The 288358-nt window shown below is 39.4% G+C and overlaps 4 protein-coding genes and 1 long non-coding RNA gene across 22 annotated transcripts; 4 read left to right on the top strand and 1 right to left on the bottom strand.

Annotated features, from left to right (window-relative positions):
• Positions 1-52550: 52550 nt before the first annotated feature.
• TNPO1 (transportin 1) lies at positions 52551-115026 on the top strand. Of its 3 annotated transcripts, XR_012627230.1 has the most exons (26): positions 52551-52706; positions 52923-53036; positions 56502-56577; positions 64550-64699; positions 70691-70797; positions 71878-72011; positions 81607-81688; positions 82407-82529; positions 86105-86223; positions 88582-88642; positions 89299-89467; positions 91987-92139; positions 93289-93514; positions 96239-96410; positions 97626-97712; positions 98504-98611; positions 98814-98972; positions 99066-99153; positions 100205-100303; positions 100512-100607; positions 103443-103518; positions 104299-104398; positions 105860-105934; positions 107901-108043; positions 108267-108289; positions 109553-115026. XR_012627230.1 is itself a non-coding variant. In XM_074857111.1 (25 exons), the coding sequence occupies exons 2-24, from the start codon at positions 52932-52934 to the stop codon at positions 108006-108008; spliced, it is 2673 nt and encodes an 890-aa protein (XP_074713212.1). In that variant the 5' UTR covers positions 52551-52706; positions 52923-52931; the 3' UTR covers positions 108009-108043; positions 109553-115026. The 3 variants fall into 3 exon arrangements, 1 of the variants encoding a protein (XP_074713212.1); XM_074857111.1 differs by lacking the exon at positions 108267-108289; XR_012627231.1 differs by lacking the exons at positions 103443-103518; positions 108267-108289; positions 109553-115026 and having other exon boundaries at positions 107901-108010.
• A 7049-nt stretch (positions 115027-122075) lies between these two features.
• Positions 122076-221097, top strand: FCHO2 (FCH and mu domain containing endocytic adaptor 2). 14 transcript variants are annotated; one of them, XM_074857101.1, is made up of 27 exons: positions 122076-122188; positions 135316-135407; positions 141306-141380; positions 142739-142880; positions 142971-143123; positions 147257-147361; positions 155332-155430; positions 156533-156629; positions 175918-175962; positions 177752-177824; positions 182060-182084; positions 189660-189717; positions 192147-192322; positions 192869-192880; positions 193287-193311; positions 194020-194062; positions 194735-194829; positions 198494-199003; positions 200634-200737; positions 202713-202842; positions 207415-207526; positions 208141-208296; positions 210776-210908; positions 213612-213811; positions 215964-216028; positions 218414-218578; positions 218815-221097. In XM_074857101.1, exons 1-27 carry the CDS (start codon positions 122162-122164, stop codon positions 218835-218837), a joined length of 2940 nt encoding a protein of 979 aa, XP_074713202.1. In that variant the 5' UTR covers positions 122076-122161; the 3' UTR covers positions 218838-221097. The 14 variants fall into 14 exon arrangements, 12 of the variants coding, with proteins under 12 accessions (XP_074713202.1, XP_074713200.1, XP_074713204.1 ...); XM_074857099.1 differs by having other exon boundaries at positions 192866-192880; XM_074857103.1 differs by lacking the exon at positions 142971-143123 and having other exon boundaries at positions 192866-192880.
• Positions 221098-233621: 12524 nt separating this feature from the next.
• Positions 233622-235345, bottom strand: LOC141938360 (uncharacterized). The gene is made up of 2 exons (XR_012627232.1): positions 234946-235345; positions 233622-234155 (listed from the first exon to the last, which is right to left on the bottom strand). It is a non-coding gene; the product is annotated as an uncharacterized LOC141938360 (long non-coding RNA).
• Positions 235346-235452: 107 nt separating this feature from the next.
• On the top strand, positions 235453-249150 carry TMEM171 (transmembrane protein 171). 2 transcript variants are annotated; one of them, XM_074857112.1, is made up of 5 exons: positions 235453-235669; positions 241190-241311; positions 241785-242505; positions 244232-244373; positions 248842-249150. In XM_074857112.1, the coding sequence occupies exons 3-5, from the start codon at positions 241875-241877 to the stop codon at positions 249056-249058; spliced, it is 990 nt and encodes a 329-aa protein (XP_074713213.1). In that variant the 5' UTR covers positions 235453-235669; positions 241190-241311; positions 241785-241874; the 3' UTR covers positions 249059-249150. The 2 variants fall into 2 exon arrangements, with proteins under 2 accessions (XP_074713213.1, XP_074713214.1); XM_074857113.1 differs by lacking the exon at positions 235453-235669 and adding an exon at positions 236064-237362.
• A 6587-nt stretch (positions 249151-255737) lies between these two features.
• TMEM174 (transmembrane protein 174) lies at positions 255738-258908 on the top strand. 2 transcript variants are annotated; one of them, XM_074855586.1, is made up of 3 exons: positions 255748-256053; positions 256330-256555; positions 257523-258908. In XM_074855586.1, exons 1-3 carry the CDS (start codon positions 255924-255926, stop codon positions 257623-257625), a joined length of 459 nt encoding a protein of 152 aa, XP_074711687.1. In that variant the 5' UTR covers positions 255748-255923; the 3' UTR covers positions 257626-258908. The 2 variants fall into 2 exon arrangements, with proteins under 2 accessions (XP_074711685.1, XP_074711687.1); XM_074855584.1 differs by having other exon boundaries at positions 255738-256555.
• Positions 258909-288358: the final 29450 nt, after the last annotated feature.

The following is a 288358-nucleotide window of genomic DNA, read 5'->3' as shown; positions in this document are numbered from 1 at the left end:
TACAGTTATCAAAGCAATCTTCTGGACAGTAGAAGCAGGAATGTTGTTAAACGTTCTGTCCTTAAAAGCTTTTCGAAACCAATTTTGTCCATTATCATTGTCCTGGAATTTGATAGTGCTTTGCAACAACAGCAGCAAAACTCAACTCGTGTTTCTCAGCCCTAGGAAGAAAGGCTTTGTAGACTGTTGCTATAGCTCCTGATAGCGACAGCTTAGTAGAAAATACCAGCTTTCGCTCTAGATATGTAGTGTTTATTTATTTAAAAGCTAGTGATTTTTAAGTGTCATTAAGATTGACATCCTGGTTTTTGTTTGAGCTTTTAATGTCATTTCTAGTTATAGCCCGTTCCAGAAAAAAATACTTTTGATATAGCTATTTTTTAATGAAATTTAAACAAAATAAAACATAACACAATATGTATGACTAGAAAGGAATCCTTTTGCAGTAAAATGGATTTTTTTCTTATGAATTAGAATTTTTTTTTTCATTAAAATTACATGTGAAAGTTTGCTAATATTTTCTAATGAAAAAATTTTGATGTAAATTTCTCAGATTGCCAAGCTGGTTAAAATTTCCTGCGAGTGTTTTCTAAATCTGCAAAGACAATGACAGCATAAGAGACAGAAACTTTCCTTTTCCTCACAAGATGTAACAATGGTATCTAAATCCATTTCAGCTGGAGATATACCTGAACATAAATACTTGTATCTGGATCGCTGTTCCCAGTACAAATGTCTTTCTACAGTAAGCAAACAACTTCTATATGAAACGTTTTCAATTGTATTAAAAAGACGATCAACACTATGTCTATCTTCTGCTGCAGACTGTAACAGCCCCCTGTAAAATGGCTGCTGATCTTTGCAGAGCAGACCTCTCAGAAACAGAAAGCAGCAGCATAATAAAGTAGAAGCAATCATAGTGGCATAAGTCACACTTGCTAAATCCAAATAACAGGAGTTTCAATACAATTGTATTTCAGTTCAAATTTCCAGCCCTCAAGGGGTAAATCCAAAGTTTAGGAGCATGTGTTTATGTGGGCATGATATTTAAACTCAGCTTTCACACCTGAAGTTTCAGTGCTCGTGTCCAGTGTAATCATTTATGGCCATTTGCTACTGCTTGAAAAAGCCTTGCAGTTCCTTTTTTCTTTTTTTTTTTGTGTCAGCTTCAGAATACGGTGAGGTGTCAAACCTAATTTTTCTCACAGCTCCTGCATGCCAGTAGTTTGCCATTAGAAGAGCTATCAAACTGAATCATTATGTTATTTCCATCATCAGAATGAAAAAAAATGCTGTAGGGGTTCCTCTTCTTCGAACAGATGGCAAATGTTTCTGAGAAATGCAAAACAGAGTGGTTCAGTAGCACAGGGTACTACAGAGTTTCATGGTCATTGTTATGTTTTGTGCTGGCAGTTGTACTTTATGGTAGTTGCTTACAAAATCTATCAAAGGTTAAAGTCCTGTTGGAATGAAATAGGAGCTTGATTTGCACACAACCTCAATTTGCCAATTATATGTAAAATTCTGTTAGTAATTTTGGCAAGTGTTGGCTACTTTATTGTTAGTGCTTTCACCTGAACACTGGTACTTCTAAGTGTCAGTTGGTGGAGAGCCACAGCAACAGTAAGAATTCATGAAAAAAATGCTCTGTGTGTGTACATGAGTATGTGCACACATGAGTGTGCACATGCACGTGCAAGCAATCGGAGGTCCCTATAGCATGAGTCTGCTGAGAGGTTGTTTGGTGTCTGCTTCCACAGGTGTTGTCAGAGACCTGGGCCAGCTCTGTCACAGCCTGGTGAATGATGTCATCATCAATGGTAGCTAAAGCTGGCACACCTGGTGGTGATCCGTGCAAACCCGCATCCCCGCTGCTGGCACTGTGGATGGCAAGCCTCCGGCACAGGGACAGGGTTAGACAGCTGGGGGAAGAAACACCTGAGATTTTTCTGGAGCTTATTGTGATAGACCACACCTGCCAGAATCCTGCTTGCAGATATCCCTTTGGAAAACGAAAAAAGTTGTCAAGGTTTTACAGAGAAGAGTAACACCTCTAAAAACACTGGTCATTCGTCTCACCTCAGGGACATGCTACTAGGAAAAACATTGTTAAAGACAGTCCTCGGTGATATAGGGGTTATATATTCATTGGAAGTTAAGTAAATACTTAAGAAAACATGCTATTGAATGGTAAAATGCACATCCTCCATCGCTAAGAGAGTTTGTGCACTTTCAGCTCATTAGTATTTAAGTGGGCCCTTCAAAACTGGTACATACAAATTCACCTTTGCTCAAGATCAGGGGAAGGGTGAGGGGCAGGGAGAGAAGTTGAGATGAGAGAGCAGCTGCAAGGCGATCAAGAACATTATTACCCATTTGTAGACACATTTTAGGTTCCTGGTTAGTGACCTCAGAAAAAAACAAGATCCCAAAACCACAATCCCAGAAGTGAGAGAGAGCTTCCAACTCCTTCCCAGATGACCCTCCTGTATATACTAAGCATGATGTTACATGGTATGGAATATTTCCTTGTCTGATTTGGGTCAGGTGCTCTGGTTGTGCTCCCTTCCAGCATCTTGTACACCTGCACACAGGCAGGACATGGTCAGTTGGAAGGTTCTGGATCTCTTAGCAACAACTGAAAACATCAGTGTATTACCAACATTCTTCTCATACCAAATCCCATACTGAATCCAAAGCACAGCACTATTCTAGCTACTACGAAGAAAAATTAACTCTATCCCAACTGAAACCAGGACACCAGTATGAACAATGAACAGTGTTTAATTTGGCTCCAACACTATAAATTCATCTGCATTTTTAAAAAAATAAATAAATAAAAGGTGTAAAATAGTTTCCCTGTCATCATATACCAAACAGATCTCCAGTGATGAACAGCCAAAATCAAGGATTTCATAAGTTCTTTCATCAGCACGGATACGAAGGAAAAAGTTTCTATCCTGATTGTCCCAATTATAGTTTTTAAAACACTAGGCATTGTTTCTCTCATGTAAATAATTCCATATATAAAATGTCAATATTTTTCATAACTACACTGATTATATATTGCATTTTATGTATTACAGAAATTATGTATGATATCTCATGATCAGATTGTTAAGGTATGTGTTGTCCAAACATGCAAATAGATACCTAATTTAGTACCCATTTTCAAAGGTACTAACACAGTAGTTTACATATTCACTTGCCTATGTATCTTGGCAAGGGCAGTGATACAACCTCTGTGTGTGTAAATAATTGCAATATAGTGGTCTGAGAATCTGTAAAATTGTTGAAAAAAAATATAGATAGATATAAGACAAAGGTCATGCAGCTGTGGGGTGGTACCAAGCTTGCTCTTGAAGTGCTATGGTTTCAAGTGTTTTTTACTTCAGTATTTTGCAGACAACAGAAAGACAAGCGAAATTACTGCAGCAGAAAATAAGAAATAGGAAGGTTAAAAATGTGCCACAACTTATCCTGAAAGGAGATAGTCAATCTATTTCTGTTTCATGGGAAAGTCAAAGCTCATGGGCAAAGAATCTCATTTACCAAAGAGTAATGTGCGTCTGCATACCTACACATACATACATACAGAGACACACACGCATATAATTTACACATAGGAGCTGTTTCATGTGACAAGACATTAACTTAATCTGCTTATCTTGATGAGATAATGTGATATGGTAGATGAGCTCATAGAAAAGAATTTGGAAGATCTGGCTTCTCATTCCCGGCCCTGCTACAAGGCATTTTGAAAGTCATTGTGGTTTCCTTTTACTCTTTGTTTTCTATTTCGATAATAATGTAAATCCTAAGCTCTTGACAGAGCTTTCTGCATATCTTCAGAATGTTTTACTCTGTGGGATCCCAAACTAGTTGAAATCTCTTGGCTTTGACATAATAATAACAGATATATACATCATATAATTTTCATAAATGCAAGTACGTTTTCAAGAACTCAGCGTCACACTTTCCTGGATGCTTTGCAGATGAGCTGTGGTATATCACCCGAATTTAACCTTACGTCAAATTACGGATCCTTGCAAGACTGCTCCAATGTGCATGACTGCTCTGGAACCACAAAAGGTTGGACCAGAACTTTTGAGATCCCTTCTGACCAATGCTGTTCTATGATTCCATGATTTATCAAAGGAAATTTGAACCACTGTATGGCAAGTGACTGCAAAGATTGAACCAGCTGGGCAAGTTCGTCCCTCAGGTGATGGATTTCAGTGGAACTGTAGAACACGTTATTTGGTCCAATGTATTTGGGTCTAACTTTTGCTATGTTATTTTGCAAAATGTTCAGTAGAACCAACAAGTGGATTTTACAGAGTAATGTATCACTTAAAGCAACAATGTGAAGCAGAATGGGGACCATCATACAAGATGAAATATTTGACAAAACACAACTTCTCTATCAATGGTATTTTTCCCATTGAGCTTAATAAGTGTAGTGATAAAGGTAAAATTGAAATCCTGAAAAAATTTGTGTGACTTTGGCATTTCATTCTCTGAATTAATAATGAAGAGGAATTGTCTTTTGCTTTTTGTCTTTTGCTTTTTGTCTTTTTGCTTGTTGCCCCTTAACAAGCGGCTTGGAGAGCTAAACAAGGCAATGTGATTAAATTGAAGACTCAGTAAAAAGGAACCAAATAAAGTTGGAACTGATGGAATGAGGGAAAAATGAGAAACATTCTTCTGCACCTGAATCTTACATGCTCTGAGCCTAAATTGAGATAAGGGTGGTAAATCCTTAATAGCTCTCATACAGCATCCTCAAAATCTTGAGTAGCTGGTGAAAAGCACTGTAGAGGAGACATTCAATACTTTCAAACCCAGATTGTTTGAAAATAAAATCCAGATGTGCAATTTAGTAACTCAACAAATTAATTGTCATGTTTTTCAGATGCACTGAAAAATTACCATAACGTTTCACAAGAGTTAGCAGCCCTGATAGTTTCAAAAATATTCTTATGTTTAAGTGAAGTCATTATATTAATCAGGTTTAACATGTTAACTGCAAATCAGATAGGATTTAAACAGTTCGTGTTTCCATCGTCTCTTTGTATGGGTTTTCTCTGTGAGAAAAAAACATACATTACAAAATGTTTAAGACAGCTTCAATTTATGGTTTTGTGATTTGGGTGAGTGCTTGGAAAGCCAAGAATGACAGACTTCCTCAGACAGAAATGCATTTTCACAGGCAACACAAATGACTACATTTTCAGAAGAAAGAGAAAGGAGTATCAGAGGAAATTGTCCCACATGCTGTCTCTAATGTAAGACCTCTCTCATGTCACCTCTCTTTTGTCGTTAGGCAAAACCAAAGGTTATCATCATTGCACCTGACAGCTTGACCACTATTTCTTCTTCATCTTTTCCACTAATACCACACCTGGCTGCAGACATCAGGAGAGAAAGATCTTCCTTGCCACACATGATCCATTGCACATATGGCCTCTATGTTACTTAGTAAAGCTACACTTCTTTCATTCACAATTTGAAATAATGCAGGACACGAGTCTGTCTGCTGGTGAAGACCAGGGCAGGGTTGAGAGCAGCTTCTGTCTGCAGAACCCCTGATACCTAGCCAGGACTTTGGCCTCCAACCAGGACACTGAGCATGTGCTACTGCCTGAATGGGAGGGATTTGATGCTGCTCCAGTTGGTTTGATTCTGCAACGGTTATCCTCCAGAAGCACTGTGCTGCAAGGTGTGCCTTACCTGGTGGCTTTGAGCACACAGAGCTCAAGCACAAGAAAGGTACTCTTTATGCACATCTGGTTTAGAGCATGCTTTCTTTGAAAGGCTTACCTACATTATCCATTGAATTGCATGAGATGGAAGTGCCCTAAGCAGATGTCGTCTGCTGCTCCATAAAGCTCAGGCCAAGAGTTAGTCTAATTGATACATAAATCTCCAGGTCTCAGCCATGTAGTGAATTTTCTGTTGACCTCAGAAGTTCAGAGATCCTGAGTAAGTGTACAGCTAGGCATTTGGAAACACCAAGCACAGGGATTTAAATTTAGGCTAGGTGAGCAAGGAATTAAGGTAAATTTAGACAGGGCAAGAATGGCCAAAGTTTCCTGTACTTTCAAAAATTGAACATGGCTGTTGTCTGTACCAGTGATGGAATTAAACTGAGACGATTTGTATGTTTCAGTAATTTGATGCTAGTTGTAATGATGCTAGCAACACTGCCACTGCAGTACTAGATAATTGACTTGTCATTTAGGCTATGAGCAACTGGCTTTTTGAGTTGTTCATTCAAGTGGGCAGAAAGCCAGCTGCTTTGATAAGCATGTTGTAGTCTCTGACTCCTAGATCAGCATGCCACTCTATGAGCCTATAGCTGGAACATGACAAGCACAATCTGCTTTAAATTAGCCCTGATTACAGATTACTTTCTGTTAAATTTTAACATGTAACTTGGAGAAGGTTGCCGCTCTACGGCACTTTGTTTGGTACAGGAGTCTTTCAGTAGGCACAAACTACATACTGAGGCAAAGATTAAAACGAAGAATTAGGCACAGCTGTACATTTTGCCTGTGATGAAATGTGGGACCTTTCCAGCCTCAAAGTTCTACTGGGTTGTGTGTTCACTTCATTTGCTACTGTTGGCAAGGCTTGGTGTTTGCAACAGCACAGGCCACTGTAAATGCCAAGGCTGCAAGCCAATTATGGTGTTGGAGCTGTTGAATGGTTTCCAACAAAGCTATGTCTACAACTATTGCACTATTGCACACCTGTTTGGGATTGACTAGACAAACTGTTCATTCTTTTACTCATGTGTTACTCAGACTAAGTAACAGTTTATTCTTCAAGTGCTCCTAATGTTTTCATGGGACTACTCAAGGAGTAACTACTACTCAGGATGATTAACAGCAGTACAGTTTGGTCTTCTGTGCTCAGTGGTATTTTGCAGCTTTAGAAATTTCTTCTATTAAAATTATGCAGACACTGCCTAGCCAGCTTTAGCACAACTTGACTGTGTATTAAAGAATTCAAAATTAATGTGACAATATTGAAAATTCTGCACTAACACTCTGACTATCTAAGAACTCTGTTCATCCCAAATTTAGAATTTTTTAGAAGAATATTCCCCAAGGATGTTTGAAAAATTCATCTTTAGAGAGTCTTACCACGTATGTTTTGTGACTTACTTTATGTAGCTGTACTAGTTTTGACAGACATATGATGAAAATTGTATTTCTGCCCAGAATGCAAAATAAGTCCCAGTTCTCAGACTGGCTTCCTCTCACTCCTTTAAGTTTTTTCTCTTCATGATTACTGTTATAGTACTATGCCATAACTTTCATGTGTATCTACCATATATCGTAAGGAAGGTTTCAAACAAATTGTAATTACATTATTGGTCTGCTTTAACAGAAATTGAACATGTGTTCTACTATTAGAGGGTGTTTCATATATTCCTTTGATCTCAAAAATTGTCTCATTGATTCCTGATATTATGTTACTGGACCCTTCTCTATAGCTCCACATAAAATGCTATTGCTGTAAATTTCATTATATTTAATTTAAGAGCTGCCACAAAAGGAAAATATGTGAGCTGTGACAGAGAGGGCAGTTGTTTTGTTGTTGAACTATAAGTAGAGCCACAGAACTTTCTTAGCCCTTCCAAATACCCCTTTAGCAGATGATTTCTTTCACAGAACTTAATTTCTGCATGTAAAATAAACACATTACACATTTTTAGATAATTATTTTCACTCAAAAGATGCTATACTCTGACTTGCTGTTAACATAACTGCAGGAAATCAGATTTTAAAAGCAACATTAACAAAACAGTTAACAAGCAAATAGAAGTTGGAAAACTGCAGCATTTACTCACGTTGACAAATTCAAATTACTTTCTGTTTTAGCAGGGAGACTTGAGGTACAAAAATGCAAAACTGATGACAATTGGTATGAAGTCATACTCTTCCATTCTTTTTGCTGAAGACTTATTGCTGCATAACTTTTCTTTTTGCTAAAGACATGAACACTAGTAAAAAATTCTGGCCCATTCAAAATACCAAGGCCAGATATTGGTTCTTCTTGTATACATTCTCACCAAGTAATAGGTTATATATAGAGGCTTTTATATTTCTATTTTGGTCTTTGCAGATAATGCCCTGAAATAATTCATACCAAAGTGAATTCAACTGGGGAAATTCTGCAAAACAAAGGGACTGAGGCATATAGTCCAGTGCACAATGCACAGAGAAACCCAATTTCTATGTCAAAACTATCACTGACTTGTTGGGTATGAGCAGAGACTATTCGGTTGAGCCAGTAAGCATTGCAGCAATACAAATAGACAAGATTAGCAGCTGGCTCTATCTGTTCTCGCTATGTGTTTCAGGAACATGATATTCAGTAAGCTTTTCTGTGCTAGCCAGATACCTTATTGTGTCTAGATTCAGGATGAAAATCCTGTTTATCAGTAACTCAGAGAAAATAATCAAATCATAGCAACAGAGGGTCAGTTTAACTTTTCTGCTAGATGAAGTGAGAAACAAGGAGGAACTTTCCCTGGAGTGTTCTCAATCTCTTCTGCCTCATTCTGACACTTTAGTTTCAAAAACCATAAATCATAGTCAGATCTTCAAGGGTATTCTCCTTTTGAAGAGTCTCACTTAAATCCTTGTAAAATTTTGAATGAATCTTCAGTCTAGGCAGTGAGCCAAGAAATGATTACCAGGCAATGCTGCAGTCCAGTTCAAGACCCCAAACACAATTCCAGTGGATCACTAGACTATGCTGGTACAGACGCGATAGGATGGCTGGGTGTGCAGACACAGCACAGACCAGGGCACTGAGCAGATGGCTGGGAGCCAGGGGAGGAAGGGACAGAGTACCTTCTTGAACATATACACAAATTCACAGTACATGACTAGACAACAACCCAGGAGGCAGGATTCCCAGGGACATTAATAACTTCTGGTGTTTTCTGCACAGGCATACTTCCCATTATATTCATATGGGAAAATTGTTCTAGGTAACCGAATTATTTCTCTTTTGTTTATGTCACTTATGTCACATATATTATACCATCTCAGAGATAAACCTTAGCTTTGAATTAACTTTCTAATGCATTGGGGTTTTTTACAAACTAAATTTGACCATTCCATTTAAATGTATTCAGCCCTATCTCAGATCACATTTGATATTCCCCACACTCAACATGGAGCTGTCAAAGGCACTGGTGTGGCTGGCTGAGTCTTTTATTTCCTTCTGCAGTTTTCTGTCTCACTGTCTCTGTCCATGCTGCCTTCTTCCCTTTCTTCTATTTAGATCTTTTCCAGAGACCCAGTTTATCTGTGATCTCACAGACACATTAATCAGCTGTATTCACCACCCACATGTTTAAGATGAAGAAAGTGAAAAGAAAAATGGTGACATTTTCCATGGGAGTGTCAGAACATCCTACCTTGTCTGCATTTATTTCCTGAATAGTTCAGACAGAGACACCTGGGTTTGGGTTTCTTGTATACAGCAGTAACTTAACAAACATGAGTAACAATAATTGAATTACTACCTAGTTCAGAACAGCCTAAAAATGTGTCAGTTGTATGCAGCATGCATGTTGCATTCATATATGTTGTATAAAATACATATGCTTTTATATCCTGTGAATATATAATGGAATGCTTGTCATGAAACTCCCTGCCTCTGAGAGCTTACAGTGTGAGGCTTGTGGACACTTGTTTCCTGTTATTTCTTTATTGATAAATATAAAAATCCATGGCTTTAACACCAGCCTAACAAGGTTTTTCTGGGAAATAGGATATGCTGAGGCAGTGGAGACTTCCTCACCAAAGCGCTTGAAGAGTCTGAGAACCTCTGGGCATTCAAAGCCTGCAAATCATTGTAATTCTCTTCAGTAAAAGAGGGCATCACTTGCCTCTTGGAGAGAACATTATCACAGTTTCTAAGGACCTGCTGGGAAGATTACTATCAGCAAGTAAACCTGGCGCTGGTACTGAGCATATGTTTGTGGGACATTCTGCACCTCCCTGCGGCTTTATTTCATTGCTTCGTCAGGCTCAAGCAGCACCCTGTTTTCCTACCTGCTGGGGATGGCACGAGCCCTAGGTGTTTCTGCTGACAGCAAGGAGGACCATTCATTTGTAACACCTCCTGCTGCAGCAACCCCCATCATGACTGCAAAGACAAGGCACCCAAAGCAGCTGCACATCAAAACCTTAAAGCACAAAGTTGATAGTACTGTAACTTACTTGGAAAGTTCTTTCTCCTATGGCAAGAACACAATGTTCTATTCTGGGAGATGGCTGTTTTCCCAAAGTGTTCTTGTTTGCCTAATGCATTTGCTGAAAGGACATTATCTGCCTACGCATAAAATGCAGGAGCGGTGTTATTTCTCCAATCTGCATTATTCATCCAGAACGAGAAAGCTTTTCTTGTCAAGAGGAAGCTTGTTGAGCTGGCTTGCTCTGCCTATTATTAATAAATAACTGAAACATCATTTTAGTCATCTAAACATAGAACAATTCATTTTATTTGTTTAAAAGCCAGAGCCAGGCGAAAAACCAAAAGTTAATTTTGATAAAAAAGAACACAGTAAATTCTAGAGAGGAAGGCTCCTTCATTTTCTGCAAGGAAAAAAGAAAGAAGAAATGAAGGAGGAAAACAGAGCTCAGACAGTTTAGGGTACTGAATCACTACTTCTGGAAAATGCCCTTTGTGAAAACAGCAGTCCATGAAAGGCAGACAAGAGAAGGCCAGGATCAAGCCAGGACAGCAACAGAGCCAGGCAATGGATCGCAGAACGAGCTCTCAAGTGTTTGTTGTTACATCCTCTCATGTTGGACTCTAGCAGCAGCTGGATCCCCAGCAGTTCAATACATCTTATAGGGCTGTGACATCTGGCACTGATGGGCTTAACATGCAAAGTATTATTTCTACATTGTACAGAAACATGAATTTGATATCCCTCAGCCTGCCACAGAAACTAACTGCATAGAATTTAAATGTTTCTCTTTTTGGTGTACTATATTTTAACATCATTCTACTACTGTGCTTTACCTAATTAATTCAGAGTCAGAGCTTGAAGGTGTGGGAAGAAACATTCAAAAACACAAAATGCAACCCTTCTCCAACATTATTTAACTGTGGCTTTGCTGGCAGTCAAGAGAGACCAGCAGGGCTTTTGTCCCCCAACTTGTACCCATTCATGCAGTGGTGCAACCTCCCCAGCACTGCTGCAGCAATCACATCCATAGCACAAACTTCTCGAAGTACAGGAAGAACAGAACTATTTCTATCTGTGGTGACAATGATTGGTGCCACTTTGGACAGTTCAACCTAAATCTATCTGTCTGTCAGTTTCCCTTCACTAATGTTGAAAAAAATCTTTGTAAAAGTGTTTGATATTTAAAGAGGTAAGAGAAATATATGAAGTATTTATAATTATTATTTGATACTTACACGTGCAAGTTTAGGATAAACTATGTTGGCTAAGAATTTTGTTCCTAATATGTTTGCCTTCTGTATTTCCTACAATCTGGGTACATATATGCTTTTGTAGTTACAGTTGTAGTGATGTATTGCAGTGACATTATGCCTGTTAACAAGTTGTTGTGCCAGTTTTGCATGACACCCATGACAGCAAATGATTGGATAGATGCACAGTCTGCCTAAGCCTACTTGCACCAGCTTTCCAGTGGGAAGTCCCTTCTGTTTGGTATTAATGTCACAGTGATGTACTGTGGCTTTGACTGTAGCTATGAATATTCATGTGCTACTATGTATTTGTACTTTGGAAGGTGCTGAACTCATGGACTACAAGGATTACAGATGACAACACTTTATTTCTTTGGAAAATCTGGGAAACCTATTAAGAGAAACAGCAAAATATGTGACGCATTCATAGAAATACTGCAGAGTATGGCAAATTTAAGCAATGGTAAAAAACCAAAACTCAGCTCAAGTGCATAAATCCAGGAGTTACACATTCACCTTAAAAACTAAATATACATGTTTCTCACAACTTGGCACTTGATATTTAATACTTTTTTATGAGATGCTAAAAATGGTATTTTTATATTATTCCTACAGCACACACATTTTTTAATGCCTTGAGTGGAAATAAGTACATTTTTATTTTAAGAAAATGACGGAAAAGGGTACAGTGCAAACATGTTATGGTCTATTTGTTCAAACACACATAGTGGCTGATGACTGTAGTGGCAAGTCTAACTTTAAAGTGCACATAGGTCATCATTTCTTAGTGGAAAATGGGTAATATAAGCAGGGGTATGTCAGAAGTCATTCTCACAACAAAGTACAGGTAAGATTTTCTGTTTCAGCATAGGAAACACCTGTGTGTGGTCAGTTACCATGGCATCCTTCTGGAGTGGCCTACCTTCCAGCTGGTAATATCAGGGGACCAGAGCACAGTTACTCCAGGGAAGCCTCACTGCTCACCAGACGCAAGTCACCACAGACTCCTTCTAATCTGTTGGGGGTTTTTTTCATACGCAGGAAAGATTTCTTCAGTGTCCTCACCCCAAAAATTCATCCATACTGCCCATATTTTAGACAGAGATTCACTTTTTTGTATGAATCTTGAGTGAGTATATTTCCTCGTTGCCACCATCCTTACAGTTACACTTTCCATGTCTTTAGAAAAATGCCAGATTTCATTAAAAAAAAAAAAATGTTTGTCAGATTCTAACTACCATTTCAAAGTTGTGTCAGTATGTACATTCCTGCACATGGATTTTTTTTGTTAACTGCATATTAATTCATCTGTCTGGGCAACTGGAAGCCTAACTACAACTGCTTTCTATGGTGAATAAGACCTAAAAACCCAGACATGGCTGAAGAGAAACAAAATGCTGGCCATGAACCGGATGCTGTTCTCCCCCACCACTGTGTGTCTTTAGGGTATTGCTGATCTTCTGCTTCTTTTTACTATTTGATCAGCCTTGGTGTCTCCTTCTGCTTGCCTGACTTCATTGCTGTCTTTCCCTTCATTCTGGAGTCTCTTTTGCATGTGAGCTTTGTAGCTACTTGACCTTCATCCTTGCCTCTGACCACAGCTCCTGAACAAGTTCTTGGAAAGGTGCAAGTTTCTCCACTTCCTTACCAGGAATCACCCTGATCTATCTAGTGGCTTCTGGAGATCTGTTTTTTCCTAGCATGTCCCTTATCATTGTCTGCATCTGTGCATGTCTAAATAAATCTTGTCCTGCAATAGGAAGAAAGTAATGGTGCTACATCTGCCATGCTGAAAGTGCTGTAGTGAGTGTTTTCATTTGTTCCTTTTTCTTACATAAACTTCCAGCTCAATGTAGCTAAAGGAGTCAGCTGTTGGAGCACCAGATTCAATATGGAGTGAAATGTGACTGTTGACAGGCCAGGGAATTGTCTGAACAGCTTAACACACATCTCCTTACTCTTCAAGGCAGAGTGGGAGTTGAGATGCCTTTCATCACTGTGAAAGTCCTAAAAAGGTAGTAGAAACAGACCCTTTCTCACTGCAGCAGCTTTATTACCCTTCACTGGCTCTTCTACCCTTTCAGACATTTTTGCTGGGAAAGAGATTAACAGAGAGAGAAAAGATATGAACAGAGGATGGTCTTTCTGGCACCAATTGAGCAAGCAGGCTTTCACTTTGCTATGAACCTCTAGCAGGGTCTCTAGAACAGAATTAGCTTCTGAGAAGTTTCTGAAGGCAACCTTGCATCTCAAAGGATTGATCCTCTCATTTACTTCCTTCCTGCTCCCCCTCACTCAGTTGCACAGATCTTTGTACATCAAGCAGCAGCTTCTTAAAGCAGGGGGCTGTCTGGCATGATGAAGTACAGCTAAGATACCAATTGCAACATTTCATTACAGTGAGTGAGTGTAACAGAGCAGAGCCCTATGAATTTAGCTTTCACTGAGTACCCAAATCTCTCTTCAAAAGAGCACAGCAAGTCCATGCCAGAATAATTTCTGTGGTCAGAATCACATTTCCCACAACGGACTGGATTTGCTTGGCTAATGAGATAAACAGCTAGAGCAAGGGTTAGGCTGAACTTTTCTTTCTTCTTTGTAATAGATAAAGAGTTAGGCATCTTGTAAACACTCAAGGCACTCTGTCAGACAGAAGGCTCATAAACCCAAAGAGGTCCTATGCCTTATTAACAGTGTCTAACCAAGGCAATTTAGTGATGAGTATGGAGTGAAGGCTGCAAATGTAGAAGTCTTCCTTTCCTGCTCATCTTGTGTAATGTGAGCATATGTATATGAAGGAAGAAAAAATTCACACTGTCTGGCAATTTGATACATCATTGATGTGTCATTGTTTGTTGATATCCCCAGAGAAAGAATTTTGCTAGCCTGGGTGTGTCAGCAGTAAGGAAATAAAATTTGGATTTGCTATTCTGCTTATTACAAAGAGAGATTTTACTATCAGAAGCCAACTTCCCAAATACCCATCATTTGAACTGGTACTTTCTTTTCTTTCACAAATCAGACCTTTTTCTGCTATTCAGCACTCTTGTTTGTGATTTCTTTGGACATCATAGGAGGCAGATATTTTGGGAACTCTTTTGGAAGATAGTTTCCCCAGTGTTTTGCTGCATACTGCTGACTCAGAATTGGCGTCTTGAAGTTCCAAAAGACAGGGAGAAGATAGGACATACACGGAGAAGGTAGAAAGAGGGTAGATGAGTATGGGACAAAGGAAAAGAATCTGAAATAATTTTTTAGGTAATTAACTAGACCTGTAGCCTTAGTCAGCCCCTGGCGGCTCATTCTCCCAGTAAAGCAAATATGTATATTTTTATTCTGTTGAGTCTAGGTAATTATGTACACCCACATCACAGTCTGTCTGATTTGTTCCCAACCATACCTTTTCAGATGGAACTTTCCACAGTTGAATGGTTTATAACTGTAGAATTTTCACTCTGGTTCCATTCAAAACCTCATCAGCTCATCTTTGATTGCCCCAAAGGTTCAATTAATCCTTTAGCATAGGGCCAATGCAAACTTTTTAAGTAAAGTGACTTGAAAAAAAATAAAAGCAATTTGTCTAAAACTGCTTTTTCATTCTCATGCTCCAGAGAAGCTTCTGCAGATGATGCTACATCATCATTTTAATAATTAACCAGTCATTTTAGTAGACAGACTTGCTTTGGTTGCCACATTAATTACCATATAGCTATAAATTAAAAAAAAAATGCTCTTATCAGCATTTAGAATTTCAGCAAGAACTTCATGATGTTATCAACACTGCAATTTTCTACCCCAAAATTAATAACTGGAATTATACATTATTGTATGTCACAGAATTATCCCAGAATTTGGGTAAACTGTATCCTGCTTTTTTATTATATCTTCCAATAATACCACTTTTCAAAATATATCTAGACATTTGCAGATCTAAACATTGTTTTAAGTGTCTCAGGTACCTGTTGGAAGAATGTTTTTGAAAAAATAGTTGAACTGTTCTTGTTGAACCAAGAAACAATCCACAGAATCAATCTGTCAGAGCTGATAATTTGGATATTATCACAACTAGCAGGAAAACAGCAGACCACTTGAAAAGATAAATTGGTTATTTGATTGTAATCTCTTTATCAATAAAATAATGCAAATCTCTTGTATTAACATAATGGTGTTTTTTCTCTTACTTTACATTTTTGAATGTGTTAATGTTTCTAAATACTGCCTATAAAGTTAGTTTTAAAAAGTAAATGTCAGCCATTTTAATCTTAGGAGCTAAAAGGTATCCAAGAAATTAGGTTAATGTGTTTGTATGTGTTGGTCTAAAATGGGTTAGTCTTTAAAAAATGAAGTTGTTTCTTATCCTATTGCCAACATTCTCTTCACCTACTCACAAAGTAAAAGAACTAGTAAGTAGGAAAAAAATATGCTGTATAAGTATGGCATTCTTTGACTGATGAAATGGGACAAGGGGTCCCATTATAAATAAAAGACATCAATACAGTTATGTTGCCGTAATCTGGCCTTCCTGATGGGCTACTTTCAGCCTTTATTTCATTAATACATTATCAGTATAAGTCTATTTTTTTTTACAATTGGGATGGGGAGCCGTACCTTTTTATTTATAGTAAAGACTTTTCTTAAACTAGTTTAAAATAGTTTAATCAATGGACAGGAATACAGAATACAACACAGTGCAGTCTGGGTTAGGGTCATCAACAGATTAACTTCAGATTATCTGGATTATGTGATTACTCCTGTGAAATGTAGGTGTGTTACAAATTTAAAAGTAATCAGATTTCACAAAAACTATTATTAAGTCAAGATAACAACTGTTGGCCTACATGTATTTAAATCATGATACATTTTAGTGTGGATTTCATCATAAATAGAGCAAAGCGTGAAAAGACTAGTAAAACTCAAATTCTTAAACTAGTTTAAAAAGATCTTGTGCTGACTGTACCAAGTACTCTTGGTGTATGGGTTTTGCTGTTGTTACCCTGTCCACTCCCAAATGAATTTCAAATATGTCTTTATCTTGACCATTTTCCCCTCCTCCAACATTCCTCCAACAACTTTAACAAAGCCAACTTCATTTTTACTTGGCAAGTTGGAGCCTTGATGCCTCCTGGAATATACTGCAGGAAAAGGCCCATGCATTTTGCCAGCTATACGAAATTTAGTGTAATGGCTCAAAACTGTAGAAAAGGGAAAGAACTTGTCTGAATTTCCTCTTGCAAACCAAAATATCCCTTCCACAAGATCTCATGGTCCAACCAGAGGAAACAAGTCCATTCCAAGTGATTCTCCAAGGAAGTCTGGCACATAAAATAGTCCTACTCACCAGCAGCCAACTGCAAAACCCACAGATCCCTCTTCATTTCTTGGGAAGAAATATCTTTATGAAATCATAGTGAAGACACAGTCCCGCACTGTGAACATATCTTAAAATCTGTATACACAGGCATTGAAATCCTTCCTGCATGTACCATATAACAGAAGTTACCCTTTGACTGGGGGCCTGGAAAATAAATCAAAACACACATTCAAAATTAAGTGTGAAATTTGCTTGCACTCTTCACCAGATACACAGTCCATGTCATGATGGCGTTGTTAATATCACTTTGAAAAGGATATGTACAGGAAAATGTAAGCACAGGAATGGCTAGTGCTGCTCCGAATGCATGCTGTAGGACCCTAGCACAGTAGAGGAACTAAATTAAAATGCTGACTTAGAAATGAAGGGTAAAATTTAGTTCAGTCAAATTCACATTAAAACAAGTGTGAAATCAATACAATCACTCAGAAAAGAAAGTTGAATGAGATGCAAAATATATGAAAATAGTATCTTTCTGTTCTTAATCATTAAATACTTCATGTGAATGGAACTGTATTTCTCCTGTCCAAATAATGGCTGCCCATAATCTGGTTAGCAAGGTTAATACAGAAACACACTAATGGATCATGATGGAGCAATCTGAAAGCTCTTCCATGCATGCCTAATAACTACTTGCTATTTGTAATATCTATTTGTGATATAATATTTCATTATTTGTAATGCAATCTAATTACCATTTACATATCTGCCATTGAATATTCTTTCTATTATGTGTTTTAATTTCCATGCTACCTATTTTTTTGTCAACATAACTTTCACATCCTGAGATGTGATGATTAGGGAGTACTCTGTCAAAGATAACAGCCATCAGAGCAACCTCAGAAGTCCCAGGAGAGATCAAGAGGGTCATAGGTGGTTCAGGATGGATTTGCACCTGTAACAGCCTGTTAATTAGAATTATTTGTCCATTATTATGTCCAGTCTTGAAAACCATGTCCTCAGTGTTTTTTGACTCGTGGCCTTGGAAAAAGCAGGCTGCAACTTCCTAGTTATTTAAGCTTGGAAGTCTGTAGATTTTAATGATTTAGGAGCCTTCAATCTGCAGTGTCATAAGCTGTCTTGAGATGTTCAAGCATATACAACCAGCTGTTATACACTTCTATGGAATTTAAGAATGCCAGCACATTACTGGATATATGCAGAATCTTTCATGCCTGCCTCTTTGTGCATAAAAAGCCTAAGGGCCTGAACTTTATTGGCATATTTTTTATGTTTCAGCTTTTACAGGCAATCATATATTTCACCATTATAAAATATTAATAACTAGAAATAGAACATCACTGTTATATAAAAATTTCTATCATCTCTTACTGTCGCTTTCATTATTAGTTTTTTTATTAAAAGGAAAAATACTGGTAGACTTCTTCTGTGATACTTTAATTGCAGCTGTGGATAGGATTACTGATACCATTTCACGGCACCAGCATATATGTCTACAGGATTTATTACTCAGTTCATGTCTGCTCTTTTATGGATTTCATCCAAGAGATGCTTGAACACCGAGCTCTTGAAATGTCTCCCTTGTGGTGGTTCAACTGCACTAAGCTGCATCAGCAAATAGCACTGACACTCATGAAGGCAGCAACTGTTACATTCCAGCAGAGTTTGATTTACTGCAGAATTTTTATAGATATATTCTGCTGTAACCCTTTTCTATCCATTACTTGATGCAAGGCAGGTCTAAAAATCAGTTTAATGGACTCTGGTATTCCTTTGAATTTTTATCTTGCAAATATGATAAATACCAGCACAGGTATGCTCCATCATGTGAAGAAAAATCCAAACACATAGTTGTTGGGGTTTTTTTAAGTCATGCTTAACCACTTAGAAATTAATCCTATTTATCAAAATATTTTTAAAAAATACTTTGAAGTATGTAAAATCAAAGATCACTTCTAGAAGGTGAAGCATAGGATCTCTACACAGCTAGCACCTATGTCCACCTACTCAGTTTTAGTGCTGGACTATGGAAATCAAATAATGCTCAGTAAACCTGCTGCTTGCATAAAGGTACTTGTGAGTGAAAATTTGAGTGTGGGATCATGGAAATACCATTAAATATTTGTCTCTAAGCTTTGCACTGCTCTGCCAATTTGCAGTGAATATAAAGCAGGTTAAATGAAGAGGTCAGTATACTCCTAGTTCACTAATCAGCCACTGGCCTCTTACCAGAAACAGCACTCAAATCTCATTAAACTGCTCTTTATCTAAGTGGGGGAAGAATGTACATCAGCTGCCTCACTGAAGGACAAATGTCATACAAGTGTTAAGGCTCTTACTGCTCTCAGTGATGAAGGGGAAGAACAAAAATGTAAACACAAGTAGTATCTGCCAGGTGTTATACTGTGATTGTTAAATACTGTACAACCCTAGAAGAAGAAAGGACAATGGCTGAAACTTGGTGACAAATAAGAATGAGGAGTCCACAGTTTTGTGATTATAAAGCACAGGTCTCAGAGATGATAGGTTAAAGTGAGGTTGGTAGCTGTCCCAAAGACCTCCTGGGTGATGCTGCCAAGTCACCTAGGCACTCATTTTCAAAATTCTTCATTTAGACAAGCTTGAAACAAACCAAAGATAGAAATTAACAGCAACTCAGAATATCTTGCCCTAATTCTCTCAAATAAGGCCCCCAATACAGGTAGACTCTAATGCACTAAAGGTTAATGAACATCAGGTAGAATCTCTATTGCTTGAGGTTCCCCACCTGTAAAATGGAAGCAACTTCAAGTTAACAAACATGAGTCAACAAACATTACTGGGACTGTCTTCACTGTCTATTGCCATGACATCATTCTACTTGATCTGTATAATTTCGACTTATACTGCCTGACTTCCTTAGAAATATTTATTGAAACCCCAAACAGACACATTTTGGTGGCATCCTTCCCTTGTAAACTCTCCTCCCTGCTGACAACATCACTGCAGAGAGTGATGGATGAAATGAACAGAGAACTGATGCTCCTCTTGGTTCATTATGATTGTGTAACCTCCTCACTTTCTGTGCCAGCTTGTCCTAATTGGTAGAATTGCAACTAAAAGAACAACTTGCATTTGTAAAACTCACCCAGAGGAGTGAGAATATGCAAGACTGTGCCCTTAGAAGTCCACTACCTGTATGAACACCTAAGAGCATGCTACTCCATCTCTGTTTTCTTCAGCACCCTCCCATGGCACAGATTTCCAAAGCATTATATAAACATCAAGGCAACATTACAATGTGCTTGTTAGTAATAATTCATTCATAGACTCTGTTCTGGGAAATTACTAGTTGTGTTGAACTACAAAACTGATGCACTAGAGGTGGGGTATTGTTTGGAAATTATCTCAGATTATGTACTTTGGATTAAATAATGAAGTAGATCTTGTTATGGTTGATTTTAGAAAAATCACTGCCATCACATTGTTATTGAGAAAAGCACAGCAATAGCAAAAGGAATATCTTAAACATTGAAAAAAAGTTATTTTTCTACAAACAAGTCCCTAATAAAAACCATGCAAGAAAACAACTTGTTATGTGGAGCCCTTGCTGCAAAGGCTCATGTATCCTGGGCTGCATTTGAGGAGTATTGCCAGCAGGTCAAGGGAGGTGATCCTTCTCCTCTACTCAGCACTGGTGAGACCACACTTCGAGTACTGTGTCCAGCTGTGGGCTGTCCATTGCAAGAGGGACATGAACATACTGGAGAGAGCCCCATGAAGGGCCAAAAAGATGACGAAGGGACTGGAGGATCTCTCCCATGAGCAAAGGCTGAGAGAGGTAGGACTCTTCAGTCTGGAGAAGAGAAGACTCAGAGAGGATCTTATATATAGATATAAATACCTGAAGGGAGGGTACTCAGAAGACAGAGCCAATCTCTTTCCAGTGGTGCCCAGTGATAGGACCAGAGACAGGAACACAGAAAGTTCCTCCTGAATGTAAGAAAACACTTTTTTTTTTACTGTGACAGTGCACTGGCAGAATTTGCCCAGAGAGGTGGTGGAGTCTCCATCCTTGCAGATCAAAAGCCATCTGGACCTGGTCCTGGGCAAGCAGTTCTATGTGGTCCTGCTTGAGCAGGGAGGTTGGACCAGATGACCTCCAGAGGTCCCTTCCAACCTCAACCTTTCTGTGTATGGACAGATTATGATTTGAAAAATATATGCAAAAGAAAATAAAGGAATTTATGAAGTTTATATGGAATCATATTCTGTTGACTATTCAGAAATTAGATTTTTCTCACCTAGAGCTGCCATATGCTTCTGTCCTTGACAGCAAATGTTTTGTCCATCAGTTCTAAAATTTGGCATACCAAAGGAATGAACAAAACTATTAAATTGGCTTATTGTACCTAAACACATTTTCTGTTTCATAATTTTTTTTTTTTCTGATTTTTATGTTTGGGGTTTTTTTATTTTTCAGAAGGGATATAGCACAAACACAGTAAATCAGTCTTGAAGAATTATATCTATAAAGAAATTATTAGCATAGCTTTTACAGAAACTAAAAGAAACACTTCTCCGACCAGGCAATAAGATAAATATTTTGTGGGAGTAAACTTCAGTAATTATTTCTTTTTTAATTGCTAGGGAAGTTAAGATGTTTGATGAATATAAATGTTATTTAAAGATGACAGACAGAAAGGATGCTCACCTCCCTGTGCAGAATTGGGAAACAAATAGGTTCACTAATATGCAATATTTTTTATGGAATAGTCATGTTGATTGTTGAGCTCTGCTACTAGCTGCTGTCTAGGGAAATGATTTCCAAACTGAAACCACTAATGATCCATGTGATTTCAATAATTGGTCATAGGCTTATAGGGAGCAAGATAAACCAGCAAAACCCAAAATGTGGCAATTAAAAATTTGATGTTAAACTGTGAAAAAAAGGCTGCAAGAAAATTTGAAGGTTGGCAGAAGTCTGTTCAAGGCTGTGGGAAAGAGTTTTCAGTAATGGCAGGAAATTGATACAGAGTCTAAGGTCTACAAAATTATTACAAGCTCCAAAGTAATCTGATGTCCCTTTATGACAAAAGGAGCTACATATAAACTAAATACACAATCTGAATATGACAGAGCATGGGGCATTTAAAGAATTTCTCCATGTAGAACCTCCTGGGACTAGTGACCATCTGTTAAGAACTTGGAGAAGTGAAATAGGGTTTCACAGCTGTGAAAGAATTCAAACTAGAAATTTTGGTGTCTAAGTTTTTCATGCTTGTATTAATCTTTTAATAGAAAAAAATCCAGAATTATAAAATTTTGCCAACTGTGGCTGTTTGTTTTTCCTTTCACCAACACTAGAAAATAGCACTGGATGAAGATCATGGAAGCCTTTTATTGTAGGCCAATGAAAAAGAGCCACAGACTCTGTATAAAAATAGATTAAGCGTAATAACACAGTGCTGCTAAGACTGAAAGATATAAACAGCTGACTTTCATCCCTTATGGGGCACATTCCTTTCCTCAGCTCCCACATCTCCAAGGGGAGCATGCCTGGTGCAGTACAAAGTACCTCTCTGAAAGCCTCCGTGTGCCTTCCTGGAAATACCCTTTCCAATGCCCAGGCTTGGAGAGGTAGAAGGGAGAGGACCACAGCTATCATGACCTCGCCGTTCCTCCATGTTTGAGATGGAAGTGAGAACTAACAATATTCCATGCCCAAAGATACACAAAAGGAATAAAATGACATCAGGTAGTCTTCACCCCTCCTTTTATATCTGCAATAAGATAAGACACAATTTGGTCACAAGCAGTGAAATTATTACTGCTTTCAAACTGCAACAGTGAGCATAAGAAACGTTGTGCAATAAATGCCTTCGGTAATCTCCAGGATGACTCTGGCCAGCAGTCAGAATGCCTCCAGGGATCATGAAGAAATATGCCAAAGCAAGAGCTCTGCTGCCATTCAAACAAACTTAATGCCTCAAAGACTGTTAATTAACTTAGCTCAGTTAATGACTGTTTAGAACAGTGATGTTTTTTGAGGCTCATATCTGATATTTTATAGCGGGATATTTTGTCCAGGAAAGGTCAGTTAATATCTTTTGAAACATGTTTCCTTAGCAAGAATGTTTACAGCTTGTACTGGAACACTTTCCAGGGATCTTTGTCCTTTGATAAATTTCCAATATCTAAGTGAACACAAGTCCAATTACTCATTCTTTCTTTCAGGGAGTTAAGGAGAGAGAGTAGTTTTTTCTCTCATGCCTAACATGTTCATCATTCTCTTTTTTTTTTAAATTAGCTTTGACTTTATTGTTTCAACATCCATTTTTACTGGGGAGAAAAAAAGAGTAATGCTTTTTAAAATGTAATGATGATGACTTGCTCAAGAGATGCTCTTAGATTTTTCAATGGTGGCTGTCACAGAAGTCCTGTAATCACCCAGAGTTCCTCTGGAATAATTTCTTTAAGTTAAACATAAACATTTTACTAAATATTTGACCTCATGATTATATAAGTGGATATTCCCATATTTTAAAAGTTGGTGCCCTTGAGAAATCCGGCTCTTTGACCTTTTGGTCTCCATTGGGCAGTGAGTGAAATCCCAGCACCACATAAAATGTAGGAATGATGCCAATGCTTTTGATGAAGTCAGAGTTAGTTAGAGACAATGTCATAATTTTATATTTACTATACAACTTTCCTGGTTATCTAGACCTGGATATGACTTGGATGTTGTAATATATTTTAAGCTGTAATCATGAAACACATACAATTTCTTCTTTATATCTGTAAGCATAACCAAAAAAATTAAAACAGAAAAGGAACCTAACCTTGTTTGTAATACTGAGATGTTTCATAATATAGTTCTTATACTTCGTGCAATTTACATTTGTCATGTCATCATTTTGGCTTTTAGTATTAAGTTATTTACAAATATGACTTGCTGGAAGGTAAGCAATCAATTTCTCTATTTTTATGTCATCATGGCTGAGCACTTTGGGATCGTGTATCCTAATGCATCAGTATTGTATTTCTTCTTAAGCATACAGTATAAGAAGGCACACAGAATTCACAGCTGTGTCAAAGCTAGCACAAATCTAGCCAACCTGATTACAGATGGAATTTGGTGTTTTCTCATTCACTAGATGAGGATTCATTGCCATCGCTTTAAGCAGAGTTTTAAGATAGAAATAAAATTATTATATTATTTGGGCAAAATACTGCAATATGTATTTTTATCAGAACATTTTGGGACACATAGAGGTGTGTCTTTGGGTCTCCTTTGTATCCAGACCCTTGAAACTTCTCCTGATCCCTTTTTAAAGGATTTGGTAATCACTCTAGATGCCATAGACAGTGCACTCTTTGTGCATGGGACTCGCAGCTATCACCAAAAATAACCTCTGCAATATCTAGGCTGGCCTTTCCCAAAGTCTTTTCAGCCAAAGACACTCTGAAAAATTAGCAGTAATTCACAAAGTGCTTATTCAGTCTCCCATGCCTGTCACCACCTCTCCTTTGCCCTGCCAGCTGTACTGCTGGTGCTGGCAGGACTCTCACCCAACCAGGCTCACCAGCCAGGCCGGACCCTGCATCAGCACTGCAGCCAGCTCTGCCGTGGCTCCCCAGCACACCTGTCCCAGGAGCAACAACACCCAGGCTGCTTCTTCAGGGCCAAGACAGCTTCACCAGGTACACTCCACACCTCACCAAGTGGTGCTTCAGCATATAGCAATTCATAAAAACTTAAATCAAGGAGCAACAAAGTTATACAACATTTTATTCTAAGAAAGAACTAGGTAAATTAAAAGGAGAAGAAAGCTGGCAACGCTCCTTCTCTTCCCTTTCTCTGAGTCCTTTTTATTTCCAGCTCCACTGCTCACATACCTTGGATATCTACCTGATATCCTCACTATATTTTCTCTCTTTTATAACTCTTCTCTTTCTTCCAGTGCTCTGTCTTTCTCTAGTTCTTCTCCACAAAGTTTTTTTCATCTTTCTCAGCTTAGCTAATCTCTAACCTCTCGTAGCATTTCTTTTCTTTCGATCTCCTCCATCACCACTGTCTGGGAGATAAACCACATACAGACCTTCAGAGCTGGTTAATGTAGTCACCAGCACTGCTTCTGAAAAGAAGAGGGTCTTTCACCACTTCTTTGCTGCTGTTGCCTTCACTCACTGTAAAGACAGAAGTAAGTTCTCTATGCCTGTGTCTCTGCAACACTCTTTGTAAATTTTTTCATCCCCAAACAATAAATCTTTGCCTGGTAGGCACTTAAATGTTTTCTGCTGTTTCTACTACTGCCACTTCTCCACTCATAAAAAAGGAATTGAAAACTTCTGTAAAACACAGTGCTAATGGCAGTAGATAACATTCCCAGTGCAGCTCATTCAACTCCTTCAGATGATCTTCAATGATTTCTTTTGTCTATGAATTCCTGCTGTTTCCAACTGGACAACCAATAGCTTTATGAAACAGGAATCAAACAGGATCCAGCGTTCTATCAAAAAAACTTGGTTGGCCAATCAAGAACAACATGAAGATGACAGAAAATGTTCATGAAGAATTTTCTGTTAAAAAGGGTACCTGGACAGATAATGAATTTGTTTATTATGTCTGCAACTGACACCAGCCTTGGTTTACATGTTGATGGCCTGCTTCAAACATGTTCCCTGTTCATTTATTTAACATACCAGCTTTTAACCTTTCTGACCTTCAGCCTTCCCAGTGAAATTAGATCCTTAAAGTATATCTTTCACTTGTTTTAGTTTAAACACACTATAATCAATACACTTTTACCTTTACTACAGTGCATTTATATTTTAAATTCCACTAAAATGTGTTTGGCATTCTATGACTAATCTCAGAGAAATGGCTGGTTTAGATTGCTTCAGGCAATAACAGCTTTAGTTGCTACTGCTAAATTTATCTTCAATTGTGAATCAAAACCTTTAGGAAGGCAGCTTATTCCTTTGTTGTGATATGAAATAGAACTTACTTGAAATAGATCTCAACAGCTAACACTAAACACCGTCTTGACTGTACGTAGTTGAAAAAATATTTTCAGCTTAGAAAAACGTGGATCAAATTCTCACAAGCAGTAACCAAATATAAAAAGTTCATATGTCATTTCTTTTAACAGTGAGTTCTTTCAGTACCCATCTTAAGAGAGATTGTTCATAACTTCACTAAAAAGAAATACTCTTTGGATAGGTAAAATGGCAGTGGTATTTTTATATTCTTGTAGACCGGGAACTAGTTAAGTTAGTAATTTTGCACATACTGCAGGTCAATGGAAAATTTTGTCTATGAAATTAATTAATCTTCTCTATGAAATTAATTAATCTGTGATATTTCTGTCTGAGCAGCACACCCAGTTAATCATGTGTTTCTCACAGTTACTGACCAGGTCTTTGTCAAGTTATTCATCTTACTTTGTTCTCACATCTAATGCTTCCAAAAGATGTAAACTGCATATTGTTGAAGAAATCCTGCTATATTTTACTACAGTAATTAACTGTACACCGATATACATTTCATTAACTACTTATATCTTCCTTCCTTCCTTCTGTCTACCCATCCATCCATCCATCCATCCATCCATCCATCCATCCATCCATCTTATTCTTCTTACTGACTTAAAAATAGTGTATTAATGCAAATATGTTTGCAATTTGTTCTCCCTTTTTAGAACAGCAGCTTTCTGTCAGAGGCTCATTTTTTCCTAGGTTTCTTCATCTCAGTCATTTCTTGTCTAGGGACCACAGTAACTGCTGGTGCTCTGACAAATCCACCAACATTAAGCAAGAATAAACATCCCAGGTACTAGATGATGGAGAATCACAGTTTTAGGTTTCCCCTGACTTTGATAGTAATATTAACATTTAAATATGGTCCATGACCACCTAAGTTGACATCTCACTGCTATAAATTGGACAGTAACAGCTCTTCCACCTAATGTTTTGAAATTTCAAACTCAGGCAAATATCACAACAGCTTTACATTAATTTTAAGGTTTTATTCAATCGTAACTTTACACTTACTTACAAATAGAAGACAAAAAAACTGGACCAATCACAGGACACATTGCCACCATCCATAGAACACCTCTGGTTGTTTCCTATTTCTCTATTCAACAAACCAAAAACTCACTTAAGTGATTGTTTGCAAGCTAGAGAACAAATCTTCATGGGAACTGCACAGCTTTCCATATGACTAAGAAAACTGCTCTTGCACCCAGATGACTTATTTCCACTGCTTGATCCTGCCAAGGAAAATCAGATGCTTAAAAGGCAATTGATTAGGATAACAAAGGATAGTGAAAACAACTAAATCTGCTCCTAAAAAAAAGAAAGCTCTGCAGTCACACAGACAAAATCATAGCCTCTAATCAAAAGAAAAATGTATGTTTGTACCATCTAATGCAACATGAAGATGATTAAGCTAGTTCCAAATAAACTTAGGAATTGTCTAGCACAAGACTTTGACTTTCTCAGGCAAACTTATTCTGCTGAGAGAACAGGTAAATTAGCTCATGGTTTGCTATGTGCTGTCATGGTTAGGCTGTGTTTAGTACGCAGGTAACCCATCATCACAATAGACTGCAGTGCCTGTATATGAACATGGAAACAAAGTTCATTTTCCAATATCCCATTTCCTTCATGCATTCTTGATAGAATATCAGCATCACCTGAAATGGTCCACCAGGGAAGAACATTCCTCTGTATGGAAGATATCTGATGGACCCTTTCTGTTGATGTTGAGTGTGCATAGAAAGTAGAAACTATTTCAACATATTGTGCTGCTGTCTATCATTAAGAGAAAAAAAGGAAATATAACATACAGTTTTATTGGCCTTGTTTAGGTACAGCAGCCTGGTGTATCAAGCCTGAAAGTGTATTTCAATGGAGCCTAGCTAACTGAAAATGCATTGTTTGCTTATAATATTTACTTTTATTAAAACAGAGAAATCTTAAGAAAGTTGTCAGGAAGTTAGTACTCTGTATTTGCCTTAAATCTGATTAAAGTCAGGCAAAGGTAACTCATCTTTCATTCTTCCATTCCTTGGTTTCTAGCCAGAGAAAGGGCACACTGGGCCTGGATAGTTTTAATTGTGACAGCCACCAGAAATGCTGTTCTGCAATTGGAAATTGTGAAGTACAAGGACAATGTGGCCACACTGGCTTCCCTGTCACTTTTAGCAGGAATACTTGAGTAGTAAGTAGATTATACCACTCTCATAGCTTTCTTGTACTATGAACTGGTTTAAAATACCTATAGTAGGAACGAAAACGTGCACCATAATTTGGGTATTTTTAGTTCCCCCCCCATACCCACTAAACCCTATGTGTTACCACGATCTCCTTCCCACATCTTTGGACCAACAGCAGGACCAGAAACTGTATTATAAGTCTCATATTAAATTACATATGTGGGATGGACTAGCCAATAAGTTGGTACTGATAAACTGGCAGGATATCAAACATACTATCATAGGATACTATCCCTTCCTTCTACCCCTTCCAACGTTTCCTTGTTAGTACAGTTCATCTCCTCTACCTGGCTCCCTGCTGTTTGTTGCAAGACTTGAACTTCATTGTCTTTTGGAGACCTCCACCTGTCAGTCAGATCTGACAGCAGCTGCAGGTTGAAAACTGTTAGAAGAATAGCAGAGGACTGGGCATTCAGGCAAACATCAGTATCACACAGCATTGTGTCAGGAGGAAAGCAGGCCAGCATTCAACTGATGCCATAGGAAATTCAGATAGGTCTCTTTTGTGAATGAACTACAGAAGCATGAAAGCTATGGTTCCCTGGATTCAAAGTAGCTGTTGTATTTGCAGTGTCTATTTAGATCTTTTATCTTGGTTTTTGTGCATTAAATGTGAAAAGTGAAAAAGTTAAATGGACCCGTTTTGCTTACATAACTCTACTCCTTGTAAAAGTTTGCCACCTATCACCATATAAAGCACACAGTTTATAATGTGCAAATATACTGTAAATGCATTTTTATTGCCATACTGTTTAACCTCTTTTTGATTGGAATATTTGTTCTGTTTCTTTTAATATAATATTATTAAACAATTTTAAAAATTTCTACCAGCAGCTTTTACTCTGACCTGTCAAGTTTCATGTTTTCAATACGAGACTCAAGAATTTGGCTCATGTCCTTTTTCCTGGCCACAACAACTGCAACAAACACATCTGTACTGTAACACTACGGCGTCTTGCCTGCTGTAGCTATGGTTGGTATGCAGAGCCCCAAAGCTGGAGGTAAGTTATAGGACTTACGTCTCTGTACTAGGGAAGGCTGAACTGGAAGACATAGCTCCACGTACCTACTTTCATGTTAGCTGAGAGGCTGTGTTTTATTGTAAGGTTATGGATATACAATGATTGTTGCAAGGTATAAATATTAAGCTATAAATCAGTGTAGCATAACTAAATGCAGTCTAGAACTACAATGCAATCTGCTCTGAATGTTATGCAGTAAAATAACACTTGGGAAAAATAACAGGTATTTAATTGGATTGTGTGGGTAGGGCTTTTTATAGGGGGAAACAGCCTTTTGAATGGGCATATATAGATCTTTAAGCACAAGAAGATTTAGACATAGTACTGAAGCGTTACTACTTGCAAGATCACCAGACAGGCCCCATGAAAATCAAATTGACATAACTGTTGGAATAATAGATGACAGATTTGTTATGGGTATAAACTTCATTCAGCCCAGTTGTGTTTTCAAGTCTTCCTCTGCAACAATGAGGATTAGAAAATAACCTTTAAAACATATTAAAATGATGTTTTAAAAAAGTGGTAGTAGCCTGGCACAATGCTAGAGCTGATGTAACACAGCAACATCATGGTCCTGACTTAGACAAGTGGCTGGGAAAGCAGCTCTCTTTATGGAAGACAATGTCAAGGAATTTTGGTTATCATGAAATCATGGTAGTATGCAGGGGGATGGGAGGGGTATGTGCATGCCTAAGAGGCAGACAGAGAGCATTGGCTGGATGAAGAAAGTGCCTAACAGAAGACCATGTGTCTCCAGGAACAGGAGAAGCACAAGGGGACTATAAGCACAGTTACCAACTCTGAGTTTGTCTCAAGACTGTGCTTTTCTAAATGCTCTGTAAACTTTAGAAATTGGGTGAAAATGTTTAGCTTTCATTGTTTAATAGAGTACCTAATGCTTGCTGTCAAAGAGATAGGATTGCAGTGCAAGCAGAATCGTTGCTGTAACTTGTTAGGGTACCTGCAGCCATGAATGAATGTGCAATGGTCTTCTTGCCAGGACAACAGGCCACATAAGTCATAGACTCATAGAACCACAGAATGGTTTGGGTTGGAAGGGATCTTTAAGGATCAACTAGTCTACCCCCCCTGCCATGGGCAAGAATATGTTCCACTAGACCTGGTTGCTCTGTCCAAGCTGAACTTAAACACTTGTAGTGATGGGGCATCCACAACTTCTCTGGGCAACTTGTTCCACCCTCACCATACAAAATTTCTTCCTTATATCTAACCTAATCCTGCTTCCTTTCAGTTTAAAACCATAGTCCTTTGTTCTGTCACTGTCAGCTCTGGTAAAAAGTCTGTCTCCATCTTTCCTATAAGCCACTTTAACTATTGAAAGGCCACAATAAGGTCTCCCCAGAGTCTTCTCCTGGCTGAACAACCCCAACTCTCTCAGCCTGTCTCCACAGGAGAGGTGTTCCATCCCTCTGATAACTTTTGTGGCCATCCTCTGGATCTGCTTAAACAGGTCCATGACTTTCCTGTGCTGGGGACCCCAAAGCTGGGCTCGGGGTACTCCAGGTGGGGTGTCATGAGAGCCGCGGAGAGGGGGAGAGTCAACCTGATGGCCACGGTTTTTTTGGTGCAGCCCAGGATATGGTTGCCTTTCTGGGATTCAAGCACACATTGTCAGCTCATGTAGACTTTTTTATCCACCAGTACCCCCAAGCCCTTCTCTGCAGGGCTGCTCTCAATCCATTCACTCCTAGAGAATTCTGGAAAGACCCTGGCTATGCATGTGTGTTGCCTACTCAAGATGCAATCCAGGGTGCTGTACCTTTGTTGCCTAGTCCTTAGGCTCATTTTTCATTTTTACGGTTTTTGACATGTGTGTCAGCCACCTCCTGTAATGCCACTGCAGCTCCCATTGGAGTCTGTGGGGAGAGGAGCCTGGCTTGGGGAGTCTGGCGGGTCCCAGAGGGAAGGGGGCCTGTGAGAGGTGGGTTTGTGCTGTGCGGCAGAGGGACAGGTACTGCTGGGGAGGGAAAAGAGCTCCCTATGGGGAGGGTGGGTGCTGTCCGAGGGGCTGGTGGCCCTTTGTGTTTGTGCCTCTCTGAGGGAGGTGGTGGCAGGTCGGGAGAAAAGGTGCATCCGAGGAGGGCAAATGTCCCCCCAAGTCCTCAGGGGGATCACTGCGGGAGGCAGTGCCTGGGCAGTGGAGAGCCGCGCGAGAGCAGGGATCCGGCAGGGACAAGCGCCCTTCCGTGTGCGAGCCCGGGACAGGCCGAGGGCGGGGGCCAGGACCGCGGCTGAGCGGCGGGGTGGGGCCGGGCAGCCATCTCGCTGCCGGCTCCATCACACCCGCGGCCGCGGGCCGCAGAGGAGGCCACCGTTACCAGGGTGACCGGCCAGTGGCGCCCCCGCCCTCCTCCGCGCGCCGAGCCCCGCCCCCCAGCCAATCGGAGGGGCGGTGGCGGCCGAGTGAGGGTCCCTTTGTTCAGCCATTTCAGGGGCCGGCGCGGGCTCGGGCGCGGAACCGCGGAGGGAGAGGACGGGCAGCTCCCTCGCCACTCCCCTGCCGCCGGGCTCTGGGATGGTGTGGGTAGGTGTCCGGGCTGCGAGGGGCGGGCTGGGATGTTCCATCCCCGGCAGCCGCGGCCTGCTCGAGGCGGCAGCCGGGGCCGGCCGGTGTCAGGGCCCTCCGCGCCGCCGCAGGGAGGTGAGCTGTGGGGGCCCGGCCGCGGGCTGCACCTTCCCCTTCAGCCGTCGCCGTGGGCTCTGCCGCCTCGTGCCGGTGGGTGGGTGGGTGGGTGGATGAAGGGCGGGCGAGACGGGTGGCGGGGTTGGCCTGAGGGGCGGCCGGGGCCTGAGGGTCCGCGGGCTGAGGGCCAGGCCCACACACTCCCTCCATCCCCCCGGTGCTACGGCTGGTGCCGTCTCCGCAGGCGGCCCGCAAACTGGCACTGCAGCGAGCCGGAAAGTGAAAGTCACCTCGGGATATAGGAACGTGGCCATATCATATTTACTGCGTTCTTTTCTGGAGTGCGTGGGGTCCCTGCTGTACAGGTTTGGCAAGATGAGATATAAAAAAAATTTTCCCTTACGAAATATTAGAGGAGACAAATGTCTGTCTTGTACTTTTGTTTGCTTGCTTAGGGAGGTTGTTAATTTAGGTACTCAGTGGTAACAGCCAGTGGAACTTGGAAAGCTTTTGTGGAGTGACATTACAAAGGGCAGGAACGCTTTTTGGGTTGGTATAAACGGCTTGATTAGTCTGTGAGATAGTTATCTTCTTGCTCTGAAGGTAATAATTGCTCTCACTTGAATTTCTGCTCAGGACCTGAGAGATCCTCCTACTGTGAGGATTGTTCTGCAATGTATTCTGGCCACCACTGCTTCATAACTTGTTTGCCTTCTTGCATGTTTAAGTAGTCCTTAATGTGATATTTGAATGCTTCACAGATGTTGTTCAATCCTTACAACACCCATTGAACAATAAGTTGATTTGCATCCCTTCTATACATGACTAATTGAACAGAAAAAATAGTCACATACCCAGGATCATATAAGGAGCCTTTGGTAGAACTGGAAACAGCCTATATTACTAATCCAGAGTCTCAGCTATGTTTAAAAATGACAGTACATGGTCTATTTCTAAAAGTCCTCATTCTGCATCTGCTGTGCGAAGTGTAGTTATTTTTGAGTTTTATGTGGGAGGATGAAGGAAAGGTGCCTACAATTGGGAAGAATAGTTTCTATATGATCAGAATTATTTTAGAATGTGTTTCTTCAAAATCTAGCTACTTTATACTCAAAACAGCATAATACAAAAGGATAATTATGATCCTGCAAAAACAGAGTTAAAAAAGCAGTTTATTGTCTGTCTTAAAGGAGGAAAGCTCTCATTAGAATTAGTATTGACTAAGGACCATGTTCACTGTTGGATACAGGCAGTGACACACATTGACCTCAGAAATTGATACAGATGTAAGCATAGCTGCTAAATTGAGGTAAGCGTGTCTTGTGACAGGAAGGTGAAAACAACACTAATGATGGGTTTATGAATGTAGGCTTTTATTGGATTATCTGACATACCTTTCTGTTATATTTATTTAGAATCCAGTTTAGCAGTCCTTGTATGTGGATGTTGAGGAGAACACAGATATGTGTGCTTAATTTTAGGTTCAAAGTGGCACCCCAGAGATGGAGCTACCTTATCATCAGGTGATAGGTATGCACAGAGCTGTCCAGCAGCCTGGCAGAGCTGGAGTAGTGTAAAATTCAATCAAGTTTCCTTCCTGTTCCTGCTTCAGCCACACTTAGATGCTGTGGCTGCAAAGGAGGGTGGCAGAAGGCCAAGTATAATCCTCCTTCATTGAAGCTGGTGTTCAGAATCTGAACAGTTTGAAGATCAGGGCTGAAATCAAGACTGAGATTTTTATCTTTGAAATGTCTCATTGGTAGAGATCTGCTTTTGTAGACCCAGTGTTGTTGTCACTGTCATAAAAAACTTTGTACCACAAATTCATGAAATTGGTACACACTGATCCATGCATTATTGTCGATGAAGTTGTGCCAGTGACATGCAACAGGGGGAAGATTTTTTTCTTTGCTTTGTTTTTGAAAGGTAGGACTGGTTTTCCATTATTTTCATGCCTTAATTATGTGGCAACTTTGATTAGTTTTGACCACAGAAGTTAATTTTACCAGTTAATTCAGTTCCAGGTCCTATGAACATTTGAATACATGTAACAGTAGTATGTTTTGACTACCAGTTCAACTTCTTTCCACCATTTTATAGTATTAAGTTGGATAGTTTGGGTACATAAAATGCTATTTATATGTGTATATTGTGTATTTTTATACATTATATATAAAAAGATACTCATATAGGTATAATGTGTATAGGTATAATTTTATTTTTTATAATCTCTTATTAATAGATATATACTTGTGTAGGCCCAGTGTTGTCGGGTTTATGTATGTGATCTATCATACACATGATAAAACAGTGTACATAATAATCTGTTTATGCGTGTACACATGGGTGCCATGGCATATGGCATCCTTTATGATAGATTGTGAAATAAACTTCCAAATGCCACTTTTAGCCTCTAGAAGGTTTTTGTTTCCAAACCAGACTCCAGAGTGAAATTTAAACAATTATCAAAATTCCTTATTGATTTCCTGTGTACTGAACGCTTTTGAAATTTTGAGTTTGTACGTATGTGTGTATATGTGAGTCAAATATGAAATAAGGCGTAAAATCAAATAAAGTTTGTGTTTAAAGAAAACTTAATGGTTTTTAAACCTTGAGAATAGAATAGAAAGTTACTCTTAAATTGTTCTGCTAAGTAATTTAATTTCGTAGAGCATTTTCTACAAGCCATTGTGAGATACCCTTAAACATTCAAAATGTGCTGCTTATGACAAGCTTGCCATTAAGTGCATTAATTTAAATACTAGATCAATGCTAAAGATAAAAGCAGAGGGAAAGGTAAGAGAAAATGGTTTTGACAGAGAATAGAAAATATATATATAGTAGGTACAAAGATGCAAGAAAACTGTTACTATATTAGAACCCAAATAGGACACACTTACAGAAATGATGGTGAGGTAGCACAGACTAGAGGTATCCAAACCTAATTAGTGGGTATGATCATCATCTGTGACTTCTGACATCAAGGGTCACATGCTTTCTTTAACAGTGCAAAACCAGAGCCTCATCTGTGGCTCTTCTCCCAGCTTTCCTGTTGCATGTTTCTGTCTTCCAAGATAGGATTGCAGTCTGATGCTCACAGTTAACCTTCCCTATCCTTTCATGCACCCGCAGAAGTTTACTCTAATTTTAGATTTCAGCCACATCCAAAAGGAGAAATCCTGCCCACGCTCAAATCATGAACCTTCACTTCCAGCAGAGACAAAGCAGAACCTTGGCTTCCCGTGTTATCTCCCTAATCCTTTTCTTCTTACTTCACCATGTCTTTGTTGTATCCTGAACCAGAAGTGCAGGTCTGCCTGGGGGCAGCAAAGCTATTCATTATTGTTGAATGCAAGTGGTGGCTGCAGTAGTTCCTAACTGTGCTTACATAGGTTTTACAGTACCTAGGAGGCAGTTACTGTACTGCCTGTATAAGAGCAGTGAGACCTGGAAGCTGTGGCTCAGTTCAGTATTGTACATAGCATGGTCGCAGACATGAGTGGCATGTGCACTACAGTTTGGCCACCTCTTACAGAGAAACAAGGAAGGTCAGTAGCAGACAGGTGTGGGGAGGTGAGTCTTAAGTCTCATCAGAGACTGAAAAGCACAGGTCTGCTTTTTATACCAAACAAGCTAAATGAATGCAGAAGTCCAAATAGATATCTCTATTTCCGTTTGGTTTATGTCTGTTGAGCTTGAGTCAATTCCTTGAAGGAGGGGGGAAGAAAACAAAAACTTAAGTCAACTTTCAATTAAAATAAATTGTTTTACACAGGATTTTCCAAATTGATGTACAGGCAAGTTTAAGCTAAATTGGTCTAACTTTCTTGTGTGGTCAAGCCCTGAGCTACGTGGCTGGAAATCAGGAGTGACTTCATTGCACTCCATTAGGTGTAATGTAAGCAAATGGAGTTTGCATAAGAGGTGAAAGCTTCAGTTGTTGAATGTGCCCTATAAGAAGTAGTTAAAAACAAACAAGATGAGGTTTGAATGGAGCTTTTCAACAAATGGGAACCAGCTGCATTAACAAGAACACAAGAGTCATGTAATTACATTCTTCACTTGCTTGTGGGAAACTAGTCAGCAACTAGGTTGAAAACACTGGAGTCTGAGGCAGAGATGCTTTTGGAGCCTCTTGGAAAAGGAGTTAAAGTAGGCCAACTGATAAGAAGAAATGGTTGGTTTAAAAAAATTTTAAAATGTATCGTCATTTCATGATTCTAACACAGAAGTGTATACACTAGTGCAAGTATGTGTGTGTCTGTGTATCACATCTTCGTATATCTGCTTATCTTAAAATGCTTTAACCTTTTATATTTAAAAATCCAGTTGGTCATTGGGTCACATTACCAAATTACTTAAGACACCTTCCCTTCCAAAATCATCATCCTGTTTGTAGAAGACTTTCTACAGTCTTCCTCTGTTTCTCCACTAAAACCTGGGTAACGCACTATAATTTCACACTATTCTGAGAGAATACCCTATTCTCCCAGAAGAAAACCCTGTTGATTCTCTGAGTCAATGAGTACTTGTGATATATTTTACAATTTATGATGAAAACATGTCTCTCAGTTTAGCAAGGAAGACTATTTTAGTTAGGCACTGTCCATTCTAGTGATTCTCTTAATTTCTCCGTGATTGCACAGAATCAAAATAGCAAACAAAAATTAAATAAAGCACAATTGGCAGTATTCGCAGCTTGCCTGATTTGCAGTGTACATTTCAAGTTATGCTTTGTTCTGTTTGCTACAACCATTTGTAATCTCTTAAACTGTGTGTTGGAAAAGATACTGATAAAGGAATTCTACAAGAAAGAGGTTAAACTTTCATGTAACCACCACAGAGTTCAGTCTGGTATTTTTATTAATTGTTGTACAATGTGTTTGAAAGATGAGATAGGTTTCTTTTAGATAAGAAGAAAATGAATAGAGTATATGAAGCTGAATGCTTTAATATTTTCCCTTTCTAGAATATGGATTTTTATATCAGCGCATGAGATTGAAAATCAGCACACATTGACATTACTGCCCTTCTTTTGTTTCTTTTATGCTAGGTAACAGGGCTAATGGATCATATACCTCAGCTCTGCTGTCGTGTGTCGTCGCCCCCCCCCCCTTTTTTTTTTTTTACATAAATAAATAACATTAGTAGAGGCTGCTATTGAGGATCTCCTTGTAGGTCTTGCTTTGAATAAATGTATTTCAGGATGTTTCTAAATTCAGAAGTAATGCAGATTTAATTGGACATAATGGTAATTTAAAACTTCTTTACCACCCTTATTTCTTAAAGCTTTGAAGAAAGAGTATATCCTTGAAAACAAATAACTATCCTAAATTATCTGAGATCATATAAATTGGTCTTATACTTTGATAGAAATTTTAAAAGTTGACCTGTGAGTTATTAGTAATCTGAGTTGCTGTTTTCGCAAATAAAACATGATACTTAGAAATATTTGGTTCAAATGTAAAATTCTACAGGTAGGGAGAAAAACAATATAAAATAACATTTACATTTTTCATCCAGTTTTCTTGATGCTCTTGTTTTACATAGGTAATAGCAGAAATCATAAGGAAGTGTTAGAATTGAGAGATCTAGTGATAAATAAGGTATTAATTTCAAAAGTTACCCAGTAGAGGAGAATTTGATATCTGTGATAAAACATTACATCTGTCAGTAGGAATTCTAGAAAAAGTGCTATAGTATGTGCTTTTGAGCTCTGCAACGTCCTTTACAGCATCTTCTGTAGAGTTTAGAAGAGGTACCTCAAGTTCAAAGGAAATTCAACAAAGTGGTCACATGGAGTGTCATGTTTTCATTGCAATTTAATCCTTAGGTCCTCCAGAAGATGATGTCGATTTAAAATAACAAAATTCTTGACACTGTTGTGACAGTATTGTATGGATTAATTACTTTAGCCTTGCATCTAGGAAGACCTGAATGGAGGCAAGCAAACTTATCTTTTTACTTGAGTGAAGTTTAGCTGTCCTGTCAACACTTTCTATAAGTGTATGTGAGAGAAGACTGTTTATTATACAGATGTCCTTTAAGATTATGCTAATTTAGTCATAATTGTGTTTGGGACTGAACTCTGCATTCCTCAGTCTTTTAAGTTCAATTTTGATATCCTTAAAAGATACTTAAATTTGATGTTGGTCTTACCCATGCTGAGCAACTTTAACACTATTGTCATTGGTATGCTGTGATGGTAGGACCAAGTTTTACAGATGTATTTTTTAATTTTATGTGAAACACCATTTTAAAGTTGATACATTGTCAAATACTTGGTTTTGTTATTGAAGATAATTTGAAAGAAAGGTATTTTAAAAAAAGAAACAAAAACTAAAAGAAAAAAATGGCTGCCATGTAATGCAGAAAATAGCCCAAATCTTTTTGCGATTGAATATAATATTTTGTAGTTAGTATTTGAGTTACCCGGGAGCTCCACATATGAATTAAGGCTCTAACATGTTAAACAAGTGTAACAAAACGATGGTCTTTTCTGCATATGGCTTACAACTGCATTATGAAAGATAAATGTTCTACAATAGGCAGATAGAGGGAGAGTGAGAACTATGAGAGAGGCTTAAGACATCTGTGAACACTGCACCAAAGGAGAATTTCCATATAAAATGTGAGAAAGGGCAGAATGTATCTTGTAACACCTTTTGCATTTAATTTTTTTAAGGGCATGCAGAAGTCATGAGAAAGCATGCAGCAGGTCAGTAAGTTGAGCCTCAAGATGAAGACCATAAAATCACTAGCAGGAAAAAAGGCCCAGATTCTGCATCATGATAATAGATAAGAACTGATATATAGGACTGAGACATTAACTTATTCTCGTGTCTGTAGACAGTTTAACCTCTGACTGTGGCTTCAACTCTTCATAACTTTACATTTCATGTAGTGATTACATTATTATTTTAAGACACAGGTGGTATGTAGAATGCCAGCAAATTTATGTAGTGGAGTTGGTGAAGCTATTTGCAACAGGTTTTTATTAAAAATGTATTAAGATGGCCTTAAAGTTATTAAATGACCTGTGCATGTAAGGTAAATTGAATTATTCTAGATCACAGTTTCTCCACTAAAAAAATTTCCTTTACCTTTGGACAAGGGAAAAAGAAAAACAAACCTTTAAAAACCTTGAAATACTTGTTTTGTATTGGTTGTATTATTAACAGCATTTTAAGAGAATTACTTTATATATGTAGCTATTTAGACTAACAACTAATCACAGCAGTCAATCTCTGATTCAAACACCATTCTGATACCCTTCACAAACCAACATTAAATTATTTAAATGCCTAAAATATTGAAAACTTAAAACTCAAGTAAGAATGACAATGAAACTCTTCATCAAATTACATTTTTACATGTTCAGATTCCTTTAGTCTATTTGGCTTTTCTAATCTGAATGTGTAATTTACTTTTAATTTAATTTTTCATTTCTAATGTTTCTTCTTTTGACATGAAATGCTGTGTTTGAACTAGAAAGAGGTAAAATAATTACTAAAGGAACTGGTAGCACTTTTAATATCTATCATTTTTGGCTAAGGCTGCATTAACTCCCCAAGGAATTTTACCTGATCATTCATCTACACAACAACAATCTCCATCTGTGTAGAAACAGTAATGTAGCCACTTCAGTGCACAAGCTTTAGCTTAGGTGCATTGCTTGCATTCAGACTTGCTTGCAATTTCTTTTACACTGGTTCAATAATGCTTCAAAGCCGGTCTTACAGATACAGTTGTGAGAATGCTTTGTCAAAAAACAGGGGTAGAAACGAGACCATACAGTAAGAATTAGACCATTATACATTACTTTTTTAATTACTTCCTGTATTTCTGCCTTCTTTTAACCACACAGTGTAAGTCCACCTGTCTACCTGGAATTATTCAGCGATCTCTTAATACTCGTTGCTGGAAAGGGCCGTGAAGGTCTGCGTAGGACAACTATATAGGCTTTCTTCTGTGATGTCAGAAGATTTTCAGAAAATTAAATTTCAGAAAATTTATCTGACATTAGGGTTTAGAGAAGGCCAAACAACTGTACTCAGGCTCACAGGATAAAAGATTGAGTTCCAGTTTCTGTCTGAAGCTTTTTAAGTCTTCCATTCATATACCAATTCATATATGACTTCCATTAGTCCCTATGCAGGGCAGATACCAGCTTGCTGGAGTGACGCAGGGACTAATATAAACCCAAATACTGTCAGTTCCTTGAGGCAACATCTTAAGGACCTTAGATAAGCCACTTACTGCAGTAAGGAAATTCATAAGCCATCTAGGGAACAATAGACTAACCTCCTGTTATGATGACCAGTGGTAATGGTTTAGCCTACAGTATTGCAAGTATCACAAAAGCACCAGTGTTGCCACCACAGACAGATCTGATGGTGGTAGTCACTGACAGTTGCATGTCTTAATGCATATTCTGTGTGTGAATGTTTTAATACACATTCACAGAATCATCTACAATAGAAAAGACCTTGAAGATCATCCAGTCCAACCATCAACCCAACATTAACAGTTCCCAACTACACCATATCCCTCAGCGCTATGTCGACCCGACTCTTAAACACCTCCAGGGATGGGGACTCCACCACCTCCCTGGCAGCACATTCCAATGCCTAACAACCCCTTCTGTAAAGAAATACTTCCTAATATCTAGTCTAAACCTTCCCTGGTGCAACTTGAGGCCATTCCCTCTTGTCCTATCGCTTGTTACTTGGTTAAAGAGACTCATCCCCAGCTCTCTGCAACCTCCTTTCAGGGAGTTGTAGAGGGTGATGAGGTCTCCCCTCAGCCTCCTCTTCTCCAGACTAAACAACCCCAGTTCCCTCAGCCACTTCTCGTACGACCTGTGCTCCAGACCCTTCGCCAGCTTCGTTGTCCTTCTCTGGACACGCTCGAGTAATTCAATGTCCTTTTTGTAGTGAGGGGCCCAAAACTGAACACAGGAATCGAGGCGCGGCCTCACCAGTGCTGAGTACAGGGGTAAGATCCCTTCCCTGTCCCTGCTGGCCACGCTATTTCTGACACAAGCCAGGATGCCATTGGCCTTCTTGGCCACCTGGGCACACTGCTGGCTCCTGTTCAGCCGGCTGTCAATCAACGCCCCCAGGTCCCTCTCTGACTGGCAGCTCTCCAGCCACTCCTCCCCAAGCCTGTAGCACTGCTGGGGGTTGTTGTGGTCGAAGTGCAGCACCCGGCATTTGGCCTTACTGAAGCTCATCCAGTTGGCCTTAGCCCATCGCTCCAGCCTGTCCAGATCTCTCTGCAGAGCCTCCCTACCCTCGAGCAGATCCATACTCCCACCCAACTTGGTGTCGTCTGCAAACTTACTGAGGGTGCACTCGATCCCCTCGTCTAGATCATCAATGAAGATGTTAAACAGGAGTGGCCCCAAAACCGAGCCCTGAGGGACACCACTCGTGTCCGGCTGCCAACTGGATTTATCTCCGTTCACCACAACTCTCTGGCCCCGGCCATCCAGACAGTTTTTTACCCAGCGAAGCGTGTGCCCATCCAAGCCACGAGTGACCAGTTCCGCCAGGAGAATGCTGTGGGAAACGGTGTCAAAGGCCTTACTAAAGTCAAGGTAGACAACATCCACAGCCTTTCCCTCATCCAATAAGCGGGTCACCCTGTCGTAGAAGGAGATCAGGTTTGTCAAGCAGGACGTGCCTTTCATAAACCCATGCTGACTGGGCCTGATCATCTGGTTGTTCCGCACGTGTTGTATGATGGCACTCAGGATGAGCTGCTCCATCGGCTTCCCGGGCACCGAAGTCAAGCTGACAGGCCTGTAATTTCCCAGATCATCCTTCTGAGCCTTCTTATATATGGATGTCACACTGGCCAATTTCCAATCTGTCAGGACCTCCCCGGTCAGCCAGGACTGCTGGTAAATGATGGAAAGCGGCTTGGCGAGCACCCCAGCCAGCTCCTTCAGCACCCACGGGTGTATCCCATCCGGTCCCCTAGACTGGTGTATGTACTATGTGATGCAGCAGGTCACTGACTATCTCCTCCTGGAATGTGGGGGGCTCATTCTCCCAGTCTCCATCTTCTGGCTGAGGAGGCTGGATTCCCTCAGTACAACTTGTCTTGTTATTAAAGACTGAGGCAAAGAAGGCATTAAACACCTCAGCCTTTTCCTCATCACTCGTTACCATGTTTCCTCCTGCATCTAGCAGGGGATGTATAATCTCCCTGGTTTTTCTTTTGCTGTTGAAATACTTATAGAAACATTTCTTGTTGTCCATGATTGCTGAAGCCAGATTAATTTCTAGCTGGGCTTTAGACCTCCTGATTTCCACCCTGCACAGTCTTACAGCATCTTTGTAATCATTGTGAGTGGCTAGCCCCTTCTTCCAAAGGCTGTAAACTCTCTTTTTCTCCCTGAGTTGCAGCCAAAGCTCCCTGTTCAGCCAGGGTGGTCTTCTTTGTCGCCAGCTTCTCTTACAGCACCTGGGGACCGCCTGCTCCTGAGCCATTAAGACTTCCTTCTTAAAGAGCGCCCAGCCTTCCTGGACCCCTATACCCTTCAGGATCATCTCCCAAGGGATCCTGTTAAGCAGGTGCCTAAACAATTCTATTATTTCATGATCGCTGTGCCCTAGTCGGCCTCCAACTGCCACATCTTCTACCAGTCCTTCTCTGTTCACAAAGAGGAGATCCAGCAGGGCACCTTCTCTGGTCGGTTCACTCACCAGCTGCATCAGGAAGTTATCTGCCACACATTCCAGGAATCTCTGGGACTGGTCCTGCTCTGCTGTGTTGTATTTCCAGCAGATGTCTGGGAGGTTAAAGTGTCCCACAAGAACAAGGGCAAGTGATCGTGAGATTTCTCCTAAATGCCTATAGAATATTTCATCCACCTCTCTGTCCTGGGTGGGTGGTCTATAGTAGACACCTACTACAACATCTGCCCTGTTGGCCTTCCCCCTGATTCTCATGCAAAGACACGCCACCCTGTTTTCACTACACTTGTGCTCAAAGCAATCATAACAGTCCCTAACATACAGCGCCACCCCACCACCTCTCCTTCCTTGTCTATCCCTCCTAAAGAGCTTGTAGCCATCAACTGGCGCACTCCAGTCATGGGAGACATCCCACCATGTTTCTGTAATAGCCACAACATCATAATTTTCCTGTTGCATCATGGCTTCAAGCTCCTCCTGTTTGTTACCCATGCTGTGTGCATTGGTATACATGCACTTCAGATGGGCTGATGTTTTTCCCCCTTCAAATCTAGTTTAAAGCTCTCTCAATGAGCCCAGCTAACTCCTGCCCCAAGATCCTCTTCCCCCTCTGGGACAGGTGCTTCCCATCTAATGCCAAAAGGCGTCCTATATACCAACCCATGATTGAAAAATCTGAAGCCCTGCTGGTAACACCAGTCTTGAAGCCACAAGTTCATCTGTTGAGTTCTCCTGTGTTCTTCATCCATCCCCCCAACTGAAGGGATGGAGGAGAAGACAATTTGTGCCCCCGACCCCTTAATCAGTTTCCCTAAGGACCTGAAATCTCTCTTCATTGCTTTAGGCCTTCTCCTGGTAATGTCGCTACCTACCTGAAAAAACAAGAGAGGGTAGTAGTCCTTGAGTCTCACTAGAGAGGGGAGTTTTGCCGTGAGGTCCTTCACCTGGGCCCCAGGGAGGCAGCAGACTTCCCTATGAAGCGGGTCCGGTCTGCATATTGGGCCTTCGACACCCCTCAGAATAGAGTCACCCACTACAATGACTCTTCTGGGGTTCTTTTTAGAACTGGTTTTAATACCTGGTCCAGAACGACCTGGCCTTGGTGGACCTTGGTCTTCCTCCTTGTTTGTCTCATTTTTTTCCTCCTTCTCATCTTCATTCAAAAGTTCCAGGGCAGTATTCAGAATTCAGAAAAAAACAGGGAGGAAAGTAGATGAGTGTGTGATTCTGAATTCTGTGCATCCTGGGTGCAAGATACTTTGCCAAGAAGTAAAAATAAAACCTAGTCCTGATTAATCAGTTCTTAGTGCTCCCAGTATCATTTTTGTCTGGACCCCTATACTGAATTCCTAATAATGCCTGGTGAGTTTTGACCAGAGGAGACTCCTCAGTTTTTTTGTACTCATTTCTTTACAGCTGGTGCTGGCGCATACTGTGGAAAGACAGTGGTCTGATTTAAACAGTGTAAAGTAACTAATTTAAATAATTTAACTCAGAAGGCCAAAAAGTTTAATTTTGTGTATTTGGTTTTAATTTTGCTTTACATTTGTAGCTTTTTTTTTCCTCAATAGATCATTCACATTTATGCATCAAAACATACTTGCAAATAAGTATACCGTTTGCCCTGTATTTGTTACTTCTTTCTACTAGCAAAAGGGCCTTAGTACCTTTACATTTCTTATTTAATGAGATTCCTAATTTTTACATTTTAATGTAAAATATACAAAAGATGTTTCTATTGCATAATTATTTATGATTTTTAAGATGGTGTTGTTCACAAAAGCATTTAAACTGGTGTACTGTTTTGTGGGGTATAAATAAGTGATTTATACCTATTTTGCACTAAAATTGGTTTATTAAATATGTATTGACTAAGTTAGAGAAATGATGATGTATTTTTGTTCATCATGGTGCAGATTTTTCAAAATTAGTTTAAAAACAGATCGCTACTTATTTAGATTAAGTTTTTTTAATAATCATGAATAACTTAATTTTAAAGAAGCAGTGCACTCTTTTCAGGGCCAAGAACTTCTCCAAATTTGGCACTACCCCATGATGAGGTGCTTCCCTTTGCATTTGCTGTGGTGTACTTCTTGTTGTCAGAGCAGGAGATGGCTTCCTCTCTGAACATTTTTGAAAAAGAGAGAGATGGAACGGGCACCATGGAGTCTCTCATTCTACGACTTTCCTTCCAAGGTTTGCAGGGGCTAGAACCACTTTCTCAAACATGCAGTAAGTGGAGATAGGAATCTCACTTCTGTTTGTTTCTTTGTTTTTACTAATCTCTTTTAGTTGTTAAGGATGAGCGCATAACTGAACAAAAGTAAATCCTATAATTTCAGGGACTGCATCTCTTTTCTTGCAGTCTGATATCATTCTCATCCATAGAAGTGGCTTTTTTCACCCATAACTTCATTTTTAAATTATATCTGCAACTGTTCTCAGGTATTTTCAAAAGTCTCAGTTCAGATCTGTTAATGAAGAACAGGTTCAAAAGCTGTGCATCATTTTGGTTTTATCTCTGTCTTGGAGCAGCCTTGAATCATCAGTTACAGAAACTTAAGTTCAACCAAAATCCTGCAGCAGATGCATCTGCTTTGCATCCTACAGCTAAGAGAAAGAAACCTTACTATGTACTTAAATAGGAAGTTGAATAGGATTCATATGCATCTGATGCTAATCTTGCTTTAAAGATTTTTAATCTTGCAAAAGACACATGCTGAATTACAGACATGAAATTTGACAGTAGAGTTTTAAATAAGACTCTGGACCCTCAAGAATGACTCCTGCCTTTGCATACCCACTTATCCCCTCAGAACAGATTTAGCCTGTTGCATTAATGAGTGGGGCTTTTTACCCAGGGCAGAGCATTCCACTTTCACCTTGCAATCCATAGTTAATCTTTATTTTTCATGCCTTCAAAAATCACTCTCCTTAGGCAATTACAGAGTTTTGTATGTTTCATGTAGGAGAGCTAAGTAAAGTGCTCTAGAATTTGGAGAAAGAAGCTTGTATCCTGGAGGGGGGAGGTTTTACTATTTTAGACTTCAGCTGATAGATCTGATATCTTCTGTCACAAATTCAGGAGGTGATGATTTTCTCAAACAGTCCTCCATTCAGTTTCCGTTTGTTTTATGACTTGCCAGCATTAAGAACATGTACTGCCATTTTAATATCCAGCATGTGTGATTACACTGGGGCAGATCATTAGCAATACAATATTTTACCAGTTGGTATCTCTAGCTGTGGAAATGAAATAACAGCACGTTTGAAGAGATGATGCTTCCAAATATATCCTTGTCCAGAAGATTAGTTGATCAAAGGCATTTTAAATCCAGAGATCTTTGTGGTTTTGCCCTATGTCTACCACTTTTTCAGTCGTCTGGACTTTAATGAATTATGAGAATGGTGTTTCATCCTGTCAAAGCAGAATTCAAAGCACTTCTGATTTCGAAATTGGTGAAAGCTTAATGGGTTTTTGTCTCTGCAGCTGACAATGTCAGGTACCTGATTGAACCCAACAACAGCAATAGACTTGGTTTTTAGTTCTGGCATGTATGTAAGCCTGCGGTATGTGTTGATGTTTGTAAACCTAATTTGCATTAGGTTTTAATTGTTCTGCAAAACATCAAATGTTAGTGCCTGCTCTGGCCTGTCATCCATTTTATCTGCAATGGTGTGGTGGTTTTGCACCTTTGTATATATGGAAACTATATTGCTGTACTCCTTTCCTCTGTGCTCATTGGATGCATGAGGAGCAGAGGTATTCATTACATAAAGAAGGAACATACTTCTGTCAGAAGAGTGGAATTACAGGCTGCCAGGTTATCACACGTACTATTTCAAATCTGCTCAATGGGATTCCACAGTGCAGGCTTTTACAGACATTATCTGCAAAAAGAAATACTGCTCTTCACCTTTGGGAAAAGAAACCATGAAACTGTGAAAAGTGATGCCACAACAATGATGAGCCAGAACGGCTCTCCCTTATTCACAGGCAAGTGTAGCTGACTTCCAGAGCAGGTACATTATTACAATTGTAGGAACTCTTGGAAAAAGTCCATCATCAAGCTTATATTCCATGGAGAGCAAATAGCACTACAGCTTTATTTGCCTCCAATATTGAAATGTCCAGTGTTCCAGGAAATTTGAGTTCAGCGTCATTACGAGGTGTCGTACTATGGGATCAACTGTACACATGCACAATTTCTAGTATGATATGCAACATAAGACAAAACCAATTATAGCTAGAATTGTTTCAAGAGAGTAGGAAGCTAGCATAATTTCTCTTAGTTTCTTCAGCTTCCTGTTCTGCTCCTAGACCTACCAGCCACAGGGAATGAATGACAGTAGGAAATGAAGGTAAGTTAACTGTACCCAAATCTGAAGTTATATTATCTGAAAGCCTATAAGTTTGCTGCTTTGAATGCTGCTATCAAATTGCTCCTTACATAGAAGAAATTCTATGCCTAGATAGAAGAAAAAAAGTTCAAGATAATCTTAACGCTACCAATGAAGCAAATTAGTTTGGTACATTCCACAAAACTTTTCACTTTAGTCCAAGGCTTACCACTGTACGTTGGATCATGTTGGATTTGTCTTACCTTCTGTTAGGTGGATTTCCTGTTGGTACTGTCTTAGTCAGCCCTTTGTCATCCTCTGACATTTATGAACTCTTAAAAAATGTTTTTTTGTATCCTTAGTTACCAGAAAGAGATTCTACTCCTGCATCTGGGAACTTAATACCATTTGTGCAGATCTTACCGTGAAGTCCTGTGTTCAACATAATTGCACTTGTAACAGTGAAATTAGTTACTATTGCATTAGCCAGAAAGTAGTGATTTTATAGCCTCCTCTGGCTAATGTTTTTCTGAGACTCTCCACAAATAGAGTAATGTTGAGATCCCGTCTTAAAACTACTTTTCTAAAGTTTCTTCAAACTTCTGTTTAAAACAATCCTTCTATCATAATAACCAATCAGCTCTGGAAAAGTAGAAAATTAATTTCATAGACATTTCCATCATGGACAGAAAATCCTTTCAGACTGTCTTTCCATCTGTCCCCTTAGTAACCTCTCTGGTGCTTCACAGGGTCAAACTACCTTCTTCTAAGGACTATTCAAATAAATCATTGTGTAATAAATATTAATCTTGTGTCATATGGCTGAACTCAGGAAGACTGCACTAAATGTTTTAGAAGGCATTTTCCTTTGATATGCTGGATGTGACGACTGCCAGTATTTTTTTAACTGAAAGCTTAGGGCATGTCTCCAGGCAGAAGGCATTGTAAAATAATGTAGGAGTAGCTATTCTGCATGAGTTCTTTTTCATAGACACATTTATTCTGTGTTATGAGAGCTTTTTTTCTGTTTAGCTTAATCCACATCGCTCTTAGCCTGAAATAAGAGGGTTTACACAGGAAGCTGTTATGGAATATTAGTTATTTCCTCTGTCCATACAAACCCTCTATATACAGAGAGACACTATAAGCAGTCTGCATGGAAGCTTGGAAGCCTGGGTTTTAGCAACGGATTGAATGATTGAGTCCCATTATTAAATACCAATTTTACAGGTAGCATTACCCGAATTTTGTGAGAAGAAGGTAGCTCATTAGAATTCTCTCTAAAACAAAACAAACCCAAAAAAAGAAATCCAATAATGCCAATGTAGTAAAACTAAAGACTGGGAAAAATTTTCTGAATGGTCAAGGGGCCGAAACAGGCTAACAATTCTGAATTTAGGACAGTTTTTATAATTAATTTTGATAAGAGAATAATTATTTGAAACTAGTTTCAAAACCACTAGCAATGAGAAGTTGTACTTCCCAAAAGTACAGCTTGGAGGCCAGGGCATTTGAGGGACATCTTCCTAGTAGTGCACATCTTTTTCTGGCTGATTGCCAGGAGGGATTTGCACCAGTCTCCTCTTTCTCTTTTCAGTGCACTGAGAATACTGGAGGGGTGGGGAGGGTATTCTGTTATGAATCTCCTATTTGTGCTGTCTACATTTGTCTCTTAAGTATTAACTGCCAATTAATATATGGGTTGCTGAATAGAAATCAGTTCCTAAGCCAAGTTACTGTTAATATCTGTTTATGGCATAATGGAAAGTAACAGGAGAGATTAAAAGACCTAGCATCAAGTACACTCTAATGTGATGGTAAGGACACTTTCCAGAAGAAAGATTTGAGTTTATCACCCTAGGAAGAAGCAAGAATTGAAGTCTGCCTCATGCATTCAGAGCTACTACTCTAGCTACTGGATTTTGAATGAGTTGGCACCGCTACATATTGTAGCCATTCCTTTTGTTTCCTTGTATGACAAATACCAGATATGTCTCATTTTAGCCTGACCTAATGGGGCATTCTGAGAGAAAAAGGGGAGAGAGTATTGGCAACAAAACCGAAGATAAATTTACTCTGGGCTTTTTGTGGATACTCGAGTAGAACATGGCAAGGTTTGTAGAGACAGAAATGAATTAAAGATATACATTAGTGTTTGTTGGTTTGTTGGTTGGTTTTTTCTTTAGTATTACACATTGTTGTGATACCAGTGTATTCTGACTAGTGTAGTTTCAGCATTTGTGCAAGGCTCCTATCTTCAGTGAACTTTTGTCTTCTTAATATATATAGGTGAAGTGTTTCAAATTTATTTCTGGTGCATTCTACTGATAGGAGTGGGATGAACCACGCCATGTTATGTTTTGAATGGTAGCTTTCATGCCTCTGCCTCATACTTTATTTAACATCGATTCTGAATTCCTTTCTACATGAGAAGATTCTTGCTTGAGGGAAACAAGTAGTAGAAAACAAAGAAGCAAATGATAGAGAAAGAAACAATTTTCTCTTTTTTTTTTTCTGTGATGCTCTTTGCTTTCAATATGAAGTTTTTTTCTTGACTCAGTTAAATTATTTTCTCCTCTCCTTCTTCCTTACAGAATTTAAAAGATTAGAGATAGGTAAGAATAACTTAGAGGGAATGATCTGAAAGAGAAAGTATCCATCAAGGTGAGGTATCTGCTTTGATTTCTGTGTATGCTGAGTAGTTCCCAGTGGCAAAGGATCCTGTATGGAACCTAAGGAGGAAGATGGAACCTATCTTGGAAGATGGTCATCTAAAGCATTGGAGACGCCCCCACTAATTGCAGAGGCTCCCATTTATACTCTGATTTGTAGGCCTTTTTCTCTCATTTTCACTGCAGGAAGATCTTACCAGGATTTAATTCTGGTCACATTCATGGAAAGGGAACCTATGTTTTTCACAGTTATGGATCCATGGCATTCTTCTTTTCCTGCTTTTTCCTGTTCTGTCTTGTAACCTTCCTTTCTGGTCTCTTCCCTCGTTTCCCACATTTAATGTTCTTTTTGTCTAGCGCACTTGGTTTCCTGATAAAATTAGACAAATGTAATCCTTGTGTAGTAACTTCTGAATAGTAGCTTCTGAAGCTTTAATTAATTTCAAATAAACTTGACACTGGGCCAGAAGTCTCAAAGATAATCAAGCTTCTATAACCTTGCTGGTAAGGCAGCAGTTAGGGGAATGAGGCCCACACTAGCACTTCCTTGATTTGTTGGACCTCAGCTTTCATCTGCTCCAGCTGTGCAAGCATCACTATAGAGAGCTTTCCTGCCCATACAGTGTGAGCCATGAACGTCAGTTCTAATGGCCTGGGTTCACATCCTTCATTTTGACATTTCTTGTACTAGAGGGAAACTAGTGGAGATTCACTGTGGTCACAAAAATCTTGTATAAACCTTGTGCCCATCCTTTCCTAGTAACTGGCGGCACGCCTTTATGCACCTACCGTACTGACTCCATCTTGTAGACATTTCAGTGTGATAAGCTCTCAAGAGATAAAGCGCTGCTCCAGTAGTGTGGCTCCCAAACAACCCTGTGATAACTACGGTAGTTGCTTAAATAGAAGAGCTTAAGAAACATGTCCCATTTCTTGCTTTTTTTATAAGCTGTTTTTGTTCCCATTGGTTTTGTCCTCTTGTGTGCTGTGCTTTGCTGCATACTTCTCTGCTGTTCAGCTGCTCCCTGCTTCTTATGCCGGTGTGCATGCTTTCCTGATTCAAGTACCCTCTTTCACTGTTCTCATCATCCAGAGAAATTATCTGGAACAAGAAGTTACAGAAACAGTATCAGAAAACACGTATCAAAATGAGTAAAGAAACAGAAAAGGTATCTGCAGGGAGACAGAAGAGAAGCCAAAAGGGAATGTTCAGATAAACAAATCTGTGTCCCCAACACAGCAACATTACAGTTGCATTATATGGACTAGGAAGAAGCTAATTATTTACACTATGACTTCATGAAAACTATTCCTTATGATGCAATGAAACTACTCAGGTCCTGCACTTGGGCCACAACAACCCCCTGCATCGCTACAGGCTTGGGGAGGTGTGGCTGGAGAGCTGTCTGGAGCAGAAGGATCTGGGGGTTCTCATTGACAAGCAGCTGAACATGAGCCAGCAGTGTGCCCAGGTGGCCAAGAAAGCCAACGGCATCCTGGCTTGTATTAGAAATAGTGTGAGCAGCAGAAGTAGGGAGGTGATAGTCCCCCTGTACTCTGCCCTGGTGAGGCCACACCTGGAGTATTGTGTCCAGTTTTGGGCACCTCAATACGAGAGAGATCTCGAGGTGCTGGAGTGAGTGCAGAGGAGGGCAACGAAGCTGGTGAAGGGCCTGGAGAACAGATCCTGTGAGGAGAGATTGATGGAGCTGGGACTGTTCAGTTTGAGGAGGAGAAGGCTAAGAGGAGACCTCATCACTCTCTACAGCTCCCTGAAAGGACATTGTAGAGAGGTTGGTGCTGGTCTCTTCTTACAGGTGATTAGTGACAGAACAAGGGGGAATGGCTTTAAACTGCATCAGGGAAGGTTTAGACTGGACTTTAGGAAAAAATTTTTCACAGAAAGAGTGGTCAGACAGTGGAATAGGCTGCCCAGGGAGGTGGTGGAGTCACCATTCCTGGATGTGTTTAAGGGTCGTTTAGATGAGATGCTGGGGGATATGGTGTAGGGGAGAACTTTGTAGAGTAGGGCTGATGGTTGGACTTGATGATCCCAAGGGTCTTTTCCAACCTGAATGAGTCTGATTCTATATTATGAGTATACTACCTCTTACTTGTTGCCTGTGATGGTTCCTTTTGGTGTTTTGCTGGAGACTGTGCAGTACTAACTTTGTCTCCTCCTTCAAGAATAGTGGTTCATAGTGATAGAAGCAAAGTTAGTACCTGAGACTGGACAGCTGACTGTCAAGTGTTGGGGAGGTGAGACAAGAGCCACACAGCAAATACCTGGGATGCACTGTTAGGAATTGCTGATGTTCCCTGTCCTTAATGCCTCTGAACAGTTGCTAGGGCTGTGATGTGTGGCACTCATACTGAGTTCTGTACTGCAGCAGAAGCAGCAGAAAGTGAAACTACTTTTCATGTAGTCAAGCAAGATGCTTACAAACACACTGACTAAAAGTAAGATCGTAAAAAGCCAAGGAATTACTGGTTTTCATTTTCATATTTTAGACCAGTTTTAAGCAGCATGTGTTCTTATTTTGCCTATTAGCATATGTAAATATAAAAAAAATAGCTATATAAAAATATGTATGTAATGTGTATGCATTTTACATATATATACATATGTATATATGTATCTAAATTGCTAATTTTAACCTGAGATCTCCCCTGACGTATTTTGAGGCTAAGGATAAGATACACTAGGTATTCCAAGCAGTTTCTTTTGAGTTCCTCTCCCCGTCCTTCTTGCGTAGTTGGTCCTGTTCCCTCTTTACACGTGGAATGGGAGACTTCTGAGATGTGCTCAGCACTCCGCCAAATCAGGTAGAAGTACAGCAGACAGCAACGCAGGTATACGTTCCTGACTCCTGGGTCTGCTTTCGCACCCACGCCTCTCCTCCGTGGGCAGCAGCCTCCCCGCTGCCTGCCGGGCGCTGGGCGTGCGCGGCCGCAGCAGTCCCAGGAGGCCGGGGCCGGGGCGCTGCTTTGCCCCGCGGCTGCCGCAGGCTTCTCTCTGTTCCCGGGTGGCTGGCGGCGGCGGCCGGCGTGCCGCCGGCCGGTACTGAGGGGCTCGCGTTTTGTCGTCCCCAGGCTCCTGACGGTGTGGGACGCACCGGGGGAAGGCTGACGGCGGCCGGGGGCGTGTCCGGCGCTCGGAGGACGAGGGGCGGGTCTTCGGGCCGCATTACGTTCGCCGTGACTCAGTCTGCTCGGCGCGGAGCACAGCGGGCGGTGGCGGCGGGAGCAGGTCGGTGTCGGTCGTGCGTCCGGCGGCGGGCCCGGGCGGTTGGTGGGGGGTGCCTGGCGGGGTGCGCGCCGCGGGGGTGAGAGCCGGAGCGGGCTGGGCGCCGCGGTCCCCCCCTCGCTCCCTTCGGCCTGCCTTCCTTTCCGCCCTCCGCCGGCCTGGGCCCTGCCGCGCCGCGTTGGACCTAACCGCGGCCGCCTGTTGTCTGGTGTTTTCCAGCGAGCCAAGATGGAGTACGAGTGGAAGCCCGACGAGCAGGGGCTCCAGCAGATCCTGCAGCTGCTCAAGGAGTCCCAGTCCCCGGACACCACCACGCAGAGAGCCGTGCAACAAGTATCCTTGGCCGAGGCCTGCGCCGCGCGGGTGGGGCGGGCAGAGCGGGACCGCGACGGGCCCGGGCGGGCGCTGGGGAGGCCGGGGGCGGCGGGCGCGGGGAGCGCGGCCTGCGCGGCAGCAGGCCGGCGCTGCGGCAGGCGGCGGCCGGGCCGGGCCGGGCCTGCTCTGCGCTGCCCGGGGAGCCGGCATAGAGCGGTGGGCCGAGCCTCCGCCGGAGCGGGTGGCTGTGGCGCGGCGTTTGAACAGCCGAGGCGGTCCGGGGGCCGCCTCCCCCCCGGCGGGGGCCCGGGCACCTGTCGCGAGCCCGGAGCCAGGGGCCGGGTTTGGGTTTTTTGGGTGGGGTTTTTTTCGGTTTTGTTTTTTGGGTGGTTTGGGGTTTTTTTTCCTTTTTAAAGCCCAGGCTCTGGCGCGGCTCCGCCGGTTCCTCTGCCACTTTCCCGGGTTCCCCCACGTTGGGCCGGCGCGCGGCCCTCGCCCCGGCGGATCCCGCCGAGGGGGCCGGGGTGCCCCGCGGCCCGCCGGGCAGAGCGGGCGGCGCCGCAAGGGGTGCCCGTCGCCCCTGCGGCAAAGCCGGGGCGAGCAGGGGCCTCCTGAGGTAATCCGGCACCGGGATTCGAGGCGAAAGCCGTATCTGGGGGGGGGAGTGCCCCTGGTGGAGCCGCTGCCTGCGCTCCCTCGTTGGCCTGCTGGCTCTGACACTACGCATTCTGCTGTGTTGTGAGGATATTTCTGCTTGCCTAGAAGCCCGAGCCTGAAATACTGCTTCTTGCACTCGTTAAAATTTACGGGAAGGGGGAAATCTACTGTGTGTGGCTTCTTGTGCTGCTCTGCAGTGCATTTGGTGTTTGTCTTGTGGATTGTTGGGTTTTTTACTCCCCTAAGTCTCTCTTGATTGTAGAAATGATGAAATAGCCAGGTTTTAAGGAACAAAGATCAAGAGAGTAAAATTGTAAATTAAGACTAGCAGAAGCATAGCTCTTGAAAAATAAAACTCTCCTCTACTGTCCCCTGCTCCTTGAGCTAGCCATATAAGTGCTTTAAAATATCTAGAAATTCTATGAAGAATATTTTATCATCTTGATCCCTTTTTATTAAAGGCATTTGCTTGAAGGTCTTCACAGAAGGCAACAATTTAAGTTGTTGAGAACATACATATGTGTATATATATTTACATTATTTTAAGAGTTTAGCTTGAAGCCAAATTTGCTCTATTTCTAGGCTTTCAGAACAGATGCGGTCAACCTTAGGAAGGCTTCTGCCCTTTGTCTGAAAGGTGAAGGTAGTTTTCATCTTGATCATCCTGTTCTTGGAGCTATGTTTCAGATTTTTAAGATGCTATTTCTTCCTTTGAAAAATCGAGCAGTGTCTGACCAAGTAAAGTGTTATGATAATGCCCCAGATGTAAACTGATGTTCTTTAGTATTTAACATACAAAAGTGTTTATAGCAACAGTATTTACAGTGTAGCTTTAATGTAAAATTACATTTTAAAGCTCTGCTTCAGATAACAGCATCTAGTTTGTTTATTGAAAAATAACAGTGTAGAAGTAGGATGAGCAATATCGGTGATGCTGTCTGTCTTGAAGATGAGTAGAAATAGACTGAACAAAAGTGCTGTTAACTGATGTTTGAAATTCTTTTTAAATGGTAGTGGTGACTCACTGCTGTGCTGAGATACCTGTGCTTTCAAGGAGGTCCTCATATGTTAGCCTGTGAAGTTTAGAGAAGTGGCACACTTTTACCATTGTATTATACATCAGTTTGGGAAAATGTTCTAATACAACTTGACAGGACATGTCCTATAATTAAAAAAAAAATTAAAATAGATGTATATGTATATATGTCCTTTGAGACTGTTTCCACAAAAAATTTCTGATGGCTATTGTATTGTAGAATGCGACTTAGTAGCATGTCCAAGCAGAGTGGTTGTTAGTGATTTCAAATTTAAAGTACTGTCAGTCCATAATTTTTTGTAAGATTATCAGTGTGTTGATTCTGTCATGCTCTTTCTTTATGATACCGTTTTGGCACATTTGGGTGCTTAGAACTCAGATGTAACAAAGTGGGGAGTGTAGGTTAGCCAAAACCCTTTGTTAACAGTTATGAATTGGTAAGGCTTCAGATATTTTTCAAATGGAGGTGTTAGATGTTTCTTGGAGTAAAAAAAAAAAAAAAAAAAAAAAGTGGGTGAAGAAGTTGTTAAGAAAATATGGCCTATAAGCTATTCTTTGATAAGTGTTTTCTCATTAAGTTTCTATTAAATACTGCTGTTCAGTTCTTTCTGCTCACTGCCTGCACCTACCTATTTGATCCATTGAAATTCAGAGATCTTAGTAACGTTCAGCTGACTATTTTGGTGATTATGGTGTTGAACCTTGGAGAAGAAAAAAATTTTGAAACATGCTACCCTCTTCTTGGCTGTTCCTGAAAGAGCTGTTTGGCTTGGCACCTTTGACAACAGTCTTTGGGTGTGTGGTTTTTCATTTCTAGAGGCTATGTAGAGGCCGTTATTTTCGCTTGCCCTGACCATCCTCCTGTTTACGTTCCACCTTCTGTGTGTTTCACAGCAAAGGAGCTTGTGGCTGTGATAAGTATGCTTTACTGTTTTGCTAAGTGGAAAAAGGGCAGGCTTTTCTGTAGAAGTTACTACTTGAGATAAACAACCTATATACCTAAACATGGAGTTTAAGTTGGTCACTGGAAGGAAATGGATCCTTTATAACTTTACTGGGCCATCAAGTCCTAACGTACATGTGTTTGCCTGATGTTTAGCTACTTCAAATGGTTAGAGATTTAGCTAAATGTCAAGTAAAGTAAATGCCTGAGGAGTAAATAATCTTACTTCTTCTAAAAATCATTCTTTGTTAAATGTCTTGTTTGGCATACTGATGGTATCTAGTAGGTGTAGTAACTTAGAGGTGACACTACACTGACTTAAAAGAGGTTTTCATTGATGAAAGCTCAGGCTGTGCCTAGTTAACATCATAAAGAAGTATATGTCTAATATTAAAATAAGTAGCTTATCAAAATCATAGCTCTTGCATTATAATGCTGAAATGCTCTTAGGTATTTTGGAGGGGGAAAAAAAGATGTATTATGGGATTGTGTCTCAGTGTATTCCTTGGGTTTGGTGGGCTTCTCAGTGTAGATGTTGAAATCTGAAATGGTACAGAGGAAGCTTTTTTTTAATGGCTTTACAAATATTTTTAAGGATCTGTTAATTTCTGTGTCTGTCCCTGGATTATTTTCTTGTCAGATGTCCCCATAATTAAAAGTTATTGCTTCAGTAAGGAAATCATAGAAACTGTTTTTAGATTGTTCATACTCTGTATATTATGAGCTTATAGTAACAGCTGGTTGAAATGATGCAGCAGTACATAACTCATTTAATAATCTTTGTATCCAGAAAGCTATAAATGCTGTGTGTGAAGATTCAACTTTCCTTAACAGTTTCTTTCTTCAGAAACTAGAACAACTCAATCAGTATCCAGATTTCAACAACTACCTGATTTTTGTTCTTACGAAGCTGAAGTCTGAAGGTAAGTTCTTGAGATATTGACTGTTTTATTCTCCCTTTTTTTAAAAAAAATTATTTAGCTTGAAGAAATAGGAAGCTTATGCCTGTAGTCAGTTTGCTGGTTGGTTGAGCTCCATAGTCATGTAGAACTCATTTATCCTCTTGGGAGTCTTTGTGGAAGAAAAATCTGATAAATTATTGGTGTGTAGTTTCAGTCTTGGAATAGATTCCATTCTAAATGTCCTATGAAATATTCCCAGAAACGTTGGAGCATCATATCTTTATCAGACTGCAGTGAAATTGTGGAATAACTTTGATGAATCATGACTATACAGATTATAAAACATGCTGCTAAATTCAGTTATGATAATGATCTCCCTAGTAATGAGACTGTTAAATATTTTGAAGATCACATACTAGAGTTGTCCGAAGATTATGTCTGTCAGAATCTTAGTTTTGAAGTCTTATTTATAGTAAAATGCAGAAATCAGCTGACTACTTTCAGTTTTATTCTCATGGACTTCACTACAAACTGCATATGACATACTGTGTAACCTATACTAGTTGGTAAATTCAGACAATTCCTTAGTAATGATGAGGGTGTGTGAAAGATTGTCTTTCCAGTGTACTACAGTGGGTGGTGAGCAATTGTGTTGTGCATCGCTTGTTTTGTATATTCTTATTACTATTTTCCCTTTTCTGTCCTGTTAAGTGGTCTTTATCTCAACCCACGAGTTTCAGGTTTTTTTACTGATTATCTCCCACTGTGGAGGGAAGAGTGAGCAAGCAGCTGTGTGGTGTTTAATCGCCAGCTGAGGTTAAACCACTACAATGAAGTCTCTTGTGAGACTGCTGAGAAGCAGCTGTTACTTCAGGGGTGCTGTTGTCATGCATTAGTGACATTTTCAGTCATCATCTTTTGTCCAAAACAACTATTTTTTAAGTTAGTATTCCTTGGTTTGGAAACTTGCAGAATGTTGAGGGTGCCGTAACTGAGTCTCGTGTTGGTGCTTTTCGTACTATTTGCCAGATTCTAACTATCCTGTTACCTTGAAGCTAATCCAACCAATAGTCTTCTGTCATCCCTCATTAGTCCTGCTCAAGCAAGGTAAAGAGTCTGTCAGAACTGCTGTTCAGTAGCTACAGGACTTTTGCATCCTCTTTTGGACCAGTGATGGATGGGTACAACTGGGAAAGACTTCTTTCCTTTCCCCTCCTGAAGAGGGTTCTGTTGGCGATCTGTCCTACAGCCTTGCCAAGTTTGTTGACTAGGGGAAACAACTAGAGTGCTTTACACCATGGATCAAAGCATACCGTTGGAAGTTCATGCTTTTGTTATGGCCATACCATCTTGGCAGAAGGAGCCATGGAAATAAAGTTTCAAACATCACTGACAACTTATTCAGTAAAAATTGAGGTGTTTTGATAGTGCATGAGAAGAAGAGCTTGGTTTGATAGTAGATGGGACTAATCTTTGGTCCAGTTTTTGCTGCTGTTGAAACCACTGCTGAAAAAAACGTGCTTAAGGATACGTTTAGGTGACAGCTCCTGAATGTGGGAATTCTGTACTGGTTGATTGATATGTGTGTTAAATAGCCTCATTTTACTGCAGTAGAGGTTGTACCAAATTGTCTTTGGCCTCACTCTTACGCCTCTGCATGAATGGACAATTCATACTGTAAGTGGAAGTTCTGATTTTGTTTAGGATCTTGTTGACCATAATGACAAAATTCCCAAAATTGTCTGTATCAAAGCCTTACTTTGTTTATACCTTCTGTAAATGAATATACCTATCTAAAATATCAAAAGATTATGTCCATTGTCACTCACCAAGACTATTCTAATCTTCATAAATTCAGTTTGACAGTTGGGGAGTATTGTGTGTGGTGACTCTGTCCTACTCCTGCCATAGTATTTTGTTGATGCAAGTTTGTATCTGGGTACTATGAGATGATCTAGCCTGCTTGCATCAGCAGAGACTACTGTGTTGCCTTCTGGTAACATTTCTCTATTCAACTCTAAGGAGAAACTACGTTGAGACTTTGTAATCTCTCTAGACTATTCCTACTATGTTTCTGCATGTATCCATTCTTTGACTATGATATTCAGGCCTCAGCTAAAAAAGGGAAGCTGTCTTTAAATGGGGTCAGAATTATTGTGGTGTTCTACTTGGCTTAATATGGCCTTCATGATGGTGGATATTTTATATAAAAATTGCAAGAACAACAGTGGTGTCAGAGGTTACCACCTCTTAGGTAAGATTTGACATACCTAATGCCACTCTATGTGGTGAAAAAACAACAGAACTACTGATGTGATATCTATTCTAGTTAAGATTCAGACTGTCCATCCTTATTGCCAAAACACACGTCCTTTCTCAGATCTACCTTTTATCCTTCTTAGACAAGAGACAAAGGGCATGATTAATTTGTGTGCAGTTTTGTAACGTTTTGCTTTTGGACCTAGGCTAATCGGAAGGTATTGAGACAAATGCATGATGGTCCTAGCAGCTTTCTGTTGGCCTGTATAGCTGTAAATATATATTTTGTTATAGCTATACAAAGCCTTTATGATTCTGATCTTGGATTGTGTTTTAGTGGCTGACTCTTCACTCCGTCCTAATGTGGGAACTCTATAGTCTGTGGTCTCAACAGTGTTGTCTCAGTGGATTGATCATGGCCTGATGTAAGGCTATCACAGTCAAGGATCAGAATTCTTGAGATGAACTTTTAGTCTGAAGGTGAATGAGCTGGGATTGACAACACTGCTTTAGTACACTGCCTTTGTCATAGGCTTTAAGGAGGTCTTTTAAGCTAAAAGCTTTGGAATTCTATAAACCAGTTGAAGATAGAGCAGTGTCTGCAGCTCTTGATCTTGTTCGTGTCATGACTCAGCCGTTCATAGTACCTTACTTTGACATGGAACAGTACCATGGAGGAAGGTCCTGTCCCCACCTCCCCCAGGTTCTTGTTTCAACAGAAATCTGCAGAGATGGTTATTTGTTTTCTGGTAATAATGAGACTAATAACTCATATAGCTCTGTGAGCAGAATTTGAAATGGCTTTTTATAAACTGTTACTGGGATGCGAAGTGGTCTTGTGGGTTTGATGTGAATGTTTTCTGATGAGTGTTGGAATTTAAACTTGATCTGGACAGCAGTTTTCATGAGTCCATTCCATTGTGAACTTTCTTGGCATGTTGGTATTGAAAGATCTTTGAAGCTGAGCAAGAAAAAGACCATTGTGTGAGGTCAGGTTCTAATTCGCCGGCTACCAGTTTCACGAAGGTATCTCTGATGAGCAGGATTAATCCATAAAGGTGTTTCAGCAGCTTTAACTGTTTAATTAAAACAGATGCCCCAGATTAAAACAGAGCAGCATGGTCACACATCAGAGTTCCTTAGATGGTACTCTAACTAGCAGAGAATCAGTTCCTAGTAAGAACTGTTGTATAGCCAAATAGTAGAAAACACTTAAGTTTCTAAAATAATAAAAGATGGTGCTGTGTAAAGGCAACCTATACATGCATGCCACCACATAACCTTCTGTTAAGCTGTACCTATACGATATAGACAGATGGAGAAATAGTCAAAACTTCCAAAGCACGGTACCCTATACAACACCAGTGTTGGTGAGTATCTTGTATTTTATGCTTCCCAGTACTCATTCAGTAATCTAAACAGTATGCTGAATTATTTAATTTGATAACAGTCTTACTTTACTCATCTGATTAATTCTTGTGTTTGAACGGCTTGTGACATTGTCATGTTCTAATAAATAACATTCACCTTTGATGTATTCGGAGAGTGACAAAACGTCTATTCATCTGACCAAGTCATTTCTTCAGATAGATTAATGACTCTAAATCCTAATTCATTCACTGCCAAATGCTGTCTAAGGAACTTCTGTTGGGAACCTCATCATTTATTTTCCCTATGCACTTAGTGCAAAGGTACTTGTCATCTACCCCCCACAACAAAGAAATGCCAAAGAGAGATGACACTACTTTTTAGATGTTCTCAAACCGCAACAGTATCGTGCGATTGTTACGTAGTTTGGGATCTTGTAGTGAATCATACTCTCATCACACTGAATTTCCATTTCTTAAGGATTCTTTTGCTCTCTATAATAAGAGTTCTAGCACTGATTTAACTACAGGATCAGGAGGTGATCCATAAAATGGCATTAGAGAGGAAAGGTGCTGAGACAACCAGTTTGGGGTGGTATGATAGAGAAGCTGAAAGTAGCAGTGAAACCAGAGGATTAGTTCTTAAAACTTTTAATGTTTTTGCAAGCCTGTAGAGATGTACAGATTTTGCATTCTAATTGACGTGTGGTCATTATTAGTTAGAATACTGAAACTTCCATAACTAACCAACAAGCTAATTGTTGGTCAGCAGTTCAACACCTTCCTGTATTGTACATGTCTTAGTTAACTATTTACAACACCATCTTCAGAAATATAGCGGTTTCTACTTATTGTTCAATGACTATGTAACACTCAGCATCAGGGGAACATTTCCAGCTTTGTTTTGGTGTCTTACAGACATTCCTAAACTTAGGCAGTTGTGTCAAATTATTTTCCATGACTCACATGAGTCAATTGAGCACTGATTAATTTCAGACTAACCACTACATTTCAAGGTCATTTATGTATTCAGATTCACTGAGTATTTTGAAACATTGTTAATCCTGCTTCTGACATGATAGTAAAACATACCAGTTTAAGCCAAAAGTGTTATACTTAAGGTTACTTAAAAGTTCAGCATCCAAAAAAAAAAGTAGGATCTTTTTCTGCTAGGAAGCTCATTAAGAGGTCTCTGTACTGTATTCTTATGCATTAGGACAGAAGAAATTACTCCTCCTCTACTTCCGTATGACACTGCTCTGGTGGGATCATTATTTTTGGTTTAGTTCTTTTGAAATAGTCTCTCATTAATGGATCAGAAATCTTCATGCACAACAGTGTCACTAATCATGATTTTTGTCACACTTTGTATTTGTACATATTAAATCTTGTTAAAGCACACAGAATGATAGCTTATTTCTGAAAAAGGCTTAACAGCTTTAAGACTGAACTCAGCAGAGCAGTTTTGCTTTAGAAAAAGTCTCACCCTGACATTTAAAGTTGCCAGTATCACAAGAATAATAGGTCAAAATATAGCTATGCTTATAATCATTATATCACAGTCTGTGAGTGGATAAATGCTACCCTCATCCCAGTTGCTCAGTTCGTTTAGTAAGCTAGGGAGTTATGCTCTAAGGAAGAGAGGATGAAAAGGCATGGTGAAACAAATGCTCACCTGGACTTGCAGGTGAGCTACAAAAACCTAGTTGCTTTCACATATGCACCTTGTGTCATCCAAACCCTCATTAGCAAAAATACGGCTGAGGGCACATTATAGTTCTTAAAAGCACTGCAATAGCCCTAAAATAATTGAAATGTGTAATGTGGGTATGCATCCATTTGTTCTGTCTGTAAATCATTGAAATCTGGAACTAGTATTAAGTCTTGCAATAGAATTGAAAATTTACTGAGAACTGAATGATGATTATGTGATATGGCTTTATTATAAAGTGAGGCAATGTGAGAGGGGAATCTTCCACTGATGAAATGATTTGGCACCAATGATGATATTAAATGCCAGAGGTCTGCTTTGCTTTCCTTCTTTTTCTTGTACTACATGTTCTTGTCAACTCTCTATGCTTCCAGGTTGACTGAGATAGAAGGAGGCAAGTCTGTGATCTTTTTTCATGGCTGCAGCATATGGCTGGCAGAACTTACTGTAGAATCTATGAAGACTAAAGAGTGTCTTACTCAGCTCTTAGGCCATCTGCCTGTAATCTCAGTGTTACAGCAAGAACTCCATCTAGACCTATATTACTGTCTTCTGACAACATAGCTGTGAAGTTGCTGAACACCCTGGATTCCATAAATATCCTTGTGCAGTCATATCATAAAATCTTTTTCTCAAATTAAGATTTTGATTATGGTGTGGGGTTTTCTGTGTGTTTTTTTTTTTTTAAATGTCTGCATATCATAGAATCATCATATCATAGGATGGTTTGGGTTGGAAGGGACTTTAAATATCATCTAGTTCCACCCCCCCTGCCATGGGCAGGGACACCTTCCACTAGCCCAGGTTGCTCAAAGCCCCGTCCAACCTGGCCTTGAATACTGCAAGGGAGGGGACAGCCACAACTTCTCTGGACAGCCTCTTCCAGTCTTGCTATGCTCACAGTAAAGAATTTCTTCCTTATATCTCATCTAAATCTACCCTCTTTCAATTTAAAACCATTACCTCTCATCCTATCACTATACTCCCCATCTTTCCTGTAGCTCCCTTTAAGTACTGGAAGGCTGCTGTAAGGTCTCTTTGGAGCCCTCTCTTCTCCAGGCTGAACAACCCCAACTCTCTCAGCCTGTCCTCACAGGGGAGGTGCTCCAGCCCCCTGATCATCTTCATGGCCTCCTCTGGACCCACTCAAACAGGTCCGTGTCCTTCCTATGTTGGGGGCCCCAGAGATGGACACAGCACTGCAGGTGGGGTCTCATGAGAGTGGATTAGAGGGGGAGAATCCCCTCCCTCAACCTGCTGGCCACACTTCTCTTGAGGCAGCCCAGGACATGGTTGGCTTTCTGGGCTATGAGCGCACATTGCTGGCTCACAGTCAGTTTTCCATCCACTGATACCCCCAAGCCCTTCTCTGCAGGGCTGCTCTCAATCCACTCATCATTGCCCAGCCTGTGTTTGTGCTTGGGATTGCCCCGACCCATGTTCAGGACCTTGTGCTTGGTTTTGTTAAACTTCATGATGTTCACTCTGGCCCACCTCTCAAGCCTGTCCAGGTCCCTCTGGATGCCATCCTTTCCCTCCAGTGTGTCGACCTCACCACACAGCTTGGTGTCATCAGCAAACTTGCTCAGGGTGCACTCAGTGCCACTGTTCATATCATAACATTGTGGGTGTTCTGAAAGGCTTGATGTTGTGACGCAGTAACTTTTGTTTGAAAATACTTTATATTTGAAAGTTGTATCTCTTATTTTGCTTATCCTTATTTCTGTTGGGATGTTAATAGTTTTGAAGGCCTGTGTCCTGGTTTTGGCTGGGATAGAGTTAATTTTCTTCCCAGTAGCTGGTACAGTGCTGTCTTTCGGATTCAGTGTGAGAATAATGTTGGTAACACACTGATCTTTTAGGTGTTGCTGATCTGAGCTTATCCTGTGTTAAGGATATTTCAGTTTCCCACGCCCTGCCAGCGAGCAGGTGCACAAGAAGCTGGGAGGGAGCATGGCCAGGACAGGTGACCTCAACTAGCCAAAGGGCTATTCCATACCATAGGAAGTCATGCTCAGTACATAAACTGGGGGGAGTTGGCTGGGGGGGAATCGCTGCTGCGGCATTGGTCAGCGGGTGGTGAGCAATTGCATTGTGCATCATTTTGTCTTTTCCTGGGTTTTATTTCTCTATCTCTTTTTTATTATACTGCTTTTCATTATTATTATTATTATTTATTATTATTATTTTATTTTATGCTTAAACTGTTCTTATCTCTACCTACGAGTTTTACTTTTTTTTCAGGTTCTCTTCCCCATCCCACTGGGAGGGGGAAGGAGTGAGCGAGTTCCTACAGTATCAGTGTTGCAGCAAGACAGTCAGTATAATCAGAATGTCTAAATGTCTTTGACCAATTTCTTTCATGAGACTCCTATATCCTATGACTTCAGATCTATTCCTTGCCTGTATCTCCATACAAATTCTATATTTTAAGAGAAAGTTTTGTAATACTGATATTCTAATTTTGAATAAAGAGAAATAGTGAACTCTGAATCTGAAAATCTTTAGTATGTGAATTGATGGGTGTAGCTGGAGGAAGAGATAAGGAAATTAAGATTAATATCTATATAAGCTTTGCTCTTGCTGCATTGTTCTGGAAATCTGCCTTATTCCTATGAGCTGCTTGGAGGTTGACTGTAATTATTTTCTGTTGCAGATGAACCAACACGTTCCTTGAGTGGTCTCATCTTGAAGAACAATGTAAAAGCACATTTTCACAACTTTCCCAGTGGGGTAACTGACTTCATTAAAAGTGAATGTCTGAACAACATTGGTGATTCCTCCCCCTTAATTAGAGCTACTGTAGGTAAGTTTGCTCTTTTTGCTGTCTTCTGCATACTGAAAATGTTACTGATATGCGTGAGCTGCACTAGTGGCATAAAGAGTTATTAAACCTCTAAAACCGTTTGCTTTTGATAATTGTCACAATTCGCCGTGCTTTAACGCTGATATTTATCTTTAGTGTGAATATACCGAAGTCATACTTTTCTTCCTGTTCTCTTTAGTGATTTAGCAATTCAGTTCATATCTCTTGAAATGTAACTGAACGTAAGTTTATTTGATACCACTAAAATTGAGCTTGCTGCTGATTTCTATACCTAAAACCAGGAACAAGGTAAAGGTCTGACTTGAGAACTATTTCAGTACTCTGCTTACATGTTAGCTGGTTTCCTGTGCCCTGCCACCGTATGCACAGACATCGATATCCCTTCAGGGAATCATCATACTATGCATAACGCATTTACATAATGAGCTTCTGGTTTTAAATACCTTCTGTCAAGAAAACAGTAAATAAAATGTGTACAGAACGTCATAGAATCACAGAATGGTTTGGGTTGGAAGGGACCTTAAAAAACCTCTCATTGAACTAGATGATCTTTATTACATGGATTTCTGATTTTGTAGATACTTTACTTTAGTACACCTCTTCCATAAAATATGCATATTTGTGTTATTTTTACCTATTTCTCTGTAAAGTTGCTTTTCTGTCTGTTCTTTAAGAATATGATTTCCTCCAACTGCTACAATCATTGTACTAGTTTTCCGTGTCCACTCAAAAGAATAGAAAAAAGTAAAATAAATACATATTTGAGTATAGTAGAGAAAATGGGTGTGTGGGTGTCAGTTCAGAAAGAAGTTCAGCTTGTATCAGCTGACTCCTCTTATAAAATAACCTACCAGTTACTGCTTCTTTAGAATGCTTTGCTTTTTCTATAGGATTCCTTCTCCAGACATCTGTGTTATAGACTATGAACTAGAAAAAAATGCTCATCTTGGCTTTTTCCTCCTGTCTTGTCACTTGTGATGCTGCTTTGCTATGAATTTTATTAATCTCCCCTTTTCTTGATGAGAGTAGAAACAAGTCTTTGAGCGGCAGGTACTTTTGTGATTTCACGTTGTAGAAGAGTTATGCTTGCCTCTTTGTTCATAGGAGTTGTCAGTGGAGTACAATGGAGTTGACTAAAGAGTATATTCCAGCTCCCTTTGGATTGCTGTTTTAGGGTTGTTGGGTGGGGTTTTTTTTTTGGGGGGTGGGGGGGGGGGAGTTGTTTGTTTTCAAGGACTTATTCTTTGATTTCTCCTAGTACTAAAGGTTTGTGGATTACTAGCTCAGTTACTGTTCAGCTTTAACTGATACTTGCAGGGATTATTCAAGCATGTATGAACTCTGAAGATGAGTAGCAACTGATGAACTGTATACTTGCATAAAAATTGCTGTTTAGCACATGCTTTGCACCCTGCCCTTTAAAGTAATTAAAAACTAGATCCTTGTAGCCTTCTGTCTTAATAGTGAAGTTGGTCCAGTACCCACTGGTCTTATGGTATTAGCTAGGGGTAGATATATTACTACCTACCTAGGCTGCCTTGTTAGCATATGAGTTGGCACATGCTAGTTTGAGCTGCTCTTTGAGATACTTAACGGTTTTTGCAGTTCAAGGACTATCAATTTCATTTGCTAACTGCAAATAGGATCTCTGGAATTCTGAGAGGAAGATGAGCAAGTACATCAATACAGCATCAGAGGAGATTTAATGCGGCATTCACTCTCCTTTGTGGTCTCTAGCATCTAGTGCTGACCAGACAAAAGCTGATACCTTTTGGCCAAGATGGAGGCAAGCTGATTAATCCCATCCTCAGAAGACACTTCACTGAGAAAAATGAGCATGGCAATAGAGTTGATTTTAGAACTGTGACTTGAGACCAAATAGTAACTACATGTTGTTGTATCCTTACTTACCTTTTCCCTATTTTAATCCCCAAATGAGTAAGAGTATGAAATTTTTCTGTGCTGTGTGGTACAGGTTTTAAAACCCCATGTGCTAATGTTGAAATACGGATTCAAATTTCAAAAAAAGATTGCTGCATGTGTTGAGGACACACAAAACTTACCAGGAAATGCATGCATCTTTTTAGGAAGTGTCTGTAACTGTTCCTAAAACTTTCTGGAGATTCTAGTCTGGGCAGGACCTTAGTGTAGCTACTGCTTAAAAGGAAGCAGTGGAAATAGTTTGAGTGTTTAAGAGCAGTGGCGGAACTGGAGAGCTTCACTACAGAAGGAAAGTGAAAGCTCATTGCACTGTGAGGGGGAATTTTGTTATGAAATTCAGCTTTTTAGAATTAAGGAGTTCAGAAATCAACTTCAGGGGCTACAGAGGCAAAATACTGCCCCAAAAACCCCAACCTTCCCCCATCCTGTTATTAGTATGTAAGTACTGAAGCATAGCTGGTTTTTCTTTGTTTAATTTTTTTATTGTAGAATTGATGCTGTAAACTGGGGGTGCATTTAATTGAAACAGTGACATAAAAGATGCTGTCATGCAATTACGCTTATGTTTTTAACAATTTCTGACATCCCTCTGGAGTTTGTTCTCTTGTATGTTTACTGCTCAATTAGCCTAGCTGCTATATTCATTAGATATCACATTTGTCGAATGAAATATCAACAGATTCTGTAATACTGCTTTGAAGTTCATTACAAATCAAGACCATCTTTATAAAGACTTTCAATTTCAGATTTCTAACCTTGTAGCTTAGGTCAGAAGGAAAGGCCTGTTTTAACTGTCAGCTCTAGCCCAAACCTGCCAAAAAGCTGCAAGCTACTAAATTGACTATTTCTTTACTTTGATTATTCTTCTGATGTCCATCTTTTGGTGTCTGAAGTGTTGCAGGGAAAGCCACAAAGGCTAATTTCTGGTGTCTTCTGTTCTCTGCTGGCCAAATAAAGCAGCAGGTGGGTGGGAAAAATTTCACATTTGAAAGAAGATGAAGCTCCTTAGAAGCCCATGAAGATTCCTTTTAACATGAACATAATTGCCTAAAACTTAATTTTATGTGGCTGTTTTCTCATTGTTCTTAAAACCTTTTGGAAAGCTTCAAATGCTATAGCTATTGCCTCTTGTCCTGGTTTCAGCTGGATGGTTAATTTTTCTTTGTAGTAGCTAGAATAGTGCTGTGCTTTGGATTCAGTATGGGATTTGGTATGAGAAGAATGTTGATAATACACTGATGTTTTCAGTTGTTGCTAAGAGATCAAGGAGTCTCCAGCTGTCCATGTCCTGCCTGTGCGCAGGTGTACAAGAAGCTGGGAGTGGGCACAGCCAGAGCAACAGACCCAAATTGGCCAGTGTAATATTCCATATTGTGCGATGTCATGCTTAGTATATAGAGCAGGGTTGGATGGGAAGGAAGGGGTTCTCTCTTGCTTGCTGGGATTGTGGTTTTGGGATCTTGGTTTTTTTGGGATCGCTAGCTGGGAACAGGCTGGATATTAGTCAGCAGGTGGTGAGCAATCGAATTGTGCATTACCAGTTTGTATTTTCTATTATTGTTATTATTGTTTTATTTTATTTCAGTTGTTAAACTGTTTTTATCTCAACCTACAAGTTTCCTTACCTTTACTCCTCCCATTCGCTCCCCCATTCCTCAGGCAGGGGAGGGTGAGTGACCAGCTGTGTGGTGTTTGAGGGCTGGGTCTAAACCACAACACCTCTCAAGTTCTTGATAGTCTGATACTTATTTTTTTTTTAATCCTCACCAAAGTGTCTCTTTATCATTTCCAGAACACCACCATAATGTTAAATGGCTTCTCTGCAGACCTGTACAGAAAATTCGTAATAACATGTATAGTCTGAACTGCATATGTCTCTGTTGCAAGGGGCAGTGGCCTCAGGTCACTTCTTGGCTAGAAGAATTTCCTGGAAATATTTCCTCCTAGGTTATCCTGTTGCTGTCTGGGATAAGCCTTTTGGGAGAACACTTAAAGTGGTTTTCACATAGTCTTTCCTTCAGCTGTGAAAGCTTGCACACATTACAAGTATAGCCAGACTGTGTGTCATCCTCTGAAACCACTTCTAGGACCTTGAAAAGATCTTCAACGAACTCTTTTCCAAAACTAACTACCCCTTTGAAAGTTAACTTCTGTATAACTTGTCACATGCTAGTCCAGAAGAGTTCCAGGAATTTCGTTCTTATGTTTGTTTCGGAACCCATGTTAAGTCTACATACAAACCTGTTTCAGATATAAATTAGGGAGACAATTTTGCAATTTAAGTACTTTGACTAGGAGGCAAGAAAATTTGTTTAGTTTGTTCCTTTTGTGAAGTTCAATTTGATGAAAAATGTGGATCATTAAGATCTAGCAACAGTAAAATAAGTATTTTCTATTCATGCATCTGATATTCTTTGTAGGACCATAATATTCAGGAGAAATGCAGTCTTTAAGACTCCATAGATCTCCATAGGCTTTCGGGAATCTTTTCTATTCAGTTGCAGTTCTGAACAGAACTGGATGCAAACTACTTCAGGAGCAGTAGCATTGTGGTTTACATCTGTCTTAATTTTTGTCCCCTTTGTGGCTTCTCCAGCCTATTGCATCACAGGAAGCATCATGCAAAATAATCTTTTAGTTATTGTGTGTGTTGTCCAAAATGTCCTTTGCTCTGTAATGTTGTCCTGTATTCTTGTGTATTTAACAAAAATCTTAACATTTTATTCCAAAGAAAAACAATGAAAAACCTTAGGAGAGCTTTTTTCATCACTTGTCACTTGAGGGATGACTAGTTGTAGTAGTATCAAGTTCTTCTGTGTTCATACTCATTAGAAGTAACTGTAGCATAACGGATTGTGCTGCTGCTTCATTTTGTCGTGAGGCAAAATGGATTTACACAAAGTCAGTCCTGGTTTATAAGCAGCCTTACCTGTTCCTGTCACCTAATTAGTTTTTCCTCGGATTTCAGTATGTGCTGGAAACAGAATTAGTGACTCTTTGGGCTGACCTATCTGTTTGCTGGATCTCAATCATCCAACCCCTAGATGACCTGCCATAGTGTGTAAACTCTTAGTAGGTATCTTGGCCTTACAATGTGTCCTTAATGTTTTGTGTAAACACAGTAAAGTTGTGAACACATAACTTACCACTGGCTTGTAAGTTTATTGAATGGCAGATTCTCACATTCATGCTTTTCACAGAATCGTTCAGGAAACAACTGTTGGGATTGAGTCCAACCATCAGCCCTACTCTACAAAGTTCTCCCCTACACCGTATCCCCCAACATCTCATCTAAATGACCCTTAAACACATCCAGGGATGGTGACTCCACCACCTCCCTGGGCAGCCTATTCCACTGTCTAACCACTCTTTCTGTGGAAAATTTTTTCCTAAAGTCCAGTCTAAACCTCCCCTGTTGCAGTTTAAAGCCATTCCCCCTTGTTCTGTCACTAATCACCTGTAAGAAGAGACCAGCACCAACCTCTCTACAGTGTCCTTTCAGGTAGCTGTAGAGAGTGATGAGGTCTCCCCTCAGCCTTCTCTTCCTCAAACTGAACAGTCCCAGCTCCTTCAATCACTCCTCATAAGATTTATTCTCCAGGTCCTTCACCAGCTTTGTTGCCCTCCTCTGCACTCGCTCCAGCTTTATTTTGTATCATAATAAAGAAGAGTTGACTTGAGGTGGATACTGTATATTTGCTGGAGGTCAGGTTTTGTACAGTGTTTAGTAAATTTAGAGCCAAAGCTGCCCTACAGTCTTTGGGCATGATTATTTCCTTAACTAGAATTACTTCGTCCTTCATTTCTTACATCTGAGCCCTTCATGGTGTCAGGAAGGAACAACCCTTTACATTTCAAAGCCTTTCAAATACCATTTGTAATTAAATGTACTTCCTCTTTTTATGCTTGCCAGTTCTTAATAAAACAAGAAATTTCTTAACTCCTTAGATCTTTGAGGGGAGAAAATTTGGTATGAAATATGTGAAGGTATGTGAGATCTCATTTCCTTCATCCTTCTGATTCCTTTAGGCATTCTGATAACAACCATTGCCTCAAAAGGAGAATTACAGAATTGGCCTGAACTCTTACCAAAGCTTTGCAGCCTGTTGGATTCTGAAGATTACAATACCTGTGAGGTAAGGAGACTTAGAGAAAATAGACTGTCATCTGAATTTGATTATTTTTATCTCTCTTCATAGACACTATGTATATGTATAGTATTGTGTGTGTATATACATGTACATATGTTCTTCTTGGAACAGGGGCTCAAATTTGCTGCTTTTTCTTCTACCTGTGTGGCATGTTCTTACTGTTCATTCAAATAAATTTGTTTTCTTTACATAAAAGTGGGGTAAGACTGCAGATGAGTAGTCGTAGCATCTCAGCTGCTGGTGCCTATCTTTTAGACATCATCAGCATCATCAAGTTGACCCTGAATTTTCTCTTACTTAAAAATAGTGTTCATGTAACTTAATCTGGAAAAGCAATCTGTCATTGCTGTATCATGGTGAAATGAACTGTTCTGTTCAGTGTGTATGAAGTAAAATAAATAAATACCAACTTAACTGTTTTAAGCTGTGACGAGAGAAAAAGCTTTGTCTAATTAAAAAAAAATAAAAATCTGTGATCACACAATTTTAATTAAGTGATACTGTCTCCATGAAAGTGTGTGAAGCGTTTTGTATAAAATAATCCTCTGAGATAGTATAATGGTCCAAGATGCCATGCTGTTATGTAGTGTTTTAGTGCTGCTTTCTCAAGAAAAAAAGCACTTGAAAATGAAACTCAAATTGACTGTCATATCCAGAGTTCTCTCTTGCCCAGTAACAAATCATGAAAGGAAATACAATTATACATGTAATTAAATTGGATACTTGTGCACCTCAACATTTATTTCTCAAATAAGAACTAGCTTTCAGGCATTTTTAAAAATACGATTAAAAATTTTAGCATTCAGTGCTCATCTTAAAATTACCACTTAGCCATTACTGACTCACCCAGCTTGAGATCTTACAGATGCGGGTATAAAGTGCTTAAATAAAAAGCCTTTAAGGATGTTTCAGTTTAACTCCATATTTAGATGCATTTACTGTGTTAACTAGCTACATTTACTGTGTTGTGCTGAAATGATCTGTTCTGTACAAAACCTGAAACTTTGCTTTCTTCAGAATGTGAAAGATGATATCTTTTTAAATTTATTTTTTTTTAAAAAACAGGGTGCTTTTGGTGCTCTTCAGAAGATCTGTGAAGATTCTGCTGAAATTTTAGATAGTGATGTATTGGACCGACCACTCAATATTATGATACCTAAGTTCTTGCAGTTCTTCAAGCACAGCAGTCCAAAAATAAGGTAGGTTTAGGTGTTGTACTACAGTTGCCTGTTAAAATTTTATTTACGTGAGCAGCAAGGTTGCTGTTTTGTAGATCTGTTCAAAACATGTGTAGTTTTGTTTAAATGACCAGATTCAGAGATCCATGATGCATGATTCCATGCATCAGTTATTTCCATGTTTATCTGCTAAGTTAATACAACAATCTCACCTCTTTATACATCCTCCAAATGTACAATCAGCCTATGATTTTGAAAATCAAACTGTTTAAGCTTCTGCATATTACGAAAAATTCAGTGCTGTGGTTAGAACTTAATATTCTTATGAGAAAGAACAATTTTGCTTTCATTTTGTAATGACTTCAGCAATAGGAGAGTCAAAATTCTTTTGCTGACAATAGTTCTGAGTTCTTGCAAAAAATTTTTCTGCACCAAAATTTATGAAGTTCTTTATCTTTCAGCAGAATCAAATTAAATGGGTTCATCATCTTTTCACTGTAAAACTGTATTAATCTCTCCAAAGTAACAGAAGTATAGAATAGAAGAAGAATCCCAGATTTTAATTGTTATGGCTAATATTCATTACAAAGAACAGTAGCTTGTACCCTGAAATGAGCCAACAGTGTGGCCCTGCCACAAATAAGGCTAATGGTATCCTGTGCTGGAGTGTTGCCAGCTGGTTAAGGAGGGTGATCCTTCCTCATATTCCAGGTGAGGCCACACCTGGAGTACTGTGTCCACTTCTGGGCTGTACATTGCAATAGGGACATGGACATACTGGAGAGAGCCCAGCAAAGGGCCATGAAGATGATGAAGGGACTAGAGCATCTCTCTTATGAGGAAAGGTTCAGAGAGCTGGAATGGGGGAGCTCATCAGTGTATATAAACACCTGAAGGAAGGGAGGAAAAAAGACATGGCCAGGCTTTTTCCAGTGGTGCCCAGTGACAGAACCAGAGGCAATCGATGCAAACTGAAACACAGGAGGTTCTCTCTGAACATCAGGAAATACTTTTTTTACTGTGAGAGTGACCAAGCGCTGGCACAGTTTGCCCAGAGAGGTGATAGAGATCCTTGGAGATAATCAAAAGCCATCCAGACATGGTCCTCAGCAACTGGCTGTAGGTGGCCCTGATTGAGCAGAGGGGTTGGACCAGATGATCTCCAGAGGTCTCTTCCAACTTCAACCATTCTGCGATTCTGTGAAATGTGGTTTTTAACTCCTTTTTGAAAATTATATTGAAAGATTGTACAACTTGGAGGTGGCAATTCTTTATTGCCAACAGTAGTAGATGGTGAAAACTAAGAGGAAGAGTAGAACTTGGAATATGTCATGGTAGGATTCAAGTAAGACTTAGAGACTCAACTTGAATAGATGCATATGAACAAAAATATGTAACAAAACGTGATCTTATTCTTGTTGAAAGATGAAGAAAAAACATGCTTTTTTACTTACACAGTCTTTCACTTTTTTCCTGTGCTGGAATATTTGTGGCTTTGAGACTGTTAAACCAGTTTCAGGTTTAAAGCAGGCCACTTGCTGACTGTGGTGGTTTAGCCCCTGCCGGGGTCTGAGACCACGCGGCCGCTGCCCCTCCCCCACAAAGGCAGTGAAATACAAAGCCCCAAGACTGAAATAAGGAAAGGTTTAATACAATAATGCAATAGCAACACAACAAACAACAACAATAACAATAACAGTAATAGTGATAGCAATGAACAGAGCAAAATAGCTACCAAATACAGCAGTTTGAAGCACGATGTACAAAACCACGAGTGCACCGCGCTCCGCGCCAGGAAAAATGTGACCTGCCAGGATGTGACGTCCGCATGGTATCTGAATAACCCGGCTAGAGCTCCCCCCACTGCTGGGGAAACTTAACCCTATCCTGGTTAAACCAGGACATAATCCACCCCTTTATTCTATACCATGTGCGTCACATCCAGCTGCCACTTAGCAATCAGCATTGACAAAGAAAAATTAACAAAAGCACAGTATAACTCACGGTGTGTTTTCACCCACAATCAAATCCCCTTGTGGTACGCATCGGACCTCTCCATCCTTCTGCATCACCCACCAGGTGCACCCAGGTCCTTGAGCAAAAACAATCCCGTGGATGGGTTTGCCTTTGCCTGGCGCAGGACTAACCCAGACTATTTTTCCCAGCAGGTCCCTTATGCGCACCACAGGGACTTTATCCCCATCTACAACACGTGGAAGTTTTGACTGAGCCGGGCCAGCTCGATTGGCAGATCCTCTTGTGTTCACTAACCAAGTGGCCTTTGTCAGATGTGTGTCCCAGTGTTTGAAGGTTCCACCCCACATTGCTCTCAATGTAGTTTTTAACAGTCCATTGTAGCGCTCGATCTTCCCAGAGGCTGGTGCGTGGTAGGGGATGTGGTAGACCCACTCGATGCCGTGTTCTTCTGCCCAGGCATCTCTGAGGTTATTTCGGAAGTGAGTCCCGTTGTCCGACTCAATCCTCTCTGGGGTGCCGTGTCACCACAGGACTCGCTCTTCAAGGCCCAGGATGGTGTTTCGGGCGGTGGCGTGGGACACTGGATAAGTTTCGAGCCACCCAGTGGTTGCTTCCACCATTGTGAGCACGTGGCGCTTGCCTCGGCGGGTCTGTGGCAGTGTGATGTAGTCGATCTGCCAGGCCTCTCCATATTTATATTTCATCCATCGATCTTCATTCTGCTGGGGCTTCACCCGTTTGGCTTGTTTGATTGCAGCACATATCTCACATCCGTGGATGATCTCTGCGATGGTGTCAATGGTGAGATCCACCCCTCGATCTCGAGCCCACCTGTATGTTGCATCTCTGCCTTGGTGGCCCGAGGTCTCATGGGCCCACCGGGCTATGAACAGTTCACCTTTACGCTGCCAGTCCAAGTCCACCTGAGCCACCTCAATCTTAGCAGCTTGGTCTGCCTGCTGGTTGTGTTGATGTTCATCAGTGACCCGACTCTTGGGTATATGGGCGTCCACATGGCGCACCTTCACAACGAGGTTCTCCACCCGGGCTGCAATGTCCTGCCATACTTCAGCGGCCCAGATGGGTCTGCCCTTGCGTTGCCAGTTGTTCTGTTTCCATTGCTGCAACCACATCCACAGGGCACTTGCCATCACCCACGAGTCAGTGTAGATATAGAGCCTCGGCCACTTTTGTCGCTCAGCAATCTCCAAAGCCAATTGGATGGCTTTCACCTCTGCGAACTGGCTCGATTCACCTTGTCCCTCAACAGCTTCAGTGGTTTCTCGTGCGGGATGCCACATGCAGCCTTCCATCATTGATGTTTTCCCACAATGCGACAAGACCCATCAGTGAACAGGGCATATTGCTTTTCTTCCTCTGGCAGCTCGTTATATGGTGGGGCCTCCTCAGCACGTTTCACCTCTTGTTCTGGTGACATCCCAGCATCTTTGCTCTCTGGCCAGTTCATGATCATTTCCACTAATCCTGGGGGGTCGAGGTTCCCTATTTGAGCCCGTTGTGTTATCAACGCAACCCATTTACTCCACGTGGCATCTGTTGCATGATGTGTGGAGGGAGCCTTTCCTTTGAACATCCATCCCAGCACCGGCAGTCGAGGTGCCAGGAGGAGCAGTGTCTCAGTGCCGACCACTTCTGAGGCAGCTCAAATTCCTTCATACGCTGCCAGTATCTCCTTCTCAGTCAGGGTATAGTTAGCTTCAGAGCCTTTGTATCCCCGGCTCCAAAAGCCTAGAGGTCGGCCTCGGGATTCCCCATCTGCTCTCTGCCAAAGGCTCCAGGAAGGGCCATTCTCCCCGGCTGTGGTGTAGAGCACGTTCTTAATCTCCTGCCCTGTCCGGACTGGCCCGAGAGCCACTGCCTGGGTAATCTCCTGCTTAATTTGTTCAAAGGCTTGTTGTTGCTCAGGGCCCCATTTAAAATCGTTCTTCTTGCGGGTTATGTGGTAGAGAGGGCTCACAATCAGGCTGTAGTTTGGGATGTGCATCCTCCAGAACCCCACAGTGCCCAGGAAAGACTGAGTCTCCTTTTTGGTGGTTGGTGGGGCCATGGCTGTTATCTTGTTTATCACCTCCATTGGGATGTGGCGACGCCCATCTTGCCATTTTATTCCTAGGAACTGAATCTCCCTTCCAGGCCCTTTAACCTTCTGTCGCTTGATGGCAAAACCAGCCTTCAGAAGGATTTCAATTACCTTCTTTCCTTTCTCAAAGACTTCCTCAGCTGTGTCCCCCCATACAATGATATCATCAATGAACTGCAGGTGTTCTGGAGCCCCACCTTTCTCCAGTGCAGTATGGACCAGTCTATGGCAAATGGTGGAGCTGTGTTTCCACCCCTGGGGCAATCGATTCCAGGTGTACTGGATACCCCTCCAAGTGAACGCAAACTGTGGCCTGCACTCTGGTGCTATTGGAATGGAGAAAAACGCGTTAGCGATGTCAATCGTGGCGTACCACTTGGCTGCCTTCGACTCCAGCTCATACTGGAGCTCTAGCATGTCTGGCACTGCAGCACTCATCGCTGGCGTAACTTCATTCAGGCCACGGTTGTCCACGGTCAGTCTCCATTCGCCATTAGGTTTTCTCACTGACCATATAGGGCTGTTGAAAGGTGAGTGAGTCTTGCTGATCACCTTCTGGCTTTCTAGTCGACGGATCAGCTGATGGATGGGGACCAGGGAATCTCGGTTAGTACGGTACTGCCGCTGGTGCACCGTCTTGGTAGCAATTGGCACTCGCTGCTCTTCAACCTTAAGCAACCCCACCACCGAGGGGTCCTCTGAGAGGCCGGGTAAGGTGGACAATTGCTCAACCTCCTCCAGGGCAGCTATATCAAAGGCCCACCGGTACCCTTTTGGGTCTTTAAAGTACCCTCTCCTGAGGTAGTCTATACCTAGGATGCACGGGGCATCTGGGCCAGTCACAATGGGGTGCTTATGCCAGTCCTTCCCAGTTAAGCTTACTTCAGCCTCTAATAGGGTCAGCTGTTGGAACCCCCCTGTCACTCCGGAGATGCAGATGGATTCAACCCCACTGTGGCTTGATGGCATCAAGGTGCACTGTGCGCCAGTGTCTACCAAGGCCTTACATTCTTGTGGTTCTGGTGTGCCAGGCCATCGGATCCACACCTTCCAGTAAATCCGATTATCCCTTTCCTCCACTGTTTTGCTGATCAGGGATATCAATTAAACTCAGACACCAGAGTGAAAAGAGCAGGTGTATTTACTAGAAATAACTAAATAATATAACAGAATAATATAGAAAACATACAGTAAGAAAAGACAAAGTAGCGCGCTTAAACAAATAGGAAAATACAGGGTAATGCATCAAATCATTACTGCCTGAGAGAGAGAATAGTGATTAAGAAAGATACATCACCACTTGCATACTTTACCATCATCCAGATCCGCAGTCGCTGGGGAGCCCCGGTTACAGCGAGGATTTGGAGAACCTTTCCCTGCAAGTGGGAAATCCTACGCGGTGCGTCCACCCGTAGGTGAGGCTTCCAAAGTCGCTGTGAGCGGGCCCAGCCTTATATACCTAAAAATCAGTAAGCCAGAATATCTGACACCTTTGTTTTAAGTGGAAATATCTGGTTTTCATCTCACAGTAGGTTCCCCTCAGAGCCTGGCCAGGGCTTAAGGGAGAAGCTAAGGGAGTTTCCCTGCTTTTCTAGTTAATTTATGAGCAAGGTCACAAGGTCAGATAACTGTTTCTGTGGCTCCGTTATCTTGCTCACACATAAAGAAAGATAAAGATACATTCAACATAGACGTGTTTTATGATGTTTAAGCTATATCTTCTATGCATATTTCACTAATGACTACATACAGAGTTAGCAGTTTCAGTTCAGGGCCTGTTGCTCAGGCTTCAGTATTCCCACCTTTTACATCAGAATAGTTGGTTTGCTATAACTTAGTATAATACCTATTAGCACAATGGTTATCAGTTATAAAATGTACAGGATTCATCTATAGGTCAACTCTGGCTTGGGCTTATTGTCCAAGCCTTAGCACTTCATCCACCTGGCTGGAGGCAGGGCCCCTCTAATCCTGCTCACCATCACTCACTTGATCTAAGAGTGACTCCTGCAGGAATGACTTCCTGGTCCCCTCAAGAGGGTCAAGCATACTGTTGGCCATTCTATTCTGTCTGGGGGATTTCTGACTAGACACTGGAGCTGCATCTCTCTTGGAAGACTCCCCTTTCATGGTGGTCTTCCCTTTCAGTTGCTGTACTCGTGCAGCTAGGGCGGAAGTGGGCTGCCCATGCCACCTTCTCATGTTCTCCCCATTGTCGCGGAGGAAGAACCACAGGGTGCCCCGTGGTGTGTACCTTCTACCGCCCTTCTCTTGGGTGGGGAAACGCCTGCTTCTAATAGCTGAGACATTGGCCCATGCAGGTGAAACATAGGACATGTCCTGTTCCATTTTTGGAGCCTCTGAGACAGTTCCTCTACGGCTGAAACCCAGGCATGTTGGGAGGAAGGGAGACTTCCCTCATAGTGCCGGAGCTGCATAGTCACTTCATCCACTGTCTGATTGTCTCGCCACCAGGACGCTACTGCTGATGCTTTGGAATGTCCCTCTGGTCCATTTTGCAGGAACTTCCGCCACATCAGCTGTGTGCAAGGGACCTGATCTGGATCCAATGGTGACTGCTCATCATTCAGATCACCATAGATCATGTCAAACACAGCCATTTCCCTGAGGTTTTGGATGCCTTTCTCCATGTCGGTCCACTTGCCTAACCGACATAGAGAATCATCCTTGTAGGGGTACCTCTCCCTCACAGCGAGCAGGAGTCGCTTCCAAAGGCTGAGGGTTTGAGCCTGTTTCCCTATTGCCTTGTCAATACCAGCCTGCTTGGCTAAAGGTCCCACCTGCTTGGCCTCTCTCCCTTCCAATTCCAAACCAGCAGCTCCAGTATCCCAGCACCGGAGCAACCAGGTGCAAATTTGCTCACCTGCAATGCGGCTGTAATCCTTCCGCATATCTCGCAACTCACTGAGGGATAGAGATCGGATGGTTACCTCCGGCTCTTCCTCCTGCTCTCGTGATGGGCCTGGTTCATTATCACCCTGTGCACTGCGAGGGGATTTTTTGGTATATTTGGTTTTCCGTATCGGGGCAACTGATACTGGCACTGCTTGTCCCTCCGGCTCAGCTGCTGTGCTGGTGGAGGCGACCGGTACTGGCGCTGCCTGTCCCTCTGGCCCAGCTGCTGTACCAGCAGGCTCACTTTCAGACCCTGCAGCCCTTTCTCCCCCTTGAGGTCAGTGATCAGTGTTAAGGGCGATGCGGTAAGCATGGGCAAGCCCCCAGCACATCGCAGCGAGCTGCATCTCCCGGGGTTTGTCAGATTGGCAGCACACCTTTTTCAAACACTCCACCAGTTTATCAGGACTCTGCACTTGTTCGGGAGTAAAATCCCAGAACGTTGGGGGTGACCACTCACTCAGGTACTTGCCCATCTTCTCCCACATACCTAGCCGTTTATAACTATCTGCCCCCGGGGCAGGTTTCCGGGTGGTGCTATTGTTGGAGAAGTACCGCATGGCCCAAAACAAGATCTGGCAGGCATTTGGAAAACATTGTGCCGCAAACACACTGGCCAGGAGGCTCCAGGGATAGCTGAAACTCTCAAAAACCGAGAGAATCTCTTCCCCTGGCTCACCCATAGAGGGGCTGAGACCCCAAACAAAAGACCAGGCAGCAAACAGGTAGCGGTTCACCCCCACAAGCAGCGAAACGAGCCCATTATAAGCAGACAGTAACCAGTAGAGCAAAACAAGTCCCTTGATACATTTTCCACCGAGAACAAACACCAGCACTGGGAACACACAGGGGATATAAGGATTAATCCAGCCCCACCACGCAAGCAAATTGGCCAGCATTGTAAACGCTTATCAAACAATACAAGTAAAACCAGAGAAAATTACACCTAACAGATTGCTCTAACACACTTCTCCTTTTGTCCTTATTTCAGTCTTCTCCAGCCCCACGTTGGGCGCCAAAGTTGTGGTGGTTTAGCCCCTGCCGGGGTCTGAGACCACGCGGCCGCTGCCCCTCCCCCACAAAGGCAGTGAAATACAAAGCCCCAAGACTGAAATAAGGAAAGGTTTAATACAATAATGCAATAGCAACACAACAAACAACAACAATAACAGTAATAGTGATAGCAATGAACAGAGCAAAATAGCTACCAAATACAGCAGTTTGAAGCACGATGTACAAAACCACGAGTGCACCGCGCTCCCGCGCCAGGAAAAATGTGACCTGCCAGGATGTGACGTCCGCATGGTATCTGAATAACCCGGCTAGAGCTCCCCCCCACTGCTGGGGAAACTTAACCCTATCCTGGTTAAACCAGGACACTGACCTGCAGCCTGGTTTCAGTACAAGTGCTCTTAGTGGTGTCAGTAAAATACTTTGTATTTAAATCTGTCAAGAGACAACTTCTGAACTACATTTTTATGAGACACTCTTCCAAGAAATGTCTGAACAACATAGAAGTTTGGAGTTACATTAGTAAAAATACTTTAGTGGATCTTGAAAGGCTTTCACAGGTAGCTTTGCCTTGTACCTTTACTTACAGAATTTGACTTTTGTATCTCTGAGAATGAAAAAGGCCTGTAAGTAATGGTTTTGCATGAAATGGAATAGAAAAAACGGGTCTTAATTTTTTAGTATGTTTCTACCACAAATGTTTTGGTATGTATCCTCCTACAAGTGTGTGTTTTGTTCTAAGCTATAGCTATACTGTTGACACATATTGGTCTCTAAATACTAAAAACATTGTAAAGGCAATCGGATACTTAACAATGAAGAAGAGTGTGCTAAAATTTCACCGTGTTGACTTGTGTGGAATTGTTAATATCCGAGATCAATAATCATAATTACTCAAAAAAGAATGTCCTTACATACTGTTCAGAACAAATGTGCCAGGTGTAGTCATCCTGCTCTGGTTTTTATTCACTGAATACTTTTATTTTAAAATACTTATTAGATATATCAGTGTTGTGAGAGAATATCGGACTTGCACAACTTTTTGAGAGTTATATCAAGCAAAGCCGTTTTATTTTTCTAACAGTACATACTTATGTTCTCACCAAAGCTCTTACTTCATAATTAGCAAATCAGCAATTAGACAGCTATCAACCTTTTCTCCTATCAGCATAAGACCACTCTAGCATCCACTGTGCAGACCAATCAACTTCTTATTTACGTGCTGTTCACATGGCAGTAACTTCTCACAGTTCAGTACCTTTCCACAGTTCAGTGTTGCAGCTGTCCATTGTTTTTCCCTGCCACCTTGGCACAACTCAGCAATTTCTTATCTTTCTCCGAAGGCCTGTTTCTCACCAAAGCCTAGCTGCTTCTCAGAGGCTGTGCAAGGCTGACAGGCCGATGTCTCCCACATATCAGAGTATAAGGTGATTCTTAAAATGTGGTATAGTAATTTTGCTTGGCAATACTATAGATGTGCAGGTTTGTTCCCTCTTGCCTCTAGATGTTTGGACAATGTTAGTTGCTTCATAATGTTGTTTATGCCTATGTACAATTTAGAAAATGTTTTTAACACATGAAAAATATGTATTTTAACTGTTCCATTTGTAGGTCTCATGCTGTTGCCTGTGTCAATCAGTTTATCATCAGCAGAACTCAAGCTCTTATGTTGCACATAGATTCTTTTATTGAGGTGAGTGTGCATTCTTGGTTGGGGGCGGGGTTAAGTCAAATTATGTATCTGATTTGTCAAGAGTTTTGAATTATGTTTTACAACCACCTCTACCCTCAAACTCCCCATTTCTGGTTGCCTGTTCTTAGTTTCAGTCCCCCTGGATTGAAGTTCATTCTTTATGCTTGTGCTCAGAGTTGATTAGTCTAAGCACTCTCCAAGCCCACAAAATAGTACTTTGAAAGATGCTTCCTCTTCATAAGTAGTGGAAACTTCTGTTACATAAAGGTGTAAAAGTAATGGCAGCAGTCTCTTACCTGTGGTGGAAAGTGCAGTACTAGGATCACCATGTCACTAAATCCATCTGGGTCTCTCTGTGTACTGCTACTGAACATGAATTAGAAGGGTGGCATTGTGTGTTATTTACAGTATTTGATTTGCTGCTGTTATGAACTGATGGAGTTTTCTGGCTTCAGAACTTTGTTTATGTTTAGGAGAAAATATCCAGGAAATACCATTCCTGTGTCAGTGTTTTGGTTATGTGTACCATATACATTGAGAGTCTAAAGATCTCATTTGCTAAACCATGCATCTTTAAGAAATAAAATGATGTTCCAGGGTGTGGAATAGGAGAGTACAGAAGTACATATTTGCATACTTTAGTTTGCCAGTAATGTCAATTTAAATACACGCTGAACTAGATGAACTGAGGTTTTCAACGGGTACTATTTTCCAACAGAATCTCTTTGCACTGGCTGGTGATGAGGAGCCTGAAGTACGCAAAAATGTTTGCCGTGCTCTGGTAATGTTGCTGGAAGTTCGGATGGATCGCCTGCTTCCTCATATGATTAGTATAGTTGAGGTGAGTCATTTCCCAGACTGTATGCTGAAAAACCTGTCTGCAGTTGCAGAAATAATAACAAATAAAAAGGATTCATCAGAACAGGTAGATTAATTACCCTTGCACTTGCCTATTCTTCATTTTCCTTCAAGACAGAATTTGCAAAACTTTCTTCTTAGCTATTTGTCAGCTTGACATTGTGTTTGACAGGCAATGCATGTGGCAGTTTTTTATTCTTCATTAAGTTAATTGATCCTGAAGTGGAACAGCTAGGCATTGCTTGACCCCAAGATCATGTTAAAAATTTAGTGCTAGTCCTCATACTGCTACACTTTGCATATAGAAGCTGTTACTTTTTTCAGATGTGTTGACCATACCAAGGATAAAGCATGTTATTTTATATAGCTGAGATGCTCTTTGAGCTACTAACAACGTTGCCTCCCACTGAATTCAGTTGTAGAGGTTAATGTCATTCAGTAGTTCCATTACCATTCTGTATCAGTACAGACTTGTCTACCAGAGGACCAAAAAGCTCTGGGGGTTTTTTTGTCTGCTTAACTGTTTGAGCTGTGAGTAATTTCTGCATTTCTGGGATATATTGGCAGTTTCTAGGTAGCATTTACATATGCTACTTGCCAGACTGGAAATATAGCTAAGATTATGATGTTTCTCATGCAGATTTCATGTGGACAAGTGGGTCATAACCCAGTGTCAAGTTCCACAAGGACTGTGTACAGACAAGACAAAAAAAGGTGTTGAGGGTTTTTTTGCTCCTGTACACAGGCATTAGAGATACATAAAACTGAGGTGACCCTTGACAGCCTTGGCCTGCTGTCTAGTCTTCCTATATGTTGTCTGGAATTCCATGACACAGTGTTGGCAGATGTGCTCTCATGTAACGTAGGACAAGCAAGGATTGCTGGTGTTTGGTTGGTTGAGAGATATTTTTTTTTGAGACAGAATAAGGCTTTGGAGATGATATTGTCAAGAAGTGATAACCTCTCTGGCTCTTTACCCTCCTGAAATCAGTAAGGAACTTCTGGACTTCATAGGTAGAAATTATGTCACCTACCAGAAAAAGATCTGAGATTGTATTCTCATTGTTTCTAGTATTTTGCTGTTGGGAAAACTGCTAGGCTTCCTTTCTACATAAGGCAGTAGTTGAGGTCTTTCTTTTTTTCCAGTTTTGGGACTACTGTGTACTGTTACTGACTTCCCCGGTTCTGTATACATCCTGGTATGTGCAAATGTAATATCCCAGAACTGACTGTTCAGCATTCAGATGAGACAGGTTTTGCACCTTTGAGGCTTTAATGCTTCCAGGCTGAATGCTGATGATGATGGTTGCTCTAAGGGAAGAAAATATTAAAGGAGAGAAACCTTAATCTACATTATGTTCTTTATGCTTATGAAGAAACACTACTAAAGAAAAGAATATTAACGATACACTAGTGATTCTAAGAAGGTCTTGGTGAACATCATGCTTTTGAAGCAGACAGGTTTAAACTTTGTTGCCAAATCCCTAGAGTACAGGAATGGCTGAGTTTGAATTTCATTGGGTTTTTTGAGCATGCACTTCCAGGTGACCAGAAGTGGATGGTTTTTCTTTTTTTTTGTCTGAGAACTTGATAACAGTATGTGTCAGGACTAGACCAACCTAACATTTCACTTACTAGATTGCACTTGTATGCTCACAGAGCATATTTATCCAAACACATGGCTCCTAAGATCTTTCTCAGTAGAAATCCTGACTTTTGCATCCTGTTGCTTTCTTCAGATAGACATGTCTGTTACTGCTCAAAGGAGCTCTGCGAATCCCTTTTCTTGATGGTTAATTTAACAAGACTAACACAACACTGTATACGTTACAGAGTACACAAAACTGTACTGAATAATCTTCCTATGCTATTTTGTAATCTATTGTGACAAAGCAACTATATGCATTGCCTAAAGACAGTGGAACTTTATAGCTTATCATTAAAAGTACCTATTAAAATTTAGCATGATAATATTTTTTTAAAAAGCCTTCAAATACTCTTCCCACATTTTACTTTGTTACTAGGCTCAATGTTATTGCTATGATTACCAGACTGCATATATGGCTATCTTACACCACCTTTTCAATCTACTGCTATCTGTCTTCATAGATCATACAGTATAGTACTTATAATAGATACTTAAAGAGGAAATGACAGTGTGAGGGGCATCTTCAGTCAGAATACTTTTTGTCATTCTATTTTTGTCTTCAACTTTTCTGAGCTGCAATCTGTTGACAACTTGGAATAGAGCCGTATTTCTGTTACTGTGAGTTCTTAATCACATTAGCGAACCTTTAGGAAAATATTGAGATCCAGTGTAATTCTGTAGGAAAGGGTGCTGCTCATGGCAAGTCTTGCGTTCCTGAAATACATAAGGATAATAAAGGTCCCCCCATTCTGTTTATAATTTTGAGAATAAAATGGTATTCTGAAGCAACTGAAGAGGGATTTTTTTGCTCTAAATCCATGTATGAGGAAAGGTAGCTGCATGGACTTCCATGAGGCTTTCTAAAACAAATGGAAGAACCAACTGTTCAGAAATAAGGGCTGGCATGGAAGAATGCAGAAATTACTAATTTGGAAGTTGCAAGAGTCTTCCTGTGGTAGTTTAGCCCCTGCCGGGGTCTGAGACCACGCGGCCGCTACCCCTCCCCCACAAAGGGAGTGAAATACAAAGCCCCAAGACTGAAATAAGGAAAGGTTCAATACAACAATGCAATAGCAACACAACAAGCAACAACAATAACAGTAACAGTAATAGTGATAGCAATGAACAGAGCAAAATAGCTACCACATACAGCAGTTTGAAGCACGATGTACAAAACCACAAGTGCACCGCTCCCGCGCCAGGAAAAATGTGACCTGCCAGGATGTGACGGCTGCATGGTATCTGAATAACCCGGCTAGAGCTCCCCCCTCACTGCTGGGGAAATTTAACCCTATCCTGGTTAAACCAGGACACTTCCCTGAACTGGTTTGACAGTTATGTCTAAGAAACTGATGTAGCAGTACTCTACTTGGACTTTATGCAGGTATTTGATTATTTTTGGTTGAAGGAGAATTAAATTTTAATAGCAAGCTTAAAGATTGTATACTGAATCTCTGAATTACCATTCATGCTTGAAAAATGTGAAGGGTTTTTTTTTTTCTGTTATGGGTTCTACTTAATTACATCCTGTCACGTAATCAAGATTTGGAAGGGAAGCTTTTTCATCTTATTAAGTTGTACCTTTTTGTTCAAAAGTGCAAAGGGGGAGTAAAAAAAAAATTTAAAACAATCTATTCAGAGGAAACTGTCATTTATTATCCTGGGTCTCTGCAGTTTCTTGGTAATAATGTTCTCACTTAAACAATGAAGGGATTTAGAACCTTAATCATTAAGCATTAAGAAAGAAGTCTCTTAGCTTATTCTCAGGATAGCCTTAAGTAGTCTCTTATGTCTGTTTGTCCCCTGGTAGCATAGTCTGGTTTTGCGAACACACTTTGCAATGTTGGTAGCTGCTTCTGGACACTTAAAACTTCTATCTTACACATTTAATTTATTTTTATGTTGTGTAGTACATGCTTCAGAGGACCCAGGACCAAGATGAAAATGTGGCTTTGGAGGCGTGTGAGTTTTGGCTGACTTTGGCTGAACAGCCAATTTGTAAAGATGTATTATGTCGGCATCTTACTAAGTAAGTATTAAAAATTACAACTCCTGTTTATTTTGAAATAGTCATCTTTAAATTTTAGCTGACTTTATGTGGTTATTCTTATAGAGACTGTTTGTAGTGTGCAGTGTGCTTAGAAGAATTTTCCTGTAGCTAGTTCTTGTGCATAGTAAAAATGGCTATAGTGCAGAATTCATTGACAAGACTTCTGAGGTTTTCAGACCCAGTGACCTCCAGAAGCAACCTAAACTGTCACCGTGATGCTTTACCTTAAGCTTAACAGGCTGTTAGGCTTCATGTAGATGAAGATGTGCGAATGTGCACTTAAGCTCAAACAAACATATCCACATGATGTTACCTGTAATACCTGGTGTATCATGAACATGTTGTCTTGACTACTGGTGATATAGGCATCTCCGTTCAATGCTTCTATGTGCATAGTCATGCAAAGGGTTCCCTGTTTTATAAACAACATAGCAAAACAGCATGACATCACTTGGATTCAGGAATCCATTTTATATCAAGTGCTATTGCAATTTAAACTTGAAAGCATGTACAATGTGTTCCTTCATACTTCTGCAGTCTGATAGTAGTTTAAGTTTCAAAAACTGTTTTGTAAGTTTCCAAAAGTTATCCTCTAACTCAAAAGATAGGCCTTTGGTTGGGAATGACTATCCATGTTTGCAACTTAAACATCTGCATGTCTGCAACAGTGCTTGTAACTTTTTTTCCAGACTAATCTGAAGTCCTTTGCAATAGGAAATGAATTCTTCAGTGTTCTCAGTGAATGGATACTCTTTGTTTTTATATATACATGGAAGGTTTTTGAAATTACTAGGACAGTTCCCTCAAGATCTTGAGAGGAATAACAGAATCACAGACAGAAGAGGCACATTCTCTGCAAAAATAAGCGTTATAGATGTGAAGCAATTCAAAAGAAGAGCAAAATTTCAGTTTTTATAAGCAATTAGAAAGTAGAAAATTGAGATTAAAACATCCACTGTAGCAGTGGAGAAATAGGAGTTGAAAATGGGAGATCCAATGTTATGAGAAATAGTTTTAAAGTTTTAAAATAGTTTTATTTAATTCCTGCTCTTGTAGCTCAAGACAAAAGAATGATAGCACAATTCTTGAGTCTACCCACCCCCTTCCTAACACTGATGTGTTTATACTGAGAATACAAGTTAACTAGTAGCATTAATCCTCTTCCGGCCTACATGAACATTCAAAGTGCAACAGTATCATACTCAGGCTTTCTATTTTTTAAAAAAAAAGTTTCAAATTTCTAGAAAAACAAGAGTAACATTGCATTTCTCTCATGGTCTTTCAATATCATGTTTGTTGAAAGCAGCTTATTTGTTTGACTAGGGAGCTATGTAAGTTTGTCAGCACTTGATGATAATCTTAAGATTCGTATTAAATTAAATTTAAATTAAGTGGGACAAGATCTAAAAACCTGTTCATGTGGTATCTTAACATCTTGTTCTGTTTTGCTCCTGTAGGCTCTCTTACACAATACATAGCTCCTGCATGCTTCATGAAGTATGCTGCAAAAATGCCAGTGAATTATTATAATGTGTATACTTACTATTCCTTCATTCAAAGTTCAGAAGGTTATGTGCCATTGCAGTGCATGAATATTACTGATGGCCTGATACCTTCAAAAACAATAATTCTTAGCTCCAGAATAAAGGGAGATTGAGCCTGTCACTGGTGCTGGGTCTGTCCATGGTCATTATTAGCTTGATTTGGCTTGTAATATATATTTTTATGGAATTTTTTTGTGGGTGTGTGTGTTATGTGATGTATTTGACTTTTTTCCCTTCATACATTTTTTTAGCTCTACATCTGTACTGTTGGGAGCGAGTCCCATAGTCATAACCAGTTTAACAACAAAATAAATCCTAATATAAATTAGTCAAGATCTCTACAATGTTGAGGGCTTGTTTTACTGAAGTAATCACAAAAGGATAGGAGGGCTTAATGTAGTTAGGCTTCCGTCTTTAAGAGTAGTAAGGCAGAGTCTTCAGCCACAGGTAAGTAGTGACAAGTGCTATTGATGACAGCCAATTTGTTTATCATGCATATTATGGGAGTTTGAATTCTTAAGTTTAAAATTCAGTTGTGCCATCTGGCTACCCCTCGTTAAAAGTTTGTTGTTTGAAATTAATGCTTTTTCACATTACAAAGTATTGATGAACCTTATGATATGGAGCTTGGTTTGAGTACTAGTTTTTGTTATCAGGCTAAGATGTTTTGGTTTTTTTTTTTTTATTTTGGGTTGGTGGGGATGAGGGTTACAACCAAAATTATGGCCCAGGTAACTGAAACTGGCTTGCTTTTTTATGTGTTATTTTGACATGTACCAATATTTCTTTGTAGGTTGATACCTGTGCTGGTAAATGGTATGAAATATTCAGAGATTGATATTATTCTGTTGAAGGTGAGCATCAGTTTCTTTTAGTCTGTAAGAACACCTGATTAGCTTCTGATCTGTAAACCAGAATGATTCAGATCAGAATGGGTAGATCTGGCCTACCATCTGTTCAATGGAGAATTAGTTTTCTGGATCAAGGTGTGCTGTTCCAGATACTAAATGCAACTGCTGGCATATTTGTTGAAAATAATCTGCAGGCTTTCCTGCTTTGCCCCTGCCCCCGCCCACCCAGCTTAGCAGAGCTGTGATACTATTACTCATGAACTACTGCAAAAATGCAGCCTTAAAAAAATCTTCAGAATTAGTTCTAATGCCTTGTAGATTGAATAAGCAGCTTTTTCCATGACTACATTTTAGAATATGTCTGTGTAGCAGAATTTCTTTATAACTTCTTCTTTCTATTTCATTCCCATCAGGAGTAATTTCTTAACAAGAAGTATATTTTGTGTGTGAGTTTACGTCTCTTACTTCTATCTTCCTGTCATTTTTCTGGTAAATGAGGCAGCAGAATGCAGGAACAATGGCATTTTTAGTTAGCTGGGAAGTGCAAGTGGGATCTGAATCTTCTATATGCTTGTAAAATCTTGAACTAAAACTACATTCTTAACTTTCTTGAGCAGTATGGTTGGACTAGTATATCTGATTAAACATTTTGATGACAGGGGGATGTTGAAGAAGACGAAGCTATTCCAGATAGTGAACAGGACATAAGACCTCGTTTTCATCGTTCACGGACGGTGGCTCAGCAACATGAGGAAGATGGTATTGAAGATGATGACGATGATGATGATGAACTTGATGATGATGATACTATTTCTGACTGGAATTTAAGTATGTCAGAGTAACGTTAAAATATTTTATAACAGAGCTACTTGTGTAATACAAGGACCTCAGTAAAAGAGGACTTCTAGGAATGCTGAGGCCTTGCTTTTGAATACAAAAAGAACTATCTGATAAATAATTGGTGGATGAGGTAGAGGGGGAGTCTTTCAGGTGACACTTAGGCTATGTAACTGTGTTGGCAAAAGATGGCCATCTGTAAGCTTGTTTCTTATTTCAAATACAACAGATTGAGCTACAAATATTTACTGGATGCAGTTCAACAGAACTTTAGGATTTTCATTCTACAAGATAAGAAGTCATGTATCACCTGTTTAACTTCAGTTTAAAAAAAATTCTTACACACTGATCTCTGGAGGAAGCTTAATAATGCTTGGTTTTACTTCAGCCTTCCCTCTAAAATTAGTTTGTGGATTGTTTTTTTTCCTATGTGAACATGCCACTACTGACAGCCATTACTGGTAGTTTTTTTCTGTGTGAGGAATTTACTTCTGACTAGAGTATAGTACCTTAGTTATAAAGAGAGAAGATAGCTATGAGGAAACCACAGTTCTGATGACCAGTGTATGGGCATGGTGGTTTAGGCCCTTCCAGGACTCGAGACCACACTGCCGCTGCCCCTCCCCCACCCTCGGACCGGACGGGGCAGGGAGTGAAATACAAACCCCGGGGTTGAGATAAGGAGAGTTTTAATACAACAGTGTAACAACAACAAACCAAACAACAACAATAACAACAGTAATAACAATGAACAGAACAAGGGATATACTGATACAGCAGTGAGGGAAAATGACCGCACACCACGCATTTACCAATCTTCCCGCGCTTGGGCGCCAGGATGTGACGTCAGCATGGTATTGAATAACCTGGCTAGAGCTCCCTCCCCACTGCTGGGGAGACTTAACCTTATCCTAGCTGAACCAGCACAATGGGTCAAAGGACCTTTAAGCCAATAGACCATGTGGTAAGGAAAGAAAACACCACAATCTGGTTTTTAAGCTCAGTGATAGAAAATAGCTATTGAAGTTCTGACAAATCAGACTTAAATGTACTTTGCAAGCAGCCTCATTGTGGAATAATGTTTTGAGATTTGGACACATCCATATACTGTGGGGTTTTTTTTCCAAGGCCCCAAGTTTTCACAACAGGTGAATGTACCTTGAAGCTTATGGTCAAACAATTTTGAGACATATCTGAATTTTTTTTTAATTATTATTATTGGTGGTGTTGTTTTCCTTTTACAAGAAAATGTAAGTGTGTATATATTTGTTTCCATAAAACCTCTTTTTTTTAAAAAGGTATAGTGTTAGATTCATAATGCTGTTCTTGTCACTGCTGTGTGTAGAGATGGCAGAATTAAATACATATTTTCTGAAAAAGATAGCTGAAATGACAGAGGGTGCTCTGTAGTCCACAGTTTTAAGATGGTGAGGAAGCTAAAGTTGCCCAAGAATGGTAGCCTGAAAGAGAAAGAGCAGAACAGTTAAGAAATCTGTATTGACATATGTTATCTGGATTTGAGAGAATTTGGACTATCTGAAAATCAGAACTGTGTGCCTATCCAGTGTTCTATATTTGACTTCCCATTTGAAAAGAGAGGAATCATCAGCGCAGCTTGACAATTAGCAGCATTGCTTACTAATGAGAGCAGTTGGATCGTTTATGACAGATTAAGAAGGAACTGAGATCATAATAAGCAAAAAGTGCAGTATAAATTCTGTAATACAATCATTCTTTATAAAATCACCTTAGTGTTATTTTTTCTTGACATGACAACACCACAGCAGAAAATCTGAGTAAGGATTCTGAATCCTGTTTTGAAGTTGTTCCTGATTTTTCTTTCATGAGCTTCTGTTTGCTAAAAACATGGGATTGACACTTTCAAACAAATTTTGAGGTGTATCATATTGGTGCGTCACAGAATCAGAGCAGAGGCCAGCAAGTTTCTTCCAGTCTCTAGAGTTGGATGATTTTGTCTTTTTTTCACTTTGAGACATGGATCATGTTTGAGTATTTCCTTTTGAATCAAATGCTAGTATTTTTAGGCTATTTCTCCATTCTCCTTAGTTTCTCTGTTACATCTGTGTCACAGACGTTCCCTCTCCCTGTTCTCTCTCCCTTAGTATCACACCATCCTGAAAGCATGTAGTGTATATAATGTTGCTATATAATGGTGTCGTTCCTGTCAGTGTATGTATGTTCATTGTAGATTGAATAAGCAGCTTTTTCCATGACTACATTTTAGAATATGTCTGTGTAGCAGAATTTCTTTATAACTTCTTCTACACCCTCAATGTATATGTCCTTTTAGTGGCTATTTAAGAGCTGCAAAACTGGCTTTGAGAGCTGTGGCTTTGCACCAGAGCACTGTGGATCACTGTGTATTGCAATGAAATGGAAGTATGTTTCCTCCTAATGCCTTGAGACTCCACTGGCAGCTCAAAGTTGTATTGCCTAACTACAACTACTCGTATAATAAACCAGAGATTAACACTGTTAATTCCCCTCAGGGAAATGTTCTGCTGCTGCTCTAGATGTCCTAGCCAATGTATTTCGTGATGAACTTCTGCCACACATCTTGCCTCTTTTGAAGGAATTGCTTTTCCATCCGGAATGGGTAGTTAAAGAATCTGGTATCCTTGTTCTTGGAGCAATTGCTGAAGGTAAGACAACACTGCATATTAGGTTGTTGAATTTTTGATTGGTTCCAAAGTGTCTCTGTGATTTCTTCCTGGTGAATTTACTTATACAAACAAGTAATGTCATTAGCTGGCTTGGTTTTGGTGGTTAATGTCTGCATCTACTAATTGGTGACTTCAGTTTATTTAAGTTTTCATTTTCAAATCTATCCATGTTTGGGAGGCTAAATGTCTTAGATAATTTCTTTTACTTCTCCCTTTCTTAACTCTGCAGCATATATTTATTGGTGTCTCATTAAATACTACACTGATTTCATGGAAGAGGAATATTTAATAAATTTGGGCCTTATATTTCATTGAAGAGTTTTCAGAAATGGAGAAGACCATTTCAGTGACTTCAGTGCTCTGAGCTGCTTTTTGTGGATGGTTCTCCAATTTAAATATGATAATTTTATTACTTTGTACTTACAGTCTTGCTTGACTTTTTGCCTGCATTTCCAGCATGTCTGTCCCTTTTGCAAGCTGAAGGAATACATCTTGGTTTATGCCTGGATTACTTTCCTTTTCCCACAGTGCCTAGTGAACATCCTTTTTTCTTTGTTAATAGAAAAATTTTGTTGTTTTTGATTTCAAGTCAAGACAGATAAAAGTTAGTACTTCTCACAGATCTCTGTATTATTGCCCTTGCTGACTTGAAATGTCTAGTTTTTATAGCTGGTCAGTATTTCTATGATATTAGGAGAAAACAAGAAGAAATTTAATTTCTTAAGGAATCCTTTCTAATAGTGTGATGATTTGTTGTCAAGACCAAGTCTTTCTCTATTTGTCGTCTTGGTTACTCTGGGGAGACTGATGTAGGATCTCCAAGCTTTATAAATTCACATTATTTGGATGTACTGGCCGTACTCCATTTAGTAAAACAGAATTTCTGAGATTGGGGAAACACTGAAGTAGAAGTGTAGTTGAAATTAATGTAAGTTTAGTTGGGGATTTTAATTATTGTTTATGTAAGGTTTCCTTTTAGGACTTTATATTAATAAGGTACACTTGCTTTGTGTATTGTTGAAATGTATTCCTGTGTGGTAGAGAATGAAAATGTCCCTTCTAGGAAAGAGAAAAAAATAGAACTTTTTGTTAATTCTGGTACTGCAATAGCTATTTTTTGCCTTCTAGGCTGCATGCAGGGTATGATTCCATATCTTCCTGAGCTGATCCCTCACCTTATTCAGTGCCTCTCCGACAAAAAGGCTCTTGTGCGCTCCATTACATGCTGGACTCTTAGTCGCTATGCACACTGGGTAGTTAGTCAACCCCCAGACACATACTTGAAGCCATTAATGACTGAGTTGCTAAAGCGTATCCTGGATAGCAACAAGAGAGTACAAGAAGCTGCCTGCAGGTAAGCCAAAACTTAGGCAAAAAACACTATTTGTGACACTGCTTTTTTCATGGGAAACTATTTTAATGCCTTTATCAATGAATGCGTGAGTCCATTTCTAGCTCTTAATGTATTTTTCTCTTTTAAATTGGTGTAGATGCAGCTTCTTCTAGAGTAGTTACAAATTACTCCAAGTTGTAATAATATGAAAAAAGTCAATTTGTATTTCTCCTGTCCAGTTTGACTCAGAGTATATGAGTCACCAAACCAAATAATTTATTGTAGTAAAAGTAAATTACCTGTTTGTGAAACTTGTTTATTTTCAATGTGATATTTCATTGACCAGAAATCTGGCTTTTTTTAATAAGGTCGGTACTGATTGCAATGGAAAGTTGTACTAACATTGGATTACTTTATTGTTTATATTTAGCTCAGGGTTACCAAAACATTTGGATTATGATTATTTCAAGGGATATTCCCTTTCTCTTGAAGGGAGATCCTGGGAGATAAGATTCCCTTCTCCCACTTGTCTGCTAATATTTTTAAAAAATATATAAATTAATGGCTCCATTAATGGACAGAGCATTAATGGAATGAGTGCACTCTTGTGCAGGAAACTCATCAAATAAAGCTTTTACATGTCAGTTTGTGTGGGGCAGGAGTGTACACAGCAGACTGCCAAGAAGGTTTCTTCATAAAGTAGAGTTAGATGTATCTGGTTGTATTCTTAACAGTTGAAACATGCAGTTTTTTGAAATAGTAGGAACAACAACACCACTACTACTACTATTATTATAACACCCCACCCACAAATACCATTAGTGTCTAAGGACAGGGCTGAGGTCAAAGATCTTGTGCTAAGCTTTGCACAAAAGAGGTAGATGTATCCTTGCCTGAGAACAGATACAATGAATTTAATGAAATGTACTTGGTAAGATTTGAGTATTAAACACTGTTTCCTCTTTGTCTCTAAACCTTTTCAGACATTGGGCTTGCAAATTTGTTGGGCTTTAACATCTGTTCCATTCTGTCTTTTCATAGTGATAGTCTTCTGTTCCTTCCTGAATGAGCAGGAAAATGGTGATATAAGACTATTGTTTCCCACATTTTTAGATCCAAGGAATCAGATTATGTGCAAATTGTATTAAAAACAACAACCAAAAAAACCCACCCACACACACAAAAAAAACCCAAAACAAAAAAAACCACAACAACAAAAACCCCACACTTCTGTTCATACTTTCCTGTCCAAAACATGGTTAAAATGTGCATGTAGTTCAACACAGCTGTGTTGCAATTGTTAAATAACCTCATGTGGGGCTTATGAAGGAAGTGCAGTGAGCAGTGGAAACTGTTGAAGTAATAAGAAAGAGATAAAATGGAAATACTAAAAAAATACACCTGATTTTTATTTAAAGTTCAATATCAAATTTATAGTGTGTTTTGAAATGCTTTCTTTAGGGCAGACATTCATTAAAATTATTGTTGCAGCTGAAAAATAAACTGTCTAGGAAACTCCAAGGGAAATGTAGAGCTGTTACAACTCAAAACATACTTCATAGCTTTCTGAATTGTAAGGAAATGCAATGATCCTTCTTGGAGAGGAGCAAAAAGCTGCATCCCTACAATGAATAGTTGCACATGTCATTTAAGTCTACCAAATTGAAAACTGGTCATAGGAACTGTATGTTTTTATCACTAAATTCTGTATCATAGCAGATGTCTAACGTTCATTTCGGTACTGTTGAGAAACTGCTCCTTTAGTTCGTGACACCCAAAAAGGTACTTTACTGAAACGTGTTTTCCTGCTCACATCATATGCCTTTCTGAAAGAATACTTCAGAATAATATAATAAAGTAATAAATGAATAAAATAAGAATGCTAGCCACTTAGTGGTCACAATTGTATTGTGTTAAAAAGGCATTTCTGTATTTGGTAGCATGCTAGTAGGAGATTATCCATCTCATGCTGTGATGCATGTATTTTTAGTGCAGGGACAGGCTAATAATAATCTTGTTGGCATAAGCTAGACCAGTAAATCCTCAATAGCTCATAATTTTTTCCTTTCCTTAATGTTTCTCTGAAGCAGCATGTCTGGTGCATGGGGGTTTTTTTCTTTGCTGTGGGTGGGTTTTAATGCTGTTGTTCAAACTGTGTGTCAGCACCTTGCTGACAGACAACCTGAACAGTTTCCACAATGCTGTGATATGTGATTTGACCAAGGCAGGCTAAAGTTGTTCATGCCCTGTCTTTGCTTTTAGTTTTCAATCTTTCTGTATCTATTTTTCTATGTAGTGAACTGCTGAGCATACAGGCTGAGTTTGGTGTTGTACTAGCACAACAGCTCTATGGCTTCTAGGTGCTGCTACAGCATACATTAAAGACAGTGGGCCGTTTTTACCTTAAGTAAACAGCTTTTGTTAAGATTCCTACTACTTCAGTTAGTATATTGTAACTTGTGTACAGTAATGCTTTTCTCAGTGGGGGCTTCCTGCATATACGTAAAGGAGTTTATGACAATATTTTTAAGTTTTGTTCATCACAATGTAGGAGCTGAATCCTTCTGTGCTCAATCAAAATAGATCGAGGTTCTCAGTAATGCCATTTTGAAAATGTATCTTGGATGAATTTGAGGATTAATTAGAGTTTTATGTTTAAGCAGAAATGCATAGTGTGGGGCATTTTGGGGTTGTCTTGTTTTGTTTTTTCCAAGACACTAACTGACCTGTTTTTTTGTCCATCAGTGCCTTTGCTACTCTGGAAGAGGAGGCTTGTACAGAGCTTGTTCCTTATCTTGCGTATATACTTGACACTTTGGTCTTTGCATTTAGTAAATACCAGCATAAAAACCTGCTCATTCTTTATGATGCTATAGGAACTCTAGCAGATTCTGTAGGACATCATCTAAATAAACCAGTGAGTATACCTTATGTTCTGTAGAAGCACTCATCATAATTGAAAAACTGGTTCACCGTTTTGTAGTGTGCTTTGTATGTTATAAAACAGAAATGCTGATATTTCTGTGCAAGTTTTGATAATACTAAATATTTACAGGTAACATACATAGACTGCATGTAATTTTCCCACTACATGAATATTTGCTATCTTGAATAAATGATTGTGTGTGTTCTGGCTTGTGAAATGTGCTTCTCATTGTGATTTTTTTCTCGGAATTTTTCAGCTCAGAGGAGATGCATATATCAGTATAGACATGAAATGGGACTTCAGAGAAATTGGTGGAATGTGTGTTTTAATTTCTAATAACGCTTTTTTTAATAACCACTTTAAGTATAGCTAAGCTGCTGTGTGTGTCTCTTTCCAATGTATTGGAGCACATCATCACTAGAAATTGCTTTATCAGAAATTGAGACAGGCATTCATTTTATATATTAAAGCACAGAATCCTTTGGACTAAGTACAGATAACACAGGCAAATATAGTGGGGTGTTTTTAGTGTACATATATTAATTAATAGAATATGCATACATGTCACGTGTCCATCTTCTTATGATGGTTATTGTTTTATTCTAGTGTGTCTATGTCATGTGAAGCACTATAAATAAGCCAAATTTCAATTTGAGTTGTTTCCATGGCATTTTACTTGCAATCTGAGACTCCAGACCATCAAAGGACCACTTTTTCAGTCTCTCTCTGGCCCTGGCCACCTTGACATTTGACAGTACCAGGAGGAAGCTAAATGGGAGCTCATGGTGATGGTGGGACTTTCTTCAGTCACTTAAAGTTTTATATCTTTGGACACAGCATTAGCTGGCAGCACCTGTTGGGTGTTTAGATACTTTCTGGGAGAACAGCATTATAGGGGTGCCTTGCTCAGTGTCCTTGTGACTAGATTGATAACAGCCCAGGCAACTAGACTGATACCAAACCTAGTGGAAAAGATTCATTCTGCAGAGGTACTTAAGTGCTTCAGCAAAAAATCTTAAGATGCAAATTGTAAATATTAAACTACTTCTACATATTGCAACAATGATTGAATAACAGTACATCCAAGATTTTTTTGCTGAAAAAGTAGAATATGTATCCGTTCTTAAAACATCCATTTTCTAGCTTTGAAATAAAATAGTATGCAGTGAAGTGTTTCAGCAGCTGATGCATTTTCGTCCTAAACAGGAGTATATTCAGATGCTAATGCCTCCATTAATCCAGAAGTGGAACATGTTGAAGGATGAAGATAAAGATCTCTTCCCTTTATTAGAGGTAAATGATAAAAGAATCCAGATTTAACAACTTATTTTAGGAATTACACTTTACTAAAGATGCTCCTACTAGAAAGTATGACTATAAAAGCTGTCAGTGTTAGATATTTCCCATTATGGAGAAAATACTCTGTCTCTAGTAAGAAAATTTTGTGACTGAGGAAATGTCATTAGTTTTAACAGAAATATTTTAGATTTTTTTCTGCCATTCCAGAGTGTTTTCTTTGATGGGATTCTTTTAGGGGGAAAAAAAAAAAATTCCATCCTTCTTCTATTCTTATCTTCTCTCCCGTTGCTCTCCCTTCATCCCTCCATTAAAACTGTTGTCAGATAAGATGAAGGTATGAACCAGATAATGTAGTCTATTCTCTGTACTTTCCAAGTGTGAAGCAGAAAAGCATCTCTAGAAAAATTAGTTTTGTAACTCTTAAGTAATGTTAGGGCTTGTACATGATCAAGATACTGAAGCTTACTGTAAGTGCTGGCTGAATTATCATGACTGTTTTTGTATGTGCTTTCTTGGCTATCTCTAAGAAGATACTGCTGCTGAGAAATTTTCTCAACTGGCATATGTAAGAGAGAGTAGCAACTTGCTGATAGTTGCCTTGGCTCAGCTAATTGGTACTGCCTTTCTAGGTCGTGTTTACTTAATCAGTTACATGTTGGTATATTTAAAATGCTGTTACCTTTTAACTTGCCTCTCACAACCAAAAGCCAATTGAGAGATGTGAGGGCAGGTAGTGACTGTTTTCTCTCTGTTGCTTGTTTGTTGGTTTTTTTTTTTAATTCTAGTGCCTGTCGTCAGTTGCTACTGCCTTGCAATCTGGCTTTCTTCCATACTGTGAACCTGTGTACCAGCGTTGTGTAAATCTGGTGCAGAAGACCCTTGCACAAGCCATGGTATTTTTCTACTTTATTCCAGTGTTTTCAGAGTATCTCTGTAAACCAGTGTATTAACTATGTAAAATTATGGGTTTGCAGGGAGATTTGTAGTATAACCATTGAATATCTAAATGAAGCTGCAGTTCTGAAACTTTTTTTTAATGCATACCCTTGAGAAAATCTAATACTCATTTTGAAAACGTGTACTTGTTTGTTGCAGTTGCATAATGCTCAGCCAGACCAATATGAGGCTCCAGATAAAGATTTCATGATTGTGGCTCTTGATTTACTCAGTGGTTTAGCTGAAGGACTTGGAGGCAACATTGAACAGCTAGTGGCTCGCAGCAATATCCTGACACTAATGTACCAATGTATGCAGGTGAGACGAGTAACCTGTTTGATCCAAGGATTTTCTTTCTTCAAAGAATCAGAAACACTTGTAGAATTGTAATATTTTTCTTCCTCTCTTTAGGATAAAATGCCTGAGGTACGGCAGAGTTCTTTTGCATTGTTAGGTGATCTGACAAAGGCGTGTTTTCAGCATGTTAAGCCTTGCATCGGTATGTTTCTTTTACAGATTAAACAATTAACTTGTTTTACAAACTGGCAAGAGGCTCATTTAGCCATTGTTAAGCTCCCTTTTCTGTGGGTTGCCTTTTCATGGTGTTGTGAGTTTTTGTTCTTCTTTATCAGCAAGGGCCTGTAGTCTTTTCTCCTTTGAATTCTGTGTTTAAAAGACATGTTCTTATTTTTGTGGACAGTGCAAAAGTTCATTTTTTACCTTGATTTTATAATGTAACAGACTACCTGTTGTGGTGAAATACAGCAAAACAGATGTACTTAGACTTCAGTCGCTTGCTTTGATGAATTCTTGAATTTGTAGCTTTTTTTGTCATTCTTGAATTTATTGTTACATAAAATTACATATATGTATATTGAAATCAGAAAACTTGGCTAGAAGGTAGGATTTGGTTTAGTTTTTTGCTTTGTTTTTAATTTCAGTAGGAAAGTAGCATCAGTTATACACTTCCATATTTGCTGTCTCTTTCTACAGAGATACACTTGCTAAATGAGCGCTTCGGCGGGCTTGGAATTTAAAATTTGGCAGATGTTATAATTATCTTTGTGACTAATTTTTTCTTAAATTTTAATCCAAGATGTGATTGCCTTCTAGGCTTCCATTGTTTTTTGAAGCATAGCTGAATACATAGCTGTCCAGGTGATTTCAGCGTTGTTCAACTATATTATAAAACTACAAGTACTTGTTGCTGTGGTTTTTTTTCTTCTCCTTTCTTACCCTCTCTCCCCCCACCCCAGCAAGGAAAGGGGAGAAAAAGGGTGTCTAGAGTTACATAAAGATAAAGCCTATTAGAAACATTTTAAAATCATAATTTGAGAAGGTTTGCACTGATCTGCTTAGTTTCTAAAATGCAGATTAATCTGATATATAGCGGAAATATAGCTCTTGTTAATTTATGTGTAACACTTTCCAAGCATTTCGATAGGCTGATGTGATTTTTTTTTAAAGACACTTTTTTTCCCATGATCTTATAATAATGGTACAAGATGGTTGTATTTTGTGATGAGATTTTAAAATGTTGTTCTTTCTAGCTGATTTCATGCCAATTTTGGGAACCAACCTAAACCCTGAATTCATTTCTGTGTGTAACAATGCCACCTGGGCAATTGGAGAAATCTCCATCCAGATGGGTAAGATTTAATTTTTTCTTTGAATCTCTGCACATGTAGCATGGTTTGTCTGTGTGGTTTGGGGGTTTTTTTAGTGATACTTTCATGTTAAAAATTAAATTAAATTTGAGATTCTTGTCCTTGGTAGTAAGTTCAATGTACCAAATCTATTTAGTTTATGTATATTAATGGTCATTTTCTTCTGAATCTTTTTTTTTGGCTGTTCCAGGTATAGAGATGCAGCCTTATATTCCAATGGTGTTGCACCAGCTTGTAGAAATAATTAACAGACCCAACACACCAAAGACGTTGTTAGAGAACACAGGTACCCAAAAACTGAACCATACATGGTGAAGGGAATTAGAGAATCTTTTTATAATTATTTTGAAAATTGAATAGGGGAACCACACCAGAACTGATTTTATTGCTATGTATTTGGCTTTTATAAGCAAAAGCAACTCTGTTTTGCAGAAGCTCTTACAAGTCTCAGTCTTGCAGCAAACCATCTATCATATATCTAGATTCTTAAAGTTATTGCTTTCTCACTTTTATAACATTTATTATCGTCTGTTTGATTAAATATTCTGATTTTATTTATGTATTGAATATGACAAATGTATGCAGTAACACTTAAAAGACTTAGTTCAGACTGATTTTAATAAATGCATGTCCTTACACGTGTACTGTATATATATGTCTAGTGTTTGAAACAAATGTGATTGGCATTTATAAAACAAATAATGAACTATCTGAATTTACAAAAAGCACTAAGATAAACTTGTACTATCATGCACAAAAATCTAGATCTGTGATGGCAGTTTTACCACCACATAACTGAAATTATGTATAACTTATATTACCTTAATATAAGTACTTAATAACAGATTTCTGAAAAGAATTCAAACAGCGGCATGCATGTTTTATGTTCTGGCCTACAGCTTTGCCTTCCAAATTAGGAGCAATCCCCAAATGCCTTACTGAATCAGAATTTCTGAGGCTTGTTTCTTTTGCATTTATAGAGGGCACGTTCTGGTATGAAGAGCACCTTCCATACTTCAGCAAAACTTTATTAATAATTTGACAGGTTTCTGGTTTACTATTTTACTAATTGAGAATCTTTTTTTTTCTGTTTGAAAACTGTCTTCTAAGAAAATGACAGTTTATTCTTTATACCTGACATGATTGAAAATGATGCAAATTCAGTGACAGAGTTACATTTTTGAGCTAAGCAAGAGATAAATTGGAGAGCGATTATCAATGCATATTTTCACTCCGGTATTCTCTAAACTTAAAAGCTGCACTTTCATTGCTCCCCTCCCCCTACCTACATTTAGTATGGAAGGTGAACTTGAAGGAAAAATTAGGTTGTCTGGCATATTATAGGTACTACTTTTTGAAAAGAGAATTTTGGAGCAAATACCTTCTTGTGAAATATACCATATAATAGTACAGCAATATAAATTTTCTTTCCCTCCACCCCTGCCCTGATCCCCTTCCTCTGCACTGATGGATGTGTAATACCTGTAACTGAGAGGCATCCAGTACATAAATGTTTGCTTCCATCATTGTTAGAGAACTTTTGGAAGCATCCAAACACTGACTTTTTTTTTTATTCTCTTAATAGTTACTTTAAATGTGGATGCATAACTGCAAATAAATGTTGAGTGTGGTGTACTTATAATAAGTTTGTTGTAGGATATTGTGCTGCATGCCACTAGTATGTGCAAGAATATTACTGTTTTCTGCTTTAGCTTGCTATGCAATGAGCTATGAAAACACTTCTATGGAAACATGAGACCACCCTAAGTAAAAGTAATTGCGTAAAAAATAACCAGTACATGCCAGAAAGTTGAGGTTTGACAGAGATTACTATTCCTTGTACAGACTGTAGCTGTGAGAATTTGCAGATAAAACTTAAAAGTGTATTTTCATTTGAAAGTAGCACTTCCAATGCAGTTTTAAAAGTTAGACGGCTGAAAATTTTAGATACTGCAGTTGAATAACATCAGGATGAAACAGTACATTAATAGTGAGCTTCAGCTTTCATGGAATGAGTATGTTGTAAACTGCTAGTATATCCTACACCAAACTTTCATTGGAAAAAGCATCATCTGCTTTATTGCATGTTTCATGAAACTGTTCACAAATGCCTGTTAATTAGAGTGTTGCATAGTATGTCCCTTGAACATAGGTTTCCTTTCTCTGCTTCATATAAATCTGCTGGATTTTAGTATTATTCATGTATTTTGCTTCAAGTAATCCTGATACATTATTCCCCACCCTCTCCTTTTTCTAAAGATTAATCTTTTGTGAGTTGAGCAAACACCATTAAAACACATTTGCATGATGATATTTTCTTCAGTCTGTCCCTCGGAACAAAGGACCAAACTACCTAATCATGTGATGAAGCAATTTGCTTTTCATGTGTCCTTATGCCTTGGTATCAGAAGTCAGATTTTTACATGACTTCTATGAGGAAGCTTTTTGTGAACAGGAGAAATATTGGGATTAAAGAATTGATTTTCTGCAGTCAGTTGCTGTGATTTAGGAACCACTTTAAATTCTCTCTGAGATTATGAAGATGACAGATATTTGGTGCTCTTTGAGAAGTGTTTCATCAGCTTAGCGCATTTAGATAGACTACAATATTTTCCATGTATTTATAAATGTATTTTTACTGATAGAGTAGGTCTATTAAAATCTTGAATTCTAAATATTGAAAAAAATTTTTTAGAATACTTCGTACTAAAACTGAAAATGATTAATTACTTTTTATCAAGAGTATCCATAATAGTACATTTGAATAAAAATTTCAGAATGTATGGTAGGTAAATTTACTGTAAGAGATTCCTCTGAAGAGGGCAGAATGACTGCTTATATCAGAAAGCCTTTGGATCTTAAATCGTGTTTTTGGTGTTCTCTCATTTACTTTAATTTTTCTTTTACCCTGGAGAGTATACCATATATGTTGCTGCCTCTTATTTAGGGGGTGGTAATAAACAGCACTGGTGAAATCTTATGTTTATTATCATACACGGATTCTGTTGGTTTCTGTTTCTGAGTTATTTGTTGTTTTTTCTTTATTTTTTCTCCTCCCCCCTCATTTGCTCATGTCTTGGTTGGCGTTTGGTGGTGTATAACCGTGATTGCGTTACCTTAGCAATAACAATTGGTCGTCTTGGTTACGTTTGTCCTCAAGAGGTGGCCCCCATGCTACAGCAGTTTATAAGACCCTGGTGTGTATTATTCAATCTTTTTTTTTTAATTCATTTTTCTTCACTCTCTTTCTTTCTTTCTTCTCTCTATCTCACTTTTAGATATATTTTCAGTTGGTTACAAAATCTCAATCCTTAATCATTGCCAACCATGTGACTAATCTTGTCCTATCAGGTTTGTGAGTTTTTAGTAGCACCGTCATGTATTCTTTATGTTGTGGCTAACGACTAATTTATGCATGGGATAAGATTGTCACATGCTTGCTGTGTTAAAGCTTGACTATGAAAGAGCATTTTAAAATCCACCAGAATGATAATACAATGCATGCAAATACTGTAAAATTTAAACCGTGCATTACTTTACTTAAAATTCAGTCTGAGGCTTGAATTGCTGTAAGGAATATATGTTTATAGATTTGTTATGTATAAAATAGCTTGCTTGCTGCTGTAAAAGTTAAATAACTGTTCTGTAAGTGGTATCTGACATAATTCATACTGTGATAGTATTACATGTTCTGCTTCTAATAATGATAGTTTCTATAAATATTTCAGATATGTTTCTTTTGTATTTAATGGAATACAGGTCACACTTTCTGAGTGTATATAGTGCAACAGGAGAACAAGATTCTGGAGATGATGCCTAATGGGAATATGCTAGTAAAGACAAGCATTTTTCTAAGTGTTCAAAATAGTGTTTCAAATGATCTTATCAGTGTGACTTATTCCATCAAATACTGCCATCTAGTTCTGACTTGATTGAAGAAAAAGTAATAGCTAAGTTTTTCTCTCCCAACTTGCTAGGTGCACCTCTCTGCGAAACATAAGAGACAATGAGGAAAAGGATTCAGCGTTCCGTGGGATATGTACCATGATCTCGGTCAACCCCAGTGGAGTAGTCCAAGTAAGATACGTGAATAGATTTTAACTTCTTTTGTTTACTCATGTGAAATTTAGTGAAAGCTGTATATGAAAAAGTTTATGTATATGTATATGAAAAAGTTTAGCTTAACATGATTCCCTACATTACATCATGTAGCTTTACTTTGAGGTCAAGGAGGCCAAAATGTTTACATTGCAAATGATGTGTATCATGATGCTTCAATAATTATCACCTAGTGAAGGAAAGGAGAAAAGTATTGATAAATTCAGGTTTTGTCTTTTACTTGCAAAGTATGTGTAAATAATGAACTTTGATTAAAATAACTATTTTGATACTTCTGTCAGATTGTGGTCAGGATCTGTATGAAGGTATAAGGCAAAAGCTGACATACTTAAACCTGTTTTCCAAATGTAACCTAGGCTTTTAAAACAAGAAACAGAACAAAAACAGTAACCACCCCTTCATTCTTAAAACTTGGGTAGGGAAAATTCTGTTTCAACTTTGGGTATATTGCTTAAATAGTCAATGTGACAAGGACCATGCATCTCTTCAAAATAAATGGTATATCTGAAGAATAGAGTAGGATTTGCTCTTTAGTCTCCACACCTCCAAAGTGAAGCTGTACCAATGTAATATTTTCTGAGAGAAAAATGAAGGTGATTTTTTCCCTCTCCTCTGTCTGGAATTACTCTTCCTGAAACACAAGAATTGAGCCTTGACCTTGTTTTGAAATTGTCAGATCATTTCACTTATGCCTTATTCTATACTTAGCATTTCCCTCTTCTGCTGTCTATTTGTTCTTTCACATAGTTTAAGGGGAGGGGATAATTAAGGATGCTTTTCATTATTCCAGCTCGCCTTTGCTGTAGTTGTTATCCTCTGTTCCTACCCAAAAACACATGCAATATCAACTCAATGATTAAAGACTGGTGTTTTAATGGTGTAGTAGAAGGTATGCATCACAGCAGATGGACAAAATATGGGGGTTTTGGGGTGGCTTTAGTTTTGAACCTGTATGATAAGCCTTCTGTGTGTCCCAGAAAAAAAATTCTGGCTCTGCTTAAAGAAATACAAGAGCTTTTTTTTCCCTAGCTGGAAATGCATGAGAGAGTGAGTGTTGCAACTGTGGTCTTGAGTTTGTTGGTTGTTATTAAGGTGATTGGTCCTTGAGCTTGGCATGTGTACTAGAAGAATTAACGTTAGGCAAGTGTGGTGTGGGAGGAGAGAGTTGGTTACTTTTAAACTCTGGTTTTATTTAATCAAAAACCTGATGAAACAAAGCTATTCCTACACTCAGCTATTTCTATTTCTGAACACTTAGGCATACAATAACTTAACATTACTGTCTGAATTAACTGGCAAATAAATACATAAAAATAAGAGCAGTTGCGAAATAGGATCATTTCATAGAATGAACACCAGGCATTGTTTTCAGACCTATAAATTGAGGTTTCTAACCTGTGTGATTGTTTAATCTTATAGGACTTTATTTTTTTTTGTGATGCCGTTGCATCGTGGATTAGCCCAAAAGATGATCTCCGAGACATGTTCTGTAAGGTAAGGTTTCTAATATAACACTAATGATGGTTGCTTTGCACCCTCTGGGTTTTTTTCCTTGCTTTCTATTTCCACTGTTAGCACTTAATGTATTTGTGGTCATGGAGGCTTCTTTGCAGGGTCATAAATTTTCAGACAAAACAACATAAAAATCCTGACATTTTTAAACTTACATTTTCTTATATGCATTTGTGTTATTCCAAACTCTTTTAACAGTGTTGAAAAATTCACTTGAGATCTTATTTGAAGGGATGATCATCCTCAAAGAGCTTTCCATAATGTCCAGCCTACTATGTGTGGCCTGCATTTGGAAGAACAGGGTCTTTATACCACATTTTAAGCTGTTTTTCTAGAAAATGAGATTTGTATGGCTTAAGACTTTTTTTTCCACAAAGATGCCTACTTTATTTTGGAGAAGTATCTAGAAAATTGCAAATGAAAAATATTCCAGTGGTATCCTGATCTTTTTCTCTGACTCCTGCTGAAAATAAATTTTCGGGATTGCTTAATCTTCCTCAAAATCCCTCTTGGATGAGCAAGAAACTAACATACAGTTATACCAAATAATACATCCCTAGACAAAGGGTCAATAGAATTTAAGGGAAAGGACTGTTTGCCTTGTGTAAAATAAGCACGGAAACCCCACCCAGAATGGGATGTATTGTTTGGCACTAGTGTGTTAGATTAAAAAAAAAGAAAATAAAACGTTTCAGTTTCATGAACAGATGCTGTTATACTGTTCAGTAGTGTGGCTCCCCTCATAAGTTGTAAAGTGAAGTCTCTGTTTTTAGGAAGGATGTGTGTCAAAAGTTCATGATAACTCCTCTCAAAGTAAAAATTGAGCATATTCCTAAGTACTTACTACGATCATGGATCAGTATTGGCACTTTTTCTTCAAGTAATGCCATGAGTGAGCATCAGAACAGAAGCTAGAACTTTATTATCCCATCTTTAAGAGCAAAGACAGAAATCTTACTGTCCTCGTTAGCTTCTCAGATAACCGGTCTCCTTCAAAGGAACATCACATCCAGAAAATGCACGGCTGTGATTAGTCTTGCATCAGCAGAAGGAAACAGCAAATACTTTTAAGCTTAAAAGAAAGTCCGGGATGCTGTCTGATGATTGTCCAGGGCAGTCTCAGTGCATGTTTCTGCACTGGTTCTTCAGCATTTGAATACTTGCTTCAGTAAGTTAGGCTCCTCTTCTTCAGATTATTTCCAAGTTATCCATGTGGAATCTAATGCATTCAAACTGGACAAATGGTTCTTGGTCACTTGGCATAAGGACATCCTTGCCTTTTAAAACTTATTCTTTTGTGCTCTTTGCCACACAAGAAAGGAGACAAAGCTTTCTTCAAGTGATGTCATGCATGGTTTTTAGATTAGTTCCTCATGAATACATGATTGCTGTAGTCCAGTCAGATGTTTTTTCCAACAATAACTATGCCTTTCAGGAACAATGGGAAAAAAATGGATTGCCCAGTGTTTCTTTTTTTTTTTTGGTTTGGTTTTTAGCACTAGAGTTATTTGTGCTAGAAACTGACAGGTATTCATTCTGTCAAATGCTGGCTGCAGCTTTGGCTCATCCTTCTCACAGCATATTAATGCATTTTTAAAAAGAAATGTGAATATGGTAATCTTAACATATATAAACTGTGTCAATTGATAAAACGTTTAGCATTCTGAAATGGACTAACTCTAGGTTGTAAGTCACCTTACTCATTAAAAATAGATACGTATACACACACTAATTTGTGTATATTCTGTACGTCACCCTTAAAAGAAAAAAATTTCAGTTGAGAAAGACGTTACTAGACTTCCTTTGTTTCTTAGTAGCATTTCAGTATTGGAGAATTCAAATGGACAGATGGTACAGTCCAGTAGTTTGTGGCTTACTGCAAATGTTGGTAGTAAATAATGTATCCTGTGTTTAGTGATTATCTTGACTTCCCCCCTCTCGTTTGCAGATTCTTCATGGATTTAAAAATCAAGTTGGGGATGAGAATTGGAGGCGTTTCTCTGACCAGTTTCCCCTTCCCTTAAAAGAGCGCCTTGCAGCTTACTATGGAGTTTAACCTCGTGCACTGTAGCTGCAATCCCATAATTAGAGGTAAGCACACAAATCTTCCTTGCTAAACAGAGCTGTATAACAGACTTCCTCCCTGTTTGCATTATATGAAACAATTCATTCATCAGACTAGAACTTTTTATGTATGCTGGATGAGGTATCTTTCCTTCCTATAAGAAAGGGAAAAAAAAGGTATGATAGTATACCTAAATGATGGTAGCTGTAGCAAAAGCAGTTGTCTGACTCTGTTATTTTATTTTTACAGAGAGAGAGAGAAAGAAGGAAAAAGTGAGTGTTTAATATGCACAGTAGTGTGTCAAGATAAGGTTGGAAGTGTAGGGATAACAAAGTGCCGATTCAAGTTTAATAAGCAACGTGATAAATATGATCCTCAAGCCATCATACTAAAGACACAGGCTTGTAGATGGCAATGTGGTCTAAGCAGGAATATTTCTCTAGGTTAAAAAAGTAAGTTTGTTAACACACTTTAGCCATAAGTCCAATATACTCCTAACCACATCTTTGCACTGAATAAAGGATGTTATGCTAATATGTAACTCTACTGTAACTGTAGATTTGATGTTTTGGGGAGGCCAATATGTTTATTATTGCCATGTTGCATTTTGTGCACCAATTCAGAATTGTTGCAGTTCTGTGTGGAGAATGATTCAACTTAAGCAAAGAACAGTGATAGCGCATTCTAGAATTTGTTATATAAACATTGTTATACCACCTTGCTTCGTCTGCCACCTGTCCACACTGTATAAAGCAAATTTCCCATGTGTGAAGTAATGTGTCACTGTGAAGAGATTATTATACTACCCTATTCATTGAGTCTTTATATAAATTTGATACTTGCTGTAGAATTTTTGTACCAAAACTATGGGAGTGAATTATGCCATTCTGTTTTATTGTTGAATGGACAACTACTTAAAAAGTCAGTCTAAGCTTTTTCAAAATCCTGTTTGAATTACATGTTTGAACTGAACAGTGGATTAAAAAGAAACCAGTTTCAAACATTTACATGTTTATCAATGAGGGCCTTTTAGTTCTGATGGAAGGGTGTTTTCTGCTTCTAATGAAGAGCAATATGAAGTGATAAAATTCACCATTATTCTCAATTTGAACTGAGAAGACACTATGGCTATCTTATTTAATCCACCTAAAAGTGAAGTTGTTAGGTCAGCAGCAGTAAGTTTAGTATTCTTTCTCAATGTCATAACTGTATCATAATTTTATGCTAAAAATAGAAAAGCTTGTTAGAATAGATAGGACTGCCTTTATCTTAAATCTAAGCTTAGCCACTCTAGTGGAACTGTCAGTATGTTTAAAGCATACATAGTTGTTTCATGAATAATAATTTACCTGATATAAACAAGCTCTTTTCTTTACAGACTTTAAAGGGAAAATCTAGGCATAAATTAGTTTTTAAGTTAAAGACTGGCACCTACTGCTTAAAAAAGGCAAAAAAAACCTCTTTGTTTATGCACAGATCTGTCAGTTAAGGTTCAAGGTAAGATTTAATTATACCCTTATCTTTTTCTTTTACAGGTCCTTCAGTCTGGGAGACTATGAGGGAGCCTCTGCACCCAGGGAAAATGTTACCCTTTACTGGGGGGAAGGGTAAACCAGTAGGGAATACAGTACAATCCCAACCCTACTGGGAGGGGCGGGAGGGAGGTGTTGCCGTCACTGTATTAAGTCGATGTTGGGAAATGTTTTAACATCTGGAGCCTTTGTGGGTGGAAATCTGTCTCCTATTACAACTCTGCACTGGATGTGAAGAAGAAAAAAAAAAAAGGAAAAAAAAAAAACAAAACACAAAAAAACCAAAACAAAAACCAAAAAAGAATCAAAAGAATCTAGTCACAAAACAGCACATTCTGGAATATTGTGGGGAATTGTACCAAAATAAGAACCATTTAATTGAACCATAGGGATACGTAAAGAGGAAAACTACTTTGCGCACAATAAAGGAAACCTAAGAATGGGGGTCACAAACAGTAAAAGGCTTTCTTTTTTCTTTTATGTTTTTTTAAGTAAGGGTTTTCTACATTATTTCATCCTGCTTGGTGGGATTCCTGAGTATTTGCATGTTAATGAAGAACTACACAAATGAAGTTAGTACAGTTAAAATGAAGCTTGTGTCTAGGAGCAGGCACTTGCAGTGCACAATATAGAAACCCTATCATAAATTAATAAAGGTTAACTTGGACAAAATGAAGCAACCTGCAAGCTGCCAAACGAGTCACTCCTTTCATTTTTGGGGCGAGGGGAGGGACATTTTAAAGGAAAGATTGACATCTTAATTTCTACATTAAAAAAAAGAGTTAAAGTAGTGGATATGATTTGATTATTGTACTTAATTAGATTTAATTTCTAGAGTAAGGCATTATTCTTAACGTGCAGTTTAAGGTTCAGGCATGCGTTCTGGCTCGTAGTGATCGGAAGTCATTTAAATTAGTGGGAAAGTAGCATGCTTGCATCACATAGAGTGAAATTGGTATACATTTACCTATGTTGCGCCAGTTTTGTGTTGCAGTTTACCAATTCAATATAGCCCTGCATTTAAAATTCCTTTTTAAGATTCTGTGGAACTTATTTTTATTAATAATATAGATATAAAGTACTGTAGTAAACAATTAGGCCTTGAAATACCTTTCTAGGATCTGTTAAGAATAAGATTGATATTGTATTGTGTGTAACCTGCACAATGTGGAAAGCTGATATAGCTGTGCAAAATATTTGCCTCTGTGCTGTCAGTGTGATGTGCTTTCTGCATGGTTATATACTAGTGATTTTATCAGAATCTCTAAAAATGAGTTACATGGTAAGACCCGTTAAAGGCTGCATAAATGTTAGTTGGCACGTAAAGACAATTGTAGAAGTTGATGACATGATTGCTATATTTGTGTTTATTCCCACTCAACATATTACCTTCTACGCTTTCTTTTTGTTCAAAGCATGATCTTAAAGAGATGTTTAAGTTAATGGATGTAATGCAGGGTATCTACACTGTATCGGCGCATGTTGGTGGCCCTTTGTGATGTAGTTAAATGCACAAGGGTGCAAGTTTAAAGCTACAGACTGAAAGTTGGTTTGGATCCTCTTCATTTCATTTGTTTAGCTTTTCTGTTGTGTTTTTTTTCTCTACTTACATGTATTCCTGTGAATAAATCCTTGTTAAGTTAACCCTTTACTTTTCCTTTCATGTGTATTTTCTTATGTACTGTGAATGTGAAATCCTAACTGGTACACTTGATCTTGTGTCCATCTGAAAGTGGCAAGTCTTTAATAATTTAGATTGCCTAAAGAGTATCCCATGATGATAAAGGAAAATGGAGAGATTTTTAACTCTGCTGGTCAGAGGAGAAGCCACACCTTTCCATTTTTCAAGTGCTGCATAATTAATCTGCAAAACAAAATTAAGCCATAACAGCCTTTTTGTAGATTTAGTTTCTCACCTTTGCATTGCAGAATGGATACTGGATAACAGTTTTGGGGATTTTTGTTTGGTTGAGTTCTTTTTAAGAACTTGCTCTTCTCTGCATGGTTCTGTTCTCTGACTGTTGAATGATTTAGCCATTGCACTGAAGTTTGAGCTGTGTGAGTGTGAACTTATAAATGCTGTTTAAAGAGTTTTGATTTTTCTTATGCATGATAGAATGCATGTTTTACATGCCCTCCACCCCCTTTTTTTTGGCTTTGCAAATTTTAATGGATTATGCCTGAAGAACAGTTTGGACATGTACTGGATGAAATACATTCAGTAATGCTAGTACATAGCGTTTATTCAATTCGGTCAAAATTGCATGCGATAACTTGCTTTCAAATTACATTGCTTTGGTAGCAAATACAAAATTCCTCCTTAACTAATAACTCTGGGGTAAATTAGTAATAATAACTAAAAACACTTTAAAACCAAATTCTGGAAGGGAAAAAAAACCTAAACCTTTAAAATTTTGCAAGGTGGGATACTACTTTAGACCCAGACTTGCTTTAATTTTGAGAATGTTTAAACATTAGGGGAGAGTTTCAGAGAAACAACATTAAAAGATTTGTAGAATAGAAAACCTACCCAAATAATACTGTAGCATAGCAGCTAGAATCTGAGTTTAACTATTAACTTAAATTTCAGAAAGCCCCTTTATCCAAATAAAACCATTCCACCTCACCTTGGATTAGCTTAGGATGCCACTTTTGTACATACGTATTTTAATAGGTATTTGTACAGATGTGAACTGATCTGGTATAACAGCAAGGAAAATAAATAAAATAAGGCAGAAATAAACAGTATTGACAAAACAGTCTTTCTGTCAGTAAGTTTTCTCATGGTATATTTTAAAGCAAATAAACCATATTCTTGATGCATAATGTAGTGCAGAGATTTGCAGAAGCCAATTAGGGTATAATGTGAGGTAAGAAAAGTTCTGAATCACCATTAACATCTGTAATTCCATTATTGCATCATGGGATATATAAAAAGCATCTTAATTCTTGTGGTGTAGTCTTGACAGTTCTTGAATGTTGACTGAATGTTTATACTGGTAGAATTGTGAGTTTGTCTTTGTTACATTCCAGTGTTTCTGCCTCTTGGCATGCTAAAAGCACGGCTTACTTCATTTGCTCCTTACACACTGAATAAAGTGCTGTTAGTGTGCTAAACTACAGAAATAGCCGCTGCTAAGTAATGGTGTAGATTTTCTACTTGAATATTTTTGTTGTAGGAACCTCAGGAGGTCGGTGTTTACTGTTTTTATATATGCCTTTTTCCCATTTTGAGTTTCCCTTTTTGAAGGATTCTGAGAGTGAACAAAAGCTGCTGATCAACCTAAGTTGGTAACAGAAAGCGTATTTAAAATTCTTATAAATGCATCTTTTTGGCAGTTCTAAATTGCTGTTAAATTAGTCTTGAGTGAAGTTCAATACTAAATTTTTTTCATTACACATTTGGGAAACAGCTTGTTTCATTTAGGCAAAAAGATTAGAGTAGTTCATTATTTTAACCACTGCAAGCAAAAATAATCAATTTTGTAAATTTTTTCCAAAGCATGATTATTTTCTAAATCAGTGAAATATGTATATATTTAAATTGTAATAAGCTAATTCTTATGCTTTAGTTTATTGCTCCTTAAAGCTTATACTCAAAAGATCACTTTTAGAAGAATGGGTTTAAAATTTATAATCATTATAATTTTTAAAAGTTATGAAGTAGCATAAATTTTGTAATTAACAATATTGATACACACTGTGATTTTTTTTTTTGTTAGGACTTTTGTGCTAGCATCAATCTTAATTACTTAAACTGCATATATTGTATAATAGTAAAAAGTATATTTTAAAACTTCAAGTGGCTTTCCTCAAGCGAAACTCATTGCTACTTAGAAATACTCAAATACTAGCTTTATCTCAGGTGAATACTCTTGTACCCTTTTTGTTTAGAACAGATGCTAATACAAATGTGTCTTAGTTCTATCAGTTTATGTATTTCATTTAGGCAGCTCTTCTGTCTTAAGCTTACTCTAAATTAACCTTCTACTGTGGGACAATAATGACTTTTGCTTCACCTGTTTTATTCATATTGAATGTATTAACAGATAAGGTGCAAAAACATTCTTCCCTTGAGGAGAATGCATCCATATTCAAACAACTGAAATATTTATTGAAAAATGCTTTAAATGCAACATTATATTGGAAATTGTTTGTTTCAGATTTTGTCAAGGAAAGAAGTTGCAACTTAACACTAACTGCTTCAATACTATCTCTTTTATGAGGATGATAGATGCATAAAGCTTCTATATAGGGTCTAAAGAGTAACTTTTTATCTTAGATAAAGGTTAAGCTCTACAGTGAAATGGCAAAACATCCTGCAGTTAATATCAGATAGATGCTGATGTAGTTTGCATACTTTTTTTTATATTACATAAGTATTTCCAGTAACCTCATCTTGAATAAATAAAGCTTGATCAGTAGCTGTGTATTTCACTCACCTATGCATTTTCCAGAATGACTTGCATCCATCAATATTTTAGGTATTCTTCTCCAATAGAAACTGGTTTTTGTCTGCCACTTTGCACTTGGTGGTTGTACTTGATGGTTGGATGCATTGGATGATGGATGCACTTGATGCGTGGAGCAAGCCAGTTTTAGATTATTATTTTAAATGGGAAACTGAGGCAAGCACTCTTGTTGCTTACCTTGGATATTCTGGTAAAATAACAAGGATACTTATTCACTTGAATGTACTTACATGAGGGAAATTTAAAATGGCTCTTTCAGATTAATTCCTGTGTGGTGTTACAGGTTTAAGTAAGCCAAATCCACATCTTGAAAAATTCAGCACTTACAGTATAGTGTCATTTTTCTGTAAGCTGGTTCTGTTGTGCTACTTTCACCTTAGATATCTATTTCCTTACTTTGGGAGGGCAACAAAATTGAGAAGGCCTGGGTGTTTTTTGCGAGGACAGCGATTAGAAAAAAAGATTGGTATAAGCAGGTTCATTTGGCTGTAGAAATATCCACTGTAGTATCTTTTTTCATGGGAAGAGATAGGTAGTTATGTTGTACATTGTCTGACTTAGTAATACTAAACACTTCTAAAATTTTAAATTGGATGCAGTATACAAAATAGTTTAAAATGAAAGATTACTGGATCTTTCTGCTGACAACTTAGGTTGTGTGAGTTTTGCTTGAAAGCTTTAAATCTGAAGTTTCTATATCTGCCACAATGTTGGAATGTTTCCTTCAAAAACATATCCTCCTGCAACCTCTCAAACTGTACTAAATTGAGTGATATTTCTTGAAGTCTGCTCTGTGCTAACAGAACTTCATTTTAAATAGAATATGGTTTAATTTTTGATAAGCTGCTGAATTTTAAAGAGTTTTTGGGGCCACCAAATATTTTGGATCATGCAGAGAATATATATTGTACTGTAGTAATTTTGTATTTACATTTGTATGATGTGACATAATAGATGTGAATGTTAATCACTGCTTGACTATGTTAATAAAATCATTTAAATATAGATGTTGCATTCCAATTTTTAATGAAAGATTAAAATTTCATGTCAGTTTGTTTTTCCTGACCCAGTAGTGCACTCTTCTGGTTCACACATGTAAGTTCTGGAGTCTCTTGAATAAGGATTTTCATTTTACCTGAAAGAAAATGTTCTTCGGATAAGTGTTAAGGTCTGTTAGCTTTTGATGTTTCATGCTGCTTGAGGGCAGATCAGTGTAGAAATAGGAGGTTTACATGAATGAAACTAATGCCTGTTGGGTGATAACTGAGAAATGGTACACTGACTGTATTTTTGTTTGAAACAGCTGATGCTTGCCAAGTGTGACCAAATGGGAAAGGTGGGGGGAAAAAAAAATTGTTCTCATTGCTTGTGCTATCAATGATATGATTTTAAAAAGGGAGTAAACTAGAAATAAATTAAAATTATTCAAGACCTTGAACAAAACTTGCAGTGGTCTTAGTCTAATTTTATCTAGCTTTTATAGGACCATGATAATACAAACTGTTTAAAGGTCTGTCCTCCCATTTATATAACGTCCTGATATAGGAGTCTTTAAATAGGAAACTAAAAGTAGTAGCTCCCCAGACAAAATCCACCCATGCTGATTTGAACACTTTATATGTTTACTTCCAGTATTTAACAGTTGGTCAATAGCATGTAGACAACTTAGACAATTACATACATGTAGCATGGATAGTTTCAATAGTGTAATGAATAAATTCAATAAAATGCATTGTTATGATGTAACTACTTACTATAATAAAATTTATAGTAGAAATTAATTGCTGCATACTCAGCTGAAAGTCTGCCTAACGAAGGACTTCGATTTCTGCCTCCAGAAAGAGGAGAAGCTATGGAACAGCAGTTAACAGCAGTGTAGGTATGTAGCAACCAAGTTGATTATCAGAGAGATCAGTTCCTGTTGGCTGAGCACACCAGTGGCTGTGCGGGAGGAGATGGGAAGAAGTTCTGGTAGTTTGTTTTGTTTTGGTTTTTTTTTTCCAAATAGCCCCCACCAATCCTCTTCCTTTGTGGGGTACCTATGATAGAATATCCTGCTGTCAGATGTTTTGTTCAAGTCTCCTACTATCAGCTTAGAGCCTGATCTTAAGCTGTGACCTCTTAATTTTGAGTCTGATGTTAATTAGTACCCCTATATACAAACCAGATGAGTAGAGTAAGTACTAGCACCTTGAACAAGTGAAATTAATCTCACGATGAAGTTTGTGAACAGATTTCAACAGTGTGAAGGATTACTTTCACCATAGGTCATGCTATTTCTTTAAAAAAAAAAAATCTAATTTAAAGATGTACTTGAATGAAAAAGCATTTCAGTAGGTATATTGTGCATGTAAAATAATTTATGTTAATTGCTCACAGAGTAGATGTTGGTAGCTTTTCTTATCGCAGAATGACTCACAGTGAAGCATACTGTTTATGTAAAGTATTAATATGTAAAGTGCATTTCTTTTGGAGGCATTTACCCATGTTTTGCATAAAATGAGCAGTATATATCTGAAATGTCCCAAAACACACCCAAATATTAATCTGAATACTGGTAGACTTAAAAAGGTTGTTTCCAATAATCAGTCTGCTTTTTAAGGAAAATATTTACAATTATGCTGTACATACATTAATGCGTATATGTCTAAGTGGCATATAAGGAATTATTTTTCAATTGCAGTTTTTCAGGAAGTTTTTGTGACACCAATTCTTTTTTGCCAGACTTTCATTTGAATCATAAAAGTAGAAATTGAGGTATTTATTTTGTAGGTTTAGGTGTAAATCATATTTGCCAAATCTTAATTTATATTTAAAATATAGAAATAAAACATGTCAAACCGGTTTGCTGGCAGCTTTACCCATTTTTCCCTTATTGCCCCTTGGCAAAATTGATACCCATAAATTTCCTCTATTAAATATACAGGGGAACTTAGTCTTCCCTTGTGTTTACAGCATACAGGTTAATTTGGATGTGTAACTACTGCAGTATTACTATAACTGATACAAATATTCTTAAATTTTCCATTATTTCTCTCTGCACCCCCACTGCTTAATACAAATGACAAATAGAGTTTTGGTTTTCTGATAAAGTACTGTACACAATGAGAAGCAATGTTAATTTGCCAATCCTTTTACCTTGAAATGTTAAGGAATGTCCTTACATGTAGGACATACTTAATTTGCAGTTTTCTCAAGCTATCTTTCAGCTTTACGTTCATGTTGTCTTGTTGGGATTCTGTGACTTACAGATGCAGAAACTGTGAAGGGGTCTGTAGTTCAAAAACTCAAACATAGTGACTGAGAGCATTAAAAAAGGGATTTGCTTTAAAACTAAGAACTGCTAAGAAAAAAAAAGGGGGGAAACTGTTTTACAACTGAATTGTAAGGTGGTATTTTTCTTCCCAGAACCGCATCTTGACACAAGACATCTTTCAGTGTATTCCTTTAACTTAATCCTTATCTCAAAAAGAAATTGAGTCATCTAATGTGGTTGGGTTTTTTTTTTCTCCTTAACACACTGATGGTCATAGTCTTGCATAAAATTTTTCATTTTGAAATGTACGTGTTCAAATAAACATTTTGGAACCATGTCCAAAATAACCCCCGGCGTGTAAGTATGTGCACCTTTTCCTTCTAGCTTTCAAAATACTTTGGAAGAACAGGTGAATCCCATGACAAAGTAAGAATTAAAGTATTCATTTTCTTCATTTACATACCTTAGCTTAAGGGGGTAAGATAGTTGCATCGCTGTCTCCAGTACTCTGCCATAGGAAGATGTAGCTAATGTAGTTTTGCTTATGCCCACCCTCCTTATTGAAGGCCTTACACACCAAAACTGTTGTCATCTTTGGGCCAAAACCAGATGGAAACTAGAACCTTAGACCACAGGTCTCACTTGTTGCAAGCATTCACTCATCTGTGCAACTTTCTCAGTCCATGAAATGGCAGTGTTTAACAGGTGGTTGTTGGGCAAATAATTGCCCAATGTAGTAACTCAGAGTTTAGTTTGTCTAATTAAGAACCGTAGGCATCTTGGCTACTTTTCTTTCAAAAAAGCCCAAACCTCAGTATCTTAATTTCAAATTTGGCAGAAATAACAGGATGTTACTCAATGTGTGTGGAGACAAGAGGCCCTCTAAATCATTACTAATACAAGTCTGCACATCTTCATAAGCACCAAGGCTTTAAGAGTCTTATCAAGGTGGTAAGGACACTGTGAAGTTCATGTCTGTCTTTCAGCCATTCAAGCTGGTGGCTGCCATTAGTAAGCACTAGTGTGTGTGTGTGTATATATATATATATATATGAATGTTGTGAAGAATCAAAAGTAAGAATTCTTTTTCACACAGCATGACTGCTGCCCAAATGCAAACCATTCACTGCCCCATCCTGCTCATACTGCCATTCTGATTTTTAATGTGCAATCCTAATTAAGTACCTGTATAACCAAATTGTTTTACCGCTCACAATATTTGAAATAGCTGCTTCTTACCTAGACAGCTAAAAAAATCTGTCCAGACTAATATCTTTCATTATTTTATTTACTATCTTTCATAACTTGTTTCCAAGCCTTTGCACTGCCTCTTTATTAGTACAGTAACAATTATAAACTCTATTTGGTTAAATTAAGAACACAAACACCGTTTATTCCACCATGCTGTACTAAGAATACTTTTCTGAGATACCATGTAATCTTACTAGCTTAGCTTCAGACCCTCCTACCACTAGTTACCTTTTCTGTTTCTGTCGTATATTATAACCAGAGCGGAGAAGATCTTTGTGATCTAGACACCACATCTTGCTTATGTGGTAGGTACTATGGAGCACTCTGGTACTACGTGAAGATACACAATCAGAGCTTGCTCTTCTAAACACTTCAGGTTTGTTTGCTTTTCATTGAATTCAAATGCTTTAAATACTTCAGTCTTTTTTCATTTATGTTATTTTTACTAGCTGACTGCAGAGATAAGTTGCTTCAAATTCATTGATTGACATATTTGCAGGTAGGTGCCTAAAACGTGTATGCAATGTCAAATATATTGATACATCCACAATATAAATACAGCTAACCATTGGATGTATTCTTGACATTATTACAGCATAATAATTTATGTTATTTCCCCATATTACATAGAATATAGATGAAAAAACTCAGTATGGTTTTTCTGTAGTAATGCACTTCCTGAATATATTAGCAATCTCCCAGAATTTTTCATGTAAGGATGAAGTGTGACTAGAAGTCGTCACAATGGCATCTACAACCATTAAACCATTCCAGTTTGTCATTACTAATGTTCACCAACACTTTCCAATCCTTAGATTTGATTGAAGGTTGATTTGGTGAAACATGCTTTTGGCAGCAATAGAGCAGAAGAATAATAAAGGTGGAGTACTGGCACCAAGTGACTCACTGTGAAACAATGCTCTTGGGTTCATAATTTGAGTAATTGAAATAATGAATGGGATGCGATCAAGCTTGGTGACTAGATCAATAGAAGTGTGCATTTAAGTATACAGTGAGTCAGATGATGCAGCCTAATGGAACACATCATTCCAGAGATGTTGAAAACAGTGTCATTAAAGCTTGCTGTAAATCTTCAACAGAACAGACAAATCATTACTAGCTTTGAAAGAACTTCAATGAGGTATTGCATAAGTTGAAAAAAAAATCAGTTGATCTCTTACTGTAATTAATGTGGCTAGCTATAACTCTGTGCATGAGTATTTTTGTTTATCTTAAACTCAGAAAAGATGTTAGAAACATCCATCCAACCGAGAAGCGTAGTGCAGGCCATAATCTCACCAGTGATCTCTCACCAGACCACAATCTGAGTTTGTGCATATATTTCAGAAAAGGGCCTAGCATGTTTTAAGATTGTGTTGGAGAATTCCCAAAACCCCTTGAATAAATTATTTCAAGTTAACTGTATTTGCTGCTAACTTTATAATCTCATAGCCAGATTTTTTTTTTTCCTGAGCTATTCCAGCTTTAAATTCTGTCTATGGGATTTCATTACGCTTTTTGTACAAAAAGGCTGCAATAAATGTCTAGTCATGAAGGTAAGGTGTAGGTCATAAGCAAGTGAGTTAATAAACCTCTGGCTAATGTCTGCAGGTATTCAGGCACAACTGCTTGGTTAGAACATAATCCTGGTGTTTTAAAATCCTACAAGGTAAACTGACAGTACTTACTGATGTTAAATGACTCTTGAAAGGGATTTAGCTAACAATTCACTCTGTCTTCCTTTTCCCCTTCTCTTGTTCACCACAGTGGTAAACAACTCTAGCATTTTATATCTCCTGGTGCTCATAATCTTCAGAACCTCAGTTGGCAGTAAAAATTCCTGTTTACCTATCAAGACTCTTTGTGTAGTTCTTTTAAAGAAATAAAGAAAGAAAATGCATTTTTCAAGGCATCCTCAATCTGGTATATGAAATATATATATGGTATATAAAATGGCTTCACTTCCATCTGCTTCTTCAGGTTGTCTTTAAAGTGCAATGTTAGATTATCTATTTTACTTGAATCAGTTTCTTACTCATTTTTAATTTATAAAGAGCTTTAAATATCAACTAGCTCTTTGGCAGTTCATTATGATATTAAGTAATGTAATAATCTGAATTATTTGGGGCAATTACTTGTATTCTTTATTCATTTTACATTAGCACATTCAGTTGTAGGTTCATGTGTCAAGGATTTTACTAATAATTGAATGTAGGTATTTTACCTGGAGTTCATAATCCATTTTCAAATGGCTTAGTCATAAGGCAAACTTAGTTACTATAGATAAAAATATAATATACGATCTTTATTTTTCAGTCATATTAATGTCTGTAGTCTAGTTGCACTATATCTTTAGTATCATAGTTAACAAGTTCTTTCAAGGAACAACTTAATGTATACAATACCACATCTCAGATGATCTATACCCTTTAAAAGAACTGATTGTTGGAAAAAAGTTAACACTTATAAAACCAGAAGCTGGAAATATGGGAGGATGGTTAAATTGAGATACAGAGAGCAAACTGGAATGCTTTTCTGAGAGGGAACTCTGAGCTAAATACTTCCTTTCATGTGTTTGCAACACACATTAATGTCAAATGGCATTATTTTTCAAAAATTAGGATTATATTCATAAAACATAACCATTAACTAGTACCTAATACCTTACAGAACAAAGGCCAAAGGACATCAGTAATAAAGCGGAGGCAGGTGAGATTTTTCAAACCATAGGGTTTCCATCAGTGTTAAGGGAGGACCTTGAACACCCACTATAGAATATCAGCTTCCTACTTTTTGTATGTTGGATAAAGCTTTGTGCTGACAAAAGTGTGGATGAAGTTTTGATAAAGCACTTACTACATGTGTGGGTAGGGAAAGAGCTGCAGCCCCTCACAGCAGTGCTTAGACCCGGCTCTCTTATTTTTAGCCAGTGATGAAAACCTAACTGCTCCCCTAGGCAACGAATCCTCTCCCTAAGGTAGAACGGCAACTGTTTGGGGTTTCCAAAAGAGCGCGGTGGTGCTGACTCTAAGGTGCTCTCGCTGAAAAGCAGCGCTGCAGACACGGACTGGCCACGGACGGCACGTGAGGGGCCCTGTCTCTGGTCGAGCCCCTGCTGCCTGGCATACCCGTTCAGAGTGACCCACCGGCTAACGCTCCACATCAGTTACACGAAGGCTCTGGACACCGAACTGCCCCTGAAGAGGGAGGTTTGGGGTAAACAGTTTCTCCAGACTCTGCCTTCCGCTGAAGAGCACCGTTTTTAGGGGCACGTCCCGTGCCGCGGCAGCTGCGCCCCACGCCGCCCGCCCGGCGGCCATCCGCCCGCCCGGGCCCGCAGCGGCGGGAGTGCGGCCGCACGCATGGCCGCCCCCGGCCGCCCCCCACAACGGCGGCGGCACCACCGCCCCGCGCGTGCCCCTCCAGCGGGGGGCGGAGCGAAGCGCAGGCTACGCGCCTGCGCAGAAGCGCCGGCGGCCGGCGGCGGCTGGGCGCGTGCGCGGGGCCGGTCCGTGCGGAAGGAGGCGGGGGCACCGTCACGGGAAGGGCGGGGCGCGCGTGGCGGCGCTCGTTTCCTCCGTCGCGTCTGCGGCGGCAGAGGCGGCCGGGGCCGGGCTCGGCGGCGGGGCGGCGATGGCGTACTTCGTGGAGAGCTTCTGGGTAGGCAAGCGCCGTGGGCCGGTTCTGCCGCGCCGCGGGTGGAACGGGTAGGGCAGGGCACGGTGCAGCCGGCGTCCCCTCTGCGGGAGCAGCCTCGGCTCTTACGCCACCCCCCGGGACTGGGCCGGGGCCTTGCGGCGGGAGGACGGGGGCCGGCGCCCCCCCGCGCCCGCCGCGGCTGGCTTGGGCTGGGCTGGGCCGCGGGGGAAGCGGGTACCTGCCTTCGCCCGGGCAGCCCGCGGCGGGGCGAGGGGACCACCGCCCCCTGCCCGGCCCTCCGCCGGGGGTCCGTGCGCCGGGCTCCGCTGGGGAGAGGGCGGGCTGGTCGCCGTGGGGGCGCGGGGCCGGAGGATGCGCGGACAGGAGCAGGAGACCCTGTGCTCGGGAGGCTGTCGCAGACATCGTGGTGCGTGGATGCGGCTGGGGCTGCAGCCCGGTCTCTCTTCGTTAAGCCTCCCAAACAGTGCAGTTGTTCGGGGAAATAGCACCCACGGTAACAACTTAACAGTTGTATCACGCAAACCAAAGCTGCGCCTCGGAGCTCGATGCTTTTGTACCGACAGGTCGTCTGTCTGCCTGTCAGAAGGCACAGCCAGCTAAGGAAACAACAGACTTCCCAGTCGATTTTAGAAACACAGTTTATCAGTCATCTCTGCCCAGGTATATATGGTTTTAAGTGGATAGATACAGATGGAGAAAGAATTAAAGTATGGATTTGGATTATTATTCAGAGTCATATCAAATGAAACTTGTTTTCATTGTGACTGTAGCTGATCTGAAACATTAAAATAAGTGTCCTTGTAATCGTCGGACTGTTTACGATGTTGTTACTTCTTTGCATGTTTAATTTTTAATGTGCATCTCTACCAACTAATAGGGGAAACATGAAAATGGTTTTATGTTGAAACTGCAAAAAAAAAAAAAAGGAAAATACCTTTTAGATGTCTGCTTTTTCTGTGTAAGTAACAGTTATCCTTAAAGTTTAGGGAAAACTAATTTTACAAGCACAACATACTATTCTTGAATATAAAGCATAGCTCAAGCCAGGTTTCATGTTTTGTTTGCAGCACTGTGTTTAATTTTGACTCTAAGTTTTGTTTTCAGCAGAATGCGTTTAATGAAACAAGATCTGGGGCCCCCAGCATAAGAAGGACATGGACCTGCTTGAGCAGGTCCAGAGAAGGGCATGAAGTTGATCAGGGGGCTGAAGCACCTCCTGTATGAGGACAGGTTGAGAGAGTTGGGGTTGTTCAGCCTGGAGAAGAGAAGGCTCCAGAGAGACCTTATAGCAGCCTTCCAGTACTTAAAGGGGGCTACAGGAAAGATGGGGAGGGACTTTATCAGGGACCGTGGTGATAGGATGAGGGGTAATGGTTTTAAACTGAAAGAGGGTAGATTTAGATTAGATGTAAGGAAGAAATTCTTTCCTGTGACGATGGTGAAGCACTGGCACAGGTTGCCCAGAGAAGTTGTGGCTGCCCCCTCCCTGGCAGTGTTCAAGGCCAGGTTGAACAGGGCTTTGAGCAACCTGGTCTAGTGGAAGGTGTCCCTGCCCATGGCAGGGGGGTTGGACTAGATGATCTTTAAAGGTCCCTTCCAACCCAAACTGTTCTATGATTCTGTGATTCTAAGATTTTAGATTTGCTCTCTTGGCATACAGATCATTTGAAGCCTTAGTGTGGGAGATCAGTATTAAACTACTATGTGGAATTTTTTTATCTTTCATAAAAATAAGATTTAAATTAATATAAAAAGTTGCATTTTCATTGGAAAAGGAAGTATCTCCTCCTAAAATTAAAATAGAAGGTTTTTTATTCAGCTATCTCAACTGAAATCAAACACTTTTCCATTTAACTGTGCTATGTACTATGGTATGTTCATTTAACTGTTTTTCTGATCAGTTATAGTTTATATTGTAGTAAGTCAGTAATTTTGTTAAATCAGTGAAGGCAGTGGGCCAGTCCCATACATTCTGTTTCCCTGTCTGTGCCTTCAGAAATGCTTCCAGCAAACACGAGGTAGTAGACATCTACCCAAACTTCCTATTCTCACTTCTGCTCTACAAAGTCTCTGCCTTATAGCTCTGTTGGCAAAACTTGTAGCGTGGATCTGCAATGAGTGCCCCAAGAAGGAGGTTTTCTTGTATTGGTGCAGGTTTTTCTCCTACCTCCAAAAATTACACAAAGTAGGGCAACAAGTGTATTCTTTTTTGTCTTGCAGTGATGACAAAGACATTAGCACGGTCTTAAATTTGCAAAACTGGACTGAGAAACCAAGTAATACCGTGGACAGGGTTTTATTTTGTATGAAAGTAAAATAAAAGGGAATAGGGACTGTTCCTTCTTTGCTGTTGTGGATAAATGTCTTTCAAGGTTAACTGTAGTGTCTAAATATGATGGATTTTTAAACTCAGAAAATAATGGGTTTCTGTATATCCTCACAACCAAGCATAAGTTATAGGTTTGCGCATTTTGAATCATTAGGCTTCTCCATTTCTACTAACTTTTCAGAATAGGTTTTTGTTCAGAATTGTTACTGCAGTGCTTTGAAAGACTTGGGATAAAATCTATATATGCTTTGAAATGTGGTAAGAAAGTTAAGATGGAAATTAGAAGATTGCTGTTAAAATGCACTGAATGCACCATGACTAAAAATAACAAAGAGAAGTCCGTAAGGAGAAAGAAAGCTGGTATTGTGTAGAACTTTGGAAGAATTGTCTTCTATTTCTTGCTTTCGCCTTGCCCTTCTAGGTAACATCAGGCAAAATGGTTTTTATCGCCTATGGAATGCGATAATGATACATTCTAAATTACTGACATGAAAATTAATCCAAAACATAATTAATATTTAATTATCTGATGTACATGCTGTCATCAGTTTGCAGCTCAAATTGTGCATTGGAAATGAAAGTCTGGATCTTGAGCTGTAGGATGCTCCTGATTTGCTAATTTGCTGTAATTGATAGGAAAAGACATCTGAAACTTGAGGGACTTAGCTGATTTCTTCAGAAAAGGGGAGTGGTATGTATGTGAACGTGTATCAATTTCTTACACACTATTTAGGCTGCTGTCTTTTAAGAACTTCCTAAAAGTGCCCATGTAAACAAAACAAATAGCAGCTTCTTTATTGTAATAGTCTTGAAGCTTATCATGAGACTTTCAGTTTCTACTGCTTTTAAAAGTGCTTGAATAGTTGCAAATTTTTGTTAGAGAATGTAAGAAAAATGGATATTTTACAGGCCTGCCATCAGTTGTCTGCTTCTAAGAGGTCATTGAGAGATAAACAAGACTATTTTCAAGATGTGTAACGCTGAAGTACAGAGGCTTGTACTGTCACTTGAAGAATTTTACTCTCACTTAAAAAATGTAGGGGTCTGCTAATAGAGCACAGCACTCTAGCACAGCAGTTTTCAAAGTCAGTAGGATACAGTTACTTTTTTGTGGTATCAAAAATTATGAACTAGTAGTAGAGGCTATAAATGGCTTTGATTCTTATGACTGAGTTTTTGGCATTCAAGTCACATGGCCAAACATTCCCAACTCCTAATTAGGATGTTGTCATAAAACCTTGGGTTCTTGCTGCTATGTATACGCTACATCAAAACAATGATGTAATTTAAAGGGAACACTTTCATATTTTCACTATATGTAGCAACGTTTTGTCACTTTGAGTACACTCATGCTGGTACAGTAGAGTAAAAAGTGTTCATTATTATTGACTTACTGTTTTCTTAACACTGCTTAGGAAGTGTTGCATAAGCTTTCACATTGTATTTAAACTGACTGGTGCAGGTGATACTTACATTAATTTAAGTCTATGAAACCATGTCAAGTCAACAAAAATAAACCACTTTTAAGCCAGTCAGTGTTTATTCATTAATTGTTTTTAATGGATTTGACTAAACTGTTGGATGTTCTGTGTGTAGGTGAAACTGGTCTCTGTGTAAAGCTGTGCTTGGTAACTCTGAAAGTCCTGGGATATAAAAACATGTTTAAATTGGCTTTGACAAATTCATTTTATCTTTTTAATCACTTGTATTAATGTAGCTTTTGAGAATGGCTGTGAGGAGGATTCCTTTCTTTTCAAGATCTTTTGTAACATTTAAGGACTGGTAGTGTCCAGGGTTAATAATCTTAGCTTTGTGAAGAGGCTTGCTCTCTAGAAGTGGAAGATGTATTGTCTTATGCAGTTATGTGATATGAGTGACACTGAGACTTGTCCTGCTTCCATCTGGAGTTCCATTCATGTGTTTACGCAGTGCTGCTCTTCTGTTTGGCATACAGTTGGATGCTCAGTTTCAGAAGCACTGTTGTGCAATATTTGCTTAGTTTCCTCCCTCTACGTGTGTGCATCCAGCATGAGTTGGCAATTTTCCATCTTTTTGTTCAAAAAATACTTGTAATTATCTAGATATAGATGAAAATATCTGTCCTTCCTCATATGCATAGAGCTTCTCTGGAGCTGATCTTTATTTAATTTATTGAAGCTGGAAGAAGGAAATTGAAACTGATGGGTTGCTTTTGTGTTCAAATTTGTCAAACCTTTCAGAACTGAAGAAGATACCTTGCCTGTGTAAACATCAGGTGGCTGCTTTTTTCCATGTTTCCATACTCGCAATTTTCTGTAGCTCTTTCACACACTCAGAAATTAAATTTTACTGATAGCTAGCTTTCAAAAATGTAACACCATAATACTAATCACAGGAGTGTTTTCATGTATACAGGGCCCATTAAATTAAATAATTGCCTAGGTGGAAAGGATGAGACACGTTGCTTATTTGAAAGTGCAGCAAGGAGTAACAGTTTATAGAAAATGACAGTGTTTTTCAGAGCATCTGAAGTGAGTATCCCTGGAGTTAGGAGAATTTCTATTGCTTTATTTCTTTAAAGTGTTACTCCTTTATGAGTGAATAAAGTCAACAGTACAAATGGACAAGCCATAATGAATAGTATATGTCTTTCTAAGTTTGCGAGTAAAGAAAAGATTGATTTTGGTTAATATTTGGAACTTTCATTTTAGAATCGTGGGGGTGAACACCCAGTCTCTTTTGTGCTGTTGCGCTAAAATTTGTATGTTAATTGTTAAAATAGGATATCTTTTAAGCTGCATAAATCAAATCATATAGTTGCTGAACAGTTGTACCTAGTTTCAGCAAATACTGAACTTCACCTATATATGAGGGAATTGTGCTCCCCTCCCCCCATTTATGGATTGTCTACCGTTACTACTTTGCATATTGGTGCAACTCTGGAATTTTCTTGTTACAGAGGTTTTTTTACCAAAAAGACTTTGATGCCATTATGACTTATCTGTATTAGGATTCTTGCATGCATAATCTGTTGATCAGGGGTGTGATTTTTCCATACTTGTATCTGACAGAGAAACATGAGCAGTAATTTAAGTGTAAAACTAGCTGTAGAACAGCTTCTTGGGATCTGACCAAAGCAAGAGGCAAAGGATACAAATTTTTTTATTCTCACCCCCAAAACTGAAGTGATTCTATTTCCCACATTTGTTCTTTTCTAGGCTTTTCCTATTTAACATTTACCTAACAAGAGGGGAGGGATGTTGGTCATATTTCGTTGAAATATCATGTTTGCCAAAGGCACTTGTAAGTTTTAACTAGGATTTGGAAACTTAATTTGGAGAGGGTCCACTTTTCATTTTATGACAATTTGAAGTAAACTAGAGACCTAAACTTTTTTATGGTTAAAAAGAAATCCTGTAATTAAGTTGCAGTACCACTTCCAAATGTAGCAGTTTGAATGTTCGTCTGCCTGTTTCCCAGAGAATAAGTTGTGGGTTTGGTAGGCTATTTTTAAAAGAGGATTAGGCAGGTTATGACTTAAATAGTTTATAATCAAAAGTACAGTTTTCTTACTCTGTTTGATTTCTTCTTTCTAATGTGGTGATGTGGTCATGTTCAAAGGCTTGAAGGAATGATTGTGCATGCTTAACCACTCCTAATGCATGTTATAAAAGCATAGGTTGAGATGACAGTAATTCACTTATTGTCAGATGTTTCTTTGCTTGCTAAACTTAGTTAGAAAAACTCAAACTTTGTCTGAACTTCTGTCATCAAGCTTCTAAAGTCTGACCAGAATCAAAATGTGTTTAAGAACTGCATGTGCCTTTTACTGTCTCATATGCTTATTTTTGCTGTGAAAACAGTATCTCCAGCTGTCCTTTTCTTGCTTTTCACAATAGCTAAACAAGTAGTACGTATCTTACCAGCCATGGGAACTTCAGAGTCACCTTAATAATCGAGAAATACTTGTTTATATTGGGGAAAAAAGACAGTGCTCTAATAGAGTATTAACTTTTTACACTAATAGAGATTAATGTTGAACATTTTTAGTCCAAAGTGGCCAGAACCTGCTCTCATACAATTTGATTAGAAACGTAGGAAGTATATACTGCTGCAGATTGCCCAGAAATTTCAGGCTACTTTACCAAATGTAGGTTTTAAATTCATAATTGTCTTTATATGCAACAAGCTGATTCTTAAAAATTTTCACTGTCTATTAAGTAGTTCAGTAAAACACAGTTCCTGTAATCTGTTTCCTGTTCTGCACAAGTCATGGAAATGCTGAATCCTGACTTCACATTTGCTGACAGGGTTACTTTCATTTCCATGAGAACATCATTGCAGTTAGTCCTTGATGAAGGGAAATGGAAGGTCTGTCTGCCCTCACTTTGCACGACTTAATTTATTTTGTATGCAAAGTTGGTCAGTAATGCCTCATTATAGGCTTTTTTAAGTGAAGTGCTTACTTGTATTTGAAGTCTTGTTTCCTCTTATGGCTGGCTGTCAGGGGACATCTATACTGTATACACAAAAGAGTTCTCTTATGACAGTGTAAAATGGGGAACCTCAACAAGAACACCAGGTTTTTTTTGTTAGCTCAAGAAGGAGAAAACTGCTAATGAACTTCAAAGTAGTTAAATGGAGCCTATATGGAGAGGGGACCACTTACACTTTGCATTCTCATACACAGTTTTACAGTTGTTTTCTGTTGAGTGATGATGGGATCATCCCCAACAGATGGTGTTTTACCTGCAAAATTACATCAGAATGGTCTTTCAAACTGATCTGGAACTCTGTTTCGTAGAACCTGGTGTTACACATGACAGCAGAGGTTCCTCTTTCTCCCAGATGAAACTTCTAGAAGAATCTACGTTTGACTTCACTGTCTGTCTGTCATAGCAGTGGATGGTAATTGCTTCTGAATGGAAATGGAAAGTCTCATCAGTTCCCTCTGCTATGTGCTGCATTTGTTTGTTTTTAAGCAGGCCAGTACTGGACTTCTAGTGATCCCAGCTATTACTGTTCCAACCAGGAAGGAGCAGGGAAAAACACTTAATGAAGAAAAATTGACTAGACACACACTTTCCATTTACAGTACACGGAAATACATGCAGTACATGGAAATACAATGCGGGGGAGGGGCAGTGTTGAGGAAAAACAACCAAAACACAGATGAACAGTGTTGATGGCATATGTGCATGTAGGAGGATACATACTTGGCTTTTTTAATGGAACTACTTTTCCTCATAGCCACAGCATACATCTCTGTCTTTATCCTAAATACAGAGGCCTAACTCTAATGCTTGTTGTTTGAATTATTTGAGCTACTTTTCATGAACGTAACTACTGAATGAAGGAATTGTGGATAGGCCGTATAGCTTTTCCTAAGCAGAAAAATGTCTGCTCTGTGCACTGAGATACCATACTTAATTTGACATAAATACGCTTATGTATCTAAACAGAAGTAGAAGATAATGTAATTTATAGAATTGTCATCAGGTTAATCATCAGAACTATTGATCATGTAAATTACTGAACAGTTTTGCAGACTAGATGTTTGTACTTATAGGCAGAGCCAGATATTGGTAAGGCAGGCCACATTTGACATTATATTCACAAGTGAAAACATGTATTTCAATTGTGCTAAGCTTAAACCACGCAGACCCTCAAATCTGGGAGCCTGCTTTGGACTTGCTGCTTTGTTTTAAATCTTATTTTTCACATAGCCTCTTAGCTTCTGGTAAATACTGATAATGTATAAAAGATGTGGCTTTCAGGGAACTTTTTCTTAATTGAGGAAAGTATCGGTTCTGTTCCTCTGTTGTGCTTTCTGCTATTCAATGTGAAGTCATGAATGACAGTAGGAAAAATGAGTTCCTTTGCAGTGACCTTCAGTTATAGTTAGGGAACAAGGCGATGATGGGAATTGGTTGTTCTAGCTCATTCGATTCTCTAAAGGTTTGCAAAGTTATATTTCTAATGGTTTATCGGCCATCAGGAAGACTGCAGCCAGAGACTGGGTCATGGCTATGCTACCCTTCCTGTATTTCTAAACTGGCAGGAAATTTCTGGAGCTCCAGTGTAGAAAAGTGCCCATTAAAGCTCCCATTATGAAAAGTTCAGAACCAGTCTGTGTTCAACACATTTTGATCAATGTGTTGGTTTTGCTAGAAGAAACACCTCAAAGCGAAGGGAGAGAACATTTCATAAAGGAGAATTTTATTACTTTTTTCTGGAAGAAATGCCTAATACTTATTTGTCAGTGTTTATCTCCAAATTTGGGTACAGTAACAACTTTGGAGTAGTTAACTAAGAATTTTATTTTGTATTCTAATTGAAAATATTGGTGAGGTCTTAATTATAGTTATTCTGGTGTTTTTGTAATATGGTAGGATTCAGGGTTTAGATTGTGTAAGTAAAAAAAGTTAGTAAGCCACCTATTAGTGCACCAGTACTCAAAATTATTGTGAGCTTCAAACTACAAGGAAAAATGGTTAGGTAAGAGTGAAAGGGGAGTGAATCTGTTTAACTAGTTTAGACAAGTACTTGAAAGAGTAATACGTTTTAAAAAAATAAATTACATTTCACAGAATCATCTAGGTTGGAAAAGACCTTGAAGATCATCTAGTCCAACCACTAACCTAACATTGACAGTTCCCAACTACACCATATCCCTCAGCGCTATGTCGACCCTACTCTTAAACACCTCCAGGGATGGCGACTCCACCACCGCCCTGGGCAGCACATTCCAACACCTAACAACCCGTTCTGTAAAGAAATACTTTCTAATATCCAGTCTAAACCTTCCCTGGTGCAACTTGAGGCCATTCCCTCTTGTCCTATTGCTTGTTACTTGGTTAAAGAGACTCATCCCCAGTTCTCCGCAACCTCCTTTCGGGTAGTTGTAGAGGGCAATGAGGTCTCCCCTCAGCCTCCTCTTCTCCAGACTAAACAACCCCAGTTCCCTCAGCCGCTCCTCGTACGACATGTGCTCCAGACCCTTCACCAGCTTCGTTGCCCTTCTTTGGACACACTCGAGTAATTCAATGTCCTTTTTGTAGTGAGGGGCCCAAAACTGAACACAGTCATTGAGGTGCGGCCTCACCAGTGCTGAGTACAGGGGTAAGATCCCTTCCCTGTCCCTGCTGGCCACGCTATTGCTGATGCAAGCCAGGATGCCATTGGCCTTCTTGGCCACCTGGGCACATTGCTGGCTCCTGTTCAGCCGGCTGTCAATCAACGCCCCCAGGTCCCTCTCTGACTGGCAGCTCTCCAGCCACTCCTCCCCAAGCCTGTAGCGCTGCTGGGGGTTGTTGTGGCCCAAGTGCAGCACCCGGCATTTGGCTTTATTGAACCTCATATAGTTGGTCTCAGCCCATCGCTCCAGCCTGTCCAGGTCTCTCTGCAGAGCCTCCCTACCCTCGAGCAGATCAACACTCCCACCCAACTTGGTGTCATCTGCAAACTTACTGAGGGTGCACTCAATCCCCTCATCTAGATCATCAATAAAGATGTTAAACAGGAGTGGCCCCAAAACCGAGCCCTGGGGCACACCACTCGTGACCGGCCGCCAACCAGGTTTAACTCTGTTCACCACCACTCTTTGGGCCTGGCCATCCAGACAGTTTTTTACCCAGCAAAGCATGTGCCCATCCAAGCCACGAGTGACCAGTTTCGCCAGGAGAATGCTGTGGGAAACGGTGTCAAAGGCCTTACTAAAGTCAAGGTAGACAACATCCACAGCCTTTCCCTCATCCAATAAGTGGGTCACCCTGTCATAGGAGGAGATCAGGTTTGTCAAGCAGGACCTGCCTTTCATAAACCCATGCTGACTGGGCCTGATCATCTGGTTGTCCCTCACGTGTTGTATGATGGCACTCAGGATGAGCTGCTCCATCAGCTTCGCAGGCATCGAAGTCAAGCTGACAGGCCTGTAATTTCCCGGATCATCCTTCCGACACTTCTTATAGATGGGCGTCACATTGGCCAGTTTCCAATCTGTCGGGACCTCCCCGGTTAGCCAGGACTGCTGGTAAATGCTGGAAAGCAGCTTGGCGAGCACCCCAGCCAGCTCCTTCAGCACCCACGGGTGTATCCCATCCGGTCCCCTAGACTGGTGTATGTCTATGTGATGCAGTAGGTCACTGACTATCTCCTCCTGGATTGTGGGGGGGGTCGTTCTCCCGGTCTCTGTCTTCTGGCTGAGGAGGCTGGATTCCCTTAGTACAACTAGTTTTGTTATTAAAGACTGAGGCAAAGAAGGCATTAAGCACCTCAGCCTCTTCCTCATCACTCATTACCATGTTTCCTCCTGCATCTAGCAGGGGATGGAGGCTCTCCCTGGTCTTTCTTTTGTTGTTGAAATACTTATAGAAACATTTCTTGTTATCTTTGACTGCTGAAGCCAGACTGATTTCTATCTGGGCTTTAGACCTCCTGATTTCTGCCCTGCACAGCCTCACAGCATCTTTGTAATCACTGTGAGTGGCTAGCCCCTTCTTCCAAAGGCTGTAAACTCTCCTTTTCTCCCTGAGTTGCAGCCAAAGCTCCCTGTTCAGCCAGGGTGGTCTTCTCTGTCGCCAGCTTCTCTTACAGCACATGGGGACCGCCTGCTCCTGAGCCATTAAGACTTCCTTCTTGAAGAGTGCCCAACCTTTCTGGACCCCTGTACCCTTCAGGACCATCTCCCAATGGATCCTATCAAGCAGGTGTATTTCCTACTAATTGGTGTTCTTATTCTTCCTTTGTTTTTCAAACATATAAAAGCCTAACTGTGTAGGTGGTCCTTCTAGAGTCCACTGTATTTTCATGTATTCAATTTAGTTCTGCTTGTACTTTTATAGACCTTTCTTAATTGTACTTATGTTAAACTGATCTGCATTTTGATAAAATTTTTCAGGTTACAACTTACAGCAACCTTAGGAACTGTGATTTTATAGGTGTGTTTTCTGTTTGTTAGTTTGGCTTTGTGTTCCCTGACGCTTGGAAGAAGTAGAGCAAATAATCCTGACTAGTAATCTGAATCAAATTGCCTTCAGTCGTCTGTTATTTGTAAATTTCTGTGTCTATGTGTGATGTCCTTTAAGGCGACTTGCTATATTTTTGACTGATGTATTATCTAGTGTAGTTAACACTTAACAGAAGTGGGCCTACTGCTGTGGCTGCTGCGAAGTTCTTCTGTCCACCCGTGGCTGCTTCCACTTACTTAAGCTAGCAGATCCTTCTTGCTCCCACCTCTTCTGCTGAGCAGTGCAGCTGTTTTTGTCCTCATAGTGATCTGGATCACCGATCTTTATTTTTATTTGCCAGCTTTATTTTTCATCTGTATAATTTCCCTGATCAGGTGCACCTTATGGATACACAAACAAATTTTTCCAGAACAGACAGAACAGAAGTGTTTGGAGGGGTCTATGACCAAATCCTCAGGCTCCTCTCACTGCAGATGTAGAGCTGCTGTTCTGAAAAGTCCAGGATTTTAAGAAGGGCGTTAAGGTCCTTGAAAGCCTTCAGAGAAGGGCAACAAAGCTGGTGAAAGGGGCAGAAGGCATGTCCTATAAGGAGTAGCTGAGGACTCTGGGTTTGTCTGGTTTGGAGAAAAGGAGGCTGAGGGGCAACCTCATCGCTCTCTGCAGCTTCCTGGGGAGGGGAAGTGGAGAGGGAGGTGCTGAGCTCTTCTCCCTGGCATCCAGTGATAGGACAGATGGGAATGGGTCAAAACTGGACCAGGCAAGGTTTGGACTGGACACTGGAAAGCATTTCTTTACTGAGAGGATGGTCAAACACGAACAGGTTTCCTAGAGAGGTGGTCGATGCCCCAAGAGTGCCAATGTTTAAGAGGTATTTGGACAATGCCCTTAATAACATGCTTTAACTTCTGGACAGTGCTGGAGTGGTCAAGCAGTTGGACTAGATGATCATTGTAGGTCCCTTCCAACTGAAATATTCTATTCCATCCTTCTTTCCCTTCCACTCTGAACATGCATGCAGTTTTCCTGAGGGCGTGCTTCTGCGTCTTTTGTAGCAGCAGCGTTATGGATCTGAAGCTTTTGGAAGGGACAAGGGGAATGGATAGTTGGACAGGAGAACTTTTATAGTAGCAGTGCTATTATTATGCTGTTCCTTACTTCACCTTCCTTTGATTTCTATTGTTAGTATCTCCCATCTGGAGGAAGTTCACCGTGGTGCCAGAGGTGATAAGCTGGCTGAGTTTATTAATGCAGTGACTCAGTTTTAATGCTGAGGTACACCTTACTTACTGAAAAATGTTTTAAGTTTCAAAACTAAATTTAAAAATAGTCAGAGGGAAGCTACCTGTGAGAAGGGAGAGATTAGTGATTTTTTTACCAATTTTAAAGAAAACAGAGGAATATACATTAAGCGTGAAGAGCTGGGGCAGCGGGATATCCAGTGATCCCAAAGTGTGAATTTTAGTTCATAGAAAATAATGAAAGGTATGAGGAAAAAAAAGAGAGAGTACAATATTAAGTATGTATTTAATGAGACGGGAAGTGAAAGAATACAAAAAAATCTAGAATACAAGAAATCTAGAAAAGAAATGTCTTTGAATATAGCCTAGGAATATGAAATAAAAGAGTTGTTAGAATTAGAAGGGTAGTAGTAGCTGCTGAGGTGATTTTTGTTTGTTTTACATAAGGGGATTGAAGGGAACTAACAGCAATTGGTAAAAAGCTGAAGCATTAGAAATCATTCACTTTATGGAACTCGATCAGTTACTCAAATGCATAGGTTTTATACTTGGTTCTGTAATTGCTTTAACATGTTGTGTTTCACTGTTCTACTTTCTTTTTACTGTCTTTAGGGGGAAAGGAACAATGGCTTTGATGTCCTCTATCACAACATGAAACATGGACATTTGTCAACAAAAGACTTAGCAGACTTTATAAGAGAGAGGTAAGTATTCATCCTTGGTAATCCTGGCTCTTTAATATACTGCTTGTGGGTTTTATTTAAGTTTATCATTATGTTTAACAGTAACATGCAAAATATGTAAAAATCAATGAGGATTTAAAAATATCTCTTAATATCCTACAAGAATATCTAGGTTTATTCCATTCACTTAGAACTGAATAGTGACTCTTAAGCATCAGTTAATAGCAAGCTTCTAATTTTTCAGGTTTGAATTTTAAAAAAAGAGTAAAAAGTTAGAAGTGTCATGTTAGGTGTCCATCAGTTTGTCGCTGTAGAGACGGACAAAGCAACACACACACACTCACATGGGTGAACAAGCGGCTAGTTTTTTTTATTACTAAAAGCATGCATTTTTATATATTTCAGGTGCCAGAGTGTTACGATATAATTGGTCAAAAAGTTGTTTTTAACATTCTCATTGGATAACTTTAATCAGTTTCCTCCCTGCTTGCTTCATCCTGCTATGTAGTCAGCAGCTCCTTGAAAGTTATTTGCTTTAAGCATAGCTTCCTTATCTCAAGCATACACCAAAATCTTGTCAAGGTCAAACTCTTCTTCAGTCAGGTTGTCGGCAGACCAGCTGCCTTCCCCGACAGCAGTTTATTAATCCCAATTCTTCATCATTTTTGGAAGAAAACAAATAATTTAAAGTAGCCAAAATCATCAGTCTTACAAAGTTTTTGACTACAGATATAGAATTAGGGTATTAGCAACTGCTAGTATGATCTTAAAAAATAAATACTTTCAAATTAAGATGTTGAGAAACTAGGTTTGTTAAAGAAAAGGGAGTGATAAGTAGGGACAAGAAATAATATGGAGAAAATAACACATTCTCTGTGGGATGGAGGGGACAGAACTGAAATCTGCAGATGTGAAAACTTCCGAAAAAGATGACCTAGTGCTATATTTAGTTCTTCTTTGTGACAGAAGACTGCTACTGCTATGTTGAAATAAGAATTTCTATTCTGGACAAAATTAATTGTATGTCTGCTTCAGAATTTTGTCTTAATTCAGTTACTGACACCACATGACGTACAGAAAAAACTTGTACAAGATTGATTGAGGACCTGTTTCAGTAAGGGTTTCTTGCAGTAAAAGCTGTGCAAAAAACCAGCTTTTGTTTTCTGCAATTTTTCATTAAAATTTCAGTTTTGTCCTCAGATAGATCTCAGCAAAGAGTTTTGTTTATATTCCATGAAATGTAACCACGACAAATCTGGCAGGTACTCAGCTGCACTGATGTTTGCATAGTTTCAAAGTGAATTGGAGACCTTGCCAAGCAGGTCCATGTCCTTCTTGTGTTGGAGTCCCAAGAGGTTAACACAGCACTGCAGGTGGGGTCTCAATAAGAGTGGAGTAGAGGGGCAGAATCCCCTCTCTTGACCTGCTGGCCACACTTCTTTTGATGCAGCCCAGGATACAGTTGGCTTTCTGGACTGTGAGTGCATGTTGTTGGCTCATAGTCAGTTTTCCATCCACTAATACCCCCAAGTCCTTCTCCGCAGGGCTGCTCTCAATCCACTCATCACCCAGCCTGCATTTGTGCTTGGGATTGCCCTGACCCATGTGCAGGACCTTGCACTTGGCCTTCTTGAACTTCATGAGGTTCTCACAGGCCCACCTCTCAAGCCTGTCCAGGTCCTTCTGGATAGCACACCCCCTTCCCTCCAGCGTGCTGACCACACCACACAGCTTGGTGTTGCTGGCAAACTTGCTGAGGGTGCACTCGATCCCACTGTCCGTGTTGCAAATAAAGATGTTAAACAGCACTGGTCGCAACACCGACCCCTGAGGAGCACCACTCATCACTGCTTTTCACTCAGACATTGAGCTGTTGAGTGCAACTCTGAGTGCAACTGTCCAGTCAATTCCTTATCCACCGAGTGGGCCATCCATCAAATCCACGTCTCTCTGTTGTGCTTTAAGCCCAGAGAGCAATTGAGCACCACAATGAGCTGCTCACTCACTCCTCCCCCACCTGCTGGAGCTCAGGGGATCAAGACAAGCACAGGGAGGCATGGGTCACCAATTATGGTCACAGGCAAAAGACAGACTTGATTTGGGAAAAAAGAAAAATCATCAATTTAATTTGAGCAGGTGAAGCTTCTATCAGCTTCAGAGTAGTGAGAAATATGACCATATCTTTAAAAAACCCACCTTCTCCCCGCCCCTCCCTTCTTCCCAGGCTCAGCTTTGTTCCTGATTTCTCTACCTCCTCTCCCACAGTGACTCAGGGGGTCAAGGGATGGGGGGGTGCAATCAGTTCATCACTTGTTCTTTCTGACATACCTTGCTCCTCAGGGGGAGGACTCCTCACGCTTTTCTGCTCCAGCGTGGAGTCCCTCCCACGGGAGACAGTCCTCCACAAACTCCAGTGTGAGTCCTTCCCACGGGCTGCAGGTCTTCATGAACTGCTCCAGTGTGGGTCGCTTACATGGGCTGCAGTTCTCCCAGCAACAGACTGCTCCAGCGCAGGCTTCCTTCCCTCAGAGTCCCAGCCTTCTTCAGGTGCAGCCACCTGCTCCAGCGTGAGGTCCTCCATGGGCTTCAGGTGGGCATCTGCTCTACTGCTGACCTCCAGGGGCTGCAGGGGAACAGTCTGCCTCACCATGATCTTCACCACGGGGTATAGGGGAATCTCTGCTCTGGCACACCTCCACCTCCTCCTTCTTCTTCACAGATCTTGGTATCTGCATAAGTGTTTTTCTCACTTCTCTCTCTACTGCAGGTTCCCCTTCTTAAATATGTTATCACAGAGGTGCAACTGCCATTGCTGATTGGCTTGGCCTTGGCCAGAGGTGGGTCAAACTTGGAGCCCAGAGAGGTTCTAGTAGTGTCTCACAGGAACTTCCCATGTAGCCCCTTCTCTGCTACCAAAACCCCACCACACACAAACCCAACACACTCTCCAATTTAAAGACAAGGATGTCATGCAGGACAGTGTCAGATGCTTTGCAGAAGTCCAGGTAGATGACATCAGTTGGTCTTCCCTTATTCACACTGTAATCCTGTCACAGAACACCACCCAATTTGTAAGGCATGATTTGCCCTTAGTGAAACCATGTTGGCTGTCACCAATCATCTCCTTATTCCCCATGTGCCCTAGCACGTTTTACACGAGGATCCGCTCCTGTGATCTTGCCAGGCACAGAGGTGAGACTGACTGGCCTGTAGTTCCCTGGGTCTTCCTTTTTGCCCTTTTTTAAAAACGGGGATTATGTTTCCCCTTTTCCAGTCAGCGGGAACTTCACCAAACTGCTACGACTTCTCAAATGTGATGGATAGTGGCTTAGAGACTTCATCCACCAGTTCCCCTCAGGACCCATGGATGCATCTCATCAGGTCCCATGGAACTGTGCACCTTCAGGTTCTTTACATGGTCTCAAACCTGATCAGAATTCTCCTACAGCGGGCGATTCTTCATTCTCCCAGTTCCCAGCTTTGTCTTCTGTGTCTTGGGCAGTGTGGCTGGAGCCCTTGCTGGTGAAGACTGAGGCAAGCAAGTCATTGAGTACCTCAACCTTCTCCATGTCCCGGGTAACCAGATCTCCCTTTTCCTTCCAGAGAGGGCCCACATTTTCCCGCGTCTTTCTTTTATCATCATCATATCTATAGAAGCTTTTCTTGTTGCCCTTGATGGCCCTGGCCAGATTAAATTCTATCAGGGTTTTGGCCTTCCTAACCTGACCCCTGGCTGCTACAGTCTCTCTATATTTGTCCCAGGATATCTGTCCTTGCTTCCACTCTCTGTAGACTTCCTTTTTATGTTTGAGCTTGTCCAGGAGCTCCTTGTTCATCCATGCAGGCCTCCTCATGTTCTTACCTGACTTCCTCTTTGTCAGGTGTCATCGCTCCTGAGCTTGGGGCAGTTGATCCTTGAGTATTAACTAGCTTTCTTGGGCCCCTTTTTCCTCCAGGGCTTTATCCCATGCTATTCTGTCTAACAAGCAGATTTCGGAAGAGGTCAAAGCCTGCTCTCCTGAAGTCCAGGATAGTGAGCTTGCTGTGCACCCTCCTCACTGCCCTAAGGATCCTGAACTCCACCATTTCGTGGTCACTGCAGCCAAGGCTGTCCTTGAACTTCACATTCCCCACCAGCCCATCCTTGGTGAGAACAAGGTCCAGCATAGCACCTCTCCTTATTGGCACCTCTGTCACTTGGAGAAGGAAGTTATCATCAGTGCATTCCAGGAACCTCCTGGATTGCTTATGCCCTGTTGTGCTGTCCCTCCAACAAATATTGGCGTGGTTGAAGTCCCCCATGAGGACCAGGGCTTGTGAACGTGAGGCTGCTCCTATCTGTCGAAGAGGGCCTCATCCGCTCAGTCTTCCTGGTTGGGTGGCCTGTAGCAGACCCCCACTATAATGTCACCTGTCCCTGCCCTCCCACTTTGATTCTGACCCACAAGCTCTCAGTCGGCTCCTCATCCATCGTCAGGCAGGGCTCCATGCACTCCGACTGGTCACTGACATAAAGGGTGACATCCCCTCCTCATCTCCCCTGCCTGTCCTTCTTAAGGAGCCTGTATCCTTCCATTCCAGCACTCCAGTCATAGGAGCCATCCCAACATGTCCCCATGATGCCAGTAACATCGTAGTCCTGCAGGTGTGTGCACGTCTCTAGCTCCTCTTGTTTATTCCCCATTCATTTGCATAGAGGCATTTAAGTTGGGTCCCCAGTGAAGCTGACTTACTGGCTGGAACTCCCCCATGCTGCTCTTCAGGTGCTCCCTTGCTGACCTGTGATTCCTTTCCAGACCCTGGGCATCCATCACTGACACCAGCATCAAGCTGGTAGGAGTGGGATGGACCAAGGTTCGCCCAGGTAGCCGAATCCTTGGCTGTGGCCCCAGTCCTGTAACCAATTGTTGATTTGCCGGAATCAGCTGGCCCTTTCAGACCCCTTCCCTTTGACCAGGAGGATTGATGAAAAAACTGTCTGTGCTCCAGCATCCCTTACAGCTATTCCCAGGGCTCTGTAATCCTCCTTGATACTTCTCAGGCTGCTTCTGGCTGTATCATTGGTGCTCACATGAAACAACAGCAGCAGATAATAATGTATAGAAGATAGCATATATCTTTACCTTAGTTATAGGAGAGCGGGGAAGATTGATGCAGGAAGGACTGCTATTCCGTGGCAATTGCCCCAGCAGAGAGTCTAAGGAGGAAATGACCCCTGGATTTTAAATTTCCAAAAGACAAATAAAATTCTGGGTTTGAGTGCAAGAAAATATAATGAAACTTTATATAGGGAAGAGGTTTTCCAAAATAAATTAAAATGCATTGAGACTTTAAAAATTAGTATAAACAGTAAATTACAATACTTTTCATTGCATGTTATTTCACTGTTTTCCAAACTCAAACATCACTATGCAAAGAACTTAAACAAAAAACCAACCCCCCTACAAAAAGACTAGGCAAGACCCCATTTTATTCAATTTGACTGCTCAGTAAGCATTCAGGTTTTTTATTTTAATGTTTTCATTACAAATATATTTTATTTTGTTGCTCTGTAACTCTCTGATGCTTAGACAGTGCTAGCCAGGTGATTGTTATGTCACTTTGTTCTGACTGTTACCGAAGAATTAAAGGCAGAGGGGAACAGCAGATAGTATATAAAGAAGTAGTTATCTTTTTCAATTCTTAAGTCCCTAGGTTTTACTTGTTTCTGTTCCCTGCAACATTCTGTCACAGGGTTCTTAGATTTATTTTTTTAAATATACTTCTGTGACTTTGCATATAGCTTTTGAGGGGTCATTAAAATGGAGTAATTTTCACCTAAATTAAAAAGTCCTCTGTTTGCACCTTTAGAATGCGTATTCATCTGTCTTCGAATATCTTCAGAATTTCGATTATGCTTTTGATGGCTTTCTTTGACAGGGCTACGATAGAGGAGGCATATTCAAGGTCAATGACAAAACTAGCCAAATCAGCAAGCAATTACACACAACTTGGGTAAGTAATTGTACATATGAGAGAAATAAGTAACTTCTACATGTTAAGAGTCAAGTTTGATTCTGAATATTTTATTGATGATGTTGGAGGTAACATAACTTTACCACCTTTAAAAATGATTGTGTTAGTTCTTCAGTAACCATGCAAAATATCATGCAGCTATGACAAAAACAAAGACAGTACAGTTCTTCATTCACAATTTAAAAGAAAACAAAGCCCTAACATGGAGAGACTGTCTGTTCCTCTGTGTTTAAGGTTGAGTTCTTTTCAGACATAATAAAGAATGTGACTTTCTGTTCTGTGCTCCCAAACTTGTGGTAATTATTCTGAAGAGAGAACATATGGTCAGCAAATGTGGCAGTAAATTTATTTATTTATGTTATTTCTGCTTTCTGGAGTGTTATCTCTGTCTTCAGAGATGTTAAGAATGACACTTTTCAGTAGAGTTATTCCATAGTTTAATTAAAGTTTTATACAAGAGGTATCTTTTAAAAAACTGGAATCATTAATGGGTGTTTTTTCATTAGAAACATTATGCCAGTGAGAACTCAGACTTCTTAGATGACACTAGATTTTTTTACTTGTAGTAATTACAGCTAGAAATGTGGGGAGCTTTCATCAGTGGATAATTTGATACCATTTGTTGCTGCTCTTCAAAGGTTCTGTATCTGCATGTTAGTTTGAACATCGGTGCTTTAAAGGCTATGTATAGTATTGATTTTTCAGCAACATTAACCAGGAAACTGAGGTGTGAGTGTATCTGTAGAATAGCTGGAGAAGTCCATTCAGTATAGAAATCTGAATCAGAGGAATGACCTATCCCCCACCTTCCTTTGCCATACGGTTAATCTCTATTAATCAGTAAATCCCTTTTAGTGGCAGACCATCTTTGCCAGTATTTTTTTCTGGCATCTTGTGGCTGTAACAATGTAAGACAACTAGAAACTTAACTAACCAAATAATTTCTAATTTGCTTGCACTATTCAAGCATACACATAAAAATACTTCTATACATTGAATTATTTTCAGCTGCACTTGCATCATCTTTAGGAATACCACTTGGCATTATTGTGCGCTGCTGATAAAGAATATTAATGAGTAAAACACAGCAAAGTTCACTTAGAGTCAATACAGGTAAAACATAAAGCATGAATAAATTAGTAGATAGGATTTCAAGTACATTTGAAACCTATTTAATGAGAATTTATAGCAGTTGGGGCTTTTTTTGTTTCAGTTTTAGGAACAGAAGTGAACTTTTATAAACTTGTCAATTATACTTTAACACTATTTTAAAAAAACATAGCTAACTAAAGGGAAAAAATCCACATGAGCATTAAATATTGTTTTCCTCCATCTAGGACATTTGCACCAGTTTGGGATGTTTTCAAAACCTCAACAGAAAAACTAGCAAGCTGTCACTTGGATCTTGTGCGGAGATTGCAAGAGCTAATAAAAGAAGTTCACAAGTATGGAGATGAACAAATCAAAGCTTATAAAAAGGTTATTAATTTTCTTCTTATGCATGTCCAATGACTTGTTAACATTAAAATTAAAATGGTTTGGTTTTGACAACCATGTGATATTTGGCAGACTAAAGAAGACGTTTCAGGAACATTGGAAGCAGTGCAAAATATTCAAAGTATCACTCAGGCCTTACAGAAATCAAAGGAAAACTACAATACAAAGTGTGTGGAACAAGAACGTTTGAAAAAGGAAGGAGCAACACAGAGAGAAGTTGATAAGGTAGTTCTGTGACATAGTAATTTAATTCATTGTGTTGTCAATCAGTAACATGTTCACCTTGTATTAGTAAGTGAAATGCTCAGAAAGGGCTAGCTAAAAGCAGTAGTTGTGGCTATGTTGTAATGTGCATAATATTTTGAAGATCTAGTTATGTTTGGTTTATACTTCCTTATCTGTTCTAACTGCACTGCAGTATTCATTATTTTGTAAATACCTGCATCATATGATAATTTTGTTTAGTGGCTTTTACAGAAATTGCATATAATTGTTTCAGCATCTGTTATGTTTTTGGATAAATTTCCTTAGATAAATACACAAACACTCAATGTCCTCGTTGTTGAATTGAGGAGTAGGAGGTTTTGTGTTGTCCCTTCAGTGAGACAAAGTAGCTAATTAGAAGAGTATTTGAAGCCTGTTCCACTGAGAAGAAAAACAAGTTAACATTACTTCCGATGCTAATCTAAAAGGTTCTAGTTTCATGGTGCAAAAACCCAGGAGATGAGTATCTTGATGTCATATTTAGTACTGTCCTAGGGCTATGGCAGAGTTTGATCCATTCACAGAATCACAGAATAGCTGAGGTTGGAAGGGAGCTCCCTGTCCAACCCTGCTGCTTAAGCAGGGCCAGCTAGAGCCAGGTGCCCAGGACCGTGTCCAGATGGCTTTTGGATTTCTCCAAGGGTGGAGACTCCACAACCTCTCTGGGCAACCTGTTTCACTGTTCAGTCACCCTCATGGGAAAAAAGTGTTTGCTGATGTTCAGAGGGAACCTCCTGCATTTCAGTCTACTCCATTGCCTGTGGTCCTGTCACTGGGCACCACTGGAAACAGCCTGGCTCTGTCTTCTATGTATCCTCCCTTCAGGTATTTGTATCTATATATAAGATCCCCACCCTGAGCTTTCCCTTCTCCAGACTGAAAAGTCCCAGCTCTCCCAGCCTTTCCTCATGGGAGAGATGCTTCAGTCCCTTCATCATCTTTGTGGCCCTTTACTGGATTCTCTTTGGTACATCCATGTCTCTCCTGCAATGGACAACCAAGAACTGGACACAGTACTCCAGGTGTGGCCTCACCAGTGCAGAGCAGAGGAGAAGGATCACTTCCCTTGACCAGCTGGCATCACTGTAACATTCTCCTCTTTTCAGGAAACTAAGTAGTAGAGGAAAGAGGACATGTTTCCATGTGTCTAACTATGTCTTCTCTTTTTAAACATGATACCTCTGTCTATTTCCATTTTGATTACCTGATCTTTGTAGGACCCTCTCCTTGTTAGAATGACCTTAATGCCTTTTATACTGCTATCTTGGAGCAGATAAGAGTTGGTTATTGTCTTTTTCACTGATGACAAAAGTGATCCTGTTGACCATGTTCTGATTGTTTTAACTTCAATATAAATCTAGCTTTTTTTCCTAGCATCTGTTGCAAATGAGTCAGTGTTGGATTCTTGACATGTTTTTCTGCCAATGTATTCCAAGTATAAATTTTCTGAATTCTTGTAAATAGATTGAAACTCCTCAGTAGGAAAAGTTGACTTGATGGAAAGCTTGTTTTTAATATGTAACATTATTCTTGTTCAGTTGGAAACAAAATAACGTTCAGTTTGACTGATGTCTGCATGAGAAGGGAGAAGGAGGAAACAGTTTGACTGATGTCTGCATGAGAAGGGAGAAGGAGGAAACACTATAGGATGTAGCTGTTTTTTACTATGTTACGCATCTTGCCTAGATACTTTGGTTTGAAAATTAGGCCATAGTTGAGTGCTCTGTAAGCACTTAAAAAATGTTGCCAGTGAGAGCAGGTAACTGACTGTCATATCTCTTCAGTCCTGTCTTTATTCAAATTTACACTTGTAATTTCAGAAACATGGTGACAAAGATTATATTCATTTATTTTTCCTTAGGCAGAGAATAGGTTTATTACTTTTAGCACATGAAGAATGTTTTCTATCAAAATTGCAGGGTAACTACTTTATCAGAAAGCAGGGGATCTGCACCAATATGCTAAAAGTTTATGACAAAGCCAAATATTTGGAGAAGTACTTTATTGAAGAATCTGAGGAGATATCTGAGACCTTGCAATTTTAATTGCAGCTGAAAGTTAGTGTTAACTTGTGTAATAATTTCCTGTTGTCCTCTTACATGTGAGCTTCTCTATTTATAGTGACTTGACAAAAAATTCTCGACTGATCCTTATTCTTTCACTTACTGTAAATTTGCTAAATAGAGTTCTAGCAATTGCTGCACCTGAGAATTGACGCATCCTGTTTTCAGAAGAGATTGCTAGTTAATCATACAATGTTCAAGTGTGTTATCATTTTGTCTGTCCTGCTGAGTAGTTGGTTTTTGTAGATGCTCTTCAGCACATAACACTCAGATTCTGCTCATCATTAAACACGATTTCAAGAGACGTGAAACCCATGCATATGGGGTTCAATTACATAATGCTTTATGATAAAAACTTATTTTTGAAGTATTTTATCTTGGCATTTCTTTAATTTTCAATGGTTAAGTTTGGAATCATCTTATTGCAGAGCAGACTTAACTATTTTTAAAAGCAAGTGTTCATAGAGCACCTTGAAGTTTCAGCATAGTAAATGGCATTTGGGAGACAAGATAGTACTGTTTTCTTCTTGGTAATTCCACTGTGTGAATGTCCAAGAGTGAGAATCATGAAGTAAAACTGAGGACAAGTAACTGATGGGTTTGATACAACCTATCATGCTGCTCTTTTAATGCCTGAAGGAATCATATTCTTCATACAGTGAAGTATTTTCAGGTTCTGTTAGGCTGGGTTTAGAAAACTATGTGACTCAGATCTGCTTAAGCTTTCTTTGTAACTGGAAAAAAAGAAATGTAGCTTTGGTTCATCTTCCTTTGAAGTCCTGGTTGATGTTTCCCCAGGTGAACAAGTGCTAATGCTATGCTGGTACTTAAGATTTTCAGTTATTTTTCTCTTGGAAATTGCAGAATATAACTTTGTCTTTCCAGAGGCCATCTTTGTATTAATTCATTTGGAAGTTGTAGATAGTGGTCAGCTTTACAAGTCATTGCAAGTAAGAAATAGTTTCTGGTTTTACTATGAGAGAGATGAAATTAATTTGAAAGAGAGGAGAAGAGTTATTCAGAACTAGAACAAATATTAAATACATAGCTGTCTTTACTGATGTCATTAACGATTAAGGAATACTTTTGAGTTACAACTGATGGAAAAGTTCAGTGAGATAAAGTAGGCATGTTGAACAAAGAAGCTAGAAAAAAGCTGGTGTTCAAGATTATTTTTATTTTCATTGACTTTTAACTTGGAAATAGCAAGCATATCAAAACTTTGAAAAACTCCCATCTCATATGTGTCATGCTGTAAGCTTTGAAAATAACTTTTTCTCTACCATAAACAGTCACTTCATTCAATTTTGTTCTCCATGTAGTATTGGGATTGTCTTGTATTTTGTTTAGTCTTTTAAGAATATTAAACTCCCAGAAAGATTATTTTGGTTTATTAGCAACAAATAATGAAAAAAAAAATTTATAAATTATAAAGCTACCAAGACTATTGTAAACAACACTGAGATGCATAAATCTGACCATCAGTATGTTCTGTATTAACTTCACTTTCAAATATCTCTTACTCTTAAAATTTCCACTGATGTAATGCCTGTACTTTTCAATTTCTTCATTTCTAACAGAGAACTGTGCCTTCTTGGGTTTTTTTACCATGGACTATTTCAGAATTGGACAAATAACTCTTTGCTCTGTATTACAACCCCGCTTTCATCCTGTTTTTCTCTTGCAGATCTGAATATTTGACAGAAGCTAATTAGTTAACTTCAACAATACAAATTTGATTTGAAAATAAGTATGTTATAAATTTGTCATTGCTGATAAGGGGAGGGGATTTAAATGAGGTAATTGCTTTGTTACCTTTTTATGTGGTTTATGTATAGCTTTAAATAGAAACATCTCATGGCTGGAATCTGACTTATTTGATGGTGAAATTTTGTTATGACACTTCACTGTTTTGATATGCCCCTGAATACTTTTTATAGATCATCCTAGGCTTTCTTTAAATAGTGACTGTAAAAAACGTGGATCAGATTGTATGTGTGACATTTGACACTTTTTTGTACTGGTCTACAGGCAGCGGTTAAATCCAAAAAAGCTACAGATACCTATAAACTATACGTGGAGAAATACGCTGCATTTAAATCAGATTTTGAACAGAAAATGACAGTAACAGCACAGGTAAGTGTTATATGAAATGAGTTACCTTTAAAATAGATTAATATATGTTATTTCATTTCTGAAGACGTCTGAAATCAAAGTTTTTGAAAACTTGGTTCAAGATAGAATGATCTTTTGAAACTGATATGAACAATGATGTCAGAAATAATATGTTTGAAGGGCAAACACTGACCATGTGTGTTGTGATGACACTGTCCTTGAATGACACAGTTGAGCACTAGCACTCTAGAAAGACTTTTAAAAGGAATTTTTGGGAAGAAAGCAAAATGAACTTGAAGTATTGTAGATTCATTGAAATAATGTGGGAAACCCTAGGCTATCCGCTCACAATGATTACAAAGATGCTGTGAGGCTGTGCAGGGTGGAAATCAGGAGGTCTAAAGCCCAGCTAGAAATTAATCTGGCTTCAGCAATGAAGGACAACAAGAAATGTTTCTATAAGTATGTCAACAGCAAAAAAAAAGACCAGGGAGAGCCTCCATCCCCTGCTAGACACAGGAGGAAACATGGTAATGAGTGATGAGGAAGAGGCTGAGGTGCTTAATGCCTTCTTTGCCTCAGTCTTTAATAATAAGACAAGTTGTACTGAGGGAATCCAGCCTCCTCAGCCAGAAGACAGAGACTGGGAGAACGACCCCCTGCATTCCAGAAGGAGATAGTCAGTGACCTACTGCATCACATAGACATACACCAGTCTAGGGGACAGGATGGGATACACCCGTGGGTGCTGAAGGAGTTGGCTGGGGTGCTCGCCAAGCTGCTTTCCAGCATTTACCAGCAGTCCTGGCTAACCGGGGAGATCCCAACAGATTGCAAATTGACCAATGTGACGCCCATATATAAGAAGTGTCGGAAGGATGATCTGGGAAATTACAGGCCTGTCAGCTTGGCTTCGGTGCCTGGGAAGCTGATGGAGCAGCTCATCCTGAGTACCATCACACAACACGTGCAGGACAACCAGATGATCAGGCCCAGTCAGCATGGGTTTATGAAAGGCAGGTCCTGCTTGACAAACCTGATCTCCTCCTATGACAGGGTGACCCGCTTATTGGATGAGGGAAAGGCTGTGGATGTTGTCTACCTTGACTTTAGTAAGGCCTTTGACACCGTTTCCCACAGCATTCTCCTGGCGAAACTGGTCACTCGTGGCTTGGATGGGCACACGCTTCGCTGGGTAAAAAACTGTCTGGATGGCCGGGCCCAAAGAGTGGTGGTGAACAGAGATAAACCTGGTTGGCGGCCGGTCACGAGTGGTGTGCCCCAGGGCTCGGTTTTGGGGCCACTCCTGTTTAACATCTTTATTGATGATCTAGATGAGGGGATTGAGTGCACCCTCAGTAAGTTTGCAGATGACACCAAGCTGGGTGGGAGTGTTGATCTGCTCGAGGGTAGGGAGGCTCTGCAGAGAGACCTGGACAGGCTGGAGCGATGGGCTGAGGCCAACTGTAGGAGCTTCAATAAGGCCAAATGCCGGGTGCTGCACTTGGGCCACAACAACCCCCAGCAGCGCTACAGGCTTGGGGAGGAGTGGCTGGAGAGCTGCCAGTCAGAGAGGGACCTGGGGGTGTTGATTGACAGCCAGCTGAACAGGAGCCAGCAGTGTGCCCAGGTGGCCAAGAAGGCCAATGGCATCCTGGCCTGTATCAACAATAGCGTGGCCAGCAGGGACAGGGAAGGGATCTTGCCCCTGTACTCGGCACTGGTGAGGCCGCACCTCGATTACTGTGTTCAGTTTTGGGCCCCTCACTACAAAAAGGACATTGAATTACTCGAGCGTGTCCAGAGAAGGGCAACGAAGCTGGTGAAGGGCCTGGACCACAGGTCTTATGAGGAGCGGCTGAGGGAACTGGGGTTGTTTAGTCTGGAGAAGAGGAGGCTGAGGGGAGACCTCATCGCCCTCTACAACTCCCTGAAAGGAGGTTGCAGAGAGCTGGGGATGAGTCTCTTTAACCAAGTAATGAGCGATAAGACAAGAGGTAATGGCCTCAAGTTGCACCAGGGAAGGTTTAGACTGGATATTAGGAAGCATTTCTTTCCAGAAGGGGTTGTTAGGCATTGGAATGGGCTGCCCAGGGAGGTGGTGAAGTCCCCATCCCTGGAGGTGTTTAAGAGTCAGGTTGACATAGTGCTGAGGGATATTGTGTAGTTGGGGTCTGTCAGTGTTAGGTTCATGGTTGGACTAGATGATCTTCAAGGTCTTTTCCAACCTAGATGATTCTGTGATTCTGGGAATTGCTGGACACCCAGAACTCATTCACAGTAGTTTTATTATTAGGATCCATCGTGCTTTTTTCGTTATCATTCCTGCAAAACATTTCAGTTATGGCATGTTAAAGTGTCTTCCCAGGGTTTACCTGAGGATGTGAAAAGCCCTTAAATCTGTTCAAGTTTCTGGGTTTTTTTAAAGACTTTTAGTCTGTATTCCAGAGGGTATCAAGCTCTCTGTATCATTGCATATGCTGCTTCTTGTTACGTTTTAAAGTTGTTTTTTTTTCAAATGTATTGAGAGCAGACTTTTCTCCACTGCCCTAGATTCCAAAAAGAAAACTTTATCATTTCTACTTTTAGTAGTAATAGTTGAGGAGTGGTTGGCATATATATTTGTATATGTTTCTTGGTTTAGTACAGCTTTTATAGGATAGGAATTTCCTTTTTGGTTTAAAATCCTTTGCTTTTTTTCATTAGTTTTAAAGCTTAATTCTTAGGCATAGATGGAATTATTAGGGAGTTTCAGTCATACTTGTATTTTTAACATTTAAGTGGGAAAGTGTTAGGGTTTTCCTTAAGTCCTTGGAAGTTAAGATTTCACAGCATGGGGTTTGTGTAGGCTGACATGGAAAAAGCTGCCCTGTCCTAAATTGTAAACTGCTTTCCCACTTTGAGAACTTCATTAGAATTTGATCTAGTTCATCTCTGAATAGATACTCAACACAGCTGTTAGAGAAAGGATACCACATATGTCACATACCAGAACTCTTCCTTCCCACCCCACAGTCCAGGCATTTGCAACAAAGAAGTGCTAAGGCATGCTACTGTAAAATTCTGCTTCTAACATGACTGTTACATTAGGAGTCTTGACAACCTTTCTTTGAAGATTTTGCAGAAGGCATCTTTTTGTGCAGTGTCCTGACTTGGTTCTGGTTGAAGGAGCTGTACTCCCTATGCTTTTCTTTTCAGTTTAAGTTAAATTTGGTTATGTATTCTCCTCTTAAGAAATCTGTGACTTTTAAATGCTTTTTTTTTTTATTGTGGAGTGTAAAACAGTGATGATTACAGTTACTCAGTGGTATAAAAAGGCTTTATTAAAAATACAAGTCCAACAAGAAAATTAATGGGTACCGTGGTTGTTGAGGTTTGAACTCAGACGGCAGCCAGACGCCACGTGGCCGGCCATTCACCTCCCCCCTCCCCAGTGAAATAGGGGAGGGACAAAAAGCAGAAAATTCATAGATCGAATAGAAAGAATTTACTAAATATAACAAGAGAACAACAGTAACAATAGTGAGTCCAAAAAGAAACAGGTAAAATGCAGCAGTGGCTTACCAAAGCACGGCGACCACCCCCACAGCAACACGCGACCCCACCGGAACCCGAAACAGTGGGTGCCCAAGAAAGCCCACGCCCACCTGTATCCCTGGGCATGACATCACATGGTATGAAATACTCCAATGACTGATCGGGACCCAGCCCTCTAGCTGTGCTCCCTCTCAACCCAGGGAAAGTTAACTCTATCCTGGTCGAAACCAGGACAGTGGTCTAACGCCATAAGGCCTGTTGTACTGTGTGAAGTTGTGTTTTCAATATATGTTTTAATTTAGTGTTGCCGTCCTATTTCCATGTTTCTTCCTTTGTCAGTGTCTGTGCAAGGAACTATCTTGTAGAACTAACCCAGCTAAAACTAATCTATGAGGGAAAGTTGGCTTTAATCCAGAGGAGATCTGCAGCCTGGTTTATTAAGTGATCGCAGAAGCATTTGTGCTGGCAGAAAGACAGGGACAATGTGGTACCAAGGGTAGACAATTTCATCTTTAAACTGGTTTATTGTGTGACACTGGCCTGGACTCCCTTGCATACATGTCCACCTTACACGTTTACATCCTACCATTGTGGATCTCTCACTGTACCTTAAAATATTTGCATATCAGTTATCCCTGGATAAATTGACTAGGATTGGGATTGAAGTTGGCAGGTGTGATTACAATAACCTGAGAATTCTGCGACTAGTAACCTTTTTAAATTTAGAACTAATATGTATCTTAAAACAATTCTTGTAAACAGCAACAAAAGAATCATTGAAGTGTAACATTCCTCCAGGAGAGTTTCTGGAAATAAGAGTAGGTGGAATCAAACTGACATGTGAACACATACTGTTGCTACCCAAAATGGTAACTTTTTTGTAGTGTTCTTGTTAATGTAACTATTGTTACAGCTCAGTAAGCATTCCAGTAACTCCATCATTGTGTGATTTGTATAAATTGTAGTGCAGCCTGACTTTCGCTGTAGAGCACATCGTTTTCTACAAAGAAATCGATGCCAGAAAGAATACTGAAATGTTCCATTTATTTGTCTCAAGTCATATATAAGTGTGGCTCTTCTGGATCAAGAAGTTCCTGCCCTGTTTGTTATTTACCTTGCTGTGGAGGTTACTGAACCCCTGCTGAAATAGATCCTATGAATGCTTCTGATCCACTGCAGAGCAAGTTCAGTCAGGTTGCTTTAAATCTTTGTTTAGTCTCACAAAAGCTATCTGCTGTCTATTCCTTACCTTACAAGAAAGAGACTGTGTTTATAGCAGTTGACTTACTGCTCTCTGAAACAATAGGGGAAGAATAATATCAGTAACTTCAATATGTTGGCCTTGCTAAATTGCACTGTAAACGTGTCCCCAGTGAGCAGGAAAGCTGTGAGTAATGAAAATGAGTTCTTGTTTAGAACTGACAAAAAATAAACATGAGTATTTGAAATGGGTTTTATTGTCAGTGAATTAGTGAAGCAAAATGTAGGGGCTTTTAGCAAACAAACTAGCTGGGCTTTTCATTATGTACTAAACAAACAAAAAAATCTATTTGAATAATCCAGTACAACAGAAGGATGAGAAAAGTAACATCTTATTTTGTATCTAGAGGCAGAATATGGAGGTGTTCTTTGTTTAGATTTCTTATTTGTGTTACTAGGTAGGTATTATGTATTTAAACCAGGCTGAGATGTAGAGAGAGGAAAAAAGGATTTTATACTATAGCAGATGTTACAGCTGGGAAAACCTCACCATGCTTTTGGGCTGCTTTGGTTTTTGGGGGGTTTTGGGGGTGAAGGGAGGGCAGTTAAGATCTGGTTGGGTTGGGTTGGGTTTTTTCCAAATACAAAAATGGTACAAAGTAACCTTTCACTACAAACCACACTTGTCTAAATGCCCTTAGTTCCTTAACTGCAACAACCCTTTTACTTAAAATTTAAATTTTCATTTAACATGATAATAAACACCTGGAAACATTCCATACCTGTCCACCTTGGGAATGAAAATTGCCATTCTGCCAGTATAAGTCATATCTATGAAATTTAAGTATATAATTGTATAGCTGCGTCTGCAGTTTGGTTGCAGGAGGGCTACTTTAAAGATGTTGTGACAGGAAAAGTAACACCACCCATTAATATGTGAAAGCCCACTTCTAGATGAAGCACAGCCTAGTTTATCTTAATTTAGAGTACATTTCACTTGAAATATACTAGTTCTGAAAACAGAATCAATAAGGAGTGTGAACATTTTCAGCCGTTTCACTGCAAAATCAGTTGGCTTAGCTTAAATCTGTCATATACTGTTCACATACTATTTTTCTGAGGACAAATGTCTTGAGTTGCTGTGGCATTATTCTAAGTAATCATGTAGTAATGTTCTCACTTAGCTGTCCTCTTTTCTTAGTAAACTCCACCAATGTTGTTGCATAAATTTTACATATTTTTCCTCTCTTGTCATTTACTATCTTACCTGTAGCTATCAAAGTCACTTGTGATATATGATTTTGAGAGGCTGAATTTTGAAACATACAATCTTCCTAATCTTGAATTGCGAGTTATATCTTTTGCTGAAATAAACATGGAAGCTTTTATTGTGATTAAAGAAGTAATAAAATATGGTTCACTGTTGTTTAGAACTTGGATTTGACAGAAATTCGTTATGTTGAAAAATTTTTCCAAGTAAAGCTGTATTTCCTATATTGCAATAATTGCAATATATACAACTGATATGCACTTGCTAAGAAAACACAGTGTCTTATTTCCCAGATTTTCCACCTTGATAGAAGCTTTTTTTTTAATCACGTGGCCCAGTCAGTTATTGGAAAGGATCTGATAGATGAGAGTGCGAAATTATTCTTTAAAAGTTTTCTGTCGCATCTAGAACTGAGTAGAGTTGAGTGTGGATGATTTTGCTGTTGAGCAGTCTGCATATAAATAAAGGTTGAGAATGAGTAATAACTCATTTTTAAACAACATAGTAAAACTTACAGGAAAACATACATGTTTGTAAAAAGAAGTAATGCTTGCTTAAACTGTGTATACTGAGTTGGACAGCTAAAGATTCTGTCGATGATTTTTCATTTGTATTGTAGCTTAAAACACTAAGAAGTGGCTTTGTTTGGTCATTAACATTACAGATGCATTTCAGTACATCTTTTCAAATTGGACTGATCTTTCAAAGTGAAAGTAAACAATTTGGTTTGAATGATGTGGTTGTATTATAGTACCTAGCTTTATTCTTTGATCAGAACTTCTTTGTATTATATAGTGTACAAGGCCAACATGGCTCTACTTAAAAGACTTTAGATCTTAAGTATAAAACAATAAACAAGAAATAAGGAAAAAAAATTGGGGGAGGGAGATGCTTTCCACTGACGCAAGAAACAAAAAAATTCTCTGAATGGCCAGCTGTTTTGATATGCATTATAAAGAAGTGTTTAATGGCACTGGTACCTCTGTTTTGCAGAGTTTTATGGGGAGTTTGTCCCCATAAATGTTTATCAAGCCAAACATGAAGGAAGCATCATTGGCATAATCTCAAAAGTTGATTTGGTGTTTAGGTTAAAATTATGTAGCGGAAGCAGGCACACATTGGAAGGACACATTGTGTACATGTGTTGACATCCCAATAGTGATTGAGAGCAGATATTATAGAGATGGACCATAGATAGTTTTGCAAGCAAAATAGTATAGTTTATATGATAAGGCAATCAGTAAAAGAAGTGATATCGCAGAGTAGGCTACAGAGGATGACCATATTCTCTGTAATTAAGAGGAAGGCTGCTGGAGAAAAAAAATAACTTTAATCTGCTTAACTGATGGCTAGAGAGTTATGTAAGGATGGCAAAAAAAAGACTGAGAGTTTAGAAATTAGACGTTTGACTTGTCTGTATGTGACTTTGTGTGTTTATGAATCAGAGTAGCAGGAGGTGTGAAATGTGCAAAGATTATATATAGTAGGTTTGAAGATCAAACAAATGAATCATATTTAAAGCAGCAAGTTTTAACTAGAAAAAGAGAAAACGTGTATATTGTGAGTGGGAGGCGAGGGTGTTAAGAAGGAAGTGCAAAACAGATCCAGGAATAAGATTTCTGTGTTTAGATGAAAAGATGAGACTCTTAGTAATGGAGAAAAGAGAGATTTTTTAAAAACACTCTCCAACCCTATTTTCTTTTGGTAGAAATAGGTCAGATTTTTTTAAAAATCAAGATGGATGAAAGTTTAAAGAGTAAGGAGAAAAAATGAATAATGGTTCTAAAAGGATATATTGTATTTTAAAGTACATTATTTCATAACTGTGAATTTCACACCTTCCTTTCTTAAACACTGTAATTATCATGATCAAGATCCGAAAAAAATAATTGTTTTTTTCCCATTTAGTGTATTTAGTTATTAAAATTTAAGGTTTAGTATTTCAAGAAATGTTTTCATTGTGATTGTTTCTATTGATTTACAGAAATTTCAAGACATTGAAGAAACACACCTTCTTCGTATGAAGGAGATTATAGAATCATTGTCAAATACCATAAAAGAAATTCACTTACAAATAGGAGAGGTAATTTTTATGTTATCATTTGTTTGCTTGAATTGTGCTACATATTTTTCTTAACTATTAAGTGGAGCATTTCTTACTGTGTTTGTGATAATTACAAGAACTCATCTTTCAATTGATGGTAAATTCAACATATGCTCAAATTTTTATGGCTTTATGTTGCATTTATAAGTTCAGTATCACAATATTACCAAGTAAGTCTGAATAGATTTTATCTTACCAGAAAACAAAGTATTTTGACAATTTGAAGAATTTTTAGTGTATTTCAAAGTTCTGTTCCCTAAATATTAAATTAGTACTCATTTCACAAATAAGCGGGATGCTTGTGCTTTTCTTTGACTAAAACTTGAAATTATATCACTCAAAAGTTTCAACATTTTTGATACACTTTGGGTTTTTTGAACAAAAGATCTTCAGTAATAGAAGCTTTTATAGTATCTTTTCTTTAGATGTAAGTTGGTTTAATTAATAAGCCTTATAAGTAGTCCATAATTTTTAGATGGTTTGAAGTGTAGTTTTATTTGCATAGTTACTATTTTCATCAATTTTGAGGTTTCTGCTAATGAAGGATGGTCACAAGGGTCATACTATTTACTTCTAAAGCATATATGTACTGCCTGGTTGGAAAAACTTCTTACTAGCAACAACTTGTGGTTGTTCCTTTGTCAGATTAAAAACATTGCAACCGTAGCAGGTGGGAGCTGTGATAATGCAGTAGTTACAGTTCACACCCTTAACTGGTGCTGGCTTAAGAGACTGCTTGTCTTCCTGACATGGTAGTGGGACATGTTGCTGACAAATTCAGAAAATGATATGTACACGAGTCATTTAGATGGAAGAAGTGGAAGTATATCCTAGACCCACCATCAAGCTGTATTCTTTAATTCTTAATTTGTATCTGTATTGTACACACACTTGCTAATACTAAAGCAAAGAAGAGATCTCCTTGATAAAACGCCTGTTTATTTCTGGAAGCCCTGCAAAGTATTTCAGAGGGAAGTATTTTGAACCTTAACTCTAGAGAAAACCACTTTTTAAAGTTAATCACATTCTTTCAATTACTGGGTTTTAAATTCCTTTTGTGTGTGGTGTGGTTTTTTTGAAGGTGCACGAGGAGTTTATTAATAACATGACAAATACTACGGTTGAGAGTTTAATACAGAAATTTGCTGAGTCAAAAGGAACTGGCAAGGAAAGACCTGGTAAGAGATTAAATATAACAGAGTAGTAAATGTTAATTTTAAAACTGTAGATTTCCACTCCTAATAAAAGGTCAAACACCTATTTGTTAATGTGTTATATTTTTAATGTACCTGAAATTTCAAATTCTCAGATTTCATTAGCTTTGATATTAAAATATTAATTGAAATTGATAACACACAATTTGTTATGTACATGTAGTATGTGTGTTCATAAAGCATGGCAGTTTATAGCTCTGAGTCCCTCTATGTAGACCTTCAAGGAAGCTTTTAAACTATACTTGGTATAGTTTACTACTTTTAAACTTCCTTGGTACATCAGTGAAATTTGTCGGGAAACTTCATTGCACAAACTATGTGTTGTCTGCTGTGTTTCTCCATAAATTATATTTCAAAACTTTATTTAATATAAATTTATTGATATATTCAGAACAGATGTCTATAAAGCTGCTTATTGAACTGTTGGAACAGTTGCATTACTTTTGTTTGGTTAGCTTACAAAATCATCCATTTTAATGAATTGTATATGAGTTGTTTCTTTACAGAACAGCAAATTGAATAGTTACTGAACGTGCTTGTTGGGTGTGGTGTATAAGACTTTTCTGCACTGGCATAAAAATACTATCTCACAGTACTGTGTATCAAGCTTTGTAGGAAAAATAAAGAGTTCATTTTAATATTTGGCCATGAATACACAGTCACTAGGTGTGTGTGAACACAGGAATTCAGTAGTACTGTTTTGTATTTTCTTCAGCACTGGGAGTCCTGACTAGCATCTCTGTCTTCTAGTATAGAAGCACAAAGGTTTTTTTCAGGGCAAGGATGTACATAACAGAGTAGGTTTGGAGAATTTGTATTAAATTGTTAAATATGATTACTAGATATCTTACAATGCCTCTGTGAGGTGTTTTTAACATAACATAGTTTCATATTCTTTATGTGATACACTAATGCTGATATCTGAGTGGGCTGAGGTAAGGTTATACATGGGAACAATTTTCAAATGTTTTCCTGTATTTTGCAATTTTTCAGTAAAGATTAAGAAAGAAAAAGTATGAACTTCAGGGGTTCAAGTTCAGCTGGTCTGAAATCAGTACAAAGACATGTGAAAATTCATCATTCAGACCTCTTTGACAAGCTATTGCCAAAATGTCTTGGCTAGGGATCTCCATCTTGTATTTGGGATTCTGACTCCGAGCTACAAAAACCCTTGCTAACGTACCCTAGATCACTGTGCTGTTCAAGTCAGCCATGCTATTAGTTTGGTTTTGTGCTAGATAACATAGTAATTGTAAGAAAAGTAACACTTCACTTTTTAATTTAGTGGAGGAAGTTATACACGCTCTGTACTTGCTGCTTTACATAATTCTTCAAATCCCATTTGTATTGTCTGGGGCCAAATAAAAGCTTTTGCCATAGCAAATTTCCTTTCTTCAACTCTTAATAGCAAAATATTCTAAGGAAAGATGGCATGTTTAGTGTGGAAATGTATGCACCTTGTGTTTTCTTTTACAGTGTTAAATTATTGTATTGATACCAACTCTGTAAAGCAGTCATGGTGCAGAGGGAAAGCATAGGCAAATTCAGCAGTAAAAGAATACAAATTCACAAGAAGTTGTGAAGTGTCAAAGACTAGAAACACGGATGGCCAGTGATGTTAGTTATGGTTACTGTTTCTATTATAGTCCTTTTATTAACTTAGAATCATACAGCTTTGAAAATTACAAATATTTAGAAGGCAAAGTGAGGTATCAGCCTTCTAAAAATGAAATGGAAACATCCAATATGGTAATTTTTCTTGATTAAAAAAATACTTTTCTGCATTTGAGAACTGTTCCTAGTAGAAAAGTATTTTAGCTCGTGGAGCAAATGTTGGAAGTCTTTCTGTGTGTGATGTGTTTATTAATTAGGCTGGAGAAGGAGATGGCTCCTCAGAAAAATCTAAATATTCAGTGTAAAAATTATACTGACTTGGCGTACAAAACAAATGTAGAAAAAAATGTCTTATGATTGTTATCATGTTGATCAAGATTCCAGTCCTAAATCTGTTTGAAGGAAATACTTTAAAATTCCCCAGGACTATGTAGACCTTATCTCTTCCATATTATTTGTGGACTAGTATATTAAGTTGCGTAGTGGTCTGCTTTCTGAAATACTGAATTTTGAGAACAAAATAAACTGAAAAAGTAACACATAGTAAAGTATTTTAGTTTATTTCAGTGTATTCTAGGTATAGTTACAGTTCTTCATGGCAGAGTTCACTTGCTTTTATTTGTATCTGTAAAAATAAGAATTAATATGAAATGAAGTACTGAGAAGGGATGTTTTATTGCACGGACTATAAACAATTTACAATAAAGTTTCCTAGATACAGGCAATTATTTTCTTAAACTCTCATCTGCATATCTGAAATTTTACTTTGTACAGTGATGTCCTTTGTACCAGATATGTGGGCTCCCTCTAGTGGCTAACTTCTGTCACCTGAATCACAGAATCACAGACTCATCTAGGTTGGAAAGGACCTTGAAGATCATCTAGTCCAACCGATAACCTAGCACTGACAGTTTCTAACTACACCATATCTCTCAGCGCTATGTCGACCCTACTCTTAAACACCTCCAGGGATGGGGACTCCACCACCTCCCTGGGCAGCCCATTCCAACAACTAACAACCCATTCTGTAAAGAAATATTTCCTAATATCCAGTCTAAACCTTCCCTGGTGCAACTTGAGGCCATTACCTCTTGTCTTATCGCTCATCACTTGGTTAAAGAGACTCATCCCCAGCTCTCTGCAGCCTCCTTTCAGGCAGCTGTAGAGGGCGATGAGGTCTGGGCAGAGGCATGCAAGGGGGATGCATGCAGTGGCAGAGCTCAATCCTTGCTAGCCAGAAAGAGGAGAAGAGGAGAAGAAAGAAAAGATCTTGAACCTGCTGCTTTTACCTGTATGTATCAGGGATTTTCGCAGTGTGCTTTGATCTTTCCCACAGCAGGGCAGAAATCTCAAGGGTGTTCAGTGGGGTGCCTCTGAGTCTCTAACAGGCCTATGTTATCTAAGTGCAGACATTGCACCCACCAAGCAGACAAAACTAAACAACAATAAGGATGATATATGTGTTTTTCGATACCCCAACTGCAAGTCAGTTGAGTGTGTTTACAGTCCTTCTCTCCAATCTTTCGTTGTATTCCCACAGGCTCTTTTTCAACTGCTACCTAAATAAATTAGCCAATCAGCTTTATCACCTGCTTCTTACTGAATTTAACTTAAGTGTTTTTTTATTTCAGTTTTTAGTTTACAATTTTTAGTAATACAGTATTTGAAGAAGTTGTATTAGTTGTATTAGTTACTTGTTTTCTCACTTCCATTCAGTGTAATAAAAAAATAGCCACATATATCTAGTTGCAAATCTTTTAATTCTAACTGAAGAAAATCACTTATTGTAAAACATTGAAAAACAGAAAGAATGCTGGCAGGACCTGCTGTAACCAGTAAGGCTTCAGATGAGAATTTAGTGTGTCCTCTGAACTGTTTTTAATATTCAGAGGGACCTGGACAAGCTTGAGAAGTGGGCCTTTGTGAATCTTATGAGGTTCAACAAAGTCAAGTTCAAGGTCCTGCACCAGGGTCAGTGCATCTCCTGGTATCAATACAGGCTGGGGGATGAAGGGATTGAGAGCAGCCCTGAGGAGAAGGACTTGGGGGTACTGGTGGATGAAAAGCAGGACATGAACTGGCAACGTGTGCTCACAGCGCAGAAAACCAGCCATATCCTGGGCCACATCAAGAGAAGTGTGGCCAGCAGGTTGAGGGAGGTGATTCTGCCCCTCTACTCTGCTCTCATGAGACCCCATCAAGAGTACTCTGTTCAGGTCTGGAGTCCCCAGCACAGGAAAGGCGTGGACCTGTTGGAGTACATCCAGAGAAGAGCCACAAAAATAATCAGAGGGATGGAACACCTCTTCATCAAGAACAGGCTGCTAGAGTTGGGGTTGTTTAGCCTGGAGAAGAGAAAGCTCCAGGGAGACTTTATTGTGGCCTTTCAATAATTACAGCGGGGCTTGTGAGAAAGATGAGGACAAGAAAGTAGGGCCTGTAGCAATATTAAAAGGGCTAATGGTTTTAAACTAAAAGAGGATAGATTCAGACTAGATGTAAGGAAGAAATTTTTTATGATGAGGGTGGTGAGACACTGGAACAAGTTGTCCAGAGAAGCTGTGGATGCCCCATCCCTGGAAACATTGAAGGTCAGATTGGGTGGGGTTTGATCAACCTGATCTAGTTGGAGGTGCCCCTGCTCATTGCAGTAGGGTTGGAAGTAGATGACCTTTAAAGGTCCCTTCCAACCCAAACTATTCTATGATTCCATACTATGTTCTTGCTGTTACATCTAATAGCAGGTTTGATACCATCGGTTGGAAGATGCTTTTGTCACTCACATGGTCCCGCAGTGTTCATCAAAACTTGTTGGCCACTTCTGATGAATCAGTTTTCTGTTTGTGATAGGCTGTTGTTCATTGTTCCTTGGAAAATTCATTTATTACATGGCAGAAGATGTCTGCTTTTCTTCCACCCAAAGTATATGTTAAATCAACAATGGAGGTGATGTCTGTTCCAGATTAATGACATATCAGTTACTTAATCTTCTAATAATCTATTAAAAAATTGGTTTGTTCCAGTATGAAAAGTTGATGCCTCATGAAGCGGAAACTGCTAGGGTGTATGAGCTCATGTTCTTCCTAGATCTTATGTCTGAAATTGGCAGAATAATATCTAATGTGTTTGAAGAGGTTAGTGAATGCCTATATAGCTGTAGTTGGCCATGAATGATTTCTAATTTTTAGCTACTGAATTAATGTACCTTCTTCTCATATGTGAGGAACTGTGGGTGTTTGTCCCTGTATTAGTGGCCTTGAAGGCCAAATCAGAAGACTCAGCTGTGCTGCATTGTCCAAAAAAACAGAAACAAAAGCCAAATCTAGATAATGTGTTTTCATTAATTGGTTCTGGTGTCATTGTTACTGGCTGTTGGTAATTTATGAAGTTGTTCTTCTTATTTTTGCATTTTTTCTTAAAAAATTAATAAAGAGGAAATAAAAATTTTTATTTTAGTACAGACAAAAATGGAAAGCCATAATCTTTGCTGGCTCCTTAGCCCTCCAATAATATAATGATCTGTAGATGGCAGTTAGTACATATGCCGTGCCATTATTCAGGGTCATCTTTGTAATTAAAAATAAATTCATTGTCTTTGTGCTAACTTGATCCATTTTTCACAACCTGAATAAGCCAGAACATGATTTTCAACTGTAACACACAAGTAGGCAGAGATCTGGCAAAGAGGAATAGTCACATGCAAGTTGTCTTCTAAGGTACCTGTAAAAGTATTTAGAATTCGGGCTGTGGAAAGAACAAGCCCATAAAAATACTTCTTGTATTCTTTCATTATCCATCCGATAAACTTGAACTTGATGGAGCGGCTAGAAGAAACTCACATTTTTTAAAACATTGTGAAATTAGTGCCTGCAATCCACCAGCTTCTTTGGATTAAATGATAACGAAAGTACTCCACAGTGTTTATTATCCATAATTGCTGCTGATCAGCCATCACAGGCTCTTGCACATATCGTAAAGCATTTGACTTTTGTCTTCCTTGTACTTTTAGATATTGGGAATAATAGTATAAGTCCTTTTAATCAGATGGTGCTTCCACAGATAACAAGATTCAGAAAAGGACAGATGTAAAATTCCTACTCTGTTTCCTCCCTCACCAAATACAGAAATTGGCAATTTGGTCAGTAACTGCAGTAATGCTGGTTAAAAAACATTGTTTAGCCTGTTGCTTTTTGGAGCTGCTGAAACCTATTTTGCTTTATTTGCCCATGCAGAAAATATTGTCTCAAGGCTCATGGTAACGCCAGTCATGGGAAAGTTTAAGGACATGGATGTCAAATGGAGACATTAATTCAGGATTATTCTTTTTTTAATTGTTTTGAAATTCTTTCTGGGAAGCCTGTCAAGTAGTCTAGAGTTGAGAATTTTATCAGTGACTTAGGACAGCTATAATGTCAAGATCTCCACTGGCTCACAAGGTAGTGCATATCAGAAAAAAATATCCTGGCATTCTTGTTAATGTGCTGGTGATCTGTGTCTGTTCCGAGGGAACACATTTGGGAGCTCTGTTTCTGGAGAGCTAACATATTTTGTGTTTTGAAATCTTAAAAAATAGTGGTTTATTTAGGTATGGAATTCCTGCTGAAAGCAATGTGGACTTTTCATAGACTGCAAAACTGTTGGTAAACTATGATGTTTACTATTTGGATGACAAGCAAAGCAGTTTAATCTGGATTCCTTGCAAGTTTATAAATGCTGCCAGCATTGCCTGTTACCAGAATGATAAAGCATTAAAGCTTCAATTTAGAAAACATTTAAAAAAACAAATTTTACCTAGGCTTTAATTAAACTCATTTCTGATTCAGTTATCTCAACTGAATTATTGATTATTTGATTAGAGTAATGTTTTATGTGGCTGTCTGTTGGCAGTGGTAGGGGGTTAGTGAAAAGTTTGGTGTGAATTTATGATGTGCTATCAGGTCTTTTCTAATTGCTTATGTGGGCATTTTAGTCCTAAATGCTTATGGAGTGTACTGCTTATGTGTTTTTTCCAAAGTGAATGCAAGAGCATTAGAGTGAGCTGCACCATAACTGCAAAGCTAGTGCAAATAGCTAGTGCAAATACTGTAAATGCATAGTTGTGCTCACTCCATGTTAATATTGCTATTTAGTTAGTGTGTGGTGTTAAACTACATGTTTTCTATCTAATGCAGAAATGTACAAGATAAACAGGATAAAGTGGAAGAAAAAGGGTTAAGAGTAAGAATTACTCCTCTAAGAAATTCTAGAAACAAGTTAGTCCTTTCCTAGAGATTGAGAGGCAAAACAAGGGCCATGGAGTACCGAAGTTTGCTTTGATTAAAGATCCTGGCTTTTTATGTGCTTGAATAATGAACTCTGCTTTGAGAGAAAGTCTTGAAACGGTTCTGGGTGTGGCATTTATTTTTTCCATGGGTTTGTTTGATAACATAATAGTTTATGGCATTTATAAAAATGCTTTTCTAGGACACTAAACAGCAACAAAGTAGATGGAAATAAACACAGAAAATGGCTAATACTAATTTTTGAACAGCTCTGCATGACATCTTGGAGCTTCTTTTTCACAAGGAAGTGTAACAAAGCAGGTATTTATTTTATGTTCTTATAAATAATTTTCTTTGTATTTTCTGTAAATATTGTGAATATTTTAATGCTGCCAACACTTGTGATTAGGTGCATAAATAGCCTGAAGTGTCCCTGTTTCTCAAAGCCTGTGCCCACACATAATTCTACACAGAAGGCTGACTGAAGAATGAGTTTAGTTTTTCAACACTGACAGTATCCAAGGGATTCAGAAAAGTATTCTTTGTAAAAGAAAACAGACCATTGTTATATTTCAGAAGTTAATGGAAGAAATTAAGTGTGGATATCTTTGTGGATTTTTATGAAAAGCTGGGCTTGAGGCCAATACAAAAGTATTTAAGAGTCCTGTGCTGTAGAGCTCCGTTTTTGATGAGGCGCTGCAAGCTCAAGACCTGTACAAACAAATGTGTCTTGATTGCCGTCCTAGATATCTGTTTTATTTTGCCTGCAAAAATTGGGTCCCTTCATAAACAACAAACCTGCCAAAGCTCATGTGGGCTTTAGGAAGTCTCATCTGCCAGCCTAGATTTTTAATAATTGCGTATACCTAAGTTGCAAACACAGTTTAGATTGTTATTTATTTATTTTTAATGGTCTGAAGAGTTATAACTGTACAAATTTTGTTCAAAAAGTCTCCTAATGCTAGTGGAAGACCAGTAGCATTGATTAAAATACCTTTAGACAACACTGATAGATAAAACAGGACAAACGTCTATTTTGAATGATCTTGGACACTCATGGAAGTACTGTTGGGTCCTCTTGAATTTTCTTGTTACAAACAAAACCAGTTGCAGCCTGAGGCAAATAGTTTTTTGGGGCTGTGGAAGCAAAGCAATGTCCATTTCAGTAACTTAAGTAGGAAAAATATATTAATTAGGTGATAGTCATCAGAAAATGCAGTAGTATGCAAGATAGGTGCTACTATGATAATAAAAAAAATTATATGGAATTAATATTGACAGAAAGGTGTGGGGGGGTTAATTTATTTATTTATTCTTTTAAGATAGGAAATGTTCTTTGACAGAGTTAACTAAGCCATTAACTAAATGGCCTTTTCAAATGTGAAATTTTCACAGGAAACATTCTGAGCAAAACTAGAAGGAAGAAGTGTATTCTTTTCTCTTTTTTTTTTCTATCAGAAGATAAAGCTTACAAGAAGTTAAAGTTTCTGAAATCTGAAAAGATTTGGAAACCTATTTATAAACATCAGTACTTGTAGTTTAATCTTAGTAGACTTCAATGTTAGAGAAGAGCAATGGCTTGAGTCTTGTAACACAAGCTTTGTGAGGAAAAATGTAGTTTTATGCAAACACAGGAAGCTAAAGTTGGACTTAAAAACAAACTCAAAACCACATACCTTGTCTAATAGTCTACCTTTCTAGTAAAATTTAAATAAATTTAGTTAGTGGTCACTAAGTTGTGTTCCACAGGGTTCTGCTTCTAATTAACTCATAATTTCATTGACAATAATACTGCAGCATGATGGTACATTATACCAGAACAAACTACCATTGGACAACTTCTGCATTGAACTGACTGTCTGGTCAACTAGGTCTGTATGTCATACTCTTTCTTGAACACAAATATTTATTCTGGCATTTAAAAATGAATTCTCACTTGACTTGTATTTGACCTTGTGTGTCCATGGTGGTTCTTAGAAAATGGAGGATCTTTTCTGCTTTGTCTTCATTATCTTTTTATTGTTGTCTTAATTGTTATAGATCACATGGATGGCCTTCTGTGTCAGTAATTCCATATTAAATGATGGATATTGATTTGTCTGCATTTTGTTAATGTAAGGTACACTGGACTACCCCTTGACCTGTTGCCTGATTAGTATAAGGTTAGGAAAAAGGAAAATGTCTAAGCAGTAGATAATCGAGCTAGCTGCACAGACCTAAGACCCGGTTTAACCATAATAATAAAATTTCAAATTCCTATATTTTATTAATAGTGTTTGTAATTTAAATTCTTTATTTAATGTTGAAGTGAATTTGTTTTGAAGAGTTTTCTCTATTGATTGCTCCTTTGGGGGGAAAGAGGATATCAAGAAAAACAGTATTAGACATGCTGTTACTATCATTAAACTTCTTCCTAAGCCTTGAGAATTTAGTTTCAGAGAGTCACTTTCTGTTTTACTGTCATAACTGATACAATCCTTCAGAGGATTGTGTAGTTATGCATTATTTTTGGTAGCCTGCTTCGGGAAGAATAGACAGGAGTTGAAAATCGGGATCTAGTCGTATGCATTCGTCCTCTGTACAACCACTTGGATACTATTATGGATAATATCAGATAATAGTATGCATATTTTGTGTCTTTAAATGCTGAGACATATTTCAAGGTCAAACCTACACTGTCTTGGGCTCCAAGTAGCTCTTTGGGTATAAATGCGGGAAAGGGAGATTTTGTGGTAATCCTTAATAACATGTCTTTCAGTGTTATTCCTATGATTTCAACTTTCTCCCCCCACAAAGAAGCATCTCATACTCGCCATAAGCTGCAGAAAAAGCACACCAGGAAGAATTTCACATTGACTTTCTTTGCTTATTGATGGCGCATGTGTGGAAGCTGTCATATGCTAATTAATACTTCCCCCTTTACAGTTGGGGTGGAGGGGTGGTTAAGCGTATTCCTTTCTCTACAAAACGAGTCTTCTGTACAAGTAAATAGGAAAACACTTTCAAAGCAGTACAAAGCAGGAAGACATTCCATGGAGAGGATTTTATCTAACTGAAAAAAGATTCTTCTGCCTGAAAAATTCTAGATACTATAAAATGTATTTTTCTCTTTTGGAAACAGGTCCCATTAAACTTCCTAACCTCTGACAATTTCATGGGTTTAAGATCAGAACTTCAGTAAAAAATTGTACTCCTCTTGGCTTACAGGGACAATGTGTGACTGTCAAAAAATCATGTTTCTTTGAAGCAGTCTTTAAAGATGAGGGCTATGATTTAACATGTTTAGAATGTCTAGTGTTCCAAAATCTTAGCTGTTCTTATTTAAGAAGAAGGCTACTTGAATGTGTCTGTGCATTTCTTTCATCACTGCATACTTGCATGATCTGCTTTCAGCAGGTGCATCATGCACCATGCAGTCAGGCAGAGCCATTTGTTACAGATATTTACATTTATAGACTAAGCATATGCAGTTTTGCTGCTTCTTAGTATTTTTCCCCACACAATTTGATGGAAAAGTAGAAGTTTCAAAGACTTTATAAAAATGAGGAGTCGAGTAGAGAAGAAGGACTCAAACTAGTCATGCTATGTTGAGGGATAGGCAGTTGTAATGTTGCAAGTTACTCATTTGGAGAGTCAGCAGACAGCTGAGTGTGCGTGTGTATGTGTGTATGTTGGTCAGCCATTTAGCCTGTGGATAGTTCAAAACCAGCCACATCTCACATCCAGTTCTTTATGCAGCCAGAAAGGAAATACAGGGTGGAGTTGAAGTATAAATCAGGAGGAGAGTAGAAGAGGATGAGAAAAGGGGCTGGAAGTGGTGTGGAGGATGGGACTCAGGGAATATAGCATTCTGCAGATTGCATGGTATTTGGCTGCCAGCCGCATTTAAACCACAACAGGTGTCTTAGCTGACATTAATTTTGCTGCTCATAGGCCTCATGCTTTGGTAAATTGTGCCTGTAACTTCCAGTGTTTGTTGTCGTAATCAGGTGTTGCAGTCTGGTTGGATCTCTGACTTGAAAGGTTGCCTCGGATATGGATATGTGTTTAATCACTCTTGTTGAAAATTCTTGTCTTATCTGAGCAATAAGAAATATTTTCTTTGTAACTGAAGATGTTTGCCACCTTTTTAGTTTAGGTGAAAAAAAATCTTGCTGCTGATAAGCATCTTAATTGATAATTATTCTAAAGCTACTCAGATTATGATCCTTTTCTGCTTTGTTTTTGCTCTGTAAGCCACATGGAAATACTGCCTCTTGAGAGTAGTGTGCTTGCTGTATTCATGAAGCTTGTACCCACAGTACCAAAAGAGCCTGAGATGAATAATGTTTCCTTTGATCTGGTGAACTGAGTGCAGGGTTAGAATTGATTGCTTGTTTAATAGATGCTCTCCTTGTATGTTAATTTCTTCATCTAAAAAAAGACTTTCCTTGGAAGTGCCACATATGTTGCTACTGATAATTGTAGTTAGGCTGCCACTATCACCTCTGTCTTTTATTTTTCAAAAGGAGTACTATCACCATGCTGTAGTTTTCTTTTTTCAACATGAATTTTGAAAAAACGGAGGATTCAGTCAATCTTAAGCATCTCCAGAGGCTATATATCAGCTAGCCTGATACATAGTCCTGAAGATGTAGCAGAGTAGTCAGAAATTCAGTGATTACTGTAGTGAAACTGTGCATTTGTAGAATTAGATTAAAGGATACAGTTTTACCAGTATTATTTCAATATTTTCCCTCAGATTGGCCTTTTAACAGGCCAGTTGTATTTTCTGTCCCTTATCCTCTTTTTGGCAAAGTAGAGCTGACTGAATCTGTAAGCTAACGTTTGCTTGCAGCAGTCTGGTACTAGCATGATATATATATCACAAAAATGTTATTTACCTCAAAGATGGTAACAGCCATTCATCTTTAGTCTGCATTCCTACAAATAAGCTATGCCTGAATTTGTTTTTCTTTCTTCTTTTTTAAAATCTAGAATACAAAGTCCTTTTCTGGAGAAAAATAAAATTCTTCATATCTTTTTATAAAATCATTTGTGTTTTTTAGACAGGCAATAAGAATGAGAAGTTAGTGTTAGAATGAGTAAAGTTGAGAAAATACATTTTAGCTTCCTGGCTTCTAAATTTGAAAGCTTGAAATTTTTTGATAAACATGTCACAGGATCAGATGATAGCAAGAAAAAGATTGCGTATATGTTTGTGTACATACAGAATTGACCTTTGTGATGCAGCTTGACATCTAAACACTAAAAGCAGTCATTTGTTTTGACAGCAGAATTAATTGAGGCTAAAACAGTCGAAATTCCACTTGTATCAAGCTGTTCATTAGGAATTGCTGTTTGGCTTTAGTGCTGTCAGAAAAATATCCTGTTCTGCTATGATTAAATAGGAGAATGATGGTCGGTCCACTGAATTTGAGAGAGAGGTTGAATAAACTTTCTACTGCGGAAACAATTCAGAAGTGACACGCTGCAAGGGGGGTCAGAATGTGCATTGATATCCAGCTGAGCTGTCAACTGGCACTGAGCCAGGCACGCAAAGCTTTGCCATTTGAAGCAGCATGTGAAGCATATGCGGTTTAAAAAAAATTGTCCTCCTTTCATGCATGATTTACACTCAAAGAGACAAACTTTTGTTTTTATCGAAAACAAGAATATGGTTTGTTATTGTATTTGTAACTACAAGTACAGATTTATGGAGTTTTTCTAAAAGCTTTTTCTTGAAACAGATATGTTAATATTTATATGCGTGCATGCATGTGTGTAAACTGATTCCTCAGGATGCGGGGAAGGGCAGATTTTTTTTTTGAATGTCCATTTCCAGTTATTGAAAATTAAATGTAATTAATAAAAATATATGCTTGGGTAGGATAACGTTTCTTTCTGTCATGCATACCCCTCCTAAACAAGAAAGGAGACAGTTTGCAAAAGCAGATGCAAATGTAAAGCAGTTTTTAGTTGATTTGTTGACTTCTTGATTTGTTTACCTTTTTAGCTCCGCAGGATTTTCCAGTTCATTGATATACTTACTGGGGGCTCTTTTTCAGGGTATGACATAATATTATGTTTTCCTTCCTAGTAATAGTAGTTAGCTTTTGTATTTGCCTTGTTTGTTTAAGAATCCAAACAGTAACAGTTTTTTTTCCCCCTGTATTGAGGAAAGTGCTAATTATTTTATTGTTTTGACCTTAGCAAAACATTCTTCCAATGTCTCCCTCACAGAGGTTTTATGTAAGAGATTTTGTGGAGATAGGTTTTGTACCTCTTTTCAAGGCAGTTGACAACAAACTTGTCTGTCTTCAAGATAATTAGTGTCACTTCGTAGATAAATTAAGTAACAAGTGTAAGCTTGTCATTTATAAACTCTCTTCTGTTGCTGCCTTGTGTATACTCTAAAAATACTGTTCCCACAGAGGTGGGCTAAATATGTTGTAGATACTGTATTACAATTTACAGTGCAATTACATTTTCTTCATCTTTGAATAAGGTCAGTACCTCCCTATTGCTAGCTATCCACTTTGCCTGTTAGTGTCATGAAAGCCCACATACTCACATGCCTCTTGTAACAAGAAAAAAAGTACATGTATTTTCTGAACAGTTTAGGAGATGCATCCCAAGCTGTAAACTCACTGGTGCTTAATTTATGCCAGTGTCACTTACTGTAAGATGTTAGATTAAAATAAAAAATTTCCATTTATTCAAATTACCTTTTCCCTTTTCTGCTCTAGCAAACAAAAACTTCCTCGTTTTCAAGAGCCTAAGAACTGACCCACTCCTGATTTATTTGCTTCAGTCTTTTGTGAAATAGCAGCTGTCTGCTTCCATGTGTCTATAAAACCATCATCCATTTGTCTTTTCTTCGTGTCCATATCTGTCCTGGCTGGTAGAATGCTGTGAGCTGCACCAGCTTGCCTTGGAAAATGCTTTAAGATGACGCTTGGTGGGAATGTTTACATACAATTAGAGGAGCTTACTGATTTTTTGATGCGTGCTCCCTTTGTAGAATACTAAATTCTGACTAGCATCCTGATAGCTAGGTATATATCCTTAAGTGACTGAAATCCCCCTAGATACTCATATCTCTTTCTGTTATAAAGGCTAACCTTCATTTATGCACTCTATTATTTTTTTCTGTCTCTGTGTGTACAGTAACAAATACTTTCAAGCCTATGTACAGATATTTGAGATCCTCAAGTCATGGTTGCTGTTCTATGAATCAATGTAACAACAGGCAGATTGGAGTGTAAAAAAAGTTGTCTTGAGCCTGAAACTGTCCATGCTTAACCCAACAGAACATTAATTCAGAGGCTTTTGCAGTGACTGGACTAGATCTCAGCTATAACTTTTTACTTACTCTAAGTGTCTTAAAATGTATTTTTTATTTTTTCAGTGCTGCTTTAGTTCTAGTATTTGGTTTTATTTTGTGTTCATACGAATGCTTGAGAATAGGCTTCCTCCTCAATTCACATTGTTGTCTTGTTATGAGGAAAAGAACAAAGGAAATCTCAATGTTTTGACTATAGTACTGCAGAATATCATTGTTATCATCTTTACTGCAGTATGGCAACATCTAGATGATCTTTTTTGGTGCGTTGGGCTACCGTGTGTCAGGGACTCTAGAGACTGCTTCAGGGAATGACTTCAGTCCCCAGCATCACCAATACTTCTTAAATGTGAAACAACAGCTTTTCTTTCTTTGGATGTTGCAATGGACAGTGAGTCTGTGTACTTGCTTCAGAAATTTTGGCCATTATAATATTCCAGATTTTGAGGTGAAATCCATGTTAAGGCTTTGTCTATACTTCAATCATTGGGCACAAGTCTATTAAGAAAACTTTTCTGTCTCATAGAGTAGTAGTGCATCCACCTTAAAATTTTTATGTAGCTGTTACAGAAGTTATTGTGATACCAGCACATGTGTTTGCATGCTTTGACTTGCATCTACATATTACACCAGTCTGCCAATCTGCATTAATGGCAACCCACTGGGTGTTTTTGACTATACTATCTAATGACTAAGGAATCAGGAATCAGAAAGATAGATGTATGGTGGCTCAGAGAAGAAAGCTTTCTGAGGTTTTTTTGCAGTGATAGTGCAGATGACTTTGTTTCCATATACACAAGTACAGTGGACAGTGCAGCAGAACTTCTTGAAGAAACCATCTGAATTCCTTATTGATGCTGTGCTCCCATAGGAATATGTGTGCCTAAGGCTTTTGGCTGGCTAGGAGACTGCAGCTGGTTCTAGCAGTAGATGATGTGGTCACAGTACACACTTCTGGCTGACTACAGTATTATTACCTCTTTGGGCACAAAGACATCTGCCCACAGGAGACTCCAGCTGTTACGTGGGCTACCAAAAGCTCATCGCAGCTATCCTGTTTTCTAAATTGATTCACCATAGAGCGCCACAGAAAATGTCTATTTCTGTAATGTTATTTTGGTTTAAAAATACTATTCCCTAGGCAAAACATGGTACTCTTTATAGCAGGCATATAGGAAGCAGAACTGATGGGAAATCTCAAGTTACAGAACAAAACTAAGAAAATTTAAAACTGTTACAAGTTTAACTCTACTCTGCTCAAAAGGGAAAAATATATGAATTTGCCTTTTCTGCAAGCAAGTAATGCAACATGTGTTATATTAGTAGGGTTGGGTTAAATACAAATTTTACAAAACCAGCAAACATCTTTGGACTTTGGAGGAAAAAGCTGAACTTAATTTTTCAATGTTTGTGGATTCACTAGGGACACCCACTGGTGTCTTGAACTTCTGAGATTCCAAAGGATGAAGGGTGCTGTAGAAATTTGAGTCAAGTAGGAAAAGTAAGTTAGGATCAAAAGATGCTTTCTAATTGTAACTTATTCACACAGTTACTTGTAAGAAAATGCTGTTTTCATGATTGTTATTTATCTTTCCTGCAGTAAAGCAGCTAGTAGATACAGGGGAAGGGAAAAGAGCATGTGGGGAGAAGGGACTCTAATGATAACTCTGCCCATTTTGGTGAAACATAAAATAAGCTAATAGGTATCATTAAGAAGAAAGTGTATTTAAAATTTCCAAGTTAACTTTATAGACCTTAGTGGAAGTGGGACCTGCTTACTGAAATTTTTTGTGCAGCTTCCTTCTCGTTAGTATCCTAGGCAATTTTTCAGTAACTGAGGTTTTTTCAGATTGCATTTTATAGTCTTCCTTATGAAACAATAATACATTGTTGCAAGAGTGAAGTGAATTTTTTAGGGGGTAAACCAGCTTTTGTTAAATCTAATTGAAAATGCTAATCTGACCTCCGTATCTGTGCGTTTCTGTACTAAGCATGGATGTTTGTCTCTTCAAATAAAATGTTTATCAAGCTGTAAAAAAACTCACCTTCAAAGACAAGTGTAAGGCAAGTGTAATAGAAAAAGTATAGGAACTTGAATGTGTTATTAAAGAAAATTTTTGCTTTCTGCTTATGTTAGAAGTGAAAGTTAAAGATACTGATCTGAAATAAGGATAAGTTTTACTTAAGCCTTGAATATTTATTGTAATCATTAGTGTAAAAGTCTTAAAAGACTGGGAGAAGTCTTAATAGCTGGAAAGGGTAAAGAAAAAGATGGTGTCCAAACAAGTTTGAGTATTGTTTTTCTCTGAAAATATGTTTAATTTGCTGTTGTTCACAGGTTTTTTCCTTCTGTTTTTGTTTTGGGGATGAGTGTTTCTGGTTAATTTGGCTTTTGTTGGTTTATTTTTTTTTTCTTTTTCCTGGCCAAATGAGAATATGTATAGAAGCAAGAAACAGAAGTAGTTGAATCCTTAGCAAAGTGATGAAAAATGTATTGTCTGAACTGTAGTGCTGAAGAAGTAATGGATTTGTTCTTCAGCTTCTATGTTTTATAGTATTTTTCTGAATTTCTTGCTCAATATATTTTGAACAATAGAGTTTAAATTCCAAAAACAAAATGTTGATGAAATTACAGTGGGGATGTAGACATCTACACTTCTCTAAATCCATTTTTCTGGACTTTTTTGCTGGGTTTTGTTTTGTGAGATACCCTGATTTGCTGATTTGTGGAGTGTGCTGACTTTGGTTTACTGTGAATTTAGTGGAAAGCAAAGGAGAAGGGATTGGAAGACCAGCTTAAAATGCCTATGTATTTACAACATTTAGTAGAATGAGAGAGCTGTTAGGAATTTGTATTTTGTCTTCTTATATTGAATAATTAGACTTCCATTTGAAATTATTTAATAATTTTATTTAATAATAAAATTTAAAGGGCAGTTAAGATTGCCATTTTGATATTCTGTTCTCAGAAGCTTCATTTGAAGGCCAAACAATTATAAATAGGATATTGATGGGCTGTAGTTGCAGATTCTCATCCTGCTACTAGTTTTATAAGCATTCAGATCTTTTTTTTACTGGCAGGGAAAATTTTGCAGACTCAGTCTTAATTACAATAAATACAAGTCATTACTTTGAGCACACTTTTTCCTAAAAAAAATCATTAGAAGTCTGCAAGATTTCAAAGAAAATCTGTTAGATTTTATCTAATATGTCTAAAATAATTCAATTCACTTAACATCGTTGAGTGTTGAGTTACATTGTCAGCTTCTCAATTGTCTTTCTATTTGTTTGACATAAGCATAAATTTTTTCATTTGCAGTTTTGAGAAATGCTATCAAAATGTAGCATTTATGCTGAGTTGAACACATTTTTGCACTGCAAGAGTTAAATTTACATACTGGGGGTTACATTACAAATACAACCGTTTGAGGTACTTAATGGCATGATTCAAATAAAAATTAATCCCAGTTGTGTAATTTACAATGCTAATTCACAGCTAAATTATTTTTTACTTTCATTGTGGCATCTAATTGCAGCACAATGATTTGCTATGGTGTACTGTTTAAAATCAAACTGAAGCTTGTAGTCTCTGTTTCTTGTACTTGAGATAGTTTATATCAGCTATCTATTTTTAAGACTAAGAGTATAACACATTCATTTTGAATAGACTACAAGTGAAAATTCTGGAAAATGCTTTCAAGTACACCTTTTGTTTCATGTGAAAATACCCTGAAAATTGCACAGCTCATGGTTTTATGGTGGATGCTCACAAATAATCATAACTTCATAATAAAGATAAATAAATCAGAGTGCTTACTAGCAGGTGTGTTTTGGGGCAGGAGTGAAAGCAGTTTCTGTATTTGAGGTTTCCACGATTGCTTTACTTCTAGTTGGTTTTAATTAAAATTTTCAAGATTTTACTCTCACTTGACATAGTTGCATAAGTGGGGGGGCGGGGTGGATTTTGGCTGCCTTTGAGTATAAAATTGTGAATTGGTTTTTCTTCCCCTCTATCTGTAATGCGCCTATATATAAACTTGTGTGCACTCCCTCAAAATTATTACAGAAAGGTAAGTAATAACCCCTGTGTCCCCCTGCTAGCATGCTAAACTTTGGTTTAGATTCTGTGGACTCAGTTGCAAGCTAGTGTTTCAAACAAGGGCCAAAGGGCTCATTCTTAGTGTGGGCTGAAGGTAATGGTGCCTGCCTGCATGTGCTGGTTTCTTTGTACTTGTGGGAGTGCTGGTATGATTCTGCCATTCCCTGAGCAGGAAAATCATTATTTTTTCTGCATGTTTGTTCCCCAAAAATGGCTCATAGTGGGGTAAAATAAATTCTAGACCTGGCCAGATTCCAGGAATAAGGGTTAGGACTTCACTTTGCAATAACAATTGACTGATACCTTGTGTCAACTGTAATGGACAGCCATAATAATGAGTTTATTTGGATACAGCACTTAACTAGTGTTCTCTGCATTTTTGTCCTGTTTAGTCTTAATGATTTTTTTAAAGTTTTTTATCTTCTTTATTGCTGTGTTTAAGATTCTGCATGCCACTTTTAACTGTCTAGGTCATTAGCTATGAAGAAGAATCAGAACTAACAATATAGAGTTAACAAAAGTGTGAATCTCAAAATTAGGGCTGTAGCTGTGCTTTTTTCCTTTTTTATTTTTCTTTATATAGCTCTTGTTCATTAAAGAAGATAAACTGAAAACTTTACACTGGTGCTATATTATAGATGCAATTTTGAATGAGAAGAGGACACCAATTAGAGATATTTCATGTGGGTGTAATAACATAGGCAACTGAATTGTATTTAGACAATGTGCACTAGTGTTTTAATTTTTCGGGGTGAAAGAGTGAAAACATTTAATGATCCGTTGTACATGTATGATTTTACAATCTGTTTGACGGTTGGCAGGGTAATTGTGCTTTTCAGTTACCACCTAAATTTATAATTCGATTATCTAGTATTTTCAGGAAATATTAATAGTTGTTAAAATATCTTAGATTAAATTTGACCTAATGTTTATCTTCATTGTCGTTTCTTTAAGGTCCTATTGAATTTGAAGAATGTAACACATCCAGTGCAGTTGAAGGTGAGTTCTTGTAGCATAGTTATTTACCTAAAAATGGTGTGGATAAGGACCTTAAACTGCAGAGTAAAGAGTATTCAGTGTGTGAATCTCTATAACTTCAAAAGTACTCCAGTAGACTAAAAAGTGGTTTTCCTTTTGAGAAACAAACTTCAGTGTAAGTAAGACCAATGATACTCTATAAGCCTGATGAACAAAGCTCAGAGAATTTTAATGTTTTTTATAAATATACTTTGGCTAAGATGCTGTCTTTGCAGAGGTTTGGATTTGGTTCACTGATGACTGTGTTATAACTTAATTTACAAGTGTCAAAACATGGCCCAGGCTTTTTCTATTGTTACCATATTAGTTATACCAAGTCTAATGCAGTGTTGTGGTCTCAAAGCCTTTCTTTGTTGGAGCAGCTTATTTTGCTTAGGGGACTATTTTAAGTGGTTAAGAACTGCTTTATTTGCATAAGCTATGTATTTACTTTTGAGACAGAGGAGTTGACAGTATAGCTATAGCAGCTGACAACTTTTAAGTTGCCAAGATTGCAGCTGAGACTTAAAATCTTTTTTGACTGAAGCAGAGAGATCCATGTTCAGAAACTACTCTCATACTCCATTTGTCATTGTTTTGAGCAGCATAAGGCACAGAAAGAAAATAAAGCCCAGACTAATATTTAAAAATAATTTTGGAGCAAATACTGTCTCTATTGAAATATAAGATATGGCTGAGTTTAGAGTTTAGAGTTACCTGATTTGAGAAGTTTTGAGTTATTTAAACCTGAAAATTTCTAAGAGTGGAGAGAGTCATTATGTGCTGTATAATGTATTTCTGTAAAGGGGAATATAGTGATTTTTTTAATGATGTGCTTGAATTGACAGTTGTTAAATTTTGGAAATCAAATTATTTCCACCATTTTGCTCAAAAGCATGCTGTCAGTAGTATCATACATCAAAACGAAATTGTAGACTGGTTGGATCAGATGCTTGCACTTAGTCATTTTGTTTGGCAATCTACATCAACAAAAACTGGGGAGAGAAGCAGATGTGACAGCAAGTCTGATGGAATATTTAAATGTATTTTAGTACATTAAACAGTTACAAAAGCAAACTTTTTCCTGTACTATAGCTGTATGTATCCGGTGTTAAAAATGGGGAAGAAACAACAGAGGGGAGGAATGGTTCCAGACTCAGGGACAGCCAGCCTTAGAGTTGGCTACAGCACTGGGAAATCATGAAATCAGCATCAGCTGGAGAGCCAAGAGACATTCTCTTTTTTTTACAGGACCAAGATCCTACTTCTTAGGAGAGACAGGGGCTTGCAGCTATATGCAGGACAATAACAATAGGATGTTGAACTGCAGTAGCTGGGAGAGGCAGGGTTCAGTTTCTGATCCAAGTGCATTGGCTATTCAGGACTGACTGGAGCAATAGCTCCTGATGAGTTTCTGTGACCAGAGTCCATTTCCTCCAAACTGGCAGTACATCCATTTCCTATTTAAAAAAGTCACAGGCTGCATACCCAACTTAAAGAGTTAGGTATACAATGCAAAGCAGTTTTATAAGGACTTACGTTATTAATGTGTTGAACCATATTTTAATTTAATTTTTTGATTGGTATATTATTTAACAACAAATTGGAATAATGTTCCCTGAGTTTGGCTCTATACCTATCTCCACTGTTATATTTTTGTATCACTTGTGACAGCATTTAAAATGTATTGACATTGGTAAGCAACCATGTTTTACATTGCTAATACATACTTACCTCTTTGATCTTTAAATGAAAAGAGTTTGTTCCATAGGAATGAAACCACGGAAGAGGAAGCCTTTTGGTTTATCAGGAATAATGAAAAAAGAAAAAGATACTGAATCTGTGTAAGTATATTTGCATCTTGAAGCTTTGTCTTGTATGAAAACTAGTGAAAGTATGGGGATAAATATTAGCTGATTTTTAACAAAAGAATAGGTTTATAACAGAAGTTTAGAGGAATTCTGTGAGTATCAAAACATCACAGCTATTTATGATTTTTATAACTAAGGATTTTAAGGAAGTAACATAAACATATTCAGAGTAGTGTACTCATGTTTCATTGTTTCCTGTGCATATGTAAGTAGTTCTCCCTTGTTCAACATTTGAACATTGTAGATAATGTAATTCTCATGTCTACTCCTAATGAAATAATAGCTTTGTATATAGAAAAAGTACTGGATGCCTATGTTTGCAAAATTGAAGCTTCAGTTTCTCTTTTATTAGAAAAACTGTTTGTGTATCGAAGGTCAGAAAAATATTTGAATATTTTTTTCAGTACATCATGTACACACTCATTTCTGAAAGTCCATCTTTCTAACTCATGACTGATGTCCCAGCTATACCATTTGCCTTCTCCATTGCATGTGCTCTATCTCCCAGGAGTTAAAACTCCCCAGAAAGTGAGTTTGAATAAAAGGATTGGTTGCAGTCTACATAGTAGTTATGGTCACTATATTCCAGTGTATTTTTTTTCATACTATCTAGATGTGTTTTCTCAATAGAAGTATTTGATTTAACAGAAAATAACTTACAGTTTGACAAACTTAGCCATATAGAAATATTCTGAGAGGCGACATCTACGTACATACTTTAAAATCACTTCAAAAAAATATTTTACCAGCCTTAGCTTTTAATATAATGCTGAAAAATTAATGACCTAAGAACTGCAGGTGCTAATTATTTGCACATACAAAGTACCTTATAGCTATTTTTCTTCTGGTGTTTCATTTTAATAGTGATATACTTCTAAACCATGCTTTTTCTTCTCTCTGTCATGATGCCTTTAGAGCTATAAGGTGGTGTTTTTTTAAGTCATTCCTCTGTATTTCTGTTCTTTCTGTGATTTAGTCTTTCCTGCACCCTCTCTTCTGTACTTTATTAAGCTGGAGTAAATGGTGAGAGAGGTGTTGTATATAGTGTGATTTTGGTCAACAGTAATCTGAGAGTACTATTTTTTTACAAATAATTATTTTTTTCTGATGAAGGTTTAGTTTAAAATAATTAAGTTAAAATGTTATCAATATTTGATGATATTTGTGTTTTAAACAATTTTGGTGCCCTTTTAAAAAGTAATCCATTCTCTCTGGAAAGTTATTTCCAGATACTACACTTTTTTTTTGTGTGATGCAAAACTGTTGCAGAATCAAATAGCAAGAAAAAAGTATGTTCAGTCATTTGCCTTTTGTGTCTTGAATTTATTTAATTGCAGAGTAGTGATTTTGATAGTATTGAGTACTGTTGTATGATTGAATTCTGTAGCTGTCAGCTTTTCTTGTCCAACAAAATAATTATTTTGCCACCACATGAGTTATTACTCAAGCTAATCTCATGTCATGTATGTTATAAGCCTCCTTGCAAACCACGCATCTTCTTCCATCTATTCTTTGGTAGATGATGAAATGTAATCTGGCCCCAGCAAAGGTCTGGAACCTCCAAATTAACTCTTCCCAGGTGTATGACTCAATGTATCCTTACTCAGAGATCATGTATTTGTTTCACCTGTAACAGAAAAATTTTCTTAGGCACTGAGGGCTGAAAACTGGCTTCTATACTGTGTGAAACGCTTTCTACCTTTGTATGCTTATCCATTGTAGTATCTGAATACTTTTCTAAAAGCTGCTTTTTTCCCAAAGACATTTTATTTAACATTGAAAGATACTAGTTTCTGTTTCTAGAAAAAATTTTAGTTTTCATGGCACAATGATGTCATCAGAAAATATAAATCAGCTCAGCTATTCTGAAATGGGAAAAGAATTTGCCTTGCTTTCAACAAGTTGGACTGAAATTTGATTTATTTTATTTGTTTCTATATTTACACACAATACAAAAGTGAATAGATTCTGAGATCGGAAAGAAGCAAGCATGACGGCATGACACTGACCTCATATGTAACACATGCCATAGGCTTTTACAGAGATTCTTGCATTAATTCATAACTTCTAAATTAACAAGAACATCACAAATAAATAACAAAGGATTCATTATGTATTTAAGTAAAATATTCTGATAGTTATTTATGATCTCTTAAAAAAATCTTATTGCTAGTCTAAATTTTGTCTGATTTAATCTTCAGCTGATGATCCTGTTATAGGCTATACATGATAAAACTCTGTATCATCAGAAACTTTTTTGCACATAGAGGTTAAGTCCTTTCTTAATTTCTTATTAAATTAGGCTGTAAGCTTTTTTAGTTTGTGTAGGGCAGGCTTTCCACATCTAGAAAAACTCTGATGGTTTATAGGCTTTTCAGTTTATCAATACAGTTTTTAAAGTGTTGACACCTAAGCTGGATGTTGTGTCTAGTAACAGTGTTACACAGGGAAATACCATACACAGGGTATTCTATTACATAATGTTATACAGGTTAGTCAAGGATTTTACTACTTTTTCTGCCCACTGCTTTGCATGATTTGGTTGTTTTAGTTTTCATCTACAATCCTTAAATTTCCTTACAGAATCCCCATTTGCTGAAATGTTACCTTACACTAGAAGCACGACCTATTTCTTTAGTCTTAAAAGAAAGATCATATATCTAGTGATGTAAAAGCACATCTGTCTAAAACCCAATGTCATCATTTTTCAATTCACCAGCACTTGCAAACTATTGAGTTTTCCTTTGTATCTTGAGAACAGATCCTAGAAGGTACTGTTAGGGCTCCTCTGAATGATACTAGATCTGACATTACTTTTTGACAACTATTAGCTAGCTCACTAATTTTTAAGATCTTCATTATGGGCTGAACTACTTTCATTGTAGTTTGCTTCACAGCTTTCACATTTCTTAACTTTTATGGACTTCAATCTGTCTTGTTTGAGTACGCTTTTTAAAACCTCATGTCAGAAAATCTGATTGTTGTATCTTCTGAGAGAAGCCTAATGCTTTGTCTTTTCAAGCTGTAAAATAGCTTTTAAAATAGCTCTTTCTATTGCTATGAATTCAGTTTAGCCAGCAGAGGGAGATAAAATGTAAGTCAATTAGAAACTTGGCCACATATGTTTTCTTTTGTGTGAGGCCTTTCGAGATGGCATCCTTCATCTCACTGTCAATTCCTTAACAGGCTGTACTAAATTTCATATTAATGTTTCCACATTAGCAGGTTTTTGTACCTGTTTTTATAGACACTATAGTTTTTACATTTGACCCATTTAGCCTTCTAAAGAAGATGATTTAGATTGCAATAAATTTGATTTTTTCCCCTCTTTTTTCTATAAGTGCATGTTTAGGATGTTCAGTTTGATTATATAAAAACACTGTTGTTCAGTTACACTGGCACTTACAGTTTTATTTGTCAGGATGCAAATTAGAGAGGACTTGTACTCTACTCAAGTATTCCCACATTCTGTAAATGTAACTGCTTCTGCTTTTTGCAGACATCAGAGAGAATCAGTGTCATTCATTTTTTTTAAATACTACTGCTTAAATCAAAGTTATAGTGGAAAAATATAACACTTGTGAAAAATGTGCTTGCAATCACTGCCTTTCTGCTGACAACTATTTGGGTTTTTTAAGTGCTTATTAGGAGGGTATTCTTGATTTTGCAACATCTGCTGGTGCTTGACTGCAACTGTGCTTAGCAAACACGAACTAAGAATGAAATTCTAAAAGAGAGAAGCTCTGAATTCCTCTAAGAATAGCCTTAATTTCTGTGGGAACTGGTTATTGTCCAAAGTGTTTTGCAATTGCATGTGGACTATTTTATTAGGAATGGTGACTTCTACTTACTGTGCACATCAACAACAGAGACCTGTCTCTTAAAGTATATTCATCCAGAATACAGCATGTTACTCCTGGCTTCCCTTGATATTTTTTTTTTATATCTTCACTATGATGTGAGTTTGCTTTTTCAGCATTCTTTTGAGCTTTTCTTCTGTGGTGTTTTGAACATAAACTTTCCACTTTTATTTAAATCTCATTCAGCTGAATGTTGATTATTTATAATGAAAATTTAACAGAGTCTAAGAGGCAAAAGGATCAAATGCAGTGTTTCAAATTAATTGAAAATATTAAGGGAAGTACCAGAACTGGATGAATAAAATAATTTGTACATTTTATGATTGTATATTTTCTTTTTTTTAATAGGGAGTGTCCAGATGCAGACTCAGTTGTAAGTAATCTTATTTCCAAATTAAATGCATGTGCTAATATTTTCAAGCACTACAACCTGATGAAACAATTTATAGACAGTCCCTGCTATGTGTTACTTATCTGATAGAGGATGTAGTATTTTGATAACATAGTTGAAGTGTTAATTTTTCTCAATACATAATCTTTAGTAGTATATACAAATATGTGTCAGCATACATTTATATTTCCTAACAATTTTAGGTTTTAAACATGGTGTTTTTACTGCAAGTATTTACTACTTTATTTTTCAAGTTAATAGTTTAAATTGCTTAGCTAGTAGATTCTAAGTAAGAAAAAGGTTCAGTTTGTTGTGGACCCAACTTTGCATCATTATGTTTCCCTGCTTACTACTGTTTCCTCTGAGAAATCCTTCTAAAATCAGTGGGGTTCTGCTTTATCACTGGCAATAGAGTGTAGGAATATACTTCTAAAAATAGGTCTTTAAATGCAGTATCTCTAGATGCACTTTATTAATGGCCTGGTTTTCATTGCTGTCAGTTTGATCTGTGATACATCTTACAATTTTATTTATTAAATTCAAGTAAGTGACAGTTGCAAATTAAATTGGTATGTCAACGCTTTTTTAGTTCCTTAATTGAGCCTTTTTCTTTAAACATGTATGTTGTCTTGAATTATATGTAACAGAGATTGCAGCTCCCTATAGCTATAGTAAGGAATAATTTAAATTAACAATAATTTAAGTGATTTTCTGTAGACTGGTTTTTCAGTTCATTTATTTAGATGCCAATTATATTAAAGAATTTAAGTTTCCAAGTTCACCTGTCTTGTGGATTTTCTTCTTTGCATTTAATATTTGGGAGTTTTAGTATCTAATATTAAAATTTCTTTTGAGAAACTTGCTTTAAAAAATCTTGTAGAACCATTCTTCTAAATAAGGAAAAAGAAATTTTGCTACAGAATAGAACTATATGTGTAAAAACAGCCTTGTAAGCATCATTGAGACAGTTATTTTATCCTGTGCAAGGTCGTCTTGATTTAGAGCAAATTTCTTGGGTACATTTAAAGTAATTTTAGAATTATCCCTACAATTATCAGGCTTTTCATGGAAATAATATCTTTTGACAGTTCAGGTTGAGTCACTGGAGTGAACCACAGCTGGGTTTGACTTGTAGTGTTTATTTTCTTCTTTGCTTATTCCGGTCTCTATGTGTTTTAAAAAATAATTAGTTGAAAAAATTCAGCTGTAAATGTGTATGACATTCTTTCTGGCTCCATAAGGCACACCACATGATCATCTGAGTTAACTGTTCTGTCTAAGTGTAATTTATATTTGGTTAAAAAAATAACTTTCACAGTGTCTAACAACAAAATTGATACTTCATTGCATTCTCTTTTTTTTTTTTATGCCCAATATTTTATGACTGCATTTGGAATTTAAAATCTGGCCTATCATTTCTTCTTGTTTTTTACAAGCAACAATATTATCCTTAATGGTAGAATGCTTTAATAGCAGAAGACATTAATGTAATTCTTGTGAAAAATGATGCAGCATACCATAGATGAGATTCATTTCACCCCTTACAAACAAGCACCCCAGAGTGCTTTTACATTTTAAGATTGGTGTCCTCTTCTGGAAGGTCCCTTTTCAAATGTTTTTCATTTTTCTTGTTTTTTACTTTAAGATTTCCTTTCTGTTTAATTTTTCAAACTTGATCCAAATAGTTATAGCCATCTATATTGTTATCTCTACGAGGATTTGCTTTGTATGGATCTTTGCAATAAATAACACATTTCAAGAAATTGAATTTGGAAAAGTATTGAAAAAAATAATGAAAGCAATTATCATTTGTGTTTGATTGCTAGAAAATACTGAGGACCAGTCCTCAGAAAATTCAACTTACTTAAGGTGTCCCAATTAAGATTTTGGTCAGCTTTGGTTACTCACAGAAAAATCTCTGTCTGGCTTTTATATTATTAATATCTTTTTTTAAAAGGTGACTTTTGTTTATTTGTCAAGAATTTTAATTGTGTGAAAGGAATTTAAGAGATAACCACTCTACAGTTATTTATAACTATAAGCACTGAGGTAAATAGATTGAAACTTTAGAAGTTAAGGATCCTGTAGGAACTCACTTCAGTACTTTATCAACCACTTCTGTGTGACATGTGGATCTTTGAACATACAGTTTGTAGTCAATACCATTAGGGCCTTCTCACTAGTCCAAAATGTATAATGCAGTGTGTTCAACTTGTATTCCCTGTTTCCAGAAATCAAAACAGTGACATGGTCCTAAAAATGTCTTTTGTACCAAAATGGAAGTTCTCAAATTTATCTGTGGCAAGCTATCTACTTATGCTCATCCTTCTTGTAGCTGCCAGATTATATATATTGGAAAACATGATGCATTTGAATTGTTAATTCCTATCAATAACTTTTTGTAACTATAAGAGGTTTTTATGCGCTCATGAGTAGGACGGCAGCTGTGAACTGAGAACTGGTATTTGTTAAAATGGTTCACCACTTCAATAAGCAGTCTCTGTTTAAATACAGATGACAGTATGTCATGAGATTTAAAACTCCTGTGTTATATATCAATCTACACATGTAACTTCCATTAAGCTAAGCCTTGATAATTAAGAAAAGTAAAAAGTTAACTGTGTGTACACTAGAGATAGCAACTGAAGTCTGGCTCTATGTGCGTTTATTACTTAGCAAGTTTGTTTAAAGGCAGAACTAATTGTCTTGTTTCCCATCAGTTTTACCATGTCTCTAGGGATGGTCTGTAGGAATATATGAGCTCTAGTAGAAACTTTTCTTTCGGGGAAGCATATACAATGTTCCACTTGTGTCCAGTAAGATCTGAATTTGGATTGCAACTCTTCCCTTGGTTGGGATACTTGCAGATAAACTTCTTCTACTTGACCGCCTATTTTCATGAAGACTGTAGTAACGTAATTATCTTTGAGTCCTCTGTTCTGTCTGTCAAATCCATTTGAAATTGTCCAGTAAGTTCAAAAGTAATTAAGAAAGGAGCCACAGATGCACAGAACATAACGCTGCAACTTTTTTCATAGGAAACTGGAATGCAAACAAATATATTGAGGCATCCAAAATTTTTCATTAACCTCTTTACATATGAGTGTACTGCAATTACAATTGTGTAGAATTATACACCATTTTTGTTATTTTTATTGCTGGGGACTGATTGAATTTGGAACCTTCAAACTAATTAGTAGAACACAAGTATAACCTTATATTTACTGAAATTCAAATGTTTTTCTTTCTTGCATTTTGTAATGTTTAGTTCTGGCATATTTTGAATAGCTGCCATTGATAGAGGGTATGAGGCTTTGTAGTCACAACACAACACATGGGCATTTCAAACACCTGTTTTTCTTTCTGTATCTCTGCAATGGCTACTTTCTTCCATGTCTTTTGGACTAATAGGCACCCTAAGGAGAGGAGTCTGATAATATGTAATACCTCTGTCTTAACCTAAGGATATACCTGAGTCAAATTTACATCTCAAATATGTCAAAAGTGGAGAGGCTCTTTTTTCTCATGTTCCAGGCTATGAGCTTCAGTTGCTTACTTTGAGTTTGCTTCAGTCCTCATCTGGATTACAGGAAGTCAGTCCAGTTCAGTAAAATGGTAGAAAGTTCATCTGGCAGAAAAAGAAACAGTGAGCTGTTCAGCTGTGCTGTCTCTTGAAGCATACACTGAGGAAAACTTGATAAGCAACTCTCATAACCACTGTAGATATTCCAGGAGAAGAGAAAACAGACAAAAATCAAGCTGAAGTGCAGTGAAGGTTCTTTGCTTCTTGACCGATGATCAACCTGTTAAGCAGTGCTAACATTGCTGAGGAAGGGCCAAATGAAGTAGCTAGACTGCAGTATGCTCCACATGTTCCTCTCTTGGCCTTCGTATGTAGCCCAGACAAACTAATGACATGGTAAGGGTGTGGCTTCTTCCATTGTTTTTGGATGACAGATGGGAGAGAGCAAGGAAACTGAGACAAAGTATTCACCAAAACTCAAAAAATAAGTTTTGGCAATAGAATGCCTAGTCCTCATGCTTTTTGTATAGGCAGTTTTACTTTGTTATTTATTATGTTCTTATGTTTTATTTCTTTAAAAAATTATTCACCCCAGAAAGTTCATAAAACACACTAATGCAAAGACAGAATTATAAGCCCTAAATTTTTAACGTATATTTAAAACTATATAATACCTTAATTAGTAATGTGTTGTATTACATCTGCAAACACAGAGAAAACTGTGGGGTTTATAGCTATATGTTTCATTGCTTAACAGAACCTCTAAGGATGTGAAACCTTCCAAGGAAGTCCTTTCCAGTTACTTCCACAGAGTTCAATTCACACCTATATTGAGCTTTTTTTTTTTTTTTTTTTTAACTGCAAAGACTACAAATAAAGTGTTTGGGTAGGGGACTAGACAAGACCTTCATCCCCATTGTATTAATAACTACTTCTTACAGAAACTCAAAGTTTGCAAAGATGATCTTCCTTGTGTTGAAGCTCCAAAATTACACATGTACAATAAGGTTGTGGTTTTCTCCTCTGACCAACATGGTAGGCAAATCAGGTCTTGTCTGTATGGTGTGCCTGATACTTAAAAGACACGCTGTTATCCGCAACATAACACACAGTTCTGTAGGATTATGGAGAAGAAAGTATGAATTAGACAAGTATATGTAAATGCCTTCATTAACATCAGATTCATGAATATGTATCTCTCTCAAAATGCTGTGTGGTCTACCACTGTTACAAAATGTAGCCTAGTAAATAAAGTTCTGATGTTTCAGAAAGCAGAACCATTCACCTGTTCAGCCATTCAAAATATTGAAAACAATATTTTGAAATTACTAGTTAACTTGTAAGTAAGATTTTGAGGTACCACTTTGCTTGATTTGTCTTTGTCAATACAAAGGTACACTGAGTATCTCTTCCACCCTTTTCTTCTGCTGGTTTACACAAAAATGTAAATTCAGTATCTCATTAATGAAAGTAAAAGGTATAAGAATGATCATAAAATGGTACAAGATTAATCTGAATCATTGATGAAGCAGGAAATACAAAGTGGGTGTTTTAAATTACATATATTTAAATTTCAGAAATAGGAAAAAAAAAGTATAAATTAAGTTTTCTGCAGTGTTAGAAAAAAATGGTCATGTAGGCCTGCTGAAAAAGAAGCAAGGAATTTTTCAGTTCCTGTGTTCAGAACTTAAGCAGTAAAGCATCATCTCTGTTTTGTACATATTAACTTTGACTTTTTGTCTGAAGTTATGAATACAGGCTACATGGTAGAGTGCCATTGCTGAGGAATAGATTCAAATATCTTTGCAAGATCAGAAATAATTAACATGAAAATATTAAGAAATATATTTAAGAGCTTTTAAGATTTAGTAGCTGTTATTTGGTAAATTAAAAATAATGGAATGAAAATAACTTCTGCATACTAAGTTCTTTCACAATTTTAAATCAGAATAGTCAGATTTGCTAGTAATGTTGTGCATGCTGTGTGTGCCCAGTAATAATATCCTTTACATATTTGGCACAGCTGGAAGAAAAACTAAATGTTGTATATTTAAAGATTTTTGTTGGTTTTCAATTCATTTTAACCATAAATGATCCTGATCTATTGAAAATTGCCTAGTATAACAACTAAAATAATTTCAGAATTCGGAAGTTGTGGTATTGTAGGAAAATGTACCTACCCTGTAGCTATATGTTTTTGTTCTGTTTACTTTGATGTCAAGTTTCATTAGTGTTTGTTGGTATATAAACAAGGTCAGCCTGAGGTCAAGCGTAGCTAAGAACCCTGATTTGAGCAAGTAGAGCCAAGGTACTGGACCGTGTGATCCTACTCTTACTACTGTTTTTTGTTCAGTTCCTTTCCTCCTTTTTTTTTTTTTTTTTTTTTAAATCAAATAGTGGTGAAGTCCAGATCTTACAAGTATTTCAAGGAATTGTATCTATATGTTCCATATTTTAAGGTTTGAGCTTAAAAGTTATTTTTTGGCCTTAGTTTGACACGCTGTTTAATTGGGTACAGTATTACATCTCCTATACAGGATTGTATTTCTAACTCTTTTTAGCAGAAAGGTTGATCTATGTTTAAATTCATTCCATTTAATTCAGAAGTGCTAGCTTTAGAGAGCTGTACGGAGGAGAATCTTTCGTAGTAAAATATCAGACATCCCAGTTGTGGTATCTGTGACAGGAATAGAGGGACAACTACATATGTTTATGCTTATCTTCCTCTATAATTCAAAAGCTATTCAAAGTGAATATATTTTTAAATTTGGCTTCAAATTTTAGGTGAAGTCAAGTGGTTCCTTGCTAGTCCACTTGAAGTCTCCAGTGTAAGTCATTTTGTTATATCTCATGACTTGTAACAGAAAAATATATTTTGGCCATACTGTATATATCTCTATTAGTCAAACTGCCTCCCAGTACCTACTGTCTGGTAGTGTATTGATTAGTACACTAGAAAAAAATCACTTTTTTGTATGAATCTTGTCATTTTTGTAAGAAATTTATAACTGGTGAAATCACTACATTTTGAAGGCACTTGGATTGTGGTTTTTTGTAGTAAACTTACTGAGGCATTTGAGCAGTTCGTATAGACTAACTGCATACAAAGTCATGAGTAGGCTTTTATGTTCTGAATGGGGAAAGTATCTGTGTATCCAAGCTTACCCCTTTTATATATAATATAAAGGAGTGTGGGTGTTTGCACATTTTTAAAATTTAGATTATTATTTTAGAGACTTATTTCTCTCTGCCCCAAAGCTTTTTTATGAAACTAAGTGCTTAGCTAAGCATTCTAAATGATTTTAACATAATTCTCTTCAATTTATGTTTAATTTACTGCAAGAACTGAAAAACAGAACTAGTCTGAAGTTCCCAGATGCTTATTACTTTGAAGAGCCAGGATGGTGCTGGAGATATGTAAAGGAAAACTTTGGAACCTGGTTTGGAGCACTTGTATTTAAGTTTGATCCATGACTTTTAATTAATGTGGATATTTGCTAAAGCAACAGTGCACACGTGCTGCCTTTTTAAGGGAGGAGAGCAAGTTTCAGCCTGTGTAACCTGGAATACTTTTACTCACATATGAAAGTATTGATTAGTACTTAGGAAACGTTTTGCTCCTGCACCATCAGAGCCTCCAGTGACTTAGCTGAGAGAATAAGTGTATAAAATATTTGGGGCCAAGAGAATTGTAGGCTTATTTAACACTCAGTAATAAAGCTAAAATGCTTCTGTTGGTTTCTGACCTTTTTGATAGATTACCAGTAAAAGCAGATGCATTCAAACTTGCCAGTTCTCATAGGGAATTTGGAGGTTGTTTTGTTGTATTCTGTTCCTGAGGTATCTCGTCACGCTACTTCTGAACTACAGATCATAACTTGAGATAACTAATAATTAATGATGAATAACAATGACTTTCATGAGCTGTCATAATCAAATTTTAATTTGTCAATGATATAAAATTAAATCTGATGTAAGAACAACATGGGTTTTTTGTTATTTTTCAATATCATAATTTTTGTTGTTGTTTTTAGAACATTCCTGATGTAGATGATGAAGGATACAGCATTAAACCAGAAGCAACACAGGATATCCTTTTCACTGTTATTGTGCCAAGTTATTTAATGTTACTACAATTTGAAGAGAGGAAGTAGTGATTAAAGTGTTAATTAAAGGGAGATGAATGTCTTTCATGCTTATGTTGCAAACTTGTATTCTTATGTTCATAGCTTTTGCAAAATGTACAAAATTTTGTCTATCTTAGATTTTGTGTGTGTGCAAAGGTTAAAGATTAGATCAGATGTCTTTGGAACTTTAAGAGGATGGTTTGCGTCTGACAGAAAAAAAAACAAAACAAAACAAAACAAAAAGCCTGAACAAAAGCTTCCAGGTGACCATGCAGATCTTTATCCTTGAAAAGCTCTCAGAAAGTTTCTAAAGTTTGTAAACTTTTTTAAGCATACAGAGTGGTTATCTGTTCTATACCTGCACCCTCCCACTTTTTTTATAACACCATTAAAGAGATTGGGAGGTCCAGCAGTCTAGAAATAGAATTTCTGTTACTTAGTGAAGTCATTAGACCACATGCTGTTTCTAATTGGTGCTTCTAGCTTTTATTGTTTTTAATAATAGCTTTGATATGCAGCATAGATTTTCGTTATGAGTCATTTTTTATGGAGGCTTGTGATTTTTCTCTGCTCTTCCTTTGAAGGAAAAAATTCTTGTCCTGTTTTTCCCCCAATCAGAAGCAGAGGGAAGCTCTACTACTAGGAATAATGCTGTAGATCTAAGCGAGCCTAATATGTTAGCAAGATAGCTAATTTTTGGAAATGTATTCACTGAATTTTTTGGGTACTGCAGATAAAAGGTAAGTTTACATTTTGCAATTACCTTAAATTGTGAAAACTTTTAAGCAGTTAACAGCACCTTGAAGTGGGCCAGTCCATCATCATAGCTTCTCTGTTTTCACCAGCCTTGCGGAATATGCCTCTGTTGACCCCAGTGAAGATTCCTGTACCGATAAAAGCAGTTTGTGTTATCTCCTATTTATAAAATGGATATAAAAGTGAAATACTTTTATTCAGTTCTGAGAGGGGCATTATTTCATGCTTTGCATGTAGTTATTCATCTGGGCATCCTTTTCTGCATTATCCTTTATGTTGTGAAACAATAGAAAAGGCCATACATTCAGTGAAAAGCTCAATGATTTGCAATCCCTGTCAGCCAGGTACTTCAGCTTCTGAAAATCTTGACCAGATTCAGGAACTTAGCAGTTCCCTTCCTCTTTTCCTCTGCTAGCCTCCAAGAGTGTATATTTATTCTGTTGATGGGAACTCTTAAGATGATTTGTTGGAGGACATTATTTTACCATAATGGCAGTCAGTTTTAATAAGTCCAGTCTTAAATGTTGGAAAAGCACTTTACAAGAGTTGTCTGATTAGTAGGAGATGAATCTTGAAACTTTCAAGACACGACATCTTTTCATGAAATGAAAAACAACTTGTCTTTGAAACTTTCTTTTCTAGATATGATTCATTTTGGGGGACAGATAGGCTGTAAGATGAAGACATTTGACTTTTTCCTCACCACAACTCAGGGATTTTCAGTTGCAATGGATGTGGAATGTCTTTAAGGTTCAGGTTTTAATCTTTGTCAGGGCATAGTTTGAAGAGATTTGATTCAAATGCCTGGCATATTTCCAAGTGAAAATAACAGAAGTGAGGTATAGAAAATGTATGCTTCCCCTAGGTGTTTAAGAAGATAAAAATTTTCAAATTATTTCTTGTCAAAACAATTTCATCTTTTAAGACTTAGCATAGGCCTTTCAGAAGTTTTATTCAGTGCAGCTCCTGTGCATATAAAGATCTAAGGCTAAATTAATCTGTATTTTGAGGACTGAGTTGTCGTTGTGATTCCTTTTTTGCCAAGGACCACAGTGCTTTAAGCAGCTGACGTTGTTCAGTTTACTGTGCAGCCTTCTGTGTAACTGGCATCCTTTCTTGCAAAATTTTCAGTGCCACTCTGCAAATGGTGACTGCTGCTGCTTCTTGCTGTACTGTTAATGCTTGATACAGGTACAGTGGTCATTCCACTGCTAATTAAAAAGGCTAGGGCTTTCCTTCACTTGGTTTAAAATGATTTCTACATTTTTCGTACATGTGTTAAAATCCCTAGTTGAGTCTTACAAATCATAAATTTAACATGCAGAACTGTTGCTACTGTAGAATCTTTAATTTATCCTGATGCCTTCAAATATGCAGTTGTTTAGTTATATGACATTGAGCCTTTCAGAACAGAATACCATTACAAAGATTAATGGAATATGAAAAATAATTTAAACTCCGAGTTGTGAATTTTGGACAGTGGATATATTTGAAGTGTCTGTATAAATGCACAAAGAGGTTAGGCAGCATTTTTTGTCTGTAGTATTCACTTAATATGAGCATTTTGTAGAGCACATTTATGAAATGGATTAAGCAGATTAATTTTGAAGTATTTCCACCTTAACAGAGAAAAACATACCAAAGAGAACCATTTCTATTCATCCAGTGATTCTGACTCTGAAGATGATGAACCCAGGAGGTTCCATGTAGAAATAAAACCTGTCCAGCCAAATAATAGCTCTCAATATACCATGCCTTCCTTGGATGAATTAAAAGTATCTATAGGGAACATCACTCTTTCTCCAGCAATATCTGTAAGTTATTTTGTTCCTTGTAATTTTAAAGCATAGAAAAGTGATAAAGAATCTGTAGTGTAAACATGTATTTTTATTGTTCAGGATTTATTCTGTGTTCAAGTTCAGTGATTCTTTTTTTCTTGTGCATTAGTGTATTGCAGTGTACCAGTGTACTTTTCTTTTGAGTCTTGGAAGTGCTCAGCCCTTGTCTTTCTGCTCTTGCCACCACAAGACATTTGAATACATTGTGGAGATAGCTGAGCATGGCTTTTAACATAGTTTACTAATTAGTATTCAGTAATAAAGAAAGATTTAAAACAGATCATATAATGTAGATACATGTAATATTTACAGTGCAGCTTTACTGATATATTCTGCCAATCCACAGAATGATCCTTTATGCCATGAGATGATATTACAAATAAACAGTATTAACATATGCTAGTACAACATTCAGATCAGAATAAGAACGGCTCTGATTTTAAGGAAAATATTGTGCATAACATATTAAAATAATAATTACGATTCTTCTCTTTTTTTTTTCCCCCCACATTTTGAAAGCAGAGACACAGTCCTGTAAGTACAGAATGGCTTTTCTTTCACACTTAGATTAAAACCAAGTAAGTGCAGTATGTGAGAGGAGTTACTAGGAAAATCTCAGGAATGTTTCTTTTCATATATACCATGTGATATATAAGCTGTTTAATTTTACTGCCCCAGCCTGTAAAGGGATTTAGTAATACTGCTCCCTTTGTCAGCTCTACAGTGTTTTTTCCTGCCTTTTCTTACTGGTATGGTGGGTGTGGTTGCTCTGTCCTGGATCACGTTCTGGTCTTCTAAAAGCTCAGAATGTTTTGCTTGGCATTGAAAGCAAAGCATCTCATAGAAAGTTGAATGGAAATAAGAAGCTTGGGGCTATTTAAGCATTTTATTTGACAGTTAGTAAAAGAATATATTCTTAATTTTTTTTTTCCGGTTTCAGGCACAGATGACTCGAAATTCATCCAGTAAGTGTGAATCTTTAACTTTTAGTCTATTTATGTTACCTTATTAACATAGCATGAAAATAGATTTTTTTTTTCAGTTGTTGAAGAAATAAACTTCGTAAGTATCTGTATTTTAAATAGAAGAAAATATTTCTCTTGTCATTTCTAGATACCCCTTCTTTTTCCATATACTCAGCTGTTCCCTATTCTGGGGGGGAAGTGATGAGGAACACATCCAAGAGCCAAGGGGGGGACCCCATGGAAGAGTCTCCTGTGCAAATTCTTAAAACCTTTCCACCTGCTCAAGTTTAGTATGACCCACAAACCAGCAAAGCACACTCTGTTTTATAGGCAAACACATAAAACATGGCCATGGAGATAGAGGACAGAGCATTAGCCTCTATCCTGTAGGGTTTTTTTTCAGTAGGAAACCAAGCCAGATTTGCTGAAGAATAATATTGATGTAAACAGTATAATTTAAGGAAGAAATTTCAAGTGAACAGCACTTCCTCCCAAAATGCATTGCTCGGTGTAATCCTCTCCTATTAGAAGGTATTTCAGGAGTATCTGAATTTATGTTATCAGAAGTAATGCATTTTCTCTTTTCCATTTTAATAATTCATAACTAGTTTTGAACTGCAACCATTAATATTTACTATCTTTTTATAATGAAGCTGAAATTTTTATTTTAGAGTGTCAGCTTTGGTGATAATACTGTCTTTTGCTTAGGTGAAGAATTAACAAAATCAAAGCTTTCTGCTCCAACTAATGAGTAAGTTCAAATTTAAAATTCTATCAAATGCATTTTTGCAGGAATTTTGTCTTATTTTGATCTAATACTCGGAAACTCATTGAAAGTATCAGCTGACTGCTATTTTAAGTTGGGCATCTATTGCATCATATGTAACAAGGAGATTTCTGTTCATTTGTTTTCCCCTTCTAATGCATTTGCTTCATTGTGATTTGTCTCAATTCATATTTATAATTAAATAATTCCAAAATATTGTTTTTCATTAAAATATCAGGTTTCAAATAAGACAGGTTTAGCTTCTATCCTGTAGTGTTCCATGGTAAAGTATTTAAAATTACAAGCCCCAAATCTGGACAGATCTGTATACCTTGCTAATATACGTATATACTGAAATAAATAGCTTTGAAGATGTATGTCTCCTCGAAAATGACAGTCATTTAACTGACGTTATGAAGTATATCCACACACAAACTTGCACCAAGTTGTCAGTTCAGATAGTCTCCTTATGTGTAAACCAGTTCCTTGACCTGCAATTTGTAAGTACTTTTATATTTAGATGCAAAGACTAAACAATAAAGAAGAATTTATCAATTTTATTTATCACTTTATTATCAAACTACTACTGAAGTTGTAGATTGATTTTTATGAGTATATACGTCTTTCATTTATATTCAATTATAACTCTTAATATAGAAAGGGGAACAGTGACCTCCTGGCATGGGATCCGCTCTTCAGCAGTTCTCTTGAATCTTCCTCTTCAGCTTCCTTGGCATCCTCATCCTCCTCAGGTAAAATATTTGGTAGTAGAAAATTTTTCTCTACATAGTTCAGAATGTTCTGTAATTGCTTTTTTAGTTATTGCAAGGGAACGTGCTTTGGCTATTGAAATGAAAGAATTTTGTAAAACAGCATACTACCTTGTAAGTAATACACAGATGAGGGTGCAGTATATCAGGCTTCCAAGCTAGGGAGCAAGGGGGAAGAGGAAACACTAGAAACCTTCAGAAAATTCTATCTTGCTTCTGCCTTTTTTTAGCACCTTCTCTCACTTTCCAAAAAAATTACCACCATCTAGAATATAATCCTATTTTTTCAGCTGGTAGGGCTGGGAGATGAAATGGAGGTTGTCACAGCACCGTGAGACAAGCTGAGCTTCCACTTTGAATAGGGGTGGGTTTCTTCTTTCCAGGAAAGTCTGTTGAGCTATGTAGTACAAAACACCATGGAGCTTTGCTGTAAGGAAGTTGTTTCCTGTAGGAAACCATGACTATGTTAGGAGATATGCAGGCATAATCGAAGGGGAGCTGGATAAAAATGGCAGGACTGAGACTAGAATGAAGAGAGCGTTCTCCGAGTGCAGGACTAGTGGGAGGAAAAGGGTGGACTGAGGAATATGGGATGTGGAGGGAGAGGGCAGATGTTGTGTGGGAATTTTGGGGTGCAGGAGTCTAGAGGCTATTAGTGTGGGCAGGACACTGGCAGGCTTTGCAGAAACCTGGTCTTTGGAAAAAAAAAAAAAAGAAAAAAAGCACAAAAACAGTCGATATTGATTGTTACATTCAAAAAGCAGCAAAGGAGAGGGAGGCAGGACAGAATAGCATATGAGTGGGTATGTGTGTTGAAGAGGCTGAGAGCAGATGTTGAGAAACTAGTTCAGAAAAAGGAAGAAGAGACCAAAACAAAAACAAATATTATGGCTATGTTAGACCTGCTTACTAAAAGTATTAATTTAAATATTTTATTATTTATGTGGATTATCTCAGGGGATTTAAAGCACAATCTGCTATTTACTAACAGTAGCAGATATGCTGTTTCCATAGTTCTTCTCAGTCTACCTACTGTATATCTATTTTCCAACCCCTACTGTCTTAATGTAGAGACTCTTCTCGTCCCACATGCCTGAGAAAGGAAGTGTTCACTGTTTCTGTTATCTAGGTATTCATAGTCAAAAAATTATAATAGACATCACTTCTTCATTCACAGTCACAGCTTTCTAGTTGTTTTCCTCTGTGCTTGATCTTACAGATTGAAGAATAGTAAAGAAGAGTGCATACATCAATAGGGAAATTCCATGCAACTAGTGTTAATTCTTCTTGGCCTTAGTAATGTCCTTTTAACAACAACCAATATTGTTATGTAACCCTTTGGGTTTTAAGTGGAACTTACTCTTTCACTATAAATTTGTTTTCCTTTGATGTTACAGTTTTTAACAAATCTAGCTTACAGAAATCGTTAGATTGTCTCTTCCTCACTAAGGTAACCAGTCAAGATTATTGGCTAGTGGATCCAAATTTGTAACTCTTTAGAATTATATATTACTGGAATATGCTGAAAAGAAGTGGTGCTTTCTCAGAATAATCTGTTTTACTAACTTTGGTCTGGTGTTGGGAGTCTGTAGAGGAAAGCAGAGGATGCTTAATTTGTTGTGCTGGTGGTTTTTACTGTATTGGGTTGTTTATTGCTACACATGAATGGGAAGTCAAAGCAAATTAAGAAATGTTCATACAGTCCCTTTTCTGGCAGCAGAGTTGTGGAAAAAGTAGTCTCTGACTGATGAGTAGTAGCAGGTAATTGGGATCCGTAACATCCTCTGTAGTCATATCTGACGGTAGTCATCTACCCAAGCCCTCATACCCAAAAGAGGCTTATGCACAGAGCCCTACATTTCATTGAAATTGGTGGAATATAGTGTCCTGTGGGCACAAGTGATTTTAGATATAAAATATCTATGCCTTGGCAAACTTTACCTGCTAAATAATTATTTAAAGGGTTCTTGTTCTATGAGTTAACTAAGTTATCTACACCTGTGAAATGATCCATGGAGTTAAGTAGAAAGTGAGTGTTCTAAAGTTTAACAAATTAAACAATACATTTGGGGGGGTAAAATGGACTGGTGTAGGTCATATTGCTGTTTAAATCAAGTTCTGATGCTCACTAAACTGCAGCTTAGTTCTAAAGACTTTTAAAAATACACAATTTTGATCTGATTGTATTTTCCTTGAAATTAGTGGTTTGTCTTCAACTTGAAGATTACTATTGGTAAGCTGATGCTTAAAGCTTTTGAAAATCTTGATCCAAAACTTAAATTGCATAAATTAGTTGTTTTGTATACAGCATATCTGCATATCATGATACAGCATATTTCACAGATTACTTTTTTCTTTTTACTGTTAAAACATTTCTTTGGATATTTTTTCGTAAGTCAGTGTTAATCATTGAACGCTTAAACTACCATGATATTTGAGCAGACAGTGGTTTATGCAGCACAGGAGTAAACTTTGGTCATCCATGAATAATCCTGCTTTATTAGAAGTTTAAGCTGACTTGGTTATCTTGAACAAACACAACAAACATTTTTTAGCCAGCTAATGATATTGTAAAAATGCTTCTTTTTATTTATCTTCCTTATTTTCATCCATATGTATTTTTTAAATAGTTTTGAACAGTTCCACATTGCTTTTTGAACAGGATTTATAGTAGTGTTTTAAAGCCTTTGAATGATATTTAAAATATATATTGGAAAGGGAGAGCCATGTTAAAACTCCATTTATGTGTGCTTAGAGATTGTACTTGTTCATGGCAAAAGGACCACTGTAGAGAGGACACCTATACTTTTGATCTGAATTTTTAAACATGTTGCGCTCTTTTTCGATTCTGTATGTCAGTCTGGTGTTCCTCCTACCTTTGTCAATCTGCAAGATGTTGAGAATTAACTAACTTCGCATATTCTGCTTCTGTTGTCATCTGCTGCAACAGGCAACAGCCAAGTACAGGGATTACTTGTGGAAAACTCCTGTTTTCCAGCAGCCTGGACTATAGGATGAGATAGGAAATAAACTGCAGTGGATGTTGCCTCATACATACAGTTACTCACGAGATACGGACAGAAGAATATGAAACAGGATCTCATGACCGCATTGCCTTCATTCATTCATCAGACAGCCATTTATGTTGGGCTTTCCCATTACAAATGTTAAGGGTAAGAAGATAAAAATGTTTGGAAGGAACAGGATAAGATAGGTTTGATTAAATAACTTTGAAATAAATGAAAAGCAGAAAACTATGTAGGGGAAACAAAAATGGAGTAGTACACAAGAAGGAAAAGACAAAGATGAGAGGAAGTTAAATCATGACAGGGAGGAAGTTAGAGGAATAAGGAAAATCATGAGAAGTAGGGCCTTAAGTGGAGAGAAACACAATAAATTCCTTTTTGGCTTACTTAAAAAATGGAAAGTGACATGGCTGGCAGTATGAACAAAATACATGTGATATGTGGATGTTTTTTTTTTTATTATTTGTCAGTGGGATTTTTAGCCTAGTAGAACAGTAATTTTTCATGCTGGCTGTGGATACTGAATACCTCATGCAGTGCATATTGAATACTTTTTTGAATATTGACATTTTTATCTTTTCAGTGCTGGTCCTAGTTTCAATTCTTCCCTTTTCCTTCAGCTACACTAAAAGAGCACAATAGGAGCTCCTCTTCATCTACCACTGATTTGCCTGGGTGTAGAGTATCTCAGTCTTTGCTTGGACACCAGACAGATTCTGGGTCTACAAGCCCATCCTCACCAGACTTTACCATTAGCACTTTGTGCAAATCTGGTGTTACAGCAGCACCATCAGGGAGTACCAGTACTCCATCCGGTATTTCACAGTCTCAGAGTCAGTGGATTTCCTTTGCTGATGAACTTCTTACAATTAGACACACAAGCGCAGACAAGAAGGAGCCCCAAAGATTGCATTTTAAAACTGAAAATGCCTGCCTTGCCTCTTCTGCTTTGCTTGGGAATTCTTCCAACAGCTGTGCTTCTGAGGATCAAAGTGACCTTTTCAATAACACTATATGCCATGAACAATTATTCATTGAAGAAACTGGCACTGCTGCTGAAATTTCTCCTGCATCATCTTCAGCACTACTGGACTATAGTTTAGTGTCTTCTTGTGCTCATACAGATAAGGGTATGGCAAGCATGCATGGTGTACTGCTCTTTGCTAATAACTGACTCCAAAAAGCAAGCTATGGACTCATTTTCTTTTTGTTATTATTGCTCACCTGATGTTAAAATTAACTCATCTTCTTACTTAGAATGTACTAAACTGCTTGTTAGCAACAACTTCCTTGAAAGTTAGGACAATGAAGTAAATATGCAGCTTGAAATAAGAAGAGAAATTAAACTTATTCAATTAAAGGCATTGCTTTTCTCTTAACTATGCAGAGCTTTGCTTTTCTAGAAATAGGAGTGTATTTTTGTGGGATGTCAGACAGCAGTGAGATCTCAAAGATTAAGTGATTGAATTTGCAAAAACAATTCCATTCCTAAATGGCTTTGTGTAGATATTTTCAGATTAAATAAAGTTAAATAAATTGGATTTATACCTGTTCCTTTTTAACACCCAGTATTTTGAAGCATGGATGATATCACGGTAACACAACATATTAAGAGGGCAAAGGAAAAGTGCATTTGGGCAAGTGTGCCGTGATTCACTGAATACCTGTGGTACTGCAGCAGACTACTCAGTGTTTAGCATGCACTGTCATCTTGGAGCATAATAAGAATTTTAAAGGAATGACTGATATTTTAGAAGTTAATTTATCTGGGGATGTTTGAGTTTGCAACTCTTAAAGGATATGGTCAGTATTAGCCTAATTTCTTTCTTCCTAAGTCAGTGATGAAACTCCTGTATTTAAACAACAGCAGAATTATGCTGAATGCCTGAGAAAAGTCCATACTTGAAAGTCGCATTTTAAGTAACATTAACTGATTTAATTAAAAAAAACCCATCCAAAATAATTTGAAGGAGGTAATAGGACATGCTGCAACAACATAGTTGTATATTAGGATTTCAGTCTATTTTGAAGTTAATTTTAGATCTGGTGTACTCATTGGATGGCATCTAACATCTATTTTGAAATACAGTTCTATTCATTCTATTCAGAAAAGTGACTTTGTAAAAGTGGCATCTTTGTACTGCTGCCACCTTCTGTTAGTTGTTTCTGTTAGGTTTAGAAGGACATGGGGGCAGTACTTTTTTTTAACTGCTTCTTACTTCTGATAACTCGGCTAAGAGATAATAAGGAGTTAGTGCGTTCTTACAATCAACAGAGTAATTTATCTGTTACACTGGTATATACTTATTGAAGTCAACACGATTTCAGTAGGCAAAATTCGGTGTGAACAGACTTACGCCGTTGTTAGCCGGGACCAAATATGAATTTCCACTGAATTTTCCCTTTGGAAAGGGTATGGTGAGACATGAAAGACTGACCTATATTCTGAATCTATAGACTCTACACCAAAGGAAACTCGGGTAAAACCATCTTTTTACATACAAACCTCCAAGAACAGTTGGTATAAAATCATTTGAGAGCAATGAGAAAGCCCATGATGCCATTTTTAGAGTCACTTTTCAGGGTATCACATGGCCCTGTTTTAAAAACATTTATGGTTAGTGTCAAATCTTACCAAATGGAGCTTGTAAAATAGGAACTTCTAATAGAAACATAACTTCCAGTTATTCTATTAAAGTGAGTACATATTTATGTTCAGTGTGATCTAATACTAATTTTCTTAAATTTGCTTTCTTTCAGCAAGGCCCACAACTCCTCTTTCTGTAGGCACCATTGTACCCCCTCCAAGGCCTGCTTCAAGACCAAAGCTGTCTACTGGGAAACTTAGTGGGATTAATGAAATAGTATGTATTGATTGGTTTTTTTATTCTCTCTTGTTAACTTGATTTCAGATGTACCAGTCATTTACACTGTTACAGTGGAGTTGCTTTCCAGCCAATGTTCAAGGAATCACATACACAGATTTTCACCACTGTCAGATAGACATGGAAGTTGTTCATGATAACTATATTACTATAACAAAATAATTCTTAACAGAACTACAGAGGTCCAAAACATATTTTTTGCATCAGCTGAATGTTTTTAATTGAACAAACCAGTAATTTGATAACAAAAGGATACCATGTATATGAGACTGAAGTTTTTAAAATGTGAAATACTAGTGAAGTTATTAACAAAGATCCATTGATTTAGGGAAATCACCAAAGCTTTGGGGAATGAATGGTATTAAGTAGATCTTTATCAGTCATGTTGGCACAAGTAGCCCTGCTGTGACTTCTCCCTGCCGTTGGTGCTGGTTGGTGAAGAAGGGAGGTGGCAGATTGCAGCAGCTGCCCATCAGCATAGTGAGAGGTTGCACGCTGCCTGCATCTCTGCTCACTGCCTGCAGTGCAGGTCTACCTGCCGGTAAGGAATGTGGCAAAGAATGCAAATACATAGCCAGCGTATCCGACCAACCCATGCTTAATCTCCTCTATGAATATTAGGAGTCTTTGGGTTTCATTTGACTTACTGATTTGGAAAAATGTTACCATGGTAAGATACTCTTACTGTCTTTCAAAGTAGAAAGATATTTTCACCATATTCTTGTTACGGACAAAATTCTGGTCTTATGCTTTGACAAAACTGAAACATTTTTGAACTATTTTGTAGTTCTGAAAGGTCAGAATAGGGTTCATTTTGAGGTTCTTTTCTCATTCCAATATAAAATTGTAGTAATTGCTCTTAGACCAAGGAATCTATTCTTCATGTCATTATAAATAAAGAGAAGAATTTAGCTGGTGCTGTTCTGCTATAAAGTATGATTCTGCACAAAACTACATTCATTTTATACTGTTGTTTTAGAACCTGGCTATTATCTGGATACAAGTGGAAGATTGTCACTCAGCTTCATTATATATCAACTCCTTTTACAATTCCTGTATTCTGTATAAAAGCCACATACCCAGCAAAAAGTGTGATAGAACCTAAATAAATAAAAAAACCAACCAGTTACCCAGCCAAAATCGATGCTTCTTGGTTTCTAGTACCTTTTAGATAGTTTAATCCCAAAATGATCATTAGTTTAATACCTTAACAGTTAAGTGAATCATAAAACCATCCAGAGATTTAGGATGGAAGGGACTTTTGAAGATCTCTAGGCCAACTTCCTGCTCAAAGAAGGGCCAGCTTCAAAATTGCATCAGGTTGCTCAGGAACATGCTGAGTTTTGAAAATCTCCAGAGAGAGATATCTTACTGTCTCTTTGGGCAACCTGTCCCAGGGTCTAATCACAGGGTTACAAGAAGGAATTTTATCCCTAGGTTCAGCTGAAATTTCCTTTGCTGTAGCTCTTGCATCTGAGAAGAGCCTGACACCGCCTTCTTTGTACCCCCTTTTAGCTAGTAAAAGACTGCTCATGTACTCCAGTCCCAACTATTTTAGTTGCCCTCTGCTGGGCTCTCAGTTATGTTAGTAGCTCTTCCTTATCTCTGTAAATCCACATTTGCTGCATACATACACAGGGCTGTAGGCTTATGTTCTGCTACTTTGTGATAGCACAATTATTGACAGACTGCTACATAATTAAATATATTAGACTTAACTACCCAGGCAAAAAATTAATAATGATAAACTATGAAATAATGGAATTGATTCCAATGGAAAATAGAGGTTCTCTGTTTTATACTAAAAACTAGGGTAGATAAGGCATTAAAGGAACTATGTTGAGAAACACTATGAAATTGATTGGGACATGAAATGAAGAACTCTTCTATTTACAGTCATTTTTTCATCTCTTTAAAACCACTGTGTAATACTCTTGTAATTTCTTTTGTTCAGCCTAGGCCATTCAGTCCTCCGTTGACCTCTAACTCAAGTCCGCCTCCTGCAGCTCCCTTGGCACGTGCAGAGAGCATTTCCTCAATATCCTCTTCTGCTTCCCTCAGTGCGGCAAACACACCTACAGTTGGTAAGTTAAATTAACCATTTCAACTTACTTTAGAAATACCATAATTATGCCACTAGGTTCCACTTGTTAGGAAAACCATTCACTGGACTTAGTTGTTCCATATGTGAGTCCAATCTAGGTGCTTCAGGCATCCTTTGTGTTTGTGATACCTGCTTCTAAATGACACTGAGAGACAGTAGATTCAATTAGACTAGGCCATAGATCCAGTTATGGCATGTTCTTTAGGGAAATATTTTTCAAAAGTAATACTCCATGAATTCTTATTTGGTATGCTTGTATATCCATTCATCAAGCACAACGTGTTATCATGTGTTTGTTCTGAAGATATTATTGTATAGGTGCAGCGATATTTTGAATACTGATAAATTTGAATTAATATAAATGCTCACAGAATTGAGCTCTTCTATGTTCTTTTTATTTTGTTATCCTGTAATTGCATTTCCAGAAAAATGAAACTAATGCATCTTTTTTCTTCCAAGTTAGTGAAGTATAGAAGCTAAGCAGAAGTGTTTAGTAAAAGCAAAACAAGCAACCAAACAAAAAAGATAAAGATGAAAAGCAAATCAGTCTTCATGTGTTGCCACTAATTTCAGAAGGTTTTCTGATGTTTTTAAACGAAAATCCTTCAGTTTTGATATTTGGCTATAGCAAAGGAAAAGGAGACTTGGGGGTGAGGGGGTGTGTGTGCTTTTCTTAGACATTTTAACTTGTTTCTGTAGCAGAATTGAAGTATTTCATTTTTGAACATTACAGCTTTAGCCCCAAGATATATCCGATTTTTGAGTTAACAGTCAGTTATCTGTGAATGTTACTGATGCCAAGGATTCCTTGCCCAGGCTCAGCAGCTCAGAACAGCATCTGCAAAGCTTCTAGTGGGAGTTCTGCACTGAAAGCACTGCAGCTGTTTACACCTTGTGCAGGACCAAAGCTACTAAGGGCTGCCCAGCCTTAGCTGCTACAGTTCAGTGTCCTCCAGTTTCCCAAATGCTGAGAAGCATCACAGAAAGGTAACTGATATTTTGGTTGCCAAAGTCCATCCAGGCTCACATCCTCAGGCCTCAACACTGGTGCCAAGGAACCAAAAGTTGGTGGCAGCAGCATCAATATCTCCAGCTCTGAGTGTGTGTTGTTGGAGACAGTGACAGAGTGAAATCATGAGGTGAGGGAGGAGGTAAGGAGGTGTGTGCTGACACCAAGGTTTGACATGGTTCTTAACCTGGCCTAGCAAAAATAAACAAGGCCAGTTCCATCTGCACCGACTGTATGAATTAAATAGTCCTGGAGAGCTGGGAAGGACAGTGCAGACAGCTGAATGACTTCGGGGCATGAGGATATACTCTGCACTACTGTCTGTATTCTTTTGACTTTTGCATAATCCAGTGTTTCCCTTACCCCATTTGTTACAAATAACAGGGAGTTTATTCTAATGATCTTTTCCCAAGTGAACTTGGAGGCATGCATAATTAATGTTTCTTTTATGCTTTAGCCTTGTTTTAATTTGCAAAGTATTTTTATTTATATTACATTTTTTAACATCTATTTTTGCTTGAAATATTTTGGGTTTTTGCAATGTTTTGTTTCATTTTAATGTAACAGAGGGTTATCTTTTGATTGGAAATCTTCCTACAATTGAAAAGCTTTTTGAGACACCACCAGGTGTGGTGCTTAAAGCAGATTTACATGTTAACTAATCATCCTAATACACTACACCTAATGAAATTGTATTTATTTTGAAACAAGTTTCTCCAGCTATTTCTGGTATCTGGCAGATACAAGTAGCTTGAAAGTGCAACTACTTAACAAGTTATATGTTGTTGAAATCACCAAAACTTGGTATAACTGGTTTTATATAATATAATCTTTTGTCTATCCCTGCCCCGCCCCCCCGCCAAGCAAGCTGAAACTTGGTCTTGCTTCTTCAGTTTGTCACTACTACTTTCTTTCAAGTAATGTGAATACATTTTTACTTTGACAATCCTTTTTCTCATAAGGCAAGCAGGTAGAAATGTTTCTATATTTACATATAATAGAAATCTTTGAAAATACACATAATAAAGGTAATCTTTTTTTAAAATAAATTTTATTTTCATGACAGCCATTTAGCTAATATTAGAATTGTCTGTATCTTTGTTCCTAAACTAACCTAAACCAATTTGATCAGGTTTACTTATTTGCCCTTTTTATGATCAATAATGCAGTTTGGCAACCTCCTTGAGTGTGTCAATGCAACTGTTTGCATGGTTGTGTCACTAGCTCTTGTGTCAGCACAGCTCAGGGGCTGTTAATGGTGGTTAGGGCTGAGACAGGTGATGTGGCATCAAAGCCAGCTTTGCTGTCACTGTCAAAGGTGTTAGAGCTGGAGCCTTGAGCTGGGCTGCAGCCTGAGATGCAGCGAGGCCACGCTGGTGCAGCTCTTGACATCCCATCCCTCTGAGAGCTCACAGCAGGTATGGAAGACACTGAAGCTGAATATCACTGCACTGCATTGTATTTTCAGCAGCAAGACAACAAAACAATGACTTACAAAGTTAGGTTAAGCAGTTACGTTTGTTTCAATTTACGGATTTTTAGGAGAACGCATAGATTTTTATGAATAAAACATGATGAACTGTGGGGGCAAAGCAGGTAAGAAAGAAGCTATCTCATTTGTAGTCCCTCAGAGACATCTTAGAGAAATGTATGTACACATACATATTTGCCTTGGTATTTCCCCAAAAAAGTAAAAATAGTGTTATTATTCCTAATAAATCTCACTCTTCAGTCAAGAAATCAGTATTTGTCTTTTACTGATAGGAATATCATTTATATATTTGCATTACTCTGCATGATTTTCAAATATCAATATAAAAATATACACAAGGCCATTATAAGTAGAATATTTTAAAATAATTTATACATCTGTAAACAAACTGGCATAATTAATGTGGGGTAATCACCTCCTATCTGCTCTGCAATTGTTTGTTGTTCCTTACTAAATTGGGGGAAAAGACAGTAACACACCCTGGCAACCGTAGTGCCACATCCACTGAGTGAGTATTTGGGCTTTAGTGGAGAATACTTCTGGATTTCAGTATTTCACCAAACAGAACTTCTGGCTGTTGTTAACTCATTATTTTATTGCACATTTGCTTCTTGAAATCATGATTTCTGGATTCCTGAGACTATTGAAAATCACAGCTTTTATTGGTATTTTTCAGGGAGAGAAAGAAAACTTTGGAAACATGTCCTATGTATTGTCTGAAAGAATAAATAAAACCTACTGTTCATATTGCAAAAATAAATCAGTGTTTTGTAGCCAGCATCATAATATTTCATTCATCTAAGAATTTTTGGTTTTGATACTCTAGTCACAAGTGTTCACTTTGGATCTAAGGAGGCCTAAATGTTGCACTAAGATTTTTTTTGATGGTGCTGAGAAGTATTCTGAACATTTTACTACCTTATGCAAGAAATCATGATGGAGAGTGAGGTATGAGGTAGCAGAATTAGATCAACTCCTGTCTTTTAATCTCTGGTTGTTTCTGCTTCTTCCACTTATCTCTGAAACTAAGGTCTAATATCTCAGACCTTCTGAGAAGAACAAGTTCCCAACTTCCTTTTTGCTTCTGAAAGAGCTCAGAAGGCTGTTGTAAATAAGATTAGTTTGCCATGAGCAATATTATACGGCAGCATTTTGTTTCTACTTTATAGTATGAAAGAAAAATTTCTCATTTTGCTCATGAAAAGAGAAAGATTGTGCCTCCTTTGTGATAGGTAATAGTATGTGATACAGGCCATTTAAGCAGTGGTACAAAAAATTAGTAAGATGCTCTCCACTATACTGCTGAACTAATAAAAGGATGGAACTTCCAGTATTGTCTTTTACATTCAGTACACACATAGAAAATTGGTGAAAAGTGAAATCCCATGACAACCAGTTTTGTCAATTGTACACCCACATTTCAAAAAGCCTTAGCATGAGGTCTGAGTTGATTTTTATAGCTATGCATTAGAACTGTGTTGTGTTGGCACAGGCATATATGAAGGCTTCTCCAACAATATCTGCATGGGAACTGTAATCTTTGTTGGCTGAAATAGCTAAAAGAATGTTCAGCAGTTCACTTATGTGGGGTAATATTAATGTATTTGTATTTAAGTTCATGCATACTGTAAGTGAATTCTTTGCATTTCCGTGACCATTTTATCATGCTTTTTCCATAAAATAAGCATACAGTAGGGATTTTTTTTTTAAGTATTCTAGTCAATGTCTAATTTCCTTTGGATCTGTTGACTTTCATCACTAGCCATTTTAATGCAGTATTCCTCCATCTCGGATGTATTTCTTTGTGTCTGTCCATTTACATAATGTCATACTGATAGTCCTGTTTTCTTAGGCTGCTAAGCAGTGTTTTGATGGTACGATTGTACTGTACTTTGTTTACATTTTTCTACATACTTTTCAAGTCATACTTCAGACACTACTATGACCTTGACGGTAGTAACCTTCTGTGAAAATTACAGATGTAGTCAACCATTCTGAAATCTATTGCTAAGCTTTTCGAAAATTAAACCTATACGCTGTATGTATTCTAGGTGTTTCACGTGGTCCCAGCCCTGTCAGCCTTGGAAACCAGGACACCTTGCCTGTTGCAGTAGCCCTTACTGAATCTGTTAACGCCTACTTTAAAGGAGCAGACCCCACAAAGTTAGTTTAAATAGTGAATTGTTTTGAATGTAATAAGTTACAATAAGAAAACACACTAGGTTTGCTTTTAATATTTTTGGGGAAAATGTATATACATTAGAAGGGGGATTCAAAGAGGGTTTTTTTCCATAGTGTAAGTGACAACAGTGGCTTATTGCTCTGTATTGGCCTCCATCTTGCTACAAGTTCATATATCCCTGCTTTACAAAAATGTTTTCTGTGAGAACACTGAAAATGAGAAGGGGTTTTATCATAGTCAGATAGGTGCTACATGTAAATTTGGGCAGCTAAAAGCACCTCATTCCTTCTCTCACATCCCTTACTATGCTACTTAGGCCTTGCCTAAGCATAGTTGTGCCATGTTTTCAAAGCCTGGAAAATATCCACCAAGCCTACTGTATGCTTAACCAGCTAAGCTTTTTTTCTTTAATTATTTCATCTGACTTCCAGGTTGAAAGTGACAGTACGTTGTCACATTACCCTCATTTGAAATTGATTTTCTGCTTTTAATTTAGTTCATCAGACTGTGAAAGTCCAGTGGTTGCTTTAAAATTAATATTAAAACTAGGTAGTTCATGAGTTGCAATGAAACTGATGTTTTCATTCTCTTCTAGATGTATTGTGAAGATTACTGGTGATATGACAGTGTCGTTCCCGAGTGGGATTATTAAAGTCTTCACCAGCAACCCATCTCCAGCTGTGCTGTGCTTCAGGGTGAAAAACACAAGCAAACTAGAGCAGATTCTTCCAAATGCACAACTTGTATACAGGTTTTGGGTTTTTTTTAATATAATAGTAACCTACATGATTTGTAAAATGTGAGTTGTTGTATATGTAAATCAGAATTCTCTACAGTCTTGTTGATTTGCTTATAAATAATTTAATTTCCTGAACTAACCTTGCTCAGCTGAGTTCTCTCCCCTGTCACCATTAAAAATCTCAGTGATTACTGGACTTGAAACTTGTGCTGAGTGTAACAGGAGCCGTAAAAAATAGTTTGTAAATGTAGTTGTGCTTTTATATGCATTTTATAAATTATTTCTTTATACGGTAGTAACACCAGTAAGATTAAACAATGAAGCAGTAACCTTAAATGAAAAACAAGTAGTAGGGGCTACACCTAATCTAATTTGTCACTTACTAGTGTATTCTTAGGTTGTATCATTTCTTCAGTAGATCTGATTCGTTACATAACTGTGTCTCTCAAGTGCGTAGCAGCATGCTTGGGAGAATTCTTAAGAAAAAAGGCTGCTGATTGAATGGGATAATTGTTGAAATCACAGCACTTGGATATCTTTTAAAGAAAATTATAAAAGCTGTAATTATTTAGCAGAGATCTGTTTCAGCTGAGCAGTTTCTATTTCATTTATTAGAGAGATTATTTGAAAATTAGTTAAATGCTTTTAGATGCTACATTTTTAAAATTACAGAAATAATCAAACCATATGCATCCATTCTGTTATATTTAATTTCATTTTGATCATTCATGCTTAATATAATGAATGATTCATACAAAATTAAGCTTTTTGACATGATAGTTTATAACTGAAATGCTAGCAGAGCTGTATCTGACAGTGAATTATACTGAAAAAGTGTATTTTGCAAAAAAGTGAAAATGTCTATTCTGGTCTGAGTGCTGTAACACTTCACCTTTAATTAGAAAGGATGCATGTAATGGACATTTATGAAGTTATACTCATATCGTAATTGACTTTGCATCATAAACTACATTTGCTTAGTATTTATAGCGATTAAAGTTTTTAATGAGAGTGATATTTGTGGTGATGTCAGAATTTCTGATTTGAATTGCACTTGGTTGTGGAACAGCACAAAGATTTTACTACTGCTTTTATTTATTTAAATTGTGGAAGGCCTCTGTAGTGATAAGTAAGTGTTTATCTACGTATTTTATGGAAAATGGAAATTTCCTGAATCACAGCAGTGTATTGAGAACCAAATTTTAAGTAAATTGGACAAACTGCTGGTATGTAAGTCACTGTTCTAGGATATTCAACCCATTGTGGTCATATTTACTGTATTCATACTGTGGTCATATTTACTTTACATATTTACTCCTCCTTAGGGATGGATGCAGTTCCTCACTGTATCCACAGACATTCAGAGGAGGTCTTTGATTCTTAAGTGATTTGAATTTTGTGTTTGAATTAGTTTTCTTAAAAGCTTTATCCTTATTCAAAATAAACCTGATGCAACCAGAGCTGAAGATATCCTTGATCTGCAGAACACCACGCTCCAGTAGCTCCCAAACATGATTTTGCTTCTGCAGTCATGTGTGCTCTTACCTACATATAGAAGTGATATAATAAATTCTATGATTGAATGAAACTGTAAGTATCTGAGAAACAGTTGTTTATAATAATTTGAAAATCACTTTTAATTGAAAAAATTTTGAAAGCTTACACTCTCTACAAATATATGAAAGTGTGGTAACCCATTGTGGTGGTTTAGCCCCTGCCGGGGTCTGAGACCACGCGGCCGCTGCCCCTCCCCCACAAAGGGAGTGAAATACAAAGCCCCAAGACTGAAATAAGGAAAGGTTTAATACAACAGTGCAATAGCAACACAACAAACAACAGCAATAACAATAACAGTAATAGTGATAGCAATGAACAGAGCAAAATAGCTACGACATACAGCAGTTTGAAGCACGATGTACAAAACCACGAGTGCACCGCGCTCCGCGCCAGGAAAAATGTGACCTGCCAGGATGTGACGTCGGCATGGTATCTGAATAACCCGGCTAGAGCTCCCCCCCACTGCTGGGGAAACTTAACCCTATCCTGGTTAAACCAGGACACCCATACAGCATGTGAAACTATGTCATAAGCCAAACTAATTATGAATTTAGGATTTATTCCAAATTGGATAACGTTCCTTTTCAACTACCACTTTCATCCCCACCTCCCATACATCTTTGCAGCACCTAATGGTATTAAAATTGTGTTTTATTAAATGTAAAATGCAAATTCAGCATTAACTCAATCTTGTGATGCAGATCATCAGTGGAGGAATCTCACTGCTCCACAACCTGTAAGGAGAATTTTTACCAGATACAACGAGTAGTTAATTTGTCTTAATATTTAGGAAGGTACAATTATGTGTTATAAAGCACTAGAACAAATTCTTGCATGAAATAGTGAAGAAGGGGAAAGATCTAATCTTAATTTTTTTAACCATCCAAAATAATAAAAATCGGTGTTGTCTTCTGACTCCTACCTTTCTTTGTAGTGATCAGTCACAAAGTGACTCCAGTACTAAGGATTTTTGGATGAACATGCAAGCTATAACTGTCTACCTCAAGAAATTATCAGAGCAGAATCCATCTGCATCCTATTACAATGTGGATGTTTTAAAGTATCAGGTAAACCCTTTTTTCCCTTTGGAATTTGTTAAGGAACTCTGGCAGATTTTATATCTACACAGAAATTGAAAGAATTGTTCTTTGCCTGCTAGCATGCAGATGAACTGTCATCCCTCATCTAGACCAATTCTGGGTATGCCACTGTTTACAATGCATAGGCTGTGCCCAGACTTAGTGCATTCCTGCTATGCTTCATCTCATTCCCTTGGATTCATGACCTGTTTCAGCTTGCTCACACGTCACTCCAATTCATGTGTGCAAGCTTCAAACACTGCTTCTTTAGGTATTTGTTAGCAGAGTCAAATTTTCCGTGTATTTAGGGGCTTGGGGGTTTGTTTGAATTTGTACTGTCTTTGATTTTGTAATTGCGTAAGTTTTGATGCTGTAGCTGACAAATTGTAATATATGAGAACTATATGGAACTATATATGAACCTATATATCACACTATGATGGAACATCTCATCCTGGAAACCATTTACAGGCACATGAAGGACAAGAAGGTCATCAGGAATAGTTAGCATGGATATACCAAGAGAAAGTCATGCTTGGCCAACTTAATAAACTTCTGTGATGAAATAACTGCCCTGGTGGATGAGGGGAGAGCAGTGGATATTGTCTTAGACTTCAGGAAAGCTTTTGACACTGTCTCCCATAGCATCCTCATAGAGAAGCTGGTGATGTACAGGCTGGATGAGCAGACACAGAAATGGACTGAAAACTGGCTGAACGGGCAGGCCCAGAGGGTAATGGTCAGTGGCATGAAGTCTAGTTGAAGGCCCTTAACTAGCAGTATACCCCAGGGGTCAATACTGAGTTTACAGTCCTGTTTAAAGTCCTGTAAACAGTTCATTAATAATCTGAATGGTGGAGCAGAGTGTACCCTCAGCAAGTTTGCTGATGACATTGAACTGGGAGGACCCTCTGGATATACTGAACCTCAACTGGCTGGAGGAACAGGTTGACAGGAACCTCATGAAGTTCAAAAAGAAGTGCACCTGGGGAGGAACAACCCCATGCACCAATATACTCCGAGAGCCACCCAGCTGTAAATCAGCTTGGCAGAAAAGGACCTGAGGGACACATCAAACATGAGCCAACAATGTGCCCTTGCTGCAAAGGCCACAAGCGTTCTCCTGGGCTGCATTAGGCAAAGTATTGCTAGTAGGTCAAGGGAGGTGATCTTTCCCCTATATGCAGCACTGGTGAGGTCACACCTGGAGTACTGGGTTGTCCATTGCAAGAGAGACATGGACATACTGAAGAGAGTCCAGTAAAGGGCCACAAAGATGATGAAGGGTCTGGAGCATCTCTCCTGTGAGGAAAGGCTGGGAGAGCTGAGACTGTTCAGCCTGGAGAAGGGAAGGCTCAGGGTGGGATCTTAACAATGCATACAAATACCTGAAGGGAGGGTGTAAAGAGGACAGAGCCAGGCTCTTCTCAGTGGTGCCCAGTGACAGGACCAGAGGCAATGGGCACAAACTGAAACACAGGAGGTTCCCCCTGAACATCAGGAAACACTTTTTTCCTATGAGGGGGACCAAGCAGTGGTGGAACAGCTTGCCCAGAGAGGTAGTGGGGTCTCCATCCTTGGAGATATCCAAAAGCCATATGGACATGGTCCTGGGCAGCTGGCCCAAGGTGGCCCTGCTTGAGCAGGGGAGTTGGACCAGATTACCTCCAGAGATCCCTTCCAACCTCAACTATTCTGAATCTGTGAGAAGGTGTTCTGCCTGTCAATAAAAAAATCTTCATGAAAATTCAAGACAGACAGACTCACCTCAGAGAGAAAACAGGCATTTGCTAGGCCTGCACTGAAATGGTTGAACATCTGAGACAATTGTCTATATCAAAAAACAAAACAACCTGTCAGTCCAGCTATTGATACCATTGTAGATTCCACATACTCCCAATATAGTTTAAAATCTTGGCATACTGAATCTATAAAAAGCATGTTAGGCACACAGAATTCCTGAGAAAGATGGAAGAAAACACTTCTGTGGATTGCAGAAATGAGTACTGTGGAAGAATGGTATCTATTTAAGATCTTTACTGTCAGGGAAAAATGTGGCATTGGCAGGCAAAAGCCCTGGCAGATAGAAAAGGTTCTGGGCTGCCAAAGAAAGGCAAGAGGGGGCACCAGGACATAGAGGTTCCTCAAGTAGACTAGGAAGGTGGTAGAAACACAGCAGGGCAGTAGCACAGTCTCAGCTACAGAAGCAGCATTCAGCCCTCCTGCAGCAGGAAAGTAATGTTTTGAATGGGTGAGAACTGTTTTGCTGACTGCCTGTCCCATAATGACAGGTATTACCCTCTGCTGCTGGCTGCTTGGGCAGCTGAACTAGTATGGCACATAACTGCTAAGGATGAAGTCATTTTGCTGCAAGCATTCTTTGTGTGTGAGGCAGAACACAAGACTAAAACAAAACTATTTTGACTTATAAAAGCCAGAGTAGGAAGGAGCCTCATGAGCCAGAGGGAGTTTAAACCTTTTCTTTAATTATTTTAATTTAAAATTAAAAGAACGGGAATTACTTTAGGCTGCAGCAGTCTTAAGAATTCTGTGATTAAGGACTCAGAGGTCAATTGTTCTCTTCATATTTTGTCAGGATTTAAGAGTTATATTCGTTACCATCATTCCCTAATTCTGCTCAAAAAGGAAGTATTTTAATTAAGCTGATTTCAATGGTTTGTTCTTATACAGGTATCTTCAAATGGCATCCAGTCCACTCCCTTGAATCTTGCAACTTACTGGAAATGTAATGCTAGCACTACTGATGTGAGAGTGGATTATAAGTACAATCCAGAGTCTATGAATGTGCCTAGTATGCTATCTAATGTCCAGGTTGTGGTACCAGTAGATGGAGGAGTAACAAACATGCAATCACTTCCACCTGCAAAATGGTAATATGAATACTTTTATTATTTCAGATTTACTTCAGTGTATTCATTAGTGTCATAGCCTGAAAATTTTCACTGAAAGAAACAATTAATGGTTTTGGTCTTGATAAAATGAGTAGTATCGGATGTTTACAATATTTTCTGGTCCAAAACAGATAATGTGTAGCCAATTCACATAAACTAAAATGAGACAATATGCACCTATTCCAACTGTGTAATAATACAAGCCTTTATGAAATTTCTAATGTTTGCTTTCTTTTGGCCAATAGACTGATAGACATTTTTAATACAGTAATTTGAACCCAGAATATCTTAATGGCTAAAAAATACTGTGTGTGTGTATAAATATATCCATATATATGGAATATATAGAGTAGAAGAAATGCAGTTCTTGGAAAAGATTTCTTGATTGTTTTAGCTTAAGTATTAGCTTCTAATTGAAATGGTTTTAAAACAAACCTCAGTAACTGAGGAGCGAGCTCTTCATAAGCCAGGTAGCATTGTCTCTCAATTCAAGTGTCATGCAGATTATTATCTGACTAGCAGCTACCTGCCACCACCTTCTAAACCTGCATTTACAGTAACATTGAAAGTGAGACACAGATCTCAGTTAATTATGCTTCTACAAGTTTGTGAAAACAAGCAGAGAGTAGTGAGACTGGGCAGAGTAGTACATCCCTGGAGCAAAAGGTGAGCAGAATTCAACCACTGTGCATGTGGTTTGGCAGCATGCAGGTACTCGCCCAGCTGTAATGTAATTCCTGGACTGTTTATTTCCAAGAGGGTCTTTTTAACATGAAGAGGGAAAATAATACCAAGTTGAAGGAAGTTTGGCTTTGTTAACCTTGTTACTTACAGATCAGTTTACCTTAGAAAGCAAGGTTCAGAAGAAAAATAAACTTGATGCATTTATGAGATAAGTTCTGATGTTTCTGGAGGCAATACATTTAAACGTGTTAATTGGACAAAGTAGTAATACAGCATCATTTTAAGTGGAAAAAATCCTAGCAAGACTGAATCTTTCTTGACTTGGTATTTCAAGGGAGCAATACTTTTAACCAAATCACCTTATTCTGAGCAAGAACAAGTTCATTATCCTGCCCGAACAACATGACTAGACTGTCTGGTGAATCCAGTGTCCCTGCCCAGGCTTCTTCCACAAACCCCTCTGTAATGCAGCCTGAGTGAGAGTAGAAACACCCACCCAGAACACCTAGTGTTATCTAGGAAGACTCAAATCATAGTGACAGTTTCGTTACAGATTCATCAGATTAAGGGACTTGAACCCAGATTCTCTTTCACCTAGGCAACTACCCAAGGCCATTTGAGCCTGTAACGCTGACCAAAAAAAAAAAATACAGTCATGTCCCAGAAAGCTCTAGTTGTGCTACCTGTGTGGTCTAGTGGATGGCGGGGGGGGCAGCTGTTTCTTTAAAAAATAAATGTTTTATAAGTTGACCTCCTGCAAGTAACTGCTACCATCTGTGCTACCTGTGTGAGCATTTCACTCCTGATACACCATGCCGAAACCCATTCAAACCCATCAGCACTTCATGCTGCTCTGAGGTTTAAATTGTTGATTTTCCTTTGATGGAACTGCTGCAAAGTGCTCCAAGAATTAAAATGCCCTGTCAGCTTAGAGACTCTGGTGCTTGGTGCCCCTTTCTGCCCCTTTACGATGTCAGAAGTTAGCTTAAACCCTGTGTCACGCCAACTAGTTTTACTAGAATGGAAATGGAATAAAATTCACCCAGCTAGGAGTCTCACATAGGGGAGAACAATCAACACTGCTTCCCCTCATACCATCATCACGAAGCACAAAGACATAGCTTTCAAACTGCTTCCAGGGCGTTGGCCTGTCCTTGCTCTTTTGAGACTACAGAGGGCTTTCAGTTGTGGAGCCATAGCCAGGCATAGGACAGTGTTAACTGTATGAAAAGGGGGTGTGTACTTCTGAGTTCTGCTGCTCTGGGGCAATGCAGACACACCCTTCTCTTTTCCTGTTTGTTTTGTATAGTTTTCCAGAAACTTACCTTAAAGTGATCAAGTATTTTTATAAACTTCCATTTAAAGATGTCTGTAACATAGTAGTGTAAATCTAAGGAAATAATGTGCTAAAACTGATGCTTGTAACTAATCTACCATTCTCTTACAGGAATGCAGACCAGATGAAAGCATATTGGAAAATATCTAGCATTTCAGAGAAGTCTGAGAATGGAGGCAAGTTGACCTCTTTTGTTTTCTTGTACAGAAAAACTGTAACAGCAAAAAGGCAATTATTTTAGCCTCTACACCCTCATGCCTGTTTACATCTCTTCTCATGCTGTATCCTGTTTACCAGTTCACCTCCTTCTCAATTAATTTCCTCCCGAGAGATTCCATTACAGTGAGATGTCAAAATATAAATTTATTAATTAGCTGTGAAAGCAAAAATAGAGCCCTGAAAGCAGTTAGTAGCTCTAAAATAATGATTAGACCAGGTAGGAAATTATTACATCAATGCTATTTGGAAATGACCAGTTACTCAAAGGAAAATATGTTTAATATATGTGTATTTTCACACACTGACAATTGAAATAAAGTAGAAAGAGGTAAGTGGAAGAACTGGGGGAAAGGAGAAGGAAAAAAAAAAAAAAAGATCCAAAAGTCCTGTGCTGAGATAGACTCAACCATAAATGATTCTTGACCAACATTTTGCGGGTCTTTGTTTTTACCATATACAACTCCAGGGGAAAAAAAAGAATCTATACACATCTGCTTGGAGTGGTAATTTGTATAGCATTTTGTAAGGTACCACTAGTGGTGCTCTGCCGCCTTTCCCTGAGGTCCAGTTGATGTCACAGCCCTTGCAGGTGCAATGTTTTTCTGAAGCAGAAAAACAGGAGCCAAAGGGAGGCATCTCATCCTCAAAGCCTCTGTGGAGAAATGAATTCATGGTGTAAAGGAAGGGCCTTTTAGCCCTTGTTAATAATTTAGTGAAGGGCATTAAGAAAGCACAGATTTGCTTGTAAATATGACTAGAAACCACAAGCCTGGAAAGGGAAGACCTCTTCTATTCCTGCAAGGACTGCAAAGTTGTGGTCATCATTCAAACAAAATTAGAGAGAATTTTACCTGACAGAGATTGTTGCTGTAGTCTGGTGTACTTTGTCCTTCACTGACCTCACAGTTCTTTGCCATCTGTCTTTCATTATAATTACATAGGGATAGCCCTCTTTTTTTTTTTTTTCCTTTTCCAAACTGCAGAGCTTCTTTTAAAAGTCGTACTAAAACACAAATGCAGCCAGATGAAGAGCAGCATAAAAAACATACACCTGCAGAGCAGCATAAAATATGCTGCCAGTGATGCATATTGCGTCTTGTGTGTGTTCAGTAGAACTGCACATATCCCACTGCTTCTGCTATATTCCCTTCTCTTCCCACCATCTTTCTTCCTCTTTTCTTCGAGTATAAACACACAGAACTCACAATTCAATGTTTAAGAGTAAGTAATATTATGCTGGTCTTACAGAAACAAAGGCAGAAGTTGCACAAGCACTGTTAATACTAGGACAAATGTCTTGAAGTCTTTTTATTCTGGTGTACAGGGTGGTAAACAGGTTTGGGTTTTTTTATGGTCCAACACATTATATAAGCTGTCAATTGCAGACAGATAAAACACAGAACAAACTTTCAAAGCACTTAAATATTTGAGTTTCCATACTTATAGTGGAAAGAAGTTCCAATTTACCCAAACTATGACACACGTACTGAAGAAATTAAATTGACCTTAAGCCAAATTTATCAAGAACAAGCTGTTGCATAAAACAATTTCATTCATTAATTCCTGCTTTTATCCCAGTAACGTTTCAGTTGCTAAATTTCCTTGTCATTTAGCAGTTCCTTTTGACTAGGAATAGCAAGTTGTTTTAAAGAAGTAAAAAATACTTGACTTTAATTATTTCATTATTAATTATTTAAATGTCATTTTCCCCAGCACTGACTATAGAAATGTACTTAAAGTAATTTTGAACTATTACTGCTTTATAATAGCATCAAAATGATGACACTTCACTACTGTCTCTGAAAAATCAACTGAAATTTGTGGGAAAAGTATTTAATCAGTCCTCGTCTTTATTAGAAAAAAAAATAATTTCTTTCCTCTGAGTACATTACTGCATAGCTGCGTTTCTTTCAATGAATTTATGTACATTCATCCAGACAGATTGTGACAACATTTAAATATTCTGATGGACTTTCAAATTTGCTAATGAAAAGTACTACATACAAGATAAGTGGTATTAAGTATTTACAGACCAGCAAGCATAAATAATTATTATAGGGACTGATCAGATATTTCAAGTAATAAGTGATTACCAGGCTGTCTGATACACATATTCTGTATAATCTGCAGCAATGTGTATTGTTTAAATCATTCACTAGTCATTGTCTTAAACAGTATTGGAAAAACAGACTTGTAGGCTCATCTCTTTGAAAATTTATGTAGAACTGCTGCTAGAAATAGATCTCAAAAGGTCACCATCTTCACTTCTTACTACTAAAATTTTTGGGAGATCATCTTGTTCTTGCAAATCAACCAGCTTTTCAGTTTTGTTATTTTTATAGGTTCTGGATCCCTCAGGGCAAAATTTGAACTTTCAGAAGGACCCAGTAAACCAGCAACGCTTGCAGTGCAATTCATTAGTGAAGGAAGCACTCTTTCAGGAGTAGATGTGGAACTTGTAGGCACTGGCTATCGGCTTTCCCTCCTTAAGAAGAGATTTGCCACTGGTAAGACACTGACATGCTTGTATATTCAAATTAATATTATATATTCTATAGTGTTAAATTATAAAATATGAAACTGTTAGATAAGTGATGCATAAATAGTTACTTTGAATTAAAACATGGCTGAAAACTGTTTCACAGGTTTTTGGTTTTCCATAGTTACTCAGACTGTTCCCAGGAAAATAGTGACAAAATCTGTTTTATTTACTGACTGCAGAAAATCTACCTTTATTTTTCAGGACGGTATATGGCAGACTGCTGATGTACCCGTGAAAGCCATTGGATCAAAGGAGTGTAAGAAGCTCACTCTGCCCTCTCTACTTTTTAAACACTATATTAACATGCATTAATTTTTTCAAAATGTTGACCGACTTTGAGGCTGAACTACAGAACAGAAAATGCACTTTTAAAAGTCATTTTGCAAACTTTTAATTACTTTATAATAGCACTGAAGTTAACTTCAACACTGTCTGTAAATGATCAACTGCAATATTTGGGAAAAATTGTTGAAATTTTAGTAAATTTATATAGATGAAGTTAAAATACTAGTCCATAGTTGTGATGAAAGTATGGAATTGTATGTTATACTGTAAACATTAAGCCTAAAAATGTAGGAGAGCAATTAAGAAATATTTGCGCTTTCCATAAGTAATATTCATTTTTCAGATTCTTTAATTGCCACTTTTTAAAGAAAGCAGAGGCAAAGTCTCGTGTAGTTCGTCTATACACTCATGCCACAAAACCAGCTGAGTTAGAGATGTATAAAAGAAATGTATCTTGATGCCCGTGTATCATATATTATTAACATGTAAGTTGGGTTATATAGGGGTTTTTTCCTAAGTGCAATGTGTTACAAAATTGCAAAAGACAGCAGAGATTTACTTCTGCAGTTAGTAAATTTGATGGGCGTTTTGATTGCTTTAATTAATGCTGTAGATTTAATTTATTTTTATATGAATTGCATAACATTTGTGCCTTTAAAAAAAGCCTGTGCCTATCCAATTTTTTATTCACATGCCTCACTTCCTTTTTCAAAGTTTGGCTCTTCATCAAGAAAGCACAGTGTTTGTATAATACACACAACTTTATAAAAATTCCTTTGACTGGGATTTATTTAGAAGGCAGATTTGCAAAAACTGGAGATTGTTTTAAAAGAGGTTTAAAATACTGGATTACTTCCTCATGGGGTAATTGCAATAAATGCAGTTGTAGTAAAGGGAGATGCATCATGCAGGACTTTGAAACACTGATACAGTAACTTTGAAGTCACCAAGGATGAGATTCCTGAAAAATCACCGAAGATGGTAAAAGCGAACAGCATTTCCCTTCACTGTGACTGCAAGTCTTAGGACTTTGAGTGGTTTTGGGGTTGTGTGATGTGAATGTAAACATAGTACTTTGGAAGGAATAGCGTTATAGAAGGGTATTTTATGGCAGCAGGATGACAAGTTCTGCCCTTTCTATTAGTTTAAATTTTTTCTATAGCCACCAATTTCAATATTTGTATTGTCATCTAATCTGCTTGCCACAGCCTAAGCACAGGGAAGTGACACATTAGTAACATTATTTAAAGTAAGTCACTAATTTAGAAAATCTTCTATGTCTTTGTATTGTCAAGTATTTTTTCAGTGCTGAAATTAAAAGTATTGGGGCAAAATAATTCAATAAACTGCACGTGGAAATTTCATGTGACCATTTTGAATACCAGTATCTATTTCAAATTCTCTATTATACAATAAAACGTGCTTGAACTAATTCATGCAAAACCAGTAACAACTTGGACTGCTGAAGCTTTACAAGAAATTAAGCTTTGTAGAGGCTGCATAAATTCTAATGTATATCACACACTTTTGCAGATGAGAGTTCCATTGTTAGCACTAAGCACATACTGTACTGTAGATTTGATTGGAAGAGTATATTTGGCTCTTAATTTGCTAATCTTATTGAATGGTAAATTTCTAACTCATAAAATGGTACAGTCTTTTTACTGGAATCTTAATTGTAATCTGCTTTGCAGTCAAATTGTGTTTAACATGACAATATTTTTTAGTAAAAACTCAAAACTCTATTGCTATTCTTAATCAAGTATTACTTTCATTTCTAAGTTAAATGAAGTAGTTATGTTTCAGCACTTTTAAACTAGCCTTCATTCAGGTGATTATACATACATTTGCATTGGGTGCAGGTTACAATTTTGAAGCCATACAAGTTTATATAGACTTTTTGTAAAGAAATTCAAAAACAATGTAAAAAGTACATGTAGCTATCTGATTAAAAAAACACGTATATAGCAAGCTGGTTCTTGCTTGTGCATACAGCAATATCCGTTGTAGCTGCCTCCTAAGAAAATTGATTTGTAAACACAACTCTAAAGGATCTGAATTTTTATGAATTGTTACTACAACAGACTGTAAATTAGAGCATACAAGTTTATCTTACAAAAATTGTAAATATGATTTTTCATAAAATGTAAATTTAAAAAAAATTTGCACCCATAATAAACATGTAATATATAATTTAAATACTGATTTATAATGCCTGTACTTTTGCAGTTAGTCTCATAGAGCTTCTAAGCAATAAGATAATAGAAGAAAACTATGCCTGTATTGAACATTTTAGAAGTGCTAATTGATTTTTAAGTGATACGGGGTAGGTAGTATATGAACTCTTCTATATATGTAAAAAAGATCACAGAGAAGGTAGGTGGAAAGATGACTTCTGCAAAGAGTTGTATCTTTACTAAACTGGAATGCCTGAGATGTCTACAATGACTTATGCCTTTACTAAATTGATATGCTTAATTAATAACTTAGATTAGGTAAAACTCCAGATACGTTTATCAGAAAAATCTCCACCTTGTAGACATGAACTGCTCTCTGTAAATAGCGCTATCAAATGCTGTACATTCCCTAACTTCCTTAATAAGCTTATATTTTGTTGAATGCACAGGAAAAAAAAAAAATCAGCAGCAAGATTAAAGTAATTCTGATTTATGTTCCACTAGTCCAGAAAAGTAGATGATTAAAGTACTACTTCAGCAGCCTGAGAATAGTCCTTCTAACTTGCAAGCACAGAAACAAAAGTTGAAACTGAACAAATGCATTTGAATCTGTTTCTTTCCTACTAATACCACAGCCTGTGTAAGTTTAGTAATGACTTATTAAACTGACTTTCTCAGCTGGCTGGATATCACTGCAATAAGTACCATTCGTGTCATGCTGGAAAGCAGTAGTCCAAGGGCTTGATTCTTCTGCTGGAAAGCCGGAGTGAAGAATTCAAGTGCCCAACAGTCACACAGAATGGTCCATCTAGCCCAGTAGTTTAACATTGGCCAAAGAACAGACTATGGCATGGAGAGCCCACAAGCCATTTCCTTTCTAGTCCCTCAGCATCCACAGTTACTGGTTAAGGATGTAAAAGGGCACAGTGCCGCTCAGTTCTTCTAGTATTCACTGAACTTAAAGTGTCCGAGATCACTGCTCTGGCAGCTCTGTTAACATTTGACTTTTGTTACTGTAAGCCACGGCCCAGGTACTACTCACAACTACTATAAACTGGATTTATACTGCTCAAGCAAGTTTGTGATTATCTAAGTACATGATCAGGTAGTTTTTCAGGCATAACTGACTACCTCTACCACTGCCAAATAATATTTCTGTTGGGTATTTGAAGGAGCTAAGGTATTTGATTATCAACTGGAACAGCATGGGAGTTACAAGTGTGGTGGATTTTGCTATCTAACTAGAAAGGAAGGTCTTGCATCATGCCAAAAAGGATTACGCTTCAAGTCTTGTGTGTTTGAGAAGCTTAAGATAGGCATCTTAATATCTGTGTACCTTTTGTTTTCTTGAAATTGCTAGATAATTGGTTTCCATTTCAGTTATCATGAAAGGGCAACTTTAGAGCATGCAAGAAAAAACTTGGGAATTCCTCCAAGGACAGAGTAAGCTAAAAACAGTTCAGGGTACTAAAGCAGCAAGTAACATATTTACTGTGTGGTGCACTAGATTGGACTGATTACCAGGCCTCTTAATTGAAAACAATGTTTATCTTCAACTCTGCATATTATTACACTACTGAGTATTCCTTCTCAACTCAGTTTGACCTCAGTGTTTACTGACATGTTGATTTTTAAGTTCTCCCATAGTTATTTCAGTAACAAATAGAAAGCATACAGCCTTTAAAGAATAAAATAATTTTTAAAACACAAGAGGCCTCTTCTGGATTACTTATTAAATATTTAATACTCAAATTCTGCTTTTTCTGTAGGTGCTTTTGCTTCCTTTGGAATCCATTCTTTCTGTTTTTAAATCTGGGATGGCTATTTTGATTATAACCTAAAGTATGATTTTGTTTGCCATTATCCCAGCTGTATTTCTTTTAAAAAGCCTTGTTCTGTAACTTAGATTTTTTTTAATTATTAAAACTCAGCTGTTTCTAAGAAACAGGTTAATAATCACAAGCCATAAATCATGCCAACTTCACCACTCTGATTACAATTCAACTCTTCCTCCTAGCATCACCCATCTGCCTTCTTGAAGTTCTTATTTCCTAAGTCATGCTTTCTGCTCCAGAAATTTAGCAGTGGTAATGTGTTCAGTGATGAGTCAATTCTTTCTTCATCGCAGTTAAATGAAGCAGCCCATTTTTACAACAATTGCTGATTCTCCCCTCCAGATGTCCCCTCCTGCTTTGTAATTAGATAAACTCCTTATATAATATGCACAGTCTTCCCTTCCACTTTCCACTACTGTCATTGGTAGGTTTTATGAACACTCATCACTAATACAGAAATCTTAAAGCTGTCCCAGTGTTAATACTGATGAGACATTGCACCCAGGCAAGATGCACCAGTACAACTTGGGAAGGAAAAAAACCCAAAACACAACAACCCGAGCCCAAAAACTGTTATTTACCTTTCACTTGTGTTGCACACTGCTTCTCTGGAGTCTTACAGAACTGTGAATTTTGGCAGCGAACCAAAGTTCAAACAAACACAACTTTCAGCCCCTGACTAAGCACCTGACCTCATTCTTGAACACAAGTTTAACCTCCACATGTCAGAATCTATCTGTATGCAAGTCCCTTCTCGCTTCTGAGCATTCCTAGGTGGACCAACACACACTAACTATTTGGGTATGTGAGCACAGGAGGAATGTCACAGTCTGTGATCTGCCATCTCTGTAGCTGACATCTCTCCAAAGTCTCAGCAGTCTATTCCCATGGCCAAATGCTGCTGCAGCTTTTCTCCTGCTGAAATCACATTTCCATGTTCTGAGTCACTTGATAACAAACAGTAGGCTGGATGTCCACTTCTAGAGAGAAGACAGAATAAATACAGTTTTATTTAAGGTATAAAATGCAGAAGATTGCTTGATCTAAGAATTGCATCTTGTACATCTCGGACAAGAAACTTGGCCTCAAATGAACCACTGTTACTCTGGCATAACTTCTCTAGGTAATATAGAACAAACACTATACTCACAGGAGACAGCACAAGGAAATTACATGGAAAAACAAATGTGGGCTCCAGCCTTCTCTTTAGTTTAAGGGGAAGAATATGTATTTGACACAACTTTCCAATAAAGGAGTTGAAAACTTAAAAAAAAGTCAAGGGCCATTACAGCTATTCTCGGCATTTTGCAAGATATTTGAGGAGACCCTCAACCTTCTCAAAACTGAAGTTTTATCTTTAATACTGTGGGAGAGCATGCAGGATGCCTTCCCTTGCAAGAAGTGCTGCTCTGTCCACATAGCTATGAGCTAGAATGTGGCATTACTGCACTCCATGCTGACCGAGCATGGGCAGCACAGTTCACTTCAATGCATCTGCCTTCGCTTCCAGGCAACAAGTTTCCTAGAAGGAGAAGTGGAGAACCTGTACCCCCATTTCCCTGAGCTATGACCTTTCCAGATTGCTCAAAGTGGCAGCACTTTTGCCAGCTGATCCCCAAGAGACACCACAAAAATACACATTAGAATTTAGAGGGTTTTGGCAAATAGCATCTTCTAGCCTTTCCTCCAAGGGATTATCCAGCTTGAAACAGTCCTAAAATAACGTGGTTTTGATCAAAAAGGTTAAAACCATAATTCATGTTTCAGGAAGCAGTTCGTCCCCTGTGTAGACAGCAACAGTGCAGTGTCCTGCTTTTCATACTACCTATGGTTAGGAAAAGCCAACAATTGTCACAAGTTGGAAACAAGCTTTCAAAAAATGTTGCATCTTCCTTAAAGTGGTAACTGTTATCTCAGCACCAATTTATAAGCAAAAATTGTGCTGAGTTTTGCCCTTAAAGAGTCATTCCCAGCCCAGGAGAACACAGACCCAGCTATACCTCCTATTCAGACTACATGTTCTCTATTTCAACTACTAACAACAGTCTACAAGCTGTTGTTTTAGCATCTGGAGCAGATCTTAAGACCTTGCTGCTATGTCCAGCACCACCAGCAGCCTGCTATGCCCTCCACAGAAGTTGTAAAGCATTCACAACATACTGTGGCATATACAACACAGTTTGAACACCAGACAGATTTTCACATCACCCTGTAAAAGTTAACTGGTAACATTTGGAATCTCCTGACGCTGTATTTGAAGCCCCGTGATCTCTTCTCTGTTTTTTTTCTGGAATTAAGAAAACAATAGGCTATTTTTAAGAACCTGGTTAGTGTTCATAGTGAACAACAATATTTGCAACCACTCATCTGTCCAGTCCAAAGATGGGTTATCCAACTGCATTAAAATTCTTCTCAAGTCTCTTCTGAACACTTTCTTTTAGTTAAAGGATTTTCTATTCTCTTAAGACTTTTTAAAGCATTCTGTACTTGCCTCTGTATCTCCACCATAAATGTTTAGCAAAGCCTTCTTCACCTCTCTCCCAGCAAGGTAGGTTTTTTCTATGGTTATTGCTGCCACTAGATATATTTAAAGACACACATGAATTGTATGTTTACAGTAGGTACACAACCAGATCTAACCAGATGTTTGCAAATACTGATTCAAATGAATGTTTGGTCACATCAGGTACATTTTTCAGTGTTCTCCCCAGACTTCACTGGCTCTACAGAGAATACTCAGCATGTTGTACATATTCCACTGTCATCTCTGTAACCCAACTAAGGTAACTAGCAATCAGGACAAGGCAAGGAATATGTTAAATACCATGTGAGAGTACTTCTGTAGTGAATAAACTGGTGCCATCCTTCCAGAATAAAGCACACTGCACCGAGATTCAAGAGACCTCCTTGCTGTAGTCGATGTACTTTTAAATCAGAAACACACAGGGCTGCCCGTGAGGACTGTATTGGAACTTCTTACAGTCTGCTCAGACCTTGACTTAGAGAGATACTGTTAGCATTGGAGTGATCTGCTGTCAGCCATATCTAATCTTGGAGACTCCCTTTGGCCTGTCACTTTCCTGAGTTAAGAAATTCTGTAATTTCTGTACAGCAGCTGCTTTCCTCTAGGAGGGTCCTAAACTGCAGAAGCTCCCATGCTTGCTGGCTGTGAGCTGATTATGGGCAATTCATTTGTAGTGCCCCAAACTGAGCTCAAAACTGGAGGTTGGAGCATAGAGGTTGTGGAAAGAAATAAACATAAATGAAGCACTATCTGATGCAGTCGACAGACAAAGAATCATAAATTATACCTCATCTTAAGCTGCCTGGCTTGACTTCACAACCAAATATTAGTGACAATCAAGTCAGCATTACTTGATTGAATTTGTTGTTTATAATCTGATTCAAATAGTATGGGCAGGTGGTACTTCAGAAGGTCAACTTTTAGATTTTTCTAGATGCTCATAAAGAAATAAGCCCATGATTGAGATGCCTACAATAATTAAAACCAACCAAACTGGCTTAGGCTACAGTTTCATGATGAGCCTGTGGGGCAGTTCAATATTGCCAAAGGACGTAGGCCATGCTCTCCATCTTCACCCACCACACCTTGTACCAGCTCTGGCATGCATCATATCTGTTTATAAGTCAACTTTACTCACCAACAAGATACACATCGAACGCAGGGGGGGAAGAAGAAAATATTTATGCTAAGTTAAGCCACCTGAACTACTAGCTTGCAGCATGGTCTGGCAAACACCGGGCACAGGAATTCCCAACCTAAGAGCAGGGAATGGGTAAGGAATGAGATCTTCCCCTTTCGGCAGCAACACATCATTGGGCTGGCTCAGATGTTCACTAAACCACAGCCAGAGGGGAACTAAAAGCAGCCAGCTCGAATGACATAATGAAAGACTTCTCTTAATAATGGCTATAAAGCCTGAAGTCATAAACTGCAAGAGATTGATCAGAAAAGCAAATAAACACCGGGGGTAGGAAAGCCCATGCGGATAGTTTAACTGAGGGTGACAGGAAGGAGTTTGTTCTGAAAAACAACAAAAATGTTTTAACTTCCACTGTGTCATCGGACCCATACTAGCTGGAAATGCCAGAATCAGTAAGAACACAAAACAGGGAGAAAGAACATTGCTTGATAAATACTTTGCCACATTTCTTACAGGATATCTAGATTATGTAGTCACATGGTGAAAATACTTTGCAATCCAACAGTATCTAAAGAGAGATTTTAACACATCATCTACTAAAGCTAAATATTTTTAAACCAGCAGATCAGATAAACAACATCCAAGAATTTAGTAAGTTGAATAAGCCATACTATGGACCATTAATTTTTATTTCCTTAAAATAATATGCTTAATTTAAAATGCTTTAAAAAAATTCCTTAAAATAATATGCTTAAAAACTTAAAATGCTGGAAAGTATTAGAAGATTAGAAGAAAGCTAACACTGCACCATTACAAAAAAAAAAAAAAAAAAAAAAAAGGTGGCAATCCAAATAACTGTAATATAGAACTTGGTAACAAAATTAAAATAGTTAAGATAATTAGTTATGGATGTGCTGAATAGAGGTCTTAAAATAATTTAGGATTAGGTTGAAAATCTGGATCAAAGGAAAAAAAGATTTATGTAAGATACCTGATTTAGCAGTACACAACATTTTGGTTTATAACTAGAGCAATGCAAGAACATGACAGATTAAAAATGAGTCTCAAGACATAACAGGGAATCAACTTGAAGCGCATTTCTGGTGGATTCCTGCAGACTTCATAATATTTAATATTTTTCCAGTTATCTGATATTAAAAAACCTGAAGTTTTGTAGATGACAGAAGACTGGAAGAGAAAAAAAATAAGCTACGTCTCAAGTATAAACAGTTTTTACCACTTAATCATCACACAAAATGGCAGGAAGATACTTGAGGATCAAATAAACAAGGGCAAAATACAACATAGGAGAACAAACTTTGAGATTGCACAGAAATTAATTCTCATCATTAATAATGACAAAATAATTATATAAAGCAAGAAAAACATTACCAAAGAAATAATCTTAGGCAAGGTTCCTCCAAAAAACCCCAACTACTGCATTTATAATCATATCTGAAAGTACTAGTCATAATTAAGCTAACACTCCTTGTTTCTTTTTAATTTTTAAACAAGATGCACTAAAATGTAAAATGCAGAAGTAAAGACTTTAAAAATATTATTCCATTTAATTTACTTTAAAGCCATCATGAAGAGTATTAAAAGAAAAAAACATGGGACTTGCAAAATGACTGGAACAGGACACCAAAGATTTGCGTCTATTTTAATGTACTACCAAAGTCTAAGGAGTGACTTCATCACAGCTGATATGAGCATAGGTATAAAAACAGCATTCCATGTGTGGCAACAGCACTGTAAGGGAAAGGTGAACCGAACTTGTATATGACTAACAGGGCTTATGCTAGATTCTTTAGCTACTTGATTTTAAACAAAGACTGTGTGACTTCTTAAGGCATGTACTCTAATTTAAGGAGGAGGAGGTTATACAGAAATGTTCCATGGCCTGCACTTTACAGGCTGTAATAGAAAACTGAAGTGCTTTATAAGCTGTAAGTTTGAACAATTCCTGAGAACCACCTCAAATGCAATTCCAATAAACAATCCTTCCTGGTCTGTAACTTCTTTGTTGAAGGGTCAGTAAAATAATACCTGTAGGGTTTTTTCCTTTTTTTTTTTCCTTTTTCACTTGTGGACCCATCAAAATGCAGTTCATCCTTATTTTGAAACTGAAGACACATATCCTTTAAATATTACCACAAAAAGAGAACTTGTAACCTGACATAAACACCATCCTAAGTTTGGATCAATCACCTACACAACAGAAACACCTTACGCTCTACACATGTGTCTGCTTTAGATAAAATTAATCAAGAAGAAATGTTGACGAGAAGGCCACAGTATGTCAAAATAGCGTTACTAAGGGACAGTAAACAGTATTTACAGAATTCTTACCTTTCCTTCAGCTCTATATACCTCTAATCAAGGGCATCATTTTCTTACCTTTCCTTCAGCTCTATATACCCCTAATCAAGGGCATCATTAAACCTTCTCAGGGATATGGTCTACATGAAAGTGTGCCCAGTGTGATGAAGCCCTCATTTGATGTGTGGCCTGGTAATATCAGCAGGCAAACTGAGCTTTATACAGCTCATTTTATTTATCCACAAAAATCAGTAGTGAAACATAGCGAAATCTGAATTTCACTGTGGAAGTCCTCCTCTCTAAATACTAAGTAGGCTTGTTAAAAAGAAATTTCTGTTGTTTGAGAGCAATCCACCTACCTACATCACTTACTTAACTGTTTGGTTAGTTCATGAACCAGTGAATTCCATGCAAATGCCCGTGCTCTCATGAACTTCATAAATACGAACAGCTGGAAGCAAGAAGACCTCTGCAATCATAACCTGCACTGACATGCCTCCAACATATTCTGTATGCTCTACTTAGAAGTGTTCAAAATACCTATCAAGCCAATAACATTTGGCATACAACCTGGTAAGGGTTGCTCTATAGCCTTAAGAGATATTACTTCCCATTCAGCATGTGTCAATCCAAAAGTATAACACCCTTAGCCCTGATATAACAAACTGATGATATAGTGTCACCATCTGTCATTTACATATTGATCCTTTCACTAAGATAGATGTAAACCAGCATATTTTGACCACTCAGCTCAAGCCCTTTCAACAGTGTGAACCTCAAAATGGCAGATTTCATTGTGTATTTCCAAACAGATCCTCCCCTGCAAATAACCTTCCAGCTGGGACCTACCCTCAGTCTGAGAAGTTCAAGGTTTCTCTTCTACTCAAACTGCTGTAAAACCAGCACCTACAGCTCTGGAAAATGTAACACAACGGGAAGACAAAAACACCTTGATGCAGACCTCTGGCAAACCAAAATACAAGACTCCCAGGTCACGAAGTAAGCAGTCTGACCTTGTAGCCTAGAAATGAACACTCAACCCTTGGAGTCACAGAATCATAGAATCATTTAGGTTGGAAAAGACCCTTAAGATCATCGAGTCCAACCATTAATCTAACACTGCCAAGTCCACCACTAAACCACATCCCTAAGCACCACATCTACACGTCTTTTCAATACCTCCAGTGATGGTTACTCACCACTTCTGTGGGCAGCCTGTCCCAGTGCTTGACAACCCTTTCGGTGAGGAAATTTTTCACAATATCCAATCTAAACCTCCACAACTTGAGGCCATTTCCTTTTGTCCTATTGCTTGTTACCTGGGAGAAGAGACCAACACACACCTCGCTACAACCTCCTTTCAGGTAGTTGTAGAGAGCAATAAGGTTGCCCTGAGCCTCCTTTTCTCCAGGCTAAACAACCCCAGTTCCCTCCGCCACTCCTCACAAGACTTGTGCTCGAGATCCTCCACCAGCTTTGTTGTCCTTCTTTGGACACGCTCCAGCACCTCAATGTCTTTCTCGTAGTGAGGAATTCTAGTGAGGGGTTTCTCCTGGACTGGGGCCACTTACTCATTTACATTTAGAAGTTAATTGAACTCAGTCAGTGACACACTTCAATGTGCATTTTCTCCTGGTGTATACCCAACCGACTGGCCTTGTATTCCTTTTAAATAAGGGCACTGATGATGAACACTTAAACCAAAAATTACAAGTCTTTTAAGGCTGCTTTAGAAACGTGCAGCTTACACAGAGAAAGGTTTCCTCAAGTCCAGACTGGGTCTCTGTGTGCACTGAATGAGAAGAAATGGAAGAGCTCTGCATCCCACTTTGCATCCCCTTTGCTTCCTTCCTCAGCACGACCAAGCTGCCCTTCTCCTTCGTGCTCCTTGTGCTGCCTTCGATTCCTCACTGTGAGAGGCAGCACAGCTTTCAACCAGGGAAGGGGTGTCTGCCGCAGACCCCTATCCTGACGGGTGCAGCATGCAGGAACACTCATGGGGCCTACCTTCATCTCCCGATCTCAAGTGCAGTGTGACAGGTTAAGGGTTACCAGCACCACCAGCATCACCAGCTGAAGCATCTGTCACACCTTTCTCTTAAAAATCAAATGCAAGCATGATAAGCAAACCCAAAAAATTAAGATGCAGATGTGAGATACGGGTCTACCTCTCCTGGCAAAACAAAGCTATTTGATTTTTATTACGGTTAATGCATAACCTCTTTGAATTTTATTAACTTTTAATCACTTCTCTCCAAACATCTTAATTTCCTTTCAATGCTTAAAGGGTCCTTATAAGAAAGATGGGACAGATCTTTTAGTAGGTCCTGTTGCAACAGGACAAGGGGTAATGGTTTTAAACTAAGAAGGTAGATTCAGAATAGAGATAAGGAAGAAATTCTTTACAATTAAGGTAGTGAAACACTATAATAGGTTGCCCAGAAAGATGGTAGATGCCCTGTCCCTGGAAACATTCCTGGGACTGGATGGGGCTCTGAGCAACCTGGAAGGTGCTCCAGCTCATTGCAGGGGGGATTGGACTAGATGACCTTTAAAGGTCCCTATCAACCCAAACTATTAATGATTCTATGATTTGCACAGAAAAGCTGAACAAGACTGTGGCATTCACACACTTCTTAGAAGGACGTGAGGGAAGGGTGCGAGGTGAAGGCAGAAACCACCAGCCGAGTCATGAACACTCCTGGAATGCCCAGGCCCCAAGAGAGCAGTCAGCTTGGTTTTCTTATTGGGTCTTTCTCAGTTCCTCCTGGAGGAGGGACCTTCACAGGTCACTAGGTACACTGCATGAGCACAGTGACACAGACCCAGTTGGCTGCTGTTTTGGGGGGAGGATTCAGTGCCTACTTCACCCTCCCTTCCATTACAGTCAGCATGATACTCTTTTCTGTGGTTCTTTTGTAGCTATATGCCAAACCGTAAAGAACTATTTCAGGGTTAATTAAGTTTGGTTCACAAGCTTACGGAGTGTTTGCAGCAATGCTTTTGTCATTTCTGAGCCTATGAATTGACAATTCTAATAAAATAAACATTTTTATATCCTCATATTTCTAAGTATAACTCTTTTGAGTCTACCAGAATTTAAATAAACCAAAACACACTGTTCTTATTCAACTGAGCTTTGCAGTTTCTATGCATACCAAGTGCTTGCCGTGAACTGGCCGTACAGAACTTAACGGGAACCGGAGAACTGGGTCACTCTTGACTTCTGCGCCATCACCTCATTTGGTCCACACCATCACAACAAGCAAGTTGCCATTTATAAAGTCAAATTTACTACGCGTTACCTCCATGCGCTCTTCAGCAGCTCGTTTCAAAATATACTAATAAAGGTCAGCTCTCACTGAAACAAAGCAAATAGCATCAGCCTTGACTCAAGGATCTTGTACAATTTCAGAAAAACAATGGAAAAGCTTTCAAGTGTGCTGTGAACTACAAACACTGGATATTTCTCTAGTGGTTACATTCTCATCAGGACAGTTTGGGACAGTCTGGATTCTGTCACTCTGTTTTCAAACATCTGAACAGGTTCTGCAGATCATATTTAGTGTTTTGAACTGAAGCACAATCTCAGCACATCCACTGTTTCACGTTAGAGAAAAATTACTCTAACAGCTGTGATTTTATGATCAGTCTCATATTGCTCGTGACAGATTACCATCTCTTCTGCACAGCGGAATTTTGTACTAGAAGTGACCAGCATTTAGTCTTACTTACTGCACTTGTGCCCTCATTTCTAGAGACCATCATCATTAGGCAAACAATCAAAATCACATAAATGGCTTTGCCATTTATAAGCATGTTTGCTAATTAAAAAAAAAAAAAAAAAAGAGGAATGCAAAGTTAGCAATTTTCATTTATATTTCATCAGGTTATTGCTATAAGAAGCATCTTCCATCAAAACAGCCTTGACTAATACCCAACCAATAAATTAGCATCTGTACTTCTCTGCTCATTATCCCAAATGGTAATCTTCTTGTCAGTGTCTTCACAAGTGTTATTCACTGTGACCCCAGAAATTATTTCAAAAGCAATGACTTTCTGGTAGTTCTGGGCTTCCTGTCATACTCCGGGTGTGAACGCACTGTAGCTTTCCATAGTTCTAGGATTGCTTTCCTTGGCAGTCCAAAATATTTATTTTCTCTATTAGCATCAACATCCAAAAAACACTGTCATACAACTAGGTGCAGACTTAACAGAAACAACTCCCTCAATACTTTCATGTAAGGTGAAAAACACTTTAGCTCCATTTTTGCCAAATATTACCACTTAGGGTCTGGAATTAAAATATGCATTAGTCATAGTTAAACAGTTACTATATTAAAAGGTTTTTTTAAAAAAAAAAAAAAAAAAACAGTTAAAAAAATAATTCTTATCTTAAATCACAAAATATGGCTCAAGATTACAGTTTTATGACTGTAGTCATATGAGAGGAATCAACATCCACTTAATCCACTGAAAACTCACGCCAGGCTGAGTCAGAATCTCACAAACTGAAGAATTATATTCCTGAAATCCTTTCTTTCATCACAGGCATCAAATCCCAAAGCCCAACACTACAAGAAACCCAAGTGGTGGATGAAGGGGAAAAGCTGATGACAACCTTTGGAGAGAGAAATCATTTGCATGTAGATGCTAGCCAACAAGCTTCTTAACTTTTGTCAAGACTTTTTTTTTTTTTTTTTAAGTTAAATTCGTAAGACAGGTTTGGTACAAAAAGTATTTATATAAAAGGAAAAAAGTATTTACATAACAGGAAAAGAGAGAGAATACATATCACAGCAGCAGTCCAATCATTCAATGGTATCGGACAACTTAAGAAAGTTTAGCCTGACAAAATACTTCATATAAAAATGAGCACCACAGAAATATTTTTTAATTATTAAAGGTCTATACTGGAAGAAGAGAACCAGAATCAGATATTAGAAAACTGCCATATAAACATAACTAAATCTCCTTGTGTCACTGTTGTCACACACCATAAAATAGTCTGATTATACATTTTGATGGTCTTTCACTCTTTGTAAGACTTCAGCTTCGGCTTGTGGTCATAACAAACAGTGCTCATCTTTTTTTCTGTTCTCTTCAGGCTTTTTTTTTTAATTTCCTGCTTTTTTTCTTCACTGAAATACTTCACAGAATACAGGAATCGTTACTTCCCCATCTCTCCTAACCGTGAGACTCTTCACAGCAGTATCCAAGTGTTGCACAACTGAAGCCCACCTTCCAGTCAGTGGTAGCTGAGTTGGGATATAAAACAGTTGAGACAGCAAAGGGTCACTAACATCCAGAAATCTACAACTCTGGAAAGCTTGAAGCCTTCCACCCATCACAAACTCCTTCCCACACCCTACATGTACTTTCATACACTCTTTGGCTCTTCATTCAATTCCATTTTCCCTAGTTCTCTACACAAAACCAGATACCCTCCAAAAACCTACACATCCTATCTTCCCCCAATGTCACTGTCTAACCAAACTATCTCCTTCTCAAGTAAGACTTTAATCCACTCCCTTTTCCTTCTGCCATCTATTTCCCAGGCATCACTCCACCTTTCACCCCTGTTCTGGCTCCTCTCATTTTGACTCGTATAAACCCAAATTGTTTCCCTCACAACTCACCAGCTACAAGGCTGCACCTAACCAGCAGGGCAGCTTTAGTCCCACTGTCATTCAGGTCCTACTGCTGCTACACCCACTTACAAGTGGCACATGCTGACCTTTCTCCTCTGGCTTCTCATCCTTTCACACAGCTGCTTCCTGCACTTCAGGGCTCTCTCATCTCTTCTACCAAAGCCAGCTTCTTCCTCCACACTGCCTGCACCTAGCAATCAAGACAGAAAGCATCTTCTCCCATTTCCAGTGACTGAACTGTTCACCACTGAAGGAAATCAGTCACATCTAAGCTTGACCTGTCTTTAAGGCCTAGCAAGTTCCCAAGTGTGCAGAAGTAAGACTAAGAGGCCTACAACGACGGGAAGGGCTCCTGAAATGGGAGATGTGGCACAACCTCCCTGAGAGTGCTGCTCACCCGTCTCACTTCACAGCCACCGTTCTTTCAGGAGCACACCAGACCTTGGCCACGTACACACGCCTCCACAGACGCCTGCAATGGCCCTGCTCAGCGAGCTGCGCCCGCACTCCCGCCCATCAGCTTGGAAATCTCCCCAGCCGGGCGGCAAACACAGCCGCACCGCCGCTGAGCCGGTTTACAACCATCCGGGAGGATCGTCTCAGCCTGGCCCTCAGCGCTAAGGGCGGCGGGTTACCTCAGCGCCTCGAGGGGGGTGACTAACAAGGCGTCGCCCCACACCTCCTTCTCCTTCTCCTCTTCCTCCTCCTCACCCGTCAGGGCAGCGGGCAGGGCCCTACGCGGAACCGGCTGCCGGCACAGCCCCACCCCGAGGCGGTTAGGGCCTGCGGGCAAGAGGCGACGGAGCCATCCCCGCAGCGGCCGCCCCCTGCCTGAGGGCCGCAGCCGGGCGGGAAGCGCCCGGCTGCGGCAGGGCGGGGCGGAGCGGCTGAAGAGCGACGCCAGCCGAGGCCGCGGCCGCCGCCGGGTGGGGCACTCGGCACCGGGGGAGGCGGTGCCGCAGCAGCCACCGCCGCGCCCATGGGCCCCTGGGGCGGTGCGGTGCGGTTCGGCTCGGCTCAGCCCTGCCCCGCGCCGCCACCGCCCAAGTGCGCGCTGCCTGGCGCAGGTGCTTAAATAGCGGCGCCGGCTACGCCGCGGCAGTCCCTCGCACCGCGGCCAGGTAAGGGGCGGGCGCTGGGAGCCCTTCGCCGCTGACCCTTTCTCGCACCTGTTCCGCTCTGCCCGGGCCCCGACACCGCTCCCGCCGCGGTTGAAGAAAGCGAGCGGATGGGCGCGAAAATGGCGGGCGGTCCCTGGCTGCTCCTCCGGGGGCGGGGGAGAGCCTGGGCGCGCCGGTGTGAGGAGAGGCAGGGCGCGGTGGGGAGAGGGGGGCCCCTGCGGCGGCGCAGGCTTCCTGGTGGGAGGCGGGCGCTGCAGGAGGGCGGCTCGACCTCCGGCTGCCCCCGGCGAGGGGCCGCGGTGGGCGGGTGGGCTTGTGCCGTGTCTTCCAGCGGCCGCCGCCGGCTCGGCCGCTGTCATTGCCGTGTTTTTCACTCTACTCGAAGGTGGAGGCTAGGGCTGGGCCCCTGCGTGTCGTTTACCCAGGGCATAAACGTCCTGGGGTAAGAAAAACCTATTTTATCAGCTCCCCACAGTGCTTAATCACAATGACCTTTACACCATTCCTGTGAGAGGATGGGATGTCTCTGAAGGGGCCTCCACAAATTGCTCTGCTGGCATACAGTGCTCTGGATGCTGCTGGTAGCATACAGCTGGAGAGGTGCTGGCGAGGAGGCTTTCACTGGGGTGGTGGGCTGGCCCAGTGTAGGCCAGGTGCTTCTCCCTCGCAGGGAGGTGGTCGACAGGCTCCCCTGCCCGGCTTCGCACTCCATCATGATGCACGGGATCTGTGCTTTCAGGGCATGGTCCATCCTGTTGAAGACCTTAGTGGGACTTGGAAGAGAGCATGCCTGACAGACTGGTGCATGAGGAGGTATATGCCATGGGATGCTGCATTTCTAGATGGAGTAGAGCTTAATTGCTTGATCATGAGTTGACTGTGGTTTAATGCCCCAGGCCAACCTTAAGAAATGGGGCAGGAAGCTTTTGGGCAGCTTTAGGAGTCCTACAGCTTCCTGATGGTCACTGTAGTATCCTCTCAAAGATCAGTAAGGCTCTTTGCCTGTGCCTTTTGCTGCTTTGAAGTACATCAGCCCCATGGGACAGACCTTCCCAGAATTTGCCAGAAATTCTGTTACCTGTTTGAAGAAAGTCATCTCTGGCTTTAACCATGTCTGTCTACCTTCTCCCTAGTCTCCCTGCAGGTACTCCAGAAAACAGGAGCTGCTTTGTCCCAGCTTTTGTGTGCCACCAGTATGTTGTGTAAAAAGCATCGCACCCATAGGCATGGGACCCTTCAGAGCCCATTGTTAAATCTAGGTGCTGTCATAGTTGCCTGCATAGCATCCAACCAGTGGATTACCAGACTTTGCTTTACAAGCTCCTCTCTGTGTCCAGACACGTTTTGGGGTCCTCACATCCAACCATGGCATTAGGACTCTCTTCCCTGCCAAAATGAGAGGGGAACATTTGTGGACCACTTTTTACTCTAGCTGTTTTTCTTTTGTAGCCCAGAGGGATAGTAGTTGCAGCTTCTTCACGGAGTGCAGCTCTGTCTGGCACAGGTCAGAATCCCTGATGCTGCCAGTTTGTGGTGAGAAGGATCCCTGGCACACATCTCTGGAGACTGGCAAGAATCATCCCATTTTCTGGAAATACCTACTGCAGCTGCTTTCCAGCACTTCTCCAGACATTGACTCCTGCTCCACTTGCAATGGTTGTAAATAACAGCACAGTGTAACCCTTCTTATTCTGTGAGCTGACACAATTATTTTGTTCACCCATATGGGCAGAGTTTCCTTCTGTGGCATCAGCTCCCTGCTTAGGGATCTTTTTACACAGCATCAAAATCTTGGAAATCTTTGTCCTGGGATGTCATTGGGAGCTCTGTGAGGTGAGAGCACTGTCAGGCTCTAATTAGGGACTGCATACACCAGAGGTGAAATTGGATATATTTGGCATCTCAGAACTTGTTAGTGCTTGTAGTCTTAATGTTGCTTGAAAGTAGAAAACTGAAAGTACATCTTATTGGGCATTTCCCCCTGGCTTTTCATGTAAGTAATTAAAAACACTGTGGATAGGGAAGAGTGTGGGGATGAAGGCAACAAACTTGAACTTACTTTAGTTTAACCAGCTGTGCTCATGGATGGGTGCTTCTGCTGAATGTCAAGTTCAGACTGCAATCCAGGGAGGAAACTGTGATATGATGAAGAACAGAAAATGGCATGGGTATAGAGGCAGATGTGAATGGAGGACAAAATTAGATACAGGGAGTGAGAGGAAATGTAGATCCATTCATATTTTGACATGAAAGTTAAACTGAATGAAGTTGAGAGGACTTTTCTTTCCAGGTAGCTTGTCCTGTCAGGAATTGTTTAATTTGAAACCTGGGAAGAAGAAAAGTGGGGGAAAAAAAATAATTGCGCAGTGGTAACTTCCCAGTAGCAGTTCAAAAATAGGAAGTATGGGTGAAAACACTTAAATGAAAAACTCTTGAAAAAGATGGCTTGTGACTTCTAATGGGGTTTTCATTGTGGGTTACAACTGACAGGGTATTGTAGTTCTTGAGATAACACAGGCTAGACCTGATCCTTCTGCATGAAATGATTTGGGTGCTTTTGCAAGTGAAAGAGCAGGAACAGGGCATACTCTGGGAAACATGAAACAGAGGGACAACAGTGTTTTAATTCTTCCAGTGCTTTCTTCTTTTAATCCTCAGTTCCTGAATTCATATGGCTGCATGAGGCTATCAAATTTCAAATGAGTAAGGGGGAGTAAATTTATAGCCCTGGTGTTGCAGTGGAAATCTTGGACAATATGGATTCTGAAGGTTCAAATGGAAAGCAAAAAGTCCCAGTTTCATCATTAAAACTTGTATTTTAAAATCCTTGGACTTGTCCATGATGTGAAAGTTGTAATACAGGTGTTACACAGAAAAATGACAAGAAATTGTGATGTTATTTCCTGTTCTATGTGTCTGGCATGGGTTAGACTTACAAAAGGGTAAAGCACTGTATCATTTAAGTTAAGCTCATAACCAGACTTCCTTTACAAGCTGTGTTTCCAATTCCCTCTTCCCTCATACTTAACTGCCTCCCCACTACTGGATTTTGTTCTAGCAGTTTCTGACCTGGTATTTCCATGTCTGCTCTCAGACGTGGGGTCAATATGTAGGGAATATTCCTTTATGTCAGTATGCCCGAGGAGATAGCAGATCTAAAGGGAGTATTTCAAGCACATAGTCAACATAAGGCTTACTTCTTTCTTGAAATACTTTTTCTTGAAACACAATAAATAAAAATTTTGCATTGAGTTTTCTATTTAAATTTGGTGGTAGTGTAAATGAAAATTAGTCCTCTTCTGGATTTTGCAGCATAAAATCTGTGGCTTTCATCTTCAAAGCCACAACAGACTGTTCTGAATGCTCCTTCTTTTGTGGCCTGAAAGAATAAAGAAAATATGCACATACTTAATTTCTAATGTGTGTTTTAACTTCATCTCATAACAACAAGATTGGTGGAAGAGATGCAGGCGCTGTGTTTGAGTAACGAGAACAAATCTCTAGATTTTTCTTTTTAAGGGCTAAACGTTTGATTTTTTTTTTCTTCGTATTACTTCCTTTTGTCCTAATTTACTTGTACTTATGTCCATGTTTTCTTCCCTAGAGGCAACTGTGAAGAAAGGATTCAGTGTTTTCTCTAATTGTAGTGTATTGGTGTTACAATGGTTAATGTGCCTCAGCAGAAAAGTATCTTAAGACTGTTGTGTCTGAAACTGCGCTTTAGTGGGTTGTTTGGAGACTTTTTGTATTTCAGAGGCCCTTTGCTCAGTTTTGTGCATTTATTGGTCAATAAATCAGAGCCACCCCAGATCAATTAATTTCTAGACATGAAGGAGCAAATGCAGTTATGAGAAACAATTTCATTAACTTAGGAAAGACTAGTGAAATCGAGGAACTGAATCAGTTTTCTCTGACCAGTAGAGCCTTCACACTGACTCCAGCTCATGCAGTATTGAAAGTGTGCTTATTAGATAAAGGTCCTCAGTTTGAAATCTATTAGAATTTCTTTAATTTCTTTTTCATGATGTATTATCTTATCTTTAGTGCTCTCTATAAACTTTTTTTTTTCCCCAGAGTGAAGCTGTGACTCTTCTACCAAGGGAGCCTCAGTTAGCCGTTTTTCACATCAGTCTTAGTAGAGGGATAGACTGAATTCAGAACAATGAAGAAACACTTAGCAGACATAGTTTACAATGACCACAGTAATGGGATGCATTAGGGGAGGTCTCTCAGTTTTTCTATTTGGGATAGCCAGCTGGGAGACTGTTGCTTCCTGTACTGGCCTTCTTGCTCTGTGGTGTAGCCTGTTTCCTTGCCCATTGAGTCTTGTGCTTATTGTGCCTTTTACCTGCATGCTGCTCTCTGCCTTCTGATCTGGTTTAACATTCAGCAGTAAAACATCTAATAATTTGATCATTCATGTATCTGTTCAGCCGATTCTTTAACTGGGTCCTACTCTTACAAGTGGCTAAGTAAAATGACTTGATAGATTGCCTTGCATTGCAGACAGATAATTAGGTATTAGAGTGACTAGTGGGTTTTATGGTTGTGTTTTGTTTTCATCCCAGTGGGGCACTGCAGTTACTGGGGAGTGACACGAAGCTTGTTGTGGCTGACACATGTTCAACAGCTTGCTTCCAGAAATCACATACTACTTTGTTTTTCTTGCAGAATAACTGTTGTTGAGGCATATGTAAGGAGTCGTCAATCTAACTTGACTTTTAGCTTCTAGTCATCTGAATTAGTAGCAGAGCGGTGGAAGCTGATAGAGGAAAGGCTGGAGGTTAACTAACAAACAACAGTAACTAAACTGATTCACAGCTTCCATCTGTGACAAACTCCCCCAGTCCCTATATATCCTTCCTGATATATCCAAGTCATAGATGAAGTTGTCATGGGAGACTGCTGGAGAGGTAAAGAGGGCAGTGTTAAAACACTGTAATATGAGCACGCTTAAGTACCTCCTACACTTGGTTGGGGACAGCTTTCTCATGATGGATGGTAGCTACTTGGACCAAGATCTCCGTGGTTGCTAATCACTATGGTATGGAGTACAGGTGTCCACCTGAGCCCTGTAGGCCAGAGTGCTGGAGCAGCACAAACTTCCTTGTAACTAATGGCAGAAATAATTTTTTTTTTTTTTTTTTCCCGTAGAGCTCACTGGATGACACTGTGGCCTAACTTGCAGTCAGGCTTTCCCTGCCCCTGTTTGTCCACATCCAGCAGATTTGTCATCCATACTACCATATGAATTGTTACTGGCCTCAGCACTAGTTTCTGTTTTCTTCTGTTTTACTTCTGAATCTAGACTCCTGTGGGCTGAGAAGTCCTCTGGGAGACACTTCTGCTATATTTCATCTTAAAGCTTTCTTGGAGCACAGACAAAGGATTTAGGAGTAGGAGAAGTTGAAGTGTGGGAGCGATATGCTTACCAACTTTAACTATGGAATCAGTGAGACTTGAAGTGTATGATCCTTAGTATGGCTTTTTTCTTTTTTTTTTTTTTGTTTGTCTTTTCAGAACAGAACCAAAAATCCTTTGTGTATTGCAGCTGTATAGGACAGGAAGCTGATTTAAGGAGAGAAACAGAAAAGTCTTTATTGCCTGTGGAAGGAGAAGCAAGATTTATATGCTTTGAAAAGGTATGTATTAGAAGATTTACTTGGTAAAAAATCCAATAGTCATTAATACTCATTTGCATTAAGGTTCTTTTTCTCAAGAGCTGGTACTTCCTGCCATTCACTACAGACACTTCCCCTAGCTCTCTGTTTTTGAGGGGAAATCTATCCTGTCCTTGTTCCCAAGATTCAGCCTTTGAAAGTAATGTCCCCTTAATCATAAGACTGTGTATCTAAAGAAACAATTCATTTAGCTGTGCAACACCAATTACAGCTGTTTTCAGTCTAACTATGAGGCAAGTTCTGTCTTTTCATCAGCATTCAACGGCAGCAAACTTGATTAGGCCATTTATCCATAACAGAGGTACAAAACAGAAAATACACTGAGAGTATACCATATCAGCTGAGTAGCAAATACAAAAGTAAATATTACAATATAGCTAGTCTCACTGTGGTTTTTTTTTCTTCTTTTGATTCGTGTATTTTCATGTTCACAGATCTACTGTAGTTTTCTGCCACTTAATGCTAACAGGAAAAAAAAAAACACAAAAACACCCAAATCATCTGCTTGAGGAGATTCTGTTGTAATGTATCCAGTGGCTGTTCCTGCACCAGGAGGTGAAGGAAATAATGGACAACATGGGAAACTTATTTTTTTCCTTTTTGTTTTTGGAGCTGTGTTGCTCTGTGCTGGATTCCTGCTTTCAGTCTTTATTCTTCAGTCCTGCCCATCTGGAACCTTCAGTGACTGTAGTGAGGTCCTTAAGGCTGCTGGGCCCATGCTGGCTGTAACTGGACTGGTTTGTGTTTTACTGGCACGATCAAGGGCCAGGCTGTATATAAGACAAAGACAATTGCAAAATGAGCAGGTGTACAGCTTTGTTTTTTGTCGTGGGAGCTGCCAGTTTGCGCAGTTTCTCATATTTGGATTCCTGTTTTTAACTAGTGGAATGCTAATTAGTATCCTGGGCATTTGGGTTCCTGGCTGCAGCCCCAGCTGGCACAGCATACAGCTCAACCACACCGGCAGTTCTGATGTGGACCTCCAGGGCTGTGGATTCCTGTCACTTCAAATCATGGGACCTTTGATTGTGCTCACTGGGTTGTGTTTCTTCGTGATAGCTCACGTTAAAAAGAAACAAAACTTAAATCTCAACCAAGAATCTTGCGAAAGTGAAGAACATCCTCAGAGCCCTGAATCTTTTCAGGTTACAGTAGGTGGGTAAATAATGTGTAAACTTTATATTTAAGCGTTAGTAGGGCCTTTTTCCCACTAATGATTAACCTCTGAATATCACTCATTTGAGCTCTAAGCACGTCAGTTCTGGCATGTCAAAACAGCCAATACAGAAGAATGTTGCTTTGTCTCATATGTTTTCCGTATGGTCCGTTCAGTTACCTTTCAAAGATAAAACCTCTCCTTTGGCATAAAAAGAAAGGTCTGACTGTCTATTCAAAAGAAGTCATATAATCTGACAGAAATTAGTCCAATCCAACTTCCTTTCCCAAAGGGTATAGCTAATACTGCAGATCACAGATCTAATGGCTTCTGTGACTGTGTATGATTTATTTTAGCCTTGAGTTCTGACTTCTTAAACAGGAGAATCTGATTCATAAGCAGTGTATCGCTTTGGTTTTTCTAATCGTGGTCACCTCTTTAATCAGTCAAATGTAATTGCATGATGGTCTGTTAATTGTACAGTATTTGAGTGAATGTGATACGTTAGCAGGGAATGTTCCCCTGTATATAGCACTGCTTTTAATACCCATGAATACATTCTATGCATAGATTATTCTGGTAACTTTCTAGCTCTCAGAAAGGATTAATGAGTCAATCATAGTATTACTTGACTCATCATTGCTGACTGACTGGACTTGAAATTCACTATGCAAAACTTTTTTCCTTCTGCCTGTCTAAACCAAGGTACAGACCTGTAACCTGGTGACCCCTAGAAAACATGAGGGTTTAAAGTCAGTTTTCCAGCGACCAGGATAAATCAAAGGGTTGTAGAAAGGAATTCAGATTGTCTTTAAAGACGAAAAAGCAAAATTAGTCAATTCCTTTTATGCTTCCATCAGGAAAAGTAAAACTGAAAGGCTGAAGGCTGAGGTCTGGTTGGCATAGTGACATTCTGGAACAGTGGTGAGTCAGCTAGAATAACACCCCCCACCTTACTTGTTATTTTTGAAGTTCCCTGACCTGTCCCTGCACACAAATCACAAAAGAAACAAGGTGCCAGGCAGCTGTGATTGTTTATATAAATTATGCAAGCTCAGTGACTGATAAAAACTTTCTGTTTAAAAAAAAAAAAAATAAATTTGAAACTCCTCAGTTACAAAGTTGAAGTTGGTAGATATGCTGCACAGTACACTTAACAGTGAATTATGTATTGATAGCATTATGGAACTAATGTTAGTGGTGTGCCTTCAGCTATGAGTAATTTAGTAGGGAAACTGAAAGCACACAAAGTCAGTCATCAGAACTATTAATGACTAGAATACTTTGTTATAACACTGCAGTAGATGTGGAGAAACTTAAAATGCCTTATGTTACATATGTGAGGAAAACTAAAATACCTATTCTTAAAGTGAGCCAACAGTAACTGTGCTTTGTACTTCCAGCTTCTGAAGACAGCCAATAATGAAGGGATTTGTGTCTCTTTGCTAGATGGAACACTTGCCCTCCCCAGCTGTATTTTCTAAATGAAATCTTCTATTTGTGAATATGCTGGATCTTTATTGTGGGATAATTTTGGTTTTGAATGTACCTCCAATGTACTTTAACAGCCCAGAATATATGTATGTGGGATCATTTCACTTTATCTCAGAAGGTAGACAAGTACAAATACTGTAATTCCAAAGTCAGGAAATATTCTAGGATGCAGTTAGAATGAACAGTGATGCCCAATTTTTCAGAGGTACTAATTGGTCATTTTTTTCCTAGGTGATGCTGTAATGGTATTCCCACCTCCACCACCTCCTTATTTTGCTGACCCTGTGTCACCAACTGTAACACATTGTCTTATGTCAGGTGTTTTGCCTACAAGTGAAAATCCTCCACCATACCACTCTGTCTTCAGCGATGGGTAAGACTGTGTTTTCTTCTCAGTCTTTGGAAAGCTAATATGTTTCTCAAGATATCTAAGACCATGTTCTTAAATAATCACTGTGAATTAACTCTCTAGTAGGCATTACAAGGTTTTTCTAGTGCATCACTCAATTTACTTCAGATACCTTACTTGAAGTGGCATTAAAATATCCTGGTATAAAAGAGGAATCAGAAGCCACAGTGTGTCCTTTGTGAGGGTTAAATTCTTACCAGTTTATTACGACTGCAAAGAACTTCTGAAGTGAAGACAAAGCCTTGAATCACTGGCTTTATTTAAATATACTTAGGTTAGATTTCTTCCACAGATTGTCCAAGAGAAGGTGCCCCTGACAGCAGTGCCCCAGTGGCATAACCACGACACTGCCAGATTTTAGGAAGCCTCTGTAGAACCAACGCAGCAAACCCTTCATGCCACCTATCCATGGGCCCTGGGAACACCACTTTAATGTGTCCTGTTCTCCCTGTGACCCTTATCTCACTGCCTTGAGGAAGTGAGACCTGTGCTGGTCTGCCTTGTTCCTGGTGTGGCAGTGTGTCCAGATAAAAGGATACCTTGATATTACAGAAATGCAGGAGGCTCCAGGGAGCTTAAAAGGGAGGTTGTAATGCCAATTTCGTCTCAAGATGTTGTACCTTACCCATGCAGCCACTCTTCTGTACATTGAGTTCAGCTGATTTGCTGGATGCTGCCACCACCAAGCTCAGTGAGCAAGAGCTGCTGACTGAAGAGTTGTCTGCACCACAAGAACTTGCAGGGTTATTTATCTCCTGGAGGGTACCACCAGTGGGTTGCTAACTTGAGGATGAAGGAGGCCGCTGCAAGGGCTACATACTAGGACCCAGAACTAGATCTGGCCAGGAGAGCTAGATTCCACAAGCCTAGAGCTCCCAACTTCTTTTTAGGTACTTAATGATCCAGAATTGACTTGGCTTTTGCTTTTGGAAGGTCCTGTGTCAGCTTGTTTTTTTGATCTGTGAGTCAGTAGGTAGTGTAGGACTTTTTCACTGGATAACTTTAGTTTACAAGACTGTAAATGCAGCATCCTAAGCATCATCGCTGCAGCAAGAGCTCCAGCCTGCCTGGCTATGTCCAATCATAGTAATTGTTGGGCCATTGTTTTAATAGCTTTCCACTATACTCCAGACTTCTTCACTCACATGAGGCAGTGCGTTCCATGACCAGCTGTACCAGCTGTGTGCCTGATGTCGGTACTTCTTCAGAACTCTAGTGCTAATCTTCCTTTTGAAGCAAGCAAGCACGAACCCTCTTCCTGCCCAAAGACCTAAATGCCACAGGAGAGGATATTTGTGTTAGCAATGGTGCTTATTTTTGTTACCACGCTGCGTGCAGCCATGTCTGTGGTTTTTTAGTCATCCTTTGAAGTATACCTGGTGGATTCTTGAGGCTCAGCCCCACTGTACAAGGCACTCTTCTCTAGTCAGTCACCATCAACAACAACTCGTATTGTCTTCCACTTCCTAGTGCCCTCCTCCAAACATTTTCTCACCACCTTTGTTGGAGACAGCAGATGCTGCCTTCTCTCTCTATAACCACAAGCCAGACTGTCCTTCTGCCTTTTCTCAAGATCATTTTTTTTTAACATTAAATACATCTCTATCAAAACCCCTGCTCCCTCTTCTTTGCTAGTAGTGCAACACTCTAGTGCACAGCGGGACTGGCCCCCAAACAAAAAGTGATCATGTACGTACCACCTAGGAAAGGGAGACACTCAGTGTTTGATTCCGGACTGAGGTCCAGCTTGAGGTTGATGACTTGTGCTGAGGGATGCAATGCCTAATAAACCCTAGCTACACACATAATTCATTCAGTCTGCTGGTTTTAGGCTTAAATTGTTTCAGAGCGAGTACTTCTTGTATAAAGCTGGTGAGAACAGGTTGATTACTCGGTGTCCTAAACGCCTGCCAATTCAGGATGACAAGGGTAGATGCGGGGATGAGAAGATATTGGGGTTGGTCAAGCAGAAGTGCTTTTCAGAGAGCAGTGGCTCTCATGACCAGGCACAAACTGTTGTGTGAAGAAGAAACATTTTATTTTGTTAAGTATGAAAGTCTTTGATAGTTCTCAGATAGCAAATGAAATGTGTCAGTTATCAGAGCTATACTACTGCAACCAAAGGACACCCAGAGCAAGCAGCAGAGAAAATAAACTCCTGCTGCTGAAAGAGGAGTTTACATGAAGCCTCTGTGTTCTTATTGAGCTGGGTGAAGGTGTCCACAGCTGGAAGGTGTTTCATACCAGCTGCTGCTAGTCCTGGAGTTAGGCACCACACTGAGCCTGTCTGTGCTACAGCTCAGGCATGCACTGTAACTCCTTTCTGGCATGTACATCCCAGATGTGCATACAAAGCAAATGGATGTGTGTGAAGAAATGACATGCCCTGAGTGTGAACCTGGACCTCTGGTAGCCCTGAGACAGCCGATTTGAATATGGCCCAAGGGCACCCTCAAAAATTGTTTCAGTTTAAATGTGTTTAGAAGACCAGGCTGAAGTGGATAACTGGGAGAAGTATGGCAAGATACATATTCTGCTGTAGCCTTGCAAGCAGCTGAGAGACAGCATGACTCCTGTACCACCTGTCTGTAAAAGTACAATGCACAAAACTGAGAGTCACAGGTCCTCTCTATGCTGTAATTTCAGGTCCTGAATTCAGACGTGGGCTGCCTGCCCATGTGCTTGGTAAAATGTGTGGATTTTCAAAGGGTGTGAAAGAATGCAAGTAGCACATTCTGCACTGAAAAAGGAAAAACAGAGGGTGGTGGAGGAATGGTGAAAAAGCCAATTCCTCAGGCTTCTTGTGGGCTCTCCCTGCTGGTACACATACCAGGTGGCCCCTCTTTCCTTCACCCATTCTCCTACAAAATCCCCTGCAGCTGGATCAACTGCCTCAGCCCACAGATGTCCAGTTCTGGTGCTCCAAACTTTGTGTGCGATCCCATCAACTCAGTCATCGTTGATTGCCTGCCTGGACTTCTCTGTCTTGTGAACATACGTAGAAAGAGGCAGTTTGTAGCCCAGCTTGTTGAGGCAGTTTCTAGTGGCGTGGACAAAACGCCTCAACCTTGGATGCAGAAACCCTGACCTCCTGCTTTGGTGTTCTGTGGCTGAGGGTGCTCTAGCTGTTGCATTTCTATGCTCCCCAGGCTCCTCACAGAGACCCTGTGAGTTGATACCACCTATGGGTATTTTACTTGGTCATGCTCTCCCATGGCTCAGCATTTGGTAGTAGCCACGGCACCCTGACTAGTGCAAATTGGTTCCCAAGCCCTTTCATGGAGGACAGGCAGTGGCCTTGTTCCTCCTGACATAGTGCCATGGTTGAAGATCTCAAAGCTGTAAGGCAATACTCATTTCGTACGTGGGTGGTTACTAGGTAAATGTGATTTGCCTCTTCAATCCATTGCCCTATGTTCTGTCAGCAAGTGCTGTGGTAGAGGCTGTGCTGGATGAGAGAGCTTGTAAGAAGCTGAGTCATGGTCTGATCCCAGAAGTAGTTGGTTTTTTCCTGCAATCTGTTACGTAGCACTTCAGCATTTGTCTTGTAGTATGTTCTTGTCTCTCTTCTTTAAACTCACACCCTCCCACACCAGTAACAGCACTGAAGATGAGATGACTGTGCTCCATGTTCCTGTTCCTCGCACAGTACTGGTGGAGGTACAGATGTATGCACAAAGGTGAGAGTCACCTCTGGGAGTCAGTCATGAAGAACGAGTTCTTCCCTTTCCTTGGGAAGCAGCTGAGGCAATATGCTGAGAGCGAGCTCCTGGGCGAGATGAGCAGGGTACCAGAACTGTGCGGGTGCAACCGGCTGGGATCCAGTTATGGCAGTCAGAGGTGGGTGGATACTTGGCTGCCGTCCTTGACTGTCACTGGGATCTTAGCAGTCTGGTCGTGTCCAGTTGCTTCTGTTTCTCCAGCTCTGAGCAGGAATGCTACTCCTTAGTTTGTCAGGGGTTGCTGGAAAGCTTAATGAAAGTTTCAAGTTGCCTTTCATATGAGATCTCAGATGGCTAAGAACTGTAATTTTTGTGATGCAATTCTAAGTCTAGTAACTGTCTTTCGTAAGGGACGGGGTGTCTGTGATAGACTACAAAAGGGAAGATACATTAGGAGCTAAGGATCAGAAGAAGGTTTAATAAGATTGTGAGGTGGCCCTGCCAGAAGCAGCTAATACCCATAAGCGAGGCTGTGACTGGTGATGTGAAAGGTTAGAAGGGAGCTTGTTTGCCTTTCCCCTCTGAAGTAATAGAATTTTCATATGAGTCATAATGGAGCCCACAGAATGAAATCCTAATGCTTATGCAAGTTCTTTGCTTCAGGGATTTTTGGGGAGTGTGTGCATACATGTATGTTTATGTAAGTCAGGTGAAATTTGACTCACTGTAGAGAAATTAATTATGCTAATATGCAGTTTTGTGTTTTATAGAGCACAACTTGCAGATGATGAAAGAACAGTTGCTGTTAGAGACTACGAAACCATATATACAATTTCTGGAAGCAGCTCACCTTCAGATATTTTACCAGTGCTATACCTCTCTTCTGAAGCGCCTCCAAAATACGAAGAAAAAGCATCAATAACAAATAATGAATATTTTCCGTCTTCTTCATCTATCTTCTTAGCCACATCTGACACCAGCTCATAGAGGACTGGCAGTTAGACTTAATAATTAAATTAAACACTGAGATTTACAATTTTGGAATTTATTTACATTTTTTAATAAAAGCAATAATGTTGTCTGTGTGTAACTTTTCATCAAAAAGCATAAATGATTAATTTGGGTTTCAAGAAATACTAGATAGTGCTAGGCTTCTGAGCAAGTAGTCTGAAGGGATTCAGTTCACTGCAAGAACGTTAAGTGCTCTTGTTCTGTTACAGCTTCAGTTTCTGTTTTTAGTCATTCTTTATGTAATGGAGGCGCTAAGTAGAGACCAACTTTTTTTGCTTATTTTAATTAAATCTGCTTGGAGCTTCAAAAAAGAAACAATTAGGAAGTGTTTTTATTTCTATTTTTGTATGACTTTGTGGAAAATACTTGTCTGCAAAGTTATTGACTTTATGTGTACTCTGAGAGCATCACAAATAGGGGTGTTTAAGAATGGGACCAAGTATGCTACAGAGAATTTAAATGGTTACTTTTTGGCCTGCCTGGTAACAAACATGCTGTAGCTCAATTTAGACCCTCTGTGGCCCTTACATAAGTATAATCCCTATGAAAATCAGTTTTAGCCAGCAGTTAAGGGCCCTAAATCAACACTGAGGATAGTTAATAGGCTAACAGTTTAACTATGGTAATGTCTGATTTCAGGGGGATTATGCTACTGTTATATATTGTCACTCATGGTTTATACAAGGAGTGCTTATTTTGTGCATGTGAGTGCCACTCAGCAATGGTGTGTTGCAGGTGCAGGCATTACTTGTCAGCAAATGCAAGAGAGGCAGTTTCATGGAACCACATGCAACAGATGTTTTTAAGTGACACAGCACGTGACAGACCCTTCAGAAATACAGCCCCCTTAGCTCCTCTGTCCCTGTGCAGCCCCTAAGTTAGCAGTAGCTGCCTGTCCTTGGGATGGAATGACAACAGGTTCTGGTTCTATTTTGCGAATGCTTGCACCCCTTCCCAAACTCAAGGATTTACTTGTAGCAGGTAAGGATAATTAACAGGAAGTGAGTTGCTGCTGACCTTTGCTTTGCAACTTGCTCTGAACCCTGTTTGAGAAAAACAGACCTGATTCTGTGTCTAGAAGCAGCAGGTGGCAGAGCTACTGTTTAGGTTTGGTTCAGCATGGTGAACTTACCAGCATTAAAACATCTTGCAAGGGCAATCTCTGTCTTGTTCAGCTGAATCTCCAAACATCTGCATGCTCTGGCACCTCAACTACTCCCCAACTTGTCTTCTGCCACACTGAATTTCAGGGAACCAGGCTGTAACAGAATGCCAGGCTGTGTATTAAGCACTCAAGTTCCCTCCTGTGCCTAGAGAAAGGTGATTGCCTCATGTCCTCCTATGAACATTCCTCTCACCTGCTTTAGAGAGATGTTCAGGAGCTCTTGCATTTGGCAATTTATTTCTACCTCTGCATTGATCCATCAGCCATGCTAGAGCAGCTCTTTGTGCAGCAACACAAAACCAAACCAGCCAGTGAGAGAGGTATATTTAGCCAGTAATGGAGCTGAGGGGCTTATGCATGCAGAGTACTGAGCAAACACAGAACAGAGAGGGATTTAGTATGTGGGAGCTGATTAAACTGGCATGACTTAGCCATGGTAAATGTCTATGTGAAGAAAGGGGATCCACAAAAGCCAGCAGACATTTTGTCATCTCAAGTGTTTTTTACTTAGTGAGTTTTTCAAAGATGGTGTTCTTTGAATGCCTGCTGTAATCCAAGCTGTGGTTTACCATCTGATTATTTTTTGTAGTTTTTGTTACTAACCTGATTTTTAACAGTGGTGCCCACCGCCCTGCATGCTTCGGGCACACAAAGCTTGCACACATCAAAGGATCTTGTCTCTTTCTCTGGATTTGTCATGCTATTATATAGCAAGCATAGAAGCTGGGGTATTTTACTTAAAAAATCCCATGTAAACAAAGACCCGTGTTGGCTTTGTTCTGTTATTTGAATTACAAATTAACACTCATTTGCTGAAGAGATTAAATATCAAAAAGCATTTAAACAAATCTTGAAATATGTCACCATCTTAAAAAAAAATACAGTCACATCTGATTGCTGACTGTAAAAGTATTACCTTCTGTGCTGCCTGCAATTTGCTCAATCAGTTGTTCCCAAGATGTACCCAAGAGACCAATCAAGTAGAACATGTTGACTCTGAGCTGAGTCCTCTGGAACTGAAACATGATCTTTTTGGTTTTCTTCAAGGTTATTGTGTTTCGATATTCTACTGCAGAGTCTCCAGTGTGGATCACTTTATTTCTAAAAAAGCAGTCTTTATGGAAATCATGCTTTAGAAAGCTGCTGACCTGACTCTGGAGTCAGCCCCGAATTTCCTGGGAAGGGTAGTTGTTATTTACCTATGAAAATGAGGTTTGAAAACAGAATTTCTCTCTGTATCATTTTGAGAACATGCTTAGGAAATTGTTTAACATACAGCTGTATTATCATCTTCTATTTCTGACTTGGATAATCATTCCTTGCAAACTCAGTGGATGTGCGGGATGCATGTCCATAATCTGCTCAGCAGTGAGAGACCTAACATAGCAAGGGCAACAGTATTTGCTTCGTGTGTTACCAAAGTCTGTTTCAGCAAGGTCAGAAAATGTGAGTAAGAAACTGGCAGATCTGCCTTCACCACTGAAGGCTACCACTCAGTGAATGGCTTTAGTGGGAGGAATTTTTGATGTGGGGAGTAGGGGTGAAATATTTGTATTAGAAAGGAAGCAACACCTTGTAAAACTATAAAAGTAGCTTAAAATAATACAGAACAGCATTTTTATTGAGGAAGTGAGATACTTTACTGTCACACTAATGGTGCTATAACCCCCTTTCTGCTCTAAGGTTAGCTTAAGTGCTTGACATACAAATGCTAGGGAGCAAATCAAGTTGGTTACTGATTCACACTTACTTAAACAGGCAAAGTGGGAGGTAAAGATTGCTTATCCTCTGTAAGTGAAGTTAAGGTCTCTCTTCCTTGCTGCATTGCTCAGCTTCTAACTGCAACACTACAATCTTTGGAGAAGGATTCAGGAAAATATAAATGGATGCCTCTTCTCTAGGAGAAGTCTTCCTTCCTGCATCACCAACAGCTAAAAAAAAAAAAATGGAAAGCTAACTAACTCATCTGAAAAACTGAGATTGCACAGATGTCTGCAATGGTGCTATGTTTTTAGGATACCAGCTCTTGCTGGATCGCACCCACCCCATCCTTCCCTTTTGTGGTTGGTACACTGTATCCATCTATTTCTTTTCCATCCTATCTCTAGAGTCATGGCTTGTGGGGCATTTCTGTGTCCAGGCAGACATTTTTGTCAATACCTCCACATTTCTGCAGCGAACATGCCAGCCTTCAACTAGATCTGTGCTCCTCCCTCTACCACACATGCATGTATCTGAATAATCAGGTATGGAAATACCTTTAATTTGGTGTGCCTGTTGACAAGACAACATTCCCTGGGAGCATATAAAACCACCTTGCAGGTAGATGCAGTTGTGGGCAGCTGGCTGAACCTGCTCCTCGCAGCTTGTTTACACTTCGAGGCTGGCAGTGGAACAGTACAGGGCCCCAGGGTGCAAGTCCCACTCATGATGGTTCTTTAGGTACTGCTTTTACACATTTCGGGTTAACATAGCGCTGAGGGATATGGTGTAGTTGGGAACTGTCAGTGCTAGGTTAACGGTTGGACTAGATGATCTTCAAGGTCTTTTCCAACCTAGATGAGTCTGTGATTCTGTGTTTTCCACTACAGATGCCACATGCAGTCGCCTTCCTCTAGGAAAAAGTCTTAGTCAAATTATTGGCTCCTTACCCCGACATTGAATGTTTTGTTACAGAGTGATACTTTGTATCTACTCTTTTTAAAGCCAATAGGTGTGCGATACCATGGTACAATTTTTTTTTTATACGGCACCTTCTGCACATTCTGTGACTAAGTCCCTAACTATATGACAGGCATGTAAGGAAATAAAACCTCACTACAACAGGCTGATAATGTGAACAACTATGTAAAAATTAATAGCAGAAGGAGAGGAGAAAAGGGTTAAGTGAAGGCCTGCCAGTATTTACTAGAATGACTCTTTGAACAGGTTAGAGAACTGAGGAGATGGAGAGCATTACAGAAAACCTGCTTCCAGCAGCAAGCACTGCAGGGGAAGTCTGCATTTATGATAGAAAATTATGTAGAGGAACAGAAAGCAAAGCAGTGCTTGTGTTCAGGGGAAAGGTCCCTGAAGCAGATGGTAACAAAACTGTATTGAGATCAGAAAACAGCACCTATTCTGAAAACCTCCCTCTGACCAATTCCTTAGGTTTCACAAAACTGTTTTCATTTGTTAAGGAGTTATTCCAGGTAAATGGGGTTGCATTTAGTAAACCAGCATGTTTAAGTGAGTTCCTAGAACATACACTTACTTGGCAAAGGAAATTACTGGCCTTAAAAAATCAATGTGATCCAGTAATCTCTTAAGACCTTGACAGCTGCATGAATGCAGCATTGCCACTGTCTGGGGAAATGATGGGAGAAATGTGGGGAGGCTTAGAGGAAATTATATCTTACAAAGAGAGGGCAGTTTACAGGAAAAGGTGTAATCTTCATTTAGTTCCTACTGCATCAAACAGAAACTGTTTACCATCCCATTTTCAAAGTTCAAGTGACAAGTAGCCTTGAAAGAAACCACCTGTATTCTCCAGCTCTACTGTGCACTTGCTCAACAACCATGAAGTCATGTCCTGGGTCAGAGGCAAAGAGTATCAGCCACGGGATTATGCAATACCCAACTTGGAAAACTCTGACTCCAGCCAGCATCTAAGGGCCTTTGTGCGGGACCAAGGAAGTGCTCCAGCACAATCGTGTTGCAAATAGCAGTTGCAGAGTTCTTGAATGAATGAGAGGAGTAAGGTGACACTACATCTGTATATACTATTAGTTAGACAGCTATTATGATATAATGCTGCTTTTAAAAGGATGTTGGAAAGCCTGGAAGATTCAGCAAACAGTGATGAGAATGATTCATGGTATGGAAAAACCTGACTTGCAGAGACCAGTAACAGAAGTTTTCCATTAAGTATACCAAATATAAGGTTAAAGATGACAGGAGCAAAGTGTTTTGGCTCTAATTACCAATACAAGGGCAACTTATCTAGTATTTCAGCACTTCCTAATTTAGTTGTCATCATACAGACCCACTGCATTGCAAGCCCTAACACTTTGCTGAAGTGTTGCAGAGAGTCCTGACTAGATTTGGTGCTGGGGGAAGGGCTGATCTTGAGTGTACTTGTCAGAAAAATTGGTGGCACCCTCGGTAATAGAAGAGACATAATACTGACTTTGGAAACTTCCCAGACGTTTTTTAAAGGAGTCCAGCACTAGTATTCCTAAAAGACTATCTGCTAACAAATGAGAAAGACACATCTGCAACTGTATTCAGCATCAGATCTGAAGGCTCCGAATTCAGTGAGCAGACCCTTTCAGAAGTAAGCTGTTGTCACTCTGTGTGATATGAATGCACAGTAGACTAAAGGCACCTTTAGTGATTTTGAAGGAGCCATCTGAAAAGTGAATTTTCTGGTTCTAGAGCTATTTTTATCTTACAAATCTCAGGATAAGCTTGCTTCCCCAGAGCTGCTGGTAGCAGGAAATAGCATTATATGTTCAACCACCTGAGGAGTAATCTCTGTCCTAGGTGTACTCCCCTGCCATGCTAGTCAAAACAGATCGAGTAGTTGGAGATTTGTCCTCCTTAAGGAATTACACAAAGATGCTCTACCACAACCCTCTGACAGCAATTATTTTAGTCTGAAACTGTGAGGAAACAGAAAATCTCAACATTCAATTAATCTGTCTGTTTAATATATGGGACATATGTTCAACAGAACAATTCATTGTGATGTAAAAAAAAATATTCTAGGTACTTCTGAGTACAGGATAAAATCCCAGGTTTAACATCACAGGAGATGCTTTCTCATTCCTGCAGTGGTGCACTATTCAGGGTATGTGGGTTTCACTCAGTATACACTTTGAGGAAGAGGTGGAGGTTCCACAACAAAAATTGTCCACAATTAAGGAAAAAATTACAGAGCAATTATGCTACCTTCAAACAGCTGGAAAGCTTTGGCTGGCTTGAAATAACTTTTCTCTCACAACCACCAGCTCTCCCAGGCTGCTCAGCACTCACCACCCTGTTGTCGCTTACTCTCCCACCCACCCACTGCTCCCCCTTGGCAAAATATCAGAAAGCCTACTTTGATATTTTTTAAACCACAGAAGCTCTGGACTGCAGAACGAGCTGCAACAGAGGTCCAGGCGTGACTATAAATGTCATGCTTCAGAGCACTGCAAAGCACTCCCAGCAATGGCCACACATTTTCCCAAAGCTCTGGGTTGCTGACGTGATGGCCCAAGGAGAGCAAGTCGCTGCACTGCTGTTGAGTAAACGTATGCTGTCCGTATGTTGGATGCATCGGCTGGCAGGCAGGGCGCCTAGGAAAAGCTGCGGTGGCTGCAGCTTCCTTTCTCTCCCATCTGGCATGGGCATAGCAAGGAAGTATCTGTGGGTGCCATATTAAAGAGGAGGATAAACAAAGAGATAAGCAGCCATGCAAGGGTGAAGCCGTTTCGGAAGTGATAGTGGTAATTCAAGAAGTCTTTAGTGATCACTTCAGGCTTCACTTCCCAGACCTTTATTCTTCTAAGCAAAGTTTATTCTTTCACGTGACAGACTTTGTTAACCATACACACACAAAGTTCTTGTATAACTAACCCGAACCTTTGACTTTAAATGCTCTACCAACTCCCTTACAAGACCCCTTTCTCTTGAGGCAGAAGATACTCAGCAATGGAGCAGAACAACAACAATGTAGAGGATTTCTCCTTGAACGTCTTTTCTGTCACTCCTTATCAGGCAAACAGATCCGATGCCCTGGTGTCGGATGGGGATAAAGCTGGCGCCACTTTGCTCTTTTCAGGTGTGTTTTTGGGACTGGTGGGGATCACTTTCACTGTGATGGGATGGATAAAATATGATGGCATTACTCACCTGGAGTGGACTCAGTTACTAGGGCCTATTCTGCTATCTGTTGGGGTGACTTTTATTCTGATTGCTGTTTGTAAATTTAACATGCTTACATGCAAGCCCTGTAAAGAAAGAGAGGAAAATACATCAGACCTCGACCAGACTGCAAGTGGACAGTCCTTTGTCTTCACTGGCATTAACCAGCCTATAACTTTTCATGGCGCCACAGTGGTACAGTACATCCCTCCGCCGTACCCAGCCCAGGAAGGTATTGCTGTGAATCCTGGCTACCTTCACCCAGTGCTCAGCTGCTGTGGTGCTGTCTCCTCCAGCACCTCACCGATTCCCACCCCAGGCTCTGCTCACTTCTGCCCTGCCTACACCCTGGATAACCCAGCTTTTACTGGAGACGAGAACTACGCTATTTATCCTGCAGAGAATACCAGGAATCAGAGGTACATCATCTGAGATGTCTTAGTGTGTTTGGACACAGGCTTCTGAGTATTTTAAGTGTTATGTATGATTTCAAAGGAAACAAAAGCTAGTCCAGGGTGTTATTCTTCTTCACATAATTTTTTTTAATTTGTTAAGAGTATTTCTTGAGTAAAGACTATGGAGACATACTTTTTATGGAAAGCATTTTTATCCAAATTAGATTCACTTATGAATCCCTTTCAATTTTCAGTCTACTGAATCTCTTGCTGTTTTTGAAGATGTTAGTATACATGCTCCTGCCCTTGTTTTTTTCTTTTTTTGTGCTTATCTTACTACCTTTAGACTGTTGACCAGAAGGTTGTTATATGTACAGCCAGAGGCTTCCACTCAAACACAATCACAACACATGAGTCAGCACAAAACCAGCATTTTTATGACAATGCAAGAATTGGTTTGGTACCAGATGCTCTCCCTCCTGATTACGCCTGGTCACAACATGCTCGTCTCCCACTGTAGCAACCTTCCAGCCCTTACTCTTTTCCTAGTTTTGGGGCATAAACAAGATTGCTGATATTATAGAGCAGTATGAAACTGCTTTAATCAGAACCAAAATAATTTTATGTAGTTCTTTCCTCTAAGAAAAAATATTCCCAGAATTACTCAGAATTATATCCTTCCTAGAACACAAGTCACTTTTAGTTGATTTATCAAAGTCTGTTTGAAAAACTGCTGACCCATCGTTCTCAGCAACATGTGTGACTGGCATAGGCAGCATGAAAACAATGGTCAGCTCCTGACACTTTTATGCTTCATGAAAAAAGCACAGCAAATGATTGAATTCTAGTAAAACTTCATCTTGTTGCATTTTCTCAAGAAGTCAGGAAATGCTTTGCCCAGATAAGGCTGACAGGACACAGCACTGACGGCTACTTGCATGTTTTGTGTTTGCTAAATTCTTTTTGAGCCTGCCCCTCTTCCTATTTTCAGGTCAGAGGACGGTTCTGATGAGCCAGAAGAACTGCTGGAAGACTACACCTGTGATGACTTGTCACCTCCACGTTATGAGGAAATATACCCACTGTCTTCATAAAATAACCATAGACAACAGATGACAATTCTAAGAGACTCCAGATTTTTAACCCCCAGGAATCTTTTCTTTAAATACTTGCATGATAAGCAAGTGTGAGCAAGATCTTGGTACTGATACACAATTCAGCATCACTGAAGATTTTTATCAATCCCTTCTTTTTCTCCAACAAAATTCATTAGCCCTTTGCTATGCAGCTTAATAGTAGAGTTATTAATTATTTAATAGCAAAACTATTAAACTCAAGGATCTAAATCAACATCAGGGTTCCCCAACAAGAAGCCTGATTTTCAGGCTTGCTGAAACCAGTGTGAACTGTGAATGCACAAGATGTTTGTGGAAGGTGATGATTGCTCCTAGACATTCAGCATCATTAGAAAACGCTTGATTTATTCTTGATATATTTTCCCTCTTGATTGCTTGGGAAACTTCAGAAGTGCTCGAGTGTCTGATCCATGAATGTTCCAATATGTCTTAATTCTCTCTGATTCTTTAGACTAGCTCACTCATTAATGAGTCCAGTCTACAGATTAGACTTCCTCTCTTTGGTTCACCTCTACAACCCTGTAGGCATTTTTGGAGTACCCTGCTTGAAACAGAACATCTCAGGACAGACTAAATACAAATAGTGACCTCTGCCTGTTTTCACAAAGACCTCTAAGAGATCCTTCATACACCGAATTCAGTTCCCTTCCCCACCTGATGGGATACAAAGCACTGTCTCCCACCAGGAGTCTTAACAACTACTAGGTCAATGTCCCTAAAGAAAATGTCACCTTTCTGAAGCCTTGACAGAGGAGTGTGGTCCTACCAGTTTTAAAGGCTTTAACAATCACAGCTTCTCCCTGCTGCACCTTCACTTTATGGGAGAACTGTAGGGAAACCCCTCCTGAGGTTCCTTCTTGTTTGAGTGAGGGCCCTAGGCACACAAATCATGCTGTACATTCCCTCAGAGCATCCAGGCAACTACGGGCTGCAATGAACTTTCTAGTTCAACTTTCAAGATCAACATGTGTCCTGGTTTAGCTAGGATAGGGTTAAGTTTCCCCAGCAGTGGGGGGGAAGCTCTAGCCAGGTTATTCATATACCACGCTGACATCACCTCCGCACGCCCAAGCGCGGGAGAATCAGTGAACGCGCATGTTGCGTGGTGACTCTCCTCACTGCTGTATCGGTACATTTTTTTGTTCTGTTTATTGTTATTACTATTACTGCTATTGTTACTATTCTTGTTGTTGTTCAGTTTGTTGCTGTTGCACTGTTGTATTAAACCTCTCCTTATCTCAGCCGTGGGATTTGTATTTCACTCTCTGGCCCGTCCGGTCGGAGGGTGGGGGAGGGGCAGTGACAACGTGGTCTCAGATCCTGGCAGGGCCTAAACCACCACAACATGGTTCCAGGCATTGTATCAACAAATGGATTTACAGCCATGTCTAATAAAGAATGAGGTGCATAAGCTCCAAAATCTTGCAATTCAGAATGGAGGTCCCAAAATGCTTTGCTCAGGAGCTGTCTGAGTACCAGAGCAATGAGAATGCACTGAGTCATTTCATTTTTATTTTGTATTTCCACATAGGCTTCAAATTCTGCTTTTGAGTATGCCTAGAAGTGTCCTGACACAGCTGGACAAGTCAGTATCTCCCCATGAAGGATCCCATCAGCTTTGCCTATCTCCCTCAAAGGGCTCAAACCAAAAACTGTTCTCAGCTCACACCTGCTGGAACAGGCACCACACAAAATCTAGAGGGCCATTGTCACCATCCAAAGCAACCGAGCAATGTGCTGCTGGTGTGTCTGTGGGTCAGTCTCCTGACCTGGAATAGCATCGCTAAAGGTCCATTATGGAATGCATGAACTTTCTCTTGTCAACACAGCCATTTCAGGTCCTGCCAGTTGTCAACAATCTGTGATTGATCTCATTGATCTCATTCCTGAGGACTGGGGAAGCCTGGTGTTGAGCACAGGCAAGCAGTACGGCATGTACCTGACAGCTGGAAGTAACTGAGTGTCCATGCAGCCTCACTAGCAATCAGGAGATGTAGCTCTGTATGGAGAGACACATTCAGAACAGTGTCCAGTTGTTTGGAGCTGCAGGAGCGCACTGTCCTCACTGTTCTTTATACTTAGAGGGTGCCAAGAAATGAAGCATTTTTGGAAGGGCACAAGACAACCACTGTGCTCCACAGTGATGGACATGACAGTGACAGAGGTCATATTTAGGACACAACATTTAAACCAACTCAAAGCTGGATTAGCAACTGCAGCAGGAGCTACTGGACAGTGACTACAAACTATGTTAGAGGTTTTTCTCACTAGAGAAATATGGGACATGCTGATCTTCAGCAGCCATGGCCTGGTGTTAGCAGGTAGGCATTTGTAGTTGGAGAAAGGCAGGCACTCTGTGTTCAGCATGATCTCTACAGATTGAGTGAGAGAACAGAAGGTCTAAGAATAAATGCAAGTTTCTCTTATGGAAATCTCTTGCTCCTCTTCCAGAATTTACATGGTAAATTTTACATTTTTCATCCTCCCTCCGTATGAGGAAACTGGAAAAGTCCCAAATCCCCAGTTAGTTCCACATGGACAGATCCCTGCACTTAGCACATAGTTCTGCTGACTCCAGCAGACACTGCAGGAGCACAGAGGTCAGGTTTGATGGATCCAATTGCAAGACCAGGGTCAAAATTTCTACCCGATCACCTTCCCCCACAATAAGAAAATTCCTTCAGTCAGAAACCACAGACTTCTGCTCTTTTTTCCTTGCCCCCCAAATACATAGCATAAGCATGTTTCAAGGGGAAATCATAAATTTATTTTTATGACATCAAATCATAATGTCAGAGTAAATACAAGAAGTCCAGAAGGTTGTGCTGTGGACTCCATATTGGTTTTAAAGTTTAATTCTGTAGACACTAAGTTCATTGAAAGACCCCTGGGTTTCTCTTCAGAGGGAAGGCTGAATAAATAAATTCAAATAACTACTTATTAAAATGATCAGAAGAATTCTCTCTGAATTCTGTAGGAGTCTTTTCATGCTGCACAGGTGTTTGAGAAGCTTCAGTCTGATGACATTTCCTTGCTGTACTGATTGCTGATTATTGTGTTTAAGAATAGAGCAATATTCTATGAAGGCGTTCTTCTTCCTCTTCCTTCCATCATCTACTTTCATCCTTTTTTCTAGTTTAACATTTTTTTTATCTTTTGGGTTTTTTTGCTTTTGCTACTGTATCCTCAGTGATATAATCATCACATGAATTTACCTCTCAGCGTTATGATCTCTTTCTGCCCTGTGATGAGTGAAAGAACAAACCTATTTGGCCAGACCTTCAGCTAAGGTGAACTGACACAGCTCTGCTAGATTATACTGATTTAACTCCACAGAGCACCTGGAAGATTGTATTTGAGATTTTTTTTCAATCCACTTTTCATTTAAACCAGTGCTCTTTAAGCAAAAATTACCTTCTCCCAATTGACTGCAATGCTACTGCAGACCTGCAGAATGATGCTTTATTATAGTTAGATGCATCTCAAATTCTACCCGTGGCAACAGAATGTTGTATGTGAGTATTCAACTATGTAACACTGAACGGGTTATTATGATTTTTCCTAATATCACTCCATTTCTGAGATTTTGACCATATGCTGGTTAACATATGAAATCGGTAGAGACATGTCTATTGATCTGAAGCTGGGCATGATCTGCTTGTTGCAGTAAAAATTCTGCACAGATCTGCTCTAAGAGCGAGAAGCTCTTTCAAGACACTAAATGCCCCATGCCAAATGCAGCTTTTGGGTGCGAATTTCTTCTCAGATAAATCCGAAGTCTGCTTTCTAACATCAGTGCTACTGTATCTGTGAGGAAGTACAGGAGGTACAGGAGCCAAGGTTTGCTTTGCTTTGGTCTTGAAGCACTTTCTCACAAAAGCCTAATTTCACCAGAGGTACCTGTTTCTGCCGCTGATGCTCCAGTGTATGTGCCCAAGCAGAAAGCCCGAACAAACTGGTGTTCAAAAGTTGTAGTGCTGAAATCCTTCGGGGAGTTGTTTTTAAACTGAATGGGGATTTAGGAAACCGGGGTCTCGGGAAAAGAATAAACCTGTAAGTAGGGTTCGTTCCTTTCCAGAGAGCCCTAGTGCCGCAGGCGGCAGGCCTTCGGCGCCGCGGGATGCTCGGGGATGCTGCACCGCGCCCGCAGCTCCGCGCGGAGCCCGAACCCCCGCTCCAACGGGGCCGCGCCGCTCTCCCCGGCCCCAGCGGGGCCACGGCCGAGCACGCTCCCCGCGGAAGCCGGCGGAGCGGTTGGCCCGGACGCCTGCCCGGCCCCCGGCCCCGGCGGCCGGCGCCGCCAGCCCTGCGGGCGCTCCCCCGCCACGCCCCGCCGCCGCCAGGGGGCGCCGCAGCGCCCCGGAGATGCTGGCGGCGGTGGGCGGGGCCGTGGGCGGGGCCGTGCGAGCGCAGCCCCGGGCCGCGGCGCTGCTGTGCCGGTGGCCGCCGCCGGGCCCCCTTTGGCTCACCCGCCCAGGCTTGGACGCCGTGAACGTGACCGTGTGCCCCCAGACTCGGCGGGTGGCGAAGGTGCAGAGCCGGTACGTTCTAGCCTGCTGCCTTGCCGTATGCCACCTGGCTTTTGAGCCGGAGAGCTGACGGTTTTCTCCCATGCTACGAATACTAAAGATGCCATTAAAAAGCACTCTGGGCTCCCACACAACTGAGAGTTGGCTTGTTTGAGGCAAAAAACACCTGTAGTGAAAGACGCAGTGAAATCACCAAAAAACTGAGTATCCCTGCTTTCAGGAGGAGCGGACATCTGAAAGGACTTTGGCTTGGGGAGAGATGCTGCACAGTGCACTCACATGCACCCTCCTCCTCACCCTTGTGACCTAATGGGACAGACTTCTCTCTGAAGGAGCAGGGGGAAGTCCATGGATCGTCTGCAAAGAACAAGGGCATGCTGTTTGTATACAGCACAAAAGATAATTTGTGCCTGCTGCAAGCACCATTATTAGCTGTCAGAGTGAACAGACATCAGCAGGACGTGCTGAACGTCGCTATTGCTACTCCCTCACCAAGTGTGCACCGGCATGTCTGTCAGAGCAGCATACAGCACAGGCAGGTGGGACCTCATGGGCTGTGCCTGCATTAGCTGAGCAGCACTGATCAGCAGGAGCAGGTCTGCAAAGGGAAACAGCAGGTGTGGAGAGCCCGGTGTCCACATTCACTGTGTGTTGGAGAGGTTTATACCACACTTGGTCCTGTGGAATCAATGCCCATTAGCAGCTGAAATATACAAGTTGTTCTCCCAGGGTGCATTTTCTGTTTCAACTTCATCCAATAGACACTATTCAGCTCACACCTGTGATGTGATGCGATGCGATGCCAAGCCTCAGAGGGTGAGTGGGGAGTATATGGGAATCTCTTCAAAAGGGCCTGATTTAAATTTTTTGCCCTCCAGGCATGGAGTGACTTGCAGCAGCTGCAGGAGTTGCATGTGGTGGAGCAGACCCATGCAGACCTACCTGAGAGGCTGGCCTCAGCTTCCTGACTCCAGCGAGCTCATGGGAGAGCCTCTTCCAGTACTGACGGAAGTTACTTTGAGAGGTCTCAGGGCACAGTGTTGACACCTCCAAAGTTACATGGAGTCCAATTTTGAGGTGTAGCTGGCTTGTGTATTCATGAACAACATTTACAAAGTGATGGAGAAGTTTTTCCACAGGAAACAGGCAAAAATGGCTCCCTAGCTCATGGGATGAGTCAGAAAATACTCTCCTGAACCTCACCCCATATGTGATAACAGCACAGAGTCAAGGGGAAATCAGTAATGTTTGTATCTGTGCCATGTGTGGCACCCCTAATGAGCAATTGATTGCAGCTACACACCCTCTTTAGCAAACACCATGGGATATTTTGTAACAGAGTAGCTGCTATACATCTTTTATAAAATTCTAGGATGAGTTTATTGCTCTCCTGTTTGGGTCATAATGTGTCAGATTTTTTTAAAAGATACTGGATGCTTTTTGTTTAATTTTACAGATGAATCATCAGTCTATATGTAAGATGCTGTACTTGCTACTTAGGGAACAGGGCATGCTGCTTATCAGCCCTGAATAGATGGCCTGATATTTTTGTTTTGCATAGCTGCAGCTTCCTCTTTACTCACAGTTCAGTGGGTACTATCAGAGCTTTGCTGTAAGGTAAAACTTCAGGGTCTGTCAGCCTGAAGACATACCTAGGGAAATGTTGAACAATTATGCTGTCCGAGTAGGTGACTGCCAAAAAATAAATAGGTGTGCATTTTAAACTTCTAACCATGAAACTGGTGGTAGCTTCCATGCTAATGGACACCACTTGGGGTGCCCTTCTTGTTTTCTGCTGCTTTGCAACCCAAATTCAGCCAGCAACATGCTGCACCGTCATTCAAGGCAGCATTGGCTTGTCACAGCCTCATGTCCCCAGGCACCTGCCACACATCGCTGTGGTCAGCTCACACAGCGTTGCCTCACACAGAGGTCTGGCAAAAGCTGGCAGCTTGAAAAGGCTGCGGTTTGCACCTCTTTGTTGGTTTTGTTTGTCATCACTTGTTTTTCACGATTTAACATGCCACCTCTGCATTTATGTAAAGCAGGACAGCAGTAACAGCACATGCATCATGATAACTGTTCCATTATCTTTTTCAAAAAACACATTCTTTAGATAATCAGTTGGCCTCAATCTGCTTATGCTGTCTTAAGGAAAGGAGGAAAATAAACTAATAAGATTTCAGCAGAAATTAATCTCTTCAGAACTGTAGAGGTGCAATAGCATTTTTGCCACAAAACAACAAGTTCCCTGCAAAATCTTCCATGGAAAGAAACAGAAAAAGACAAACAAATTACTGTAAACAGCAAAGTCACATAAGTCCAGATTTGTACATATGTAATCCATCAACACCGTAGTTTTACCAATCCTGATAAAACACTAAGGGAAAATAAATATTTTTACCATTCCATACCACATTCCACTTCCCCAGATTTTGCCCTCAAAATCAGAGGTACTTGGGTGGTTTGCAATGTGCCAACACTCTGCATTATTGTAGAGTGTCCTATGTCTTTTTGGTCTTTTGCATACACACAGGTTCTTGCTCCTCCTGCCTTACAAGCTGGCTGGACAGGAACTGATCTGGACACCCGCAGACAGCACCATACTGCCACAGGGGCACAGAGCACCTTGGCATCAGTGTTGGTTTTTGACCAGATGCCTTTTTTCACAGGAAGAATAAGCACAATTGTGCCTGTAAAAGCTGTGCAAATATGCACGTACTTCATCTTTACAAATCAATCACATCAGATACAGACTTTATTCTTGCATTTTAAGATCCTTGATTGTGGCCTTTATTCGTATCTAACAAATCTTCAGAGGCACAGAATGCTTGATAGGATGAATAAAGGCAGTAGTATGAAATGTCTAATGCTTCTTGGTGCTTGTGGGTTTTTTTCAGCCTGTTAAAACCTGGATATGCTGGGGAGAACAGGAAGGAACATAGAGAAGAAGCAATACAAATCACATCTGCAAATCCTTCCCTTAACTGTAGTGACATTAAATTCTAACCAGCTTCAGGAAAGCCACAGGGCAAAGGCATAAATATCCAGAAAAGTGAGAAGACAGAAAAATGGAGAATTGTGGGAATGCCAGCAGAGGATGGCTTCTATTCTTCTACAATGAGAAGGAAAGACAGGAAAAAAAGAGCAAGCGTTACAAATCAGTGATGGGGAGGGAAAAAAATGAGGAGGTCTTCACTGACCAAGTGATGCAAGTGAACACTTTCCTAAACAATGTTGCAGTTAAAAACGATTTCTTAACTCTTCCAAATGAAGGCATTTGAGATTTCCTCCTAGAACTGCATTTCTGAATAAATTCCATTATATTCGAAAAAGCTGCTAGATAGATGTGCACAGCACGAGAATACACAAACATAGATACACATGAACCCCAGCACACACACTCAAAGAGTAGAACAACTTGCTCAAAATCACCCTACTGTAGGGCTCTGTCAGTGAGAACAGGACTAATGCAGCAACTGATGAGAGACCGCAGCACTGGGAGCATCAAAGTGGAAAAGATTTGCACAGCTCCTGCTGTGGTAGGCAACTGCACAAGCCCTTCCATAAATTCTTCAAGCTCCATGTTAAAATTAGTTAGGATTTGGCCTTGCTTTTGATGGAAGGTAAGAAAAGGTCAAGAAGAGAGAGTAAGACCCAACATGGCAGAAAAGAGAGAACGAGGTAATGGCTTGGGGGAAAAAAATTAACTCCTTTCACACATTATGCTACCTCTTTTAAAAGCCTCTGCCTTCTCAGCCCACACTCTTGTGTGTTGCACTTAATATTGATGGTTAGTCAAAATCAAGCAACGAATGTGTTAATCTTTAATGTTTACTTAACCATACAGACCAGGAGGCGGTGACCCACAGGGTAACATTACTAAGATGTTTTAGTTTTATGTTACATGTTCAAGTATTTTATGTTACCTTTCTGTTATTTTCACAAAAAAACAAGCTCTCCTCCATCTGTATAGTTAAAAAAAAAATCCAGATGAGCTGCAAAACTCTGCCCTGCTTCCAAATGAATAATGAAACCTTAATGTGAATAAACATCCCTTTATAATGAAAGCCCGGCTTGTGATCTAACTGGATGGTAATTCACTTGTAATATCATCAGCTCAGAATGAGTATCAACCCAAGTATTGTTGGTGCAGGTGTAACTAAATGAATTCAGGCTCATTTTATCTGGCACTTAGTTTCTTATACTGGTGTTAGGAGCATTAGGTCCTTCAATTTTTCATAACAAGCAACACCATTAAACTGCCACAGAGCAATATAAATCAGAGATTTTTCTTAGACTCCATAAAACAACTAACAAAAATGTTATGGTTGCCAGACTCATGATGCTTTTACACATCCAGCAAACAGAACTGACTATTATTACTGGCTATTATTTTTTGCTATTGTTTCAACAGTGTATGAAAATTAATGTGGAAATATAAGAGAAATAGTCTAGTCTGCAGAACTCACTGGCATAGAGATAATAACAGGATCCTGAACACAGAACAGTATCTGCGCTTGTATGCTTCTCTGCTGTGCTGGGACGCATTTTAGTGAAGTTACATGCATAATACAAGCAATGAGGACAGAAAACAGTGTGTGATTGCAGAGTTGAGTCACATGCCCATTTAGAGCATCTTGGGGTGCATGAGTGTATGTAGTTGATATGCACATTCAGGCATGCCTATAATATATATATCTTGACTTAACCTATTAACACACATCTGTATTAAGTCACTGAAGACTGAAAAACAAGAATGGAAATATTAGGGGAAAAGCATCCATTGGTATTTGTCTGAATTTGATGTTATTGTTCACTGTTTATCAGAGCATAAATTATTTTAATTGTTCAATTTAATAGGAGTTACAATACATTGTATAATAATAAAAATATTTCAGAATTTGTATCTTGCAGATAAATTTTCCATCTTCCATTTACTAAAGAGCCATCTAATCCTAATTTGATGCCCCTCAACAGCAGAATTTTATGTTATCCACCTCTCTTGCCTCTCACCAGTGTGACTAGCTTTGCCTGACCTGCCACAGAGAACTGAGAGAAATTCATCTGTTTCAAAAGTGGAAAATTACACACTGCATTTCATGCTTCATACATGAATATGTTTTTCAGCCCTCTGTGAAAACTTCTAAAATGTTCATTAGCTGTAATATTGGAATAAATTCAGCCATGGTTCCCTAGGCACAACCATTGAAAATAATTTCACTTGCGCCCAGTTATGCCAGATTGGCCCAATACGTCAGACAAATAATTATCTTCATATCAGTTATTTCCTGCCACTTACCAACCAGCTATAGGAGCTGAAGAGTATGATGAAGTGTTCAAACTAGTTTTAATCAAATAGCAGCCAGAAGATGCCCAAAACAGAACTATTTCTGTTTTTATAAATAACTTGTAACTAACATATGAATAAACTGCATATTTGAATTTTCACCAACACAACTGTTTTCCCCAGGAAATCACAGTTAAAGTCTGAAGTGAATGTTCCTTTAGAAAGTCCACTTTGTTTATAGAATAGTCTTAGCAGTTAATGTCTGGCAAAGCTTCAAACTCAGAATTATATTATGTTGGTAATTTTATCATCTTAAATAGATCCAGTTTGGATATATGAATACAAGCAAAGTAGGACAGCCCTCAAAGAACTGCCTTTAAGCAGGCTTTATTCTATGCCATGAAGCTTTGTAACTCCTTCTGTTATTATTAATAGCTGTTAAGTGCTGACAGCATGCTTGGCACTGAATGAAACGCAGGAGCAGACATGGTTCTTGTTAAGGGTGGCCCTCGGGAGGCCATTTACTGTGTGTAACAACAACAACAACTTTACTGGAGTAGTATCCCACTAACACAGCTGCAGCTCAGGTGTCAGGAGATGTCGCTGTTTAGACAAAATAGTGATGTGCACATGCATGCAGATATGACTCTTTCACACATTAATTTTGTCACAGCTAACAAGGCTATCAGCTGAGCAGGCAAGAATTTTTGAATGCTGTGGTTTAACCCCAGCCAGCAATGGAGCCCCACCCAGCTGCTTACTCACTCCTTCCTGGTGGGATGGGATAGAGAATCAGAAGGGAAAAAGGGAGAAAACTCGTGGGTTTGAGATAAAGACAGTTTAACAGGTAAAGCAAAAGCTGCATGCACAAGCAAACCAAAACAATTAATTCATTCACCACTTCCCATCGGCAGGCAGGTGTTCAGCCATCTCCAGGAAAGCAGGACTCCATCACATGTAATAGTGACTTGGGAAGACAAATGTCATCACTCTGAATGTCCCCCTCTTCCTTCTTCTTCCCCCAGCCTTATAAGTTGAACATGATGTCATATGGAGTGGAATACCCCTGTGGTCAGCTGGGGTCAGCTGTCCCAGCTATGTCCCCTCCCAACTTCTAGTGCACCCCCCGTCTGCTCACTGGTGTGGTGGGATGAGGAGCAGGAAAGGCCTTGATGCTATGTAAGCACTGCTCAGCAATAACGAAAATGTCCCTGTGTTATCAACACTGTTTTCAGCACAGATCCAAACCATAGACCCGTACTAGGTACTATGAAGAAAATTAACTCTACCCCAGCCTAAACCAGCACTCCGAGGTAGCCAAAGAAAACCTGTGGCCAAGAATGCCATTTCTGCAGGGTTTTCTCTCTCAGCAGTGGGAGCACAGACCTCTAGGACAGGACAAACACTTAGAAGCATCACAGGCATTGGAATGGAAGGAGGATCTCAAAGGGCAGACTTCTGCTGCTAGAGGTTATGGCAGATTCAGCAGCAGGATTGAAGGATATGGCAGAGAAGAATGGGCAAGAATTTCATGCAGAGGAGCCTTGAAGCTGTCTTACACAGATGCCTTCCTTTTGAGCCAGGAGCTACAGAAGTGTAGAAAAAAAAGATTCACAGGAACTGAGGGGATGGTGTGGGAGGCAACTGCAGACACGGAACCCAAGACACCTAGAGGGAGCCAAGCTGGTGCTCCAGAGTGGAAGACAGGGTCTCTGTTTTTCTGCTGCAGGGAAAGCTGGCATGCCCACTGCAGGCCATCTGTCTACAGTCATGGGTAACACACAGAGATGATGCCAAATTCCTGACCTTCAAGGTCTTATCAGATGCCACTGGCCGGTTTTAGCCTAGCCAAGATCAGAGCTCTGCTGCATCATCACCTGTGGAGGATAGAAGAGAGAGAGGAGAGGCAATGGCACAAGAACTCTGCCGGCAAGTTCACACTTTAACATGTATGTGAGTCAGGAGTTTTGCAGGGTACATCTACTCCCCACAGGTCCTGATCAGGTGGCTGTGCTCAAAGCAGAGGTAAAGGTGACTGGCTCCCCTACTCCATGAGACTGGTGCTCACATCCACCAGTGGGTCTGACCTGGCACATAAATGCCACAAAGGCAGGAGTGGCCATCCTCTGCTGTTCTCTCCTTTGGATCTGCTCTGATACTTCGTCCCTGTGTCCACACAGAGCTCATGATATTGCAGGTGGAGTTGTGTTTGCTTCTGCTTCTTCAGGGCTCTGCTCTGCTGCTCCAGCCATGGTCACAACCAACCTTACGCTAAGCAAGTCTTGCGGGGGGGTTCTGAATTGTAAGCACAAGGGCTAAAACTCCACAGAACTAGATGCTGCACCATGTGGGAGGTAAGTTACCCCTGGGCATACAGATGCTGGTGGGTGATAATGGCAGGAGAAAGTAGGTCTAAACAGGTCAAATATTTCTCTTGAAACTGTTTATCTTAGTTTCATTGTAATTGCCTGGCTGTCTCATTTCCTGCTGCACAAAACTTTTCCTCCCCCTTCAACATCACCTACTTTCAAACATATTCTAACAAGTGTCCTCCCCAATTTGATGTCTGCCTTCTAACACTAATTTTAGATGCATCTGCTTTTTTGAGTGCCTTTGCCTAAAAGCAACCAAACTGTCAGAAAATGTTTAATAACACTCTGAAAACCACATAGCTTTAAGGTGTTACAGCTGAGTACTCAAAAAATGCTTCATTGCGAAGTCATTAGTCACCTGTGGCCATTTCGGCTATAAAATATAGGGATGAAATGGATTTTTTAACTTCCTAGGGAATAGCCTTGCTTTCCATACTCCTATATGCAGTGTTCCCAGTGTTGTCAATCTCTGCTTTTCTGCAAACCCTTAGATTCTGTCGCGTGTGTTAACACCTGATTTTGCAAAGGCTGTTCTCTGCACAGTGTCTAGAAGAGTTACACCCATTTGATCATGATGTATTTTTAAAAGAAGCATTGGAGGGAATGGCATGAAGGGAGGTTCCAAAGGGGTTTGAGATGATAGGCAGCCTGCCCAGATTGCTGAGATCTACTGTGCTGCTGTGACTGCAATACAAGAGGCAGAAGTGCCAGAGAGTCTAGAGCTAGTTGCCTCAGGTACTGGCGATCATGTAACAGGGTCAGCATGGAGGCCTGAACAAACTGTTTGAAAAGCTGAGTAAATATTCAAACAGTTCACCCATGATGCTACAGCTGGACTACTAAGAGTGTCAAAGTTGATTTTCAGCTGTGCTGCATCACATTGCAGTAGCTGTGGAGCAGACCTCCTCCCCCCTCCTTGCACCACTAAGGCACTGATATAATCTTAATTTAAGGAGAGATAAAAGATAAAACGTGCCAACCAATCCAGAAGTGAATCATTTTCTAGAATATTTTTTTTGTGACAGCAGAAATAATACATGTGTTATAAGCTAGTGAATAGGAAGCACTTCACTGAAATGACTGTTGTCTACATTAAAATCAGTATTTATATATTCTTGGGTTTTCCTTTCTTTCAAAGAAAAAATTAAAGACCTGGGGACAGAGAAGATGTCTCCTTCACACTCACTGTTCACTATTGCTTGCTGCATTTCACATCATCACTGTTCTTTAAGCCCGAGGCCCTTCCCAGCTTCTCAGCACATTCTTCTTCCTCAGCTCATCCACTTGATGTGATCCTATCACTGCTCCTTGGTTCCTTCTGCACTTCAGCACAGAGTATGCTTGATTTAGTTGTTTTTTAAACACTAACTCCTCCATCATCACACTAAGAAGAGCAACCTTGTGCCTCTACCATAGAAGTAGCCTCTTTGTTTTGCTGTTGTGTTAGTAAATTAACCAGCATTTCACTTCTCCGGTATTATTGCAGATAAGATGGTCATAAAGGCATTTGAAGCAGGCTTTGAGAAGAATTAAACATAGATTTGCAAACCATCCTAATTAAGGCACAAAATAGGCCTGGCAATCCTCATTAGTACTTAATATGTCATCTTTTTCCTATCTCTTAAACCCAATAATCTTGCAAACCACCACTATACTGGAGCATTATATCTGCTATGACTTATGTCAACTTGGATCACACACCCGCCCTTTTCTTAAACAATGTTTGGCAGCCAACTGAGTGTGGAAACTAGACTGTTTTACATTAGTCAGCAGTACATTTGAATCATTCTTACCAAATGATTTACTGTGGATTACAAATTCTTATATGGCATTTTAAGTTAATGATTAGGCAAAGTAATATATCACTAAAATGATTGGGTGCATATGTATTTTGCCTCAATGATTCTAATTTTCTCTTTGGTTTGGAAGTCGTCTTTACTCTTTTTTTCCCATTTGAAGGAAAAAAAAATTTAAGAGAAAAGGGTAAAACACCCCAACATTTCTGCCTGTCTTCTCCAACTATTGCTTAAGTCAAGAGGATTTTCCTCCCTGCAGGAGGGTCAGGTCATGAGGAGACACTGGTAAATTGGTTAGGGCTCTCCAGACAGATATTGACAGGTGTCAGTATTGCACAGCATTTCCACACCTTCCTGTGTCCCTACGACAGGAGGAAAAGCTGGAGAGACAAGGGTTAAAACTTTATAGCAAATAAAATAGCCAATGAACCTTCAGGAAAGGCAAAATGTTATGGCAGAATATGTAAAGTCAAATATCTCACAGGAAAAATATAAACACGACTGTACTCATTATCCATGCACAGACATTTCTGCAGACTTCTGAAAATTGTAGGTGTCCTGTGACAGTGGAAAGAAGGGATTTGCTGACTCTACCTCGCAAGTGGACTTTGAAACCCAAATGAAAGAAAGGTAGAGCACACTAATAAAACATGAGCGGTTGCACCAGATGCTCACAGGTGACTGGAATCCTTTAGAAGAAACAGTGACATAAAATAAATTATTTGTTTATTTTATTGCTATGGGCCAGGATCCTGCAAGTGCTGAAAGATAACAAGCAACTTTGCATTTACAACATAAATGAAATAAGGAAGACAATTATCTCTGCTTCAGAGGCAAGAAGAATAAAGGAAACAATTCATCAGCACAAAGTTACCTGTGTGTAACTATGTGCAGATCAGGACTTGTGGCCCTAACCCTGTAGCCTGTTGCATGCAAACAGCTGCACTGTTGGTTTCAATGGAACTGTGTGTGGCTGCAAGGACCCATTTGTGTGAGCCTTATGCTTGGCATAAAAAAATTAGGCAAGACATGCATGGTATACTCATTTTGGCACCAATCACATCTTTCATCTGCAGTTTCGGATGGCGGACAAATAACAGACAGGATTACTGCAATGTTTATTTCATTTGTTAATGCCCTTAAGTCTTACACAAAGCATACAGTGAATTAAAAAAAAAAAAAAAAAAAGCCAGAAATGAAGGAGTGATCTGATATTTATTATTAACTTCTGCTTGGACTTCCCTATCCCCTCAGGTTTCCAACACATTCTGTAACAGATCAGACTGCACAATCCTTAGAGAAGTCTGCCCACAGGGGCTACGCAATTTCCACCATCATGATTCTTCCCTAAAAGTTTTTAATGAAAGGCACCTCCCCCTCCCTGCACCAAAACCAGTGGTGCTAGATCTTCTCCCTCAGCCAGTGCCAACACTCAGGAGATGACATGAGGAGAGAGGTATTTACTGAGACAAGATTTCAGATCATCAGACAAGGCCAATGCTTTGTGTTGACTCTAGGACAAAACTGAGAACCACTGCAAATCATAAATCATAGGCAAAATAATGTCTGATGGAGAAGTAGATTGAAAGAGATGATGTTCAGGACCGTGTCCAAAAAGAGAGTCCAAGAGAAATCTAATCCTGAAGTGAAGAAGGCAGGGGTAACTATAGCAATTTGAACCTACTTGGGAAAAAAATCACAGATTCTCACCCCATAAGATCATGAGACTCTGGTACAATAATGAGCAAAATCTGTCACAAACTAGGGTCAACACCAGTCAGCCTGGACTGAAATCCAGAATTCAGCCCAAAGTGTGCAGGTTTCCTGTACAGTGCATACACACCTAAGAAGAGGGCCCAAGAAGTTATGAGGTGGAGCACAGAGCTGTACAATACTAGGGACAGGGAAACATGTGAAATCCCATCTGACCTTCTACAATTTAAACACCTGATGGATATGTCTCCAGGAAACTGCCTTCACCTACATGAGTAACATGGTCCAGTACCTCCTTTGGATCATACAGTCCACACAGAGCATGGTATTTATTTCAGATGAAGAAAATGTTACCATTTTTTATGTAGGTATGGGTTTGAGGTTTTTTTAAAAAGAAAGTGTATTACATTATTTTCTCTGGAAGTGGAAGGGTGGCTGAATGGCTTCATTTCCTGTCTTAGCCCAGGGGCTGGTGGCTCACACTTGCATCAGTTCTATCAAGAAAAGCATAGACATTCCTCATTCCTCTTTATAGAATCATAGAATTGTAGAATGGTTTGGGTTGGAAAGGACCTCAAAGATCATCTGGTTCCAACCCCCCTCCCATGGCGGGGGGAAGGAAGAGATACCTTCCACTAGCCCAGGTTGCTCAAAGCCCCGTCCAACCTGGCCTTGAACCCTTCCAGGGAGGGAGCAGTCACAGCTTCTCTGGGCAACCTGTGCCAGGGCCTCACCACCCTCACAGTGGAGAATTTCTCCCTTAACTCTAATCTAAATCTACCCTCTTTCAGTTTAAAGCCATTACTCCTTGTCCTATCACTACATGTCCTTGTAAAAAGTTCCTATCTGACTTTCTTGTTGGCCCCCTTTAAGTACTGGAAGGCTGCTATAAGGTCTCCTTGGAGCCTTCTCTTCTTCAGGCTGAACAACCCCAACTCACTCAGCCTATCCTCATACGAGAGGTGCTCCAGCCCCCTGATTGTCTTGTAGCTGTACAGAGTGAAGAATTTAGGCTAATGCAGTGACGAAGCATGGCTCTAGCCTCATAATTAGCATCACTTGGAAGGCATGGAAGTTTGGGGACTTTGTGTCCTCTTCTGAGGAATTGAAAATAAAACCATTAGATTAAAAGTATTAGCAGATCAGGAAGCAGATACCAGAAGCATAACTCAATGCCTGAAAACCAAGGATCTAGAGCTGTGCTCCATCGCACTGAATTTTGGATTAATTTCTGCAGTGCAACTCAGCTTAAGAAGGGTGGTGGCTTAGATTCTCTCATGACAAATGGGAAACAGAGATTTCATTTTTCAGCCTCTGAGCCTGAGGAGGACATTGAACGCAGGTCTCTCACTTCTGTCTCAGTGTTGTATATACAATGGGCTTCTTCATTTAGTCCTGTCTTTCAAGCTGGCATCTGGCAGCATATTTCATCCAAAATAACTTAGGTCCAAAGTCATATCTTCCTGGTGTCTCCTAGATGAACTTAAAAGTCACCTGCTCAGATAGGTCATGTAGGGAAGAGCTGGCTAGGGAGAAAACTGGCAAAACTTTAAATTAATATTTCAGGCTGAAACTGGGGTCCTGGGATCCACATTGGACTCATCAGCCCTTGGGGAAGAAAAGGGGAAAGAGAAAGACTGGGTAGTAACTTTTAGAAAAATTGTGCTATGGTGCCCATAAAGACTGCAAGTCCTCCTACATGGCCAGAGAACCCTAGTATTGACTGGGACATCCAGGTTTCTGGATTTTGAGGACTTAAATAAGAGTGATGCTCTGAGGTTTCAGACTAAAATTGTTCAGGGTAGAGACTGTAAATGTAAACATCTGGAGAGTTACACAGCAGCCTAGCTGGGATTTTGTGGGACCCAGAGGGTATACAGTTCCTTCTCAGCCCTCTCTAAATACCTGTATTTCATTGTATCCTACCCCAAGAGATGACATAAATTGTCCAATGTTATACAACAGGATAGTAATGACAAAACCGCTCTAAGCATTAGACTGCATTGCCTCTGCTTTCAAAAAGGTGAAGCCTAGTACATAAGAGTTTTGTATGTACTACTCTGTGAGCTAGAAGAAAGACAATCTTTGCTTAACCAGACTCCTTATAAAGGCCCAAGACACAATCCTCATGGAATTTAGTTTTTCTTCCAGCTAAGACAGCAGGATTGAGCCTTAAAGTATCTTTGTTAAACTAGTTAATAGATTATTGTCCAAAGTAAACATATTTCAGTAAGTGCAAGACTGGTTTTTTCCTCCCTCTTTCCGTCTTTTGTTCAACTTCAACTCAGCTATTTATGATTCATTTCATGAGACACTAGGTTTTCTCTGAAGGCACTAAAAAGGGCCAGAGCTATCAAACAGTTTTAGTGACTAGTGCCAACAAGGAACTGTTTTCCTCCATGCTATAAAACAGGCACTGTCAATAGACTACAACCGGCAATAAACTATTAAAAAAGGAATTTATGATGGCTACTTATTATCCTCCTGAAATAATGTTGTTACAAGGCTGCCCTTTCCAGTCCACCACACAGATCACATGGCAGATGTCTAACAAAGGGAAAGGCCCAGATCTGCAGGGACTGGCTGCAAACAGCTCAGGAATTGCCCCACGTTATTTGGGCACACACCACTCTAGGTTTTCAAAGCAGCAGAGCAATTGTCCCACACTGGACATAGGCTTGTTATACACAAGTGCTTGATTTAAGGTGGGATCTTAATTAAATTATGTATAGAATATGTTGAATTATTTCAATAGCTAAATATCAAATTATGCAGGAATGTCTATTATTGTTTAGCAAGGAATTGGTGAACCACATGGATAAAGTAAGAAATGGCACAAACCTCAAATGGAATCAGATCTGCCTCCTTTTCTAGATTTCGAAAAAAGTCCCAGTTCTATCTCTTGTCCCTTCCTCTCCAACCCCAAAACAGGCTTTCTTCTTTGCTGATGTGTTCTGCCTCTGTTAGGTTAACATTTAACTGTGATACAGTTCTGTAATTGCTATAAATTGTGGTATACCACTGGCATCAGTAGAGCTATCCTATCTTACTCCAGTCAATGAACTGTTGCCTTCAATAAATAATTTAGAAAGAAGGGGGAAATGATACAACTCAAACTTCAGTGCCATTTGGATTGTCTCCTCTTGTTCCAGCCCTTCATCCAGAGTGCCTCTTGAATTCCCAGTATGTCAGACTGGAGATACACAGGCTGCAGTCAAGGCTGAATACACTGCACCGCGCTGTGGGGATGTTTCCTAATAACAAGCATCTTTCAGGAATGATGGAGAAAGTCCTAAAGGTGTGTAGGAAAAAGAGGGGGTTGTTTTGAAGAGCTTAAGGGAAAAGAACTTTTGGGTCTAGAGAAGGGAAAGTTAGGCTGGGCTGAGAAAAAGAGTGAAAAATGAGGTATGGAGAAATGGGATGGCAGGAGATTGTCACTGAGATTTGGATAAAAAACAAAACACAGTTGCAGTGTCAAGATTTCTGTATGTCCTGATCACTCGTGGTAGTGTTGTCAAGGGGTATTCTCCTCTCCCCCATGTTGTTGCAAACAAAGAGTAGTTGCCTGAAATCCTGTTCCCCAGACAGTTCCTCCGGGGGAAAGAAGAACAATATTTTTTAATAGCAGATATTAGCCCGAGAGCACACCACTTATTCTCAGCAAGGGACTATTCTGAAGTTTTTAAATCCAGTTTTGTTAATTTTATGAACTCCAAACAAAGAATGTACACCGCAGAAAATTGGGAAGTGGCATGCACAGAGACCTCAAACAAGAACCAACTATTTTCTCCAGATAAATTTTTGCAAATGGTGTCTCTGTGCTAAGAGCACTGGTGAACATGAGTTAAACTGCTGCTGAGATTATAACGTTGGGTTTACAATGTGTTCGGTTATTATTTCTCAGTGAAGGAGACAGTCCTGCCTGTGATTGTCTCTTGCTGGCTTCTTGACTTAACAACTCAGCTGTGTCAAGACAGCATCTCTACAGCGAGAGGAGCAACAATTAAAATACCAAGACCCTATCAGAAGCCATATATCCCACAAAACCACTGAAACTAGAAATTGCTCACTTCCATCTTCGAGTGCCTGTTTACATTATTGCTTCTCAGTAAATTTAATAATAATAATAATAATAATAATAATAATAATAATAATAATAATAATAATAATGCCATCTTTATTTCCACAGCACCTTCCGCCCCTGCAACACTCCCACGGCCGGCGAGAACCCACCCAGCGGACCGGGGCGTGGCAGGGAGCCTAGCCTGCGGCCGGCCACGCAGCAAAATCTCCCTTTCCCTGGGAGCGCCTGCAGTGAAATACGCTCATTAATCATTATTTGACTCTTCTTGCCGGCGTATGAATGGTCTAAAGTGAAACCATCCCCTTTCATCTAGCCCAAAGTGGACCGCAGTAAAAAAAAATTAAATCTTTAAAATCTATGGCATGGCAGTATTTTTTAAGCAAGGGGCTTTGGAAGCAAGTAAAGAAGAAAAGTGTTCAAGTGTGCACGGAGAGAACCATTTAATTAAAATCATGAGAGAGGACGAAAAACCGCATTCGTTCCTGCTTTTCGGTAACATACGCCTATAATTGCCTGTAAATAACCACTGAAAAAGCAACTCAGATTAGCGTCTTTTTGTATGAGGGATGGAAACTCTGACGACTTCAGCTATCGAAAACTTACATGAACTTGTCCTGTACCAGGGAAAAGAAAAAAGAAAAAAAAAAAAAAAAAAAAAAAAAAAAAGAAAGAAAGAGAAAAGAACACCAAACCTATAGAAACGCTGGCTTTCAGGGATATTTTTCCAATTATCACCTTGGCAAGATACAGTTCCGTACTTCCAAAGCCAAGCTCTCCGTCTTCAGCACGGGTTTTGCACTGTCCCAAATGTCCTCCACTTCTCTCCCTCCCTTCTTCTCCCGAGCTATCCACGGGTTTGTACAGATCGCCCACAAAAATGCCCCTGGGTGTCGCTTCGCGGTGCTCGGAGCCGGCGGGCGAGCTGGACTGTGCCAGAGGCTCCCTCTTCCACCGCACGGCCGCAGCCCTCCGGGGCAGAGGCAGCGAAAGCCACCCTCCGCGACCACCCCATGTCCTCCACATAGGCTCGAAAACCCGGGTTTTTTTCCTGGTGAGAGGTAGCCCTCTGCCAAGCGTCTCGGTAAGATGCCGCACTTTCTAGGGCAGGGCTGCAGAGCTGTTCGTGGGGAGAAAGGAGAGGGTGGAAGAAGGACAAAAAGCCAGCGTGTGCCCATGGGGAGTGCCGCGGGTCCCCTCGCAAGCCCGCTGCCCACAGAGCGGGCACAGCGAAACCCCGCAGCGGAGAGGTGGCCTGAAGCATCCGCGCCCCGGGTCCCGGGGTCGAGCTAGGGGGCTCCTCTCTGGGGGGGCGAGGGGGGAGCGCCGGGCTGGGGGCTCCCTTCCTCGGCAGTCGCAGGCACGGGTGCTCCCACAGGGACTGGCGGAGCCGCCGGTAACGGTGGGGTTGAGGGTGCGAGCGGCTCCGCGGCGGGACCGACCGCAAGGAGCGCTCCGTGCGCCCCTCGGGAGGTGGGGGGCTGCGGAGGTAGCCCTATGGGGCGACGTTTTGATTTCTCCGCCGTTTGTTACGAATGTTTTGGTTACAGCACTCTCGTCCTTCCCGGTATCGTTGCGCCGGGCTATGATTTTATGAGGGGACCGACCCCGGAGATGAGGATGTACACCGAATAGTGCGTATTGTCCACCCTGTTGTCTTAACACGCACCAGGTTACGTGGTTACATCGACAGCCTATTTCAGGCACAAATTCCACCCCCTTCCCCGACCTGCACCCGCGCGGTTGCTCCGGGACACCCATGGATTCTCGCTCCTGAAAATTCAGCGCCCGCACTCTCCCCTCGGCTGCCGCCGGCCGCGAGTGCGCATCCGAGCGCGGGGAGCGCAAACCCTCCGCGCCGGCTCCCCGCCCCCCTGCACCGCCCCTGCTGCCGGCCGCACCGCCGGCGGTCCCCCCCGGGGCCGGGAAGCCGGGACCTCGGTGCGGGCTCCCTCCGCTCCGTGGAAGGCACCGCCGGGGCACTTCTGCTGTCCGTGCAGCACCGGGCAGAGCTGAGAGCGGAGGAGCCCGCAGACCTCCTCGGCGCCATCTGACCGCGAAAATCTGGTTTCGAACCGTGTTTTTGGAAGACTGAGTCTTCCATTACCTGTTGACTGGGATCACGTATTCAGGGGGAGCTTTCGATGTAATGCTTTTCCCTCACTGTAAATCCCACATGTTGCAGTCAAATTCTTACCAGTTGGAAGGGCCAGAGCAGTAAAACCCAGCAATTCTCTTTCATCATAAATCAGGTTTATGAACTGTAGCACAAGGTATATAACTCTGGAAGCTGCACTCTTTAGTGGTAAACGGCTGTTGAAATGATCGACTGCAACTTTGTCAAATTCCCTTTTCCACCTAAAACATGACACAAGCTAATTCTTACAGCGACCGGCGTCTCTTGCTTCATTTGGAAGAAAACCACCTGGCATAAACTGTATTAGACAAACAGAAACGTAAACCTCGAAGTGTAACATTCGGCTGATGCCGCAGCCAGCCTACGGTTCCGATTCGCCTTTTTGTAATCAGATGCGTGCAGGCGTCTGGCCGCGGCAGGCTGTCACGCAGTTGTTCTCAAAGAATAAGTGACCTCATTTTAAAAGGAAATGTAGAAGTACCCGGTCAGATTTCGTTTTAAAGGGCGCTTTCCCCTCTCTGTATACTTGCAACACGTACAACAAGCTCGAGAGAGAATTATGCCCGCACAAGACAAATCCCATCCCAGCGTACGTGGTATTTCCTCCTCGCTTTTAATTTCTTACTGATTTACTCAGGAACTTTTCAGGAAAAGAGGAGCTGAAGGAACAAACCCGTGGTGTCCTCTCATTTGTGCTCGGAGGCTGCTTTGCAGTAAACTGAGATGACTCTTGAGCCTCTCATTCAAACTTCAGATTACCACCTACACCGAAGTTCAGTGTTTCTTGCTTGGGGTTTGATCCTGCACTAGGTAGGACGGTTCTCCAGGACTATCTGGAGAAAGGTAGCTTAGCACATTATTTTCTCTTAGGTTTTTCATAACTATACTTATGATTTCTAGGAGCTTTACAGAACGAACTATGGCGTTTAGCAAGTCATCGATGATTATTACCATTACAATTCACAACCACGAATCTTGCGACCACTACCAATAAAATATATCAATTCCGCAGCAGAGAACACCGCGGTACAACAACATAATAAAAGATTTGGGTAGACTCCTCCGAGTCTCAGGAGGCAGGGTAGGGACTCTAGTAGGGCTCTACAGCTTGTCAAAACTTGTCTAATCAAAGGAAGTGAAAGTGGGAAGGAAAAGGATTGAGATTTCGCTGTGTAACTTTGGACCCGGGAGACGGGTGAGAGATCGGGTCGAACTGGGTTTGCCCATGCCAGCGTGCTGTTAAGGCTGCAGCGGACATTTGGGCTAGGAAATACCGCCCATACGTTGTCAGTTCTTCTCCATAAAAATCACCCGAAAGATTCTCGTGAGAGACAGCTGTCCAGATTTTACCCTTGCGGGAAAGAAAAAAGAAACCACACGCCACAAACCCCCACACACCGCATTTAAATGACAACCTGTTATATGCTGGGGACCCTCGGGACTCTCAAAGAGGTGTCTCTTGAGTTTGAACTAATTTAGACATACTTTAAAACTAGTCATTGCTCCGTTTAATAATTGTTCCATTTTCCCGTCCGGTAGCAAGAGATTCGGTCATAGAAAAAGCTCCATAGATATTCGCAACCGCCTCGAGAAAGTAGAGACGTGTTCCATCTCTCCCCGTGGGACCGGGCTTGCATTTTGTGTTGTAACGTACTTATTTTAATGTTTCTTCATTCAAACTTCCGCTCATCATTTTTGTGTAGTTGAGAAAAAGAGCAACAACAAAAAATAATCCCGAGGATGCTCTCGTTGGCATTGCCCGTTTGTGATACACCGTGTTTCCTTGCAGAGTTTGCTATCCGCAACCCTGATTTCTGCATTGCGTTGCGGCGTTGCCGGCGCGGACCGCCCAAGCAAACTCAGGGACAGAGGCAGCGAGACCCAGCCTGGTGCTGCCTCGGCTCGGGGAAACGGCAGCACGCATGTGGGCAGCTTGTTTGCTCCATGTTTTGGAGCTGTGGAAACAGACTGTAATTTTTTCTTAATATGTTAAAATATTTTTTTTTTTTCCTACGTAAAGTATAGGCAGTCTGTCTGTGCAGGCAGATTTAGATTAGCTGCTAAGAATGCTTAAAGTCCAGGATAAACGGGAAGAAAACTCCTGTCGTTTTTGTAAGGTCGTCATAATACTGTAATATAAGATTGGGAGATTTAAAACCTCCCATCCATTTTTATTCCTCGGTGTATTCTGAAGTCAATCAGCTTCTGGGTTTTACACAGATGTGAAAAAACTTACTTTTTTTTTTTTTTTTTTTTTTTTTTTTAACGGAAGTGAGCTCTAGCAGTGGAGTCTGCTCTGCTGGAATTAGATATGTTACCATTTCCATGCCTCGTTTTATCCGTTACCCTTCAGACGAGTTTTGTATGATAATCCGCAATATAGTTTAGCTTTCATTAGTACCGCACCACCTAACCTACAACAGTTCGAAAATGCATCTCGATTTATGTTCGCAGGCGCCGCTGCCACAGCAGTGATGCTGCTGCTGCTGCCCAAGATCTCGTTTACGAAACACGCTCGCCGTGCCTCATGCGTCTAGAGGAACATAGCTCCATTTTCATCTCCGCTTTCAGAGAGATCATAACCTTGATCTTCCTCCCAAACGGAAAAGCAAAGAGCCTGCCAGTTACCGGTCTTCTAACCCCCAACGCCTTAACGCTATCATATTGACCATTAACACACAAATATAATCTCGTTAAAAAGTTTAGCTCGTCCGGTTAGGCAGCGAAGTGCCGGCTGAGCCTACCCTAATGTGAGGCAGGAGAAGGAGACAGGACCAGCCGAGAGACAGAAGGCGACAGGGAAGAGCTTTATTAGATAAATGTATTAATCTGGATCCCAGCTGTATTTGCAGTGTTTTCCAAGATTCCTTTCAAAAATCTTTCTTGTCGGATGTGGGTTTCCCTAATTAATCACTCATGCCGTTGTATACATTACAGCTCAAGAGTGTAATTTTAGTCAGTTGTTTTGAAGCGCGTTACCGTTCCCATCTGATCCGCATTTGCCGATTAAGCGTACAAGAAACGTAACACTTGTAGATACGAGTCCCGATACCCGGCTCCCCGCGGCACCGAGCACCACCGAGCACCCAGCCACCGGCCGCGGCTGCTCGCTCCCCGCCGCCCGCGCCCGCCGCCCCTCCCGCCCGCCCCTCGGCGGAGAGCCGCAGCGCGCCGTTCCCGTCCCGGGCGCCTCGCTCCCCGCGGCAGCGCGGACCCGGGGCCGGCCTCCTCCGGAGCGGGGCCCACCGCTCCCCGCGCCGTGCCGGCGTCCCGGCGGGTGCTGCGGCCGGCAGCGCTTCAGCCCGCGCCTTCTTCCCTGGCCTCCTCCCTTATAGGGCCGCCACCCCCCGCCGCGGGGGCCACACGTCCCCCGGGGACCGCCCGCGGCCCAGGGCGCTGGCGCCGCTGAGCCCCGCGGCCGTTACGGCAGTTGGGGGCAGCGGCGGCGCCTGCGGGCGGGGCCGGCCCGGGGGCGCGGCCACCATCCCGGGGCGGCGCGGCCATCCCGGGGCGGCTCCGGCGGCGGAGGGGCGGGCCTGAGGAGGGGCCGCCCCGGCCGCTGCCGGCCCCGGCCCGCCCGGGCCCGCCCCGCCGCGTCGCCGATGCCCGGGGACGTCTCGCTTCATCTGTCACCAGCTCTGCTCGCCTGCCCAGCTGTCAAAACAGGGGGTGTCTTTTTCATTCCAGCTCACAAAGTACCAAAGGGGAAAGGGGCTTTAATGCCTGTGTTTGGACACAAGCAATTATCCCTAATTACTGTTTTTCTTTTGAGCCTGCCCGTCCTGCTGGAGAGCCAGCAGATGAGCATGCCCTAATCCTCCCCAGTCGGTTGATCTCAGTGGGTTTTGCGGGACAAACCGGGCGAGAAGGCTTCGTAGCTTTCATCTCGATGTGAGTTTTGAACTGATTGAAACTCCTTGCGATGGGAGAATTAACCTCCGAGCCCAGGCTTTCAATGGCCCCTGATAAGAGATTATACGTGTTGATGGCAAGCTTTTCTTGGCAAAATGTTTTCAAAGGACTCGGAGCTGTTAAATCAAAGCCCTATTGAATTGGTGGTAGGCCCCTTTAGAGCTCTCCCTCCTCCTTCATTCCCCAGTACTGTGTGTTGGTAATTACTGGCAGGGCTGGGAGAAGGAAAACAGAAAATCCTCTTGGAGGTACACACCCATGTGCGCAAGGGTGATGAGTAACATCAGCCAGAAAACGACGGGGAAGCCAGAGGAAAATGTTCTTAATCCCACAGAGAATAACTCCATAAACACTCAGACCAGTGCAAGACGAATCCTGTTCTGCTGCAACCTCCTGTCATATGTCTGCTTCTTGCTTTTGTGGGGTTGCAATAAGAATCCAAGGACTCGTGCTTCAATGTTATTTCCTCAATAATTCACCCTCTTACAGATATAAAAAATACTTAAGAGAGAGGAAATTCACAGAAAAGCTATAGGCTATGTGGATCTTGCAGCCACAAGTATGTGCATGTGTAAGAAAAGCTAGGTAATATTTGAAAACTGCAGAAACCTTGATGACATCTCTTTAAAGAGGACCCACTTACTCTTTGAGTTTTCTTCTCCTCCACCTGTCCAAAGTGTGTGTCCTGGACTCTGGAATCACATATCTTGGTAAAGAGTCACCATAATTATGAAAATTGGGTCACATTTAGTTGAGTACTTTCTCTTCCACTTTCTCAGAATGGGGACTTTGAAAAAACCTGCATGCAAAAGTGAAAGTTGTCTGCTCCCACTGCTCTTATGACCTAGGGAATCTCTGTGCCCTGATCCACCCTGGATTTTATACATGAATGTGTGTTTGCTCAGAGACAGTTCTGGGACAATGGATGTGGTTCTGATTTTAATTGTGGAAGGCTAAGGCCTCACAGAAGAAAACCTTCTGGGAAGTAGAGGAGGAGATAAGCATTCTCCATCAGACAGACAATCTACTTCAAGAGAAATGCTGAGAAGAGCATGGTACTCACTGCAGAAAGCTGTTGAGCTGGAAAAAGAAAACCACATAGCTCTGCATTTGTATCTGCTGACAGGCAAGGATAGGTGTTTGGATGGGCCAAATCTTATGTATATGGGTATTACATAGGACTTTGGAACATTCTTACTAAAATGACATCACAGTTGAATGTTCAGAGAAATAAAACATTGATATCTAAGTCTGGAAACATATGAATAAAAGTATTTTATGAGAGCTGTTAACAGTAAAAGATTACCCTCTCCAATATGGTAGCCTGCAGTGGTAATGCAGAGGCAGTGGAAGTAGCGACAATACAGTGATAGGCAAACAGCTTGATGGTAAAACAGTTGGAAACTGCCTTAGAGGGAAGAGATCAGTGTGACCAGGAGCTGGATTGCTGTAAGCCTAGACAATGACCTACAGAGGCGTTACAGCTAGTTGCCTTGGCTGATGCTCCAGCTGTAGGAGCAGGACTGGGTTCAGGGCTATTGGAGTATGTGCTGCATGCTGGTAGTCACACTACCCAGACTGTTAGCTTTTAAAATTGATGTTTTATTACATTTGCCTTTTCTCTCCAATAACGTCCCATGTATTTGAAGTCCTTTGTGTAAAACCTTTGCATGTGAGGGAACACTGTTGGTTTTAGAGTGCTCTGTTAGTTACTGGTATTCCTTGGGTTCCCAGCTCCTGATCCAAGCTCAAGCCAATGTAATTCCCTGAAACCTCCACGACCTTGAACTCAGCTCTTTTTAATGCCTGTGTTTGCCAGAAGACAAACATGTAATTTTTTTTTCATTTAGAAGCTTGAGCTGTAATTATTAAAATATTATGATTAAACTGCAATTGCCTGTGCAACTTCACAGGCAGTATGAGTGCCAGAACAGTAACCTTTACTTTTTAAGTGACATTAAATTGCCACAAAAATCCAAGTTGTTTTGGATCCATTCAGCTTGTATTGTATAATGGAAGTTTCTGGCCAGCAGATCATTTCGTGGGAGGCTTGATAGTAATTGGAAAATATGTTTTTGAGTTGAAAATTGGTAGGGTTTTTTTGTTTGCTTTTGTCAAACAGTATCTCAACAACAACTGGAATTACAAAATGCACATTTTGACTTATTCAGTTCTTACTGTTGACTGGGCCTGTGAGTATTGTGTTGATTGTGGGGAGAATAATAATAGCTTTATTTGTTCTGATTGTTTTGATTGTTGGAGTGTTCTGCAAGGGCTACTCAAGAGTTCACAGGCTGTGCAGGGTCTCAGTAGAATTTATACATTGCACAGGATCTCTTCTTCTTTGATGAAGTGCCTGAATCATCACTAAACTGTTGCAAAGCTTGCAAGAATATACTTGCAGAGTTTATACTCTCCATAGAAACAAACAGCTGCAATGTGGATTTTATAGCTTACATAGCATAAAAGAAACCTGTAATAGAGTAGATAGAATAGAGTGGCTTTATGTATATTTGGGAACTCTGAAGAGACATCTGGTGCCAAGGCTATTTCATTGCTACTTCAGAAATGCCTGCAAGTTCCAAACAGTTAAAAAGTTTGCCACAGAAAATAGTGTGCATTCAATTTGTAAAATTAAAGGACTGGTTTCAGCTCCAAAGACTTTAAAATTTGTATGCTCAGTGAGAAGCAGCACTTGAACGCCACAAGCAGGTGGTGGAAATGTGGTGTAACAGCCACACCTTTATCAGTCCCAGTGGCAGCTGCAGCACACGAGCTCTCAGCCATGGTCAGAGACTGACATCTCAAGCAGATGTAGTCTCTTTCACTGAAGGAGAGAGACCCACAGTATCTAATACAATGACAGAGCTTCTGAGGTTCTTGAGATTAGGAAGGTATTTTGTGGTCAGTATCTTCTGTGGTCTTGACTTGTGAAAGAGTTTGTCTCTAGCAGCATCTAGCCAAAATTTGTGACATAAAAATAAATAACTTTCCCATTTATACATCTCCATCTCATTCATACCAGGACTTCCAGTGTCTTAGCTCTCACTCTCCAGACTCAGCAAAAGAGTCCTTGTTCCCTAGAGCAAGGAGGCTGTGTTAATATTTCCTATTCAGATATTTCCAGATAAACTCCACACATCACAGGGTCACTGTTGGTCACATAGACTGACTAACCAACCCAAAAAGAGTTCCAACATGTTTCTGTTCAGCCCTTAAGCAGCAGAAACCAACATTGCTATAACTATTTTCTCTTCATACAGATTTGCCATCTAATCACATAGAAATAGTTATATAGTCCAGTCCCCTCCACTGCATTATTCTTTGCCATAGGTCAACAAATGCTTCATTCTTCAAAGCAATAACGAGACCATGTAGAATTAGACTTCAGTTGTTGCTCAGCAGGAACAAAGGGGAGTTCTTATGTAAAAGTTCTGTATGGGCCAAATCCCGCAGTCCTTATTTTTATACATGCTACTTACTTGTGAATATTTCTAATGGTCTCTGTAATTTTTTTCAACATTTATTACCATCAAAGCATGAAAAATAGTAGGAATAGTTACCATACGTGATGTGTCAAGTACTTAATATATGGCGTTGCAGAGAGAGAGAACAATGTTTGTATCCAGGACATAATTGCCAAGCATTAAACTTTTTTAGCTATAAGTAAATTCTGGGGTTTGACTCACATCTGCTTTTTAATAACAAGGTTATTTTTTTAAAAAAAAGATAAATATTGGGAGTGTTATTACTTGTTTAACAGAAGTTTTCCTAGGTAGGATAATTATGTTTCTGTATATGTCAATATAATCTAGCACGATTTGAAAAAAATCAGCTCAAGGAAATCTGTAAACACTTAAGAGAGGACTTTTATAGCAAACCATTTTTTATGGCTTATGAGAGCCAAAAGCAAAAATGTTCCAGCCTGCAGCAGGTGCCACAAGCCACAGGGAAGAAATCACAAAGAATAATTACATGCAAATACTGCAAGGGAAAGAAACACTAGCCATTTAAAAAATAGAGGCAAAGGCAAGTTAAGATGCACAACGATGGGCTCAGACATCACTCAGTGGCTGAAAGACCCTTAGCTGACATGATGTTGGGTGCTTAGTTCATTTTGTACACTGTCAAAGGTTATCTTTCTAAGATGTAGAGTAACATTTACAAAATCAGGTATTCTTCACAGAGGCAGAAGCTTGGATTAACTCACTTTTACTGTTCTGCTTTCTATAGCCATATCACAAGGAAATCTTAGCACAGAATCTTTTGCTTAATGTTGTTTACACATATCTCAGTTAAATCCATTATATTCTTTATATTATTATTTTTGCCAGTTGCTTCACTTACTATTCTACTGTTGCTCAGTGTAAATACTGGGTTTTAAATACCTCTAAATAGATGGTTCTGAAAAATCAAAATTCTTCCTCTTGCAAACTCTAAAGAATAGGCCTATTTCCCAGCACAAAGCTACAGATCTTCCCCAAAGCCTACCTTTTACCCCAAATGCAATACCATATCTTGCCTATGCAGATTCCCCCAGACACTCCTGTACATTCAATGGCAGAACTCAACTCATAGCCTTCCTTTCAGCTCCAAACATACGGTCTCTGCTGGCCATACACAGATGGACATAGATGTGAACAGGGACACATGTTTAAAGGATTTAAAGGAATCTTACTCATTAGCTGATGTTTTGATTTATTTGTCACCATGAGGGTCTTAGCTTTCTTAGAGGTTCATTCTAACCCTGTTCAGTGCTTAACAGGGCTAAGCAGCCTTTTGCTTTTTAAAAGTTGGGGGAATGAGCACTTTCAGTTTAAAATCGCCAGGACTGTAGGAGACATTTCTGTTTGTTTGTTTT

Source organism: Strix uralensis, chromosome Z (assembly GCF_047716275.1).
Source record: "Strix uralensis isolate ZFMK-TIS-50842 chromosome Z, bStrUra1, whole genome shotgun sequence".
NCBI classification, from domain to species: domain Eukaryota; kingdom Metazoa; phylum Chordata; class Aves; order Strigiformes; family Strigidae; genus Strix; species Strix uralensis.
The sequence above is the reverse complement of the archived record's forward strand: the minus strand, read 5'-3'. Positions and strand labels throughout refer to the sequence as shown.

What these genes read in the sequence shown, in the direction of transcription:
- TNPO1 (XM_074857111.1), top strand. Translation starts at nt 52,932, where the DNA reads ATGGAGTACGAGTGGAAGCCCGACGAGCAGGGGCTCCAGCAGATCCTG. An exon ending in TATTTCTGACTGGAATTTAA is followed by an intron (nt 89,468 to 91,986) that starts GTATGTCAGAGT and finishes AATTCCCCTCAG; the next exon opens with GGAAATGTTCTGCTGCTGCT. An exon ending in GACATCATCTAAATAAACCA is followed by an intron (nt 96,411 to 97,625) that starts GTGAGTATACCT and finishes CGTCCTAAACAG; the next exon opens with GAGTATATTCAGATGCTAAT.
- FCHO2 (XM_074857099.1), top strand. Translation starts at nt 122,162, where the DNA reads ATGGCGTACTTCGTGGAGAGCTTCTGG. An exon ending in ACTTCGTGGAGAGCTTCTGG is followed by an intron (nt 122,189 to 135,315) that starts GTAGGCAAGCGC and finishes TACTGTCTTTAG; the next exon opens with GGGGAAAGGAACAATGGCTT. An exon ending in GATGACTCGAAATTCATCCA is followed by an intron (nt 193,312 to 194,019) that starts GTAAGTGTGAAT and finishes TCTTTTGCTTAG; the next exon opens with GTGAAGAATTAACAAAATCA.
- TMEM171 (XM_074857112.1), top strand. Translation starts at nt 241,875, where the DNA reads ATGTATCCAGTGGCTGTTCCTGCACCAGGAGGTGAAGGAAATAATGGA. An exon ending in ATCTTTTCAGGTTACAGTAG is followed by an intron (nt 242,506 to 244,231) that starts GTGGGTAAATAA and finishes TTTTTTTCCTAG; the next exon opens with GTGATGCTGTAATGGTATTC. An exon ending in CACTCTGTCTTCAGCGATGG is followed by an intron (nt 244,374 to 248,841) that starts GTAAGACTGTGT and finishes TGTGTTTTATAG; the next exon opens with AGCACAACTTGCAGATGATG.
- TMEM174 (XM_074855584.1), top strand. Translation starts at nt 255,924, where the DNA reads ATGGAGCAGAACAACAACAATGTAGAGGATTTCTCCTTGAACGTCTTT. An exon ending in GAGAATACCAGGAATCAGAG is followed by an intron (nt 256,556 to 257,522) that starts GTACATCATCTG and finishes TCCTATTTTCAG; the next exon opens with GTCAGAGGACGGTTCTGATG.